Below are 288358 nucleotides of genomic sequence, written 5' to 3'. Positions count from 1 at the left end.
AGCTGCACATTGTGGTAATTACAGCACGTTTGCACACAGGGAAGCCAGTGGGGTGGGAGAAACAGAGGCAGCAGGAGGAGGCGGGGAACACAGAGAGGACAGGAGGGCACAAGCCCCTGTGCCATGGGCTTTGTGGCCATTCCGCAACATTCTAATGATACACCAGGCCTGGTGAAGTCAACATCTGCCCCCTTCCAGCAGTGCCCCTTAAAGCATAGCACTGCACCAAGAATGGGGGTGGGAACTGGGGAAGGTGAAGAAGACCTGATGAGGGTAACGGGCTGCCACCATGTCCAGGTAGCCCAGCAACGGCTGCACAGAGTGTCAGGCTGCAGAAGCCACCTCTGCCCAGCGACGCCTCACTCTCACCCAGCTACACGGTCAGCAGTTGATTTACATCCTCTAAGTAACCAAGCCTCGCTCTGACTAAGTAATCCTTCCCTTAACTTCCTTTTCGGAAAACGTCTTTACAGTCATCTAACAAAACTGGCTCCCTCTGCCACAAAGTCAAGGAGCACCTTTTGAGGGAACAGCGGGATCTGCGGCAGCCTTGGTTAGGAAGACGTGCCTTTCCAGCAAACACGCCCACTAAGGTTTAGAAGCAGAGATGCTGAATTCTGCTCTGAAAACAACATTTTCTGAAAGAACAAACTTTGCCTTCTTTCAAAATAATTGCAGTGATTATTTTTGGTCTCCTGTATTCAGCAACGTCTGCTGCCACTTCCACCCTCCATCAAGGTGACTTTGATAGAGACAAGCAGCCCATGACAAGATGAGCGACCTGCAAGGTGCAATCATCAGTGACCACCCCAGGCAAGTCCCATTAGCAAACCAGATGGGGAAGTGACATTTAGACTTCTCCTAAACGGCCATCGCAATGTGACAGGGACAGTGGCAAAGCAGTGTGCAGGTAAATATCAAAGGGAGGTTGTCCATCCATTTAACGGTATTTCTTCACACCTACTGTGTTCCAGGCCATCCCAGGACAAGGCAGATGAGGTCTGCTAGCCTCTCATGTTAAGACTGGGAAACGCAAAGCACAGGGTACGATGCAGAAGAGCCAGGGGTCAGGGCGGTCTCCTGGGGAACACGGCACTGGAGGGGAGACCTCATGGAGAAGCGCACCATTCAAGATCGCCAGGAACAGGCATGTGGGGCTGTGGGGTGGAAAAGGCTTGGCACGTAAGCATTAATTAAGGAAGCCAAAAGAACTGGAACCGGGAGCAGACGAGAAAGTAAGGGACAAGGTGGGAGAGAGGGCAGGGTCAGGGGCAGAACCTGCAGGCCACCGTGAGTCCTGGGTTTTATTACAGGAGCAACAAAATACGATCTGATTTGCAGTTTAAACGGGTGTCCGGAGAATGAAGCCACGGGAGGCCGGAGTGGAGCCAGGGAGAGGGGCAGGAGGCTCCAGAGAGGAGATGATGGCAAATTAAACAGAACAAAGGCAGTCAGGGTGAGAAAGCGGAAGCAGGCTGGCTGGGCCTCTTGACGCATCCAAGGTGCATTGAGTAGAGGATGGCAGAAAAGGCGATTCCAGGGCTGGGCCAGAACAACTGCATGGGTAGCCTGGTAAAGGACAAGGAAGGAGAGGCGACAACGGACAAGAGACACAGGCCCACGCTGGTAGCTGACTGTGCTGCCATTCTCCCCACACCCCTCCAGCTCCCCACGCTGCCTGCCCTTAGAGACAAAGACAGCCAAATCCATTTGGCCCTTCCCAGCCGTGGCACCATGCCCATGGATTAACCAACCGAGGACTGAAAATATTTGGGAAAAAAAATTGCATCTGTGCTGAACGTGTATAGTTTTTTTTTTTCCTTTCCCTAAACAATACAGGAGAATAATGATTTACGTAGGTAGCATTTACATCATATGAAGTGTTACAAGTGATCTAGAGATGGCTTAGACCACATAGGAGGCTGGGTGCGGTGGCTCACGCCTGTAATCCCAACACTTCCGGAGCCCGAGGCAGGAGAATTGCTTCAGCCCAGGAGGACGAGACCAGCCTGAGCAACATGGCGAGACAGCATCTCTGCTAAAAATAAAAATAAATAAATAAACAAACTATGGGGGAGGATGTGTATAAGTTATATGCAAATACGATGCCATTTTATATCAGGGACTTGAGTATCCCTAGGTTTCGGTATCCAAGAGAGAGCCTGGAGCCAACGCGCCCGCCAATACTCAGGGGATGACTGTGCTTCCCATCACACTTACAGTGGGCTGGCATGACCACACAATCCGGTTCTAACCAATGAAACACAGAGGTCTTCTAGAGACTCTTAAAAACGTTTGTAACAGCTTTATTGAAATATAATTTGCATAGCAGTTGGCCCATTAAAGGGTGCAGTTCAATGGTTTTGAGGATATACCACAGTCGTGCAACAGTCACCACAATGGACCACTAGAATATCTTCACCGCCTCAACTCCGTACACTTTAGCCATCGCCCCTACCAAGTCCCCCATTCCCCCAGTCCTAAGAAAGACTAATCCATTCTGTCCCTATAGTCTATTTTGGTCATTTCAAATAATTGGGATCATACAACGTGTGTGTGGAATTCAGAGCCTGGCTTCCTTCACTTGGCATTGCATTTTAAAGGATCACCCATGCCACAACATGGATGAGTAGTTCACTTGTGGTGTGGCTGCACAACTCTGTGAGTATTCTCATATACCTTAGATGGATAAATTGTATGACACATGAGTTAGCTCTCAAAAACTTTGTTTATTTTAGTAAGGCTTTCGTTTCTTGTAGGCAAAGCATGACAGCAGCTATGGGGAGAGAGGCACTCTATAGCGACAGTTGTTTCGGAAGTTTAAGATGCTTCAACAACCTCAAGATCTAACAGTAAGTCAGATTCGTGTTGGATACTATGAGACCTGGGATTCCATGCTACTTCCGCTGAACGAGGAACTGGCAGCCTAATCTTGATCTACACTTTCAATGGCGAAGTGGAGAGGCCACCTTCCCAGCACCTTAGAACTGGGCTGGGCATTAAACGCGGTGGAAATAGCATGCACTGAAGCCCCGGTTACACGGGCCGCCATTCTCTGCCTGGAAGAACACCTGTCAGCAGCACCATCCTTTCCTTCCCCTTGCTCCTCCTCCTCTGTTTCCACCTCCCACTCACCCCTTCCCCAGGCCAGTCAGAGCAGTGCTATGGTTAATTATGATATTATAATACAAATTATAACAGCAGCACATCTTGGAAAAGAATCACATCCACATACAACAGCCCTTTGGGGTGATTCTGCTGTTCCCTATTTCTCTCTCCAAGTCTTCTTAAGGTAACCTTGAGCAAAAGAACCACTAACGTCTGACCAAGGAGCTGGTGTCCAGGTCCCCCAGAAGAAAACAGTGCCATCTTATGATATTTACTAAGCACTTCTTGGCAGCAGACATTGTTAGGTACTTCAGGTGTGTCACCTCCAATCCTTAGAACAATCCCGCAGGTAGATGCAAAAACCAAGATACAGAGAAGGTTTTCAAGAAAACACCATCTACCCAGAGGCCTCCAGAAAGACACTGGACTACAGTAGAACAGGCAAACCAAAAGCCTTCAGATCCCAATAAGACCAAGCCCAGGAAACCATGTGCAATGCAAACCATCTGTACTCTAGCGTCAGAACATCACACTCCCTGCCATCCTAACCTGGTAAAGTCATTCCAACAGCAGAAATGCTGTGAAATAAGGTACATCCTTAACACAGGTTCATCCACTGGACCCCTCCCATCTCATGGGACCCCCTTTTGTCACTCCTCAGTCTTTTCACAGTAGCATTAATATGACATATTTATAGTATGCATTTTTTCTTTTTTTCCCCTTCTTTTCATAGGCATTGATATAGTATGCATTTTTAAACCACACTTCACTCACAGTTGCAGAGCCAACATATGGCTGAACCTTACTCGCTCACCTGGGGCTTTTGATCTCAGTCTCTGAAACAGTTTACCTAGCTAATTTTTCCCCTTGTTCCCTTTTTTAGCTATTTGATGTGAAAGCCACGAGTCTTTTCTATTTTCCACAGGAACTGGTGTCAGTAACTATAAACTCATCCTGGAACAGCCTATGCAAGGATGAACATCAGGCAGCGGGTCAGACATGGTCCATAGGCCACCGTTTGCCAAACACTGCTCAAAAGCCTGATCAAAGGCCACAGTAGGATCTTTAAAATCACCAATTAGAAGAAATATCCATTTGGTAGCATAGCAGAAGGTGGGTTGAAAGAGACAGAAGACATTATTCATTCAGCCGGCATTTAAGGACCTGTAAGCTACCAGGTGCTGCTCCAGATACACATGACAGTTCATGTCTCTGAGGAGCTTAGAGGCTTGCTGGGTGGGGAAACAGACCAGCAACTCCACAGCCTAGCATGCTGGAAGCTCTGACAGCGGCAGGATCAGGGCATGGGAAGCTGCCAGAGGGGGCACTGCAGTCATGGCAGGGATGAATTCCTAGACAATGTAACAGTAATGGAAACAGCATGTACAAAGGCAGCAGAATAGCAATACTGTTGTATTTGGAGAACTGTCAGCAATTTAGTACGGCCAAATACAGGGTGAAATGTGAGAGTGGGAAAAGATGAGGCTGGAAATTACAAATATGTGCCATTCTAAACCTTTCACAAAGGAAGGAATCCCTCTGCCCTTTTCAGAGACTCCTGTGCAGTTCACAGGACCAGGTTTGCACGCACAACCCATGAGGCTTCAGAGGATGACAGCTCCATTAATCTACGGCTGGAATGCCATGGAAGCTCTGGGCCACACACACGGGAAGCCTCAACAAAGATGGCCCTGTACCACGATCAGAAAACCAACACAGTCACGGTTCCTAAGAAGATTCCACAGATCATCAAGGTAGTACTTCATCTTGTAAAAAATGACCAAAGTCTTGGGGAACTCAGAGCCTTTCTGTGTAAATACTTGCCCTCATAATGTATCTTGTAGGTTCAATCTTTAGCACATACTGGAGAGTACACATGGAGCAGAAGTCCCCAGATGATGCTGTCTTCAATTGCAGGTCACCAGTCTAGTTTTACAAATTACAAGAAGGCTAGAAAGACCCTCCTCAACCCTGGGGTCATGTTTTTTCCATGCCTGGCTGCTCTTCTATTCCATACTTTATTTCAACTCAGCAAAATGTAGAAATGTTAGTTATCTGTGAATGGCACCATGAGCTCTTCAGAAAAAAAAAGACCATCCAATAATAGTATCTATCATTAAAAATAACAAACGGCCACATAGCGCCGCACAGCCCAGCTGTCCAAACGAGAAAATGGAGGCTAGGGAGGATGTCATTATTGATCAGCGGTTACAGTAATTAGAGGCTGAGGTGAGTGGAAAGAACCTTTCAGACCTCCTGACTTTTGTCCTTTTCTCAGACGACTCCAATTAGCCAAATACCATTATATAAAGGCCTTTCAAGAGACTGTTATTTGCTCAACAGTATCAAGCATCCTAAGTTCTTCTCCTTTCAAACTAAGCGTCTTTAAATCACTAATTAATATGACTTTAAATAACCATACAACACTATCCACATTTCATGGGTAAACAAATTTCCCTGTCACCTAAAAACATACAGCCAGGACCCCATCAATCACAGTGTGTGTCCCCTTTCCAGGACAAGGGGCACCTGACATCTCTAGAGGGTTATGCTGACTTTTCATCAAAAATCAAACACAATTTATATCTAATGGAAACACAGCCCATATGGAAGCATACTGATTTCATTCTCCGTTTTCTCACTGGGAATTAACAATCCACCAAAAACAACTGATCTTAGAAATACCTCACGATCATAGCTCCTCCTCTCTTTTCCCATAAACCGCCTGATTTGAAATCTAGCTGAGTCTGGTTGCAGCTTGGTCAGTCATCCAAACTGAGATGACGAATCTCTCCTAACTCACTCTACAAATACCATGGAGAAAACTTCCTACCATGACTAATTCAAACTCAGATTTTAAACATATATTCTCCTCCAGTATTTCTGGTAGACCTTAAAAAGAGAAAAAGAAAGAAAAAGAAAGAAAAAGAAAGAAAAAGAAACTGTCTTCAGGATTCTAGTGTGGAGAAGATACACCGAAGAGAGATCACAGCATGGGGGGGAATTAACTAAGGGCTCTGGCCATAAAAGCAATGGCCAGTCGTGACCACGTGAAGGAGACAAGGAGTCTAATGGACGAGCCACATCCAACTCAAAGCCTCCGTCCTCACTTAGGGCTGGTGAAGACCACAGGCCACAGTTAAACATGCTGTTTCAATAAGAATTCACATTTACTTATTCTAAACACATATATTAAAAGAGCCTCCAATGTGACCTGTTACAAAATGTCTAATTACTCAAAAATATAGCATACAGATCACCCTTTTTGAAAGATCACATGAGGAAAAGGTACAGCTATCACACGATAGGCTTAGAAGTGAACAAAGCTTAATAATATAAACAGGATAAGAAAAAAAGGAGGGAGCCGGGCGCAGTGGCTCACGCCTGTAATCCCAGCACTTTGGGAGGCCGAGGTGGGCGGATCACGAGGTCAGGAGATCGAGACCATCCTGGCTAACACGGTGAAACCCCGTCTCTACTAAAAATACAAAAAAATTAGCTGGGCGTGGTGGTGGGCACCTGTAGTCCAGCTACTCCGGAGGCTGAGGCAGGAGAATGGCGTGAACCCGGGAGGTGGAGCTTGCAGTGAGCCAAGATCGCGCCACTGCACTCCAGCCTGGGCAACAGAGCAAGACTCTGTCTCAAAAAAAAAAAAAAGAAAAGAAAAAAGAAAAAAAGGAGGGGAAGGCAGAGGTTAAAGCATCACCGAGAACCCTTGCTGTATTTTCCTGTAGAAGTTTACTTTGCCACCTGGAGAAAGACGCTGACTCTGCGTTCTGGACAGGAAGGGCAGGGGAGATAGGCAGGCACACACCCACTACCACTCCCAGGCACAAGGATGCTCATCGACCATGCATGAATGCTATTAACAAAAAAAGAAACACAGCAACAGAGCAATTAACAGAGAGCCCTGTGTGCTCATCCACTCTCTGTTCTTCCCGGCGGCCATCTCATGGACACGCGTGCAAACATCAACCTCTGAGCACGTGGGGCTGGGAAACACAGTCTACTTCTGAGTGCTGTCATCAAAACAAGACAAGGCCTCACAGGTCTGGAGTGGAGACAGTCGGGTTCATCAGCCTGACACAGAACAGTGGAATGGGTCACTTCAATTATTGGTTCTGCATACACGCTCAGTCATCTCACCATGTCCATGGAAACCACAGGGCACCCACCCAAAGGGGAAGATATGGCCCATGCCCTTGAGAAATACAAACTCCAACAGAAAAACACAATACAGCATACGTATACATACACATACAGTGTACACACACATATGTGTTCATTGTAAAAAGAACGTGCATTTTATTTTATTTTTTAATTTTGAGATGGAGTCTCACTTTGTCACCCAGGCTGGGGTGCGGTGGTGTGATCTCAGCTCACTGCAATCTCCACCTCCCGGGTTCAAGTGATCCTCCTGCCTCAGCCTCCTCCCAAGTAGCTGGGATTACAGGCATGTGCCACCTCGCCCGGCTAATTTTTGTATTTTTAGTAGAGATGGGATTTCACCACGTTGGCCAGGTTGGTCTCGAACTCCTGACCTCGGGTGATCCGCCCGTCTCACCCTCCCAAAGTGCTGGGATTACAGGAGTGAGCCACCATGTCTGGCCAAGAATGTGCTTTTGAAAAATGCCTGAGGACCCAAGTCAAAATCAACTTTCCCATAAGCAATCATGATGAAGGCAAGGGCTGTGACAACATCCCTCACACCTCGGCAGCCATGCGCTTGGCATCTAGTCTTTGCCAGGTCCAGCTCCAGGTAGAGAGCAGGCAGAATGAGGTCTTCTCCCATGGAGGGAGACAAGCATGGACCAACTAAATATGCAACTGCTGACCGAATTGTAACTGTGGTAAGTACAGGAAGGAAGAAGACAGCAGAGGCCCAGAGTTCCTGGTCTAGCTAAAGACTTGTGAAGGCTTTCAAGAGGAGGCCAGGCCCAAGAGGAGTCACGTGGTGAAGGCGCAGGGTGTGGGGACAGGGGAGGTGCACCGGCCCTACTGTGGGAAGGAAGGTGTGTGCTAAAGAAGTTCAAGATGCAGCAGACGCAGCAGGCAAAGGAGTGACACTGACAGCTCAGGCGAAGGGCTCAGGGCCGTGTCACCACAACTCACCAGCCGTGGGAACTGTGCTTGCTGAGGTGAGGTGTGTGGGGACACTGCCACCAGGAGAGAACAAAGTCCTGACTACAGGGGCAGATGGATGTGCCATGGGTCAGGAATGGCACCCGAGATTCTAAGCCCCTGCAAAAACAGAGTCCAGGCTCTGCCTCCTTAGAGTTGCTGGATGGCGGGGAGGCTCAAGAAATCCCAGCAGAGCGGGGGAGGTGGGCAGCACTCCCAGGGGCTGGGGAGAGCAAAAATTCACTACAGCAGGTAACACCAGACCACTGCCCAAGCCGTCACGGAGCCACAGCCTCCCCAGCAGGAGACACAGGTGGCTCTGCGAGCTCTGCCTTGGCCTGCTGCTCCCTCCCGTCACTGAAACGCCAGAGTGCAAATGGGCCATGCAGCCAGCTTCCATGGTGGCCCTGGTGGCCACCTGCTCACTCTGCAGGTACGACTAAGAAAAGCACAGTTCAAATGCAGCCCCAAAAGCAACAGCGACCCAATACATGCAGAAAAGAAGCTGCACGCCTGTCGCAGGGGCCCCGGTCAGAGCAGAGATGCACCTGGGTCACCAGAAGTCCTCAACAGCAAACAACAGCTACTCCACACGAGGATGCAAACAGCCACAATAAGCGGTGTATGCCTTCAGAACCTTGGCGACAAAGAACCACAGGCATTCACAAAAGGAGAATTCCTTTCTCATAGAGATGGCCATGGAAATCACTATAGAGAAGTCAATGTTTCCTTTAAAGAATGCTAGCATTTCAACAGGCGCAGCGAGAAGATGGGCTTTCTGAGGGCTGCTTAGTGTATACTGCGATTCTTTTTTCTTGGGCGGGGGTGGGAGGGACAGAGTTTCACTCTTATTGCCCAGGCTGGAGTACAATGGCGTAACATTGGCTCACTGCAAGCTCCGCCTCCTGGGTTCAAGTGATTCTCCTGCATCAGCCTCCTGAGTAGCTGGAATTACAGGGGCCCGCCACCACCCCTGGCTAATTTTTGTATTTTTAGTAAACACGGGGTTTCACGATGTTGGCCAGGATGGTCTCGAACTCCTGACCTCAGGTGATCTGCCCACCTGGGCCTCACGAAGTGCTCAGATAACAGGAGTGAGCCACCACGCTCAGCCAGAATTAGTGCATTTAAACCTCACAACTACCCTCAGAGATGTACACCCCACACTACCCTGGAGCCAGAGCCTACTCGAAGACAGAGAATAGCCAGGGGAAAACAGTGGGTGGAGGGCTGGAGAGAAAGATGTACTGCTTTTAGAAATGTGAAAACAGAGAAGCACGAAATTTGTGAGGTGCCAGGACATGAGAGTGAGGGAGTGGAGTCCCTGCCTGGACAGCAGCAGTGACGGAGCAGCACTGCAGGGGGCAGTAATGAACCAACCAGACGGCCTGCAGGGAGGAGAGCCCGTTCCCCAGGGGAGAGTGCTACCTTCCCAGAAGCTGTCCTCGAAGGGAGAGAGCCCTTCGAGACCCTACTCTTTCCTGGGAGTGGTGAGCACCCAGGGCCTGGCACGGGGACAGGAAGTCCCGGCCCTCCCATCGCCAGAGATCTCTCCAACAGCTTCCCAGCTACACAGGCCCTGCTGGGTCAGCAGAAGCCTTGTCTCCTTGCTGAAGAGAACCACATCACCCAGCGTAGCCTGCATCCAACTGCTGGTCAGTGAGAGAGGAGAAAGGCCCGGCCCCTCAGAACAACATGGGACACATCTGCAGGGCACGGCAGTGCAGAGCTCCCCATGCGGCTGAGGCCTGTGTCGATACAGCACTGAAGCCCAGCTTCTCCCACGGTCCAGTCTCGCCTCCGTCTCTTTCCTTCCGCGGGGCTGATCCCATGAGTACCTCCCAATACGCTCTGCACACATCAGTCCCCACAGCAGACAGCACTTCCCTGAGAACCCAGCCAGCACCACACACTGGGCCAGGGTCAGGGGTACAGGCAGGAAGGCAGGTTTGGGGCAGCTGAGCCCCAAGTGCATAGGGAAACAGGTCACGTTTCCTGCTATCAAAAAGCAGATAGCACCCAGGAGCAGCAGAAGAAGAGAAGATGAAGGCCAAGAAATGAGCCCGGGAGAAAGGCAACCTTGAAAGAGGGGCAGAGACACCGCGTGGCCCCATGAGAGCAAACACACGCAAACCTGATCTTTGGTTCTGGAAGGGAGGATGGAGTCACCCAGTGACTCGAAGGGGCACAAGGGGCAGAAGGGGCCCTGGGTTCTGCTCATGCCCGTCTCTGATCCGGGTGTTGATTACAGCGGTGGCCACTTGGTGAGAATTCACTGAGATCACTGAGACACATTCCTACGAGTCGTGTACTCCTCTATGTAAATGTTATGCTTTGACATTTATATTTTATAAAAGGCAGGCTAAGGAAATGGGAGGCAACACAGGAGGCTGAGAAGAAGCCTGAGAGGCGGAGGGAAAAGCCGTGGAGTGTGCTGGCCGGCCGAGGAGCAGGAGGGGATGGCGTCAAGGTGGGAGGAGGTGGCACAGGGCTCCCAGAGAAGTGAGTGTGGAAGCAGGGAGCCAAGGCATGGGGCAGGGACCTTCTCACCGACGAGGAGCTGGGCAGTGTCTTCCACCCACTGAAACCTAAGCCCAGGGTTTACAGGAACCAGCATCTAAAGTGCTCTCATTCACAGTCCCTTGAAAAAAAAAATCGTGGTTTGAGCCCACTCACCCTGATCCGACAAGAAGTCCAGCATGGTCTGTAGAAGGAAGGACAGGTGTCTGACAGAGAGGGCTGGGTTCCCCATCCTTCGGGAGGCGTAGACCAGTTCATGGAGCAAACGCATCTGGACCGCAGCCCAGCCTCTGTGCGTGCCTGTGATGGAAGTTACAAAACATCACAAAAGTGCTTGGAGAGGGTGCAGGAAATACAGTTAATCTAAGTTGTAAAACTTGGCAATTTGAAGACAAATGCCTCAACCATCAAACTCAAAGAGCAACACAAAATATTTCCTCTGTTTTTAATGACCCTGGAAAAGGACTTTAAAGTTGGCATGATTTTCATACAGCAAAAACAGGTATCACATTATAGCTTCTCTCTTCTGCAAAGATATGATTTGATTTCAAAAATTACCTGTTTTGAAATAATAAACTTAGAACAAAAGTTGGTTTTCATATATCTGAGTCAGAGACATACTTTTTTTTTCAAGAAAATACTCATATTTGAAGGGTCTTCATTATCAACAACCAAGAACATTAAATCAAAAATATTTCTCTAAAATATGAGAAAAATGAAGAAAAGTAGATAGCCAAATTAGAAAAAAAGTTAAACTCTATAGTTGTTCACTCCAAAATAGTTTGGCATCTTTGAATTAAAGATGGAGAAATCTGGATGCACAGACAGTCGAAAAGTATCTCTTTTTTTAAGAGATGGGGTCTTTCTCTGTCATCCAGGCTGGAGTGTGGTGGTACAATCATAGCTTACTGCAGTCTGGACCTCCTGGGTTCAAGCAATCCAATCCTCCCATTTCAGCCCCCTGAGGAGCTGGGACTACAGGTATACACCACCATGCCCAACTAATTTTATTTTATGTTTTGTTGTTTTTTGTTTTTTTTTTTTTCCCTGTAGAGACAGGGTCTCCCCATGTTGCCCAGGCTGGTCTTGAACTCCTGGCCTAGAGCGATCCTCCCACCTTGGCCTCCCAAAGTGCTGGGATTACAGGTATAAGCCACTGCTCCCAGCCAACCTGTGCTAACACACACAGCCCGTGTGTGATAACAATCACACAGACTGGCTAATCACTGCTCCAGCTGATCCAAAACTTAGACCATGAAAAACCACATAAAGGTTCATTCAAACTCCGACAAAACTGCCATGCACTGAAAGTCCATAATAGCTCACAACGGTTGGTTAACAAGTATTTACTGAGAACACAATACTGTGCAGGGCAGGTTGAGGAGAACGAGCAGGGAGATGAAGGGCCTGCTCTCATGGCATTGACACTCTTGTGGGAAGAGTTAGGCCTCAGCCCTGGGAAACAGCGTGCTGGTGGATGCTGGGACAAACACAAACAGTAATCGTGAGGGCTGATGGGGCTGAGTGGTGCTGCGTCAGCCAGGGCAGGTGGGCAAGGAGGTGACCTCTGGGGTGAACCCTCCATGAGAAGGGCGCCACACCAAACTGTAAAGCGGAGACAGTAGTCATAGTACAAGTCAACGTTGTGAGGTTTAAGTGCAATAACCCATTTAAAGCACTTCAGCAGTGTATTTATCATAAGTTCTCAATAAATGCTAGTTGCTATTAATATTATTATTCAATGAATATAATGTGGTTAACACACAGGCCAACCTTTGACTCTAGCTGTGACATGATTAATGATCCATCCTGTTCCACTGTTTCACTGAGAATGAGTCCTCCATTTTTTCAGATCCCTGTTGAGGTTATTTATTAAAATTACCTGCTTATGTGTCAAAATCCCCCCATTCAGGTATGACTTCCTGTACCTGAAGACTGTGTGTTACTTACTATTGCATGCCCAGGACAGGGCCTGGCATAAGATTGGGCGCTCGGATGATGCTGACTGGTGAGCAAGCAGAATAAGAAGGGATGCTTCCTCCCCAATGCAAATAGCAGGGGCCCTTCCTTCTATCCTAACCTTTCTCTGTTTGCCCACGGATATTTGAAGATGCTGCTCCAAGAGTTCCGCCACTCACAGCCCCTCCTGATCTCTTCTCTCAGCACCCTGCCCTGCACAGCTGACTCCTGTCCTCTTCTCTCAGCACCCTGCCCTGCACAGCTGACTCCTGACCTCTTCTCTCAGCACCCTGCCCTGCACAGCTGACTCCTGACCTCTTCTCTCAGCACCCTGCCCTGCACAGCCCTTCCTGACCTCTTCTCTCAGCACCCTGCCCTGCACAGCCCTTCCTGACCTCTTCTCTCAGCACCCTGCCCTGCACAGCTGACTCCTGACCTCTTCTCTCAGCACCCTGCCCTGCACAGCTGACCAGTCCTCTTCTATATGTCCACTGTATTTTGCACAAAGTTCAGCTCATAGGAGTTATCTGGCAGGTACCATAAGGCATCTGTAATCTCATGTTTTTGCTTGTCTCATCGATCCTTAATTTCCTTGGGAGGCAGGTTTGGTCTTATCCATTCGAGTGTCCTTAATGCCTGGCAGGGTGCCTGATAACACAGTTGGTACTTAACATGCATGCGGATCAAGACGCAAAGCTGATGAAAGGAAACCCTCCCATGTTGTGGACATGCATACAGCTATGAAGGAGAACAGCGATGTGGTTTCTGGGATCTGCTATAAAATACTTCAACAAAAAAATAAATAAAGTAAAAATAAAGCCAGTGTGGTCAAATCTTGATAATGATTTAATCTGGGCAATGGACTCATTATTCTATTCTATCCTCTCTAATTTGTATATATTTAAAGTATTTCTTCATAACTTCTCATTGAAATCCTTGGAGCTGACCCTATACACACTTAAAAAAATAAATATAAAGAAAACACTACTTTATGTCTCAGTAGTTTATCTTCGTGACATCTTTTGGAATATAAAATGGTAGTACTTCTCATACAACTGCAGGAAAGGAGAGAAAGACGAGTCCCTGCAATATTCCATATTGTCAAAAGAAGCCAAGACCAAATGCCAAAATGAAGAAGAGATTTTTTTAAAGATTATGAAGCTGAAATCAATGTCATGACTAACCTAGCCATGAATTCAGAAAGATCCAATTTAACTAATCTCAACACTACCATATCTAGAAGGTTTTCTCACATAGGAATTGGGCAAATATCACTTTGCTAATTCTTTTAAAAATAGATAATGATCCAGTTCCTACCACGGGCGATTATGAGTAAGACCGAGTATAAATGTTCTTAACAGTAAATAGTGTACAAGCCATAATTTCTACGTGGCTCAAAGTGCTCTCCCTATAAAATGTGAATTATTTCTGAAAACAGATTTGCAGCATATGACCCAGTGATAAAATTTTCAATACTCTTGTAATCAAAAAGTTCACCAATTTGGAGGTTTATTATATATATGAACTATTGCCTTTTAGCAAATCCATCTGCCTTAGCAGTCTCTTTCTTTCCTAAGAGTTCCTGGGCAAAATTTAATCCCTCGTCCAGGAGAAGGCTTGAGCAAAAGGCATGATCAAAAATCTTCATATACAGCAACACAAATAAGATTTAAATGATACTAAGCGGCCCCTTAAGCCAGCAAATACACACAGCACACATCAGTGTTCCTACCTTGACTGTCTATAACCAGTTAGTGCAAACGTTCATTTCAAGAAAAAGACAGAATACATTTTAGGACCTGAGAATACAGACAATTTGCCTTTTATTCACAGGTACAGGGTGTTAGTAGATTTCCATTAAATTCTTTGGGAGCTATTTAAAGCAGTCCAGAGCCACAGTGGAGATCGGGTTTAAAGTGACTTTTGTGTTTTGTTAAACACACAGTCAGCTGACATTTATCATTTTTACATTATTTAATCTCAGCCAGTCACCTTCTTTCTCTAGCCTCTTTCACAAAATAATGGCAAATGTCTCCTCCTGACACAGATTTTTTTTGTTTTTTTGAGATGGAGTTTCACTAGTTGCCCAGGCTGGAGTGCAATGCCACGATCTCGGTTCACCACAACTTCCGCCTCCCGGGTTCAAGTAATTCTCCTGCCTCAGCCTCCCGAGTAGCTGGGATTACAGGTGTGTGCCACCATGCCCAGCTAGTAGAGACAGGGTTTCACCATATTAGCCAGACTTGTCTTGAACTCCTGACCTCAGGTGACCCGCCTGCCTCAGCCTCCCAAAGTGCTGGAATTACAGGCGTCAGCCACTGCTCCCAGCCCCAAACATTTTTCAGATTTACTTACAAATCATAAGAAGTGTTACAAGAAAGAACAAGAGAATTCAATGAAAAGAGAAAAATAACAGCGTTTGATGAAAGAGAAAAATAAAACAGTTCCACTTAAGACTGAAAGGACCACTGAGGACCTCTCTGAAGAAATGGCATCCAGCTGTGACCTGAGGATGACTGGGAGTGAGGCAGGAAGAATAGGGAAGAGCATCCCGAAGGAGGCAAGAGGCATCAGAAGAGCTCAGACTGATGCAGTCTTAAATGTTATAGATAACTGGCCCCAGGACAGGAAAAAAGGAAAATGAAGGCGACTCCTAAGACAACTTGCATAGAGCTCAGGAGGCTTGCTTTTACCCTGAAGCCAGCCTGGAGTTATATTCAAAGGATGCAAAAAAAAAAAAAAAAAAAAAAAAAAAAAAGGAACTGAAAAGCAATTTAAATCTTGCCTGAAGTCTCTCAAAAGCACAGCAAATGGGGATTCCATTCACAAGTGCACATCGAAATCTATTAAAACACACTTTCTCATCACTCTACAAAGCAGTAGTGTGATTGCTTTAAAAACTCTTTCTTCTTCCTAAACACTACTCCTTCCCAATCAAATTTCTCCAGAATCCAGCCTAAATGAGCTTAGACACCCAACTCTCCCCTGCTGAGACTCTGGGATCTAATCTCTCCTCCTCCACCAGTAACTCTTAGCTTTTTTTTTTTTTTTTTTTTGAGATGGAGTCTCGCTCTGTCACCCCGGCTCGAGTGCAGTGGTACATTCTTGGCTCACTGCAACCCCTCCACCTCCCAGGTTCAAGCGATTCTCCTGCCTCAGCCTCCTGAATAGCCAGGATTACAGGCATGGGCCACTACACCTGGCTAATTTGTATTTTTTTAGTACAGACAGGGTTTCATTGTGTTGGCCAGGCTAGTCTCGAACTCCTGACCTCAAGTGATCCACCCATCTCAACCTCCCAAAGTGCTGGGATTACAGGCATGAGCCACCACACCTGGCCACTCTTAGCCTTTTAAAATGTAAATCCTACAAGTTTTAGGGCTTGCCCAGTTATTTTGTCCAAAATTAATTGTGCTGCTAGGGCAGGCCCCTCCCTGGCCCTCATCCACAACCAAAGGCCAGGGAGGGCCTGCCCTAGCAACACACACTTCTTCTGGGGGAGCCAGGGAGGGACAGGCCTTGCAAACCCCATTCACGCTGGCCTCAGGGGATGCTATGGGAAGCACACTAGACCTGACCAAAGATCTCATTCCACTAACAGCCACTAACATTTGCTGAGCACTGTCCAAAGCACCTCCCAAGGACTGACCAATTCAATCCTTACAACCTCCACCAGTAAACTAGTGTAAACCAGTGCCTCACTTACGGATGAGAAAGTGGGCACACAGGACTCAGGGACACGGCCAGCGTCCCACAGCTGGTCAGTAATGGCATCCTGCGCTCTCACCAGCTGTGCGACCTAAGGAGTAACACTGAGCCCTGCCTGCCCTGGCCCCTCACATGGCACATGGAACGTGCGGTCTCCACTCACCAGGCTGTAAGAAACGAGGTTACGCATGTGAAACCATTTACCACGAGGCCACAGCTAGCCTTGGCGTGGATTAGAAAGATACGCCCCGTAGGCAAACGCAGCCTGCAGGCACCAGGCTTAGCAAGGCATGCCCAGAAAGTCCCTGTGGGAGGCAACAGCGCCCCTTCATCTGAGTGCACCCCCAGCTGTGAGCCACAGATGGCTGGCAAGCACAGCCCAGCACCCCACACAGGCCACAACTGCACGGCGACCCTGCCCAGCACAGCAGCTGCTCCAGGTATGTCACCTAAAATACCGAGAAACAGCGAAGAAAATGTGAACAATCACCTTTTCTGAACAATCAATTTTATGTAACATCTAATAAGGACAGTTTATTTCAACTTTTAAGTTCAGGGGTACAAGCGAAGGTTCGCTACACTGGTAAGCTTGTGTCGTAGGGGTTTATTGTACAGAGTAGTTTGTGACCCAGGTATTAAGCCTAGTACCCATTAGTTATTTGTCCTGATCTTTTCCCTCCTCCTACCCTTCACCTGCCAAAAGGCACCAGTGTATGTTATTCCCCTCTATGTGTCCATGTGTTCTCATCGTTTAGCTCCCACTTATAAGTGAGAACATGTGGTATTCGGTTTTCTGTTCCTGCATTCGTTTGGTATGAATAACGGCCTCCAGTTCCATCCATGTCCCTGCAAAGAACATGACCTCATTCTTTTTATGGCTGCATAGTATTCCATGGTGTATATGTAGCACATTTTCTTTATTCAGTCTATCACTGATGGGCATTTAGTTTGATACCATGTCTTTGCTATTGTAAATAGTCCTGCAATGAATGTATGCGTGCATGTGTCTTTATAATAGAATGATTTAAAGAAATATAAATCATACTATTATAAAATTTTTTAAATAAATAAAAATATCCCTAATTTCGAGGCTTACTATAAAGCCATAGTACTCTGGCCGGGCGCGGTGGCTCAAGCCTGTAATCCCAGCACTTTGGGAGGCCGAGACGGGTGGATCACGAGGTCAGGAGATCGAGACCATCCTGGCTAACACGGTGAAACCCCGTCTCTACTAAAAAATACAAAAAACTAGCCGGGCGAGGTGGCGGGCGCCTGTAGTCCCAGCTACTCGGGAGGCTGAGGCAGGAGAATGGCGTCAACCTGGGAGGCGGAGCTTGCAGTGAGCTGAGATCCGGCCACTGCACTCCAGCCTGGGCGATACAGCGAGACTCTGTCTCAAAAAAAAAAAAAAAAAAAAAGCCATAGTACTCAAGATAGTGTGGTACTGGTGAAAGAACAGACAAATAGGTCAATGGAACAGAAGAGAAAGCCCAGAAATAGAACCTCAAGTATAGTCAACTGGTCTTTTTCCAAAGCAGCAAAAACAATCAATGGAGCAAAGATAGTCTTTTCAATAAATGGTGCTGAAATAACTGGACATCCACAAGCAAAAAAAATAACTCTAGACACAGACCTTACACTCTTCACAAAAATTAACTCAAAGCGGATCATAAACCCAAATGCAGAATGAGAAAATACAAACTTCCCAGAAGTTAACACAAGAGAAAATCTTGGTGACCTTAGGTATACGAATGACTCTTTGGATATAACACCCAAGGTATAACCCATCAAAGAAAGAATTGATAAGCCAGACTGCATTAAAATTTAAAACTTCTGCTCTGCAAAAGACATACCAAGAGAATGAGAAAACAAGACACAGACTGGGAAAAAATATTTGCAAAAGACACAACTGAAAAGGACTGTCATCCGAATCATACAAAAAACTCTTAAAGTCAACAGGAAGGAAACAAACAACCCAATTAAAAAGGAGGCAAAAGATCTGAACAGACATCTCACCAAAGAAGGTATCCAGATGGCAAATAAGCATAAGAAAAATGCTGAATATCACATGTCATCAGGAAATTGCAAAGTAAAGCAATGAGATACCACTACATACCTATTAGAATGGCCAAAATCTAACACTGACAACCCGAAATGCTGGCAAGGATGTGGAGCAACAGGAACTCTCATTCATTGCTGAAGGGGATGCAAAATGGTTCAGCCATTGTGGAAGACAGTTTGGTGTGTTCTTACAAAAGTAAACATATTTTTACCATGTCATCCAGGAACCATGCTCCTTGATATTTACCCAAATGAGCTGAAAACTTATGTCCACACAAAAACTTGCACACAAATGTTTATGGCTGCTTTACAATTGCCAAAACTTGCAAGCAACCAAGTTGTCAACCAAGATTCATTAGATGAATGTATAAATAACTGTGACATATTCTGATAGTAGAATATTATTCAGCACTATAAAGAAATGAGCTATCAAGCTGAGAAAAGACATGAAGGAAACTTAAATGCGTATTACTAAGAGAAAGAAGCCAATTTGAAAAGGCTACATATTGTATGATTCCAACTATATGACATTCTGGGAAAGGCAAAACCATGGAGACAGTAAAAGGGTCAGTGGTTGCCAGAAGGTAATAGGGAGGGACGGATGAGAAGACAGAGCACAACGGATTTTCAGGGCAGGGAAACTTCTCTGTTTGATATCATAATGGTGGGTACTCGTCACTACACATGTGTCAAAACCCACAGAACGTACACCACCAAGAGTGAACCCTAATGTAAACTATGAACTTTGGGTGACGATGATGTGTCAACATAGGTTAATCAATTGCAACAAATGTACCACCCTGGTATGGGGTGTTGACACTGGGGAAGTCTGTGCGTCTGCAGGGGCAGGAGGTAAGTGGGTCATCAGCCTCAATTCACACATCCTCATGGTCCATCTAAAGGTGCCAATCATGAAACAAGGGCTGGGGAGACAGGTTCCATCCCATCCCTCCAGGGAATACAGAGGAAAAAGAAATTAGAGAAAGGAGGGCAAGTAAAGAAAAACTGTTATAAACCTCATCTCAGAGTGCACCTTATCCATCTTTGTGTATGACCTCACCAGGTCTCCTCTATTCTGCACCCCGTCATGGTTTTTAGGGTTTCTTTAAACATGGGGCTTGACATCTGTCCGTGCTGGATGTGCTGATGATTGGACTCATACTGTTAGCGGAGTTCATTTTGAACTTGGATTTTATCACTTGCTTTTGTCTTAGCTATTGGTGATGATACTGAGTGCAAGAGGTCAAGAGCAGAGTTCAGGACCCTCTCCAGCAGGCCTTCTCTTCTGCAGGGACGTCTTGGTTCTTGCTTTATGCTGGACACCATTCACATGTTGAGGGCGAACACACAAACTCCCTGCCAGATCTCAGCCATCTCACCCAAGCGCACAGCGCAACAGGCTTTTATCACTCGCCCAGAGTGGTCATGAGCACTCCGCCTGCCCCTGTGGCTCCAGAGAGGCAGGATCTCTTAGGCTCTAAAGACAAAAACCCACAAAAATTGGGGATTCATATGGGGAACTGGATGGGACTTGGGGGATTTTCAACCATGAACACATCTGCTTGCACGCAGGGCCTCAGCTTTTCCTGGCATAGCTTCAGGCCAGACCACAGCAATCAAGAGCAGAAGTGCCCTCCCCAGACTGCAAAAGCTCCCCTCAGGTCTAGTTCTCTTCCCTGAAGAGAAATAAGAGGCTAAAGCGCTGCGTACACTCCCTCCCCAGCCTCCCTTCACTCCCCTTCACTGCCCGCCTGACTCTCCTCCCGCTATATTACTCACTCAATCTGCGTTTTCTCTTCCAAACCCAGTGCCCTCCTTTTAAATGAGGCAGGAGGATCACTTCAGCCCAAAAGTTTGAGGCCAGCCTGGGCAGCATAGCGAGACCTCATCTCTAAAAAATAAAAATAAATAAATGATTTCTGATATCACAGTGTTCTCAGCCACGGATTTCTTTTTTTTTTTTTTTTTTTTGAGATGGAGTCTCGCTCTGTCGCCGGGGCTGGAGTGCAGTGGCTGGATCTCAGCTCACTGCAAGCTCCGCCTCCTGGGTTCCCGCCATTCTCCTGCCTCAGCCTCCCGAGTAGCTGGGACTACAGGCGCCGCCACCTCGCCCGGCTAGTTTTTTGTATTTTTTAGTAGAGACGGGGTTTCACCGTGTTAGCCAGGATGGTCTTGATCTCCTGACCTCGTGATCCGCCCGTCTCGGCCTCCCAAAGTGCTGAGATTACAGGCTCGAGCCACCGCGCCCGGCCTCAGCCACGGATTTCGCAAAGTATAGCTGCCATGCCAAATCTGGCCACCACGTACTAATGTAAACACTGTTTCGTGGTTTACGTGCTGTCCGCAGCTGCTTTCACACCACAACAGCAGGGTCGAGTCATTTCTGCAGATGCCGTGTGGCCCATAAAGCCTGAAACATTGACTATCTGGCCCTTTACAGAGGACGTTTGCTGACCCCGGCTCAAAGCCAATCAGAATGCATCCTGAGAATCGGATTTGAGGTTCTATCAAATATAGGTGTTGCCTTGGGAAGATGGTTGAACAGTAAGAAGTCTGGGGAGTGTGACTTAGGAGTGACTATCACAGCAACCACAGACACGTAAGTTAGAAGCAGGTTCTAGAAGGACCTGAGAGCTCTGTGCAAACACTGGGAAGCTGTCACATGTGAGAGGCACCTGTTTATTTCCACTGTAGAGGGCAGAAACTGTCTCCTTTGCCATTGCATCACTCACCCAACACACCGCATGGCATGGGGACAGGAGTATAATGAATTACCTGTTGAATCAATGTACAAAAAAGTCCAATAGATATGTCTTCAGATATTCTAGCAGGTGAAAGTAAGGAGAAATTCAATGTTGGGGAGAGCCCTAACTATCAGAATTATCCAAAAGCAGAACTGGATTCATCATGAAGCCATGAGCACCTCCAGTCAGCAGAGGCCAGTGAAATGGATGCACATGACCACATAAAAAAGATGCTGAAGAAGCCGGGTGCTGTCGCTCACGCCTGTAATCCCAGCACTTTGGTAAGCCAAGGCAGGGAGATCACCTGAGGTCAGGAGTTCGAGACCATCCTGGCCAACATGGTAAAACCCCGTCTCTACTAAAAATACAAAAATTGGCTGGGCATGGTGGCGGGTGCTTGTAATCCCAGCTTCTCAAGAGGCTGAGGCAGGAGAATCACTTGAACCCGGGAGGCGGAGGTTGCAGTGAGCCAAGATTGTGCCATTGCACTCCAGCCTGGGCAACAAGAGTGAAAGTATGTCTCAGGAAAAAAAAAAAGGATGCTGAAGAACCCACTTTCGCCGTGATGGGAAATGAACCTAAATGACATCTCAGTTGTTTCCTGTTAGAAGCCTATACCTTCACTAGCTCTAGGCTTGAACCGAAGAAAAAGTGCTGTATGTTCCCTATCTAAAAGCAACCCTCAAAAATGTTTTCTTTGATTTGTTTTTTTGTTTTTTGTTTTGTTTTGTTTTGAGACAAGGTCTTTCTCTGTCGCCCAGGCTGGAGTGCAGTTGCGCGATCCCAGCTCATTACAACCTCTGCCTCCCAGGTTCAAGCAATTCTCTTGCCTCCACCTCCTGAGTAGCTGAGACTACAAGCACGTGCCACCATACCCAGCTAATTTTTGTATTTTTTGGTAGAGACAGCGTTTTACCGTGTTGGCCAGGCTGGTCACGAACTTCTGACCTCAAGTGATCCACCCGCCCTGGTCTCCCAAAGTGCTAGGGATTACGGGAGTGAGCCACCACACCTGGCCCCAAAAAATGTTTTTTCTCCTTCTAATCAGACTTTGTCTAATACTGGGCATTATCCTTGTACATATTTGTTATTAGATTGATAGCTTTATTTTTAATACATATTACCCTGCATTAATATTTCACAATAAGAATTTACTGCTGAATGCATAGCTCTGGTATACACATATACCCAAGGATATTTATTCTGGGTTCATTGATTTGTGCTAACCTAACTAAATCTCATGAGTAAAATTCATTAGGTATTTCCAGTGTTTGATGATGATACACCATGCCAATGAACTCAAAGGCAAGAAATGACTCCCATTGATAAAGATTCAAGAATTCGAGCCCCAAGGCAAAGCACCAGTACTTTTTCCTATAATCTGATTAGAGTAGGCACCCAACTCCAGGGCAGGGATCTACTCATTCTGGAGCCACCAGCACCAACCACGATGTCTGCCACTCAGGGCAGGGGCTGAAACAGCATGTGATTATCTGACAGAAAGCAACATCTCAGTGCCAGCAAGGGGACTCCAGTACCTCTGCTGAAATCTTTGGGATCCAGTGACAGACTGTAGCCGGGGAGCGTCTCCAGGAGGAGTTTGTAACAGGCTCTCCACCCAGGCTCTGCGATGCTCGGGGCCACGCACTGCATAGCGGCCACGCGCTTGAAGAACGCAGACTTGCGATGGAAGCCGATCAGCTCGTAGAGCTCGGAGAGGACGCTGTAGCGCTGAATTTTCTCCTCCTCAGAAAGCTGAAGCACAGAGAGAAAGTAAAAAGCTTTTGAAAGAAACGTATAAGTGAAAAAAAGAAGCACACATTAAAAATATTTCTTCATAAAACAAAGACCTGAGGAGACATCAAGGAGAGGGAATGCCTGGTGAGCAGTGCAGGGCACAGGCCCCAGGGCAGCGCCGGGTGGCTTGAGACCTTCCCCAGCCATGGCTGCAGGTGCAGCCCGTCCTCCTGCTGATAAAGCCCAGATTCTCTGCTACAAAGGTACTTGCTACAAATCTGAGACCTCTACTTTAAGTTCCTTTACAAAAGAAAAGAAAAGGAACAAGAGTTCATCTACACAACAAGATTTTATCAAGGTCTTTCATCAAACACAAAAACTCCTAAAACACAAGAAGACACAGAACCATGTAACTGGGTAATAAATTGCTAATAATACCATTGAAATTAGACTTAAGACTTCAGAGTTTACAAAAAGTTTTCTTTCATCCAAGACCCAACTGAATCCTCCCAACAACCCTGTAGTGGAGCAATCAGAACTTTTGTTTCTTTCTTTTTTTTTTTTTTTTTTTTTTTTGAGACAGAGTCTCACTCTGTCGCTCAGGCTGGAGTGCAGTGGTGCGATCTAGGCTCACTGCAACCTCTGCCTCCCAGGTTCAAGCAATTCTCCTGCCTCATCCTCCTGTGTAGCTGAGATTACAGGCACCCACCCCCATGACTGGCTAATTTTTGTACTTTCAGTAGAGACGGGATTTCACCATGTTAACCAGGCTGGTCTCAAACTCCTGACCTCAAGTGATCTGCCGGCCTCAGCCTCCCACAGTGCTGGGATTACAGGTGTGAGCCACCGTGCCTAGCTGACAACTTCTGTTTCTTTAGCACCTACTGTATGGCAGCAGACTTAACATACCTGATTTACTCAATACAACCATCCTGTGAGCTGGCATATAAGGACATTAACAGCTCAAGGACACATGAATCACTGGTGCAAAATCACACAGCCAAGAAGTATCAGGGACAAGACCTGACTCTGGGCCTGGGCCCTGGTCACCGCACAGCTGCCTTCAGAGAGGAAGGCAGGCAGAGCCCACTCTGCTGCTCCAGGAGCATTGCTTAAGGAAGCGCTCCTCTCCCTCCTCTGCCCTGGATGATGAATGTTTCCCTGATGTTTCTGTGAGTACAGAGTCTGAGCTTGAACGCCCTTCCAACTTGGGCCTCCACACCCTCCCTCCATCCCCTCTCCTCTGCATTCACTGCCATGGCCTCGCTGGGGCCCTCCTCAGCCCTCATCTGGAAGAGGAATCGGCATCGTCTTCGTACCACCTCTCCACCTTCCTTCACCTGTCCATACATCCCTGCCAGACTAAGGCTCCTGAGACATGGCTCAGAGCCCATCACCCCAGCCATGGTTTGAGTGTTTGTGCCTCCCCAAAATTCACACGTTGAAAGCCTAGCCCCCAAGGTGATGGAATTAGGAGGTGCGGACTTTACAAAGTGATTGGGTCGGGGGGTGAAGCACTTACGAATGGAATTAGTGCCCTTATAAGAAGAGACCCTAAAGAGCTAGCTCACCTCTTCCACCATGTGAGAACACAGAGAAAAGATGGCGGTCTACGAACAAGCAAGTGGGCCCTCCCCAGACACCAAACCTGCTGGCACCTGATCATGGCCTTCTAGCCTCCAGAACTGTGCACAGTATATTTCTATTGTTTATCAGCCACCTAGTCTGTGGCATTTTGTGACAGCAGCCTCAACGGACTAAGATAATCCCCATCTTGAAACCACTAGACCCCTCCAGGACTGTAAAATGGAGCCAAATGCCTTCACGGGCATGCCGGGCCCTCCTCAGTCAGGCCCAACCTGCTCTGGGAATTCGAGGCCCCACTGCCTACCTATGACCTCACCAAACTGAACAACTTTAACTCATTTGTCTGCTCATTCCGTCAACACATATTTACTGAACCCCTACTCTGTGCCAGCCACTATGTGGCAGGGGATACAGCGGTGAACAAACAGGCTAAGACCCCTACCCTGGGGGCCTCCATGCTAATGACGGGTGAGTCTCCTGGCTTAGAATCAGTGGGGAGGACGACAATAAATCAATGAACAAAGACACAAAATAGCTGCTCTAAGTCCAATGAAATACACTTTGACATAGAATCATGGGTGGAAGCGTATGAGGTGGAGTGCACCAGGGGACGCCGCCGGGACGCACAGGCTCTCTGCTCCTGCGCTCCCTCCACAGCCAAGTCTGACTCTCCCTTTGGAGCCTCGGTTCCAAGGCCACCCTCTCCAAGAAGCTCATCCTCACACCCTTCAGCTGGAAGCTGCCGCTTCTTTCCCTAAATTCTCCTAACCATGCTGGGCTCCATAATGTCCTTTCTGTGTCTCCCGTACTATTTATGTACATGCCACAGCTCTGCCACCCCCACTTTTCTTAGAGTGAAAGTTCATGCCGACGCCGACGACGTGTGAGAATCACCGTTGCTCCACCTGCTCACCAGCATATGAGGATATCAGTCTTTTTTATTTTAGATGTTCTGGTGGCTTTAACTTCCATTTCCCTGAAAAGTAATGATGTTGAACCTTTTTCATATGATTACTGGCTACTGGTATATCTCCTTTTGTGAAGTGCTTGTTCAAATCTTCTGACAGGTTTTAAAATTAGATCGTTTGTTTTATTACTGAGTCGTAGGAGTTCTGTATATATTCTGAATGCAAGTCCTTAGTTATACATGTTTTGCAAATATTTCCTCCCAGTCTGTTGCCAATTTATTTTCCTAAGGGAGTCTTAATAAGCGAAAGCATTTCACTGTGATGTTGCTCAATTTATCAGTTTTCTCTTCTATAGTTAGTGCCCTTCTATGTCCTAATCTTAGATAACCTTTGCCCGAGGTCACAAAGATATCCTATGTTTTCACCTAGAAGTTGTTGTCTAGGTCTATGGTCCATGAATATTCAAATTTGAGTAGGACATGGCCTGTCCCTTTCCAGGAGTGCACAGTACAGCAGCAGAGGCCCCAGTGCTGGAGGACAGCATCCAGGGAGGAGGTGGAGGAGGTCTGTAAAAAGGAGGCAGGGGTTGGCCGGGCGCAGTGGCACACACCTGTAATCCCAGCACTTTGGGAGGCCAAGGCAGGCAGACCACCTGACGTTAGGAGTTCCAGACCAGCCTGACCAACATGGAGAAAACCCCGTCTCTACTAAAAAATACAAAATTAACCAGGTGTGGTGGCGCATGCCTGTAATCCCAGCTACTTGGGAGGCTGAAGCAGGAGAATTGCTTGAACCCGGGAGGCGGAGGTTGCAGTGAGCAGAGATCGTGCCACTACACTGCAGCCTGGGTAACAAGAGTGAAACTCCGTGTCAAAAAAAAGAAGAAGAAGAAGAAGAGGTGGGGGTACTTAATACCTTTATCACAAATCTGGAAATGCCCAGACCTTCAGCTGCACCACTTTGTGCCAAACATGATAAAAGGTGTTGGGGAAGAGAAGACAAATACTTATCTTAGCCAGTGCCCTTAAAGAGGCCAACATCTAAAACAAAGGTGACAGCCGGGAGGGTCACATGCCTTGGCCTCCAATGCGTTAGAACTCCCATTGATTCTCTCTAAGATGAAAGGTTGTGATACTATGATCAGTAATATATTATTTCATTCCTCTTATCATTTCAGTGTAATAAGAAATCAAATGATAAACACTATATTGCAAATGGAATTGACATCACTTCAAAGCCCTAAAACGGTTCCTTAATGGGAAAAGCTCGAGTGCAACTGCTTTTGGGCACTAGGCAGACACTTGAGTAAGAAGCCGTGAGCCCAGGGAGCCTCGGGACAAAGCCATGTTTGGTCAACACAGGCACCTATGGCACAAGGAGCCAGGGAGTACAAAACGGTCCCAGGCAAAGCTAGGCCAAGATCCTCAAGAAATATTGAGATGAAATCCCCAAACTCATTTCCAACCTGCTGCTCTTTTAGGGAATATTAATCAGCACATCTCTGTTCTAATCTTTCTCCAGGCTGCACAGTCACGAAGTCCGAGTTCAGGGCCCAGATGTTTATGTGAGGTTCCAACGGAAGTGGCTCCAAGACTCCTCAAGACAAGGAGCTTTACTCACAAGGCAGACTCTGGGGGATCCGAATATTAATTCACGACTCCATTTCCAAGTAGAAAGTAAGTTTAGACCTGCTTTATTCTGTTAATAAGAAATAAAGTGATAACATCCGAGGGAAACTCCAGACACAGGACTGTCTCTGGCAGGATGGAGAGGGAGGAATACAGCCTGGAGCTGTCAAGTCCTGAGTTCCAGGGCCACATCTGCATGATCCCTAAGAAATAGGGATCATCAAATCTAATTACAATTGTTGAAAAGACTCAATAAAATAATGCGAACACTGAGCATAAGCCTAAAACTCTCGGTGAGTGTTCAAGAAACAGAACTATCACTGTTAGTTAATGCCTTTGAAACCACAGGTTCTACCCCCAAGTTAACCAGCCACAGATGCTCAGAAAATGCCTTAATCCTCATCAGCCTTCTCAAACGTGGGCACTTGCAGTGACTAGAAGAACAAGGCGTGACAGATGCATAGGGGCAGCCTGGTGGCAGCACTCAAGTAAGTGATGACCGTGGAAGAATGCAGGATGGAAACAGCGGGCCCCACACATTCCCAGGTTTGGAAAACACACTCTGCTTCTCTCGCCAGCTATTTCCAGCCATAATTACCTGGAGAGAAAAGACGTCTTCAAAATTATACAAACTGTCCATATAGTTCTATCAAAAAAGTTTGGAAAAAACCTAACTTACTTTCTTACATCCCGGAATAGGGGTATGAAGCATGCACCAAGGATTTTCCTTTAAAAAGCATCTGCCTAAAGTCATTGGATCCATTTTCAGTTTTAATCATTCAACGGTAAGAAAGAAAACAAAACAAAAACTTCAATAAGACCCCGTCTGTCAAAAATTCATGAAGTAGTAGAGGAGATAGGCCCATAAAGAATCACAGTATTGGGGCCAGGCAATGTGGCTCATGCCTGTAATCTCAGTACTTTGGGAGGCTGAGGTAGGCGGATCACCTGAGCTCAGGAGTTCAAGACCAGCCTGGCCAACACAGTGAAACCCCATCTCAACTAAAAATACAAAAAATAGCTAGGAGTGATGGTGGGTGCCTATAGTCCCAGCTACTCGGGAGGCTGAGGCAGGAGAATCACTTGAACCCGGGAGGTGGAAGTTGCAGTGAGCCAAGATCGCGCCACTGCACTCCAGCACAAGAAGGAGGCTCTATCTCAAAAAAAAAAAAAAGAATCAGTGTTGGGAAGAAGATGGACGGAGAGATGGCTGAAACAGGTATGCTGTGCCCTATGCCTTGGACAGGTACCTGGAAGGTTCCTAGACTACCAGGTGTACCCACCACGTGCTAGAGGAAGGACACTTTGTAAACAGTCAGTGCCCTTGGTGAGTGCAGCATCCAAAAGAGATGGCCACGCAAAGGCCACACTTGACCCCTGATCACCCTGGTTCCAGCCTTTGATTCACTCTTGGATAACCTGAAAAACCCACTCCTTTGGCTTCAAGAAATACTGTCTACTTTTACTATCTTTGGGTTTAGTGAGCCAGCGTGTTCATGTGTACTTTAAAGATGATTTGAACTCTGACTACAGCTTTTCTTCACATTCATCTTTCCATACCAGATTTTTTTTTTTTTTTTTTTTTTTTGAGGCAGAGTTTCACACTTGTTACCCAGGCTGGAGTGCAATGGCATGATCTCGGCTCACTGCAACCTCCGCCTCCCAGGTTCAAGCAATTCTCCTGCCTCAGCCTCCTGAGTAGCTGGGATTACAGGTGCCTGACACCACATCTAGCTAATTTTTGTATTTTTAGTAGAAGTGGGGTTTTGGCATGTTGGCTAAGCTGGTCTCAAACTCCTGACCTCAGGTGATCCGCCCGCCTTAGCCTCCCCAAGTGCTGGGATTACAGGTGTGAGTCACCACATCCGGCCAAGTTCTGAGTTTCTTTAAGTCTGTTCTCCTTAAAATCTAGTCCCTCCAATGACAACTCATAGAGCCTGAAATTAAAAACCAATTAAATAAGACCACACACAGCTAAAACATCACCCACCCCCATCACTGCTTTCCTAAACTCCTCTCCTGCCTGTCCAAAATAGACTAATGCCTTCCGCACTACACTCACAAAACACAGCAGACCTGTCTCCTCAAACAGAAAGAGCTCTCTGCAGGAGGAGACCATTCGTATTCCCCTCTGAATTCCCAGCACATCGTGGTGGCAACAGATATGATTGTCATTATAGTTTCTTTCCTATAAAAACACTTTGGGCCAGTCTGGCCAACATGGTGAAACCCCGTCTCTACTAAAAATACAAAAATTAGACAGACACGGTGGTGTGTGCCTATAATCCCAGCTACTTGGGAAGTTGAGGCAGGTGAATCGCTTGAACCCAGGGGGCAGAGGTCACAGTGAGCCATGATCATGCCACTGCACTTGAGCATGAGCGACAGAGCAAGACTCCATCTCAAAAAAAAAAAAATACTTTGGGATACTTAAATGAGACGTTGGGAGAGAGACAAAAGTAGTACATTTGGGGTCTAACATCTCTATCCAGAGCTTCCGTGAACCTTTTTTATATTTTCTATTCACTGATTCATTCAGAACATAGCTTCTCACTCCAGAAAGATATATGTTTTTCTGCCAGGAGTTTGTGGTCACTCTTATGCCAGGACAACTTTAAAATAAACCCTCTTTGGATTGGTTTTATTTCCTTCTGTAATGCTTAATACTGAGCGTCATCTTGATGGAATTGAAGGATGCAAAGTATTGATTCTGGGTGTATCTGTGAGGGTGCTGCCAAAGGAGATTAACATTCGAATCAGTGGGCTAGGAAAGGCAGACCCACCCTTCATCTGCTGCCAGCGCGCTTAAGAATATAAGAAGACAGAAAAATATGAAAAGACGAGACTGGCCCAGCCTCCCAGCCTACATCTTTCTCCCGTGCTAGATGCTTCCCTGCCTAGAACATCCAAGTTCTTCAGTTTTGGGACTGGGACTGGCTCTCCTTGCTCCTCAGCTTGCACACGGCCTATTGTGGAACCTTATAATCATGTGAGTTAATACTTAATAAGCTCCCCTTTGTATATGTATATATCCTATCAGTCCTGTCCCTCTAGAGAACCCGAATACACCTTCCAACAAGATCAAGTTTCCTTATCTTCTTACTTTAAGGACTGAGATATTTTCTATTTCATTCTTTTACTAAACGTGTCGTTTGGGGGACCTTGGCTTTACACATGGGTCTGCCATCCAACTCCCAAGTCTGGGCAGGTCTAAGGTTTATTTCCTATCCTCCTATGTGAGCACTGAAAGCTGTTACCACAGCTAGACAGGGCATTCTCTGCCTTCCAAGGCCCACTGACTTTCAGAATTCCTGCTTTTGGGAAAAGGATTTCCTTTTCCTTCTTAACAATGAGCTATGCATTTTGAAAGATGCTGGGGATGGGGGTGGTGGGATTTTTATCTCTTCATCAGAATTTTAAGGAACTTGTGCTGAGAGTTTTTGGACCACTATATTGCCAAAACAGAAATCACTAGGTATTTTCCAAACTTCAGTATTGTTTGAAATTTTTCTTCTCTTTCTTTTTAACTATTAACATACTTTTATTTTATTTTTTTTTTTTTTTGCATTTAAAAACATTGCTCAGTCCATGGCCCAGCCTGGTGTTCGGGGCCACAGGGCCTGCCCAGTGCTGGTTTTTATCAGGGCAGCCTGGTACTGAGGTCTGAGGCAGGCCTGGCACTCACATTGCTCTCCTTTCCCTGGCAAAGGTCGTCTCCCTCCATGCTGTGCTGCCTGGGGCCAGAGGGGGCTGACTCCGGTGGTGCAAGGCTGTCCTTCCCATCCTCTTGCATGCACCTTTTCTTATTTATGTGCGAGCCCTGGGTGTGGCTGTGGTCTCCTGCCTGGTTTCCTGGGTGTGGCTGTGGTCTCCTGCCTGGTTTCCTGGGTGTGGCTGTGGTCTCCTGCCTGGATTCCTGGGTGTGGCTGTGGTCTCCTGCCTGGTTTCCTGGGTGTGGCTGTGGTCTCCTGCCTGGTTTCCTGGGTGTGGCTGTGGTCTCCTGCCTGGTTTCCTGGGTGTGGCTGTGGTCTCCTGCCTGGTTTCCTGGGTGTGGCTGTGGTCTCCTGCCTGGTTTCCTGGGTGTGGCTGTGGTCTCCTGCCTGGTTTCCTGGGTGTGGCTGTGGTCTCCTGCCTGGTTTCCTGGGTGTGGCTGTGGTCTCCTGCCTGGTTTCCTGGGTGTGGCTGTGGTCTCCTGCCTGGTTTCCTGGGTGTGGCTGTGGTCTCCTGCCTGGTTTCCTGGGTGTGGCTGTGGTCTCCTGCCTGGTTTCCTGGGTGTGGCTGTGGTCTCCTGCCTGGTTTCCTGACTCCTGTGAAGGTGTGTGTGTGGATGGTTGTCAGGTTGTTTCTTCAGGTGGGCAAGTGCCAAAAGGTCCTATTCTGCCATCCTGCTCACATCACACCTCCCCTAAGAGAATTAATATCAGCCCCAAATCTTCACATTATACATGACACATTTAAGGTGAAGCACATACAGGAAAGAAATACTAGGATAAATCACTTGTCCCCATATATTGTTTGCTTTATAAAAGAATTATTTATTGCAATTAAATTTGTATAAAAAGAAAAAATTAAGCCACCAACTAGAATGAAGCCTTGAAGGGACATACAAAATTAAGAAAGCGGGCCAGGCGCAGTAGTTCATGCCTGTAATCCCAGCACTTTGGGAGGCCGAGGCGGGCAGATCATGAGGTCAGGAGTTTGAGACCATCCTGGTTAACACGGTGAAACCCCGTCTCTACTAAAAACACAAAAAACTAGCCGGGTGTGGTGGCAGGCGCCTGTAGTCCCAGCTACTCGGGAGGCTGAGGCAGGAGAATAGCGTGAACCCGGGAGGTGGAGCTTGCAGTGAGCCGAGATCACGCCACTGCACTCCAGCCTGGGCGACAGAGTGAGACTCCGTCTCAAAAAAAAAAAAGAAAAGAAAAGGATGAAGCCAAAAAATGAGAAGACAATCTATAAGCTTAATAAAACCCATATCCTACGGATGAAATTACTGATTCCTAGAACACCTAATCTAAACATGACAGTAACATAAGATGCCTTTCTTATTAGGAAATGGCCAAGATAAAAAATAATCAATTTAGGGCCGGGCGCGGTGGCTCAAGCCTGTAATCCCAGCACTTTGGGAGGCCAAGACGGGTGGATCACGAGGTCAGGAGATCGAGACCATCCTGGCTAACAGCGTGAAACCCCGTCTCTACTAAAAAATACAAAAAAAACTAGCCGGGCGAGGTGGTGGGCGCCTGTAGTCCCAGCTACTCGGGAGGCTGAGGCAGGAGAATAGCGTAAACCCGGGAGGCGGAGCTTGCAGTGAGCTGAGATCCGGCCACTGCACTCCAGCCTGGGCGATAGAGCGAGACTCCGTCTCAAAAAAAATAATAATAATAATAATAATCAATTAAAACAAAAAAATTAAATTCTAAGTTTTGCCTGCCAACTAAATTTGTCTCCTTCCTGGAAAAAAGGAAGATTTGCTGGTTCTTTATTATAGGTATCTCATGTTCACGGATTGGAAGACAATATTGTTAAGATGGTAAAACACCTCAAATTGATCCACAGACTCAATGTCACCTCTATCAAAATCACAGCTGGCTTCTTTGGGGAAATGGACAAGCTTATGCCAAAATTCACATAGAAGTACAAGGGACCCAGAATAGCCAGAACAATCTTCAAAAAGAACGAAGTTGGAGGACACACACTTCCCAACTTCAAAACTTACTACAAAGCTATAATAACCAAGATAGTGTGGTACTGGCATAAGTACCACATAAGATCAATGGAATAGAATTAAGAGTCCAGAAAAAAAAAAATTACAATCAACTAATTTTCCACAAGAGTGCCAATGGGGAAAGAATTGTCTTTACAACAAATACTGCTGGGGAAACTGGATATTCATATACAAATGAATACAGTTAGCCCAGGAGTGGTGGCTCATGCGTGTAATCCCAGCACTTTGGGAGGCCGGGTGGATGGATTGCCTGAGGTCAGGAGTTCAAGATCAGCCTGGCCAACATGGTGAAACCCCATCTCTACTAAACATAGAAAAAAAGTAGCCGGGCGTGGTGGTGGGCGCCTGTAATCCCAGCTACTCAGGAGGCTGAGGCAGAAGAATCACCTGAACCCGGGAGGCAGGGGCTGCAGTGAGCCAAGATCGCACCATTGCACTCCAGCCTGGGTGACAAAGAGAGACTTCATCTCAAAAAAAAAAAAAAAAAGAAGGAAAAGAATAAAGCTCGACCCTCTAACTCACATGATGAACAAAAATTAACTCAAAATGGGTCACAGACCTAAATGTAAAAACTAACCCTATAAAGTTCCTAAAAGAAAACAATAAATCTTCATTATCTTGGGTTAGCAATTTTTTTTTTTTTTTTTTTTGAGACGGAGTCTCACTCTGTCGCCCGGGCTGGAGTGCAGTGGCCAGTTCTCAGCTCACTGCAAGCTCCGCCTCCTGGGTTTACGCCATTCTCCTGCCTCAGCCTCCGAGTAGCTGGGACTACAAGCGCCCGCCACCTCGCCCGGCTAGTTTTTTTTTTTTTTTTTTTTTTGTATTTTTTAGTAGAGACGGGGTTTCACCGTGTTAGCCAGGATGGTCTCGATCTCCTGACCTCGTGATCCGCCCATCTCGGCCTCCCAAAGTGCTGGGATTACAGGCTTGAGCCACCGCGCCCGGCCAGCAATTTTTTTAAATATATAACACCAAAAACACATGATGAAGAAATAAATAAATTAGACTTCACCAAAATTAGAAACTTTTGTGCTGCCAAGGACACCATCAAGAAAGTGAAATGGGGCGAGCATGGTAGTTCATGCCTGTAATCCTAGCAATCTGGGAGGCCGAGGCAGGTGGATCGCTTGAGGCCAGGAGTTCAAGACCAGCCTGGCCAACATGATAAAACCCTGTCTTACTAAAAATACAAAAATGAGCCATGTGTGGTGGTGTATGCCTGCAAATCCACCTACTTGGGAGGCTGAGGCAGGGGAATAGCTTGAACCCGGGAGGCAGAGGTTGCAGTGAGCCGAGATTGTGCCACTGCACTCTAGAATGGGCAACAGAGCAAGACTCTGTCTCAAAAAAAAAAAAAAAAAAAAAAACTTGACAAAGTTTGAATGGATATACATGTGGCCAGTAGGCACATGGGAAAAATGCTCAACAGCATCAGCCATCAGGGAAATGTGAATCAAAACCAAAATGAGACATCACTTCATGCCCACTAGAATGGCTGTCATCAAAAGATGGACAATAACAAGTGTTGATGAGGATATGGAGAAACTGGAACCTTCAGACACTGCTGGTAGAAATGTAAAATGGCACAGCTGCTTTGGAAAAGTTTAACAGTTCCTCAAAAAGTTAAACCCAGCAATTTCACTCCCAAGTATATACCCAAGAGAACTAAAAATACATGTGCCCACAAACACTTGTACATTCCCACAAAAATTTTTTCCCACAAAATACATGAGTGTTCATTGCAGCATTATTCTTAATAGCCAAAGAGTGGAAACAACCTAATGTCCATCAACTGACGCATGGATAAATAAAACATTTATCTCCATACAGCGGATACTACGTGACCATAGAAGGAATGAAGGACTGATTCATGCTACAACACGGATGAGCCATGAAAACATGATGCTAAGTGAGTAATCTAGACACAGAAGGACAAACATTGCTCTTGTCGCCCAGGCTGGAGTGCAATGGCACGATCTTGGCTCACTGCAACCTCGCCTCCCAGGTTCAAGCGATTATCCTGCCTCAGCCTCCCAAGTAGCTGAGATTACAGGCATGCGCTACCATGCCCGGTTAATTCTGTATTTTTAGTAGAGATGGGGTTTCTACATGTTGGTCAGGCTGGTCTCAAACTCCTGACCTCAGCTGATCTGTCCGCCTTGGCCTCCCAAAGTGCTGGTATTACAGGCATGAGCCACCGCACCCGGCTGACACTGCCCTTTTAGATGAAGGGCACGTAAGTGTTCATTGGACTACTCCTGCAGCTTTTCTGAAGGTTTGAAGTCTTTCCAAGTAAAAATAAAATATATTATACATTACAAATATAAAATAATAAAAGCAATCCCTCATGGGGCGGTTTTACGTATTAAATGCAGACACAGGTGTGCACACCCACCAATAGGTCACTGCTGTCACGGCTGCTCAGGCAAGTGGTGCTGACGCTGGCGAGTGCCACAGGATGGAGCATGAGTCATAGCTAACTCCACTTCATGAATCCAACAAACATTAATAAGTGCCTGGTCTATGACAAGTATTTTGCTTCGCACAGTGGCTAAAAAAATTAATAAGATACAGTCCCCACTCTAGAATCTGCATGCATTACCAAACTTTCCTATTAAAAATGTATCACTTTAATATTCAGCTCAGCTCTAAGGTAACCCCTAAGGTAAAGAGCTTAGAATTTCTAAAAGCAGTGTCTGTAATACGCTCTGTTTATGCATTTATTTACATTCTGCCTCATTCTAAAAAAGGATCTAAAATCAATTTTTTAAACACATACAATTTAACAACAATAACCAAAAAAAAAAAAAAAAAAGATAAAAATCAGTCTAAAGAGAAAATGAGAATTCTAGTTAAAGGAAACCAGGGGAAGGTTAAATCACAAAAATGTCTGCCATGAAGTAGGTGTAATTATTAAGGGTAAGCTAGATACTCAGCGCTAAGGCTCCTAACAGCTAAAGCAAAAAGATAAAGATGAAGGCCAGGCGTGGTGGCTCATGCCTGTAATGCCAGCACTTTGGGAGGCCAAGTCAGGTGAATCATTTGAGGTTAGGGGTTCAAGACCAGCCTTCATCATGGCCAACATGATGAAACCCCATTTGTATTAAAAATACAAAAATTAGCAGGGCAGTAGTGGTGGGTGCCAGTAACCCCAGCTACCTGTGAGGCTGAGGTAGGAGAATCGCTTGAGCCTGGGAGGCAGAGGCTGCGGTGAGAGGAGATCCGACCACTGCACTCTAGTCTGGGGAAGAAAGTGAGACCCTGTCTCTAAACAAATAAATAAAAAGAGAGAAATATCAACGCCCATGAAATAAGGATTTGCACCAACTGCAGGCATGTCCCCATGCGGGAAGCTGTGAAGCACCATTCTCATCCTGGAGCTCCATTCTCAATGCCTCCCTGGGTTAAACAGAACAACCCACAGCACATATATGGGACTCATTCTCCAGGCTCTGGCTTTTCCTTTATTTTAGTCCTCTCCCTCTTTCACCACTTTTTGGGCTTCGAATGGAGATCTGAAACTCCAACCTAAGGACTGGGTCAAAGATTCCCACTGCTTTGCAGGCAGCTGCCATCCACAGCCCAGCAGGACATCAGAGGCCCACCTGGCTTGCTCCTATCTCTGCAGCTTTGACTGCTCACTCAAGAGAGATATCCCTATATGCCTCTTTCTCTCTTCTAAAGACAAGGTGCTATATACCAGACTCTTGTTCATTCAGAAATGTCTCAGTTCCCTCTCTCTCCTTTTCCATCTCTAATGAGGAACTTGACTTTCCTCCTTCCCCATCCAACAGCTTCTTTGTGAGAACTATGAATTCCTCACAAACCATCTCTGAAAGCCACGCACCCTTCTGGCTAGACTGAACAGTTTCAGCCATAGCTAAGCTGCATTCCTACTACTTTCCCCCTTTCTAGCTTAAAAAGCCTTTCCTAAATCTCCCCATGCCTCTGATTTTCAGCTTAAATTGACATAAAGTTCTGAGGTTGCAATTATTATGTGCATATCTAGCAGGCTTTTCCTGGGTTTCCTTAGCAACAGCTTCATTAAGGAACTGCATCAAAAATTTTAAAGAGGCTATTCTTACATCTGAACAGAGTAGCCTGCATAAAATTTGAACGGCTTTGAAGAGAAAATTAACCAGGAACAAAGAGGTGGCAGGTCTTAGTCAGCAGTATCATAAGCCAAAATGTTTTCAAATGGCTCAAAATCATTCCTGAATATTTGGTTTGTGGGAGGCAAAGGGTGTTAGATTCAATGTGCATTAATCCTAGAGTATGTTCTCTAATCTGGTAAAGTCAGATTATTTTCTAGTTTTTCAAACAATTGCTTACTACCACTTTCTCTTACTGTCACTTGCCATTTTTGACTAATTGAGAATTAAGAAAGGACCCAGGCACGGTGGCTCACGCCTGTAATCCCAGCACTTTGGGAGGCCAAGGCAGGTGGATCACCTAAGGTTGGGAGTTCAAGACCTGCCTGACCAACATGGAGAAACCCCGCCTCTACTAAAAATACAAAATTAGCCAGGTGTGGTGGTACATGCCTGTAATCCCAGCTACTCGGGAGGCTGAGGCAGGCGAATCACTTGAACCCAGGAGGTGGAGGTTGCAGTGAGCCGAGGTCATACCACTGCACTCCAGCCTGGGCTAAAAGGGCGAAACTCTGTCTTAAAAAAGAAAAGAATTAAGAATTAAGAAAGTGAATTTCAACCATTTGGGTAGTTTGGGGGAAACTACCTGATGTGGTACATAGAGCTTGGATTTTAGAACCCAAATGGTTTAAATACCAATGGTGGTATCTACAAGACAATCCTGGATACATGGCAAACTCCTCTCCTCAATTTCTCAACCTTAAAATGGAGCGTAATAAACTACTTTGCAAAGTTGTTGTGATGATTATGGCCAATATCTGAAAAGCATCTAGCTAAACGCATGCAACAAGCTGGCTGCTTAATCACTCGTATTATCAATGAGTTTCAGCTTATCCAATAATGGAGAGGCTCTGCTTTTTCATCCTTTTTGTGTGCCAACAGAGCTTATTTTACGGGATTAATACTGCAAGAGCAGGCCTGACTAGAAAATTCCCCAGGTCTACAAGGCAGAGCATGTTCTTTTCCTTGGATCAAATTTACAATTATCTATGTTTATGTTTATCTGCTCAGTACCCATTTCCCCCTCTAGATCTGAAGCTCAGTCAGTGCGAGACCATGTCTGTTTCACAGCCCACTCAACACTCAAGGCTAGCAGATGACTGACACAGCGCCGAGTGCCTGGCCTTTGGTGTGGAACATGTGAGTGAGGGCAGGAAGGAGAGAACCAGCACACCTCCCAGAGGCCCTTCCCTCTGAAATGATGGGCTGGCTTTGGACAAGTTGTACGACCTTTCCTTAGCCTGAGGTTTCTCCTCTACAAACAAGAATAACTGTACTGGAAACACAGAATTATAAGGATTAAAGAAAATACCCAAATTCACAAGCCTGTAAACTGTCTGTTAACGGGTCCTCAACAAACAGGAGCTGCCTGCATCCCTTTGATACAACCAGTGAGGCGTGAGGCAGACATGTTTGCTGAATGCTTTCTAAAAGCCAAGCCCAGTGCTTAGCACTTTATATGCATTATTCTATCATTTACAACTTACAGCAACTCTAGAAAGAAGGCAGTATCATCATTCCTATTTTATTTTATTTTTTAGATGTAGTTTTGTTCTTGTCACTCAGGCTGGAGTGCAGTGGTGCCATCTCAGCTCACTGCAACCTCCACCTCCTGGGTTTAAGCAATTCTCCTGCCTCAGCCTCCCGAGTAGCTGGGATTACAGGTGCCCAACACCATACTCAGCTATCATTCCCATTTTATAGACTTGGAAACAGGCTAATGAGGTTACATAACTATTCCAGGTTGCACAGTGAGGAAATGGCAACTTCAACCTAAATCTGGGGGGCCAAAGTCCATGTTTCTTCCACCTCACCTCTACCTCACTATTTGCCTGTAAAATCCACATGTCCAACCCATAAATGTATAGGTAGACAGTTATTAAATGAGGTGTTTGCTGCCATTTGTGAATTATCTTAGATAGATAATTATCATAAGCCACTCACCTAAACAACTAAAGACAGGTCAATCCATATCCCTGCACACAAAGAGAAGGAACTCAGCAGTGAATTCCGTAAAATGAAAAAAATCCTTTCCAATGCCACTAAATCCAGATGTATTATTTATCAGTTTTTATATTTGCACAGGGATTCTTAAGAATGCAGAAGGAACCTGAAATAATTATATCTCAGTTCCTTTCAAAATTTCCATATTAGCCAAAGTCATTTCCAGGAATAGATACAACTCATCAATTCTACAATGGAACATACTTGATCAAGAACCAAAAGCTTGTTCTATTTCAGAAAAACTACAGACCCTTCTTCTTTATTGTTCTTATAAAATCCCACCAGAACTCATTATCTTGCCGCCTGCTCATCTGGCAAACAAACATGGAGATGAGTCAACTCAAGCCAAGCCTCGTGCTGGGGAAAACTCACAGGGCCACGGAACCACATCTGCACTGTCCCGTGTCCCCCCCCCCCCCCCCCCCCCCCCCCAGCACTGGAGAGCGCTGTTCCCCTTCCCGCGTGTCTTTGCTGACCTCTAGTGGTCCACAGGAAGAAAGCGCAAACAGCAAAAGGACAGGCTGCTCCAAAGAACAAAATGTCCTCACATTTTAAGTGAAAACATTTTATTTTATGAAATGTGTGTTTCTATACCCACCAGTGAAAACAGATTCCCAGCAAGCCCAATTTAGCAGCATTAACTTGCAAAGGCAACTCCAGTTGTTAAGGGCAAGTCAGTCTCAAAGCCCTGCCCCCAGCTCCCAACCAAATTGTCTGCAATTCCACTGCTTCAGGCCTTCGGAGGGTCTGTTTAAAAGCACGGTCCACCCTACACTGTCACAAATACATGTCTCTTTACACCCTCCAATCTGATCATAACACTTGCCCATCGCAGAGTCACTTTATGGGGCAGGCACCAAGAACGTACTGGGCAGGAGGTGTCAAAGCCAGTCCTTCCAGTGACCACATGAGCTTGTTATCCTGTCATGTTACAGACCATAACATTAAGAGGCAGAGACACCAAGTGACTGTGCTCCAGGTTACACAGCTAACAGGTGGCAACGCAAGGGTGTGAACCTGAGCCCATCTGACAGCTCGACTCCACTGCAACTCCCAGCTTGGATTCCTCCAGGGATTCTCTCTTGCCCACCTGATAACTTTTATGCAACACCTACAACAGGAACTGACCGCAGCCTGCGTCAGGGCCTCTCTTCCCCACATTGTCCCTCACAAACAAAACTGCTCTGACCCCCAAGTGACTTCTGTGCTCAGAGCTCACACCCAGCCACATGTTTACACCCAGTCTCTCTGCTCAGACGCTCCTCAGCCCCACTCTGCCGGGTACTTTTCAGTCTCCTCGGAGAGAACCTCCTCCAGGAAGCCCTCCACCCTCAGCATTTAGAACATCAAGCTCTGGAGCAGGGACCACATCCTCATTGGCCCTGCAAATCTGTGGCCCGGCACAGTGCTGAACCCCTCCGAGGTCCCCTGAAAAGTGTGTCAAATGAGAGGTATGATCCAGATGTTGGTTCATTTGCCCGGAATCACTGGGGAGAATACGTCCCCTTGGGCACCCAGGTAACTGAAGCTTCCACTTTGAAATGTCAGGTTCCCGCTTCTGCCCATCTTTACCAGAAACTTCAATATAAACTGAAAGATATGGACCTCTTCCTAATGCTCTTCTGATGACACACTGCACCAATGGTGGTGCTGTTTCCCTTACACTATGTGGCCTACAGCTTTGAGGGACTGTTGTTGCTTGTTTTTTACTTGGTTTACGGGCTGGGCTTTACTCTGTTCTGGTCTCTCCCTTTGGTGTGATGCTGACACTTGCCATTTTGGCTTATCGGCCTCCCTGCCAATGTCTAATCTAGGAAATTAGCCAAGATGAGGGGTCCGAGGGGCAGTAAGTACACTTTACAGAAGAGGGAACTGAGGCACACAGAGGTTAAACATCTTGCCAAGGCAAGTGAAGCTGGAATGCCGACCCCAGCAGTCTGTACCCAGTCTGTGTGCTCAACTCTCATGCTAAAACGCCTCTCTTTTTATAGACTATGGCTATAAACATTATAAAGTACCAAAATATGGACCAACTCTGAGATGGTGGTGAACTGTTTTGTTTCTACTTAGGTTATTCGCTTTTGATTGAAAAAAATTAAGAATCTCTGTAGTCAATATGGCAACATTTCAACATATGAAATCTGGATGATAGAGGCATGAGTGTCTTATTATTAGTCACACATTTTGTGTGTTCAAAAGAGAAACTGATTTGAAAGTCTCTCTCCTCTCTCCTCCACCCCCTGCCCTCTCGCCTGAGCCCCCAGACCCACACCTCTCTCGTTATGTGCAAAGCTGAACCTCTCCTCTTTCCCTCCACCACTGCCTTGCAGCTTGCCTTCCTCAGAGCCCAGCCTGACCATCAGGTACCTAATGGAGGAATACTCCATTCCACCCGACCCACAGCCGGCCACTGACCCTTTCCACGTAGACCCCCAAGCACGTTTCCAGTGGGCTGGCCTTCCCGTCAACAGCCCCAATCCTTTGGGGAAGCTGTCAGCACTGCTCACCTGGGCTCCCCAAGGGCCTCTGCAATGGGCCCCCTCCCTCTCTCTCCCTCCACTCCATACAAATCTGGTTGCATCAGTCCCTGATGTAAAGATCTTGCTTTTTTTTTTTTTGGACAGAGTCTTGCTCTGTCGCCCAGGCTGGAGTGCAGTGGTGTGATCTCGGCTCACTGCAAGCTCCACCTCCTGGGTTCACACCATCCTTCTGCCTCAGCCTCCCGAGTAGCTGGGACTCCAGGCGCCCGCCACCACACCTGGCTAATCTGTTGTCTTTTCAGTAGAGACAGGGCTTCACCGTGTTATCCAGGATGGTCTCGATCTCCTGACCTCCTGATCCATCCCCCTCCGCCTGCCCAAGTGCTGGGATGACAGGTGTGAGCCGCCACGCCCGGTCAAGACCTTGCTTTTAAAACCCGCCACTCTTAGAAGCAGCCCCAAATGCTTCACCTGGCCAAGAAAGAAGAAAGCCCTCCCGCTCGGACTCTGTCCTTCCTACCCTCTCTCTTCCTCTCCCTCCCTCCCTCTTCCCCTCCCTCTCTATCTCCCCCTCTTTCCACCCCCACCGCCATCTCTGACTTTATTTGGTCTCTCCCAGCGATGTGTTCTGTTTCAGGGCATCACTCATGCTGAGCCATTTTCTTCCTGAATGACCTTCTCCCATCCCCTCTTTACTTGGCTATCTCCTATTCATCCTTCAAGGCCCAGTTCCAGTCTCACTGACTTAGAGACAGTCCCTGGCCCCCACACCCTCCACCTCCATTAAACTAAATTAAATTCTTTTGCCACTTGCTCCCTTGGCACCTGTACCTCCAATTTTTTTTCCACTTACCCACTGGTCAATGTCTGCCTTTCCCACAAAACCGTCAGATGGATGAGGACAGGACCCACCTGCCTCACCTCTTTCCCCCACCCTTAGCACAACACCCTCTTCACTAAGTATCTGCTAAATTACAGTGACCTATGTTCTCATACTCGTCTTGTATCCTTAAGCAAATTGTTTAACTTGGTCTCAGTTTCCCTATCTATAAAGATCCAAGTTCAATTAACTAAATATCTAAAATCCTTCTAAGACTATCAATTTTAGGATTTAGCATCATCAATCCACATGGAAAGGTTTTGATGATTGTTTTATTAAAAATCCATTCAGATTCAGATTTAAGTATTATTTGCTAGGTTACCACTGTGTCAAAGGAGCTATATAAGTGCTTTCACAAACTGCCTGTTGTATAAACCCAACACCCCAAACAGGGTTACAAATGGCAAGTACTTCATGAGTGACAATATCAAGACAAGAGGCGTGAAGTTTGTTGAAGGTTGCCAAGCTAGTAAAACACAGTTATTTCTCCAAACAAACAAACAAAAAAATGCAAAGAACAGCAAGTTCTGAATTTTGAAAGTTAAATACCACAATGAAAGAAGTACAATATACAAATAACCACGTTAATTAGAAATCAAGTTAAGATTCAACATTTTTTATCATGGCATGCTGAACCTCAGCAAAACAAAAGAAGCTGAATTCATAGTTAATTCCACAAGAACTAGATTAACTCTTCCACTTATAGGTAGACGTACACTCACCTGTCGAAGGTTAATGTAAACTGCATTCTGAAGAAATTCTGACGCTTCCATGCTCCGTTTCTGAATTGCAAGGACACGTACGGCCTTGATGCATGCTTCCAACTCAATCACTCCCGCATTCTTATACTGCGGAGTGTAAAGAAAGTGCCTCAGTCAAAAAAGTTCAGATGTTTCTGTCACATTCTAAAGGGTGTGCTACTGGGACTCAATAACTACAACAGCACTTCCCCCAGCAGAGGGCTCCAGACACCCCTCCTGATACGGAGCGGCATCTCATCTTGAATTGTACTCCCATAATTCCCATATGTTGTAGGAGGGAGCTGCTGGGAGATAACTGAATCATGGGGGCGATTTCCCCCATACTGTTCTTGTGGTAGTGAATAAGTCTCATGAGATCTGATGGTTTTATCAGGGGGTCTGCTTTTGCATCTTCCTCATTCTCTCTTTGCCTGCTGCCATCCATGTAAGACCTGACTTGCTCCTCCTTGCCTTCTGCCATGATTGTGAGGCTTCCCCAGCCACACAGAACTGTGAGTCCAATTAAACCTCTTTCTTTTGTAAATTGCCCAGTCTCAGGTATGTCTTTATCAGCAGCGTGAAAACAGACTAATAGAGTAAACTGGTACCAAGAGTGGAGTATTGCTGAAAAAATACCTGAAAATGTGGAAGCGACTTTGGAACTGGGTAACAGTCAGAAGCTGGAACAGTTTGGAGGGCTCAGAGACAGGAAGATGTGGGAAAGTTCGGATCTTCCTAGAGACTTGTTGAATGGCTTTGACCAAAATGCTGATAATGATATGGACAATGAAATGAACAATGATATGGACAACGAAAGAGGACTGAGGTGGTCTCAGATAGAGATGAGGAACTTGTTGGGAACTGGAGCAAAGGTGACTCTTGTTACGTTTTAGCAAAGAAACTGGTGGCATTTTGCCCCTGCCCTGGAGATTTGTGGAATTTTGAACTTGAAAGAGATGATTTGGGTATCTGGCGGAAGAAATTTCTAAGCAGCAAAGCATTCAAGAGCTACCTTGGGTGCTGTTAAAAGCATTCAAGTTTTTTTTTGTTTTTGTTTTGTTTTGTTTTGTTTTTTGAGACAGAGTCTCACTCTGTCGCCCAGGCTGGAGTGCAGTGGCATGATCTTGGTTCACTGCAAGCTTCACCTCCCAGGTTCACGCCAGTCTCCTGTCTCAGCCTCCGCAGTAGCTGGGACTACAGGCACCCACCACCACGCCTGGCTAATTTTTGTATTTTTGATAGAGACGAAGTTTCACTGTGTTAGCCAGGATGATCTCGATCTCCTGACCACATGATCTGCCTGCCTCAGGCTCCCAATGTGCTGGGATTACAGGCATGAGCCACCACGACCAGCCAAAAGCATTCAGTTTTAAAAGGGAAACAGAGCATAAAAGTTTAAAAAATTTGCAGCCTGGCAATGCAATAGAAAAGAAAATCCCATTTTTTCAGGAGAAATTCAAGCCAGCTGCAGTAATCTGCATAAGTAACAAGCAGCCAAATGTGAATCCCCAAGACAATGGGGAAAATGTCAGAGGTCTTCACAGCAGTCCCTTCCATCACAGGCCTGGAGGTCTAGGAGGAAAAAGTGGTTTCATGGGCCAGGCCCAGGATCACCATGCTGTGTGCTCCTAGGGACTTGGCGCCTGTGTCCCAGTCACTCCAGCCAAGGCTGAAAGGAGCCAACGTACAGCTTGGGTCATGGCTTCAGAGGGTGCAAGCCCCAAGCCTTGGCAGCTTCCATGTGGTGTTGAGCCTATGGGTGCACAGAAGTCAGTAACTGAGATTTGCGAAGTTTCCGCCTAGATTTCAGGAGATGTATGGAAACACCTGGATGCCCAGGCAGAAGTTTGCGTCAGGGGTGGGGCTCTCACAGAGAACCTCTGCTAGGGTAGTGCAGAAGGGAAATATGAGGTCAGAGCCCCACACAGAGTCCCTACTGGGGCACTGCCTAGTGGAGCTGTGAGAAGAGGGTCACTGTCCTGCAGACCCCAGAATGGCAGATCCACTGACAGCTTGCACCGTGCGCTTGGAACAGCCACAGACACTCAACATCAGCCCATGAAAGCAGCCGGGACAGAGGCTGTACCCTGCAAAGCCACAGGGGCAGGGTTGCCCAAGACTATGGGAACCCACCTCTTGGCATCAGGATGACCTGGATGCAAGACATGGAATCAAAGGACATCATTTTCGAGCTTTAAGATTCGACTGTCCCCTTGGGTTTCAGACTTGCATGGGCCCTGTAACTCCTTTGTTTTGCCAATTTTTCCCATTTGGAATGGTTGTATTTACCCAGTGTGTGTACCCCCATTGTATCTAGGAAATAAGCAGCCTGCTTTTGATTTTATAGGCTCATAGGCAGAAGGGACTTGCCTTGTCTCAGATGAGACTTTGAAGTGTGGACTTCTGAGTCACTGCTGAAATGAGTCAAAACTTTGCGGAACCGCCTGGAAGGCATGATTGGTTTTGAAATGTGAGGACATGAGATTTGGAGGGGCCAGGAGTGGAATGATATGGTCTGACTCTGTGTCCCCACCCAAATCTCATCTTAAATTGTACTCCCACAATTCCCACACGTTGTGGGAGGGAGCCAGTGGGAGATAATTGAATTATGGAGGTGATTTCCCCCATACTGTTCTTGTGGTACCAGATAAGCCTCATGAGATCTGTGTTTTTATCAGGAGTTTCTGCTTTGGAGTCCTCTCCTCATTTTCTCTTTGCCTGCTGCCATCCATCTAAGACAGGACTTACTCCTCCTTGCCTTCCACCATGATTGTGAGGCCTCCCCAGACACAGGGAACTGTGAGTCCAATTAAACCTCTTTCTTTTGTAAATTGCCAGTCTCCAGTATGTCTTAATCAGCAGCATGAAAATGGACTAATACACCTCCCCACCAAGGCTAGAGAATTTGTTTGTGAGAAAATCTATCCTTTATGGAAGCAAAAGGGATTGGTGGGGCTGAGTGAGTCTATGAATGCCACATAAATGTGTATGCATTCATTAAAATAATATGACCACAGTAGCTTGCTATTTTGCAAAATTTCAAAATATTATCAATGGATACTTTGCTATTCATTTCTGCTTATCATCCCTTGTAGTACTCTAAAACATTTTTAGAAACTCTCACACCTGCAGCTTTAATGCAGTTGTTGTAAATTCATTTTACTTAGTTGCAAAAAATCTGGCTCCCTGTGTGTTCAATGCTTTCTGATTTTGTCTCAGAGTTGCTTGTTCCTACTTCTCAGTTCCTATTATGGTTCCTGAGATGAAGAACAAATGAGGGCGTTTGGAACAGAAAAGGCTTTGTGGAATTTCATTCAACTACGCAATAAACTGGGGAGTATCTCTTAAGCTTCATCCCCAATTCTCCTAGCTTCAAGCCAGGAGAGCCACCCCCAGCCCCTCTTACACACCATATGGCTCCAGACCCAGGAGCAGGGAAAGGAGGAAGGATTCAGGTTCCAGAACTCTTCCAAAAAAGAAGAGTTCAGATGGATGGATCTGCTTCCTTCCCTCCGACACCCTTCCCCTCCCAAGCCTCCACCGCAAAATCCTCCATGCTAGCTGCTCTGCTTTTTCTTTTCTACTCCAAACCTTCTTTATTTTTATTATTTTTTTTCCTAGTTATCCCAGCTGGAGTGATTTTCAACTGATGTTGCATAATTTAATTTAACATTAAAGAAAGGGTTTATAGAGGTTGTCCATGTATACTAGTACCTGAAGACAGACAGAGGTTGGGAGGAATAACACACTAATATTCTTTCGCTGAGGCATTAGGACACGGGAAAACCAATGCATGTAATCGACAAGCCTTTGCTGAGACCCACTAGAGGCCTAGTGTAGCATCACTGCTCATAAACATGCAGTCTATTTACCAACCATGGAGAAGCAAAGGCACAACTGGTTATCTTTCTCACTAAAATCACATATAAGGTGGGATAAGCAGTTTTATAATTACTATGCCAGAAAGGGTAGGCTTCATTCCTCCCCTTTTCCACACACATAACGTACATGTAGTCTGTGTTATATTAAATATAAGTTATCACAGACGATCAGAAAAAGAAGCTATTTATACTTACTTAAATACCAACACTGAAGTCAGAAATCTATCAGTTGTACATACTGTTTCATGACACAAGAAAAAACTAACATAGGGACTTGATTCTAGGGAAATGCCATTTTTCCTTCAAAACTCTTAAAACATTTTCTATTGATGTGAGAACAAAAGTCATCACAAATTTTTCCCACATATTTTTGGTTAAATTTACTTTTTTTTTTTTTTTTTTTGAGACAGAGTCTCGCTCTGTCGCCCAGGCTGCAGTACAGTGGCCAGATCTCAGCTCACTGCAAGCTCCGCCTCCCGGGTTTACGCCATTCTCCTGCCTCAGCCTCCTGAGTAGCTGGGACTACAGGCGCCCGCCACCTCGTCTGGCTAGTTTTTTTTTTTTATTTTTTAGTAGAGACGGGGTTTCACCATGTTAGCCAGGATGGTCTCAATCTCCTGACCTCGTGATCCGCCCGTCTCAGCCTCCCAAAGTGCTGGGATTACAGGCTTGAGCCACCACGGCCAGCCAAATTTACATATTTTAATGTATATTACAAAGAGACTTAAAATGAAATCATGAAAAAACAATTTTTTTGAGACAGGATCTTGCTCTGTTGCCCAGGCTGGAATGAGTGGCGTGGTCACGGCTCACTGTAGCCTCAATCTCCCAGGCTCAGGTGATCCTCCCACCTCAGCCTTACTAGTAGCTGAGACAACAGGTGTGTATCACCACACCCTGATAATTTTTTTGTGTATTTTGTAAAGGCGGGGTTTTACCACGTTGCCCAGGCTGGTCTGGAACTCCTGAGCTCAAGTGATCCTCCTACCTCAGCCTCCCAAAGTGCTGGAATTCCAGGCGTGAGCCACTGCACTCAACCCCTTTTTTTTTTAATTATTTCCTCCCATCCAAATTTTCATGGCCAGTATGATTATTATTTCTCAAAAATTCTAAAATAATTTGTTCAAGTTAAAAAAAGACAAATTAGAGTTTGGATGGGGCTTTCGATATGTTTTATTCTGGGAGGTTATGTGTAGTGGCTTAGGCCCGTAATCCCCGTGTCTCAGGAGGCCATGGTGGGAAGACTGCTTGAGGCCAGGAGTTCCAGACCAGCCTGGGCAACATAGAGAGACCCCATCATTACAAATAAAAAATAAAAAACTAGCCAGGCGCAGTGGCATGCACCTGTAGTTACAGCTACTTGGTCATCTGAGTGAGGCTGAGTGAGGTAGGAGGATGAGGATGGGAAGACTGGTTGACTGAAGGAGTTTGAGGTTACAGTGAGCTATGATCATACTACTACACTCCAGACTGGGCAACAGAGCAAGACCCTGTCTCAAAAAAAAAAAAAAATGGTGGGCGCAGTGGCTCACACCTGTAACCCCAGCACTTTGGGAGACCTGAAGCAGGCAGACTGCTTGAGCCAGAAGTTCAAGACAAGCCCAGGCAACATGGTGAAACCCCATCTCTACAAAAAATACAAAAAAAAATAGCTGGGCGTGGTGTTGCACACCTGTAGTCCCAGCACAGAGGGAGGCAGAGGTGGGAGGATCACCTGAACCTGGGAGATCAAGGCTGCAATGAACCGTGATAATGCCACTGCACTCCACCCTGGGCAACAGAGCAAAACCTGGTCTCAAAACAAAAAAAAAAAAAAAAAAAAACAAAGAAAGAAAGAAACACTCTTAGATATCAAGTAAACCACTAAAATTAAGATAAAACATGTGCTGAAGTAAGAAAAGAAAGATTTATAGAAAGGAATGAAAAGTTAATAAACAGACACAAGTATGTGAAAGTATTTAGTACAGGTGAGAATTCAAATCAAAAAGAAACAAATATGAATTCAATACATCATGGTGCAACAATGAGGTAATGACCTGGAAAAAATAAATTGTATTCTTATGTCATAATACACACAAAATAAACTACAGATAATCAGATAATTATAGAAATATTTTAAATGCTAATAACAGTGAATACAAATACATGTTTGCATATATTATCTCAGCTTATCTGAACAACAGCTCTATGAGATGACGGGTACTGTTATCATCGTCATTTCAGAGATTAAGAAACCAAGGAAAAGAGTTTTAATCTATCATTAAGAAAGTATTTCTAAGCAAGCCAGGTGCAGTGGCCAACGCCTGTAATCCCAGAACTTTGGGAGGCCAAGGAGAGCAGATCATTTGAGGTCAGGAGTTCAAGACCAGCCTGGCCCACATGGTGAAACTCCATGTCTACTAAATATATAAAAAATTAGCCAGGTGTGGTGGCTCGCACCTGTAGTCCCAGCTACTCAGGAGGTTGAGGCAGGAGAAATCACTTGAATCCAGGAGGTGGAGGTTGCAGTGAGCCCAGATCATGCTACTACACTCCAGCCTGGGCAACAGAGCAAGACACTGTCTCAAAAAAAAAAAAGGTATTTCTAAGCATAATACCAAACTCCTGGCCTCAAGGCCGCCTGCCTCGGCCTCCCGAAGTGCTGGAATTAATGGCATGAGCCACTGCACTCAGCTGTATTGGCAAGTATTTATTAAAAATAATAGCTGGTATTTGTTTATGGAGGAGTAAATTGTTAATAACTTTTTTGTAGGACAATACAGGAATATATAACTCTTTAAGAAAAGTATACTTTTTTTTTTTTTTTGAGACAGAATCTCACTCTGTAGCCTAAGCTGGAGTACAGTGGCACAACCTCAGTTCACTGCAACTTCTGCCTCCAGGGCTCAAGTGATTCTTGAGCCTCAGCCTCCCAAGTAGCTGGGACTACAGGTACACACCACGACATCTGGCTAATTTTTTGTATTTTAGAAGAGACAGGGTTTCACCATGTTGCCCGGGGTGGTCTCAAACTCCTGAGCTCAGGCAATCTGCCTACATCAGCCTCCCAAAGTGCTGCAATTACTGGTGGGCGTGAGTCACTGTGCCAGGCCAAAAAAACATATATTCTTTAACTCAAGTCAACTTCTAGGAATTGTTCCCTTAAAAAAAAGGCAGTCCAAAAAGATGTATGTATAGAGGTATTTGTCAGAGAACTGTTTACAATAGGGGGAAGAAAAAACAGAAATAAATAACAATCAGTAACAGGATTGGTAAAATAAATAATTCTACATCTTTTCACTCTCTATTAGAAAAGGAATTTGGAGACTAACTTGAACATAATCTATGATAAATGTTAATATTATATCCAGGATAGATTTCTATAAAAATTGAACCTAAAGGAATACTGATACAAGAACACAAGAATATAGGGGCAAAAATGTTTGGTAAAGCATTTTTTCTCATTCACAGTGAAAAAGTGAGAAACCCTAAGTATCCACCCACAAGAGAATAATTAAGCAAATTAAGGCAAGCTGTGAAATGTGTCAGAGCAAGCATTTCATCTCTTTGTAGGTGCTGTGTATGAGCATGTCTCACAAAATGTCTTCATGAATACATGACTACATCCACATTTTGGAAAACCTTTCCACACTCTCTGAAAGAAGGAAGCAGAATTTTAGAAAACTTTTCCACATGCTCTGAAAGAAGCAAGCAGGTCTGGAGGCGAGAGCACACCTATGGTCTATGATATACTGCTGAGTGGGTAAAGCAAGCTGCAGGATAACATAGTATGATCCCATTTTTGTAAATAGGATATGCGTGTGTGTGTGAGCATGTGTGTATACATGCATGTGTGTGCGTGTGTGTGAGCATGTGTGTGTACATATATGTGTGTGCGTGTGTCTGAGCATGCATGAGTACATGCATGTGTGTGTGTGTCTCATAGGCATAAAGGTAAGGGGGCTATGGACCAAGTTGTTGATAACCAATAAACCAAGTTGTTAGTAAGAGTAGAGAAGGTAGAGGACTTTCATTTTTTACTTGATGCCACTCTTCAGCACAACTTTTCTTTTTCAGTATTTTGGTAAGTACATTTGGAATGCGAAATTGTTTTCAATCCAAACTAAAAAGAAGGGTGCCTCCATAAGATAGAATGCTCTACAGGTCACTGAAAATTATGCCATGGAAGATTTCAATAGCATAGAAAACACAAACTATGCCAAATGAAAAAAAATGGGTCACCACACAGTACATAAGTAAAGTATGCTCCATTTCTTATAATGTAAACAATATACATTGATAAAAGAACCAGAAAATAGATACAATTTTTTTATTTTTTTGAGATGGAGTCTTGCTCTGTCACCCAGGCTGGAGTGCAGTGGCGCGATCTCAGCTCACTGCAAGCTCCGCCTCCCAGGTTCAAGCCGTTCTCCTGCCTCAGCCTCCTGAGTAGCTGGTACTACAGGCGCCCGCCACCACGCATGGCTAATTTTTCATATTTTTAGTAGAGACAAGGTTTCATCATGTTAACCAGGATAGTCTCGATCTCCTGACCTCGTGATCTGCCCACCTCGGCCTCCCAAAGTGCTGGGATTACAGGCGTGAGCCACTGCGCTCAGTCGAAAATAGATATAAAATAATAACAATCATTATCTGTGAGTACGGGGGCCATGGTAGCCCTTTTTCTCCCTTTTCCAAATTTATTATACTAAACCTATACTGTTCTAAATCAGAAAAAGAAAACATTTTAGGCATATAGCACTATGCATTAGAGAGCAAGACATGAATACTTACAGAAATAAATAATTAAGAGACACTGCAGCATTACACAATGTAAAATGGGAACTTCTGACTAAAACAACACAACTGTGTAAAAAATTCACAAAGCCATAAAATCACCTTGCTGTAATAGGAAATCGCCTCTTTATACTTGTCAATTATGTCTTCAGGGCTAAGGCAGTTCTTAGCACGTCCGATCTCAGTACTGGTGTCAGGATTGATGCCATTGGTGGTGAGGGCACCTGCAAACCAAGAGGAAGAAAAGAAATAATCTTTTGCCTTTTCAGTATTATTTCTTTGTTAAAGAGGAGCAGGAATAAGATAAAACTTAAATATGCCCTACTGAAATTTAAATAATGTGTTTAGTCTTCACAGCTTATATGCTTCCTATAATAGTCTTGCTATCAAAGTATTCTACTAAATGTTAGTTAACTCAAAATAAGTTTTCCTCCCTTTTGAAATTTTTTATTGAAGAACATGAAATGCATTACATAAAAGTAACATATTTACAGTAACCAGCTCAATTGTCTTAAAGGCAACGATGAAGTCAGCATGCATTCTCTCACAGCTTGAAGCTCTTCATGTTAGAAAGGCACCACCCCGCATCCTCAAAGGAGATCAACTATGCAAAAGCATGTTCTGAACCATACAGCATATTTAAAAAAAGAAAATTATAAATGATAGTATGCTTTCTGTTTCTGTCATTTTCTATTTCTGACCAACTCCTATCAATAAGCAGAAGCATCTGATTCCCTAGCCACCAAACCCACATGGGCAAGCATTTTGGAGAAACTTCCATTTAAAGAATATAACCAACTACACAGAGAACTCTGGCAGAAAAAAAATACAGATAAAATATTCAGTGACTTAACAGAACACTCAAAAAATATTCTCCTAAACCTCAATAGCAGGAAAAGCTGGGCTTCTATGAAACCACTTGTTTAGCTTACAGAGAGTGAGCATCTCCCACAAATCCTGTTTCCCTTGCGCTGCTGGGAGGCTCCGGGATGAGCCTGCCACCCACCTGTATAACCTCACAAAGCCAAAGACGTGCATCTCACGCTGGCCTCGCACCCATGCAGCTCACTTCTTACCCTTGGTTTCTAATCTTGGTCCAGTGTTTTCATCTGCTTATTGTTTGTTCTCTAATTCTGTAAGCTGCCTCAAAAGGTTTTTTGGAACAAGACAGAAGAATAAACAGATAAGTGGAGAGATGGATGGACAAATGGACAGAGAACTCTAAGAAAAGGGGAACAAAACATTTCATAAGCAAAATCCTCTTCTGGTAAGGAAAGAAAGAGCTGTGACAGAACTGTGACGAGGCAGGTGGTTTAGGACTTTGTTTCCTGCTGACTTTGTGAAAATCATAGCAAGAGACAACAGGGAAGAATGATAAATAATAATAGAAAAGGGCATGCTTGGAAAAATAGATCTCAAATATGCACTTTTTAAAGAATAGATCCAAATCAGCAAGACCGAGTGACATCAACTGTGGGTAGAGAATTGAGAATTCCATCCCCCAGGCACCAGGCATCCCTTCGAGCAGAGTGCATTCACACAGGTTGTTATAATGCCATCCGGGCAAAAGCGGTATTTTTTCACACTCAGCGGAAGCAGGACCCATGTAAGGAACATCCACACGTGTCATCACCTACAGCAACTCTATGAGAGTATTCTTAGTGTACCCCATCTCTGCAGGTGAGGAGACAAGATCCTAGAGAGGTTAAATCTCCTTACTAGTTCTCACAATTACAGAGCTGGTAACCCCAAGTAGGAGGCCATCTCGGGCCTATGTTCTTAACCACAGAAGTGTGGTGCTTTGTGTGCTTTTCATGCTTATAATACATTTGTTTCTAGCATAAGTTAATATTTAATAAGTGACAAGGGGTCTTGATTTATTTCATTAGCACCAATGAATTATTTTTACATTGTTGAGTTTTACTCTCTCTTTTTCCCTTGGAGAAATGGTGGTGGGGGTGTAAGAATGAAGTGGGTTTTTCATTCTTCATATGGTATCTCATCTCTTCTCTGAGAAGTAAATGATCAAAGCATAAGAGGGAAATCCCCTCCAAGGAGAAGGAACAAGTGTTCCCTCCATCTTTTAAACAAAGGGCATCTCCAGTCATGAGGGCTAATTTGTTAACTTAATTTCTTTTTTTCTTTTTTTCTTTTGAGATAGAGTCTCTCTCTGTCACCGAAGCTGGAGTGCAGTGGCGCTGGAGGGCAATGGCATGAAATAAACGAAAGGGAGATTGAAAACCAATAGAGAAAAGGTCAACAAAACCAAACGTTCATTCTTAAAACAACCACAAAATTATGAACTAGCTAGGAAGAGAGGAGAATCAAGTTACTAAAATCAGAGCTGAAAGAATAGACATTACTGCCAACCTTACAGAAATAACTTGTAAGACAATATTGTGAACAATCATACACCAATGAATTATATCATTTAGATGAGATAGGCAAATTCCCAGAAAGACACAATCTACTAAACCCAACTCAAGAAGATCTACAAAATCTAAATAGACCCATAACAAATAAAGTGATCGAATCAATAATCAAAAAAATCTCCCAGAAAAAAAAGCCAAGTACACAATAATAGACAAACAGAGAGCCAAATCATCAGTGAACTCTCATTCACAATTGCTACAAAGAGAATAAATATCTAGGAATACAACTTACAAGGGATGTGAAGGACCTCTTCAAGGAGAACTACAAACCACTGTTAAAGGAAATAAGAGAAGATACAAACAAATGGAAGAACATACCATGCTCATGGATAGGAAGAATCAATATCGTGAAAATGGCCATACTGCCCAAAGTAATTTATAGATTCGATGCTATCCCCTTCAAGCTACCATTGACTTTCTTCACAAAATTAGAAAAAAACTACTTTAAATTTCATATGGAACCAAAAAAGAGCCCATATAGCCAAGACAATCCTAAACAAAAAGGACAAAGCTAGGGGCATCACGCTACCTGAATTCAAACTATACTACAAGGCTACAGTAACCAAAACAGCATGGTACTGGTACCAAAAGAGATATATAGACCAATGGAATAGAACAGAGGCTGCAGAAATAATGCCACACATCTACAACCATCTGATTTTTGACAAACCTGACAAAAACAAGCAATGGGGGAAAGATTCCCTATTTAATAAATGGTGTTGGGAAAACTGGCTAGCCATATGCAGAAAACTGAAACTGGACCCCTTCCTTACATCTTATACAAAAATTAACTCAAGATAGATTAAAGACTTAAACATAGGACCTAAAATCATAAAAGTCCTAGAAGAAAACCCAGACAATACCATTCGGACATAGGCACGGGCAAAGACTTCATGACTAAAACACCAAAAGCAGTGGCAACAAAAGCCAAAATTGACAAATGGGATCTAATTAAACTAGAGAGCTTCTACACAGGAAAAGAAACTATCATCAGAGTCAACAGGCAACCTACAGAATGGGAGAAAACTTTTGCAATCTATCTATCTGACAAAGGGCTAATATCCAGAATCTACAAAGAACTTAAACAAATTTACAAAAAAAAACAACCCCATCAAAAAGTGGGCAAAGGATATGAACAGACACCTCTCAACAGAAGACATTTATGTGGCCAACGAACATATGAAAAAAGTTCATCATCACTGGTCATTAGAGAAATGCAAATCAAAACCACAATGAGATACCATCTCACACCAGTTAGAATGGCGATCAGTAAAAACAACAGATGTTGGAGAGCATGTGGAGAAACAGGAACACCTTTACACTATTGGTGGGAGTGTAAATTAGTTCAACCATTGTGGAAGACAGTGCGGTGATTCCTCAAGGATCTACAACCAGAAACATCATTTGACCCAGCAATCCCATTACTGGGTATATACCCAAAGGATTATAAATCATTCTACTATAAAGACACATGCACACGTATGTTTCCTGCAGCACTGTTCACAATAGCAAAGACTTGGAACCAACCCAAATGCCCATCAATGACAGACTGGATTAAGAAAATGGGGCACATATACACCATGGAATTCTATGCAGCCATAAAAAAGGATGAGTTCATGTCCTTTTCAGGGACATAGATGAAGCTGGAAACCATCATTCTCAGCAAACTAACACAGGAACAGAAAACCAAACACCACATGTTCTCACTCATAAGTGGGAGCTGAACAATGAGAACACATGAACACAGGGAGGGGAACATCACACACCGGGGCCTGTAGGGGAATGGGGGAACTAGGGGAGGGATAGCTTTAGGAGAAATACTTAATGTAGATGACAGATTGATGGATGCAGCAAACCACTATGGCACATGTATACCTATATGACAAACCTGCACATTCTGCATGTATATCCCAAAACTTAAAGTATAATAAAAATAAAATAAAATAAAGCCAGGTACAGCTGTCTTCAATGGTGAATTCTACCAAATATGTAAGGACAAATTAACACAAATTCTTCATAAACTCTTTCAGAAAACATAAGAGGAAGGAACATCGACCAATTCATTATATGAGGCTAATGTTGCCCTAATACCAAAACCAGAAAAAGACATCAAAAGAAAACTTCAGACCCACATTTCTTATGAATATAGACGCAAGGCCAGGTGCAGTGGCTCACACCTGTAATCCCAGCACTTTGTGAGGCCAAGAAGGGTAGACTGACTGAGGTCAGGTGTTCAAGATCAGCCTGGCCAACATAGTAAAACCCCGTCTCTACTAAAAATACAAAAGTTAGCTGGGCGTAGTGGCACATAACTGTAGTCCCAGCTACTCGAGAGGCTGAGGCAGTAGTAGAATCACTTGAACCTGGGAGGCGGAGGTCGCAGTGAGCCAAGATCAGCAACTGCACTCCAGCCTGGGCAATAGAACGAGGCTTCATCTCAAAAAAAAAAAAAAAAAAAGGCCAGGCGCGGTGGCTCAAGCCTGTAATCCCAGCACTTTGGGAGGCCGAGACGGGCGGATCACGAGGTCAGGAGATCGAGACCATCCTGGCTAACATGGTGAAACCCCATCTCTACTAAAAAATATAAAAAAAAACTAGCCGGACGAAGTAGCAGGCGCCTGTAGTCCCAGCTACTCGGGAGGCTAAGGCAGAAGAATAGCCTAAACCCGGGAGGCGGAGCTTGCAGTGAGCTGAGATCCGGCCACTGCACTCCAGCCTGGGCGACAGAGCCAGACTCCGTCTCAAAAAAAAAAAAAGGCCAGGCGCGGTGGCTCAAGCCTGTAATCCCACCACTTTGGGAGGCTGAGACAGGCGGATCACGAGGTCAGGAGATCGAGACCACCCTGGCTAACATGGTGAAACCAGGTCTGTACTAAAAAATACAAAAAACTAGCCGGGTGTGGTGGCAGGCTTCTGTAGTCCCAGCTACTCAGGAGGCTGAGGCAGGAGAACGGCGTAAAACTGAACCCGGGAGGCGGAGCTTGCAGTGAGCCGAGATCGTGCCACTGCACTCCAGCCTGGGCGAGAGAGCAAGACTCCGCCTCAAAAAAAAAAAAAAAATAGAAAAACTCTCTCTCTTTTCAAATGACATGATCCCGCCTCTAGAAAATCCTAAAAAATCAACCAAAAAACTTTTAGAGCTAAGAAATGAGATCCACAAATTTGAAGGATATAAAACCAATACACACAAAAAAAAATGTGTTTCCATATAATTGCAATGAACCACGTGAAAATGAAATCAAGAAAAGAATTCCGTTTACAATAGCATGAAAAAGAATAAAATACTTAGGAGTAAATTTAACCCCAAAAAGGGGGTGGAGCAAGATAGCCGAATAGGAACAGCTCCAGTCTCCAATTCCCAGTGCGAGCGACACAGAAGACCGGTGATTTCTGCATTTTCAACTGAGGTACTGGGGTCATCTCACTAGGGAGTGCCGGACAATCGGTGCTGGTCAGTTGCTGCAGCCCGACCAGCCAGAGCTGAAGCAGGGCGACGCATCGCCTCACCTGGGAAGCGCAAGGGAAAAGGGAATCCCTTTTCCTAGCCAGGGGAACTGAGACACACAACGCCTGGAAAATTGGGTAACTCCCACCCCAATACTGCGCTTTAAGCAAACGGGCACACCAGGAGAATATATCCCACACCTGGCCGGGAGGGTCCCACGCCCATGGAGCCTCCCTCATTGCTAACACAGCAGTCTGCGATCTAACCCCAAGGCAGCAGCGAGGCTGGGGGAGGGGCGCCCGCCATTGCTGAGGCTTAAGTAGGTAAACAAAGCCGCTGGGAAGCTCGAACTGGGTGGAGCTCACAGCAGCTCAAGAAAACCTGCCTGTCTCTGTAGACGCCACCTCTGGGGACAGGGCACAGTTAACAACAACAACAACAACAAAAGCAGCAAAACCTTTGCAGACGCAAACGACTCTGTCTGACAGCTTTGGAGAGAGCAGTGGATCTCCCAACACGGAGGTTGAGATCTGAGAACGGACACACTGCCTGCTCAAGTGGGTCCCTGACCCCTGAGTAGCCTAACTGGGAGACATCCCCCACTAGGGGCAGTCTGACACCCCACACCTCACAGGATGGAGTACACCCCTGAGAGGAAGTTTCCAAAGTAAGAATCAGACAGGTACACTCGCTGTTCAGCAATATTCTATCTTCTGCAACCTCTGCTGCTGATACCCAGGCAAACAGGGTCTGGAGTGGACCTCAAGCAATCTCCAACAGACCTACAGCTGAGGGTCCTGACTGTTAGAAGGAAAACTATCAAACAGGAAGAACACCTATACCAAAACCCCATCAGTACGTCACCATCATCAAAGACCAGAGGCAGATAAAACCACAAAGATGGGGAAAAAGCAGGGCAGAAAAGCTGGAAATTCAAAAAATAAGAGCGCATCTCCCCCTGCAAAGGAGCGCAGCCCATCGCCAGCAACGGATCAAAGCTGGTCAGAGAATGACTTTGACGAGATGAGAGAAGAAGGCTTCAGTCCATCAAAATTCTCAGAGCTAAAGGAGGAATTACGTACCCAGCACAAAGAAACTAAAAATCTTGAAAAAAGAGTAGAAGAATTAATGCAGAGAAGGTCATAAACGAAATGACAGAGATGAAAACCATGACACGAGAAATACGTGACAAATGCACAAGCTTCAGTAACCGACTCGATCAACTGGAAGAAAGAGTATCAGCGATTGAGGATCAAATGAATGAAATGAAGCGAGAAGAGAAACCAAAAGAAAAAAGAAGAAAAAGAAATGAACAAAGCCTGCAAGAAGTATGGGATTATGTAAAAAGACCAAATCTACGTCTGATTGGGGTGCCTGAAAGTGAGGGGGAAAATGGAACCAAGTTGGAAAACACTCTTCAGGATATTATCCAGGAGAACTTCCCCAACCTAGTAGGGCAGGCCAACATTCAAATTCAGAAAATACAGAGAACGCCACAAAGATACTCCTCGAGAAGAGCAACTCCAAGACACATAATTGCCAGATTCACCAAAGTTGAAAGGAAGGAAAGAATCTTAAGGGCAGCCAGAGAGAAAGGTCGGGTTACCCACAAAGGAAAGCCCATCAGACTAACAGCAGATCTCTCGGCAGAAACTCTACAAGCCAGAAGAGAGTGGGGGCCAATATTCAACGTTCTTAAGAAAAGAATTTTAAACCCAGAATTTCATATCCAGCCAAACTAAGTTTCATCAGTGAAGGAGAAATAAAATCCTTTACAGATAAGCAAATGCTTAGAGATTTTGTCACCACCAGGCCTGCCTTACAAGAGACCCTGAAGGAAGCCCTAACCATGGAAAGGAACAACCGGTACCAGCCATTGCAAAAACATGCAAAAATGTAAAGACCATCGAGGCTAGGAAGAAACTGCATCAACTAACGAGCAAAATAACCAGTTAATATCATAACGGCTGGATCAAGGTCACACATAACAATATTAACCTTAAATGTAAATGGACTAAATGCTCCAATTAAAAGACACAGACTGGCAAACTGGATAAAGAGTCAAGACCCATCAGTCTGCTGTATTCAGGAGACCCATTTCACATGCAGAGACATACATAGGCTCAAAATAAAGGGATGGAGGAAGATCTACCAAGCAAATGCAGAACAAAAAAAAGCAGGGGTTGCTATACTAGTCTCTGATAAAACAGACTTTAAACCATCAAAGATCAAAAGAGACAAAGAAGGCCATTACATAATGGTAAAGGGATCAATTCAACAGGAAGAGCTAACTATCCTAAATATATATGTATCCAATACAGGAGCACCCAGATTCATAAAGCAAGTCCTTAGAGACTTACAAAGAGACTTAGACTCCCATACAATAATAATGGGAGACTTCACTCCACTGTCAACATTAGACAGATCAACGAGACAGAAAGTTAACAAGGATATCCAGGAATTGAACTCATCTCTGCACCAAGCGGACCTAATAGACATCTATAGAACTCTCCACCACAAATCAACAGAATATACACTCTTCTCAGCACCACATCACACTTATTCCAAAATTGACCACATAATTGGAAGTAAAGCACTCCTCAGCAAATGTAAAAGAACAGAAATTATAACAAACTGTCTCTCAGACCACAGTGCAATCAAACTAGAACTCAGGACTAAGAAACTCAATCAAAACTGCTCAACTACATGGAAACTGAACAACCTGCTCCTGAATGACTACTGGGTACATAATGAAATGAAGGCAGAAATAAAGATGTTCTTTGAAACCAATGAGAACAAAGACACAACATACCAGAATCTCTGGGACACATTTAAAGCAGTGTGTAGAGGGAAATTTATAGCACTAAATGCCCACAAGAGAAAGCTGGAAAGATCTAAAATTGACACTCTAACATCACAATTAAAAGAACTAGAGAGGCAAGAGCAAACACATTCAAAAGCTAGCAGAAGGCAAGAAATAACTAGGATCAGAGCAGAAATGAAGGAGATAGAGACACAAAAAACCCTCCAAAACATCAATGAATCCAGGAGTTGGTTTTTTAAAAAGATCAACAAAATTGATAGACTGCTAGCAAGACTAATAAAGAAGAAAAGAGAAAGGAATCAAATAGACACAATAAAAAATGATAAAGGGGATATCACCACCGACCCCACAGAAATACAAACTACCATCAGAGAATACTATAAACACCTCTATGCAAATCAACTAGAAAATCTAGAAGAAATGGATAATTTCCTGGACACTTACACTCTCCCAAGACTAAACCAGCAAGAAGTTGAATCCCTGAATAGACTAATAGCAGGCTCTGAAATTGCAGCAATAATTAATAGCCTACCAACCAAAAAAAGTCCAGGACCAGATGGATTCACAGCTGAATTCTACCAGAGGTACAAGGAGGAGCTGGTACCATTCCTTCTGAAACTATTCCAATCAATAGAAAAAGAGGGAATCCTCCCTAACTCATTTGATGAGGCCAACATCATCCTGATACCAAAGCCTGGCAGAAACACAACAAAAAAAGAGAATTTTAGACCAATATCCCTGATGAACATCGATGCAAAAATCCTCAATAAAATACTGGCAAACCGGATTCAGCAGCACATCAAAAAGCTTGTCCACCATGATCAAGTGGGCTTCATCCCTGGGATGCAAGGCTGGTTCAACATTCGCAAATCAATAAACGTAATCCAGCATATAAACAGAACCAAAGACAAGAACCACATGATTATTTCAACAGATGCAGAAAAGACTTTTGACAAAATTCAACAGCCCTTCATGCTAGAAACGCTCAATAAATTCAGTATTGAGGGAACGTACCTCAAAATAATAAGAGCTATTTATGACAAACCCACAGCTAATATCATACTAAAAGGGCAAAAACTGGAAAAATTCCCTTTGAAAACTGGCACAAGACAGGGATGCCCTCTCTCACCACTCCTATTCAACATAGTGTTGGAAGTTCTGGCTAGGGCAATCAGGCAAGAGAAAGAAATCAAGGGTATTCAGTGAGGAAAAGAAGAAGTCAAATTGTCCCTGTTTGAAGATGACATGATTGTATATTTAGAAAACCCCATTGTCTCAGCCCAAAATCTCCTTAAGCTGATAAACAACTTCAGCAAAATCTCAGGATACAAAATGAATGTGCAAAAATCACAAGCATTCTTATACACCAGTAACAGACAAACAGAGAGCCAAATCAGGAATGAACTTCCATTCACAATTGCTTCAAAGAGAATAAAATACCTAGGAATCCAACTTACAAGGGATGTAAAGGACCTCTTCAAGGAGAACTACAAACCACTGCTCAGTGAAATCAAAGAGGACACAAACAAATGGAAGAACATACCATGCTCATGGATAGGAAGAATCAATATCGTGAAAATGGCCATACTGCCCAAGGTTATTTATAGATTCAATGCCATCCCCATCAAGCTACCAATGACTTTCTTCACAGAATTGGAAAAAACTGCTTTAAAGTTCATATGGAACCAAAAAAGAGCCCGCATTGCCAAGACAATCCTAAGTCAAAAGAACAAAGCTGGAGGCATCACGCTACCTGACTTCAAACTATACTACAAGGCTACAGTAACCAAAACAGCATGGTACTGGTACCAAAACAGAGCTATAGACCAATGGAACAGAACAGAGTCCTCAGAAATAATACCACACATCTACAGCCATCTGATCTTTGACAAACCTGAGAGAAACAAGAAATGGGGAAGGGATTCCCTATTTAATAAATGGTGCTGGGAAAATTGGCTAGCCATAAGTAGAAAGCTGAAACTGGATCCTTTCCTTACTCCTTATAGGAAGATTAAATCAAGATGGATTAGAGACTTAAATGTTAGACCTAATACCATAAAAACCCTAGAAGAAAACCTAGGTAATACCATTCTGGACATAGGCATGGGCAAGGACTTCATGTCTAAAACACCAAAAGCAACGGCAGCAAAAGCCAAAATTGACAAATGGGATCTAATTAAACTAAAGAGCTTCTGCACAGCAAAAGAAACTACCATCAGAGTGAACAGGTAACCTACAGAATGGGAGAAAATTTTTGCAATCTACTCATCTGACAAAGGGCTAATATCCAGAATCTACAAAGAACTCAAACAAATTTACAAGAAAAAAACAACCCCATCAAAAAGTGGGCAAAGGATATGAACAGACATTTCTCAAAAGAAGACATTCATACAGCCAACAGACACATGAAAAAATGCTCATCGTCACTCGCCATCAGAGAAATGCAAATCAAAACCACAATGAGATACCATCTCACACCAGTTAGAATGGCAATCATTAAAAAGTCAGGAAACAACAGGTGTTGGAGAGGATGTGGAGAAATAGGAACACTTTTACACTGTTGGTGGGATTGTAAACTAGTTCAACCATTATGGAAAACAGTATGGCAATTCCTCAAGGATCTAGAACTAGATGTACCATATGACCCAGCCATCCCACTACTGGGTATATACCCAAAGGATTATAAATCATGCTGCTATAAAGACACATGCACACGTATGTTTATTGCGGCACTATTCACAATAGCAAAGACTTGGAATCAACCCAAATGTCCATCAGTGACAGACTGGATTAAGAAAATGTGGCACATATACACCATGGAATACTATGCAGCCATAAAAAAGGATGAGTTTGCATCCTTTGTAGGGACATGGATGCAGCTGGAAACCATCATTCTTAGCAAACTATCACAAGAACAGAAAACCAAACACCGCATGTTCTCACTCAAAGGTGGGAACTGAACAATGAGATCACTTGGACTTGGGAAGGGGAACATCACACACCGGGGCCTATCGTGGGGAGGGGGGAGGGGGGAGGGATTGCATTGGGGAGTTATACATGATATAAATGATGAATTGATGGGTGCTGACGAGTTGATGGGTGCAGCACACTAACATGGCACAAGTATACATATGTAACAAACCTGCACATTATGCACATGTACCCTAGAACTTAATGTATAATAAAAAATAAAATAAAATAAAATAAAAAAATAAAAAGCATTACCATTGAAGTATAAAAAAAAAAAATTAACCCCAAAAAAAGTATAAAATGATATTCTGAAAACTCAAAACATTGCTAAAAAAATTAAAGAAAGTAAATGTTGAAAAGACATCCCATGTCCATGGATTAGAAGATTTAATCTTCTTAAAATGGCAATATTCTCCAAACTGATCAACAGTATGGAGACTCTCTATCAAATCTCTATCAAAATCCCAGCTGGATTCTTTGTAGAAAATGACCATCTGATCCTAAAATTCATATGGAAATTCAAGGGATCCAGAATAACCAAAACTATCTTGAGAAGAAAGTAACAAATTTAGAAGACCTATACTTTCCAATTTCAAAATTTACTACGACCTACCTGGGGTGGGGGTGGTATGGGTAATGTTTTAATTTATTTATTTTCTTTACCTTTATTTTCTAAATTCTTTATAATGCAGATGAGTTTTACAATTAGGAAAAAATATGGTTTGTTTTTACTTTTTTTTTTCTTTCCAACTTTTATTTTATGTTCAAGGGGTACATGTGCAGGTTTGTTACATGTGTAAGTTATTTTTTAAACATGCACACCTACTCCTTGGAAAAAAAAAAATGTATAAAGAGGTAAACAGACCGGGCGCGGTGGCTCACACCTGTAATCCCAGCACTTTGGGAGGCCAAGGCAGGCGTATCACCAGGTCAGGAGATCAAGACCATACTGGCTAACACGGTGAAACTCCGTCTCTACTAAAAATACAAAAAACTAGCCAGGTGTGGTGGCGGGAGTCTGTAGTCCCAGCTACTCGAGAGGCTGAGGCAGGAGAATGGCCTGAACATGGGAGGCGGAGCTTGCAGTGAGCCGAGATCGCGCCACTGCACTCCAGCCTGGGCGACACAGTGAGACTCTGTCTCAAAAAAATAAAATAGGCCGGGCGCGGTGGCTCAAGCCTGTAATCCCAGCACTTTGGGAGGCCGAGACGGGCGGATCACGAGGTCAGGAGATCGAAACCATCCTGGCTAACACAGTGAAACCCCGTCTCTACTAAAAAATATGAAAAACTAGCCAGGCGAGGTGGCGGGCGCCTTAGTCCCAGCTACTCGGAAGGCTGAGGCAGGAGAATGGCGTGAACCCGGAAGGCAGAGCTTGCAGTGAGCTGAGATCGCGCCACTGCACTCCAGCCTGGGCGACAGAGCGAGACTCTGTCTCAAAAAAAAATAAATTCATAAAAAATAAAAAATAAAATAAAAATAAAAGAGGTAAACAAATATCTAGTGAAAAATAACTTATAAATAAGAGTATATTTAAGTTTTTCATAAATGGAAAATTTAAAAGCAAAAACCCATCAAGTTCTTAGGGAAATGTGTATAACATATAAAAACAAATTCATTTTCAAAAGTTCTAATTGACTAATGAAAACCCAACAAACAGCCAGGCGTGGTGGCTCATGCCTGTAATTCCAGCACTTTGGGAGGCCAAGGCGGGGGGATCACAAGGTCAGGAGTTCAAGACCAGCCTGGCCAATATGGTGAAACCCTGTCTCTACTGAAAATACAAAAACTAGCCGGGCATGGTGGCAGATGCCTGTAGTCCCAGCTACTTGGGAGGCTGAGGCAGGAGAATCACTTGAACCCAGGAGGCGGAGGTTATAGTGAGCCACGATCGGGCCACTGCACTCCAGCCTGGGAGACAGAGCGAGACTCTGTCTAAAAAAAAAAGAAAAGAAAAGAAAACCCAACAAAGAGAAAATCACATTTGATAGTCAACTTTAAACACATGGAGAGGAATAGGCCTAGAAATCACAGCACCAGCCAGGTACTGTGGCTCACGCCTAAATTCCTAGTGCTTTGGGAGGTTGAAGCAAGAGGCTTGCTTAAGGCCAGCAATTCAAGGTATCACAGCTCCTGTAATTCAGATATTAACTCAATATAATGGAAGGAAATCTTTCCCTAGGAGACAGTGGAATTCGGTGCATAAGACAGGATAAACTCAGCCCAAAGTGCACTAGCCACAGTGATGATTTTTTAAATAGAATTCTAAAGTTAGAATATTGTTGAAAAGCTGCCACATTCTCTGAAAGACAGAAACACATGCATGAACACACATAATATAAAGTCTACCCCATGCTGCATATAAATGCTAGTTTATTTTTGTTTACTCATGGGCACTAATTACTTTAATGGAGGCAGAATATTTTAATTATGACAGGTAATCAATATTACATGACTTGTCAAATCTAGTTAACGAATTTACTCTGTTGTATAACCATAATACATCTAAGACATCTAAACGCAGTGAAAATGCCTTTGTGTATTTTTGTTGTCTGGAAGTCTTTTAAAACTTCCAGGCTTTTTCAGTACCTCTGAGAGATACTTCTATATGATTTTTTCCCTTGTGAAACAAACAACAGATACTGTTGTCAAAATTCTGTCATTGTCCACAGTGACTGAAGACCGCCATACTCCAGCTAATCCGCTGGACAATGAGGCACTATGCTGGACACTATGAGCGAACAACAGGAAAAAAAGGAAGACAACGACCCTATTCTAGAAAGGCTTACGATCTGTGTTAACACTGGGGATGTTTTCCTTTAGCTAACGAAATGGAATCAATCAAATACTGTTTTTGAACTTTCCATAGTCATGGCGCTACTTTTATTAGTGTGATGAGCAGAAAAGCCTTAAATGGCTTTGTTAGGTCAACTAGCAACAACCATCACTGGAGAGTAAGTAATGCAGAAATTAACTGATAGTAATGATTCTGCCTGCATCAGACCAAAAATAAACCTATGCTGAACTCTGCAAGGTGAATGAAGAGATGAGGTCCCTCATGACAAAAAAAAGGGGTGGGGGGGCAAGAAATCAAATAAGCAAAGAGTTTTCAATAAATGATTCCCTATAAAAAGCAATAGAGCATGGTGGTTAAGAGGATAAATCCTGGGTGCAAACTCATGGGTTTGAATGCCCACTTCACCACTTACTAACTATGACCCTCACTCAGCAAGTCAGAGAACCTTCCTGCATCTCAGTTTCCCCATCTATAGACTAGGGATAACAACAGTACCTGTCTCCTAGAATCGTGAAGATTAAATTGCTTTAGGTGTAAAGTTTATACATAGCATCTTAAGTCGCAGATATGACATCAAAAGCATAGGAACAAAGACAACATTAACTGGATTTCATCCAAATTTAACACTTGTATGCTTCAAAGGACGCCATATCAAGAAAATGAAAAGATAACACGTAGAACGAAAGAAAAATCTTGCTAATCATATATCAGATAAAGGACTCATATATAGAATATATAAAAAACCGTTACTGGCCAGGTGCAGTGGCTCCTGCCTGAAATCCCAACACTTTGGGAGGCCAAGGTGGGTGGATCACCTGAGGTCAGGAGTTCAAGACCAGCCTGGTCAAAATGGTGAAACCTCATCTCTACTGAAAACACGAAAATTAGCCAGGCATGGTGGCAAGTGTCTGTAATCCAAGATTCTCAGGAGGCTGAGGCAGGAGAATCGCTTGAACCCAGGTGGTAGAGGTTGCAGTGAGCCAAGATCACGTCACTGCACTCCAGCCTGGACAACAAAGCAAGATTCCGTCTCAAAAAAAAAAATAAGCAAAGAAACTGTTACAACTCAACAATAAAAAGACAAAAAGACAACCCAATTTAAAAATAAGTAACTATCTAAATACATATTTTTTCAAAGAAATATAGAGATGACAATAATCACATGAAAAGATGCACATCATTAGCTATAAGGGACATGCAAACCCAAACTACAATGAGACACCAGGATGGCCACAATCAAAAAGGTAACAAGTACTGACAAGGAAGGAGAGAAATTAGAACTTGCAGTCATTACTAGTAGGAATGTAAAGTGGTACGGCCACTTTGGAAAACAATCTAGCAGTTTCTGAGAAAGTTAAACGTTGAGTTGCCATATGACCCAGCAACTCCCCATCCGAGGCATACACATAATAGAATTTAAAACATATGGGCCAGGCACGGGGGCTCACACCTGTAATCCCAGCACTTTGGGAGGCTGAGGCGGGATCACCTGAGGTCAGGAGTTCAAGACCAGCCTGGCCAACATGGTGAAATCCCATCTCTAGTAAAAATACAAAAAAAATTAGCCAGCCTTGGTGGCGAGCGCCTGTAATCCCAGCTACTTGGGAGGCTGACGCAGGGGAATCGCTTGAACCCAGGAGGCGGAGGTTGCAGTGAGCCAAGACTGTACCACTGCACTCCAGCCTGGGCAACAAGAACAAAACTCCATCTCAATCAATCAATCAAACAATGTCCACACAAATGTTTATAACATCATTATTCATAATAGCCAAAAGGTACAAACGATACAAATGTCCATCAACTGATGGAATGGAAAAACAAAATGTGTATATATATATATATATATATACACACACACACACACACAGAATGGAATATTATTCTGCAAGAAGAAAAATAAATGCATACTGACACAATGCATACCGACACATGCTGTACGGATGAACCTTGAAACGTACAGTAAGTGAAAGAGGCCAGTCACAAAAACGACATACCATTATATGTGTGATGCCATTTACATGAGAAGTCCAGAACAGGCAAATAATAGAGAAAGAAAGTAGCTTACTAGTTGCTTGGGGGTAAGGCAAGGACATAGGCAAAGGAGAGTGACTGCTAACGGGTACACGGCTTCCTGTTGGGGTTGTGAGAATGTCCTAAAACTGATTGTGGTGAGGATTGCACAACTCTGTAAATATACTAAAAGTGACTGGATTTTACCCTTTAAATAGGTAAACTGCATTAAAACTAGTTTGTTTGTTTGTTTGTTTAAAAAAAAGCACCTTACAACATTGTCTCTCACATAGTAAGTGCAAACTGCTAATTTTTATTATAGGAAGAAGAAACTCCCCTCAACATGAAAATGGAAAAAGCAACTATGAGTTAACTAAAATTATCCAAAAGATCATTTTATGTAAAGTAGTTGCTAAATGTACATGAAATGTTTAGAAATTAAATTTTAAAAAAAAAAAGAGGCCAGGCATGGTGGCTTATGTTTGTAATCACTTTGGGAGGTAAAGGCAGGATTGCTTGAGGCCAGGACCAGCCTGGTCAACACAGAAAGACCCCATCTCTATGAAAAAATTCAAACATTAGCTGGGCATGGTGGTGCACACCTGTAGTCCCAGCTACTCCAGAGGCTGAGGTGGAAGAACTGCCTGAGTCCAGGAGTTCCAGGGTGCAGTGAGCTAGGTTCGTGCCTGTGAATAACCATTGCACTCCAGCCTCGGCGGCAGAGTGAGAACCTGTCTCCCAAAAAAAAAAAAAAATGAAATGAAAGGAAAGGAAAGGAAAAAAAAAAAAACAAGAAAAAAGAGTTTTAAGAATCACGTCACTTTAAAAATGCAGATAAAGAACACAAAGGCCTAGCTGCTAGAAATGCAGGGAGGGGAAGCTTAGTTCTTAGGATAAGAGATGGAGGACCCCCCCGAAAACCGTGAAACTCTTCTTCTGGTTTTGGAAACGGTGGTGGGGAAAGCTGGGAGGAAAAGAATTTGGAAACAGCTTGCTTCAAACATTATGTCCATTTAAAACTCAAAAATGAAATGAAAGTGATGTAATTTTGTGATAGCTTCATGTGAATGGGTTTTCCAGGAGCTGAACACTTTTACAACCCCTGAGAGAGCGTTAGCTATTCAGACGGAGAGGCTGTGGAGAAGCAAATTGCATTGCTCCTAGGAGCTGGGAAGATTCCCTACCAGCACTGTCACTGCTAACACATTTGCAAGGGTTTAGAAACCACCAACGTTTGAAAGACAGATACGATTTCAGTAGCGAGTCAGTCCTGATGCAAAGGTCCCCGTGAGCAGAGGCCAGAAGGCATTAGCAGGAACTGGGGTGGCCTGGAAGGCAGGAACCAGAACGTGGGGCCAGGACAGCATCTCATTCTCTTTACTCGCTCTCCCATTGGTAAAGAGAAGTCAGGTCCACACGTTTCTCATTTGGGACCATGACAGAGGATGTCCTCACACATCAAACACTGGTTTCTGGGTCCTTCCTGGTGGTTTTCACCTCTACAGCAGGACCCTGATGCACCCTTGAATAACAAACCTACAGAATCTCCTCACTTTTCCTCCCAGCACTCTAAACTCAATTTCACCTCTACACAGCCTTACCTTGAAAAGCTTCAGAAATCTTTTTAAAATGCCTTATCTCAACAAACGCCTGATTTTCCTTACAGCTCTGAGCTACTTCTACATGGTGGACACATCTAATTCTCCTACAACTAATGCGACTGACACACTGCAATGCGGTATTTTATAGCAGGCATAACCAGCCAAACTGGGGCTCAGCAACTCATACTGGTCAAATACCAGTATATTCAACATCCATTTCATTTGTCATCAGTGTTGGCGGGGCTTTCAGCACCTCAGTGGCACAAAGTCTACCCTCCTGACTGTCCCCCAGATGTCTTCTCATCAGCAACTCAGTTCTCCTGAAACCCAAACTAAGTATTTATTGCCCTTTCTCTACACATTCCACAAACCCCATCAGGAAACTTAGCCACTGGCCTAGAGAAAGGAGTAAATGCAAATATTAAAACCAACGCCTGCAAACCTGAGGCAACTTCATTTCGGAACCAAGATGCACGAGGAGATGAAAGCGAACGTGTTAGTCACAAAGCCTGTGTAAGCACGGCCATCTGATTTCAATTCTAGGCTGTTTTCATTTTGTACTATTTACCCTGTCATTGTTTCTCATTAAGTCAGAAAATAATAGAGCCCATCATGAAATAATTAAGCAGTGTAATAAAAGAGGTTTTTGCTGTATTAATTACAGAAGATATTACAAAGGGAAAGAAAAATCTGCCTCTGTAAAAAACTACAAGATTTCTTTCCCTGTTAAGAACACAGAGATGAAATGCAGTAGAGAATGACTCACGTGGAAGGGAGCACAAGCCACAAATCAGAGCAAAGTCATGATTACAGATGAATTCAAAATTAACAGGACAAACATGCTCAATGCATTCAAAGAATGAGAGGCACAATTCTCCAACCATTCACTTAGCCATGCTAGAGGAAGAAGCCTCCTCCAAGCCTCCTCTTCAACAGACAACGTAAAGCAAAGGGGCGCCCATCAAGCAAGGACCCGTCAATCATCAGGCTTTTAACAGTTCTGATTTAAAGTTACTTAAATCAGAATATTCCAAAGATCATCATCCAGAAATTTTAACCATTCATTCACATCACCATGAAACAAGCACTTAAAAAATAACCAAAATAAACTAAACACATAGATCATGTACCTGGATCAATGAGAACTTCCTGTGCCCCTGGAAGAAAGAACAGATTATGGTATTTTATTTGGAAAACAAAACTACTTTTAAAAATAACTACTAAAACACATTTCATAATTCACATAGCCTGGAGAAAAATCTGCCTTGTTTCTGATCAGAAAAGCAGTTCTGAGGAACGGTATGTTACAAGTGTGGTGCCTTTTGCTTCAGACAGGAAAAGATAAAAGAAAAGCTACTATTACTCACACCCTAAACAAATTGTTAAGTGCCTCCTCACCTCTCTGCCTTCCCGCTTTCTATGTTCATGCTCCCAGCTCTTCTTCTTTTTTTTTTTTTTTTTTTCTTTTCTGAGACACAGTCTTGCTCTGTCGCCCAGGCTGGAATGCAGTGGCATGATCTCGGCCCACTTCATCCTCCGCCTCCCGGGTTCCAGCAATTCTCCTGCCTCAGCCTCCTGAGTGGCTGGGACTACAGGAGTGCACCACCACGCCCGGCTACTTTTTGTTGTTGTTGTTGTTGTTGTTGTTGTTGTATTTTTAGTAGAGACAGGGTTTCACCATGTTAGCCAGGCTGGTCTCAAACTGCTGGGATTACAGCCATGACCCACTGTACCCGACTTCCCAGCTCTTCTTAAACAAATATGAGAATTCCTTATTTCCACAAATAAGCCAAGTGACAAAGGATAACTATTTGCACAAATGTATGTCAGCAACCTAGAATGGGGGAGAAAAGGTGCCAGAGGCTCTATGGAACTTTTCACAACCCCCCTAAAATACCTCTCTCCTCTCTCTCTCTCTCTCTCTTTCTCTCTCTCACACACACACATGCACACACACAACAGGATACTTCATCAAGTTAAAGATTTCCAACTTTTAAGAAGCTAGCTTTGTAGTTAGTTTAAAATACAAAACCATTAACTTCACTATTATGAAGAAACTTTTGAAAGCCTTGCTGGTCTGCTAAACTACCCAAATATCTGTGTGATCCAATTAGACTTCTCTATAGAATGCAATTTCCCATCATGGCAAAACACACCTCAAGAGGTACTGGTTCCAAGAGTCATGTTTATCATTAGCTATTCTCATTTTTAAACATGTTAAGAAGATTCAAAAAGTATGTCCCAATAATCTTATGGAAATAGCACATCTATTCAATTGTCTACACAGAGAAGAGGCCCCATGATTATGATGCTATTTAAGAGCTATTTTGTGTACAGTCATCTCTGTTTGTAAATGCAGACTAAAAATCACTGCAATCTTGAAGCCACCATTAAAATAAAAAACAGGTGTTTTCCATTGAATAACACCTTTATGCCAAGCATGATGCTTAACAAATACCATGTATGACCTTCAGAGCAACCCTACAAAATAAACAGGTATTAGCCCTCACTGTCTATGGGGAGACGGAAGCCCAGAGGAGCCGAGGGAAGCCCCACCATCGCACAGGCCACGACACCAGGTCCCAGGTCTGCACTGAGCAGACATTCAGCTGCACAGACCTTGAGGACGTCTGGATTACCAGATAATCCTACAAACGTTTTGTTCTGTGAAGAACCTGGCGAAATATATTATACTATGCCATGTCCTTTAGATAGGGGACATGAATTAAACCTTTGATGCCTCGGAGTTATTATCACAATCATCAATCATTTGATTATTAGTATCATCAGCCTCTAGTGGACTGATTTCACATTAACCAAACTTGCAAGAGACTGATGTAGGAAAACTGGAGGTTTAACCATTAATGTAATAAGGGACACAAAATTATCAATCAAACCAAAATATCAGGGCTCAATGATTTTCTCTTCAAAGGCCAAATCACCGGCAGGAGGTAAGTAGAAGTCAGGTCCATACATCTCATTTGGGACCGTTACAGAGGATGCCCTCACATACCAAATGCTGGTTTCTAGGCCCTTTCCTAGTGGTTGTCACCTCTACAGCAGGATCCTGGCACCTGAATAACAAAGCCTAACACCACCACCCCTGTCTACAAGACGAAGGGAGGAGGCCGATGCTTCAGTTTGTTCCTGTTCTAAGATGAGCCTCTGTGAGCCTCTGTCTTTCGTTTTTATTTAGGGGCATTAAAGTGTTCAGATGGGGAACTGAATACCACTCCCTTCCCTGAAACAATTCAGTAGTTGTATTTTGTTGAAATATAAATCAAGGCCGGGCACGGTGGCTCAAGCCTGTAATCCCAGCACTTTGGGAGGCCGAGATGGGTGGATCCCGAGGTCAGGAGATTGAGACCATCCTGGCTAACACGTGAAACCCCGTCTCTACTAAAAAAAATACAAAAAACTAGCTGGGCAAGGTGGCGGGCGCCTGTAGTCCCAGCTACTCGGGAGGCTGAGGCAGGAGAATGGCGTAAACCTGGGAGGCGGAGCTTGCAGTGAGCCGAGATCGTGCCACTGCACTCCAGCCTGGGCGACAGAGCAAGACTCCGTCTCAAAAAAAAAAAAAAAAGAAAAGAAATACAAATCAAGTTCATCTAGAAAACTCCACTTTCTCTGAACAGGAGTTTTCTAGATGAATTTGATGGACTAAAGTTCTGTTACAAGGAGAAACCTGCTGCCTACACAAATGATCAATGCAAACCGCCGTGCACTCTCTGTGGACAGTGCAAACTGCCGTGCACTCTCTGTGACAGTGGCCAAGACACAAATGCCAATGCTGCATAATTCTCTCTGCCCCACCCTTTCCACACGGGCCAGCCCGCTGACTGATGTATAGATGTACACATGGAACTATAGACATGCTGATACCTCAAACGCCTGAAGCCAATCTACCAACGCTCAGCCCGACTGCCAGGGGATCTACCAACGCTCAGCCCGACTGCCAGGGGTTTTTTGTTTTTCTGTTTTGTTTTTTTTGAGACGGAGTCTCACTCTGTCGCCCAGGCTGGAGTGCAGCGGTGTGATCTTGGCTCACTGCAACCTCCGCCTCCCAGGGTCAAGCAATTCTTCTGCCTCAGCCTCCTGAATGGCTGGGACTACAGGCACGCCACCACTCCCAGCTAATTTTTTTAAATTATTTTTAGTAGACACAGAGTTTCACCATATTGCCCAGGCTGGTTTTGAACTCCTGACCTTGTGATCTGCCCGCCTTGGCCTCCCAGGGCTGGGATCACAGGTGTGAGCCACTGCACCCGGCCAACTGCCAGGGTTTAAATCCCAGCTCTGCCACTTACTGGCTCCATAACCTTGGTCAAGTTCCTCAACCTCTCTATGCCTCAGTTTCCACATCTGCAAAACTGGGATAATAATCCAACCTCCCTTACCTGGTTATTGTGAAGATTAAAGGGTTAAATTGGTTTATGCAAAATGTGTGTAGAGGCCGAGGCGGGTAGATCACTCAAGGTCAGGAGTTTGAGACCAGCCTGGCCAACACGGTAAAATCTCTACTAAAAATACAAAAATTAGCTGGTCATGGTGGTGCACACCTGTAATCCCAGCTACTTGGGAGGCTGAGGCATGAGAATTGCTTGAACCCGGGAGGCGGCAGTTGCAGTGAGCCAAGATTGTGCCATTGCACTCCAGTCTGGGCAACATAGTGAGACGCCATCTCAAAAAAATAAAAATAAAAATAAATAAAATGTGTGTAGTACATTTTAAGTGTTCAACAAATGTTATCAGTCGGGTGTGGTGGCTCACACCTGTAATTCTAGCACTTTGGGAGGCCAAGATGGGCAGATCACCTGAGGTCAGGAATTCGAGACCAGCTTGGCCAACATGGCAAAACCCCGTCTCTACTAAAAATACAAAAATTATCTGGGCATGGTGGCAGGTGCCTGTAATCCCAGCTACTTGGGAGACTGAGGCAGGAGAATCATGTGAACCTGGGAGGCAGAGGTTGCAGTAAGCCGAGATCGCGCCATTGCACTCCAGCCTGGATGACAGAATGAGACTCCATTCCCCTCTCCAAAAAAAAAAAAAAGTTATCTGTTACAGTGATTTTACAAATCTCCCTTCTAATCATCCTTTGTATTTCCTTGCTAGTCTAAATAGCAAAAGATATCACTGTTTCTGTGTTTACAAAGAAAGAACTGTCACCCCATGACCTGCTTAAACTGAGGGGAAGACAGCACTTGCTCCCCACTCCTCTGGTTTCCACAATAAAGGCTTTATCCTAAGCAATGCTGACCTCTTGCCCACCCCCATTCCTCCCCCACCCAAGGGGAGTGAGTTGTGAGATGAGTTTGTGAGATAAGCTGGGCACATGAACCCCTTCTTTCGCCCTTGGGTGCTACACTCAGGAAGCACAGGGGATGCTCTGCTCCACCATGTCTATGTCTGACAGGGACAGGGCCCCTCGTAGGAAGGCCCGCTGTGGCCCAGAGCCACCAGATCTTGGATATACAGTAGTAGGATGCCCATTTTTCTTCATCCCTCAAATTCATGGAAAATGTGGGGGTGGTTTTTCGTTTTTTAAGACAAGGTCTCGCCCTGTCGCCCAGGCTGGAGTGCAGTGGCAGAATCTCAGCTCACTGCAACCTCTGCCTCTTGGGCTCAAGCAATCCTCCCACCTCAGCCTCTTGAGTAGCTGAGACTATAGGCCAACATTCCCCGCTAATTTTTTGTATTTTCTGTAGAGACAGGATTTCATCATGTTACCCAGGCTGGTCTCAAATTCCTGGGCTCAAGCGATCCACCCACCGTGGCCTCCCAAAGTGCTAGGATTACAGTTGTGAGCCACTATGCCTGGCAGAGAATGTGGTTTCATCACTAATAAGGGCGGCATTTTTATTCTCTACCTGCTTACTCTTGTCTCGTCTCTCAATTGCTTGTTGAAGAAAACAAGAGCGTTATTGTTGGGCCCCTTTAAGCCCCAACATACACTAATCCGCAAATAATTCTGTGGCTTGGGTAGGGTCAAGATGCCTATATAACGGCCATGTCTCTAAACCTGCCGCTAAATTATGGGTATAAGAACTACTGACCCTCCTCAAGTATTTCCTTCATTTTCTAACTGAGTCTTTCTTCATGAAAACATTTTTCCTATTTCAATGCCTTAGTAATTTCCAGACACTATAAAATGATGACTTCATATAAAATAATAGCTAATGGTCATGAGGTATTTTATGAAATGACCACCATGCTAAACATTTTGCACACATTCTAATCCTCACAATTCTACAAAGCAGAAATTAGGAGCCCCTACTCACAGATGCAGAGCAAGGAGGTGGGGGGCACCTGGGAAAGAACTGTAGGACCTGTGTTCAAACACAAGTCAGCTGAATTAGGCTTTTCCATGACACCACACCACCACCCACTAGCAAACATGCAAAAGTGGGTGCAATACTCAGGGAGTTCCAGATTCCTTTCAGCTTTAAGGTGCTCCAGATGGTTTCTATCTCTTTTATAAATCCTGGCTGACTGGTTTCTAACACTGGAGAAAAAGTCCAATTTCACCACTGTCCACTTTACACATCTGAAATTTTCATGCTGAAATGACATAATAAAAATAACTAGAATATTTTTCCAGGTATCCAAATATAATGGGCATAGTGCTATTCTAAAGTATTAAACAACAACAACAACAAAATTCAGATGAAGGAAGCCTTGTTTAAATCTTCTTTCACCAAAAAATAAATAAATAAATAAATAAATAAATAAATAAATAAATAAATAAATAAATAAATCTTCTTTCACCAACAGGAAAATTAGGACATTAAAAATATATATATGTACAACAGCGCCACCTATGGCCAGAAAGGTCTTTCCAAGTTGCTGAAAAAAAAAAGGAACAAATTTAATTGTTGGCATAATAAGAAATGATCAACAGGGCTTTTTAAAACACGACGCTCAGAGACCATAACTAAAAGTGTAGCTAGCACATACTGAAATCTGCTTCAAGGAAGGGACCAGTATTCACTATTTAATCCAAAATTTTAACACTCCTAAATATAAACAGAAGACACAGACTCATAGAAACTAATCTTAGAACAGGAAGAAAACTCGAGCATCTGGCCCACTCTCTTCATTCTACAGGTAGCAAGGTTGAGACCCAGAGAATTTGTTCTTCTAGCAATCAGTGGCAAACCTTTTTCCTAGTCCTTGGATTTTGCACTATACCAAAAGCCACCTTAATCTATACCAACCCTACAATCATAAAAGTCATGTCTGGATGGGCGCTGTGGCTCAGCTTGTAATCCCAGCACTTTGGGAGGCCAAGGCAGGCGGGTCATGAGGTCAGGAGATCTAGACTATCCTGGCTAATACGATGAAACCCTGTCTCTACTAAAAATACAAAAAATTAGCTAGGCGTGGTGGCAGGTACCTGTAGTCCCAGCTACTCAGGAGGCTGAGGCAGGAGAATGGCGTGAACCCGGGAGGCAGAGCTTGCAGTGAGCCCTCCAGCCTCGGGGCAGAGCAAGACTGTCTCAAAAAAAAAAAAAAAAACAGTCACGTCTGTATATTTCAGTCAGTAAATAGCCTAAGTGTCTTACAAAGAAATACTTCCCAAAGGACTGACAACTAACTATTGATCATACAATTTTGTTGAAATACAAACACATTTATTTATATATTAAAACAGCATAATCGGTCAAGCACAGTGGCTCACACCTGTAATCCCACCACTTTGGGAGGCCGAGGCGAGTGGATCACTTGAGTCAGGAGTTGGAGACTAGCCTGGCCAACGTGGCGAACCCTCGTCTCTACAAAAATTAGCTGGGCATGGTGGCACACACTTGTAATCCTGTTACTCAGGAGGCTGAGACACAAGAATCACTTGAGCCCGGGAGGCAGAGGTTACAGTGAGCCAAGATCATGCTGCTGCACTTCAGCCTGGGCAACAGAGCAAGACTCTGTCTCAAAAAAAAAAACAAAAAACACACAGGCCAGGAGCAGTGGCTCACGCCTGTAATCCCAACACTTTGGGAGGCCGAGGCAGGCAGATTACTTGAGGTCTGGAGTTCAAGACCAGCCTGGCCAACATGGTGAAAACGTGTCTCTACTAAAAATACAAAAGTTAGCCAGGCATGGTGGCGGGTGCCTGTAATCCCAGCTACTCGGGAGGCTGAGGCAATAGAACCACTGAAACCCAGGAAATGGAAGTTGCAGTGAGCCAAGATTGAGCCACTGCACTCCAGCCTGGGTGACAGAGCGAGACTCTGTCTCAAACAAAAACAACAACAAAAACGAAACATGATCTATTCAACAATGTCCCCTTGTAGTCAATCTATAAAGGAAAAGTGATGTCAAATCAACGTTTCTACTTTTTTCATCTATTACAGATACAGAAAAAAAAAATCAAAATTTTCTCAATCACAAAAAAGATAAGCCTGAGGCAGGAGAATAGGATCTAGAGGCAAGGAACCTAACATTGTTTCACACCAACTTCCTACAACTAAATTGAAAGGAAAACCCTAACTTTCTATGACTAAGTAACAAAAGGACCAGAGACTGCTCCCTTTGACCTCTTCTGCATAGCAGATCGGAAATTGGCTGTCCGCAACCAATCAGACTGATTGCGGGTGGAGTCTTTGTTTGCATAGAGGTATAACTATGTCTGCTTTTCATCTGCATAAAAGCATAACTTTGCAACTTCACCTTAGCCTCGGATTGGTTCCTTTTTGCAACCAATCAGATGTGTGCACAGGAGTGTGACCTTTGTTAACTTCAGCCTCTGATTGGCTGCTTTCTGAAACCAATCACCAAGAGGTGAACATGAAGTGGCCAATGGGAAACTTCTAGAGGGTATTTAGACCCAAGAAGATTCTGTAACGGTGCCCTTGAGCCGCTGCTCGGCCCACTCCACCACTGTGGAGTGTACTTTCGTTTTCAATAAATCCCTGCTTTCGTTATTTTGTTGCTTTCTTCTTTCTTTGCTTTGTTGGGCATTTTGTCCAATTCTTTGTTCAAAACACTAAGAACCTGGACAACTTGCAGTCACGACCCTCTACCGGTGACAGGCTTATTCCATAAAAATAGCTCAGTGTCAATTTGTCAAAACTTAATTGCTATGGTGAGGTGTGTGTGTGTGTGTGTGTGTGTGTGTGTGTGTGTGTGTGTGTGACGGAGTCTTGCTCTGTCACCCAGGCTGAAGTGCAGTGGCACGACCTAAGCTCACTGCAACCTCTGCCTCCCGGGTTCAAGTGATTCTCCAGCCTCAGTCTCCTAAGTAGCTGAAATTACAGACACAGGCCACCACGCCTGGCTAATTTTTGAATTTTTAATAGAGACTGGGTTTCACCATATCAGCCAGTCTGGTCACGAACTCCTGGCCTCAACTGATCCACCCACCTTGGCCTCCCAAAGTGCTGGGATTACAGGTATGAGCTACCGCATCCAGCCACTATGGTCAGCTTCTGAATGACAAGTTTCTAGTAGTTTAAAGGCTTTAGTGGATTATTACAGGGCAATACGAATTTTGATATATAATATATATTCTGTATAAAAAAATTTTATATTCTTCAGCAAGGTAATTTAGGTATTCCCTATCTTACTAGAATGACACTGATTTCATCAAAACTTCATACTGCATTGAAAAACCATAATTGAACCCTTGTCACTTTAAATCATATTCATATATATGAACATACATATATTGAATGTGCATCAGAAATAAACCACCATCTTCATTATTCAAAGATGATGCTTCTAACCAATTTATGTCATTGGGACAGCTAATTTTTTTTTAAGACAGGATCTCACTATGTTGCCCAGGCTGGCCTTGCACCCCTGGGCTCAAGTATCCTCCGGTCTCAGCCTCCCAAGTGGCTAGTGGTACAAGCCACTGAGCCTGGCTTTGACCCACCAGTTAATTTTCATCGAGCCCCTTTTAGGTGCTTTGTACCCATGGTATCCAACTCTCACAACCATACAAAGTAATAGTATATATACTAATTTACCTATATACTAATATACTAATTTCACATATGAGGAAATACATTTAGACCATAAAAAAGGCTGACAAGTCCAAAGTCCCACAAAACTTACATATTCATCATCAACAAAGAGTATAGATTTTAAATTTCTGTCAAAATTCACTAACTTAATCTCCTCTTCCGTTCTAAAGAGTACACTGAAGCCAGGCACAGTGATGCATGCCTGTGGTCCCACTACTAATGGAGAGGCTGAAGCAAGGGGACTGCTTGAGCCCAGAAGTTCTAGTCCAGCCTAAACAACATACCATAGACATGTGTCTCAAAAAAAGAAAAAAAGACTGCATAAAATTAATTCAATATAACTTTTTCCCTTAGCAAGTATCACTAGATAAAAACAAGCACTAAGTCATTAGCAATGGTTGGATTTTTTAAACCACTTCTATTTTGTACTGCAATCATTTATTTCTCTTTAATTTTTATTTCTTTTTCCTTTTTCCCTCATTTAACACACCTGACATGTAATTATTTTTAATGTGCTTGCTTCCCATGCTTACAAAGTTAAGAAAATAAAAATATTACCTTTTTAGGTTGTTAGCTGACAATAAAATATTCGTGACAAGGCACAATTTTAATCTATGCCAACTCTCATATTCTTACAATATTTCTTCTTTTAAGCCCTAGTCAGGCTTAGACCACTAAAATTCATCATGTATAAACTCACAGAGTTTCAGGCAGCCAGTCAAGGGGAGGCTGATTTGAGGAGCAATTAAGAATCCACAGTCTGTAATCACATCAACCCAGGTTCAAATCCCAGCTCTGCCACTCACCACTGAAGGATATGGGGCAAGTCACCCAGCCTCAGTCCCCTCACCTGCAAAATGGAGGTACTAGTCCCTACCTTCAAATGCCTGCTGTGAGGTAAAACTTAGGTAAAGCGTTTAGCATAGCCACTGGCCTACAATAGGTGCTGAATAATGTACAGCTATCTTGATAATGATGACAGTCCAAAAGGGAGAAATGACCAGAAAGAAGAAATACTTACAAGTCCATGATAAGTACTTTCTTTTGGATTAATTACAAAATGTCCTATTAATTTTTAAAATAAGCTTTGTCCATTAATTATAGGCTTACAGGTTCATATACAAGTCTCCAGATTAAGATTTAGTGGCCCCAACCTTTGAATACTGTGAAAGTAAAGTTAAAAAAAAACTTAAAATAAAAGGAGAATTAAAGCAAAAAGTGGCAGGAATTAAGGAATTGTAGTTTAAACTAAGATAACTCAGCTGGGTGTGGTGGCTCACGCCTGTAATCTCAGCACTTTGGGAGGCCAAGGCAGGCAGATCACCCGAGGTCAAGAGTTCGAGACCAGCCTGGCCAACATGGTGAAACCCCCATCTCTACTAAAAATACAAAAAATTAGCTGGGCACAGTGGCAAGCGCCTGTAATCCCAGGTACTGAGGCAGAAGAATCACTTGAACCCAGGAGGCAGAGGTTGCAGTGAGCCAAGATCGCGCCACTGCACTCCAGCCTGGGCAACAGAGCGAGACTCTCATCTCAAACAAAATAAAAAAATAAAAAATAAACTAAGATAACTCAGTTTTAACAAGAAATAAAACTTGCCTTTCTCAGAGGAAACTGTTTGAAAACTACGGAACCTGGATCTGAGTTGTCTAGAGTCTTTTCATAGTATTCCTGAATTCATGTTACTATTTGATAATCAGCAATAATAATATTGGTAATAATAAAGACAGGTGCAGTGGCTCACACCTGTAATCCCAGCACGTTGAGAGACCAAGGTGGACTGATCACTTGAGCCCAGGAGCTTGAGACAGCCTAGGCAACATGGCAAAACCTCTACAAAAAATACAAAACAATTTAGCCGGGCATGGTGGCATGCACCTGTAGTTCCAACTGCTTAGAAGGCTGAGGTGGAAGGATCCCTTGAGCCCAGGAGGTGGAGGCTGCAGTGAGTAAGTGAGTACAGTGAGTGCACCACTGCCTCCAGCCTGAGCAACACAGACCCTGTCTCAAAAAATAATAATAATAATAACAATAGCTGCTAACATTACCAAGTGCTTGGTGAGGAGGGTTCTAGGACCTTCATATGTGTAACTCAGTCAACCTTCACGACAACCGTATGAGGTAGGGACTACTGTTATCTTCCCCATTTTACAGATAAGAAAACCGAGGCATAGCGCTGGGTGCAGTGGCTCATGCCTATAATCCTAGCACTTTCAGAGGTCGAGGTAGACCGAATGCCTGAGCTCAAGAGTTCAACACCAGCCTGGGCAACATGATGAAACCCTGTCTCTACTAAAATACAAAAAATTAGCCAGGCACGGTGGTACACACCTGTTGTCCCAGCTGCTCGAGAGGCTGAAACACGAGAATTGCTTGAACTTGGGAGGCAGGGGTTGCAGTGAGCCAAGATCGCACCACTGCACTCCAGTCTAAGCAACAGAGCAAGGCCCCGTCTCAAAAAAGAAAAGAAAACTAGGCTGGGCGTGGTGGCTCACACCTGTAATCTCAGCACTTTGGAAGGCCAACGCATGGATCAACTGAGGTCAGGAGTTCGAGACCAGCCTGGATAACATGGTGAAACCCCACCTCTACTAAAAATACAAAAAATTAGCTGAGCGTGGTAGCAGGCGCCTGTAATCCCAGCTACTCAGAGGTTGAGGGAGGAGAATCGCTTGAACCCATGAGGCGGAGGTTGTAGTGAGCCAAGATTGCACCGTTGCACTCCACCCTGGGCAGCAAGAGTGAAACTTCATCTCAAAAAAAAAAGGAAAGAAAGAAAACTGAGGCACAAAGAGACTAAACAACTTGCTGCAGGTTACACTGATATTGACTGACATCTGTATTTTTGCTGTTTTGCTGCTGAAACTGGGACCTAAGATATTCATTCCATGAAATACAAGGGAGGATGTTAAATCATCAGGTTGGTCTTCATCTCAAACAACAGAGGCCATTAATTGCTGATGTGAGATGAGGCTGCCCTACAAACTGACTAATCTTGAGATGAATGTCCAGGATGAGACGTCATATCTGTTCCTGAGGTCATGCCTATTAACAGATCTGGATGCTGTATTGCCTCGAAGGTAGTCAAATAATTGCCAAGCTTTATAATTTTTTTTTTTTTTTTTTTTTTTTTTTTTGACACAGGGTCTTGCTTTGTCACCTAGGCTGGAATGCAGTGGTGCATTCCACTACAATTCAACAGTACAACAATACAGCCCACTACAATTTCAACCTCCTGGGCTCAAGCAGTCCTCCCACCTCAGCCTCCTAACTGGGACTACAGGTGCATGCCACCACTCCCAGCTAATTTTTTAAAATTTCTTATATAGACAAGGTCTCCCTATGTTGCCCAGGCTGGTGTAGAACGCCAGGGGTTCAAGTGATCCTCCCCGCTCGGCCTCCCAAAGTGTGGGATTATAGGCATGAGCCATGGTGCCTAACCTACGAAGTCTCTGTTTTTAAGACAGGATCTCACTCATTGCCCAGGCTGGAGTGCAGTGGTGCGACCTCAGCTCACTGCAACCTCCACCTCCTGGGTTCAAGCAACTCTTGCTTCAGCCTCCCAAGTAGCTGGGATTGCAGGCATAAGCCACCACGCCTGGCTAATTTTTGTATTTTTAGTAGAGATGGGGTTTCACCATGTTGGCTGGGCTGGTCTCAAACTCCTGACCTCAAGTGATCCTCCCCACTCTGCCTCCCATAGTGCTGGGATTACAGGCATGAGCCACCATGCCCAACCTACCAAGTTTCTAAATAACAGTCCCATTGCCCTTTCTCCTGTCATCTAAGTGTCATTGTCACCAGATAATGGTTCCCAAGTTTTTTACTCTATGCAAATCTAAATGAAGACATTTCTCTACTACAGACAAAGCAGTGTTTCAATGTCTTTAAATTTTATTTGCCCATAATTAGGAAACGGAAGAAATAAAATGTGGCCCTAAAAAGTTTCTGGTCTTACTCATCACATCGGTGAAACAGTTTCAACACATTTACAGCTCTTCAAACCACAGTTTAAAAAAATAAAAAGCAAAAAAAACACCTAACCACCTCCAATGAAAGGCACTCCTAAGCCGGGTGCGGTGGCTCTCACCTGAAATCCCAGTACTTTGGGAGGCTGAGACAGGTGGATACCTGAGCTCAGAAGTTTGAGACCAGCCTGGCCAACATGGTGAAACCCCATCTCTACTAAAAATACAAAAATGAGCTGGGCGTGGTAGCGGGCACCTGTAATCCCAGCTGCTCGGGTGACAGGAGAATTGCTTGACTCCAGGAGGCAGAGGTTGCGGTGAGCCGAGATCACACCATTGCACTCCAGCCTAGGCAACAGAGCAAAACTCCGTCTCAAAAAAAAAAAAAAAAAGAAAGGCGCTCCTAGAGAGAGCAGAGACTTTTTTTTTTTTTTTTTTTTTTTTTTTGAGACACAGTTTCATGTTGTCACCCAGGCCAGGCTGGAGTGCAATGGCGTGATTCCAGCTGATGCCCTCCCAGTTTCAAGCAATTCTCCTGCCTCAGCCTCCCAGGTAGCTGGGATTACAGGCATGCTCCACGACAGCCAGCTAATTTTTGCATTTTTAGTAGACATGGGGTTTTACCATGATGGCCAGGTTTGTCTTAAACTCCTGACCTCAAGCGATCTGCCCTCCTCAGCCTCCCAAAGTGCTGGGATTACAGGCGTGAGCCACCGCACCCAACCCAGAAAACTTTCTTTTAAAGAGAAAATTAAACCTGCTTTCACCTTTCTGGATGTGTTGGAGATTTTAGCACTTAGTTGCCGACTAGAGAAAACAGTGAAACTTAAACCACTGCCATCTCATACCAGAGACAGCAATTATAACCATAAGGAGTAAACACAGGTGGTGAACACCAATGGGGTGCATCCAAGTCAGGTCACAGTACAGGACACAAGCAGCAGGGACCTGACTGCTTAAACCTTCAGACTTTCGACAGCACCCTCAGCCTGCCTCACTTTCCTCTTCAATAACTGAGATGCTACCAAGAGGAACGTCCCATGACAGAATAATAAAATTGTCTTTAAGAATCATTATAGTTCATCTAAGCAAATCTACATAGACAGCATGTGGCTTCAGACAGTGTGGCTATAGTCACTAGCTCATCAAGGCAGCCTCTGCATTCTCTGCTGCTGATACGGGATGATACAATTCATGGAAAAAGAAATGCAAGACATTCCCCATCCAATACACATTAACTACCTTTTTTTGTCTGGAGGGAAAAATGTACAAAAATCTCATGGACAAAAAAAAAAAATTCCTAGCAGTTTTGTGTATGGCCTGGAGCTCTGCATTATTTGGTATGATCTATGTGACCTATGCAACATGATGACTTAATCCTGAGCTATTAAAGGTAGGTTCATTCATCAAGGACCAAAACGTTCATGTTCATTCAGCATTCATGGGTCTGCTCTGCCCAAGAAGTTTTTTCACTCTTCATTGGTTCTACCAAGCATAAGCAAATCAAATGACTCATTGAGAGAACGCCACCAGCCAATAAAATAAGAAACTGCAGCCACACGCGGTGGCTCACATCTGTAATCCCAGCACTTTGGGAGGCTGAGGCGGGCAGATCACAAGGTCAGGAGATCAAGACCACGGTGAAACCCCATCTCTACTAAACATACAAAAAATTAGCCAGGCGCAGTGGCGGGTACCTGTAGTCCCAGCTACTAGGGAGGCTGAGGCAGGAGAATGGCGTGAACCCGGGAGGCCGAGCTTGCAGTGAGCCGAGATTGTGCCACTGCACTCCAGCCTGGATAAATAAGAAACTGCTCCCAGGCCCTGAATCAGCATTAAAATTGACCTCTGGGACTAGCTTCTCCTAATACATAAAATTATAAAAAAGACTTAGGCACAGAACCTCAAGGCTGTTATACCAGGAAATTTTACACAAGTATTCCAGAAATCAACCATTCTGACCCATTAGTGTATTCAATAAGATTGAAAATATTCAATAAAATCAGAACAAAATGTCTCATACAAGATTTCTGGGCAGGGCATGGTGTCTCACGCTTGTAATCCCAGCACTTTGGGAGGCCGAGGCGGGTGGATCATGAGGTCAAGCATTCGAGACCAGCTTGGCCAACATAGTGAAACCCCGTCTCTACTAGAAATACAAAAAATTAGCCGGGCATGGTGGTGGGCACCTGTAATCCCAGCTACTCAGGAGACTGAGGGAGGAGAATCACTTGAACCTGGGAGGCGGAGGTTGCAGTGAACCGAGATCGCACCACTGCGCTCCAGCTCGAGTGACAGTGCGAGACTCCGTCTCAAAAAAAAAATAGAAAATAAAATAAAATAAAATAAAGATTTCTGACTCAACAGATTTTACAGTTTATTTAAATATTAGTCCTAACTCAAAGAAAAAAGTAACAAATGAGTCTGCTTTATTTAAAGACTGCAAGTGAGCAGAGGCCAGAAAAAGGGCAGAGCTCACCTGGCCGGTGTCTGTTGGCTGCTTCAGCAGGAAGTGTGCTGCCCTGGAACCTCCGAGCTCCACTCTTCCCACCAGTTCCACCAGGATAGTGATAGATGACAGAAGCTGAACACAATCCTTCCAGGGCAGCTGGGCATTAAGAAAACAAAAAACAAAAACCAGCATCATTAGGCAAGTCAGTGACCCATCATTAGCTCAAACTGCAGGGGCTAAGAATGATTTGAACAGGCGGATTATTTGGAAAAGCCAATTTTTCTCCCAAAACAGAGTTCAAACCTAAAGATCACTAGTTTTTTGCAAATGGAAACTTGCCACCTGTCTTTCCCATGCCCATGTCCAGGCAGGCAACACAGAATACTCTCACCACACTCAAGGTTTCCCTGCAGGGCTGAGTGCACACATGAAACAGGCCAGCCTCTGTGTTCATCCATTCACATGGCCGGCATTCCTACACAGACTGTGCAGCAGACTGCGCCAGGTTCTGGAGCTACAGAGATGTATAACAGAAAGTGCTCTGGACTGAAAATATTTCACAGTAATAGCACCAAAGCAAGACCAGAATGCCTTTCCAAACCACGCGCCCCCTAGGCATCTGCTCCTTTTGAGGCTGTAGACCTCCCTCTTCCTCAAAAACAGCCATATCAACTCGGTACGCAGCCCGTTCTCTCACGGCGTGACAACCTAACAATCTCCAGCTATGTATGCCACATGCCTTATAAGGTGTGCCGCAGTATTCATCTCTATCAACTTTATCCATTAATTTAGTGGCCCTTAAACTTTTGGTCTAAAAACTCCTTGATGCTCTTAAAAATGAGGATCACAAAGAGCTTTTTTTGTGATATGGGTTACACCTGTAGATATTTACCATGTTGGAAAATAAAACTGAGAAAAGGATTTAAGTATTTATCTATTAATTCCTTTTAAAATAGGCCAGGCATGGTGGCTCATGCCAGTAATCCCAGCACTTTGGGAGGCCAAGGTGGGTGGATCACTTGAGGTCAGGAGTTTAAGACCAGCCTGGCCAACATGGTGAAACCCCAACTCTACTAAAAATACAAAAATTGGCTGGGCATGATAGCACACACCTGTAGCCCCAGCTACTCGGGAGGCTGAGGCAAGAGAATCTCTTGAATCTGGGAAATGGAAGTTGCAGTGAGCTGAGATCACGCCATCGCACTCCAGCCTGGGCGACAGAGTGAGACTCTGTCTCAAAAAAATAAAAATAAAAATAAAAAATAACATAATAAGCTTGTCATGTGTTAACATTTTTATGAAAAATAATTGTGTTCCAAAACAAAAATAAAATACTGGAGGAATGGCATTGTTTGACATGTTCATATATTTCTTTAATGTCAGAGTTAATACAAGTTAGCTGGATCTTCTATCGGCTTCTACATTGAGTCTGCTGTGATGTCAGGCATAAGTAGCTTCTGGACAACTCCACTGTCCACTTCTGAGAGGCTGAGCATGGAAGAGACCCATGGCACACAGCACTGTCCTTCTCTGTATGCCCTTAAGGAGTCCTCCTGATCCAGTCCAGCACCGCATGGGGAAGGCATATGGGCGGTACCAGTCTTTCTGGAGAAGCACCTGCTGCACAGGCCCTAGTCTCAGAGCCCACTGGGAGACGCATAGATTCTCCAATCAATACAATAAGGAGTACTTACGGAGACAGCACTCTTTCAAGAAAACCAAGTAAAACTATGTCTTTCTCAGCCTGCTTAATCCTTTATCTGCTTCTCTTTTCTTTTCCATCCCTAATGCTCACTCCCTTTCTTTCCCCACTTTTATTTCCCTAGCCTATTTAAAAAACAAAATTTAAGTCCATTTTAAGTTTTGTTTTTGTTTTTTCTTACGAGACAAAGTCTCACTCTTGCTCAGGATGGAGTGCAGTGGTGCAATCATGGCTCACTGCAGCCTTGACCTCCTGAGCCCAAGCGATCCTCCTGCCTTAGCCTCACAAGTAGCTGGGATTACAGGCACAGATCACCAAGCCCAGCTAATGTTTTTTAATTAGTTTATTTATTTATTTATTTTTGTAGAAGTGAGGACTCCCTATGTTGCTCAGGCTGGTCTCCACCCAGCTAATGTTTTTTAATTTTGTTTTGTAGAAGTAAGGTGAAGTAAGGTTTTTTTATTTTTTATTTTTTGTAGAAGTGTTGGGATTACAGGTGTGAGCCACTGTGCCTGGCCATTTGAAGTATTTCTTATATTTGGCTGGGCACAGTGGTTCATGCCTGTAATCTCAGCACTTTGGGAGGCCAAGGCAGGCAGATCACCTGAAGTCAAGAGTTCAAGAGCAGCCCGGCCAACATAGCAAAACCCCATCTCTACTAAAAATACAAAAATTAGCCAGGTGTGGTAGTGCATGCCTGTAGTCCCAGCTACTCAGAAGGCTGATGCAGGAGAATCGCTTGAACCCAGGAGACGGAGATTGCAGTGAGCCAAGATCATGCCACTGCACTCCAGCCTGGGCAACACAGCAAGACTCTGTCCCCAAGAAAGAAAGAATTTGTTGTATTTAATATGTTCTACAGCACCCTGTTAAAATTCTGTCACAGAACTCATGTCACTACTTCATTCCGACTTATATTATCGTAAATGGTTGACAGGCGTCCTTGTTAAACTGTCAACTTCAATGAAAGAACCCTGCTTTAGTCCTTACTCACACATTGTTCTTTTAACAAGCATTTAGGGAGCATCTGCAACATGTCAGGCAATGGACACAGCCAGTCCATCCTCCCAGGACCACCCCCAGGAGGCGCAGTCCCCAAAGGGTAGACCACACACAGACATCCAATTCCAGCACAAAGTGTCGGCAACATCTCAGGTAGAGCATCTGCTCTGCCGACTGCTGTGGGGGATCAGAGATGGCTGTGCTTTGAAGTAGGATTTCTTCTTGCCTTTCTTTTAATTTTTAAGATTGACATAGAGTTCACACACCATATAATTCACCCACTTAAAGTGTACAAGTCAGCAGTTTTTATACATTCACAACTGTGCAACCATCACCACTATCTGACTCTGGAACATTTTCATCACCCCAAAAAGAAACCTTATGCCCATTAACAGTCACTTCCCATTCCCCCTCTTCCCAGCCCCTAGAAACAGTCGTCTACTTTCTGCTTCTATAGATTTGCCTATTCTATACACTTCATATAAATAGAACCATACAATCTGTGGCCTTTTTCATGTCTGGCTTCTCTCACTTAGCACAAAGTCGTCAAGGTTCATCCGTGCTGCAGTGGTATCACAATTCCTTTTCATGGCTGAATAATATTCCGCTGTAGGCCCATACCACATTTTGTTTATCCATTCATCATGGGACACATGGAGGAAGTTTTGAGGGATGAGTCTAAAAGCTGAAGATCATGGGGAACGGCATCCAAAGCAGAGGGCAAGTTATACTAAGAACAGAGGAAAAGGGATAGTGTGGGCAGGGCCTCCTTCAGAGGACACATGGCACAGCGGGAGGAGGGCAGCAGATATGGCAGGGAAGCACCCCAGGTTGCCTGTCATGGCAACCACCACAGGCTGGCTGCTTTTCCTCCCTCATCCCTCCTTTTTGGGGACTTTCTTTTTCCATTTCCTCTCATTTCTTTTATTTATTTATTTATTTATTTTGAGACAGAGTCTCGCTCTGTTGCCAGGCTGGAGTGCAGTGGTGCAACGTCGGCTCACTGCAACCTCTGCCTCCTCGTTCAAGCAATTCTGCTGCCTCAGCCTCCCGAGTAGCTGGGATTACAGGTGCCACCACCACACCCAGCTAATTTTTGTATTTTTAGTAGAGGCGGGGTTTCACCATGTTGGCCAGGATGGTCTCAATCTCTTGACCTCATGTTCCACCCGCCTCAGCCTCCCAAAGTGCTGGGATTACAGGCATGAGCCACTACGCCCAGTCTCTCATTTTAAGTAACAGTTGAAACAATTACCTATCAGATCATCTTCATCAGCTCATCTTACCTCCAAGCCACAGAAAGTCATTCACAGAACGCAGCAGCTCCACTGACATGTGGTAATGTACCAGGGAGTCCTGCAGCATCCCTGCCTGCAGGCACAGGTCCCCCACGTGCTTCCGCATGCGGCCTTGGCACCGCTTCTTGTAATGTCTAGAAAATAAATGAAAATGTATCTTTATTACTATACAACTCCCACCCAGAAAGCACTCTGACTAAGCACTATTCAATTCTCTCACTACTAAAAATGCTAAGGAGGCAACTGTAGGCTGTATAATTTTAAGTCAGCAATAATCATTGCCAGTTATGTGAGCCAGAGTGGTCTTGACTTCAAAAATGTACTCCAAGCAATTTTTTTAAAGGTGATAGGTACATAAGGACTTTTACCATGTATTTCACGTAGGCAATGTTAGAGTTAGATTTTTCTTTTTAGATTTTCCAGTTGTAACATTAGCATAAGGAAGTTTATGTTTCAGCTTTTTAAAAAAATCAACTATCTTCCACTTCTTAACATCAAACTTATTATTATTTTATAAAGAGAGCTAGGCTGCGTCTTATTAGCCAACCATTTGGCTTTAGCAAATAAGACGTTTATCCTCACTATTTCAGGGCAAGGTTTAGGAAAGCGTTCAGAAGGCAGGGCCTGGGCTGCTCACTAACAGCTCTTTAAACACTGGCAATGATACGCTAGTAAATAATGCAAAGGCTTCTGAGTCCCTATCAACTCAGAAGCCAAAGCAACTGTACCAAAATATTCCTTTTATCATTTTTAAATACTTCTAATCTTTAAATGTTATATTTCTTAAGGCAGATGATTTTTTTAAAAGGAAAAACTGCAGCTGGATTAAACTTTCCCTCATCAAGAAAGCAGTCTTATCAAGAATAAAACTCCTTTGGAAATCCAGAAGATGTGACGTTTTAAGTAAATGAATGTTACTGACACATCTCAATATAATGTTAAATCCTATCATGTCTCACTCTAATGAGTTCAACAAACTCTTTGTTACTCTGGAATTTAGCTTTTCCATTCTACATATGTTTAGAATAAAGATCATAATGTAAGGCAGATGCAGAAAGAAGAAGAAATGCCAGCCTTCGTTTGTCTCCTTCCTGGTCACAAGGCAGTGTCAGGATGGCCCCTGCTAACAGACCCTCCCCATAAGAAAATACAGCATCTGGCAGGGCACAGTGGCTCACACCTGTAATCCCAGCACTTTGGGAGGCCGAGGCGGGTGGATCACGAGGTCAGGAGACCGAGACCATGCTGGCTAACACGGTGAAACCCTGTCTCTACTAAAAATACAAAAAATTAGCTGGGTGTGATGGCAGGTGCCTGTAGTCCCAGCTACTCGTGAGGCTGAGGCAGGAGAATCACTTGAACCCGGGAGGTAGAGGTTGCAATGAGCTGAGATCACGGCACTGCACCCCAGCCTGGGGGACAGGGTGAGACCCCGTCTCAAAAAAAAAAAAAAAAAAGAAAGCATCTGAGCTGCTCCTCCCATCCCAACAGCAGTCACCTCAGCAGCCTCCGCCTCGTCTCGACTCCCCACTCTGCACCCCCTTCCCCTTCATTGCTGCTATACACACACAGCCAGAGTGTCCTTCCCAAAGCACAAATTAGTCCGTGTCCCTCCTGCACACTGCAAACCTTTCACAGGATGCTCAATTCAGTCGTAGGGAGAGGCATGCAGTCCACAGCCAGCCCCTCCCACAGCTCTGACCTCCCCTCCAGCACTGTGCCCTTGCACTCCATAGGCAACCTTGCTGCAATGCTGAAGTCCCCCGACCTCAGGCTCCATCTGCCTCACAACTTCAACTCTCTTTTAGGCTCATCTCAATGACCAGTTTCTCAAAGAAGCCTTCCCTGACTCCAACCTCTGCACTTTGGGTTAAGTGTCCTTACGGTGGCTCCCACCTGTAGTCCCAGCTACTCAGGAGGTGGAGGCAGGAAGATCACTTGAGACCTGGAATTCGAGACTGCAGTGAGCCATGATTTTGCCACTGCTCTATACTCTGGGCAACAGACCAAGATGCTGTCTCTTAAGAATAAGAAAGGAGTACATTATTACATCTTCACATGAACTTCACAAAAATGTACACCTGCTGTAGCAAAATATAACCCACAAAATTTCAAAAATATTTTTCTAGTAGCATCTTCTAAATTAAATAAATAACTTGTTTTTAAAAGTGCAAACATTATGATAAACAATTTGTTTCGAAAACAGGACTTTTACAAAAAGAAGTCATATAAATACTCTTATAGTTTTTCATATGAAAGTCATGATACAATAAAACCATACAAATATTTTAAATTGTATAAAAACAAAATGAGCCAGGTATGGCTCATGCCTGTAATCCCAGATGGTGGCTCATGCCTGTAATCCCAGGGACTCGAGAGACTGCCATGGGAGGATCGCTGGAGGTCAGGAGTCAAAGACCAGCCTGAGCAACACAGGAAGACCCTGTCTGTATAAGAATTTTAAAAATTAGCCAGGCCTGCAGTCCCAGCTACTTGGGAGGCTGAGGCAGGAGGATCCCTTGAGCCCAAGAGTTTGGAGCTGCAGTGAGCTATGTTGCGCCACTGTGCTCCAGCCGGCTGACAGAGCAAGACTCTGTTTCAAAAAACAAAAAAGAGGCCAGGCGCAATGGCTCATGCCTATAATCCCAGCACTTTGGGAGGCCGAGGTGTGCGGACCACCTGAGGTCAAGACCAACAGGGAGAAACCCCTCTCTACTAAAAATACAAAATTAGCTGGGCGTGGTGGAGCATGCCTGTAATCCAGCTACCCAGGAGGCTGAGGCAGGAGAATCACTTGAACCCGGGCAGCGGAGGTTGTGGTGAGCCAAGATCGCACCATTGCACTCCAGCCTGGGCAACAAGAGCAAAACTCCATCTCAAAAAAAAAAGAAACTGGAATTAAGAATTGACAGAAAAATCAACAAGAATCGGATAATCCCCTAATCCATAATGCTCTAAAAGCAAGAATTATGCATACCTATATAACAAACCTGCACATTCTGCACATGTATCCCAGAACTTAAAGTATAATTTTTAAAAAAAAAGAAAATTTTTTAAATTTAAAAAAAAGCAATAATTAAATTATAGGCAAAAAACCTGACAGTCGTGGCTGAAAAAGGGAGATGCATCCTTTCTGGAAGCTGCAAAAAACACCTATTACATAGCTTCAAACACTGTAACAGAAGGCACCCAAATTGTACTTCCTTTCTGCACTTAACACTAATTAAATTTAATCAAAGATATAGGCTGTATTATTTTCATGACTCTTAATCAGATTAAAAAAGAGAATGGGCCGGGGGCAGTGGCTCACACCTGTAATCCCAGCACTTTGGGAGGCCGAGGCGGGCGGATCATGAGGTCAGGAGATCGAGACCATCCTGGCTGAGACCATCCTGGCTAACACGGTGAAACCCCGTCTCTACTAAACATACAAAAAATTAGCCGGGCGTGGTGGTGGGTACCTGTAGTCCCAGCTACTTGGGAGGCTGAGGTGGGAGGATCACTTGAGCCCAGGAGGCAGAAGTTGCAGTGAGCCGAGATCATGCCACTGCCCTCCAGCCTGGGCAACAGAGCCAGACCCCATCTCAAAAACAAAAAAGAGAGAGAACTGAAAAGTTCTCATTAAAAGTTCAGAAGTGTCGGCCGGGCGCGGTGGCTCAAGCCTGTAATCCCAGCACTTTGGGAGGCCGAGACGGACGGATCACGAGGTCAGGAGATCGAGACCATCCTGGCTAACACGGTGAAACCCTGTCTCTACTAAAAAATACAAAAAACTAGCCGGGCGAGGTGGCGGGCACCTGTAGTCCCAGCTACTCGGGAGGCTGAGGCAGGAGAATGGCGTAAACCCGGGAGGCGGAGCTTGCAGTGAGCTGAGATCCGGCCACTGCACTCCAGCCTGGGCGACAGAGCGAGACTCTGTCTCAAAAAAAAAAAAAAAAAAAGTTCAGAAGTGTCTACATTTTATTTTGCATATGTGCATTATTTGCAACCACATCAATGTAAAAGCAAAATGAAAAACCTATCTCCCTGGGATGTAAAACACTTTGACGCTACCTAACTATCAAGGAAGTCAGAGCTTTGTGAAATAAATCTGCAGCACTTAAGCAAGAGAAGTTCTTTTGACAATTTTTCTGAAAGGCTCAGAAACTGATTTACTTTAGTCTTCCAAATATAAGAGGAAGGCAGCATAATTAGGAGAGAGAACATGCATTTATTTAAAGTCTGAAGGACCTGAGTTTGAATCCTGCTGTTTCATTACTAGCTGGGTGACGCTGGACTCATTATTTAACCCCTCTGAGAATGCTTCGTCTCAGCAAATTGGGCCTGTTACCATCTGCTTCAGGTGGCATCAGTGCAACATAAATGAAATAGGTAGGTGGGTGGCTAACTGGTGTCTGATGTATAGTTACATTCGTTTCCCCTCTTCTCCCCTTTTAAACTTGTATTACTCCCATAGTCAGGTTTAAGCCTCTGATGATAGGCTGTCTTATTTGTCCTCGTATCCACTCAGCATAGTGCCTTACACTTAGAAGTGTCAAAGAAGAACTGCCTCCAGCCGGGCGCAGTGGCTCACTCCTATAATCCTAGCACTTTGGGAGGCCAAGGCAGGTGGACTGTCTGAGCTCAGAAGTTCAAGACCAGCCTGGGCAACATGGTGAAACCCTGTCTCTACTAAACAAAATATAAAAATTAGTCAGGCATGGTGGCACACACCTGTAGTCCCAGCTACTTGGGAGGGAGGCAGGAGAACTGCTGGAATCTGGGAGGCAGAGGTTGCAGTGAGCTGACAACATGCCACTGCCCTGCAGCCTGGGCAACAGAGTGAGACTCTGTCTAAAAAAAAAAGAACTGCTTCCTCGATAGTAACTAGCAATGTTCATAAGAGGGTTTTGTTTTTGTTTTTTATCTTTTGTTAAATAGAGCTATTCCAGAGCTATCCAACAGCCTCCCCCAACTCCCCAGCGCCTCTCTCCTCAAGATGCCCTTCCTGATCTGCCCTTCTGGGTCCATGGGAAAGCAGTCTGCTCAGCTGGGACTCCATTCTGCTACCAGGACAGAGGAGGTGAAGGGCAAATCTGGCCATATCATTCCCTTCGGATTTCTTTAGTAGCAGCCCCACTCCCAGCACCTTTAGAAGAAGTGGCAGCTGCACCTAAAACCCCAAACCCCATGGAATAACATAGAAAACCCCAGCCAGGAGCGGTGACTCACGCCTGTAATCCCAACACTTTGGGAGGCTGAAGCAGGCGGATTACCTGAGGTCAGGCATTCAAGACCAGCCTAGCCAACATGGTGAGACCCCCATCTCTACTAAAAACACAAAATTAGTGGGGCGTGGCTGCAGATGCCTGTAATCCTAGCTACTCAGGAGGCAAAGCTGGAGAATCACTGGAATCGGGGAGGCGGAGGTTGCAGTGAGCTGAGATGGTACCACTGCATTCCAGCCTGGGCAACAAGAGTGAAACTCCAATCTTGGAAAAAAAAAGAAAAAAAGGATCTGGGCTGTCCTCCAGTCTCCTGGTCATGGCAAGCACCCAGGGGTCAGCCCGGGGCCTTCCTCTTGCCTCCATGTGTGAGAGACAGTGCCTTTCCTAAGTGACCTGTGCCAGGAGAGACCTCCCTGATTAGCAGGTGCCCTCCCGAGGTGACTCAGCACACATTTACGGGAAGCTTGTGGTGTGCTGTGCTAGGTGCTGGGGCAGCAAGCTATGATATACTTTGGAGACAGAGATGGGGAAAAGATGATGGACAGAAGGGAGAAATCTGTCTTGAGAGTGTGACTCAAACAACACGGCACCCGGTGGGCTGTTTCTTACCATGGGGAAAACTGGGAGGCCATGGGGGAAGTGTTTTTTTTGTTTTTGTTTTTTTTTTTTTTTTGAGACGGAGTCTCGCTCTGTCGCCCAGGCTGGAGTGCAGTGGCCGGATCTCCAAGATTTTCCATTTAACCTCATGTAGGTAAGACATAGCTGTGTCTACCTCTTTTTTTTTTTTTTTTTTTTTTTTTTTGAGACAGAGTCTTACTCTCTCACCCAGGCTGGAGTGCAGTGGCACGATCTTGACTCACTGCAAACTCTGCCTTCTGAGTTGAAGCGATTCTCCTGCTTCAGCCTCTCAAGTAGCTGGGATTACAGGCACATGCCACCACATGCGGCTAATTTTTTTATTTTTGGTAGAGACAGGGTTTCACCATGTTGGCTAGGCTGGTCTCGAACTCCTGACCTCAGGGGATCCACCCGCCTCGGCCTTCCAAAGTGTTGGGATTACAGGTGTGAGCCACCGCGCCCAGCCTGATATGGGTTTTAGAATGGCCTATGTCTCCTTTATGGTGGAAAGTCGCTGAGGTGAAGGAAACCAGAAATGGCATGCTCAAGGCAGAAGCAAAAGAAAAGACGGGCAGCCGCGCCCTCCCGCAGCTCCCCTGGCCACTAGCACGCTCCAGCGCCAGCGCTCCTTGCCTTCATGCACGGCCCACAGCCACAGCCGGGAATCACATGCCAGAAAACATTCGCTCAGAAGCCCAGGATCAAGCAGTGAAGCTATCCCAGGAAAACCCCTACTGCCGCCTAAATCAATTAGCAATTCACGTCCTCAAAACAAACACACAAAAGAATAAAGGTTCATGTGTCACTAAATGCTACAGACTGAACAAGGTCCCCCAGAGCAAGTATTTTAGCAAACACCAAACGCCAACGGGTTACGTGCTAAAAAAAAAAAAAGCTAAAATTAAAAAACATATTTTAAAAAAATGAAAAGACTATCCAGTTAACATAAGATTTAGGCAGCAGTGTTTGTTTTTTAAAGCAGTGAAGGCTATGAGAAGGCAGCACAGAGGGAAATCTAGCTATTTTTAATGCAACATGTTCACAGCCTACCTTTTCACACCCAATAACACACTCACAGGGCAGTATGACAGAAAAAAAGAAAAAGAAAAGAAAGAGGAACAAGCAAAAATTAGAAACATATAAGAACAGAAATAATTTTGATAGCTACAACACTACACAGACAAGAACGGGCCATGGGTTTTTGTGAGGGGCACGTGTGAGCTTGTAAGTAAATTACACCTGCACCTCATGTCCCAGGGAAGTCCAGGACCTGAAGGGAGAATGATCTGTCAGGGGGCCTATCAGCATGGTCAGTGTGTCAAACCATAACTGGACTTACATCTGGACATTTCCTGTTGAGCTACCAAATACTATCCCGTTCCAGGTTGGACACTTTCTCACTCCTACCAAGAGTTGCAGGGGAGAGCAAGGCTCTGTTCCTGCACCAAATCATTCCTTCAAAAATTAGAGAATCGGCCAGGCACTGTGGCTCACGCCTGTAATCCCAGCACTGTGGGAGGCTGAGGCAGGTGGATCACTTGAGGTCAGGACCAGCCTGGCCAACATGGTGAAACCCTGTCTCTACTAAAAATACAAACATTAGCCAAGTGTGGTGGTGCACGCCTGTAATCCCAGCTACTCAGGAGGCTGAGGCACGAAGAATCGTTTGAGCCCAGGAGGCGGAGGTTGCAGTGAGCCGAGACGGCGCCACTGCACTCCAGCCTGAGTGACAGAGCAAGACAACATCTCCAAAAAAAAAAATTGGAGAACCATGGAGAAACAAAAGCAACAACAGGTTACCCATTGCGAGAGGAGGATGCATTTTATTTGAGTTCACTGGTGTCATGATCTCACTGAACTTCAAATGCTAACTGACGTCTAATTGCGGTTGTCCCACTACAGTGAGCAAGCAGCTGTATTTGCCACTGTATTTTCAGTGCCTGGAGCCATGCCTGGCATATGAAGGCTCTCAACGAACACTTGTCAGTCATTATCCACTATGTGTGACGCACTGCATAGCAGCACACTCCCATTCCTCCTGCGGGGTTGTGAGCACAGATTTCAAAAGGCAAAAAAGACCTGGCATTCGAAGGTGGATCTGCAACCTCACAGCCGAGAAGTGGGTGACTGAAAAATGTCACTGGTGCCCATGTGGCAAAGGAAGAAGGCATGAGTCAAGGGGTCAGAGCGGGGTTCCTCACCCATGCTGCCTGTGAGCTTCAACCCTTCACCCCTTCTCTGTAAAGCAGGGGCAGGCCACTCCCTGCCGACCTCGCAGGTGGCCGCCAAGCTGTGCATAGCATAGAGCAACACCTTATCAGGGATGACTCCCACAGGTGCCTGCTGGCTGGACAGCAGTGTGCGCTCTTCAAGAGGCACAGGAGGCGCAGCAGAAGGCAACGAGGTGAGGTAGAAAGGCCCTGGGCCTCAGAGACAGACCTGGTGCTTGTGTCAGCTCTGCTGCTCGGTGGCTGCCCAGGTCTCTAAACCTTGCTGCCTCAGCCCCACATCAGCCAGCACAGCAACCCGGCGTAGATCACAGGGCTGCCGTGAAGATTCAATACAGAGCGGGTCTACAGCATGCCTTTCCCTTTCCTGAAGCCAAATATGCACATTTGGGTGAAGAAATGAAAATTCCTTCCTTCCAGATCCTGCAAAGCACCACAGGCAGGTGTGACAGAGGCTATTCTATGCTTCCAACTCTGAGGGCTGGACTTAGACTACTGTGTCTCAATTCTCTGATCATTTCTCCTCATACTTACCAACAACCAGAAAGATACCGTTTGACCTTAGATAAATTTTAGAAACATACTGAGCACCTACTTTGCAGCAGGCACTATGGTGGCATGCACATGACATCACTGAATCCTCACCTGTGGCTCATCAGCCAATCCTACACAGGAGGAGGGAGAGCCCTGTCCAAGCCAGGAGGCCAGTGACTGACACAGTGACACATCACTTTCCCTGGCAAATGGGGACGCCCTCTTGGCAAACAGTTGCTGCCTAGGCTTGCATCTCATCCAGTTCTGCAGAACAGCCACCATGGCAAGACAGAGCAGCGAGCAGAGAGTGGAAGGAAGTGGCAGGAAGTGGCAAGGAAGAGCTCATCTGAAATTCTGATTTGAAATAAAGTTTTAGACTTAATAACAGGCAAGATGGGAAGCCGACCTTTTCCTGCTCTATCCAACACTCCTTGGACACAGAGAGAACAGACATACTTTTCATTTGTATAAGGTAGCTGTTTAGGAGCTCCCAGGTGGTATTTCTGGCACCCGATACCTGTGCTTGGCTGCTCTGTAAGTGAGGAATTCGACACTGTGGCCATCAGGAGAGAAAAGGTAGCCACATACGCAGGGTGCACAGCCTGGCAATCAGGAGACATGGGCTCTACTTCTAGCTCAGCTAGGACCTAGCGCTTACCTCTCCAGATTCACCCTCTCATCTGTGAACCAAAGGGACGAGACTGAATAAGTGTTCAAACTGTGCTCTAGCACAGTGCTGTCCAACAGAAATAAAACGCAAGCCACATAAGTAAATTTCAGTTTCTAGTTGCCACATTTTTAAAAGTAAAAATGAAACAGTTGATACTGATTTTTAAAATATAGTTTATTTAACCTAAGATAGGTAAAATACTATCATTTCAACACATAATCTATATAAAACATATTAGCAAGAAAGTTGGCCAGGCACGGAGGTTCACACCTGTAATCCCAGCACTTTGGGAGGCCAAGGCAGGCGGATCACTTGCGGCCAGGAGTTCAAGACCAGCCCGGCCAATGTGGCAAGATCCTATCTCTATTAAATATACAAAACTTAGCCAGGCACGGTGGCACATGCCTGTAGTCCCAGCTACTTGGGAGGCTGAGGCATGAGAATCACTTGAACCCGGGAGGTGGAGGTTGCACTGAGCCAAGATCGCGCCACTGCACTACAACCTGAGAGACAGGCTGTCTCAAAAAAAAAAAAAAAAAAAAAAAAAAAAAAAATTAGCAAGAAAGTTTATTTTTGCAAAAGTAAGTCTCAAAATCTGGCACGGGTTTTATTCACAGCCCATCTCAACTCAAACTAGCCTTGTGTCTAGTGCTCAAAAGCCACAACTGGCTGTGGCTACTTTATGGGACAGAGCTCCAGGAGTCCCACAAGTGGAGCCCCACTAAAAAAAAGGGGAGTGTACACGACAACTCTAAAAGACTCCCCCAAACCAAAGGCTGTCCCTGTCTTTAAAAGTCACTGGTTTTTTAGCAGCACTCAAACAGATTCTGACAGAAAGTCATTAGTTTTAAAAACCAATGGACAACACCTTTCTACTCCTTGCTGCAATAAAATTCTGCCATGCGCTTTCCCTTTCTGATGTAGGGAAGCCAAGGGGCCTGGGTCTCTAGGTAAACTTACCTGCTGTCTGTGTCCAGTCCTACAAAATCCTTTTTCTCAAACGGGACACAGAGAAGGGGGATCTTATCCCCAGATTTGTCTGTGGCTCTGTCCAGACGCTTGGACTCCAGCACAATGAAGAGTGACTCGATGAAGTCCTCGATTCTCTTCTCCACTGTCTGGCAGTCCTCGTAGTTGGGGTAGAAGGCCACGTCGGTGCGCGGCTGCTCCACGATCTCCCCCTGCAGCCCGAAGACAAAGAGCCGGGAGTCATACAGCGTGGAGCCGTAGATCTCCTTCTGCACGTGGAACTTCTCAAAGGTCTGCGGCCAGTCCTTGGCCGAGAAGCAGTCTGTGATGGTGATGAGGCCCACGACTTTGCGGTGGGTCTGGAAGTCACCCCACTCGTTGTTCTCAGGTGGATAGTGGTGCCTGTAGCGGATGTAGAGGACCCGCTGGGAGTCCCGCACGCTGATCTGACTCACAGAGCAAATCCTCTTATAGATCCTGAAGAAGTTCTCCTCGGAGACGATGCCCACAGGCTGGACCACCACGAGCAGCGTCTGGTGGTCCTCAGCACACTGCATGTAGTCAGGGACGCTCATTTTGAAGTCCCTGTTCAGAGAGAAGAAATGAGGCTGTGAGACGCAGAGTCCTGAGAGCTGACAGCCCACTCTGGGAGGCAGTGACTCTGACCTTCACTAGCCACAGGCAGGGGAAGCCCCAAGGAAAGCCATAGCGTCAACAGGTCTTAGGGCTCCACACGTGGCTGTCACAGCTCTGATCACAATGCGGTAACTGTTGACCTTCAGTCCCTCAGCCTCAGCTTGGAGCTTCTGCAGAAACGGGGCTGTTTCTTGTCTTTCTATTCCCACTACCTAACCAGGAGTAGTAAGAGTCAGTGCTCAAAAATATCTGTTGAGTGAATGAATAAACATGTGTGTCATTGCTCCCCCATCCCCTCAACAGGATATTAAGAAAAATCCACCATGCAGTCAGATCTGGATTTGAATTCTGGGCTCCCTGGAACTCCTCAGCTACAAAATAGTGGTGATAATAGAACTTGTCTTGGCCGGGCATGGTGGCTCACACCTGTAATCCTAACACTTTGGGAGGCCGAGGCTGGCGGATCACGTGAGGTCAGGAATTTGAGACCAGCCTGGCTAACATGGTGAAACCCCACCTGTACTAAAAATACAAAACTTAGCCGGGCGTGGTGGCACGTACCTGAAACCCCAGCTACCCAGGAGGCTGAGGCAGGAAAACTGCTGGAACCTGGGAGGTGGAAGCTGCAGTGGGCCGAGATCGTGCCACTGCACTCCAGCCTGGGTGACAGAGTGAGACTCCATCTCAAAAAAAAAAAAAAACAAGGTGGGGCACAGTGACTCATGCCTGTAATCCCAGCATTCTGGGAGGCCGAGGCGGGCGGATCACGAGGTCAGGAGAGACCGAGACCATCCTGGCTAACATGGTGAAACCCCGTCTCTACTAAAAATACAAAAAAATTAGCTGGGTGTGGTGGCGGGTGCCTGTAGTCCCAGCTACTTGGGAGGCTGAGGCAAGAGAATGACATGAACCCAGGAGGCAGAGCTTGCAGTGAGCCGAGATCCCGCCACTGCACTCCAGCCTGGGCAACAGAGCCAGACTCCATCTCAAAAAAAAAAAAGAACTAAAAGAAAAAGAACTTACCTTATAAAACTCTATTTAGATTGAGGAGGTTGCGAATGTAAAGGGCCTAGCATTGTGCCTAACATAAAAGGAGAGATTACGCAAATATACCACTGCTCCTTTATAAACGGGAGAGTTGCCATAACCTCTCTGAGCCAATTTTGTCGGATATAAAAAGAAAACGGTATTACCTGATTCCCCAGAGCTGGGGAAAAATTAAATTAGATGACCCACATGAAAGAATCTGGCTCATAGGAGATCCTCAATACATGTTTGTTGAAGGAATTAGTGAACAAACAAATGGGACAATCGAATGAATGCTGGCCCCAGCCCACAGATGGTCAGGATGGAAACCCCACTGCCTGGAAGTCAGGGCTGATATTCAACTCCCAGCTCTACAAGCACGACCTGGGTGACCTGGAGCAAGCCTGTGCACCTCCCTGAACCCCAGTTCCATCGTGAATAAAAATGAGGATAGTAACACATACCTCAAGGTGTCAGCAAGTCAACATTCTGGTTGTGATAACGTACCATGGTTTTATAAGATGGCACCACAGAGGGAAATTGGGCAAAAGGTATATAGGATCTCTCGGTATTACTTCTGACAAATACACATGGAGCTACAACTACTATAGTCTCAAATAAAAAGTCTAATTTTTTTAAAGGTGAGGGAGATTAAATGAGCTCTCTATATACACACCTCCACTGTCCCCATCAGCGGGCTCACATTTCCTCAGGGCATTTGGCCATGGTCCCCATGGCCAGAGGCAGCTGTACTATGAGCTAATGGGGTTCAGCTTCAGGCCCCTTCCATGGCCCTCTTTCTAGCTTTTTTTTTTTTTTTTTTTTTTGAGACGGAGTCTCACTCTGTCACCCGGGCTAGAGTGCAGTGGCGTGATCTCGGCTCACTGCAAGCTCCACCTCCCAGGTTCACGCCATTCTCCTGCCTCAGCCTCCCAAGTAGCTGGGACTACAGGTGCCCGCCACCACGCCTGGCTACTTTTTTGTATTTTTAGTAGAGACAGCGTTTCACTGAGTTAGCCAGGATGGTCTCGATCTCTTCCTTCTGATCTACCCGCCTCAGCTTCCCAAAGTGCTGGGATTACAGGCGTGAGCCACCGCACCTGACTAATTTTGCATTTTTAATTTTGTTTTCCTTTTCTTAAATAGGAAGCCCAAAACTGCATGACCTTCAGGTCACCAAAGCCTGACTGCAGAGATCGTGGCAGTAACCCTCCCAGGTGAGACACTAAGATTAAAATGACATAGCCACAAGATCTCTGTGAAATTCTAATGGCAAGCTTCTCACCCTGCACTGAGAGGAGGACTGCGTGTTGGGGGCTATCCCATTCTGAACATGCACATCCCACAACGGACTATACACGGCAACCCCACCACTACAAACTTCAAAAATGCACATGGATAGGGGAGTATGGACAAAATTATATTTAAAGAAAAGGAAACCCTAGCCTCCCCACATGTCTTGTTTCTGCCCAGGATCTAAATGGTTCACAAGTATATTCTATGTGTATGACTCGGCCCAAGTCCCCGACTCCAGTGCTCACGCTCTTAAGGACGATGCCCCACTCTCTCCTGCCCTTTGCCCACAACGATTCCCTAAAGAGTCTTTTCTGCACACAAAAACCACCTTGGAAAGAACCAAAATCACATCATCTTCCAACAAAGAGGCATAACACCCCTCGGAGGACATATCAAAACACTGCGCAGGGGAAACTGGAGAGGTCATGTTTCTCAAAAGCAGGCACGGGTTTAACAAGTTGAGAAACACTGAAGCCTTCATTCTACAGAGCAGGAGAGTGCGGCCACCGCAGATGAAGAAAGGGCCGTATTTTAAAAGTATCATCTCGGCCAGACATGGTGGCTCACACCTGTAATTTGGGAGGCCGAGGTGGGAGGATCACTTGAGGTCAGGAGTTCGAGACCAGCCTGGTAAACATGGCAAAACCCGGTCTCTACTAAAAATATAAAAATTAGCCAGGAGTGGTGGCACACACCTGTAGTCCCAGCTACTCCGGAGGCTGAGGCAGGAGAATTGCTTGAACTCAGGAAGTGGAGGAGGCAGTGAGTCAAGATCACACCATTGCACTCCAGCCTGGGCAACAGAGTGAGACTCCATCTCAAAAAAATAAATAAATAAAAATAATTTAAAAATAAAAAGTGGCTGGGTGCGGTGGCTCAAGCCTGTAATCCCAGCACTTTGGGAGGCCGAGACGGGTGGATCACGAGGTCAGGAGATCGAGACCATCCTGGCTAACACGGTGAAACCCCGTCTCTACTAAAAAAAATACAAAAAAAAAAAAAAAAAAAAAAAAAAAAAAACTAGCCAGGCGAGGTGGCGGGCGCCTGTAGTCCCAGCTACTCAGGAGGCTGAGGCAGGAGAATGGCGTAAACCCAGGAGGCGGAGCTTGCAGTGAGCTGAGATCCGGCCACTGCACTCCAGCCTGGGCGACAGAGCAAGACTCCGTCTCAAAAAATAAATAAAAATAAAAATAAAATAAAAAGTATCGTCTCATCTAAAAAGCAGCATAATCAGCCAGGTGCAGTGGCTCACATCTGTAATCCCAGCACTTTGGGAGGCCGAGGCAGGCAGATCACTTGAGGTCAGGAGTTGGAGACCAGCCTGACCAACATGGAAAAACCCTGTCTCTAATAAAAATACCAAAAAATTAGCCAGGCGTGGGGGTGCATGCCTGTAATCCCAGTTACTCAGGAGGCTGAGGGAGGAGAATCGCTTGAACCCAGGAGGTGGGGGTTGCAGTGAGCTGAGATCGTGCCACTGCACTCCACCCTGGGCGATAAGAGTGAGACTCCCTCTCAAAAAATAAAAAAATAAAAAAATAAAAACACCTGACCTCACACCTGTGATCTCAGCACTTTGGGAGGCCAATTCGAGTGGACTGCCTGAGGACGTCAGGAGTTTGAGACCAGCCTGGCCAACATGGCAAAACGCTTTCTCTACTAAAAATACAAAAATTAGCCAGGCATGGTGACATACACCTGTAATTCCAGCTACTTGGGAGTCTGAGGCACAGGAATCGCTTGAACCCAGGGAGGAGGAGGTTACAGTGAACTGAGATCACACTACTGCACTCCAGCCTGAGTGATAGAATAAGACTCTTAACAAAAAAAAAAAAAAAAAAAGACGCCAGCTACTGAGCCAGTTCTGGTATCTGAGACTAAGCTAATACAGGTATTAAAACAGCAAAAATACATATCTTCAACTTGGTAGTTCCTCCATAGAGCTACCATAAAACCAGCAATCCAAGAGATCTGAAAACATGTGTCCACACCAAAAACTTGTACAGGAATGTACATAGCAGAATTATTCCTCTTTTCTTGAGACGGAGTTTTGCTCTGTCACCCAGGCTGGAGTGCAGTGGCAGGATTTCAGCTCACCTCAACCTCCACCTCCCAGGTTGAAGCCATTCTCATGCCTCAGCCTCCTGGGAAGCTGGGACTACAGGCGTGAGCCCGTAATTTTTGTATTTTTAGTGGAGATGGGGTTTCGCCATGTTGTCCAGGATGGTCTTGAACTCATGACCTCAGGTGATCCACCTGCCTCAGCCTCCCAAAGTGCTGGGATTACAGGCACAGCATTATTCTTGTTTGTCTGTGTGTTTGTTTTCTCACTCTGTCGCCAGGCTGGAGTACAGTGGTGCGATCTCGGCTCACTGCAAACTCCGCCTCCCAGGTTCAAGGGATTCTACTGCTTCAGCCTCCCGAGTAGCTGGGACTACAGGCGCCCGCCACCACGCCCAGCTAACTTTTGTATTTTTAGTAGAGAGGGTGTTTCACCATGTTGGCCAGGATGGTCTCGATCTCTTGACCTCGTGATCCACCGCCTCGGCCTCCAAAAGTGCTGGCATTACAGGCGTGAGCCACCACGCCCGGCCAGGCACACATTATTCTTTATAGCTAAGGAGTGAAAACAACACAAATGTCCCTCAACTGCCTGATACACAAAATGTTAAATCCATACAATAGGATATTATTCAGCCACAAAAGGAACAAAGTGTTGATGTAGGCCACAACATGAAAAACTTCTGAAAGCATTGTGCTGAGTGAAAGAAGCCAAATACAAAAGGTCACATGTTGTATGATTCCATTAATATTAAATGCCCTGAATATGCAAATCTATATATATCGAAAGTAAATTGGTGGCTGCCAGGGACTGTGGGAGGGGGAAATGAGGAGTGACTGCTAATGGGTATGGAGTTTCTCTCTGGGGTGATGAAAATGTTCTGGAATGACAATGGTTACACAAGTGTGAATATATTAAAAATCACTGAATTGGCCGGGCTCGGTGGCTCACGCCTGTAATCCCAAAACTTTGGGAGGCCAAGGCGAGTGGATCACGAGGTCAGGAGTTCGCGATCAGCCTGGCCAACATAGTGAAACCCCGTCTCTACTAAAAATACAAAAAAAAATTAGCCGAGCATGGTGGCATGAACCTGTAATCCCAGCTACTCGGGAGGCTGAGGCAGGAGAATCGCTTGAACCCGGGAGGCAGAGGTTGCAGTGAGCCGAGATCGCGCCATTGCACTCCAGCCCGGACGACAGTGAGAGACTCCGTCTCAAAAAAAAAAAAGTCACTGAATCGTACACTTCAAAGCAGTGGATTTTATGGCAGGTAATCGAGGCTCAATGAAGCTGTTATTTTTGACACACTAGATTTCTGAAACATTCATTGTTTACATGTTTCCAGACAACTATTTTTCCCTCTACACTACTGGTCTTCCACACAATTAAAAAAAAAAAAACGAACAAACACACACAACAAAACCTAGCCAGATCTGTAGGACGGCAATGTTCCTGGGCCTCCAATATCATTCATCCGATGCTCTGTTTCATGTTAACAAATAAAGATGTCATAGGTAGCTATGACTACCTTAGAAACACTGGACAGTCACCAGTTTAAACTAGGGCCGTGGGGGATGGAAGGGAAGTCACTCCCCCATACCTTCCAACTGGGCCTTGCTTCCAACGTTTTAATTCCTCTCTCTATAAAAACATTTGAAGACAGACAATGCATCCTAACACGGGAAAACTTTCCGTTAACAGACATTCACGTTGGGAAGGTCCGTAGGGGTGGAGGGGCGTGGGGTGGGCTGACAGGGAGAAGACCACAGGCCAGCAGGCTGATTTCCTCTCCCCACGCTTCCCTGGGATAAGTTGGAGTTGACAGCGCGCTTATCCCACAGAGTACCGCCTGATGCCGCCCAGCTAGATCGGAGTCACTTTGAATCCACGAGACGAGAGGGAAAGGGCTAGAGGAGAAGCCTGGGATCGCAGGGCGGGGAAAGCGCCGGGGGCGTGGGCTGTGCAGGTCCCCAGGCCCCAGCCGCGTGTCCCAGACCCCGCGGGCTCCAGGGGGCGTAGCCAGGCCCAGGGGCGGGGGGCTCCGGCGTCGCGGACGGCCCGGGAGGGGAAGTCAGGCGGAGACAGCTCGGAGGCGCAGAGGGGAAGGGGACCCCGCCGCGGGCTCGGGACAGCAGAGCCGGCCCGGGCAGCAGGTGTGGGCCGGGTCCCGGACAGGTGTCCGCCGAGTCTTCAGCGGGTGTGGACACGGCCTTGGACAGGTGTAAGCAGAGCGCCAACAGGAGCCAGGGCGCCTCGAGCAGGTGCAAGCTGCACCCCGGCCAGGCAGCGGACCCGGACAGGTGTGGCGGGCTCGGCCCGGACAGGTGAGGACCGGGCGAGCCCCTCCGCGGGACGCGCCGACTCCGCGGCCAGCCGCGCAGCCAGCCCTCCCCGCAGCCGGCCCGAATTGCCTGACCGGGAGCCCCCCCGCTTTGCACTTACACAGCCGGTGGCCCCGGGCCCGGAGCGGGAACCCACGACCTGGCGGGCAGCGGGACCGAGCAGCCTCTGCGGCCACTTCCCCGGCTCGGGGCTGGCGCTTCCGACTAGCGGCCGAGCCGGCGCTGCTCCTGCGCCTGCGCGGAGGCCGGGCCCGGACACGGGCCCGCGATCCGTCCCGGGTTTTGCAAGAGATGCGAGGGAAACCAGGGGGCAGGAGCGAGGGAGAAAGGAGGGAGGAGGAGCTAGGGAGAGAAGAGGGGACAGGAGTATGGAAGGGACAGGGGGAGGGAGGAGGAGGGGAGCGGAAGGAGGAAGGAGAGAAAAAGAAGAGGTGAAAGAAGAAGGGAGGCGGAGCGAGGGAGAGAAGCAGGGACAAGGAGGAAGGGGACAGAGGGAGGGAGGAGGAGGAGGGGGGGTGAAAGAAGGAGAGAGGGGCGGCGAGAGAGAATCGGGGACAGGGAGGGAGGGGACAGGGAGAGGGAGGAGGAGGAGAGAGGGAGGAGGAGGGAGAGAGGGAGGAGGATGGAGAGAAAAAGGAGGGGAGAAAGGAGGGAGGAGGAGGAGTAGGGAAGGAGGGAGATGGAGGGAGGAGGCAGAGGGGGACGGGGCAAGAGAGCGGAGACGGGGAGGAAAGTTTCTGCACCTGGGGCAGCGCAGCTGGAAGGAGGCCCAGTCCTGTCTCCGCCGCTTACCAGTTCTCCAGGGCGCGCAGCTCAAACTTCACTTCCTCTGTGAAGCTCCGGGGTGGAGGCCCCGCGGAAGCCCACTGTGGATACCCTCGGCACCCCCCATGACCTCCACGGTCGTGACCCCCACTTTTCAGGTTGGGTGACCGTGGCGCGAGCGGCCTGGGAGCGCCTCTAGAATCGCAGGGCCCGGGAGGCGCATAAGGTGCGAGCCCCAGTCTGGGTCGGCTGCCCCCTGTGTGGCGCGCAGTCTTGATCCCCAGCTGGCACCATGGCACTCCCGACTTTGAGGGCCCCAACAATCCATCCACATAAAAGGTTCCAAAGAGGCGACAGGGTTTAGGACAGCTGTCGTTAGTTCAGTGCCAAGGCGCCAAGCTTGCTAAGTGCGGGCAGAAGCCATGTAAGGATTTAAAACCCTCTGGGTTCCAAAACAATAAAATAAAGCTGGAGATGGGGAAGGCTTACAGACTTAAGATGCCCAGCACATGAATTAACAGTGGCATCCTCAGGGAAGATGGAAAACAGAGAGCTGTTCTCCGTTTTGTATGTTTAATGTTCTGTTTGAATCTTTTAACATGTACATGTATTTCTTTTTCAATTAAAAAATCCTGACCAGGCGCAGTGGCTCACGCCTGTAATCCCAACACTTTGGGAGGCCCAGGTGGGTGGATCACTTGAGGTTAGGAGTTCCAGGCCAGCCTGGCCAACATGGTGAAACCCCGTCTCTACTAAAAATACAAAATTAACCAGACATGGTGGCGCGCGCCTGTAATCCCAGCTACTCGGCAGGCTGAGGCAGGAGAATCGCGTGAACCTGGGAAACAGAGGTTGCAGTCAGCCGAGATCACGCCATTGCTCCAGCCTGGGCAATAAGAGCAAAACCCTATCTCAAAAAAAGCAACAACAACAACAACTGAAAAGGGCAGGGAGTGGTGATTCACGCCTGTAATCTCAGCACTTTGGGAAGCCAAGGCAGCTGGATCACCTGAGGTCAGGAGTTCAAGACCAGTCCAGGCAACATGGTGAAACCCCGTCTCCATTAAAAATACAAAATTAGTTGGGCATGGTGGTAGGTGCCTGTAATCCCAGCTACTGGGGAGTCTGAGGCAGGAAAATCGCTTGAACCCGGGAAGCAGGGGCTGCAGTAAACTGAGATCGTGCCACTGCACTTCAGCCTGGGCGACAGAGAGACTCTGTTTCAAAAAAAAAAAAAAAATCTTAAAAGGAAAAATAAAGAGGACAGGAGTGGTTCTCTCAGCACATACAGCAGCAAGGGAGAAATGGTCTGAACCAGTGCTTTTCCTTTCAGCCAGCAGGCACTTACCCACTCTGGGCTGTGTGACCAGGGCTGTTTTATTATTCACATGTTTTATAAAAGAAGATACTATCCCTCATCCCTGCTCAGGGCTAATGGAAAACCAATTGAGTTTTTATTGAATTATTTTCTACAGAGTCAGAATGAGTTATAAATAACACACATCTTCAGGGCAACATAAATAGAGCTGATTTCCAGCATGCCAGACAGCCAGGAAGTTTTCAGCAGAGGTGCCCAGGGGCTGAGGAAGAGTGTCTCCCTGACAACACAAAAGCTGCCCAATGTGGCTGCCCCATAGTGTTACCACTGCATGGAGGACGTGCAGTGGCTCACAGCTGTAATCCCAGTACTTTGGGAGGCCGAAGCAGATGGATCGCTTGAGCCCAGGAGTTTAAGGCCAGCCTGGGCAACACAGGGAAACTCTGTCTCTTGGAAAAAATACCTAAATTAACTGGGCAGGATGGCACAAACCTGTAGTCACAGCTACTCAGGAGACTGAGGCAAGAGGATCGCTTAAGTCCAGCCAGGTCGAGGCTGCAGTAAGCTATGATCACTCCAGCCTGGGAGAGACAGCAAGACCCTGTCTCAAAAAAAAGTTTAAAACAAATTTTTTTTAATGAATAAATAAACAAAAGAGTGTATGGGGTTAACAGAGAATACAGAAAAGATACATTTCAAAGGCCACCACTAATGGAGGTCTGAGTGCAGAAACTAGGCTCCAAGCTTACCTCATAAGATCCAGGCAAGGGAGCTATTTTTAGTGCTGAGGTCCAGAAAGGAAACCCTACTTGGCTGGGGTCACACAAGTGGCTGGTGCTATTTAGGGATTCAAATCCAGGGCTGTCAGACCCCACAGACTGTACTCTTTCCATAGGTCTTTTCTTATTCTGTCTATAAGTGGATAAGGCAAGCAACTTGGAAAGCAAGATTGAAAGCTGGCAAAAGGAAACATTGCTTATTTGCAATGTACACACTTCAATCAATTTATGTTGTTGTCTCAGCAAATCTGTGGGGGAAGGACTTTCTAGCTCACAGGCCATGGAGGGAAGAAATAACTATATGTATTTAGCACAACTAAGAACCAGCTACTTGGTTAGACCGTCACAACTCTTCCTTCGAAATAACACACTGATGGTAACTACCATTTACGAAACTTTTTTTTCGAGACAGAGTCTTGCTCTGTGGCCCAGGCTGAAGCGCAGTGGTGCGATCTTGGCTCACTGTAACCTCTTCCTCCTGGGCTCAAGCCGACCTCCCACCTCAGCCTCCCATCATGCCCGGCTAATTTTTGTCATTTTTTTTTTGTAGAAGCAGGGTTTCCCTACGTTGCTCAGGCTGGTCTGGAACTCCTGAGCTCAAGTGATCAGCCCGCCTCGGCCTCCCAAAGTGCTGGAATTACAGGCCTCAGCCACCGTACCCGGCCTCATTTATGAAAGTCTTATCTGGCAGGCAATGTGCAATGTGCTTGGCATAAATATCTCATAACCTCACAATAATCGTATAAGGAGGAAACTCGGATTCAACCTCAAGATAAGCACCAAAGCTCATTTTAAACCTCACTGCCCTCTGCAAGATAACTATACAAATGCTCCTCGATTTATGATGGCTTGCTTCCTGATGAACCCATCGCAAAGTTGAAAAATCGTATGTCGAGCCACCCTAAGCTAGAGACGCCTGCACCATGCTTTCGGAGGTGAATGTAAAGTGGGAAAGGGGGCTCAGTGATTGAGCGGCTAGCCAGGATTCCACGCCAGGCCTTTCCATGTTTAACAGCTGCTTTCAGAGGTGTGGAAGCCTCCGGGAGGGTCCCTGGGGTAAGACGGGCTGAGCGTCGCCGCCTTCTGCAAGGACACCAGCCTTGAAAGAAGAGAAAAGGTGCAAAGGAAGATAGGCGGGGACGCCGCGGTGTCAGTCGAAGCGTGGGCTCCTTAAGGACAGGGGCTGTGTTTGACTCGGCTCTAAATCCCCAGCGCCTACACAAGCTCTGACACAGCATACACTCAGTAAACATGGGGTGAATCAGTTCATTCAATGAATGAACGAATGAATGAAACGCCAGAGCCCGCCACAGGGGTCTGCTTCCGCTCCACGCCCGGGCCTCTCACCGGCCAATCAACATCGTGGCTCGTATGCCCTGCCCCCTGATGCCGCGCCCATCACTCGCCCCTCTGGATTCCCTTCGGTTGCGTGGAAATCCCGGAGCAGTGGATTTCCCAGAGGCTCCTCCGGTAGCAGTGCGCATGCTCCAGGGCCGGTAGCTGAAGCATCATTTTCCCGCGGCGCCTAAGGGACGGATTGGAAAGCAATTGGCTTAGGGGACGGAAGCCAAGCTCCACCTGCCTGACGCCCGGCTCTTCTCGCAGAACCGAAGGTTCATTTTGGACCGCCCTTCCCCAGTACCACTCCCACCCCGACGTTGGTCCCAATCGGAACCTATCCTAAACAGGGCTGAAAAGAAGAGGGGAGCGACCGGACGTGACGCACGAGGGCGAGCGGAAAAACAGAGGCCCAGCGCCTGTTGCCGTGGAAACCGAGCCCTCGGCTTGCGTCCCGCGTGCGTCACAGCTCCGGCTGACTACGCCCCGCGCGCGGCCCCGAGGCCCTGAGGCCCAGGGCGGGGACCAAAAGCCGCGCGCTTGTGACGGTGTCGCTGCAGGGCACGCTACGGGGCGGAGAGGAAATTTAGGGCCTGCCTCTTGTACATTAGGTTAGTCAGCCCAGAAATATGTATTCAACCCCAGGCGCGTGCCTGGCATTGTGGAAGGCGACACGTGGGGAGAATTGTGACTGGCCCAGATGTCATCCCCCAGCCCAGTGGTCATTCCTCCCTGGAAGTCCTTACCCATCTCACCTGCTCATTCTTCAACCCCCAGTTTCCCGACCTCTCTTTTTCCTCAAGCCACGCCCTTCCACGCTTGCTTTTCTTTTCTGTGGTGGTCCTTCAGTCTAGAATATTCTCCACCTAGCACAATCCTGCTCCTCCCCTGACATTCTGCTGAAATTGCACTCTTCAGCCTTCCTAGGCAGCTGTGGGCTGTGACATGTGTCAGAGACTGATGAGTTTTCTTTTTACTTTTCTATGGTGCCGCATTTTTTTCTTTAAGCATACATACATTGATTTTATAATGAAACATAAATCGTTTTTAAAGAGATCAATTATTCTTAAAGAGCTTGTTACTTTCGGGAACACTTTTGGGGGTTAACATTTATATGTATTAGTATACATATACTTTATATATATATATTTCTAAATTCACAGAAAATTGACACGCATTGTAAAAAGAATCGTGATTATATCCTTTATCTATAATCACCAATTTTTACATTTTTGCCTCATTTTCGCATTCTTCCTCTTTCTCTGTGTCCCAATTATGTCCTTTATAGCTATTTTCCCTCTGTCCAGAATCATACTGTTGCAATTAGTTGTCAAATCTTTTTTAGTATCCTTACAGGGTCTCAGTCTTTCTTCCTCTTCTTTGTGAAAGTTGCAGCTACCGGGATGAGACAATTCTGCTCAGACCTAAGCACACCAAGCCAGGAATGCACAAAAGAGGGCTTATGTTTGAGATAAGAACTGTCTCAAGGACTTTCTAAAATAACCACACAAGAAATTCCTCATGTACGTCACAAGTGTCATGCATTTCTCCACCTACATTTTGCACATATACACACATTTATTTAGAGACAGGGATCTTGCTGGGCTGCCCAGACTGAACTCAAATTCCTGGGCTCAATCAGTCCTCCTGCCTCAGCCTCTAGAGTAGCTGGGACTCCAGGCATGCGCCACCCTGTTATTTCTGTGACCAGGCTTAGCACTAGGCATTCTTTAGGCCGACAGCAATTCAAGTAAGATGATTTGCCTAGTAGCGGCATCTCCAAAATGAATTGATGCTGCTCCAGCTTTGAGCCTCCAAAACCAAAGAAACCTGTTTCCAAACAGCATATGTGAACTTCTACATTTGGCCAATAAAAGCTCCCACTTACCCCTGCCCTCTTCAGGTGCACCTGTGGCTTGCCATAGCCATAGCCAGGTGCACCATCCTTTTTGCCTGCTCCTGAATAAATTAATTATATTAGAAGACATTTTTCTCTGATGTCTCTTTTAGGTTAACAACTCTAATATGTTGGAAGAATACAGGCCAGCTACTTTATAGAATGTTCCTCAGTTTGAGTTTTTGTATGATGCTGTCTCATTATTAGATTCAGGTTATGTATGTTTTGCAAAAATACCTCAGGAGTGATGGCATCCTTGATGCGTTATATCAGGAGGCAAATGAGGCGGATTTGTCCCATTGTTTGTAATGGTAACATTGGTTGCTTGGTTAAGGTGAAGGGTGCCAAGCTTCTCCACTGTAAAGTTCCTATTTTTTTCTCTGTAATTAATAAGTAATTTGTATGATACTTTGAGATAACAAAGTAGCCTGTTCTTCATCAAACTTTCATCAATGAATTCAACATCCAAAGACACCTCAAGAATGATCATCAAAAGCAGCCTAGTAATGACTGTCATTTACCATTTAATACATTTCAAACAGTGCACATGCTCTGTGACATATTCTGCGAAAGAACATGTTACCTGATACATAATCGGTGATCAATAAATAGTATTTACTGATAGGTTTCCTTCCTTTGTAGATAAATGAAGTTTCTTGTTTCACGGGGTATAATTAGAAGCATTACTTTAATCAGACATCCTGATTATTCTTATTTTGTACCAGCATCTACCTCAGTACCTGGTATATATTAGCAATTCACTTTTTGAATTAATAATGGAAAATTGTGTACACACACACACACATACACACCAAGAAATTATATCAAAAGATTAATTGTGATAATTCAGCAGTTAATGCTTAACCAAGCGTTTTCACCAATTCAGGGCAGTCACTGTCAGAACCAGAAAGCTTTTGAAAGTAAATTATGATAAATCCAACTTAAGCAAATCAGATTTTATATTACAAAATGAAGTTTAAAAAAAGAAAGGATTTGAAAAGGAAAAAAATTCTGCCAAGGATTACATATGAGACACCGCAATTCCATGTGTGACCACCAGGTGCCGGAACAAGCTAGGTAGCCACACTAGAAAAACGAACGTCCTCATCTGGGCTGAATTTGCATCTAATTGCCTCAAATTGCTTCTGAAACCCAGGATTTTTTTTGTCACTTTGTCAGTGGAGCTCAGGTCAGTGAGTTCTGGGCAAATCAAGAGTAGGCTGAAGCTGGGGAGGAATTCACAAGCAAGATTTAACTAAATTGGCAGTGGCTTATTCTCGAACTGGGTTACTTAAAAAATCAGGTTATTATATATTACATCATATTGTATTACATATTTTATATGTTACAGACAATATCTAGTAATCCAACTGGAAAAATATGTTGTGTATTACATATCAAGTTATTGTATTATAATTCAAGTTAACTTATTCTTTATACCTTTTGGTTTTGGTGTGTGGTTTTACACCTTTTGGGTTTTGTGTGATCTTGGCTCACTGCATCCTCCACCCCCAGGGTTCAAGGGATTCTCCTACCTCAGTCTCCCGAGTAACTGGGATTACAGGCACCTGCTGCCACACCGGGCTAATTTTTGTTTTTTGTTTGTTTGTTTGTTTTGTTTTTGTTTAGTAGAGACGGATTTTCACCATGTTGGTCAGGCTGGTCTCGAACTCCTGACCTCAGGTGATCCACCCGCCCCTGCTTCCCAAAGTGCTGGGATTACAGGCATGAGCCAGTATGCTCGGCCTCTTTATACCTTTTGTATGTTCTCTCAGGTGATCCACCCGCCCCTGCTTCCCAAAGTGCTGGGATTACAGGCATGAGCCAGTATGCTCGGCCTCTTTATACCTTTTGTATGTTCTAAATATAACAGAGTTAAAGCAAAAGTTTTAAAGGAAAGACTGAGGCTACAGGGATTATGTGAATTTTTTCCAAGAACACAAATCAAGTGGAACGTTTGGGAGTTTTTAAAATCACAATTACCCACACCTCTGCAATTTCTTCTTTTTTTTTTTTTTTTTTTTTTTTTTTTTTTGAGGTAGAATCTTGATCTGTCACCTGGAGTGCAGTGGTGCCATCTCAGCTCACTGCAGCCTCAACTCCCAAGTTCAGGCAATCCTCCAACCTCATCACCCCAAGTAGTTTGTTTGGTAGAGACAGGGTTTTGCCATGTTGCCCAGGCTGGTCTCAAACTCCTGGGCTCAAGCAATCCTCTGGCCTCAGCCTCAGCCTCCCAGAATGCTGGGATCACAGGCAAGAGTCACCATGCCCAGTCCCTTTCCTTCTTTTTCTGAACCAGGTAAAGAGGATTCAGATCAAACTGAACATCAGTGGGAATGGGGCAAATGTAAGTGGCTGGAAATATCCTGACAGGACGGAACTAGGAGAGCCCAGCAACGTGCCTGTGGTGCTCCCGCCAAGGATGTATGCCCTGCGTCTAATCATGGTGAGACCACAGACAAACCAAAATGGGGACATTCTGCACAACCACTGGCCTGTGACCTTCAAAAGCATTGAGGTCATAAAAATCAAGGAAAGCCTGAGGAACCTTTCCAGATTAAAGAAGACTAAAGAGACGTGACAACGAAATAACATGCATGATTCTGAACTGGATCATTTTGCTGCAAAAATATGCTATTGTGGCCAGGTGCGGGGGTTCATGCCTGTAATCTCAGAACTTTGGGAGGCAGAGGCAGGTGGATCATCTGAGGTCAGGAGTTCAAGACCAGCCTGGCCCACATGGCAAAACCCCGTCTGTACTAAAAAAACAAACAAACAAACAAAATTAGCCGGGCATGGTGGCAGGTGCCTGTAATCCCAGCTACTTGGGAGACTGAGGCAGGAGAATCACTTGAACCCAGGAGGCAAAGGTTGCAGTGAGCCAAGACTTTGCCACATCACTTCAGCCTGGGCAACAGAGTCAGTGAGACTCTGTCTCGAAATATAGATATATAAAACATATATATGCTAATGGGACAAACATAAGTGGCTGCCTTATATGCTTATATTAGATATAATTGGAATAATTGGCAAAACTTGAATAGAGCTTGAGGCTGCTGTGGCAGCCATGTGTGGATGTTTCTGTCCTGACCTTGAGGGCTGTGTTGTAGTGTTGTGGTTATGCAGAATATCCTTGTTTGTGGAAAAGACACATTCAGCTGTCTAGGGGTGCTGGGGTATCCCTCAGCTACTCACTCTAAACCAATTCAACCAAATGAGCTCTATGTACTGTACTTGCGACTTAAGTTTGAAGTCGTTTCAGAAATTATTAAAAAGAGGATTCCAGAGAAAATCCAAGCAGTTGAAAATACCCCATGATTTTCCTGGCCTGACTCAGAAATACTGAATGAGAACACTGGAGGCGTGGCCTTGAGATGTGTGTTTTCCAAAGCACAGCCAGGTCTGGAAAGCAGCTACTCCCCACGGGCTGGGAGAGGGAAGCACAGCCTGTGCACACAGACCAGTTCCTCACATCCTCCTTTCATCCACATCACCATCCAACAGCTATGAGAACACAGATCGGTTCCCCTCATCCTCCTTTTATCCACATCACCACCTGGCTGCTATGAGAATTCGTTCCACACAAGTTGCGTGGTTCAATTCTGCCTACGCTGATCTCTGAGGTTTTTTGTTTTGTTTTGTTTTTTGTTTTTTTGAGATAGAGTTTTGCTCTTGTTGCCTAGGCTGGAGTGCAATGGCGTGATCTTGGCTCACTGCAATCTCCGTCTCCCGCGTTCAAGCGATTCTCCTGCCTTGACCTCCCGAGTAGCTGGGATTACAGGCACCCACCATCACGCCTAGCTAATTTTTTGTATTTTTAGTAGACAGGGCTTTACTATGTTGGCCAGGGTGGTCTCGAACTCCTGACCTCAGGCGATCCTCGGCCTCCCAAAGTGCTGGGATTACAGGCGTGAGCCACTGCGCCTGGCTGAGGTTTTGTTTCCCATTCCTGTCATTAAGCTGCAGGCCTTCTCTCTCCCGCTTCAAAAAGAACCACTCTCAACTAAGAAAGCTGAGATCCTCTTTGGAAGTGCTTCTCCCAGAGCACTGCCCAAGGAAGCTCTGGGGTGCCTGGCAAATGAGAGGCTTCTGGGAGCCTCAGTCGGTCCAGCTCCACATTCCTGGTGCTTTATGTTCCCCTTTGCTTTGACTATTAAGACACAGTCCTGACCTGGTGCGGTGGCCAATGCCTGTAATCCCAGCACTTTGGGAGGCCGAGGCAGGTGGATCACCTGAGGTCAGGGGTTCAAGACCAGCCTGGTCAGCATGGCAAAGCCATGTCTCTACTAAACACAAAAATTAGCCAGGTGTGGTGGCGGGCAACTGCAACCCCAGCTACTAGGGAGGCTGAGGCAGGGGAATTGCTTGAACTCAGGAGGCAGAGGCTGCAGTGAGTTGAGATCATGCCACTGCATTCCAGCCTGAGCAACAGAGACAGACTCTGTCTCAAAAAAAAAAAAAGACATAGGAGCTGTGGCCTGTGGTGGGGAGTGGACTTGGGGGGCCTCCTCCCCCTCCCTCACAATCCACAGGAAACCTGCTCCAGTTCTGCCTAGCTGGGAACAAAGAGTGCTGCCTTTCTTCTTTTCTCCCTGGACCCACCCTGCTCCAGCTTTGCCGTCAGTCTTTATGCACCCACATATCCCCATAAGCCATTTCAGAGGCCCCAAGAAGGCGAACCTCAATAGGACCTTATAAGGCTTCCTGATGGTGGGATGCAACACTCTGAACATACTGAAAGCCAATGAATGGTACTCTAAAGGGGTGAATTTTCTAGTAGATGTCTTCTATCTCAATAAACCTATTCAAAACGAAGTGCTTCCTGCCTACCAATCCATCCTCACCCACTGCAGTTCCCAACCTCACACCATGGTTCAGCCTTGCTGAACTACTTGTTTTCTGGATGTCAATCTTTCTACACTGCTGAGCTCTTGCAAATAATAATCTCTTTCTCTTCCCTACCATGCTCATCTGACAAATTTTTACTTGCTCTTAAACCTTTTTTTTTTTTTTTTTTTTTTTTTTTTTGAGACAGAATCTTGCTCCTGTTGCCCAGGCTAGAGTGCAATGGCACAATCTCAGCTCACTGCAGCCTCTGCCTCCCAGGTTCAGGCGACTCTTCTGCCTCAGCGTCTGAGTAGCTGGGATTGCAGGCACATGCCCGGATAATATTTTTGTATTTTTAGTGGAGACGGGGTTTCCCCATGTTGGTCAGGCTGATCTCCAACTCCGAACCTCAGGTGATCTGCCCGCCTCAGCCTCCGAAAGTGCTGGGATTACAGGCATGAGCCACCACACCTGGCCAAAGCCAATTTTTAAAAAGTGAAAAATAAATATAGAGGGGATTGCAGCTTCTAGACGTGTTTTCACCATAAACAAATACGAAACTGGGGGTAGGGGACAGAAAAGGGAACTGTTTTCAGACTGGACAACAGGCAGCTCAGGACTGTTCCCTGAGAAACAAACAAATGAGAAATAAACAAGTGGAGCTTTGTGCTCACTGGGCTTTCTGCCTGGAGTCCATATCTGATCCATGGTACAGAGGGCAGGAACTCAAACAAAGGCCACCAGTGTCACCCAGTTGAGGAGACAGAGAATGGACAGGAAGGAGCTCAGGAGAGGCAACCCAAAAAGTTGTGTATGAGCCACTGGGCTCACCACTGAGATGTGCACACATGGATCAGAATGGCTGAAACTAGGCTGGGCAGGGTGACTTACACCTGCAATCCCAGCACTTAGGGAAGTCAAGACAGGAGAATCATTGAGCCCAGGAGTTCCAGACCAGCCTGGGCAGTGTGGTGAGATCCCGTCTCTACAAAAATCAACAAATGAGCCAGGTGTGGTGGTGCATGCCCATAGTTCCATCTACTCAGGAGGCTGAGGTAGGAGACTCTCTGGTTTGGGAGGTCAAGGCTGCAAGTGAGCTATGATTGCGTGACTGTACTCCTCCAGCCTGGGTACAGAGTCAGACCCTATTTCAAAAAAAAAAAAAAAAAAAAGCTGAAATTATGACACCGAGTGTTAGGGAGAACTGGAATTCTCATGCATTGCTGGTGGGAATGTAAGATGTACAAGTACTTTAGAAGAAGGTCTGGCGATTTTTTATAAAATTAAACATATGCTTACTTTTTGCCCCAGCCATTCAGTGTCTAGGTATTTATCCAAAATAAATCAAAACAAACATATGTTCACCAAAATACTTGTCCAAGAATGATGACAGCAGCTTTATTTAAAATTGCTGCCAGGCATGGTGGCTCACGCCTGTAATCCCAGCACTTTCGGAAGCTGAAGCAGGCAGATCACTTCAGGCCAGAAGTTCAAGACCAGCCTGACCAACATGGCAAAACCCCGTCTCTACTAAAAATACAAAATTTAGCTGGGCGTGGTGGCGCATGCCTGTAATCTCAGCGACTAGGGAGGTTGAGGCAGGAGAATCACTGGAACCCAGGAGGTGGAAGTTGCAGTGAGCTGAGATCGAACAGCTGTACTCCAGTCTGGGCGACAGAGGGAGACTCCATCTCAAAATAAATAAATAAATATTTGGCCAGACGCGGTGGCTCACATCTGTAGTCCCAGCACTTTGGGAGGCCGAGGTGGGTGAATCACTTGAGGTCAGGAGTTCGAGACCAGCTTGGCCAGCATGGTGAAACCCCATCTCTATTAATAATGCAAAAATTAGGCCAGGTGCGGTGGCTCATGCCTGTAATCCCAGGACTTTGGGAGGCTGAGGCGGGCAGATCATGAGGTCAGGAGATCGAGATCATCTTGGCTAACAAGGTGAAACCCCGTCTCTACTAAAAAATACAGAAAATTAGCCAGGCTGTTTAGTCCCAGCTACTCTGGAGCGCTATAGTCCCAGCTACTCCGGAGTCTGAGGCAGGAGAATGGCGTGAACCCGGGAGGCGGAGCTTGCACTGAGCCGAGATTGCGCCACTGCACTCCAGCCTGGGTGACAGAGCAAGACTCCCTCTCAAAAAAAAAAAAAGTAGCCAGGTGTGGTGGCACATGCCCGTAGTCCCAGTTACCTGGGAAGCTGAGGCAGGAGAATGGCTTGAACCCAGGAAGCAGAGGTTGCAGTGAGCCAAGATCACACCATTGCACTCCAGCCTGGGTGACAGAGCAAGACTCCTTCTCAAAATAAATAAATAAATAAAATAATTAATTAATTTTTTAAAACTGCCCAAAATCAGACACAACTCAAGTTGTCTGTCAATGGGAAGACTGATAAATAAACTGTTGTATATTCCTATATACATTGCATTTATCCCCAGAGCGATACTACTGAGCAATAAACATAAACCACTGATACGTGCAATGACATGGATGACTCTCACCAAGGGAACACTGAGCAAAGGAAGCTGCAAACCATGGAGTTCATGCCATGTGGATCTGTTTACACAAAGTACCAGAACGGACGAAACTCATCCAAGGTGCAAAAAATCAGATACCTGACCCCACAGGTCTCCTTGGTTCCCCCAGAAATGCATCCGTCTCAGAGACCAGCGCAGCCAGGGCAGGCCCATTTGATAAGGAGAGCTCCCATTTCCTAAAAAGGATGAGTGCGGGGGTTAAGCCTGTCCACTCGGTCCCTGGGAAAGTTGTGTCAGACCCTGGGTCCCAGCTGGGTACCCAACAGTGAGTCAGGTGGACAGTCCCCACTGCAGGGAGCCCTGCAGCCTGTTCAGGGCAACAAACAAAACAAAAGGTGCTCACAGGACTCATCCATGTGTTATAAACTGAATTCTGTCTTCCCTAAATTCATATGCTAAAGCCCTAACTAACCCTCAGTCCCTCTGAATGTTACCATGTTTGGAGATATGGCCTTTAAAGTGGTGATTAATTAAGATGGGGTTGTTAGTGGTGGGCCCTAGGCAAATGTGCCTGGTGTCATTAAGAGAGGAGCAGACATCTCCTCTCTGGGCTCACATCTGTAATCCCAGCCCTTTGGGAGGTAGAGGCGAAAGGATTGCTTGGGACCAGACTGGGCAACATACAGAGATGCTGTCTCTAAAAATAAAAATAATTAGCCAAGTGTGGTGGCACGTGCTTGTAGTCCCAGCTACGTGGGAGGTTGAGGCGGGAGGGTCACTTGAGTCCAGGAGCTGCTTAGGGCTGCATTGAGCTATGATGGTGCCAATGCACTCCAGCCTGGGTGACAGAGCAAGATCCTGTCTCTGAAAAAGAAAAAAAGGAGACTAGCATGCAGACATACACACGAGGAAGACCAAGACCATGTGAAGACACAGGAAGAAGGTGACTGTCTACACACCAAGGAGTGAGGCCTGAGGAGAAACCAGCCCTGCCAACACCTTGATCATGGACGTCCAGATGAGATTCAGTTCAGGATGCTGCGGAGATGACCCTGGAGGATCCTCATGGGCCCAGTGTAATCACAAAGGTCTTTTGAAAAGGGAGGCGGGAGGGAAGAGTCAGAGAAGGGGATGAGATGACAGAAGTGGGGGTCAGAGAGGGAGTTCTGAGGATGCTATGCTGCTGGCTTTAAGATGGAGGAGGCAGTGGCTCACACCTGAAATCCCAGCACTGTGAGGGGGCTGAGGCAGGTGGATCACTTGAGGTCAGGAGTTCAAGACCAGCCTGGCGAACATGGTGAAATGCGTCTCTACTAAAAAGAAAAAAGAAAAAAAAAAAAAGCTGGGTATGGTGGTGCATGCCTGTAGTCCCAGCTACTCGGGAGGCTGAGGCAGGAGAATCGCTCGAACCTGGGAGGCAGAGGTTGCAGTGAGCTGGGATTGTGCCACTGCTCTCCAGCCTGGGTGACAAAGTGAGACATCTCAAAAAATTAAATTAAAATAAAATAAGATGGAGGAGGGGGCTGGGGACAATGAACGCAGGCCCCTCTGGAAGCTGGAAAGAACAGGAAGCTGGCATCTCCCCCTACAGCATCCACCAGAAAGCCAGCTCTGGCGACACTCTGATCTCAGGGTTTTGACCTCCAGAACGTTAAGATAATAAACTTGTGTTGGCCACATGTATGTCTTTAAGTGTCTGTTCATGTCCTTTGCCCACTTTTTAATGAGGTTGTTTGGATTTTTTCTTGTAAATTTGCTTATGTTCTTTGTAGATTCTGGATATTAGACCTTTGTCAGAGGGATAGATTGCAAAAATTTTCTTCCATTCTGTAGGTTGTCTGTTCACTCTGATGATAGTTTCTTTTGCTATGCAGAAGCTCTTTAGTTTAATTAGATCCCATTTGTCAATTTTAGCTTTTTTTTTTTTTTTTTCCCTGAGACAGAGGTTTGCTCTGTGCCCCAGGCTGGAGTACAGTGGCGCAATCTCAGCTCAAAGCAACCTCCACCTCCTAGGTTCCAGCAATTCTTCTGCCTCAGCCTCCTGAGTAGCTAGGATTACAGGCGTGTGTTACCATGCCTGGCTAATTTTTGTATTTTTAGCAGAATGGGGTTTCACCATGTTGGTCAGGCTGGTCTCAAACTCCTGACCTTGTGATCCACCCACCTTGGCCTCCCAAAGTGCTGGGATGACAGGCATGAACCACCACACCTGGCCCAATTTTTGCTTTTGTTGCAATTGCTTTTGGTGATTTCATTAGAAAATCTTTGCCCATGCCTGTGTCTGGAATAGTATTGCCTAGATTTTCTTCTAAGGTTTTTATAGTTTGGGGTTTTACATTTAAATCTGTAATCCATCTTGAGTTTATTTTTGTATAAGATGTAAGGAAGGGATCCAGTTTCAATTTTCTGCATATGGCTAGCCAGTTCTCCCAGCACCATTTGTTACATAGGAAATCCATTCCCCATTGCTTGTTTTTGTCACGTTTGTCAAAGATCAGATGGTTGTAGATGTGTGGTTATATTTCTGAGTTCTCTATTTTGTTCCAAAAAAAAAAAAAAAACAAACTCAGTATCACTGATCATTAGAGAAATGCAAATAAAAACCACAATGAGATACTACCTCACGCCAGTCAGAATGGCGATTATTAAAAAGTCAAGAACAACAGATGCTGGTGAGGTTGCGGAGAAATAGGAACGCTTTTACATTGTTGTGGGAATGTAAACTAGTTCAACAATTGTGGAAGACAGCGTTGCAATTCCTCAAAGATTTAGAACTGGAAATACCATTTGATCAAAAAATCCCATTACTAGGTGTATATCCAAAGGAATATAAATTATTCTATTATAAAGATACTTGCACACGTGTGTTCATTGCAGCACTATTCACAATAGCAAAGATGTGGAACCAACCCAAATGCCCATCAGTGATAGACTGGAGGAAGAAAATGTGGTCCATATACACTATATTAGTGTATATGCTGCTGATAAAGACATACCCAAGACTGGAAAGAAAAAGAGGTTTAATTGAACTTACAGTTCCACATGGCTGGGGAGGCCTCAGAATCATGGCAGGAGGTGAAAGGCACTTCTTACATGGCAGCGGAAAGAGAAAAATGAGGAAGATACAAAAGTGGAAGCCCCTGATAAACCCATCAGATCTCATAAGACTTACTCACTACCATGAGAACAGTATGGGGGAACTGCCCCCGTGATTCAGTTCTCTCCCACTGGCTTCCTCCCACAACATGTTGGAATTATGGGAGTACAACTCAAGATGAGATTTGGGTGGGGACAGAGTCAAACCATATCATTCCACCTCTGGCTCCTCAAAATCTGATGTCCTCACATTTCAAAACCAATCATGCCTTCCCAACAGTCCCCCAAAGTCTTAACTCATTTCAGCATTAACCGAAAAGTCCACAGTCCAAAGTGTCATCTGAGACAAGGCAAGTCCCTTCCGCCTGTGAGCCTGTAAAATCAAAAGCAAGCTAGTTACTTCCTAGATACAATGGGGGTACAGGTTATTGGGAAAATACAGTCATTCCAAATGGGAGAAATTGGTCAAAGCAAAGGGGTTACAGGGCCCATGGAAGTCAGAAATCCAGCAGGACAGTCAAATCTTAAAACTCCAAAATGATCTCTTTTGACTCCAAGTCTCACATCCAGGTCATGCTGATGCAAGAGGTGGGTTCCCATGGCCTTGGGCAGCTGTGCCCTTGTGGCTTTACAGGGTACAGCCTCCTTCCTGGCTGCTTTCACCGGCTGGTGTTCAGTGTCTATGCCTTTTCCAGGCACATTGTGCGAGCTGTCAGTGGATCTACCATTCTGAGGTCTGGAGGATGGTGGCCCTCTTCTCACAGCTCCACTAGGCAGTGCCCCAGTAGGAACTCTGTGTGGGGGCTCTGACTCCACATTTCCCTCCTTCAGTACCCTAGCAGAGGCTCTCCATGAGAGTCCCGCCCCTGCAGCAAACTTCTACCTGGGCTTCCAGGCGTTTCCATAAATCTGAAATCTAGGCGGAGGGTCCCAAACCTCAATTCTTGACTTTTGTGCACCCACAGGCTCAACACCACATGGAAGCTGCCAACACTTGGGGCTTCCACCCTCTGAAGCCACGGCCCAAGCTCTACGTTGGCCCCTTTCAGCCACAGCCAGAGTGTCTGGGATGAAGGGCACCAAATCCCTAGGCTGCACACAGCTTGGGGACCGTGGGCCCAGCCCATTAAACCACTTTTTCCTCCTAGGCCCCTGGTCCTGTGATGGGAGGGACTGCTGTGAAGACCTCTGACATGCCCTGGAGACATTTTCCTCATTGTCTTGGGGATTAACATTTGGCTCCTTGTTACTTATGCAAATTACTGCAGCTGGCTTGAATTTCTCCTCAGAAAATAGGATTTTCTTTTTTATCGCATTGTCAGGCTGCAAATTTTTCAAACTTTAGTACTCTGTTTCCCTTTTAAAACTGAATGCTTTTAGGCTGGGCGCGGTGGCCCACACCTGTAATCCCAGCACTATGGGAGGCTGAGGTGCGTGGATTGCCTGAGGTCAAGAGTTTGAGACCAGCCTGGCTAACATGGTGAAACCACATCTCTACTAAAAATACAAAAATTAGCCGGGCATGGTGTCGCACATCTGTAGTCCTAGCTACTCTGGAGGCTGAGGGAAGAGAATTGCTTGAACCCAGGAGGTAGAGGTTGCAGTGAGCCAAGGTCGCACCACTGCACTCCAGCCTGGGCAACAGAGCAAGACTCCACTGGAAAAAAAAAAAAAAAAAAAAAAACCTGAATGCTTTTAACAACACCCAAGTCACCTCTTGAATGCTTTGCTACTTAGAAATTTCTTCCGCCAGATACCCCAAATCATCTCTCTCAAGTTCAAAGTTCCACAAATCTCCAGTGCAGGGACAAAATGCTGCCAGTCTCTTGGCTAAAACATAACAAAGAGTCACCTTTGCTCTAGTTCCCAAGTTCCTCATCTCCATCTGAGACCACCTCAGCCTGGACCTTATTGTCCACGTTGCTATCAGCATTTTGAGCAAAGCCAGTCAACAAGTCTGTAGGATGTTCCAAACTTTTCCCACATTTTCCTGTCTTGTTCTGAGCCCTCCAAACTGTTCCAACCCCTGCCTGTTACCCAGTTCCAAAGCTGCTTCCACATTTTCGGCTATCTTTTCAGCAACGCCTCACTCTGCTGGTACCAATTTACTGTACTGGTTGGTTTTCACGCTGCTGATAAAGACGCACCCGAGACTGGGAAGAAAAGGTGGTTTAATTGGACTTACAGTTCCACATGGCTGGGAAGGCCTCAGAATCATGGCAGGAGGTGAAAGGCTGAGATCGCACCAGTGCACTCCAGCCTGGGCAACAACAGCAAAACTCTGTCTCAAAAACAAAAGAAAAGAAAAAAACAAGATCATGTCTTTTGAAGGGACATGGATGGAGCTAGAAGCCATTATCCTCAGCAAACTAACACAGGAACAGAAAACCAAGCATTGCATGTTCTCACTTGTAAGTAGGAGCTGAACAATGAGAACACGTGAACTCAGGGAGGAGAACCACACACATTGGGATCCTGGTGGGGGGTGGGGGGCAGAGTATTAGAAAAAAGAGCTAAGGCATGCTGTGCTTAAACCTAGGTGATGGGTTGATAGGCTCAGCAAACCACCATGACACACATTTACCTATGCAACAAACCTGCACATCCTGCACATGTAGCCTGGGACTTAAAAAAATAAAATTTAAAAAAATAAATTTATGTTGTTTTAAGCAACTGAGTTTGCTCAGGCCAAACTCCCAGCCCCTCCAGCGCCAGGCCGACGCAGTCATCAGGCTTTTGGTGGCACATTTGCTGCATTATCAGACGCTGGACGCCAGACCTCCCAATCTCTTGTTAGTGCTTCTGCTTCCAGTGGAGGTGGGGGATGTCAGCCCTGGGAACAGCGTGTTCTTGAAATAAATGTCCTTTCAGAGGGACGTGTCTGAGCCAGAGCAGTCAGGAAAAAGTGGGTCAGTGCTTGCCTTTTTTTTTTTCTTTAAACAAGTGCACTCATATCCAGAGCTTGGTTTGGACACAAAGTCAAGTAAGCTTGGACTTCCCAAGCTCCCGTCTGCACCCACGTTCCAGACAGAGACCACAGAGAAATGGCCTTGCACATCCATTCAGCAGAGCGGGGCCTGGGGCCACCCCAGGACCAGACGAGGACCAGTCCCTCCTCCGAAGGGAAAGGGAGTTCACAGAGTGCCTTTGTTTTCTTTGCAGCCATCACAAACTTCTACAAATTTGGAGGCTGAAAACGGCATAATGTATAACCCTGCAGTTCCGTAGTGGGGGCCAGTGGAGAATCCCTTTTCTGTGCTCATCTGTATTGTCTGCAGAATGCAGATCCTTGCAGTGTGGGACTGAGGTGCTGTCACCTTGCCGGGGTCAGCAGGGACCGTTCTGAGTGTCTAGGGGCGGCCCCCTACCAGCTTACAAAGCCGATGATGGTTGATGAGCACACGGTGCCTCCCTGCCTCCTCTTCTGCCATCACTTCTCTCTGACGGGCTCTTCTGCCTTCGTCCTCCTCTTCTGGGGTTCATGCCATTCCGCTGGGCCACCTAAGTAACCCAGGATCACCCTCCCAGTCAAGGTCATGACCTGACTCACACCTGCACAGTCCCTTTTGCCATGGAAGGCAGCAGGTTCACAGCTTAGGGCTAAGGGCAGGGACTTCTTCACGGGCGGTTATCTGGGAGATCACAGCGAGGAAGCAGAGATGTTAGGGAGACCTTCACCCAAGTCAGATGGGCTGACCCCAGCCTGGGAGAGGAACAGACTCAGTGGTCAAGCTGGGGCTGTTGTCTAGGGAGCCCGGCCTGGGCTGTATCCAGTTCCTCCGCACCTCTCTGCCTTGCTGTGGGCCCAAAACTCCACTGACACCTAAGGGGTCTTGGGCTCCGGGATGGCAAGCGATGTGCTCAAGGTGGATTTCAGGCCAGGTATGGTGGCTCATGCCTGTAGTCTCAACACTTTGAGAGGCTGAGGTGGGTAGATCACCTGAAGTCAGGAGTTTGAGACCAGCCTGGTCAACATGGTGAAACCCTGTCTCTATTAAAAACACAAAAATTAGCCAGGCGTGGTGGCACACACCTGTAATCCCAGATACTCAGGAGGCTGAGACATGAGAATCACTTGAACCTGGGAGGCGGAGGCTGCAGTGAGCTGAGACTGCGCCACTCTACTCCAGCCTGGGCGACAGAGCGAGACTTCGTCTCAAACAACAACAGCAAAAACAAATACAGGATGCTCAAAGAACACCTGGAAGATTCATTGAAAAAGATTATCACTTAGGCACATTGTCGTCAGGTTATCTGAAGTCAAGATGAAGGGAAGATCTTAAGAGCTGTGAGGCAAAAGCACCAGATAACCTGGCTGGGCGCGGAGGCTCATGCCTATAATCCCAGCACTTTGGAAGGCTGAGGTGGGTGGATCACGAGGTCAGGAGATCGAGACCATCCTGGCTAACACAGTGAAACCCCGTCTCTACTAAAAATACAAAAAATTAGCTGGGCGAGGTGGCGGGCGCCTGTAGTCCCAGCTACTCGGGAGGCTGAGGCAGGAGAATGGTGCAAACCCGGGAGGCGGAGCTTGCAGTGAGCTGAGATCGCACCACTGCACTCCAGACTGGGCGACACAGCGAGACTCTGTCTCAAAAACAAACAAACAAACAAATAAAACAGGTAACCTATAAAGGAAAACCTATCAGATTCACAGCAGATTTCTCATCAGAAACCCTACAAGCTAGAAGGCAGAGAACACTGAAAAAGTGTATGTTCAACCCTCCATATCTGTAGATTCCTTATTCATGGATTCAGCCAAGTGTGGATTGAAAATATTCAGAGTGAAAATGGATGACTGCATCAGTAGTGAACATGTAACTGACTTTGTTTTTTATTTTTTGAGATGAAGTCTCACTCTGTCACCCAGGTAGAGTGCAATGGCACCATCTCGGCTCACTGCAACCTCCACCTCTTAGATTCAAGCAATTCTCCTGCTTCAGCCTCCCGAGCTGGACACACAGTCGTGTGCCACCACACCCGGCTAATTTTTCATATTTTTAGTAGAGATGGGATTTCACCATGTTGGCCAGGCTGGTCTTGATCTCCTGACCTCAGGTGATAAACCTGCCTCGGCCTCCCAAAGTGCTGGGATTACAAGCATGAGCCACCACACCCAGTCCTGACTTTTAAATCTTGTTATTATTCCCTAAACAATACAGTATAACAACTTTTTTTTTTCTTTTGAGGCAGGGTCTCCTTCTGTTGCTCAGGCTGGAGGGCACTGACAAGATCACCGCTCACTGTGGAGGCTACACCCTTCACCCCTGGGCTCAATCAATCCTCCACCTCAGCCTCCCAAGTAGCTGAGACTTACAGGCATGCGCCACCATGCCTGGTTAATTTTTGTATTTTTTGTAAAGATGGGGTTTTGACCTGTTGCCCAGGCTGTCTTGAACTCTTGGGCTCAAGCAATCCACTAGCTTTAGACTCCCAAAGTGTTGGGATTACAGGCGTGAGCCACCTTGCCCAGCCATAGTTGAACAACTATTTACATAGCATTTACATTGTATTAAGCATTAGGCGTAACCTAAAGATGATTTAACATATACAGGAGGTTACATGCAAATATAATCATGTTACATCAGGGACTTGAGCATTGTAGATTTAGGTTTCTGCTGGGGATCCTGGAATCAGTCCTGAAGGACAACTGTATTTCCGTGGAAAATGCATAGCTAAGTCAGAGCCCGGTGTTCTTCTGCCTATAAGCTGTCTGAAAAAGACGATCCTTCCTTCATTTATGAAGCTTAGTTTTGCTGGATACACAATACTTGGTTGATAATTGTTTCGTTTAAGGAGGCTGAAGATAGGGGTCCAATCCCTTTTTGAGTGTTCTCTCCTGAATCTATATTGAAGCTATGGACAAAAGCAGATTTATTTCAGGGGTGAAAAAATAAAAGAGTGTAAATTCACCTGGACCCAGACTCAGGGAGGCTGCAGCCCCTGCTGCTTCAGGAGTGCATGTGATTGCCGAGATACCTGGAACTGGGGTTCCTCCCCACGCCCTAACCTCAGGAACCTGTGAACATATTCGGTTATGTGGTAAAGAGAATTAAGGCTGCAGATGAAATTAGAGTTGCTACTCAACTGATGTTCAAATAGGAGATTGTTCAATTGTTCTAGATTATTTGGGTGAAGCCAATGTAATCACAAAGATCCTTAAAAATGGAAGAGAGGCTGGATGCAGTGGTTGACACCTATAATCCCAACACTTTGGGAGGCCAAGGCAGGCAGATCACTTGAGGCCAGGAGTTCAAGACCAGCCTGGCCAACATGGTGAAACTCCGTCTTTACTAAAAATACAAAAAATCACTATAAGCTGTAGGCTGGACTGTTCTGACTGGTCAGCTACTGGTGTCGGATGGGGTCAGTCCCACCTGAAACATATGGTGGTAAGTTTCCTGAGACCTCCCCAGTCATGCTTCCTGTACAGTCTATGAAACTGAGTCAATTAAGCCTCCTTTCTTTATGAATTACCCAGTCTCAGGTAGTTCTTTTTTCTTTTTTTTTTTTTTTGAGATGGAGTTTCACTCTGTCACTCAGGCTGGAGTGCAGTGGCATGATCTCAGCTCACTGCAACATCTGCCTCCCGGGTTCAAGCAATTCTCTGCCTCAGTCTCCCTAGTAGCTGGGATTACAGGCACCCGCCACCACACCTGGCTAATTTTTTTTGTATTTTTAGTAGAGATGGAGTTTCACCATCTTGGCCAGGCTGATCTTGAACTCCTGACCTTGTGATCCACCCACCTTGGCCTCCCAAAGTGCTGGGATTACAAGTGTGAGCCACCATGCCTGGCCTCAGGTAGTTCTTTATAGCAATGTGTAAACGGACTCATACAGCAGGTTTGCTTGCAGCCCATTATAAAAGTTTAGGGCTTCCTAAGCTCAGGATTCCTCAGCTATGATGCAAACCTACTGAGTGTGTGGCATGCACCTGGATCACTTTCACATCATCCCCATGGAAAATCAAGAACTCAACCCCTTTTATAATAGCTTCAAAAATAAAAATAAAAAACTTAGGAATATACCTAACAAAGGACGTGAAAGACCTCTACAAGGAAAACTACAAAGCACTGCTGAAAGAAATCATAGACAACACAAACAAATGGAAACACATCTCATGCTTATGGATGGGTAGAATCAATATTGTGAAAATGACCAGACTGCCAAAAGCAATCTACAAATTCAATGCAATTCCCATCAAAATACCACCATTGTTCTTCATAAAACTAGAAAAAACAATCCTAAAATTCATATGGAACCAGGTCGGGTGCGGTGGCTCACGCCTGTAATCCCAGCACTTTGGGAGGACGAGGCTGGCTGATCAACGGAGGTCAGAAGTTTGAGACCAGCCTGGCCAACATGGTGAAACCCCGTCTCTACTGAAAATACAAATAATTAGCTGGGCGTGGTGGCAAGCGCCTGTAGTCCCAGGTACTCAGGAGGCTGAGGGAGGAGAACCACTTGAACCTAGGAGGTGGAGGTTGCAGTGAGCTGAGAACGCACCATTGCACTCCAGCCTGGGCAATGAGAGCAAAACTCTGTCTCAAACAAAACAAAACAAAACAAAACACAATGCAATACCACCTTATTCCTGCAAGAATGGACATTATCAAAAAATAAAAAGATTATAATGTTGGCATGGATGTGGTGAACAGGGAACACTTCCGCACTGCTGGTGGGAATGTAAACTAGTACAACCACCACGGAAAACAGTGTGGAGCTAACTTAAAGAACTAAAATATTATAATGTTGGCATGGATGTGGTGAACAGGGAACACTTCCGCACTGCTGGTGGGAATGTAAACTAGTACAACCACCACGGAAAACAGTGTGGAGCTAACTTAAAGAACTAAAATATTATAATGTTGGCATGGATGTGGTGAACAGGGAACACTTCCGCACTGCTGGTGGGAATGTAAACTAGTACAACCACCACGGAAAACAGTGTGGAGCTAACTTAAAGAACTAAAATATTATAATGTTGGCATGGATGTGGTGAACAGGGAACACTTCCGCACTGCTGGTGGGAATGTAAACTAGTACAACCACCACGGAAAACAGTGTGGAGCTAACTTAAAGAACTAAAATATTATAATGTTGGCATGGATGTGGTGAACAGGGAACACTTCCGCACTGCTGGTGGGAATGTAAACTAGTACAACCACCACGGAAAACAGTGTGGAGCTAACTTAAAGAACTAAAATATTATAATGTTGGCATGGATGTGGTGAACAGGGAACACTTCCGCACTGCTGGTGGGAATGTAAACTAGTACAACCACCACGGAAAACAGTGTGGAGCTAACTTAAAGAACTAAAAGCAGAACTACCATTTGATCCAGCAATCCCACTACTGGATATCTACCCAGAGGAAAAGAAGTCATTATTCAAAAAAGATACTTGCACACGCATTTATAGCAGCACAATTCACAATTGGAAAAATGTGGAACCAGCGCAAATGCCCATCAGTCAACGAGTGGATAAAAAAACTGTGGTATATATATATGATAGAATACTGCATACGCAACAAGCTGGATGGAACTGTTGCCTATTATTCTAAGTGAAGTAACTCAGGAATGGAAAACCAACATCACATGGTCTCACTCAGAACTGGAAGGTAAGCTATGAAGATGCAAAGGTTCAAGAAGAATACAACGGACTTTGGGGACATGGGGGAAAGGGGTGGAAAGGGGGTAAGAGATAAAAGACTACAAATTGGCTTCAGTGTATACTGCTCAGGTGATGGGGGCACCAAATCTCACAAATCACCACTGAAGAACTTACTCATGTAACTAACTCATGTAACCTAGTCCCCAAAAACCTATGGAAATAAAAAATGGAAAAAAAAAAGAAAAAAGAAAAAAAAGAAACTTGAGACCCACACAGAATTGTCTCCCAAAAGTCTTTTCAGACTTTTTCTAGTCCACGTTTCCAGTTAAAATGGTTATATTCATGGTATGTATATAACTTCATCCCATAAAATGGGATGCCAGGCTCCTAGCTTTTCAATCTCTCCAGCTTGCAGCCAGCTTATTGTGGGACTTCGCCTCTGTGATCCTAAGAACCAAGAAGGTTCTTTTACATTTAAGTAAAGCGTTTTTCATGCTGTTCAAAGTTACCTATAACCATCATTTTAAAAGCCTTTATAGGCCGGGCACAGTGGCTCACGCCTGTAATCCCAGCACTTTGGGAGGCCAAGGTGGGCAGATCACGAGGTCAGGAGATCGAGACCATCCTGGCTAACACAGTGAAACCCCGTCTCTGCTAAAAATACAAAAAAAAAAAAAAAAAAAAAAAGGAGCAGGGCATGGTGGCAGGTGCCTTTAATCCCAGCTACTCTGGAGGCTGAGGCAGGAGAATGTTGTGAACCCAGGACGCAGAGCTTGCAATGAGCCGAGATCATGCCACTGCACTCCAGCCTGGACGACAGAGCGAGACTCCGTATCAAAAAAAAAAAAAAAAAAAAAGCCTTTATGGGCTGGGTGCAGGGCTCACGCCTGTAATCCCAGCACTTTGGGAGGCCGAGGCAGGCAGATCACCTGAGGTCAGGAGTTCCAGACCAGTTTGGCCAACATGATGAAACCCTATCTCTACCAAAAACACAAAATATTAGCCAGGCATGGTGGCAGGTGCCTGTAATCCCAGCTACTCCGGAGGCTGAGGCCAGGAGAATCGCTTGAACCCGGGAGGCGGAGATTGTGATGAGCTGAGATCGTGCCACTCACTGCACTCCAGCCTGGGTGACAGGGCAAGACTCTGTTTCAAAAAAAAAAAAAAAAAGCCTTTATGTAAAGTGTTTATTTCTGAGGTCAATAACACCACTGTCCCTTCTACTCAACAAAAGATTCCAATCAGACTTTTTTTTTTTTTGAGACGGAGTCTTGCTCTGTCGCCTAGGGCTGGAGTGCAGTGGCCGGATCTCAGCTCACTGCAAGCTCCGCCTCCCGGGTTTACACCATTCTCCTGCCTCAGCCTCCCGAGCAGCTGGGACTACAGGCACCCGCCACCACGCCCAGCTAATTTTTTGTATTTTTTAGTAGAGATGGGGTTTCACCGTGTTAGCCAGGATGGTCTCGATCTTCTGACGTCGTGATCCGCCCGTCTCGGCCTCCCAAAGTGCTGGGATTACAGGTTTGAGCCACCGCGCTCGGCCCCAATCAGACTATTAAAACTGCTATGAATATTTGTGCATATTGCTTTTTGCAAACTTCTGATTATCTCCTCAGAGACAGGCCCAGAGGCAGACTTCTGAAGCAAGGACTAAGCCCACTTTTAAGGCCTTAGCTACATACTGCCAAATATCTGTTTCTTCTTCTTCTTCTTTTTTTTTTTTTCAGATAGAGTTTCGCTCTTGTTTCCCAGGCTGGAGTGCAATGGCTCAATCTTGGTTCACCGCAACCTCCGCCTCCTGGGTTCAAGTGATTCTCCTGCCTCAGCCTCCTGAGTAGCTGGGATTACAGGCACCCGCCACCATGCCTGGCTAATTTTTTTGTATTTTTAGTAGAGATGGGGTTTCTTCGTGTTGGTCAGGCTGGTCTCAAACTCCTGACCTCAGGTGATCCGCCTGCCTCTGCTTCCCAAAGTGCTGGGATTACAGGCGTGAGCCACTGCACCCAGTCTATATCTTTCCAGTACGTCAATACAACTTGCACAGCCCAAACAGGGTATGAATAAGAGCCCTGCCCTATATGCCACAAGTATTAAGAAATCATTGCTTTGTCTTCTCATCCACGTTATTAATCAAGCACATCAAAAACAGCCAAAGAGTTTCTTATCAGCGGGGTCTCCCACTGGGGTGGCCACATTGAGCTGATGTGATTCCAGGCCAAAGTAGAGGCACTGTCACAGCGTTGTAAGCTCCCAGCCCTGGGACTGAAGCTTCTTCCAGGCCATGCGGGAAGAGGGAGAAACCTGATGACAGAGGCCTCAGGCACACTGAGATGGCCTTTACCCACTGATGAGGGAGTGGTGGCGCCTTCTTTGCTTTTGTTTTCATTTGTTTACTTTTGAGAAGTAGTCTCTGCTGCCCAGGCTGCAGTGCAGTGGTGTGATCTCGGCTCACTGCAACCTCCGCCTTCCAGGTTCAAGCAATTCTCCTGCCTCAGCCTCCTGAGTAGCTGGGATTACAGGCACACACCACTACGACTGTCTAATTTTTGTATTTTTAGTAGAGACAGAGTTTCACCATGTTGGCCAGGCTGGTCTTGATCTCCTGGCCTCAAGTGATCCACCCGCCTCAGCCTCCCAAAGCGCTGGGATTACAGTCATGAGCCGCTGTGCCAGGCCTACTTCTCTGCTTTTTGTTTGTTTTTGTTTGAGACCGAGTCTCGCTCTATTGCCCAGGCTGGAGTGCAGTGGCACCATCTCGGCTCACCACAACCTCTACTCAGGGTTCAAGCAATCCTCCTACCTCAGCCTCCTGAGTAGCTGGGATTACAGACGCACACCACCATGCCCGGCTAATTTTTGTATTTTTGGTAGAGACAAGGTTTCGCCATGTTGACCAGGCTGGTCTTGGCCTCAAGTGATCTGCCCGCCTCAGCCTTCCAAAGCGCTGGGATTACAGGTGTGAGCCAATGCGCCCAGCCCTTCTCTTTTGACTGGCTTTTCCTGAATGCGCTAACTTTGTTAGTTGTAGTTATTGGAACTGTTGCTTGTTGCTTGAAATCAAGGTGAAGAAGAAGTCCCAAGAGACTTGATGGTTAATTTCAGGTGTCAACTTGACTGGCTGGTGGATCATTATTTCTGAGTGTCTGTGAGGATCTTTCCAAGGAAGATTAGTGGGTGAGTCAGTGGCCTGAGAGAGGGAGACCCACCCTTAATGAAGGTCCAACTGGTTGGGTGCCCAGTTGGGATGAACAAGTGGAAGAGGGGGCACTGGCTCTCTCTGCTCTCCCTCCCTTCTGGAGCAGGACACCTTCTCTTTTTTTTTTTTCTTTATTTTATTTATTTATTTTTTTGAGATGGAGTCTCGCTCTGTTGCCAGTCTGGAGTGCAGTGGCATGATCTCAGCTCACTGCAACCTCTGCCTCCCGGGTTCAAGCAATTCTCCTGCCTCGGCCTCCCGAGTAGCTGGGATTACAGGCGTGCACCACCATGCCCAGCTAATTTTTGTATTTTTAGTAGAGACAGCATTTTGCCATGTTGGCCAGGATGGTCTTGATCTCTTGACCTTGTGATCCACGAGCCTCGGCCTCCCAAAGTGCTGGGATTATAGGCATGAGCCACTGTGCCCAGCCAGGACACCTTTTCTCTTGCTGTCCTCGGACAGGTTCTCTGTTTTTCAGACTCTAGGTGCAGACTCTGTTGCACCAGTGGCCTCCTGGGGTCCCTCAGGCCTTTAGCTTCAGACTGGGGCCTATACTGTCAGCTTCCCTGGTTCTGAGGCTGCCAGATCTGCACTGAGCCAGGCTCTCAGCTTCTCCATTTTTCCAGCTTGCAGACGGTTTATCATGGGACTTCGCCTCTGTGATCCTAAGAACCATTTCCCTGTTGTGTGGTTTTTGTTTTGTTTTGTTTTTTGATACAGAGTTTCGCTCTTATTGCCCAGGCTGGAGTACAATGACACGATCTCGGCTCACCACAATATCTGCCTCCTGGGTTCAAGCAATTCTCCTGCCTCAGTCTCCCGAGTAGCTGGAATTACAGGCATGTACCTGTAATTAACCATGCCTGGCTAATTTTGTATTTTTAGTAGAGACAGGGTTTCTCCATGTTGATCAGGCTGGTCTCGAACTCCCGACCTCAGGTGATTCGCCTGCCTCAGCCTCCCAAAGCGTTGGGATTACAGGCGTGAGCCACTGCGCCCGGACTTTTTTTTGTTTTTGAGATGAGTTTTGCTCTTGTTGGCAGGTGGGAGTTCAGAGGCACGGTCTCGGCTCACTGCAACCTCCACCTCGCAGGTTCAAGTGATTCTCCTGCCTCGGCTTCCTGAGTAGGTGAGATTACAGGCACTTGCTACCATGCCTGGCTAATTGTTTGTATTTTTAGTAGAGACAGGGTTTCACTATGTTGGCCAGGCTGGTTTTGAACTCCTGACCTAAAGTGATCCACCCGCCTCAGCCTCCCAAAGTGCTGGGATTACAGGCGTGAGCCACCGCACCCAGCCCAATTCCCTGTTGATTCTGTTTCTCTGGAAGAACCCTCACTAATAAACCTTACTTGACCTTCAAAATAATAATGCTCAAAAGACTTCTTGAAAAAAGAAAAAAAAAAGGAAGGATCCACTAAAGGGCTAAACATCTTGTCATTTAAGAAATGTAAACTTAAGGCTGGGCGCCATAGCTTACATCTGCAGTCCCAGCACTTTGGGAGGCCAAGGCAGGAGGATCACTTGAGCCCACAAGTTCGAGATCAGCCTGGGCCACAGAGTGAGATGCTATCTTCTTTTTTTTTTTTTTTTTTTGAGACAGAGTCTCACTCTGTTGCCCAGGCTGGAGTACAGTGGTGCAATGTCGGCTCACTGCAAGCTCTGCCTCCCAGGTTCACGCCATTCTCCCACCTCAGCCTCCTGAGTAGCTGGGACTACAGGTACCCGCCACCATGCCTGGCTAATTTTTTTGTATTTTTAGTAGAGACTGGGTTTCACCATGTTAGCCAGGATGATCTCAATCTCCTGTCCTTGTGATCCGCCCGCCTCAGCCTCCCAAAGTGCTGGAATTACAGCCATGAGCCACCACGCCCGGCCGTGAGACCCTATCTTTAAAAAAAAAAAAAAAAATTAGTTGGGCATTGGGGCATGCACCAGTAGTCCCAGCTACTCAGAAGGCTGAGGCCAGAGGATTGCTTGAGCCCAGGAGGTCAAGGCTGCACTGAGTTGAGACTGCACCACTGCCCTCCTGCCTGAGCAATAGAGCAAGATGCTGTTCAATTACAAATAAAAATATGGTGCCAGAAATGGTGTATGAAAACAGATTTAAAAATCAAAATAAAATAAAAATAAAAATGAGTGAGTGAATGAATGACTTGTAAACATAATTGGGATGAATCCTAAGCACACCGACCAGGATCTGAGGTGCGTCTGGAATCTGTATGGCTCCTTCCCCGCTCCCACTCACTCCCTGCTACTGAGGGATGCTGACTCACACCCGCCTTCAGGTTGCCAATCTGTAAAGTGACATAAAACAAGCACTTACGTAAATAGTTCCTTCCAAAGTGAGAAAGGGGGCCGGACATGGTGGCTCATGCCTGTAATCCCAGCACTTTGGGAGGCCAAGGCAGGCAGATCACTTGAGGTCAGGAGTTCAAAACCAGCCTGGCCAACATGGTGAAACCCTATTATCTGCTAAAAATACAAAAATTAGCCAGGTGTGGTCACGCACGCCTGTAATCCCAGCTACTTGAGAGGCTGAAGCATGAGAATTTCTTGAACCCAGGAGGTGGAGGTTACAGTGAGCTGAGATCAAGCCACTGCAGCCTGGGTGACAGAGCGAGACCCTCTCTGAAAAAAAAAAGAAAGTGAGAAAGGATTGAGGTGGTTCATTGGCAATAGGGTAACAATATCATTTGTCATTCAAGCCAGAACATTTCTGAGAGTGAAAGGGAAATTTGTTAGTAATTATGCTGGTCTAAAGTGACTTTCCTGGCAGCTGTTCACACATGGGAAAAATTAATGCATGGAGGGACAGATATTCACCTGCTGTGAGCTCTGCGCCAAGCTCTGGAGAGCCCTCTTCACACTGGCTGGCTCTGTTCTCACTCTGCCCTGCAGGTAGGTTCTGTTCTTCTTTTACAGCTGGGGAAAGATGAGCCCAGAGAGCTAAAGCAACTGCCTAATGCCACCAGACCAGGAAAATGGACAAAGATTCTTTGCTTGGCCAATCTTTAGTCAACTTCAGAAACCTCTCCAAGGCCCATCTGTGCACTTCCTTATAAAATCCAGTTTTAGCAAAGAACTCCTCTTTTTTTGAGACAGTCTCACTCTGTCGCCCAGTGGCATGATCTCAGCTCACTGCAACCTCCGCCTCCCTGGTTCAAGGGATTCTCCTGCCTCAGCCACCCCAAGTAACTGGGATTATAGGTGCCTGCCACCACGCCTGGCTCATTTTTGTATTTTTAGTAGCAATGGGAGTTCATCACGTTGGCCAGGCTGGTCTCGAACTCCTGACCAATCCTTGAGGCAAGCGATAAACTTGCCTCAGCCTATCAAAGTGTTGGAATTATAGGCATGAGCCACTGCGCATGGCTGAGTTTTAGCAAAGAACTCTTCTAAGTCAGTTTACCCCACCCTTGATAACCAATTAGGTTACTCATTCCCTCTGCCCTCCAGGTGGTGTCTGAGCATCCTGGCCTGTCTTCAGCAAGCACCCTGCTAGGCTGGTTTAGCCCGCATCCCCTTACTCCCAGTGCTTTCTCTTAGTAATTTTGCATCTGCTGTTCCCCATCCTGCTCCTTGGCTGTATGTAAATCCTCACTTGCCCCTGCTGTATTCGGAGTTGAGCCCACTCTCTCCCCGACTGCAAGACGCTGTTGCAGTGGTCCCCGCACCTATCATAAGGGGCCTGAACACCTCTGCCTTACTGTGCTCTAACAAGCACCACTGGATCACCTGTTCTTCCAAACCCCAGATGGAAAGAACGAAACTGTGCAGCAAATCAGCAGCCGCAACAGAAAGCCTTCGGTGGCGGGGGGAGGGGGTTAGGCAGAGGGCCTGTTGGCAGGCAGGGCTGGATGAGAGCCCTGAGGCGTCGCTGAGGGTCCTGTGTTGAAAGGTATCCACAGCTGAGTGGGTTACTGTGTCTGAGCGGGAGGGTCTTGCACGTGCCCCCCAGCTGGGCTGAGTTCAGTTCCCCAGTGCTGGGGCGGGAGGTGCATCAGTGCGGGAAGGGTCTTTGCCAAGTGAAAGCATGCCACAGCCTTTAGTTCTCCTTGACAGTACCACAGTGGAGGAGAACCTGGGGTGCCAAGAGGCAGCTGCCCCCCAGGTCTCTTGGCAGGTCAGCAGCAGAGTGGGGCCCAAACCAGGCCCTTGCCTCCAGGCCCCCCAGGTTGCTGCTAATTGTGGTTTCCAGCTGGCCAAGAAAGCGCCAAGGCACTGATTAGAAACAGAAGGTTTTTACTGTGGTGGCGACCAGCAGAGGGAAGGACAATAGGGGTGTCGGAGACACCAGGAGACATTTAGCAGGCACTGCCTGGAGAGGAATCTGGCCATGTGGAAGACACATGAGTGCCCAGGGTGGGGGCTGATTCCCGAAAGATGTCTAAGCCTACTCACTGCTGGATGCAATTAAGAGTTTTGTGGTTTGATGCCAGGTGCAGTGGCTCATGCCTGTAATCCCAGCACTTTGGAGGCTGAGGTGGGCGGATCACGAGGTCAGGAGTTTCAGACCAGCCTGGCTAATATGGTGAAACCCCGTCTCTACTGAAAACTACCAAAACTAGCTGGGCGTGGTAGCGTGTGGCTGTAGTTCCAGCTACTCGGGAGGCTGAGACAGGACAATTGCTTGAACCCAAGAGATGGAGGTTGCAGTGAGCCGAGATGGCACCACTGCACTCCAGCCTGGACAACAGAGGGAGACTATCTCAAAAAAAAAAATTGTTTTGTGGTTTGCAAGTCAAGAGCGAGTAAGCCTAAGGGCATGCCTCCAAGCGGACAGTGGCGCTTTCCTACATCAAAGCCCCAGTCCCGGAACCCCTCCCCTCTCACTCCCTCCAGTCACTCTGCATCTCCAACTGCGGCTGGGATTGTGGCCTGGCCTTCTCTCCCTGGTCCTGGGGAACTCACAGGGCATGGAGGCGCGGGACTCCTAGCAGGATCCTCTGCATGGAGCTCACTCCACCACCCACCATCATCCAGGCTGCTCCTCAGGCCCAAGCACCTTCCCTCCTTGGTGAGCTCCTCTTTGTCCTTCAAGGTCTAAATCAATAGGAAAGGTCTGGAGGGGCACATACCAGAAATCTGAGTGAGGCAGGATCGTGGATGGAAGCATGAGGTTTTTCTTTTTCTTTCTTTTTTCTTTTTTTTTGAGACAGAGTCTTGCTCTGTTGCTCAGGCTGGAGTGCAGCAGAGCGATCTCGGCTCACTGCAACCTCCTCCTCCCAGGTTCAAGCAATTCTCCTGCCTCAGTCTCCTGAGTAGCTGGGATTCCATTACAGGCACGTGCCACCACGGCCAGCTAATTTTTGTAATTTTGGTAGAGAGGGGGTTTGCCATCATGCCCAGGCTGGTCTCGAACTCCTGACTTTAAGTGATCCACCTCCCTTGGCCTCCTAAAATGCTGGCATTACAGGTGTAAGCCACTGCGCCCAGACTCTTTTCCTTCTTTTTGCCTATCTGCTTTTTTCTACACTGGAGAGGTGTTGCTTTGGTGATAGGAAGACTGTAGTGATGATCATGATGCTAGTGACGAGGGTAACGATCTGTCCCAGGTTGGACCCCATCTCTGTTGTCTTGAAACTCCCCTCCCCACCTTTCCCAACCTTCCCCTCAGCAGGCTGGCTTCCTGGGGCTCCTGCATTGGGTCCTTATTTTTGTTATGTTGTTGTTGTTGTTTTAGAGATGCGGTTTCACTTTGTCACCCAAGCTGGAGTGCAGTGATGCAATCATAGCTCACTGCAGCTTGGAACTCCTGAGCTCAAGCGATCCTCCTGCCTCAGCCTCCCGAGTAGCTGGAACTGCAGACACATGCCACTACGTCCGGCTAATTTTTCATTTTCTTTCTTCTTTTTTTTTTTTCTTTGACATGGAGTTTTGCCCTTGTTGCCCAGGCTGGAGTGCAACGTCTGCCTCCCGGTTCAAGCAATTCTCCTGCCCTCAGCCTCCCAAGTAGCTGGGATTACGGGCGTGAACCACCGCGCCCGGCCTAAATTTTCTGTTTTACAAGTCCTTGTCTTTTATGCACAGCATCTGCACAAGCCATTCTCTGACCCTGGGGCTCTCCCTCCGGCCCCAGCCCCCTGCCCCATTGCCAACCATACGCTGCCAGTTCACACTGTGATATCTTCAGAGTCCCTGTGGCTTCATCACAGATTGTGACTCCATGTGCATTTCTGTCATAACTTGAATTACACCCCTCACCCCTGTCCTCCACCCCTGGCTCCATAAGAGCAATGACAGGGCCTTTTCTTTTTTTCCTTTTTTTTTTTTTTTTGAGATGGAGTCTCGCTCTGTCGCCCAGGCTGGGTGCAGTGGTGCAACCTTATCTCACTGCAACTTCTGCCTCCCAGGTTCAGGCAATTCTCCTACCTCAGCCTCTCGAGTAGCTGGGACTACAGGCGCCCGCCACCACACCTGGCTAATTTTTTGTATTTTTAGTAGAGATGGGGTTTCACCGTGTTAGCCAGGATGGTCTTGATCTCCTGACCTCGTGATCCGCCCTCCTCAGCCTCCCAAAGTGCTGGGATTACAGGCATGAGCCACCGTGCCCAACCAACAGGGTCTTTTCTTTTAAATCAACTTCATTATGACATAATTTCATAGAGTAAAAGGCATCCCTTTTAAGTGCACAATGTAATTAGTTTTGACAAGTGTATACACCCTTATAACCACTTTCACAATCAAAATACAGACATTTCCACCATGCCCCTTGGTAGTCAGCCCCCATCCCTACCCTGGCAGGCAACCAAGGATCTGTTTCCCGTCACTGTGAATGTGCTCAGCCTGATCTAGAATTTCATGTAACGTGGTCCTGCAGGGAGTGCTCTTCTGTGTCTGGCTTCCCTTGGCACCGTGCTTCTGAGTCCTCTAGGTGGCTGTGTGTGCCAGTTGCTTCTCCCGCTGTTGCTGTTCCGTGCAGGGATGTGCCATGGTTTGTGAACAGTCTCTCTGCTCACAGGTGTTTGAGTTGTCTCCAGTCATAGTTATTATGAATAAAGCTGAAATGAACATTCAGGGACAATCCTGTGTGGATGTACCTGTTTGTTTCTTTGAGTAAATAACAGAAGTAAAATTGCTGGCTCCCATGGTAAGAGGATGGTTAGCTTTTTAAGAACTGCAACCTATTTTACAAAGTGTTTGGAATATATCACATTGCCACCAGCAGTGTGTGAGGGCAGCAGTTGCCACACCTCACTCTCTAACATTGGGTACCACTGGATCATGAGTCTTGCAGAGTGCACATCCTGGCTCCTGGCCCAGTGCTGGCCACTGCAGATGCCTACTCTATTTTTTTTTTTTTGAGAAGGAGTCTCATTCTTGTTGCCTAGGCTGGAGTGCAATGGCGCCATCTCGGCTCACTGCAACCTCCACCTCCCAGGTTCAAGTGATTCTCCTGTCTCAGCCTCCCAAGTGGCTGAGACTACAGGCACACGCCACCACGCCTGGCTAATTTCTGTATTTTTAATAGAGACAGGGTTTCACCATGTTGGTCAGGCTGGTCTCGAACTCCTGACCTCAGGTGATCCACCTGCCTGGACTTCCCAAAATGCTGGGATTACAGGTGTGAGCCACCGCACCCAACCTTTTTTGTTTTTCTGCTTTTTTTTTTAGAGATAGGGTCTTGCTCTGTCCCCCAGGCTAGAGTTCAGGGGTGCAATCACAGCTCACTGCAGCCTCAAACTCCTGGCTCAAGTGATTCTCCCATCTTATCCTCCTAAGTAGCTAGGACTATAGGTGCCCAGCACCACATCTGGCTAATTTTAAAAACTATTTAGAGTTGAGGTCTCACCATGTTCCCCAGGCTGCTCTTGAACTTCTGGGCTTAAGTGATCCTCCTGCCTCAGACTCCCAAAGTGTTGGGATTATAGGTATGTGCCACCGTGTTCTGCCAGCTTTTGTTACTTTAAATATACCACTGAGCATGGTAGCGCACATCTGTAATCCCACCACTTTGGGAGGCTGAGGTGGGAGGATTGCTTAAGCTCAGGAGGAGTCTCATACCAGTCTGGGCAACATGATGAAACTGTCTCTACAAAAACTACAAAAATTAGCTGGGTGTGATGGCGAACTCCTGTAGTCGTGGCCACTCAAGAGGCTGAGGTGAGAGGATGCCTGGGAGGTAGAGGCCGCAGTAAGCCAAGATTGTGCCACTGCACTCCAGCCTGGGCGACAAAGCGAGATACTGTCTCAAAAAAAAAAAAAAAAAAAAAAAAAAAATTACTCAAAGAATACATGGCCAGAAATTCAAATATTAATGAAAAAAACTTTTAATTACTCCTTAATCTGTCGGTCTAGAAAATGGGTCTAGAAACCCATTTTCCAGGCTCCATACCGGGCACCAGGACACAAAGATGAATAAAACACATTCCCGGCTGGGTGCAGTGGCTAATGCCTGTAATCTCAGCACTTTGGGAGGCCAAGGCAGGCAGATCATTTGAGGTCAGGAGTTCGAGACCAGCCTGGCCAACATGGTGAAACCCTGTCATGGTGAAACCCTGTCTCTACTAAAAATACAAAATTTAGCTGGGTATGGTGGTGGGTGCCTGTATCCCAGCTACTTGGGAGGCTGAGGCAGGAGAATCGCTTGAACCCAGGAGGCGGAGGTTGCAGTGCGCCGAGATCACACCATTATACTGCAACCTGGGCAACAAAACAAGATTCTGTCTCAAAAAAAAAAGAAAACCACATTCCCATCTCCAGGGGCTCTACAGGTTCCAGGGGCTCCAGCTGCACAGACAAGGCCCACGTAGGGGCAGGCATGGGGTGGGCTGCAGGAGGGGTGCACAGGAAGAGGTGGCCTGAGGCCTGCGGGAGCAGGCAGTTAGCAAACTCTTCGGGAGGAGGAGAGGCATGAAGAAAGGGTGTTCAAAGTCCTAGCATGGAGAGCAGAGGAGCTGGAAGTGGGCTGTGTCTGGTGGATGGGGGTTTCCAGACCCCAAGGCTAATGAGAATGCCAGTATTTAGCAACTTATCACTGCACATGCCCCTTTGGTCCCACTGCCCACACAAAGTCAGGGGTCTCACTGCAGCAGAAAAACATCTACCCAGGATCTGCAGTCACGGAGGAGGCGCAGCTCCCGGCTTCCTTTTGATTTTCACTTGATTTTCACGCTCAGATCAATGGTAAACAAAGCAAGTCTGGCCCTAAATGTGAAATAACCAAGTGGGTTATTCTCCCCTTCTCCGACTACTCTCCTCGCTCAGTCACCCTACCAGTCTCACGACCCTACAGGCCACCTATCTGGGGATACTCACATTTCTATCCCAGCCTGCATGTCCCCCTGAGCCTCCACTGACCTTCCCACCTGGCTGTCTTATAGCCATCTTGGACTTCTATGCCCTCATATAACTCTGGATACCTCTGTCCCCAAACCTATTCCTTCTCGTCTTCCCCATTCCAGAAATAGGCACCACTATTTGCTCTAACCCCAAACTAAGGAGTCATTCTTTTTTTGTTTTTGAGATGGAGTTTTGCTCTTGTCACCCAGGCTGGAGTGCAATGGCGTGATCTCAGCTCACTGTAACCTCTGCCTCCTGGGTTCAAGCGATTCTCCTGCCTCAGCCTCCCCAGTAGCTGGGATTACAGGTGCATGCCACCACACCTAATTTGTGTGTGTGTGTGTGTGTATATGTGTGTGTGCGTGTATGTATGTGTATATATATATATATATATATATATATATTTTTTTTTTTTTTTTTTTTTTAATAGAGAAAGGGCTTCACCATGTTAGCCAGGCTGGTCTCGAACTCCTGGCCTCTGATGATCTGCCTGCCTCAGCCTCCCACAGTGCTGAGATTACAGGTGTGAGCCACCATGCCCAGCATGAGCAGTCATTCTTGATTCCTTTTTTCACTCCTAACCCATCCAATCCATCACTAAATCCTATTGATTTCACCATCCAAACACTTCCCAAATTGTACAGGCTTCCCTGCATCCAATGCCACCTCTCCATCCAGAAGCATTATCAATTTCTCCCTGAACTGCCTCCTACCTGGTCTCCTGTTTCTATGCTTACTACACCCTAAGTTAAAATAATATATCAGCCAACAGTGTTTTCTGTAGAAATAGAAACATCCATCCTAAAATTCAAGGGACCCCAAACAACCAAAACTATCTTGAAAAAGAACAAAGCTGGAGGAATCACGCTTCCTGATTTCAAAACTTACTATAGGCCACATGCGGTGGCTCACGCCTGTAATCCCAGAACTTTGGGAGGCTGAGGTGGGTGGATCTTTTGAGGCCAGAACGTCAAGACCAGCCTGGCCAACATGGCAAAACCCCATCTCTATTAAAAATATAAAAATTAGCTGGGCGTGGTGGCACATGCCTGTAGTCCCAGCTACTCGGGAGGCTGAGGCACAAGAATCACTTGAACCTGGGAGGCGGAGGTTGCAGTGAGTTGAGATCATGTCACTGTTCTCCAGCCTGGGCTACTAAGTGAGACTCACTGTCTCCAAAAAAAAAAAAAAAAAGAAACAAAAAAACACCTGATTTGGGAGAAGTTCAGATGCTGAAGGAATTGTCGGATATCGATCCGTTTTTACCAGCAGAAAGCTGGGGAATATATGGGAGTGGATTCTAATGGGTCAATCCAGAGCCTCTAGTTACCAACATAGCTGACTTGCAAGAGAGTCTATCCAGCGTGTTAGCTTCGACAGCTGGGATGGCTCCAACTGTTTGCTTAGCTAAGCTAGTAGAATGACATCTGGACTTGGGTGTCCTGCGCTGGTGGCTTTCCTTGAGTTTGAGAGATAATAGCGACCACATTTGAGTATGCTGCTCTGGCCCATTTGACAGATAGCCCTGCAGGTCCAGGGGCGCTCAGGGTGTCTGTGACAGGTCATGCTCCTGTGAGTTCTGGTAGGGCCCAGTATAACAGTCACAGCACAGGCTGGGTGAGGTGGCTCCCTCCTGTAATCCCAGCACTTTGGGAAGGTCAAGGTGGGGTGGATCACCTGAGGTCAGGAGTTCAAGACCAGCCTGGCCAACATGGTGAAATTTAAACATCTTTAAATTTAAAGTCTTTACTAAAAAAATACAAAAAATTAGCTGTGCGTGGTGGTGGGTGCCTATAATCCCAGCTACTCAGGAGGCTGAGGCAGGAGAACCGCTGAACCCAAGAGGTGGAGGTTGCAGTGAGCTGAGATCCCGCCATTGCTCTCCAGCCCGGGGAACAAGAGCAAGACTCTGTCTCAAAAAAAAGTCATAGCACAGACACCAAGGGGTTTGGAGCAAAGATATACCCTCCTCTGCAAATGACTATTCTCCATTTAAACATTACATAGCTTCAGATTTGCTACCAGGTACTGGTAGAGAACAAATGCCAGACTCTGGGACCCCAAATGAGGGTGTGACCTGAGCCAGCTGTGATCTGAATCAGGTGGGATGTGGCCCATCGAGCCACACACCACACTGCACCGTCAAGGGGAAGATCAGCCTTGAGCAGCTCCCAGGAACACAGGTAAGTCACAGGAGCAGGGGGCTCAGACTCCCACAGCACCCCTTCCACTCCATCACCTCCTTACCCACTCCCCACAGATATGGCTTCATGGGGATTCTCCGTGGGCAGAAGAATGAAGAAAGATACAGTCCCAGTTAAAATACTGTTTTGTAAATACGCTGGCACCAGTCAGCAGTGGAACACTGGAGCATAGCAGCTTCATTTTAGAATGCGACTGAAAGGCAGAGGTGAAGGGAAAGTCCCCCAGTGGGCCACCTGCCTGGATGGAGAGAAAGCCAGAAGGGTCGTGGCTGGGCGCAGTGGCTCATGCCTGTAATCCCAGCACTTTGGGAGGTCAAGGTGGGTGGATGACCTGAGGTCAGGAGTTCAAGACTAGCCTGACCAACATGGAGAAACCCCCGTCTCTACTAAAAATACAAAATTAGCCAGCTGTGGTGGCGCATGCCTGTAATTCCAGCTATTCAGGAGGCTGAAGCAGGAGAATCACTTGAACTCGGGAGGCAGAGGTTGTGGTGAGCCGAGATCACACCATCACATTCCAGCCTAGGCAACGAGAACGAAACTCCGTCTCAAAAAAAAAAAAAAAAAAAAAAAAAAAAAAAAAAAAAAAAAAAGCAAAGCAGGAAGGGTTAGGTCTACTCCAGTTCAGGGACAGTCACTAACACTTTGAAAGTTCAGGAACTTGGAAAGAACATGTTTGGAGACAGAAAGACAAGAAGGTCTCAGGGGTGGGGGTGTGTGGATGAACCTCTCGAACTGGGGAGAGATGTGAGGAGATTTGTATTCCATGTGAATGCTTATCAAAGGACACCTTCTACACAGGAGACCTGTAATCAGTAAGTGGCAGGATCTCCCATTCGTACATGTCCATTGGTCTCTTTTCCAGCAGCTCTAAGGTGCTGTGTTAGCGCTTATTCCATCAAGCTTATGTATAATGTGGCCATGGCCACATCTGGAGCTGTGGGAGCCAAGTCTGGAACTGATGCAGTAAGGGCGTCTGCAAGGGCCTTAGATATTTCAGTCTTTCTTCTTTGTCATTCTTGGCATGCTGGTTTTAGGCTTCATGCTTATTGCCTCATGGTTCAAAAATGGCTGCTACTGCTCCAGGCTTTGTGACTGCATTAGATAAGAACAAAGGGAAAGGGCAGTTTCCACATTGCTTCATCAGGCCTCAAAGCTTTTTTTGTTTGTTTCTTTTTTTGAGACGGTGTCTTGCTCTGTTGCCCAGGCTGGAATGCAGTGGTATGATCTCAGCTCACTGCAGCCTCTACCTCCTGGGTTCAAGTAATTCTCCTTACAGGTGTAGCCACTGTGCCCAGACAGCTTTGTCTTTTTACTGAAGAAAATATCTTTTTTTGGGGGGACGGACTCTCTCTCTGTCGCCCAGGCTAGAGTGCAGTGGCACGATCTCGGCTCACTGCAAGCTCCGCCTCCCGGGTTCACGCCATTCTCCTGCCTCAGTCTCCCGAGTATCTGGGACTACAGCTGCCCACCACCACACCTGGCTACTTTTTTTTTTTTTTTTTTGTATTTTTAGTAGAGATGGGGTTTCACCAGGTTAACCAGGATGGTTTCTATCTCCTGACCTCGTGATCCACCCGCCTCAGTCTCCCAAAGTGCTGGGATTACAGGTGTGAACCACCGCGCCCAGCCTGTATCCTCTGATTTTATAAGGACGTTAGATATCTAATGCCTACTGAAATAAACTGGGGTGCGAGGGGCAGTGAGGTTTAAGGCAAGGAATGCCAAAGTTGCCAACATATAAAGTTGGAGATTTTACTTATAAATCCAAATTGAAGACTGGAACAGCACTCACTGATCCCACATTGCCTCATGGCAAAATTGGGCTGCCCTCTTGGATGAGCCAGAGTGGTCAAGTTTGCTACAGACCTCTCCATTCTCTATCACTCACCTGTCAGCTTCACCCATTTCCATTACTGCTTGGACCCTGACTTAGGATACTGCTTAAGAGTTTTGTTTTGTTTTTAGAGATAGGGTCTCATTCTGTCACCCAGGCTGGAGTGCAGTGGCACAATCATAGCTCACTGCAGCCTGTAGTCACACGCCACCAGGCCTGGCTAGTTTTTAAGTTTTTGTAGAGAAGGGTTCTCACTATGTTGCCCAGGCTCGTCTCAAACTACTTGCCCAGGCCGCAAGTAGTCCTCAGATCTCATCCTCCCAAAGGCTTGGGATTACAGGCGCACCACGCCTGGTCTGAGAGTGATCTTTTTTTTTTTTTTTTTGAGACGGAGTCTCACTCTGTCACCCAGGCTGGAGTGCAGTGGCCAGATTTCAGCTCACTGCAAGCTCCACCTCCCAGGTTTACGTCATTCTCCTGCCTCAGCCTCCCGAGTAGCTGGGACTACAGGCACCCGCCACCTCACCCGGCTATTTTTTTGTATTTTTTTTTAGTAGAGATGGGGTTTCACCGTGTTAGCCAGGATGGTCTCGATCTCCTGACCTTGTGATCCGCCCGTCTCAGCCTCCCAAAGTGCTGGGATTACAGGCTTGAGCCACTGCGCCCGGCCTGAGAGTGATCTTTTTGAGCATATGTTTCTCCCACTGGGTTAGCACAGTGTTTGGCACCTAACGTGTAAACAGGATTTTTTAAAAAGGAAGTTGCCTATTCTAGAAAACTTGGCTAACATAGTCCATGAAAGGAGAGGGAGAGGCTTTGTGTAAAAAAGACCCACACGCAAATCCTACCTCTGCTACTTATTAATACTAGCTTCCTCAGCCTGATTGTTTCCTTATCTGTGAACTGAAGTCAACAGCATCTGCTCCACAGCATTACTAAGAAGTTCCGATAAGCTCGGGCGTGCAAAACCCTAGACAAAACACGGAAGTTCCCTCTTTCTCCAAGAAAGAAGAATAGCTTAAGTTGAAATGAATTTGGGTTGGAATTAGGAAGGAAGATTTTAAGAGCTGAGGCCACATCTTATTATGTTTGCACAGCTAGAAGTGCTTAATAAATATTTAATGATAATGATCATTTAGCTCAATAGAATATAATTATACAAATTGTGAAAATAAAATTATGCCAGGCTGTCATTACAGATAATGGCCTGAATACAGGGATAACAAGGGGCACACCAGAGCCCGTTGCTGTGATGGCTGCCAACAGGCAGGGAGCTCACAGAGCTGCTAAGGGCTCCATGCAGGGATTGGGGGGCCTGGAAGCTAAGGAAAGGGGTAGGAGCAAGCAATCTGGGCCAAGGGGAGAGGCTGGTGGGAGTCATACTGTCCAGAGCCTTGTGGTCCAGCACGGTGGACCCATCCCATGGGATGATGGAGTGGGAAGTCATTGGAGAGTTTTCAATAGGAGAACGGCAAGAGTTGATATATGATTTTAAAATGTTTTTATCATGGTAAAATATTTATAACATATATTAACATTACTATTTTATATTAACATATATTAACATTATATTGTTAATTTTATTATTTTGTTATAATTTGTTATTATTATTATTTTGAGACAGGGTCTTGCTCTGTCACCCACCCTGGGGTGCACTGGCACAATCACAGCTCACTGCAGCCTTCACATGTTGGACTCAAGCAATCCTCTCACTTCAGCCTCCAAACCTCTGCCTCCTGGGTTTAAATGATCCTCCTGCCTCAGCCTCCCAAACAGCTGGGATTACAGGCTTGTGCCACCACGCCCGGCTGATTCTTATATTTTTAGTAGAGATGCCGTTTCACCATATTGGCCAGGCTGATCTCAAATTCCTGCTCTCATGATCTACCCACCTTGGCCTCCCAAAGTGCTGGGATTATAGGTGTGAGCCACTATGCCCTGCCTGAAGCAAAATTTTTAAAGGAAAGACTGAGGCTACATCTCTGCTATCTGCCAACTAGATACAGGGATTATGCAAATTTCCTCCAGGAATACAAATCAAGTGGAGGGAGTGACTGGGATTACAGAGGCACATCACCACGCTCCATGCTGGGCTTTTTCTGCTTTTTCGATAGTACTCATCCCAATGGGTGTGAGGTTGTATTTCACTGTAGTTTTGATTTTCATTTCCCTGATGACAGTGATGTTGAATATTTTTTCGTGTACTTATTGGCCATTTGTATATCTTCTTTGGAGAAATACCTATTCAAGTCCTTTGCCGATTTTTAAATCAGATTGTTTTTGTTGTTGAGTTTTCGAAGTTCTCTCTATATTCTAGATATTAGTCATCCCTTATTGGAGGTATGATTTGCAAATATTTTCTCCCCTTCTGTGGGTTGCCCTTTTACTCTGTTGATAGTGTCCTTTTTTTTTGAGATGGAGTCTTGCTCTGTTGCCCAGGCTGGAGTGCAGTGGGGCAATCTCAGCTCACTGCAACCTCTGCCTGCGGGGTTTAAGAAATTCTCCTGCCTCAGTCTCCCAAGTAGCTGGGACTACAGGCACGTGCACCACCATACCCAGCTAATTTTTTTTTTTTTTTTTTTTTTTGAGAGGGAGTCTCGCTCTGTTGCCCAGGCTGGAGTTCAGTGGCGCAATCTCGGCTCACTGCAACCTCCATCTTCTGGGTTCAAGTGATTATTCTGCCTCAGCCTCCCAAGTAGCTGAGATTACAGGCATGCACCACCACACCTGGCTAATTTTTGTATTTTTAGTAGAGACAGGGTTTCACCATGTAGGACAGGCTGGTCTTGAACTCCTGACCTCAGGTGGTCCACCCGCCTTGGCCTCCCAAAGTGCTGGGATTACATGCGTGAGCCACTGTGCCTGGACTTTTTTGTCAGCCAGGCTGGAGTGCAGTGGCATGATCTTGGCTCATGTAACCTCTGTCTCCTGGGCTCAAGCAATTCTCCTGCGCAGCTGGGATTAGAGGTGTGTGCCACCATTCCTGGCTAATTTTTGTACTTTTAGTAGAGATGCGATTTTACCATGTTGGCCACGCTGGTCTCGAACTTCTGACCTCGGGTAATCTGCCCAGCTTGGCCTCCCAAAGTGCTGGGATTACAGGTGTGAGCCACTGTGCCCGGACTTTTTTTTGTTTTTGCAACAGAGTCTCACTCTGTCGGTCAGGCTGGAGAGCAGTGGCACAATCTCAGCTCACTGCTACCTCTGTCTCCCGAGGTCAAGCAATTCTCCTCAGTCTCGAGTAGCTGGGATCACAGGTGTGTGCCACCACGCCTGGCTAATTTTTGTCTTTTTAGTAGAGATGAGATTTCACCCATGTTGGCCAGGCTGGTCTTCAACTCCTGACCTCAGGTAATCCGCCCACCTTGGCCTCTCAAAGTGCTGGGATTACAGGCGTGAGCCACCGCGTTGGGCCTGGCTAATTTTTGTATTTTTAGTAGAGAAGGGGTTTGACCATGTTGCCCAGGTTGGTCTTGAACTCTTGATCTCTGGTGATCCACCCATCTTGGCCTCCCAAAGTGTTAGGATTACAGGTGTGAGCCACTGCGCCCGGCTGATAGTGTCTTTTCATGTACAGATTTTAAAATTTTTCATGAAGTCCAATTTGTCTATTTTTTCTTTTGCTGCCTGTACCTTTGGTTATCTAAGAAATAACTGCCAAACCCAGTGTCATGAAGCTTTTCTTCTATATTTTCTAAAAAATTTATAGTTTTATAACTTTCACTTCAGTCTTCAATCCATTTTAATGTTTGCACATGGTATCAGATGAGGGTCCAACTTCATTCTTTTGCATATGGATATCCAGCTTTCCCAGCACATTTGTTGAAAATACTTCTTCCCATTGAATGGTCTTCGCATCCTTATTGAAAATAATTGGACCATATGTGCAAGGATTTGTTTCTGGGCTATCTATGCTAATCCATTGGTCTGTATGTTTGTCTTTATTTTTTATTTTTTTTTTTGAGGTGGAGTCTTGCTCTGTCGCCCAGGCTGGAGTGCAGTGGCGCGACCTCGGCTCACTGCAAGCTCCATCTCCCAGGTTCACGCCATTCTCCTGCCTCAGCCTCCCGAGTAGCTGGGACTATAGGCGCCCGCCACCACACCCGGCTAATTTTTTTGTACTTTTAGTAGAGACGGGGTTTCACTGCGTTAGTCAGGATGGTCTCGATCTCCTGACCTTGTGATCCGCCCATCTCGGCCTCCCAAAGTGCTGGGATTACAGGCGTGAGCCACCATCCCCGGCCGTATGTTTGTCTTTATGCCAGTACCACACTGTTTTGATTACTGTAGCTTTGTAGTAAGTTTTTTTGTTTTGTTTCGTTTTTTGAGACAGGGTCTTGCTCTGTCGCCCAGGCTGGAGTGCAGTGGCGTGATATCTCATTGTAACCTCCGCCTCCAGGCCCCATCAACCTCTAGGCTACAAAAGTAAGGGTCTCTTCTGGCCATCACACAAACTGGTTCTTTCATCATGCTTGATCTGAGAATGCCTGAGCTTTTATTGAGCTTTTTTCTTTCTGAAATCTCTCCAATGCAATCAGAAGCAACTGGCCCATCCCACAAGCTTTGTGGCCACCATTCCCACCATGGTGGCCACTTGTGGCAACTTTGCCTTCAATGGACACTCCATGCAGGCAATGACGTGATGGTTTCAGTAACTATTTTGCCAGGGCATGCTGTCAGTGAGGGCTTCTCTACGTACCAGCGCAATCAATTCAGATAAACAGCCCCAGATCCTCATTTTTGTGGGTGTTTCCAAGGACCACTCCAGGCTCCAAGTATGAATGTTTCAACGCTCAATCAGGAAGGCAGAAACTTCTCAGCTATTTCTATTTTTATTTTTTTGAGAGTGAGTCTTCCTCTGTTGCCCAGGCTGGAGCGCAGTGGTGTGATCTCAGCTCACTACAACCTCCGCCTCCTGGGTTCAAGCAATTCTCCTGCCTCAGTCTCCCGAGTAGCTGGGATTACAGGCATGTACCACCATGCCCGGCTAACTTTTGTATTTTTAGTAGAGACGGGGTTTCACCACGTTGGGCAGGCTGGTCTCAAACTCCTGACCTCAAGCGATCTGCCTGTCTCAGCCTCCCAAAGTGTTGGGATTACAGGTGTGAGTCACTGCGCCTGGCCCAGAATTGTTTTCAAGGGTATTGTTAGCGCTGGAGGCACATGACTGAGAAGGGAGAGGTGCTATAGAGCAAAAGGGAGGAGATGCTACCTAAAGATCAGGAAGCTGGGACTGCCCCTGGCCTGGAGCCCACACTTCCTCCCAAAGGACTCCAAGGCTGCCACTGTTGAGCAGACACTGAAGAGTGAAGCCGCTCAAAGCACTACATGTGCAGGTGGTGATCCCTATAAGCCCACTGCAGTCACTACCCTGCAGCCAGCAGGCAGATAAACAAGGCTTCTTCTTCCCACCCCACAGCAATCTTTCACAGGGGCCTCCAATTTGCAGAACCTACCCAGAAGCCAGCCAACAGGGCATTCTGGGAAGTGCAGAAGACTGCCTTGCACCACCCTGGGATGCCCATGAGAATGGTGCAGAGGCACTGTCGGGAAGACAAAGTGAGCCCCTAAAAAATGGAGCTAACGACAGGATGAGACTAACTCACTGAGCTTTTTCCAGAGCCGGGAAGTTCTCAAGGATAAGTCTTGAATTCTGCCATTTAGGTTTAAAGCTTGTTTCCTTTTTTACATTTTTTTTTTTTTTTTTTTTTTTTTTTTTTTTTTTTTTTTTTGAGAAGGAGTCTCGCTCTGTCACCCAGGCTGGAGTGCAGTGGCCAGATCTCAGCTCACTGCAAACTCCGCCTCCCGGGTTTACGCCATTCTCCTGCCTCAGCCTCCCGAGTAGCTGGGACTACAGGCGCCCGCCACCTCGCCCGGCTAGTTTTTTGTATTTTTTTAGTAGAGACGGGGTTTCACCGTATTAGCCAGGATGGTCTCGATCTCCTGACCTCGTGATCCGCCCGTCTCGGCCTCCCAAAGTGCTGGGATTACAGGCTTGAGCCACTGCGCCCAGCCTTTTTTTTTTTTTTTTTTGAGATGGAATCTCGCTTTATTGCCCAGGCTGGAGTGCAGTGGTGCTGCATCTGCTCACTACAACCTCTGCCTTCCGAGTTCAAGCGATTCTCCTGCCTCAGTCTCCTGAGTAGCTGGGACTGCAGGCGCACACCACCATGCCCGGCTAATTTTTGTATTTTTAGTAGAGATGGGGTTTCACTACATTGGCCAGGCTGGTCTCAAACTCCTGACCTCATGATCCGCCCACTTTGGCCTCTCCAAAACTTTTTTTTTGAGACAGGGTCTTGCTCTGTTGCTTACACTGGATTGCAGTGGCACAATCACCACTCACTGCAGCCGTGACCTGCTGGGCTCAAGCCATTCTCCTGCCTCAGCCTCTAGAGTGGCTGGGAACACAGGTGCATGCCATGATGCCCTATTAATTTAAATTTTTTTTTGCCGGGCGCAGTGGCTCACGCCTGTAACCCCAGCACTTTGGAAGGTCGAGGCAGGAGGATTACCTGAGATCAGGAGTTCAAGACCAGCCTGACCAACATGGCAAAACCCTGTCTCTACTAAAAATACAAAATTAGCCTGGCATGGTGGCACATGCCTGTAATCCCAGCTACTTGGGAGGCTGAGGCAGAATAATTGCTTGAACCTGGGAACCAGAGGTTGCAGTGAGCCGAGAGTGCGCATTGCACTCCAGCCTGGGCAACAAGAGTGAAATAAATACATAAATAAAAATAATTTTTTTTTTGTTTTTGAGACAGAGTTTCTCTGGTTGTCCAGGCTGGAGTGCAAGTGGTGCTGGCCTGGAACTCTTGATCTCAGGTGATCCACCCACCTCGGCCTCCCAAAGTGCTGGGATTACAGGCGTGAGCCACAGCGCCCAGCCGGAGGTATTATTTATTTTTCAGTCTCCCTCAGACCTGAAGGTCAGCTCTAAGAGGGCAGGGACCATGGCAGCCCTGCTCACTGGCTGTACCCTTGTGCTTAGCAATGCCTGACATGTATTTCTGTGCTCAATTATGTGCGCCAGGACCTGAGGTCACAGTGGTGAAGATGACACTACACTTAACACCCTCCAATTCAAACCTCTGCCAAAATGTGCTCCCTATCTCCGTAAATAGCTCTTTACCAAGGTCTTTCTGATATCTCAGTAAGCTGTGCTGATATTCCACATCAGCTCCCTCTTGAAATCGGACCCCAAACCCTACCACTTCCCATGATCCTGCTACAAGTTAAGTTGGTGGCCGGAGGCGGTGGCTTACGCCTGTAATCCTAGCACTTTGGGAGGCCGAGGCGGGCGGATCACAAGGTCAGTAGATAGAGACCATCCTGGCCAACATGGTGAAACTCCGTCTCTACTAAAAATAGAAAAAGAGGCCGGGCGCGGTGGCTCAAGCCTGTAATCCCAGCACTTTGGGAGGCCGAGACGGGTGGATCATGAGGTCAGGAGATCGAGACCATCCTGGCTAATACGGTGAAACCCCGTCTCTACTAAAAAATACAAAAAACTAGCCGGGCGACGAGGCGGGCGCCTGTAGTCCCAGCTACTCGGGAGGCTGAGACAGGAGAATGGCGTGAACCCGGGAGGCGGAGCTTGCAGTGAGCTGAGAGGCGGCCACTGCACTCCAGCCTGGGCGGCAGAGCAAGACTGTCTCAAAAAAAAAAAAAAAAAAAAAAAAAAAGAAAAAGATAGCCGGGTGGCACGTGCCTGTAATCCCAGCTACTCAGGAGGCTGAGGCAGGAGAATTGCTTGAACCAGGGAGTCGGAGGTTGCAGTGAGACGAGATCGCACCACTGCACTCCCGCCTGGCGACAGAGCGAGTCTCCGTCACCAAAAAAAAAAAAAAAAAAAAAAAGAAAAAAGTTAAGTTGGACCCCTTACTCTTCCAAGGGCCTCCCCACTCATTCAGAGCGAATTCTGCGGTCTCCACGGCCCTCCCCGGTCTGGCCCCTGACCATCTCCTGCCTCTCTCCTCCCAGCTGCTGTCCCCTTGGTACCGCCGGCCTCCTGAGGGCCAAGTTCCTGGGTTCTAGTAATCATCTTCTACCTGGTCTCTGTGATTCCGCCTTTACGCGCACCAACCCCCTCCCAGCCGGCAGCTGCAGGGATCTTTTTAAAACTGCCCGGGACTCCTTTGCTCAAACCCTACCACGACTTCCCATTTTTTTACATTAAAAAAAACCAACAGGACCTAGCCCCGGCTGCCTGTCAGACCTCAGCGAGCACGCCAGGCTCTGCACACCGTCTCTCGGAGCAGTCCCGAAGAGGCTGTTCCCACCGGGCTCCAGGACCTCCTCCGGGCAGCTGCCCGCCCTTCATCCCCAATGAAGGCGCCTCTCCCCATCACCCCGCGGCGCAGAGCGGTGCAGCAAGCCCGGCCCCGCCGCATCGCCCGTGCTGGTCTCTGCTCTTCCACCGGCCGCGTAGCTACCGGGGCAGGACGCATCCGCTGTCCTCTTGGTCGTCCCTCCCAGAACTTTACGCTTCAGGAAAGCATCACTTTTTGCCCACGGCAGCACGCCCGGTCCTAGCACAGCGCAGGCGCTTAACACACAGCACCGAGCAACGAGGCCCGGACTCAGAGGGTTTTGCTTGCCCATTCGCAGAGCCCTCACCCGGATCAAAGTCGTAGTCCGCCACCGCAGCCCAGAGACTCCCGAGAAGGGCGCGCCCCCGCAACGCCCCGGTCCCCGCCCCTCACTAGGCTCTGGGCTCCTGGCTCCACGTCGGGTCACACACTCGCTGGGGGAAGGGCGGCGCATGCGCAGATGGGGCGCGCGAGGCATCACGGAGCTCGTAGTCTCCCGGACGGGCCGCTCCAGGCCTCGCGGCGGCGCCTCCCCACACTACAACTCCCACGGGGCAGCGGGCGCGGCTCCCCGCACCCACCGGCTGGCCGGCAGGGCAGCCACTTCGCGGTCGGGCCCGCCGGCTGCCGCCCGCGCGAGGGGCGGGAAGATGGCGGACGTGGTCCTGGGCAAAGACAAGTGCGGGGAGCAGCGGCTCATCTCGCTACCTCTATCCCGCATCCGGGTCATCATGAAGAGCTCCCCCGAGGTGTCCAGCATCAACCAGGAGGCGTTAGTGCTCACAGCCAAGGCCACGGTGAGGGGGTAGGGCGGGGGTGTGGGCCGCCCTTACCCGTCGCGCCCCGTCCCGCCCCGCCGGGCTCTGGGCACTGTCCAGTCCCCTTGGGCCCGCGCGCCGCCGGCTGCCCTTGCCGGGCTCGCGCGCGCGCCCCGCTGTCCCCGTCCCACGCCGGCGCGCGCCACGGTGTCCCCGCGCCCCCACACCTTCTCGCGCGTCTTCGCCCCGCCCACCCCGCGCCGCTCCCTCTGGTTCTCGAGTTTTTTCGCCCCGCCTACCGCGCGCCTCTCCCGCCCTTCCTCTCCTTCCTTCGCTCCGCCCGCCCCGCCCTTCCTTGCGCACCTTCTCCCCTCCCACCCCACTGTCCTCCCGCCATTTCTCGCGCGCTTCCGTCCGGCAAACCTGTAAGCTCCCGCGTTCCTCTGCGCGCCTTTCGTCCCGCCTACCTGTGCGCTCCAGTCCTGCCTCGCGTGCGGCTACGGTTTCCGGCTCTAGCCGTGGGCGTCAGCGCCGAGTGGCGTTTTTCTCGTTAGGTTTTTTTGGGGGCTCTTTCGTCCGAGGTTCCCATTCCCGGCGTTCCTTTTCTCGTCACTGGCCTGCCTCGTGCTCGTGGGAGGTGCAGCCGGGCGCTTCACCCGCCACTCGAGGCTTTTTTCCCCGCAGGTGCGGTGCCAGCTCCAGCGGTCCAAGGCTTTGGAGCCCGCCCGCCCGCCCGCCACACCCGGCCCCTCGTCTTAAGAGGCAGCACATACCCCAACCAGAATTTAAGGAAGTCCAGGGAACTTAGTTTTACAGACTGTTTAGCATCCTCTTGGGTGCAAAATAGTTAATTTTGTCCCTTTTTTTAAAAGTTGCGTCTTTATAGTATTAGGCCAGGTGTTTTCCTGTTCTGAAACTGGGCCATATTTCAGCTACACAGTTAAATGCTTTAGCTTGCCTTGGATTCCATTTTCCAGTCCCTACTTGTAGTTAAGTATATGATGTTCCGACAGTGTTGGACTAGAACTAAGGGAAGTGGGAAATTACAGGTTTCTTGCCCGCTTTGTGTCAGAGCCATGTTTTCCTAGAACCCAGGGAAATAATTGCATATTCAGCAATTATTGCCCCTACGCCACAAACAGCCAGAGGGAAAGTGACCCTGGGGTCATCTGGGGACATTTGTATTTTCCTGTACAGTTTCATTCTATTGGTGTTAAGGAATGAGGATTTATGCAGGCACTTCTGATCCCTTATTTTTTGAGATGTGAGTTGCCCAGGCTGGAGTGCAGTGGCGTGATCTCGGCTTACTGCAACCTCTGCCTCCCGGGTTCAAGTGATTCTCCTGCCTCAGCCTCCTGAGTAGCTGGGATTACAGGTGCTTGCCATCACACTTGGCTGATTTTTGTACTTTTTGGTAGAGACAGGGTGTCCCCATGTTGCCCAAGTTAGTCATGAACGCCTGACCTCAGGTGATCCGTCTGCCTCAGCCTCCCAAACCGCTGGGATTACAGGCCACAATGGCTGCCTCTCTCATCCTTTATTAACTGAACTAGATGCATTAAAGTCAAAACCTTGAGAAAGGCTCAGTTCAGCCTCTGTAAAAATGAAGACTTGGCCCTGCTATAAGAACTGGGGTGCAGGAGGGAGAAGATGATCAGTTCTGGTTGTTGCATTAGGTCTGAGGATTGATTGTACGTTAGTTTCTAGAATAGAAAAGTTTCGGCAAAATGTGAGCTGTGGTCACTATAGTTGTAGGTGAACCACGTTAGAAACAGTGTATGCAAATAGAAGACTAAAAATGTATTACTGAGCCAAATATAATTTTTGAATGGCTTTTTGCTTCTTTCTTTTCTTTTTTCTTTTCTTTTTTTGAGACAGAGTGTCGCTCTGTCTCCCAGGCTGAAGTGCAGTGGCGCGATCTCGGCTTACTGCAAGCTCCACCTCCCGGGTTCACGCCATTCTCCTGCCTCAGCCTCCCGAGTAGCTGGGACTACAGGCGTCCGCCACCATGCCCGGCTAATTTTGATTTGGTATTTTTAGTAGAGAGGGGGTTTCACCGTGTTAGCCAGGATGGTCTCGATTTCCTGACCTTGTGATCCACCCGCCTCGGCCTCCCAAAGTGCTGGGATTACAGGCGTGAGCCAGCACTCCCGGCCGCTTCTTTTTTTACTCTAGAGGTTGGCCATTAAACAGTTATGATTAATATTTTTCATAAGTTAGATATCTAAAGCCTCTGGAAAATTGCCTGCTTCTCTGCCAGTTTTGATACCGGCTTTGCTTTCTTTCTGACCTCATGTTTTTCTTTTCCCCAGTGATTTCTCTCTCTCTTTTTTTTTTTTTTTTTTTTTTTTTGAGACGGAGTCTTGCCCAGGTCAGAGTGCTGCAACCTCCAACCTCTACTTCCCAGGTTCAAGCGATTCTCCTGCCTCAGCCTCTCAAGTGGCTGGGATTACAGGCACCTGCCACCATGCCCAGCTAATTTTTGTATTTTTAGTAGAGATGGGGTTTCACCATGTTGGCCAGTCTGATCTCAAACTCCTGACCTCAAGTGATCCTCCTGCCTCAGCCTTCCAAAGTGTTGGTATTACCGGCGTGAGCCACCACACCCGGCCTCCGCAGTGATTTCTTGTAATTTAAGAAACCAAGATAATCTGAAGTCTTAATGTAATTTTAAGCCTGATAATAAGGTATCAGCAATGTAATTTTACAAAATTAAGCTCTGTGGTACATTTTCAAAGCACACCTTTCATTTTCCTTTTTCATTTTGTTTTAGGAGCTCTTTGTTCAATGTCTAGCCACCTATTCCTACAGACACGGCAGTGGAAAGGAAAAGAAAGTACTGACTTACAGTGATTTAGCAAATACTGCACAGGAATCAGAAACTTTTCAGTTTCTTGCAGGTACTTAGTCTTTGAAACATTCTGGTTAAAAAATGATTAGTAATCAATAGCTCTTTCCCCACCCCTTGCCTCCCTTCTGCTTTCACGGAAAGACTTTTTGCTACTTTTTCCAAGCTGCAAAGTGCTATGAGCTGTCACAGGAAGATACTTTTAGTCTTCTCTGTTTGAATGTGTTTGTAATGTGGTCCACCTAGAACAACGGTGAAGACAACAACATTCAGAAGATGTTGGTTGGCCGCCTGTGCTGGGCAGTCCTTTACAGGGACCCTTCCTGCCACTGAAGGGAAAACTCAGGGTGGGTCCACATGCCCATAGTTAGAGCTTAAGTCTGCCCTGGGGCTAGCGCCTAGCCTATCTCAGGTAATCGGGCAGGGTTGCTTATAAAAGCAGCTCATAGAGACACCATGGTTTGTACTCAGTGGAATAATGGAAAGAGGCCTGTAGCATTTGTTAGGAGACAATGCTAGTTTCTGTGATATTTTACCCAGAAATGTAGCCTGAATTTCATCTTGTTTTAGAACCTCTTGTAGTGGTCAAAGCAGGAACTAGTACATTTTGAAATGTGCATTGCTGTGTTCAAAGTCTACCATAACCAATTGCTGATGTAAGCTTTATGTTTTTAAGATATATTACCAAAGAAGATATTAGCTAGTAAATACCTGAAAATGCTTAAAGAGGAAAAGAGGGAAGAAGATGAGGAGAATGACAATGATAATGAAAGTGACCATGATGAAGCTGAATCCTAAATCAAAAAAGTGCTTTAAAAACCAGCCTGGCGAGGACTGCCCTGGACCCGCTCCACTGTCTATAAGTAAACACAGCACTGCCCGCTTTTAGCATCTTCACTTCACAGACTTCCAGTGCGTGATATTCTTTCAAGGTATTCTTTCTAGGCCAAGATTGAGCGCCTCATGCACCTGCGCCACAAACAGCCAGAGGGAAGGTGACCCAGACAGCAGTCCCTCCTTGACAGGCCCACCCTGCAGCTCAGGCACCAAGAAAGCAGCCGATACTGGCAGCCATTGCAGCTCCAAACTGCAGAGGCAAAGCCAATTTTAACTTTTCAATTTACAGTCGATTTTGAAGAACTTCTATGTATCAGTTATGTAAATTCATGTATATATTTTGGAATCAGTTCTTATAAACAGCTCAATTCAGTTTTAGCTAAATATGTAGTTTATAGGACGTATGTTGTATTTGAATTTTTGTCTTAAGTTGACTGTTCAGATATTATTCTTTTCTATTAAAGATCTTTTCATATTTTTACAGTAAAATGCTTTATGGAACTAGTTTTAGAGCCCTCTGGCTTTAAGGCCTTGCTTACTGCCTGCAAATTTTGAGAAACTTAAAAATAAGCATTCTAACACTTTTTTTTCCACAGAAAAATTCCAAGTCAAATTATCAAATCAAATACAAAAATAAGTCTTACCTCTTGTATAAGCATGTTGTACTAAAAAAATGTTTTGAAACATTTTGTATATTGAAGATCTCTCTCATCTTACTGTTTTTTGCTTTAAATTCCTGGCACTTGTTTTTACTGTCTCTTAAGAGAAAACCTATCATAAGCCCATTTTTTTTTTTTTTAACCCCACATAGGGTAAATGTTTGGTTCCTCTCATTTCATTATCTTTTTTTTTTTTTTTTTTTTTTAAGACAGATTCTCACTCTGTCGCCCAGGCTGGAGTGCAGTGGCGCTATCTCGGCTCACTGCAACCTCTGCCTCCCAGGTTCAAGTGATTCTCCTGCCTCATCCTCCCAAGTAGCTGGGATTACAGGCGTGTGCCACCATGCCCAACCTATTTTTGTATTTTTAGTAGAGATGGGGTTCGCCATGTTGGCCAGGCTGGTCTCAAACTCCTGACTTCGGGAGTGATCTGTCTGCCTCAGCCTCCCAAAGTGCCGGGATTACAGGCGTGAGCCACCATGCCTGGCCTTCATTATCTCTTTTTTAAAAATAAGAGTTTATAATTTACATTCAGTAAAATCACCCTTTTTAGTGTGTAGTCTGTGAATTTTGACAAATGCATAGTTTTGTAACCACTTGATAGGACAGTTCTGTCACCCAGGACATTCCCCTGTTCCCTGTACTTAGTGTCTTCTCCTGCACCCTGGCAACTGGTGTTTTCTGTCCGTCTTGTTCATTAACATTTATTTTAAAATAAAATATTTTTAAAAATACTTTTTGGTGTACAGTTCTGAGTTTTGGCAAATGCAGTCAAGTCACCACCACCACCACCACAATTAACAACTATATCACCCTCCAGAAAATTCCCTTGTGGCCAACTCCTTCCCCACCTTTTACCCTAGCAACTGTCAAGCTATTCTGTGTGCCTATAGCAGGTGTCAGCAAATTTTTTTCTGGAAAGGGCCATGCAGTAAATAGTTCAAGCTTTGTGGGCTCTTATAGTCTCTGTTGCTGCTGCTAAACTCAGCTGCTGTAGTACGAAAGCAGCCAGGTAATTAATCTATGAAGGAATGCAGGTGGCTGTGTTTCAATAGAGCTTTATTTCTGCAAACTGAAACTTGAATTTTGTGTAATTTTCATGTGTCATGAAATATTGTTTTCTCCAACCATTTAATAATGTAAATACTTGTTAGCTTATGTACCATTAAAAAATGGCTGGATTTGGCTTCCAGACCACAGTTTACTGACCTGTCTTTTCCAGAATGTCATATAAATGGAATCATTCAGTATGTAGCATTTGTGTCTGCGGTTTTGCTGTTTAGCAGAATGCATTTGAGATTCATCTGTGTTGTCACAGCTATCAGCAGTTCGTTCCTTTATATTGCTGAGTAGGATTCCATTGTATGGATGTATCTGTTTATCCATTTTCCAGGTATATGGATAATTACCCATTTAGATTGTTTCTAGTTTTGGTGATTGTAATTTTTTTTATTTTTTTTTTTTGACAGGGTCTTACTCTGTCACCCAGGCTGGAGTGCAGTGGCATGATCATGGCTTACTGCAACTTCTACCTCCTGGGTTCAAGTGATTCTTGTGTGTCAACCTCCTGAGTAGCTAGGATTACAGGCACGGCATCACCACACTTAGCTCATTTTTTTGTACTTTTAGTAGAGGTGGGGTTTCACCATGTTGGCCAGGCTGGTCTCTACTCCTGACATCACATGATCCGCCCACCTCTGCCTCCCAGTGATGGGATTATAGGCATAGGCCACCACACCTGGCCTTGATGACTACAATTAATAAAGCCCTGTAAGTATTTGTGTACAGGTTGTTTGTTTGTGTTTTCTGCGATGGAGTCTCACAAACTCTGCTGCCAAAGGTGGTGTGCAGTGGTGTGATCCTGGCTCACTGCAACCTCTCCCACCTGGGTTCAAGCCATCCTCCCGCCTCAGCCTCCTGAGTAGCTGGGATTACAGGCGCTCACCACCACACCTGGCAAATTTTTGTGTTTTTAGTAGAGATGGATTTTTGCCATGTTGGCCAGGCTGGTCTCGAACTCCTGAGCTCAATCAAGTGACCTGCCCACCTCAGCCTCCCAAGGCGCTGGGATTACAGGTGTGAGCCACTGCGCATGTGCTGTGTACAGGTTTTGTGTGAACACAGGATTTCATTTTACTTGGGTATATGCTTATGAGTGGAATGAGATACAGAAGTTTATAAGAAACTGCCAAACTGTTTTCCAAAGTGGCTGTGCCATTTTGCAGTCTCACCAGTAGTGAGTGAGTTCCAGTGGCTCTGTAGCCTCTACAAAAATTGGTATCAGTTTTTATTGAGTTTTGAGAGATTTATATATATATATATATATTTTTTTTTTTTTTTTTTTTTTTTTTGAGACGGAGTCTCGCTCTGTTGCCCAGGCTGGAGTGCAGTGGCCGGATCTCAGCTCACTGCAAGCTCCGCCTCCCGGGTTTACGCCATTCTCCTGCCTCAGCCTCCCAAGTAGCTGGGACTACAGGCGCCCGCCAACTCGCCCGGCTAGTTTTTTGTATTTTTTAGTAGAGATGGGGTTTCACCATGTTAGCTAGGTTGGTCTCGATCTCCTGACCTCGTGATCCACCCGTCTCGGCCTCCCAAAGTGCTGGGATTACAGGCTTGAGCCACCACGCCCGGCCGATTTATATATTCTTAATACAAGTTATTTGCCTGATAGGAGATTTGCAAACATTTTCTCCCAGCCACTTTTCATTCTCTTAATAGCATTTTTTTTTTTTTTCCGAGACTGAGTCTTGCTCTTGTCACCCAGGCTGGAGTGCAATGGCACGATCTCAGCACACTGCAACCTCTGCCTCCCAGGTTCAAGTGATTCTCCTGCCTCAGCCTCTCGAATAGCTGGGATTACAGATGCCCACCACTATGCCTGGCTAATTTTTGTATTCTTAGTAGAGACGGGGTTTCACCCTGTTGGCCAGGCTGGTCTTCAACTCCTGACCTCAAGTGATCCACCCACCTCGGCCTCTGAAAGTGCTGGGATTACAGGCGTGAGCCACTGCGTCCGGCCTGAAGCATTCTTAAGGCACCGTAAGTATTTAAGATCCAATCATTCAGGGAACACTTACCCTTTCAGTTCCTCCTTGAACCAGGTGCCAGGTTGTTACAGTAGCTTCCTAACTGGTTTCCTCACACTGCCTACAGCCTTTCCTCTTTCCAACTTGCATACTGCTGTCAGATTATCAAAACGATTTTATGAAGATGAATCTTTTGCTCCCGGTTGCAAGTGTTAAATCATTACTGCTTCTGGCCATTCAATAAATGATGGTGAGATAGCGAGAATATAACAGAGGCCATATCAAGCGGGTATATTGCTGTAGATGAGTTTCTGTGTATTCTTCCGGTTTGACCAGCATGTCCCAGGGCCACTGGGCACAGAGGTGCTTGGTATACTAAGAATTCTGTAGTAAAGGGTTCTAGATACATTAAGAAAAAAGTAAATCTTGATTTTTGTTTAAAAAATAAGACTGTGGAACAAGATAGATCAGAATATTAAGGTTAATTGCCTATGTGTTGTGACTAGAGATAATTATCTGAATTTTCACATTTTCTGTAACATTGTTTTTAAAATTTGGAAACCTGAAATCAGGACAAAACCTTGGCCTGCCTTAGCAGTGATGTACAGCCTAGGGATTTGCTGCCATTTGGGGCTTTCTTAAGGAAAAGCCTGGCTGGGCGCGGTGGCTCACGCCTGTCATCGCAGCACTTTGGGAGGCCGAGGTGGGCAGATCACCTGAGGACAGGAGTTCAAGATCAGCCTGGCCAACACGATGAAACCCTGTCTCTACTAAAATACAATAGTTAGCCGGGCATGGTGGTGGCACAGGCCCGTAGTTCCAGCTACTCAGGAGGCTGAGGTGGGAGAATCGCTTGAACCCGGGAGGCAGAGGTTACAGTGAGCCGAGAGTCCACCACAGCACTCCAGCCTGGGCAACAGAGTGAGGCTCCATCTCAAAAAAAAAGAAAAGCTCCCTCTTCCTTTCCCAGCACGTCGTCTTGTCAGTACAGAGAACAGAAGTCAAAAACAACCCAGTCAGGGTGTGGCCACCAGGGATTCGAGAGCAGTGCCAACGTTTGTAAACCTAGCCAGGATACAGTGACAAAGTGGCTGGCTAGGCTGAGAACCAGGACGGTGCCAGCTCAGGTTCCCACACTCAACACAGAACTCAGGACCTTGCTGGTGATGGGCTTAGCTGAATGGCTTCTTCATCCTTTTGCATGCTGCAAGAGCAGAAACGGCCAGCTATCCGAGACACCATGGCTGTTCCCACTCGTCCAACTCACTCATGCCTGTGGTTCTCATCCCCGAAACCCAAATCCTTGGGTAATGCCCAGCTCTGCCAAGTACATTCTTCAAGGAACAGCCCCGTTTGTGGAACAGGGCTCTGGACTTCCATCCCTGAAGGCATGCTTCTGCCTTGGGAACTGGAATCATAACCTGTGCCGAAGGAAGCGCCTAAAGAAGTACGTGAGGAATTGAAGATTTTTAGAAGAGGCAGCTGTAAATAGGAGGACTTTTATTTAATTTTTTGCTGACATACTATGAGGCAAAACAAAATTGACACCATACAAAATAACTTTATAAAATATCATTCACATCATATTTTATCAGATTTACAGCATTCTGTGCATGTTAGGGGTTATGTAAGGAGGTGAAAAACACTATGCCAAACTTTTAGTATTAGTTTATATACACACAGTAAGAAACAAAACAAGTAACTGTTAGGTTTTCCATGAATTTATTGCAAAAATAGTGCAAACTACTTAACCTAGTAAGCTGTAAAAACAAACTAGAAAGGACCCAGCTAAGCTTAAACACGACAATAGATGCTCAGTTTCTCAGCATTTAGCTTTCTTCACCAGTTTTATCTTGACAATCAAGACCACTCCCCATCTGTTCAGTCTCGGGTGAGTGCTGAGGAGTAGAGAAATGTGAAGACGGGCCCTGGAGAGACCAGAGGCTCGGGCTGCCTGATTTCAGCAACACAGTTAGAATCATGCTACTTCCTCAATTGCAATTTTTCTGAGGTCTGTGTTGGGGGGGGAAAAAAAGTGACATAATTTTTAACCTTGAGCTTAGAAATAAGTTATCCAACCTCTTGATGGCATGGAGAAACGAATTAAGAAAGCAGCATGAACAGAAAGGATTCAGAACATTATTGTCTGCTTATAAACATAGTATCCGCCTCCTCGGGTGTATTTGGCTAAAGTAATATTCTAATATAGGGCAACCTTCGAGCCAGATATTGCAGCAATTTTTTTTATTTTTTATTTTTTTAAGGATACTATATCCCTACAAGAGTAATTTTTAAATTTCTTTCAACAGTCTATTGGGGTCCAAAAAGCATATATCTGAACAAAAATAACAAAAGCAAAACAAAATGCTACATGTAAAAACTAAAGAAATAAAATGCAGCATATTCAGGTTCTTTTTCTTGAGGTACCTATATAAATTTAATCACCTGCCCCAAAGTCCTCTCGTTAGGTTAAAACACACTGCGTCCTGGGGAGCCAATTGCCCGGCGCGTCTTATTACTGAGAAAGTGCAAGAATGCTGATCATCTTCTGCAGCATACTGAAGGATGATTTACTCTTTACAAAATAGAGCTTAAGTATCAACCTGATGGAAGTTAGAAAATTAAAAACATTAAGTAGAATCATCTATCTCTCTTTTTATTTTTGAGACCCTGCAGCAAAAAGCCTCCCAAATCAACTTCCAAAGTTCTGCCATTAAGGAATGTTGGTTCTCTTGTAAAATTCAGAGATCTCTTTAAAATAGTAAAACTATAGACTACAGGAAAGATCCCTAATTTTTATTTCTTATTGGTATAAAATCAAATTCTTAAGACTCCAAAATATTGTTACCTCCAAAGAATTAAGTAAAAAAAGATCGCCATAGTAGGAAAAGTCTAGAATTGTAAACTGCCAAATATAAAAGCATGGTAAGTCATCAACCTATCTCATTTTCTTACCTGTCAGAAAGCCTTCCTAACTTACAGGCACGCAGGGCCGCTGCTGAATGCAGGCCTCTGCCTCCACAAAGCCAGGAGCTCTGGCTCGCCCCTTTCTGTCCATGGCCATTAGCACCTCCATCAGGTAGGTCAGGAGAGATGAAATCGACAACAGTCCATTTGCTGCTTATGAAATAAACTCTTAGAAAATGTGCCAGAGGAAGAAGGGGCATGAATGGCTAGAAAAGCAATGATGAGGGTACATGGGATTTTTTTTCTGGCCGCCCCTTCACTGGCACAGAAAATGAAGTGATAAGCTATAAATATGTGCATAGAGGAGTTTGGACTTTATTGATTGTAAAATGTTAAGTTTGCTCTTGGACATTTTTTTTTTTCTTTTCACAGGGGGGCAGTCGGGATTATAATACACTGCAGCAGTTGGCTGGGGAAAGTCTATCAAATTCCATGACCAATTGGACTTTTCTCCCCACCTGTAATATAAATAAAATATGTACTGTTTCATACTGATTTTGTTTTCAATGCATTGGGGTTCAACATAAAAGGCACAAATAAATAAAAATATCATTAAATAAACGGAAATTACAATTTCAAGTTTCATATGGAGTTGTATCTCACTGTTTGGTTACTTTTTCCAATTAAATTTGACAGACTTAGTAATAGCACCCAACTGTTTAACTGAGGTAGATCCACATTGTAAAGAAAGCTGGGTCCCCTCCATTTTATCTCTAAATTTATGATACTTTTATCAAAACACAAAAATCCATTGAAATCATATGCAGAAGCGATGACAGGTGGTACTACCTGAAGAAAGCTTAGAACATGAGCAGGTTTGCAAATAAGACCTACGCCCAAACTGCACTCTCCATCAGCCACACAGAAATCTCAGACTGGAGGGAGGAAAAAAAAATAAACATTAAAACAAAACAAAACAAAAAAATCCTGAAAGTCACAAGACTTTTAGAACAGGTCTTTTTAACTGTCACAGAAATGCACAATGGTCCATTTTCATCAAGCTATGGCCACAGCCAAGCTAGACGAGAGAGAAAGAGAGACAGAGAGAGAGAGACAGAGAGAGAGAGAAAGAGAGAGAGAGAGAGAGGCAGCGAGAGAGACAGAGAAAGAGAGAGAGAGAGAGAGACACAGAGAGGTGGGTCACTGAATGCTTCCCTTTAACTCCAGAAAAAATAACTTGAATTATGATACAGCATCTTGATCTGAACAGTTTACACTCACTCTGCCTAATATTTTTGCATACTCTGAAACTCACAAATTTAACATCTGATTAAGGCTTAATTTAAAGTGGCATTGCCACCTAGCATCATGCAAGCATGGACATCTTCAAGACACACAGCATGGTATTCAACTAAAGACAATGACATGAAGCCTCAGAATTGTATTTAGCAGGTACTATAATTTTATAATTAATTTTACAATTCATGTAGCAAATGGAAAATCATACAGAGAGGCCAATGTCTATAAATAAGAGTTTATACAGAAACTGTCAATTTACAAAACAGCACTGCATGGTTTCTATATTGCAAGCACAAGACATGGTCACATGGTTCCACTGTACAGGCAGAAACAAGCCCATAGACAATACATAGAGAGTACCACCTGAAACGAGGCCCTTGGAGCGGCTCAGCTTCTTAGAAAATAGTGAACTTTCAATGGTCATAATACATTTTGATTCAAAATGTCTTCTAAAATGTGTTCATTGTGGGGGAAAATTAAGAAGGGGCAAAAATCCATCTATGGAACTTTTGAATTCATTTTTGGTTCTTTTTCAATTATTTTATAAAAATAAAATAAAACTAGAAAAATTGATAAAACTAAGGGTTAAAACCCCTCAATATGTATTAGGTAAGTAATCTGAAGTGTACCAGAGGTAAGAAAAAGCTGGATTTAGATACTACATTCTTTTCCTGTATTTAATGAGTAATTAGCCACTTTGCTGCACAGAAACTTATATTCTCTCAAAACTTTTTTTAAAAAATAAAAACTTGCCTCTACAGTTACAAAACATGAATTCATACCTTTAACAACTACATTAAAATCCACTATCAAACTCAGGCCCGGAATTTCAACGCAACGCCACCCTCCATACTGTAGGATTTGAGTCGCGCGTGTCTGTTTGGCTTTGACGAGGAACTGGGATTGCCGCCACAGTGCTCCCTCTGCAGCCTGTGCCTCTGCAGAGGGAGAGGCCATTCCTTGCTTTTCAGGATGGTGGGCTGGGGAAGAAAGAGGGGAGGGCCAAGAGGAGCCACCAAGAAGAACTTTCTAGGTATTTAAGAAATAAGTATATGGGATTACTTCCCTGCTTAAAATCAATAAAATCACCCCTTGACAGGGAAAGGTGGTTTCTCATTAGGCCATTAACCAAGAAACTGCTCAATACCTGGCTTGAAAAAGCTAGAGAGAAAAACTGCCCATTAGGTAAGTCAAAACTGGTGTCCTATATGCACAGCTCAAGGTGACATCACACCAAAGTAAGCGGTTTCCCAGGAAGTCACAAAACAGAGCAACAGTAATGAAGAGCATTCCAAAATAAGGGTCACAGGACTGAATAGCACCTTACAGCTGAGGACTTCACACACATTCTACAAAGACATGATTCCAATTCCTTCTTAAAAAATCTACTTCCATTACAATAAATATTCTTGTGAAGTGACTATGAGAACAAGACCACCAGGCTTTGCAGATGGTCATGGTCAACGTGGAAGAGATGGGTCTTGCACCAATCTCCTGCAATCCTGGCAGAGGTGGACTTGGTCAGGGTATGGGAAAAACCACAAGACTGGAACCAAGCGTTTTCCGCAATGAGACCAAGTGCGTCCCCCGCGGCTCCAGACCACATGGCATCACAGTTTACAAGTCAAGGGCTGAGGAGCGGAAAGAAAGCTTTCAAGGCTGGAGGTCCATGCCTGCCTTGTGGAATGGCACAGGCTTAGTTCCCCCAGAGAAACACAGCCCCAGTATGATTCTGAAAGGACACTGAGGACCGGACTTGAAAGGCACAGAATCTGAGACTGGGTCTTCCAGAACGCGATCAGGCTGGCACCGATGGAGACAGAGAAAGGCCTGGGCACCACTGGCTTCTTGGGACAGAGGGACCTGCCCTCTCCCACCCAAGACTGCGCACACAACTCCCAGAGTTCAAAGGAGTCCCGGACCCCTACACAAGCACCCCAATCTATGAAGTCGCCTGCCTTGTGCCCCGCTGGTCGGTGCTGTGGGGTGTTCTTGGGATCAACTCCCTCATTTTAAGGACCTTGAAGCTTCAGAAAGAACTGAATGAGAATGGCCCCAACGTCCAGTTCCTGGAGACACTTGGGGGAAAGAGTTAATATTTGGTGTTTTAGCTTTAACTCTGAACTACTTAAATCCAAGGAGGTTTTAAATAGGAGATAATTCAGCCTCTTCCTACCTCCCAAAAGGGGGTTGGGGGGTGAGGCGAGGACTTAACCCTTTAGTCATACTACCCACAGCATTTAAAGACCTAACACATCTAAAATTTCCACACCAACCAATAAGATAGAAATGTGTTAACAAAAGCACCAGGAATCTTCAGTTCTCTCACTTCTGAGTAAATTCTCACAAACGCGAAGATGGTGGGAGAGCCCCAGCGCAGCGTTCCGGAGATGCGCATGCAGGAACCTCGTGGTGGATCTGCGTGCCGCAGCTCCCATGACTGAGTCCAGGGGCGAGCAGCCGCGCAGTGTCCCCTCAAACACCCTGGACCAGATTCTGACAGCCCAAGGCCAGCCCAGCAGACCCAAGCAGCCAGTACCCTGGGTCAGCAGGCAGTGGGACACCCACGAGTGCCCAAGCCTCTTGAGGTCTGTTCGCACGGAACAGTCTGGTGGCAGAATTACAAAACATTCTGAGAGAGACTGCAAAGGACACTTAGCTCTTCCGGAATTAAAGCACGCAACGTAGCATAAAAAGCATCGAAACCCCAAACAGCAGTGTTAAAGGCAACTGCTTCCAGGTAGTGACGCAGTAGAACCGCCGGGGCCAAACTCAGTCTCTGATGAGCAACCAACACGAGAACGGGGCCACCTCCAAACACCCAGATGCCTCCAACTGTAAACCATCGCCCGCCAACTCAGAAGTAAACTCATGGAGAAACTGGGGCGAGTGCTAACCTGAAGATCGGGGAACACAGGGAACCCAAAGAAAGAAGAGAAGGAGGCCCGGGCCCGCAGCACAGTGTAGGGGAAAATGACATTTCTGACAGCAAAGTGGTTAATCACAGGGAGGGGTGTTCAGAGCCTCCCAGGACCGACTTCCCGCAAGTCAGCATCAGACGGTCCACTGCACCACTAGTGGGAACTTCTACTTCAAAACACCAGCTGTGGGCCCTGTGTTCTTTCAAACAAAGGGCCCTGGATTTGAACAGAATGCTTTGTTTTCAACCCTTAGTTTGTTTTGCAGTAGGGAGTGAGAGTAACCCAAGGTCCCAAAGTCAAAGGCCAATTACATCTGCATTGTCCTTGAAACCATGCAACTATTTTAAATGTATTATTTGCACGACAGTCGGTGTTGAAGCACCTTTGTGATTTTACAGAGGGTATAAAAGGGAGGAGAGGACAGAGGAGGCCATTTTCAACCCATTCGTAAAGCAGAAAAAAAAGTGCTTTCTTATATTAAACAGGAAAGTGAAAAGCCAGGCAGGACACAGGCTGTTTCAAGCTTTTGCCACACACAGACCTGTGCAGGCTCCTGCCAGCCTGAAGGACAGCATGCTGTCCCGTGCAGAGAACCCTCCCATGCCACTCGTGCCAGTCGTAGAATCCTAGAATCTCAAAGCTGCGCAGCATGGAGGTGACCCTGGTCCACCTGACACAGCAGAGGAGGAGGGGCTGCCCGTGGGTCACAGTATGGCACACACATTTTCAAGCCAGAACTGAACAGACAGATGTTCACAATTCAGTTTATTCAGGCAACATATTGGCTGTTTTCAGTGTGGACAGCTACACTTAAGAGCAAACATGATGATCTATTGAGAATTCAGAGGTAGCCTTTATCTGCATTTTTTTTTTAAACTAAAAGGTATTTAGGAACCACCTTCTGTAGTGATTTGGCTAAGCCAATACATTCACTTTAGACAATAACATGGCAAAACATACTGAAAGAAGCATAAGCGAGGGCACCGTAATGGCACTGGTGTGACTTGGACACACACACAGACTGGTCTGGGCTGAAATACTTCTTGCTGGGGGTGACACAGGGTAGCCTGACCACAGAGTGACACACGGGGGCTACAGCACACACTGCTACTCTAGCAAAACAACGGGCACAAATGACAGCTTTGACACAACAGTGACCTCATGGCTTTAAAATGACTCTGACCACAGAGACGCAAGGAGGCCCTCGCGTCCTAGTAGCAGGCGGAGCAGATGCCTCCCATCCGGACTGGCCCAGGCAGGGTGGAACTCGAAGACCATGCTTTGGAGAGCCAACGTAAGCGACGAGGAATCAAACAGACCACAGCAGTGTTCACAAGACTGTAATGAGTCTGCTTAGGACTAAATCATCAGGCACCAAGAGACCATGTTCTCCTAGTATGTGAAAGATCTAAAACTTCCCTTCAAAAGAAAAAGAAAATGAGGCGAACTTGTCCTTCATAAATGGTCAACAGATACGAAGCTCAAGGGCGGCACAGAGTTAAGTCCATACAACTCTAACACATAATACTGAATACGAGGCAGTGTCTCCACAAGAGAGCCGTGTGGTGCATTCATATCACTTCTCCTAACATAAATCTATTTACAGTCATCTCAAACGAGTACAGCAGATGCAAAGTGGGACATCGTAAAAAGGAGTTGTCAAAAAATCAGTGCAATTCTTTTGAGTGGAAGATTTTCCTTACAGAAAAGGGTCAGCATGTGTGTGTAACAGGGGCACCCCCAAGACCAAATCCCAGGTGCACTGCGTCTGCACCGAAGAGCGTCATAGCAGACGCAACTGCTGGCGCGGCGGCGAGCGCGCCGCTTCTCGGTCACTTTGGGGAAGGACTTCAAACATAAAATACTCGAGTTCTGCAAGTGAGGCGCATGAGCACTGAGGGAGTTTCTGTTTCTATTTATTGTACATTCCTTTTCTCATGAGCGTGAGAGATGGGTCAGAGAGAGGTCACAGGAAAATGTCGTATGGCTTGTCTGGGCCACTGGGATTGTCCACTGTCTGGATTATGTCGACTTCTAAAGCTCCTCCTAATGGAACTGCCTTATGTGTAGAAAAATGCCCATGAAAAATCCTTTAAACTGTCCAGCGGGTCACAGTCCCGCCGAAGGACTCAACCAGCTCCCAGAGGTGCAGGGAGCAAGCCACGGGCCACCCGCACGGGCAGCCGAGAAGCCGCCCCAGCCCCAAAGGCCTCCTGGGGACACTCTGTTGTCCCGGCAGCCTGACGTGTGGCCAGTCTATCCTTAGCATATTGTATCAAATATATAATTTGACTGAAAAACTGCCTTGTAAAAATAAAATTTAAACCATCCCGCAGATCAATGTAAAATTACATTGCTGCATATATAAGAAAAACAATTCATCCAGAAAAATCACATTTGTGGCTTTCAAAAATAAATCATCCAGCAAACTTGAAGGTAAACATTAGGTAATTTATAAAAGTTGGGGAAATCATTTCTATCACATCCATTAGGTACCACATGCACTGGAATATCTGTGTCGGCCAAACCAAACCAGAGCAGAAAGGAAAAAACAAATAGCAATATTTGCATTTAACAGCGATAAAAGTAACAATAACAACAACAGTGAACCCCACCTACTAACCCCACTGCAGGAACTGAGCTGACACGACGTGTTCTAACGGGCGCTGAGCCACCGGGGTAAACATCAGTGATAGCAGTTTGGGTCAGCCTCAAACAAACGGCGGAGGGCACTGCCCGCTTCCGACAGTTCCCTCTTGGGCAGGCTGTACGATGGGCACGCATCGTTCGTGGTTCTAGAGTGCAAACGTTCATTCAAAGGAGTGTGACACCACCACCGAAAAGCAACATCATCTTGAAGAGAAAAGGGAGACCCGAATGTGCTATAAAATGTCTGCATGTAAAGACTGCTTGAACCAGAGAAAACCAAAACTGAAGGAAAACAATCCCTTTCTAAAAGTACAGCTATGCCCAGTTTTACAAAATTCATCCAAACCAGGAAAATCTGAGCTTAGGACACACAAACAACAGGATGGTGGCTTTGCGTCACCGCAGGGCTCTCACACACGAGGGCAGCTTTCCACGGCTCCCCTGGTGTTCGTTAATAGATTCGTCATTACAGCAAGAACTTGTCAAATGTGATAGGTTAGTGGTAAAAGGATGGGAGTACATCAATGTTTTTAAAAAGTGAACATGTAAAAAATACCAGGAAGAGTCCCAGTACAGGAATCGAATCAGGAGACCTCTTTTAAAGAGATGAGATAAAAATCCCAGTTTTTCTTTTAAACAAACCCAGACTTCTACAACATAATTTTCACATTCAGTTTGCTTAAAGCAAGGCACACCTTACTTAACAGTGGGATGGGGACAAAGCCAGCGAGTGGGCACCCCTCAAATCTCAACAGGCCCGGGCGGGCAGCATTGGACAGGGAAGGATGGTGAGGCCCCAGGCACCCACAGGATCAGACGATCAGATGCCGGGGAAGGGGCTGCCTCTGGCTTCCACGTGAACAGGGCTGGGACTTACCCTACTGTACTTTGAGGTTTTACACTGTCTCAAAATTTATCCTAATAATGCAGGGATTGGTAAAAATTTGAGAAAACAATTGTTTACCTGAGAAATTGTAACTACAGCCATTTAAACTCTGAATCATCAGACATGTACAAAGGTATTCAGCTGACCCAGCTGGAGATGTTTGGTCTATTAATGTTTTTAGTATTAAAAGTTTTATAAAACAAGCATAGGGCTATAAAAAAGTACCCTTCTCAAAGTACTCTGGCCCACTAAAAAGAAAACTTTTCCTTCAAAATGATTAAAAAAAAAAAATTGTAGTCCTACTTTTCTGCCAGCCCAGTCTGTCCCAGGCATCTGCTCAGGAAGCACCTCCTCCCTGCCGGGTGCTGCCAGAGCTGGGTCCTCAGACCCCAGGGAGCCCAGGGCTGCAGGCCATCGCTTAGACACAGATGCCCAGGCCAGCCCTGAAGTACGCACTCAGGAGGTGGCAGCAGACCCACAAATCTGCATTTTAAACAAGAACCACCATCCCCCAGACAGAGAGCCTGATGCAGGTGCAAGAAACACACCTTCGAGACACATAGTTCCAGATGATTCTAGAAATGGCTGGAAACTAATTTCCGATTTGAAAAGTTACTAGTCACAAGATTCCCTCCTTAGCTTGAATGCGTCTGTTAATTTAAGCTAAGAGCATGTCTGTATCCTTCTGAAAACAGGAGAAAGTGCCACTTGCCAATAAAACAACAGGGAATTGCGATTTCTTAGAGTGGGGCTTCTGTCATTTAAAAAGGTTTAAAAAAAAATACAGCCAGAAGAGACTAATGCCATTAATAAGACACTCACACACACACAGGGACACACGCGTGCGTACACACACACACCACTCTGAGTACACGTCTTCACAAATAATAGTCATCCCTTTGTCATTGCCGCCAACATCCAGGCGAGGTGTCCGGCGACCCCCCACCCGCGGCCTGCTGCCCCTCCTGCTGCCTCCGAAGCAGCTGAGCACAAAGGCGGAGGGGGTGCCGCGCAGCAGGAGGCAGCTCCTTTGGCACCCCACCCCACCACAGTGCCGAGGTAAGTGTCGCACAGGGCCGGGGAGGGAACAGCAGCAGGAAGGGGGATCTAAGGAGCGCACAGCAGCACTAGGGGAGGCTCGCCTCCTTCCTGACGCCTCTACACGGAACACGGATTTGAGTCTTACTAAAACTGTGTACAGAGACAAAAAGCGCACTCAGCACAAACAGAGTTGTCTGTTGTTAGCCTTCAAAATTGTCCGCAGTGTCAGTCTTAGTGCAACAGTTTCTAGACTGGCAACCCCACGCCTGGGGCCCCAAATGCAAACCCCAGAAGAATGGCCTATGCCTTCTGCTGGCCCTGCCATCCTTGGGCCTCCCAGGGCCAGGCAGCCTCCTTCGCTGTGACTGACAGCCTCTCGCCCAGCAGAGCCACCACCGACAGCTTTCTACAAATCTCAGTGCATAGATCTATGAAAGTCATCTGACAAAAGCGCACACGGAGAGGAGTGCGTCCCGACACACGAATGTGTTTCCCAGCAATGCAAGAATAAATAATTTCCACTTGTGCTTCATCAGCTGAGTGAGTGACACAGGGGGATGAGGCGGCAGGGAGGGCGGCGAGCGGCGCGGAGAGCATACCCGCCCCTCCCGTGGGTACACGCTGCACAGTCTCCACGGGGGGAAGCAGGTTGCTGTCACATTAAGTTAACTGCATATTCCTGTCCTTAAGCACTAAGAACTGAGAGGCGGTCTCGTCTCCAGGCTCCAAAACACTCTTGATATGCTAAACAGATCACAGAAGCACCCCACAGTCAATAAAATGAAAAAACAGCATCTATCTATCACATTAATACTGCAAACCAGATATATATAATTTTCTCTTACATTAAAGACATAACAGTGAAAAAGGATTGTACTGTATTCATCACCACAGACCCGTATTCTTTAAAAACTTTGGAAAATAAATGTCACAGTCCTATAGGACAAATCTGATGATTAGACTGTCAGTATATTGTCTTTTTTCTTTTTTTAAATACATTTTTATTAAAATGGCACTTGTCTGCCAACCTCTCTGGACCTGGAAATGCTGTAAACACATGGGGCCCACCTTCTGCCACTGCTCCTTAGTTCAGGCCAGGTGAAGGGCAGTGCTGGCAGAACACGGCACCTGCGGAGGCCTCTGCATGGCCACCAGCCCTCGGTCAAGGACCTTGGGTGAGCCACGCCAGCGGCACACGAGCATCGCCTGGAAATCAACTTTAGTGACAACATCAGAATGTTCAAGGCTTTAAAACCACAATTGTGTTTTGTGTTGCTTTCACTCTCAGAAGATTCACAGCTAGTTTGAGCCCATCAATTTCATAGAGAATCATGTATTAAAAACAAGTAAATTGAATGACCAAATAAATTAAAAATGTTTTAAAGCCCTGAGTTCATAGACTGGTTTTAGATTTTTAGGAAACACGGGACTCTATTTTAATAAGCAGCTTATAGATTTTAGCAAACCATATTTCCTATGACATTGGGTTCTCATACAGGTCTGCAGTTCAAAATCCAAGTGTGAAATCTGGGACGGAAGGCATTCTGGAAAACGGAGAATCTAATAAAATCAATGACGTCTCATGTTCAATGCTGGCTGTCATGGAAGGGCTGGCCATCTGTTGGTCTGAGTGTAGCTGGTCTCGTGAATCCCACTCGGTACACAATCGCTAAACACTAAAACATGTCAAGCAAAGTACATGGTGCGCAGAGTGTCTTGGTGAACCTGGACCGCCTTGGCCAGTGCTTGGTGGTCTCGCCCGTTACTCTGCCCAGAGGTATGGCTCCCTTCAGCACTGCAGGGATGAGAGAGACAGAGAATGAGAATGTGCAGCCTTAATGCACGACGAGGCGGTGCGTCGATAACTAAGTCGGGATGGCACGGCAGGAACCTGGGGGAGGGGAGAGTCCCATGCTGCCGGCCATGCCACTGATAAGGCCTTCTAGGGTGCTGGCTCCAGCTGCTGGGGCCCTGCTGCTTCCCCGGCAAAGCAGCTTTTTCCCGGAAAACCAGCTGCCAACACCCGTGGCAAAAACTACCGCCGCTGTGGCCTCCAGGCAGGAATACCGCTCACCTGTCATGTTCCTTATCCACCAGGTGGTACCTGGCCCGGAAGGCCACCAGGTGGGCGTAGTATGCTGGCGCCGGGATGGACACGGAGCGTGTGCAGCGCACGTAGGTGTGACACAGCTGGTAGGTGAGGATCTGCAGCTCGTCAGAGGAGAAACGATTGTCGTCCCAGAGGACGTGATAGTGCGAAGGCCTGCTTGTTCCCTAAAAGCAGATCAGAAGATTAGACAGCTGGACTTGCATAAAATCTTGAAAAGGATACTGTGGAAGAAGATTTATATTAAAAATGCATCATAGGCCGGATGCGGCAGCTCACGCCTGTAATCCCAGCACTCTGGGAGGCCGAGGCGGGCGGATCACGAGGTCAGGCGTCTGAGTCCAGCTTGGCCAACATAGTGAAACCCCGTCTCTACTAAAAAATACAAAAAAATTAGCCAGGCAATTGTGGCACGCGCCTGTAGTCCCAGCTACTTGGGAGACTGAGGCAGGAGAATCGCTTGAACCCAGGAGGTGGAGGTTGTGGTGAGCCGAGATCCCGCCACTGTGCTCCAGCCTGGGCAACAGAGAGAGACGCCTCCGTCTCAAAAAAAAAAAAAAAAAAGTATCATAACTACATATAGTAAATGGCCCCATATGTGTAAAACTGTACACATTTATTTACACACAGAAAAATCATAGCAAAGATATAAAGCAGGCTGGGTGCAGTGGCTCACGCCTGTAATCCAAGCACTTTGGGAGGCCGACACGGGCAGATCACGAGGTCAGGAGATTTAGACCATCCAGGGTTTCATGCAGGTGAAACCCTGTCTCTAGTAAAAATACAAAAAATTGCTGGGCGTGGTAGCAGGTGTCTGTAGTCCCAGCTACTCGGGAGGCTGAGGCAGGAGAATAGTGTGAACCCGGGAGGCAGAGCTTGCAGTGAGCTGAGACTGTGCCACTGCACTCCAGCCTGGGGGATGGAGTGCGACTCCGTCTCCAAAAAAAAAAAAAAAAAAGATATAAAGCAATATGAAAGTGGACGTAACAAGGACAGTGCCATTTGTGTATCTTACTTTTTATATAATTGATTTATAACAGCAAGAAAAAGACCTATAACAAAAGTTACACATTAGGCCGGGTGTGGTGGATCACGCCTGTCATCCCAGCACTTTGGGAGGCCAAACCGGGCAGATCACCTGAGGTCAGGAGTTCGAGACCAGCCTGGCCAACATGGCGAAACTCCCTCTCCACTAAAAATACAAAAATTAGCCATATGTGGTGGCGTGCGCCTGCAATCCCAGCTACCCAGGAGGCTGAGGCATGAGAATCGCTGGAACCCGGGAGGCAGAGGCTGCAGTGAGCTGAGTATGTGCCACTGCACTCCAGCCTGGGCGACAGAGTGAGACTCCGTCTAAAAAAAAAAAAAAAATTACACATTAGCAGTAACCTTGTAGAAGTGAGAGTCTGAACGTGAGTACCATTTTACACACCTCCTGCGGCTGGAGATCCTTTGAAATGAAAGCAGCACTAGCTGCTGACTGCGGGCCTCTCTGCCACCGCTGCCTGCCTGCCCGCCTCACCGCCTGCTCCACCTGCCAGCCTCCCAGGCCCTTCCGACAACAACCTGTCCAGCAGAGTCCCTGCTACCTGCTCTGTGTCTAGCCCTGTGCTGAGGCCCCTGGTGCTGGTGGGCAGTGGAACGTTCGTCCCCGATGCTCCACTGCACACGCTCTGGTACCCCTTTCCTGGTGTGTGACTGGTGGCTGTCCCAGGGGCCTGGGGGAGTGAGGGCATCTGTCTCCATGGGTCTACTAAGGACACAGCAGCAGTGGCAGCCTTGGGCCATAAACAGCTCACCACAGAAGCATCGCCCATTAGAAAGACTTTGGGTAGAAAGTTCAAGGAGGAGTTTGCCCAGGAAACACGCCCGGGAGGCCCTGGTGGTTGAGGCTCCCCCACCAGGAGGGAACCCTGAACAGAGGGCACACACAGGCAGGGCATAGCCCCAGGCCCATCTCACCAGCCCTGGCAAAGCAAGCCAAAACTGGGACAGGCGCTTTGCACCAAGAAGCACCACAAACCCTGCACGCACTCCATCGCCTGCTTCTCAACAGCAGAACCCACTCTCAACCCTTCCAACAGCAGAACCCCCTCTTAGCTCCCAGGCTGCAGGCTGGACCTGGCCACAGGCCACGACTCACCAGCCCCTATTCCTTCTCTGTCAGGCATGTGAACAACGTGACATTTTAAAATATTTCCAATGGAATATTAAAGGTATGTAAAAGTTCATAGCAAATCCTCAAACTCTAGGGTTCAAATCCTTTGGGAAGGGATATTCAAGTCCTTACTTATACTTTGATAAACCAAAAGCACCTCTGGTCAAGCTCTCTGCAGGCAGGGATGGCACGTGACTAAGGTTCCTCCTGTCCCCAGGCTGAGGCTCTGCAGAGCCAGGGTGGGGCAGCTCCTACCACGGATGTGGTGCTCCTGCACCTGCTCCCGTCAATGCTCACAAGAATCGCCTTCGGCCAGATGGGGGTCCCTTCATGAAGGAACCCAGGAGAGCCTCGAGGTGATAACCAACACCATGGCAATCTTCTCTGAGTGCCCAGTCCTTGGCTGGAGTCTGGCCCTGACCAGTGATTGCGCGAAGACGGGACGGCAAGGCTGACCGCGCCAAGTGCTCGTGACCCAACACCGAGGCTGCCCCACGTGGCCCCTACAGCAGCTTCCCAATGGCCTTCCCAGCTGCCACCCCACGGCAGCCTGAGTGCCTCATTCCTGCTCAGACCTCACCAAGCTCCAGCCGCACCACATCCCCGGCTCCCCAGGGGCCCTGGTGCTCCCTGCTCCTCAGCCCTACCAAATGGGACTTCCTTCCTCTGGGAGGTCCATGCTGACCATCTCCCAGCCCCCCACCCCCACCCCAGCACCGGGCACAGCCTGGGTTTCCTGGTTCCCTGGCTACTGGCTATCTGGGCCCTACACACCATGTCCCACGTGCCAGCCAGAGGGCAAGTGTTTGTTGAATGTGGGGATGACACGGCAGACGGCCAGGACTGTCCAAAGGGGGCTCCCGTCCTTACCTGGATGCCAGCGTGACTACACAGGTAGAAGTCGAACTCGGTGGGGTGGGTGATTTTCGTGTCCACAGTCGTGCCTGCTGGAATGTTTCCACTTTTCCCGACCTTCGGCAACACAGGCATCTCGTTAGACACGGCCAGGGACCGGCAGAGCGAGCAGGCGAGCCAGGCAGCCGCGTTAGACACGGCCAGGGACCGGCAGACCGAGCAGGCAAGCCAGGTAGCCGCGCCGCCCACTGGCCAGGGTGCCCTATTTTGAAGTTTTTAAATTGGCTAATACAGGTAATTGGGAGTATAATGTTAAATAAAATTTCACAAGTGCTAACCACCAAGTTAAATTAGCGAATGTTCTATGTGGGCTGGGGTTATTTTCTACCAACTCTCATGAAGGCCCATGAAGTTAAATGCAGTCGTCGCTGCAGAACGTGCCTTTCATGCCTTAAGAGTCCCTCACTACTGTTGGTGCTATTTTGATTTGAGGTCAAGATGGAAACTGTTACCAACATACAAATTTAAGCTAAACCAGGTGACTGGCTGCGGACAAGCCCTCATCCGAGCACAGGCACACCAGCGCTCCAGGCAGAGGAGCTGGGAGGCTCTGAACGCTGTCAGGAGCCCCTGTGCTCTGCTGGTGGCTTGCTCCCAGCACCTGAGAGAGCAGGGCGGCTCCATTAGAGACTGTCCCAGAGGCCAAGGCGATACATAGAACCATTCAATGGTTTAATTACAAGGTCACAAGCATGGACCAAAAAGCCAGTCGAGATGCACGCATGGCCACCACAGCAGCAAACCCCCATCCCACAAGCCCCGCTCCAGCATTTAGCAGGGTCCCTGATGAATTTTTTTTTTTAGTTGTACAAATTTTAAATATATATACAAAAAAGAATCTCCAGTGTGCTCCCTTCTTTGCAACCTTAAAATATATATATATTTATATATTTTATATATATTATATATATTTTATATATTATATATATTTTATATATAAATATATATTATATATTTTATATATTAGAGACAGAGTCTTGCTTTGTCACCCAGGCTAGAGCACAATGGCGCGGTCTCAGCTCACTGCAACCTCTGCTTCCCGGGTTCAAGTGATTCTCCTGCCTCAGCCACCCCAAGTAACTGGGATTACAGGCATGTGCCACCACGCCCAGCTAATTTTTGTATATTTAATAGAGACGGGGTTTCACTATGTTGGTCAGGCTGGTCTTGAACTTCTGACCTCGTGATCCGCCTGCCTCGGCCTCCCAAAGTGCTGAGATTACAGGCGTGAGCCAGCGCGTCTGGCTCTAATATCTCTTTTCAAAATAGGTTTGGATTTTGTTCATCTGCTTTATTTCTTCTTCAGTTTCTACCTCATTAGTTTCCATGCTAGGATGGAGCAGTGGCGTGTAGGTGTCACCAGGAGTAAGCTGACTTTGGAGCCCTCCTGCCTCCTGGCAACAGAGATCTGGGGGCTGCGGCGGGGAGGAAGAGGACAGGGGAAGGCACCCAAGGCCACGAGCGCCTCAGCCTTCCCTTGACTCCTGGGGACTGAGGTCTCTTATTCCCATCCTTCCTGTCTTTAGGCTTATTTTATCGCTTTCTTGTTGTACAACAAATTCATCTAAATCTACAGACTGCACTGTTTTAGCTGCATTGCATAAGCCTTGACAGGACATTCTCGTTTTTGTTAGGTTCTGAGTACTTTGTGATTTCTATTCTTGTTACATGTTTAATGCATGAGGTACTCAGCAGTGAATTGAAAGTTGAAAACACTCTTCAACTTCGTTTCTACTGTTGATTTAAAATTTAATTGTATAATGATTTAAAAAATATGGCTTGAGACTGAAGTTTGGAAATCTCCTGAGACTTCCTTTGTCCTGGTAGAGCTTTTATAACCTTCCATGTGAACTCAGCTATTTGTAGGGAAGATTCTATCTAACTACTGGATCTGGCTTGGCTTGTTCATTTCACTCATCCAATTTTCAGGGGTTTTTGTTTGTTTGTTTAAGACAGGTTGGAGTGCAGTGGTACAATTACAGCTCATTGAAGCCTCCACTTCCTGAGCTCAAGCAAGTCTCCTGCCTCAGCCTCCTGAGGAGCTAGGACCATAGGTGTATGCCACCATATACAACTAAGTTTTAAATTTCTTTCAGAGATGGGGTTTCACTTTGTTGCTCAGGCTGGTCCTGAACTCTTGGACTAATGCGATCCTCCTACCTTGGCCTCCCAAAGTAGTGGGATTACAGGCCTGAGTCACCACGCCTGGCCCCACGTGTTTTATCCTTAGGTTCATTTTGGTCTGGGAACAGTACAATGAGAGCTGTGTAAAAATACCCATCTTTGGTGCTGTGTTCATCAATTTCTCCTTAAAATTCTGTTACTTTTTGCTTTACTTTTTTTTTCTTTACATAATTTGGTGTTACGTACATTCAAGCTCATTAGTTGCTATATCTTTTTGGTGAATCATTCCACTTATTTATTTATTTTTGTTTGTTTTTTGTTTTTCTTTTTTGAGACAGTCTCACTCTGTCCCCCAGGCTGGAGTGCAGTGGTACAATGTTGGCTCACTGCAATCTCCACCTCCCAGGTTTAAGCAATTCTCCTGCCTCAGCCTCCTGAGTACCTGGGACTATAGGCGCCCGCCACCACGCCTGGGTAATTTTTGTATTTTTAGTAGAGAGGGGGTTTCGCCATGTTGGCCAGGTTGGTCTCAGTCTCCTGACCTCAGGTGACTCACCCGCCTCGGCCTCGCAAAGTGCTGGGATTACAGGCGTGAGCCACCACGCCTGTCCTGGTGAAGGATTCCTTTTACTGTGATGAAACACCCTTTTTCCTCACTGTGACGCTGAAGTTCTGTTTCGCCTTCCATTTGCACAGTAAGCCTTCCCTGTGTCCTTGCAGGGCGTGCCTGTAGGGAGTCTAACACTCTCAGTTTCTTTCCTGGGTGCCGAGTGGATGTTAACCCTCTGCCTTCTGGCCCTGCCTTGGCCAGGTCAAGGTCTTCTGGTCCAGTCCAAGGCCTCCTTTCTGGGCAGGTCCCTTTCCTTAGGCAGCTACCCTGACATTAGACAGTTAGCACAATGTGGATAGATGTAAGTTTATTTTTACTTATCCTACTAGGAACATGGAGAACACTTTTAACCTGGGTGTCCTAGCTTTCGTCAGCTGTGGAGAATTCTCAGCTGTTCTATCTGCAACTCTTGCTCCTCCACATTCTCCTTCCAGAACACCCGTGAGATGAGCCGTGCTGCTTCAATGCCGCCATCTCTCCTCCCCCCTCAGCAACACCTTCCAGCCCTGCCACAGGGACCTGCCGGGGGGTCCGAGTTTGCGCCACTCTGCCAATTCTGTACGACTGCACAGCTCCGTGCTGCCGTTTCTAATACGGTCCTTTTCAGAGCCGCCTCTTTTGCTAATCTATTAGCTAAGTGACATCTTGTGCCTAGACCTAGACTAGGCCTACGGGACTTATAAATGAAGACTTTTTGGTGGGGCACAGTGGTTCACACCTGTAATGCCAGCACTTTGGCAGGCCAAGGCAAGAGGATGGCTTGAGCCCAGGAGTTTGAGACCAGCTTGGACAACATAGTGAGACCCTGTCTCTATAGAAAGTAAAAAAAAACATTAGCCAGGTGCATGCCTTAGTCCCAGTTACCAGGGAGGCTGAGGTGGGAAGATCACTTGAGCCCAGGAGCTAGAGGCTGCAGTGAGCTACGATCGCACCACTGCACTCTAGCCTGGGTGACAGAGCCAGACCCCATCTTAAAGCAAAACAACACAAAAGAAAACTCACCAAAACAACAACAGAAAAGACTTTACCAAAGCAAGGACAGCCTTCTCTAGTGCCTAAACCTGGATCCCCACGAAGCCCCTTGGAGGACAGAGTCGCCTGGGACGGCGGCATTGTGGCCAGCAGGTTCTCTGTGAGCGTGCTTGGGGTGTGGGGCTGAGGGGAGAACCGTGCCCCGTGCCTGGAGTCGTGCAGAAACTCACCCGCTCATTCTTGTCCGTGCAGAAGAGCCGTGTGTGGTGCCTCTTCTGCACCACGATGAAGGTGATCCCGGGCTGGTAGTCTTTTTCCAGCTTGATACAGGCCTCACGGATGGCCAGCAACTCGTGGTGGAGAACCTAGGGGCAGGGAAGGGGAAAAGCTCGTGCTAAAAGATGGCAGTGCATGTGAGCAACGGTCCCATGCATGGGTTCTGGGTTTAGAACTCCCAGCCGTGGTGATTCTGAGACAATGAGCATGTTCACGGTGAGGTGAAAACACAGGAGGGCAGAAACCATCCTCTCTGCAGGGAGGCCTGGATGCAGGAGGAGAGGGCTTGGCACTCAGGAATGGGAAGAACACTTCCCCTGGAGGGCCCAGGAGGTTCTGTGTGTGCAAGGGGCACGGCCAAGGCCAGGGGTGCAGGCTGGGCTCTGTGCCGAGAAAGCACACGCAGAGGCCAAGTTCCTGCAGAAGCTCAGGGCAGGCTCCAGCCAGGAAGGGCTGGCCGGTCAAGGTGTATCCATTCTGTCCTCCCAGGAGGCCATGGGCCTCGGGAACGAGCTCTGCTTCCACTCTGGACTGGGAAGGCAAACGCGGGAGCTGGGCTGCGTGCCATCCAGCCTCCTGATCAAGGCGGGTGAGTTCCTGAGCTCCTGGGGCAGCCACCAAGGATGTCTTCCCACCCCACTGTGTGAGGCTCCTCCCCCAACAGGTCCGGGACAGCTTTCTTCTGCTTTTCTTGCTAACACCCCCAAGGAAGCGACCGTGTGACATGGCGAGAGGTGGGGAGGAATCGGCTCTAGTCAACGGGAGAAACACTCAAGGCACCCATCGCCTGAGTTCCAGGCCAGGATGGACTCATTCCTGCCCACAGGTCACCTTGATCTGGGGGTGCTGCACAAGCTCTCAACCAAAGACAGCAATGAGACTCCCCCCACCCCTCTGTGATGGCTTCCTTGCCTGTCCAGACCCGGCAGTGACCCACTATGGCCATCCCTCTCTCCACATCCAGACAGTGGCTGCATCCTGGCGACCCTACCTTCAAAAGAGCTGCCACCTATCCCTCCTCCTGGCCCTGCCTCCACACCTCTCACACTGCAGACAGGTGTCCCCAGATGCAATGAGCTCCCTGCCTTGCAGAGACACCCGACAGCTCTCCACAGGCTGCAAGGCAAAGCCAGGCCCTTGGGAAGCCCCCAGATGGAGCTCTGCTCTGCGAGTCAGCTGGACTCAAGCGTCTCTCCCTCATCTCTTGGTCCCCAGGCCCATACCCACCCCTCCTCCTCTCCCTCTGTCCTGCCTCAGTGTCAGAGTCTGGACAGCCTCGTGTCCCATCTCCTCCCCTGGACCCCCTTCCATGCTGTGACCAGATCAGCCTTGTGGCTGAATGAAAGCCACATCGTTCTTGCCATTCACCAAGTGTGGTTCTGCTGCACAAACAGGTGAATTACAGACCCTGGAGAAGGGGAGAGGCGGTTCCAAGAGGCGCCCACCTGCTGGAACTGGCCTTCGGAGACGCCGTCACGGTAGAAGATGATGCGGGTGGGCTTGAAGCGCGTGGACTTGTAGAACTGGATGAGGAGCTCGCGGACCATGGCGGCCAGGTCTTGTATGATCTCCTGCCGGTGCTGCTGCACGCGCACAGTGGCGCAGTAGCGATTGGGGTGGGCGTCCATGCTGCCCACCACCTGCAGGAACAGGCAGTGAGTATGGTCAAGGGTTCCTGAAACTTTCCTCTCCTGGGTGTGTGCCTGGACTCTCGGGAAGATGGGGACAAGAAGTGTCCCCACCCTGGAACTCACATCACAGTAAAGTGACAATGGCTGGCTGGGTGTGAACTCACAGCCTTTAGGCTTTCGGTGTCTGGCAATAGTGTTCGTAAATACTTCCTAAAGTATAAAAGTTTGCCAAGTTACATAGTTAAAAAAGGAAAAAAAAAAAAAAAAAAACTGGCCAGGCGCAGTGGCTCACACCTCTATCCCAGCACTTCAGAGACTGAGGCGGGCAGATCACCCGAGGTCAGGAGTTTGAGATCACCCTGGCCAACATGGTGAAACCTCGTCTCTAGTAAAAATACAAAAATTAGCCCAGCGTGGTGGCGCACACCTGTAATCCCAGCTACTCGGGAGGCTGAGGCAGGAGAATTGCTTTAACCCAGGAGGCAGAGGTTGCAGTGAGCCGAGATCGCACCACCGCCTCCAGCCTGGGCAACACAGTGAGACTTTATCTCAAAAACAAAAACAAAAAAAAACAGATTAGAACTATCCTCTGCTTGGGATCAGATGTGGCTGAATTAATCAGTCCAAAGAAGGCAATGGGTGGGGGTGTCCCTATTTCTTCCAAAGAAACTACAAGCACATCAACATAGAGCATCCCGAAGGCACACCAGCCAGGCAAGCAGCCACTGGAAGGTGCCAGCCACAAAGAGGGCAGGCAGAGGGAGCCCAGCACGGCTCTGCGGTTCTTCTGTAGGGGGCCAAGTGAGCGTGAGGGATGAGGTGGCCCAGCCCATGGAGGGAACCGGGTAGATCTCCACATGCCGCCCCACCCTCTGGCTGGGGAAGGTGAGGTCCTTACTTTCAAAAACACGGATGGAAATAAAACCTCTCATGTCACTGAAAAATAGGAACTGCTTCTTGGCAATCTGCCTCCCTCTTCATAAATCCTTACAGAACAAGTTCTTTCCCAGTTAATTCTCCCACTATTCCACGTCCTTTGTCCTGCCTTGGGCTATAATTTTTTTCTTAAACCAAGAGAAAAATAAACTCTGCAATGTTTCCAGTTGGTATAAACAGAAATACATTAACATAAACAGAAATCTGTTCCTATTGATTGAGAATTGTGGGGATAGGGGATAAACACGCAGATTTCTCTGTTTCTGAAAACTTGAAAAACAAACAAAAAACAACAACAAAAAAACAGCCCAAGGCTCCAAAAGCCAGAGATATAATTGAACGCTTTATAACATTTGTACAGAAAAAAACAAAGTTAATGGGGACCAGGTGAGGTGGGGACAGGGGAGAGCCAGCTGCAGGACCCTCGGGGGCTCCCCCCTGTGCCTGGCTTCCTCCTGGCACACTGGTGCCCAGCTGTGCCTCGGTGACGGCCATGCGGTGCTTCACCATCAGAGGAAAGGGCCGAAAATGACTCAGCATGGCCAGGTGCGGTGGCTCACGCCTGTCATCCCAGCACTTTGGGAGGTCGAGGCAGGTAGATCACCTGAGGTCAGGAGTTCGAGACCAGCCTGGCCAACATGGTGAAATCCTCTCTCTACAAAATACGAAATTCAGCCAGCCATGATGGCGGGTGCCTGTAATCCCAGCTACTCAGGAGGCTGAGGCGGGAGAACTGCTTGAACCCAGGAGGCGGAGGTTGCAGTGAGCTGAGATTGCACCATTGCACTCTAGCCTGTGTGACACTGTCTCAAAAAAAAAAAAAAAAAAAAGAAGAAGAAGAAAAAAAAAAACACACAGAACACAAAACAACCACCAAAAAACTGACTCAACAAAGTGAGCAGCGGTGTATGCGTGGGAGTGGTGGGGTTGTGATCATCGGGCCAAGCGGCAGGAATGAGTTGATGCAGTGTGCATTTCCTAAAGGAGTGTGCCCTGAGTAACACCAGAGCACATACCAGGTTGCTTTTCTTCCACCTGGGGCAGCTCAAATGACTTCCTTGTGTCCCAGATAGATTCTCCTGCTCCATATTCTCTCCCAACTAATGAAATAATAATGGTAGCATTTTCTTTTTTCTTTTTTGAGAGAAAACCTCACTTTGTTGGCCAGGCTGGAGTGCAGCGGCACGATCTCTTCTCGCTGCAGCCTCGACCTCCTGTGCTCTGGCAATCCTCCCACCTCAGCCTCCTAGGTAGCAGGAACTACAGGCGTGCGCCACCACCCCCAGCTATGTTTGGAGAGATGGGTGTTCGCCATGTTGCCTAGGCTGGAATGGCAGCATTTCTGAGCATCTACTCTGTGCTAGACACTGTGCCAGGGGCTTAACCACATCATTTCCTAATTCTCCCATGAGGTCAAAATTTGTTTCCTCATTTTACACCCAAGAAAGTTCTGAAACATGAAGCTCATTGTCCAAGAGAAACAAGAAAATAGAAGCAGCACGGGCCTGTCTGAGGTTTGGGGCTGGGTCCAAAGCCAGAGTTTTCATGCTGTGGGGGCACGGGCTCATCATACCCCAGGCTAGCACCCGCCAGTCAGGCCCCCATGTGCAGGGGGCCTCCTTGCACCTCAGATCTCCCAAAGGGCTGGGATAGGCATGCGCCCCTATGCCCCACCTCTGACTGCTTCTTGGAACTTACTTTGTGTTATTATAGTGCCCCCTCCAAACACCTCTCTCCCACACTACCCTGGCTGTCCCTACCGCTTAGTGAGACCCCATGCCTTTCAGGAAGGACCCCTGGCCACACTGTGGCAGTGGGACCTCGACAGGGTCCCACACGTTGTCAATGGAAGACCCATGGGAAAGCGCTGACACTCACGGCGGCAATGGAGGGCTTCTTCCCGTCCCCGGCGGGGGGGTGAGTGACGTCCGCTCCCAGAAAGATGACGGGCTGCTGGAACACTGGTGGCCTGCGGAGAGGAGTGGCATCAAGGGCCACGGTGAGACACGTCTGGACCTCCGACCCCAGTAGGTGCCACCATCACCTTTTGGAGGTGGTCAGTGTATCATGGTAACGCTTTTGAAAAGAATCCTTATCTTTTAACAGGAATACTAAAAACCTTGCAGATTAAATGATACAAGATCTGAAATCTGCTTCAGAAGAGCCGGGGGCTGGGGGGCTTGGGTGGAGCGTACTCCAGACCAGACAGGCCGGGGGCTGACAGCTGCTGAGGCTGCGGCTCAGGCCTACGAGGGCTCATCCTTCCACCTTCTACTCCCTCTGCAGCCACACCCACGCCAGGGCTTCTCCCACCACCCTCGGCACCACCAACGCCGGGCCAGCTCGCTTTTCCTTGGGGCGGGGGACTGTCCCGAGCATGGGCAGGCGTTGAGAGGCATGCCTCGCCTCCACCCACTGGATGCCAGTAGCACCCCGTCCAGCCTGACACCCCAACATGTCTCCAGACATGACCACATGTCCCCTGGCAGCAAAACCACCCCATGGAGAACTTCCAGACCCTGAATGTACCCCAGCGGTGACCCTCGGGAGTCAGCATGCATGGGGGCAGGGACAGGCTCACCGGGAAAGGCGGAGGTGGTGACAGCACCTCCCTCCCCACTCTGCTGCCGGGTTGAGAGTGCACCGCCCCGCACCCCACCCATCCTTGCTCGGCTGCTGCAGGCAACATCAGGAAGTATCAGAAGCGGCTGTTCTGCTAGCCTTGCCTGTTGGAAACCGGGCAGATGGGGCCCTTGCCTCTGCTGCCCTCTCCCAGCATCCATTTCCCCACGTGCTTGTGACTCACTCCCCGCCCACACCCTCTCACTCCCATCGCCTGCCTTCCGGCAGAGCTCCGTCTCAGCTGAACCCATCATTGCTTGCGCTGGCTCCCAGGCCCCTTCTAGTCAGACTTCTCACGGCCATAGCAATAAGGCTCCTCTTCCCAAGGTCACCAATGACCTCTGCATCACCCAGACCTACGGCCGAGCCTCAGGCCTTGCTGCGCCTGGCTCGCTGCAGGACACACTTCCCTTGGTGCCTAGGGCCCTGCGGCCAGCCTCCCTGCCCCAGCCTCTCCCATCTCCGCTGCTGGTTCCTCTCTCTCCAGGCCGTGAACTCCAGCCTTCTCCAGGGCCCAGGGCTTGGAATACCACCTGTCTGCTAAGGATTCCTGGATCCTGTCTCCCCTGACACCAGCCTCCTGGTTCCCAACATCCATCCACTCATCACCCGCACTCAGATGCTCTGCAGAGGCTGTTGGGGTCCAGTTCACCCACGCCTGGTGCTCACCCTCCCAACAGCCTCCCCGTCTAACGACGACCGGGTCTCTCCTGTAGCCCAGGCCAAGGGCCTTGATTTTTCCCTCACACACAGCCCAATCCCACCTGCCAGCAAGCCCCAGGGCTCTATCTTCAAAACATCTCAGAGTCCAGGTGCTCCCACTGCCCTGGTCTGGCCCAGGCCACCACCCCCTCTCGGCTTCATGGAGCCAGAGCTGGCCATAATGTTAGTCGGGTGCCTCCGACGGCCCCAGCTCACCCGAGGGAGCCCTGGTTCCCCAGTGGCCCCCAGACTGCACGTGGGCGGACCTGTCTCCTGTCTGCTCTCACGGCCCTCCCATAGCTGTGCTGTGCACCTGCCGCCTGTACAATACACTCATGACCTGGGTGCCTCCACCAGGACTTCCGGCCCGGTGCTGTACGCTCATGGCCCAAACTCCCTGCACACAGGAGGTACTCAATAAATACAGAACCTGTTGACTGAGGAGCAGCACTTGCAGTTCCCAGCCAGCTCAGGATTGGTCGTCGCTCATTCCCATGAGCCTGTCTCACTGCAGAGCCCGCACTCATGCTCACAGCCGTTCCCCTCAGAATCCAGGTTCTCCCCATGTTATCACCCTGCTCCCTGATGAATTCAACAGACTGTTTCTGGGTGCGTGTAACTCGGTGGCTCTCAAAGCCTGGTCCCCCGTGTAGCAGCAGTGACACTGTGTGTGTCCACTTGCTAGCGGTGGAAATTCTCGGCCCCATCAGTCCTGCTGAGTAGGACACTCCGGGGACAAGCCCCGCTGGGGTTCAAGAGCTGTTCAGGTGTGAGGACACTGTGGTGACCCAGCCCAGGCCTGTGCACACAGCGGGGGCTCACCACCGCCCCACTTTCCAAATACAGAGGGTCACTGCCTTGAGGCAGTTTCACTGAGGATTCTTAACTCTGTTACGGTGTGCCAGTGATGCAGACTTAGTGCACTGCCTGGCTTAGGATGGCTTTATCAGCTGAGCCCCACCGCTGACTGGGAGCTCCCACAGGTCCACACCACAGGGGCTGCCTACAGCCTCCAGTTCCCTTCTGCACAAATGCACAAATAATCTGATTCTACGTATTCTCCGTTGTCGTCTTCCAAATGTTAAGACAACTGCCAGGGCTGGCAAAGATGCCTGTCATTGTGCGGAGACGTCTTTCTTGCCTACATCACAGGTTGGTGGCTTTGGAGGAGGGAAGAAGCAAACCTGGCCCTGCCCTGGAACAGCTGGACGCTCAGCCGGTCAGGAGGTGCCAGAAGAGGGTGCAGCTCCATCGCCCCCAACTCCCGTCCCCGGCGGTCAGCCCTGGACCTCTGAGGCAGGCGGGTGGCCAGCGCTTGGCCACACATCCTATCCTGGTCTGGGAGCTGCCAACGTGTGCTCCCATGAGGAGTTTTTCAGTCCAAAGTCCCAGCACGACGCAGCATCCATGACCAGCCTGGCGTGGGAAGCATGGGGGTGCCGTGGTCCACACAGTAGCTGCTGCTGCTGAGCCAGGGAAGCCCATCTCCTGGCCATCCGAGGCATGCTCTGCTCTGCCTTGCCCACTGGGATTCAAGGCACGAATTTCTCTGTCTGGAAACCTGGCCACAATGCTCAAACTCCTGCAGATGCCCCTGGTCCCCAGCAGAGCGTGAGCAGCCAGATCTATGTCTAACATCTTTGCTCTGCTGTGGCCAGGATGGTGCTGGGCCCAGGTGAGGGGACTCTGCCCCCATGTCCCCTGCACACCGCACCCCACCCGGCCAGGCGTCCCGCCGTGCCTGGGTCCGCAGGCGGAGGTAAAGGGGCTGGACCTCACCTGCCCTGGGGCAGCAGGATGTTGTTCACGCCTCCCAGCTTGACATTGATCTTCAGGCAGAGGTTGGACAGGGTCTGCGGTGTGGTCCTCTGCACGTTCTTCATCTGCACGCACTGCGTGGCCATCCCCAGCACTGTGTCTCCCACGCGCTTGACCTCGGCTAAGGGGCATGAGAGGCACACACAGCTCTGTTGGCGCCCCTTCCTCAGCTGGCCCTGGGAGCAGCAGCCGCCACCAGCCCTCTTGCCCCCATCTGGCAAGTGCAACCATGGCAGCTGTGCTGAGCTCTGCGTGTCCCCTCTGTCCGAGGTCGGCGATAGAAGAGGGTCACTGGCCCCAAGGGGGATGCCAGGCTCCTTGGAGTCCAGACTCCAGCACGGCTGTGCCTGCCTTGCCCAGGCCAGGCTTCCCCCGGCTCACAAAGGGAAGTTGAGTGAGTCTATCTCATCCCTCCAATTTATCAACAAAACCATTTAAATGCCTCACCTAGGGGCCCCAGGGCAGGAGAGAAAGAGCCCAGCTAAAAGGAAGGACTTGGCTCTCCTGCTTAGAAAGGCCACTTATACTGGCCGGGCACGGTGGCTCACACTGGTAATCCCAGCACTCTGGGAGGCCAAGGCAGGTGGATCACCTGAGGCCAGGAGTTCTTCCCATGTTATCACCCTGCTCCCCACCAACATGGCAAAACCCCATCTCTACTAATAATACAAAAATTAGCCGGGCATGGTGGTGTGTGCCTGTAATCCTAGCTACTCGGGAAGCTGAGGCAGAAGAATCGCTTGAACTCGGGAGGTAGAGGTTGCAGTGAACCAAAATTACACCACTGCATTCCAGGCTAGGAGACAGAGCCAGCCCTTGTCTCAAAAAAAAAAAAAAAAGAAAGAAAGAAAAAAAGGAAAAAAGGAAGGTCACTCCACGGTGCTCTGGCTGCAAGCAAATGCTTTGGTGGTTAAAAATAAAAACACTGGCACCCTCAAAATCCTTGGCAGATGTAAACCTGACATCAAAGAGTTCCATGGACCCACCCCCGCTATTCCTGGTCTCTTTCATGAAGCAACCGGTCAGCTGCTCACTGGGCAGGTCTGGGGAAACGGTGACCCCAGGACAATGTTAGCAGGATGTCAACACCAATAGCTTTTTCTTCCCTTCTTTTTTTGGGACATTGAACTTAGAGAAGTGTAGCTTTTACATGTCAATAATCTGTTGTGGTTGGGCGTGGGGCCCTGTGGGTGACCCCTGGCATGGACTTTGGCAAAACGCCACAGAATTCTGAGGTGGGCACAGAGGTTCCACATGGGCTGAGTCCCGAGCAGGAGCTGACCCCGGTGCAACACTCTGTGCGTTAAACAAACGCTCCTCCATCCAGCCGACACGCATGCTGTGTGATGGATGGGGTGCCCACCCGTGTGCCAAGGCCTGTGCCACCTGAGGTGCTGACTGCCCACGACCACAGCATCATACAGGACGACGGGGAGGCCCTGAACACAGACTTGGCAGTGATCAGAACCCACCTCTTCCTTCTCAGCCTCCTGAAAGGCCCGAAAGGATCACCTTTCTCAGTGCAGCAGAAACACAGAGGGGCTTAGGCAGGAACAAACACCCATGGAGACCACGACGGCTCCCTACAGCCAGCGGGAGCACCCACACCTACCGTACACGGGCGTCTTGCCAGGCAGGATGACCACCACCAGCTGCAGGCCTGCATACGTGTTCTTCAGGTGCCGGAACATGGGCTCCACGCTGTCCGCACCCTGTGCGTATTTGCAGAAGCACGGCTGGCCCTGGATAGGCATGCCGGCGTCTCTGGAGATCTTTCTGAGCTGCTCTGTGAAGGACCTGCAGGAGAAGGCTCAGTTCACTACAGTGCACAGGGAATGGTGGAGAACTCAGGCCGACCAGAGGCTCTAACACAGGGGCGTCATTTTTACAAAGCCCAGAGCACTTTCACTGAGGTCAAAGTTGTTCTTAAAGTCCTGGATGAGGCCAGAATTCAGAGCCACATCTCCTAACACATACTGCCTCATGAGAAAGGTTAAGTGTGCTCAACATACACGTAAGCGCACTCGAAAGTCACTCGCAGCTAACTTGCTACCGTAACACAGCACAGCCTTTAAACTGCTCACGCTGCCTCGCCGCTGTGGCGGCCCCAGTGCGGACGCAATGCTGTGCCCGTAAAGCGGCCGAGCAGCCCCTGGAGCTCCGGTGAAGGAGGCCAGCGTTCTCCCCACACGCAGACCAGCACTGTCAGAGGGAGGGAGATTTTCAGCTCACTGTCATTTTGGATCTTTCCCCCAGTTGTTCTGATGGGCACAACCTGGACTGTATGACATCATCACGAGAGAAAATACAACAGCCCACAGCCCAAGGAGTGGTGGCAGCTGGCGACGGCCGGCCTGGTGAAGCTGGGGCGGGGTGCGAGGCAGGGCAGCGGCTTCTATTTTAAGCTGAAGACTAAGAATCATGTCACCTTCTACAATAAGGGCGAGGACAAGGCACTCCAACCCAGCCAGTGTCCAATTTCCTGTACATTAGATCAGGTCAAGAAACACGTGTGTGTCCACCCGTATCTTCAGCTCCAGGCCAAAGTGAAGCAAGGGGCCAAGGACAGAAGAAGGGGCAGGAGGCGACCCTGTGTTCAGAACTAACCTACTTTAGTTTGCTTCCCAAACATCCTCTCTGGGCTTCCACCTCCTCTGCCAGCAGTGTGGACAAGAGGTGGCCTCAGAAGGACAGATGGCCACTTGCCAGCAAGACATCAGCTCCCAGGGCCATGCCCGTTCACAGCCAGCCTTTGCTGGAACTGTCAAGGGACCAGCTACACCTTACAGGCTGGAGTCCTCTCCTGCTGCCCCTACAGAGCAGGGAAGCAAAGACTTTATGTTCCCTTTGAAGTTTGGCAAAAAGGCACAAGCCACCCTGCTGTGTGCTCCCGACACAGTCCCACTGGGCCCGTACCTGGCATGGCTGTGCTGGCCAAGGCGAGCGTCCTGGGTGAGGGCAGGCCCTTCCATGGCACTTGGGCTTCCTAGAGGACCCGGCGCTCACCGGGGCAGGTGCCAGAGACCTGAACCAAAGCTTTTCTCCTCTTAATCACTCCCCTTGTCTGGGAAGGAAGATACTACTCGCAGCCTCTCCACCTCTCTATTTCACCATCTCTTCCTGATTATTTTTTTCTTGAGATGGAGTCTTGCTTTTTCGCCAGGCTGGAGTGTAGTGGTGTGATCTCGGCTCACCGTAACACCCGCCGCCCGGGTTCAAGCGATTCTCCAGCCTCAGTGCCCTGAGCAGCTAGTATTACAGGTGTGGCACCACCACGCTTGGCTAATTTTTGTATTTTTTGGACAGATGGGCTGGTCTCAAACTCCTGACCTCAAGTGATCCTTCTGCCTTAGCCTCCCAAAGTACTGGGGATTACAGGCCTACGCCACTGTGCCCATCTCTTCCTGATTCTGTCTTCATTTTCTCCTTCTAATTTACACAAATATGGAGCTAATTGTTTTTTTTAAATAATTGGAGTTCTTTGAATCCAATTCTCTCTTTTGCCCCTCCTTATAAACTTCCTTCAGATCCTGTTTGGTTTTGTCTGTGGTCTGCACTACTTCTCCATGTTCACTGCAAGGGTAGGTCCCAGGAGTGAGAGGGGCACCGATGGGGCCAGCATGTCTTGCCCTGGCCCGGGCAATGGTATTTGACAGGGAAAGGCTGATGAACCCTGACACCAAAACCCATGCCAGTGCCCTCACCCCCGCCCCAGCCAGAGTCAGTCCTGCAAGTGGTCACTCGAGCTGCCCATCGGGCAGGACCCCCAGGCTGGAGCTTCTGCCTGTGGAGGGCTTACTTCAGATGGACTTCTGTGCACTGGCGCTGGGGGGCAAAGCACGCGATGGCCCACACCTTGATCTCAATGCCCGTGTGGAACTGCTTGTTCCGCATGTCCCAGACACCCTGGACAGGCGTCGCAATCGCTTTATTCTGCAAATGGCAAAAGGTTCCAGGTGAGAAAAAATGGAAAACATATTCCTTCAACCTCAGACTTTGTCACTCTCACTGCTGGTCCCCCTGACCAACAATGGCTCCTCAGGGAAAGAACTTCTGTGCTGTCTCCTGTATCTGAACTGCCTAGTGATGCAGACAACTGGCAGGATCGGTAGATGGATGGGCTGCTGGAAGATGGGTGGGTGGATGGTTGATGGGTGGATAAGGTAGGTGGGTGGTCAGTTGATGATTGGTGGGTAAGATGGGTGGGTGGATGGTTGATAGGTGGATAAAGTGGGTGGGTGGATGGTTGACGGGTGGATAAGGTGGGTGGGTGGATGGCTGATGGGTGCAAAAGGTGGATGGGTAAATGGTTGATGGGTGAGTAAGGTGAGTGGGTGGATGGTTGATGAGTGGATACGGTAGGTAGGTGGATGGAGAGATGGAGAGATAGATGCATAGATGGATGGATGGATGGATGGATGGATGGATGGGTAAGTGATGAACAGACAGATGGGGGCTAAGCCAGGAGGAGGGAGGCCCAAAGCTCCATCCAACCTCATGAGTAGCCTGGAGAAACAGAAGTGCCTTGCCATGCTACAGGAAGGTCTCCTGTTCTATACCGAGCTTTCTCTCACTTCCACTCCTCTATCATCAGTGACGTGGGAAGGGGAGATCAGAGCTGGGACTGAGCCCGTAGCTTTTTCCACTCAGCATGCCACTGCCTGCAGCTGTGTCGGAAATGGGAGCTACTTCCACTCGAGAAGAGAAAGGCGAGCTGTGCAACTACGCTGTCAGCTCTCAGCTAGAAAGGACCAGACCTGAGCACTGTCGCCTAAGGAATCTTTGAACCAGCTTCAAGTGCTTCTCAAGAGAAGGGCCAGGAAGGGTCCTTTGTGGGAGGGACAGGCACTCCTAGGCCTGGGGGCATCACTAAAGGATGCGGCTGTGCCTGAGTTGCTGTCATTTACTCTGTAGAGGTTTTTGTTTTTTTAGCAGAAAACATTTTTCGTACAAAATCTTTTCTGTAGAAAACATTTCATACAAAATGCCTGCTGTAGAAATCAAACACATGATAGAAATAAATGCTTTGCTTCCTATATTTTTATAACTTCTGCCTGTTCCCACCAGCCTCCCTGTGTGCAAGAGTCTCACAGACAGCCTGGGGCTCCAGACAGGGAGTGCACGCGCACACACACACACACATACACGCACTCACATGCACACACACGCGCACACACACACACAGGCTCTTACTATACAGGTACTTCTCAGCCCTCAGCACAACTGACATCTGAAGCTCAGTGATTCTTTGTCACGAGGCTGTCCTGTGCCCTGTAGACTATCCCACTCACCCCCAAGTTGTGACAATAAAAAATGTCTCCAGACACTGCCAGATGTTTCCTGGGGGGCAAAGTCATCCCTGGTCGAGAACTCCTGCTGTACACACTGATTTCTGAAGGACATTTTGTTTTTTTGCACTAACAATGGACCGGGGGTAGGTAGGGCAGGGGACAGGAATGTTTCCTCACATTAAAATGTTTTAGAGATCTGGAAAAATGTATTCATGTATTAACAGAAGCATTACAAGCTCAGTCAGGTGTGGTGGCTTACGCCTGTAATCCCAGCTGAGGTGGGAGGACTGCTTGAGCCCAGGAGTTCAAGACCAGCCTGGGTAACATAGTGAGACCTCATCTCTATAAAACATTAAAAACCTAGCTGGGTGTGGTAGTGTGGCTGTGGTCCCAGCAATTCGAGAGGCTGAGGTGGGAGGATCACTTGAGCCTGGAAGGTCAAGGCTGCAGTGAGTTATTACTATGTCACTGCACTGCAGCCAGGGCAACAGAGAAAGACTGTCTCAAACAAATTACAAGGTTTTTTGTGTTTTTTTTTTTTGAGACAGAGTTTCGCTCTTGTTGCCCAGGCTGGAGTGCAATGGCACGATCTTGGCTCACTGCAACCTCCGCCTCCTGGGTTCAAGCGATTCTACTGACTCAGCCTCCTGAGTAGTTGAGATTACAGGTGTGTGCCACCACGCCCGGCTAATTTTATATTTTTAGTAGAGAAGGGGTTTCTCAATGTTTGTCAGGCTGGTCTTGAACTCCCGACCTCAGGTGATCCGCCCGCCTTGGCATCCCAAAGTGTTGGGATTACAAGTGTGAGCCACTGCGCCCGGCCTTTTTTTTTTTTTTTTTTTTTGAGAGAGTCTCACTCTGTTGCCCAGGGTGGAGTGCAGTGGCACAATCTCGGCTCACCGCAACCTCTGCCTCCCAGGTTCAAGCAGTTCTCCTGCCTCAGTCTCCAGAGTTGGCTGGGATTACAGGCGCATGCCACCACGCCTGGCTAGTTTTTGTATTTTTTAGTACAGACACGGTTTCACCATGTTGACCAGAGGCTGGTGTCGAACTCCTAATCTCAGTGATCTTCCTGCCTTGGCCTCCCAAAGTGCTGGGATTACAGGCATGAGCTGTGGCACCCCGTCTACAAGCTCTCTTAATCCCTACACTCTGAGATTTTTGCAAGGTGGGCTTACACAAGCTCTTCTGGTTTTCAGACAACCACTGCCCTTGCCCTTGCTAAGACGGCTTCCAAGAAGCCAGCAGGGCTGTGAAGCGGCGCTGGGTTCAAAAGCCCCCTCTCCCCACGGGGGCAGGCACTCCTCTGCCCTCTCTGGAGTCTCCTCCCCGACTCATGAAAGGGAATCATGTGCTCTTCCTCCTGGGCTTGGGCTGTGTTTATACAGCATCTGGGGCCTGGGGGGACAAGCAAGCCAAGGAGGGCTGAAGGGCCTCGCTCAGACTCGCTTCAGAGAGACAAGGAGTGGCTGTGCCCACCACCAGGGACACAGACCCCTACGCAACGGCGTCCCACACAACAGCGCCAGAGGACAAGACACGCACGCACAGCAACACAGAACGGCCAGCAGCCTCTCAGTGAGCTCTAAGGAAATGTTAGCTAGAAAACAGCGAGGCACAGAAATACAGGTAATGCTATTATTTTCACAAAAAGGGGTGAATCATCCCTGGGTGATTTTACAAAGGAGAAAGAACACCAATTGCTTCCTGAGAGGGCAACTGAGAACTGGGAAAAAAGAGACTTTTTTCCTCTAATTCTTTTAAATCTGAATTCTGAAACATTTAAAAAACAACTTTTTTGTTTAAAGTATTTTTTATGTTTTGAGACAAGTCTTGCTCTGTCACCCAGGCTGGAATGCAGCGGTGTGATCTCAGCTCACTGCAACCTCCGCCTCCTGGGTTCAAGTGATTCTCCTGCCTCATCCTCCTGAGTAGCCGGGATTAGAGGTGCCCACCACCACTCCAGGCTAATTTTTGTATTTTTAGTAGAGACAGAGTTTCTGGTCTCAAACTCCTGACCTCAAGTGATCCACCCGCCTCAGCCTCCCAAAGTGCTGGGATTACAGATGCAAACCACTCACTGCGCCCAGCCCAGAACCTATAGTTTGAAATAAGATAGGAAAAACAAACAAACAAAAAACAAACCAAAACCTCATTCCAGGTCCTGAGGATGAGAGTAAAATTCTGTTAGGTAGAAACTAGGGTGTAAAAGGTTAAGCAGACCCTTACACAGATGCCAGGTGCTTAAGGAAGTCAGTAACCTCTGACACTAAGGCCCTGCAGAGCCCTGGTGTCCCTCCCAGTGTGGTCACCTCTGGACCCTCCCACCAGACATGGTGTGCTTACACCCGAGGGTCTGCCCAGGAGGAAATGAGAAGCGACGCTGGAGGGCTAGTGCTCAGGACACCTTTGGTTACACACTGATAAAAAGGAGAAGTTAAGGGCTGGCCACAGTGGCTCATGCGCCTGTATTCCCAGCTCCTTGTGAGGCTGAGGCGAGAGATTTGTTTGAGCCCGGGAGTTAGAGGCTGCAGGGACCTATGGTCATGCCACTGCCTTCTAGCTCGGGTGACAGAGCAAGACCCTGCCTCAAAACAAACAAAACTAGCAGTTAAATTAGCAAGGACAAAAAACTGTTACCAAACACCCCCAAAGCAAAAGTTACAGAATACAAAAGCAGTACAGGCTTCTGGGAAATAATTCGACCCTCGGTGAGCATCCGTCATGCGAAGAATGGTGCTCTCTCAACTTTCATGGGATAATAAAAATTATCTTCTGAAAACATTAAGGGTAATTCTGAAAAACTTTAAAAAGGCCCAAGGAAAGTCATTCCTTTATGAAGTCTCACACCTTTTACAGGCTCAGCCCAGAGTAGAAAGGATTCTCCTGCATGGAACACAGTCTACACTGCGGCTGATGGCTCAGAACCTGAGGGGTCGCGGGGCAGAGACATGCCCCGCAGCCACATGGTCCCCGCTGCCCCGCACGTACCCTGCCCCCGTAGAGGATGGAGGGCGGCTGCAGCACCCGCCCAGTCACGTCCGTCATCTCATCTTTGACCATGATTCCAAATTCACGGACGTATGGATCTGTGTTGAAACTTGCGCTTCGCATCTGGCAAAGGGGAAGAAGAAAACGCACGGAGTGGGTGGGGGCCTCCCATCTCTCTAGCAGCTGCATCTGTTCCAAGCATCAGAGGTTTCTGTGCCAGGGCAACCGGACTGGACTCCACAGGGCGGCCCTGCCCGGGACTGACGCTCACCAATTTGCTGATCTCTTCTTGCCGATCGGGTGCCGACCTAGCAGTCGCTCTGATCATGGTTGAGGTCTGATTGTCCGTTAATTTTTTAATACATCTTTGTCCTGCCACTATGTTACAGACCTGCGAAGAGGACGTACAGACAGGCCATCAGTGCCGCACTGGTGTGACCAGGGGAGCAGGCAGGGGGCTCAGGGTCTGGTGGCCTGTCTCTGCTGGGGACCGTCTCTGTCTCGTCCCTGGGCTATGAAGCGCCATGCAGGTGTCTGCTATGGGGGCTGCTCCACGGCCTTCCACTTCACAACAGAAATCCCTGCTAAGTAAACCCCATGTCACGCGAACACACAGACCCCACAGCCTCTGTGCCCAGCCCACCAGGTCAGCGGGGCTGTGTCCTGACACCAGTACTTCTGGGCTTTCTCCAGTCTTCGGTGGCTGTGGGCATGAAAGCGGCTGCAGGCGTGAAAGACGTCTACCTATGGGACAAGGAACTGGAGCTGCCCAGCCCTGCCTGAACGACAGCAAAGTGCCAGAATCTAAACACCAAGGGAAGAGTTACAGCACATGGCTCAGGGTCGGAATTTGACCCCTTCCCAAGGCAAGGATTTTTTCAAAGAGTCGTGATGTTAGAGGAGAGTGAATGACGCAAGCGTGCAGTGACAGAGCACCTGCCTCTGGCTGCGGGGCCTGCTGGGTGCGTTACACACAATCTCAGTCAAGGCTCACACCAATCCCACAAGAGAGCTGCGGACCCCATTTTACTGAAGGCAAAACCGAGGTGCAACAAAGCCCATTAACCCACCCAAGTTCCTGCAGCAGCAGAAGCAGTGCCATTTGTACCTGACTGGAGCCTCAGCAGTTTCTGGAAGCTGCATGCTCCAGCCTGGAACGCTGCCCTCCCAAGCCCCCAGAGATCACAGGAAGAGGGTGACTTGCCTCCAGGGGAAGGTAGGTGTGTTTCTGCTCCTGTCCGACTTGTAAACATGGGAGGTGGGGGTAGCGCAGAACCAACTTGTGCCTGTCCTTGAAGTACTGGGCCACCGTGCACTCCACCGTCTGCCCGCTCTCCTGCTGCAGCGGGAATCTGAGGGGCAAAAGGGCTGTTCAGGCCGAGGTCATCCCGGGGTCCCTTCCCCCACGCTGCTTTTCATTTGGTTTTGCTTTTTAGGGTGACGTATGAGGAGCAAACATTCAGAGCACTTCTGGGAGTGAAAACCACGTCACGTGCTTTCGGTTATCTGGAATGTTCCCGAGCCCCTAAATTCTCATTTTGTTTCTGGAGTTGGGAAACAAATACCTACAGGCGTCACTACTCATAAATTACCCACAACGCCACAGTGTGTGCAGGAGTCAGGACGAATGGAGGTGTCCAGAAAGGTCTGTGCGTCTTCTAGCAGAGCGTGGCGACCCTGGAAGCCGTTTACATGCTGCGCGTTCCCGGTGCCCAGAAGGCCTGAAGCCCCCAGGACAGGACGAGGAAAGCAGACCAGGCCGGTTCGGCAGCCAGGGCCTCCGCACGGTGACGGCAGGAGACGCCTCACAAACTTTGGTGAAGTTTGGAATCTACTGAGCCATGGAAAGGACAATTTGGGGATTGAAAAACAGCATGAAATGGTCCTTTCCGGAGAATGGGCATAGAATTATGGCTCCAGAGTGTGCCTGTCGGGTGACCTTGGGGGCCCCAGCCAAGAGAGTCTGAAAGGAAGGGCGTGTTACGTTTGGTGACTGGCGGGCCGCCGGGTCACATTGCAGACGCGGTATTTCCTCTTCATCTGCCCACAGTGCGTTATCTCCACCTTTAGACCTGGGGACACAGAACACAGGCATCAGCGTCTGGGCTGTCCCCACCTGAGTGCAAGCGCCACTTCCCGAGAATCAGTTTTCATAGGAATGTGGCTGCGGACTCAGGTTACGGGGGCTCCAGAGGGCTGCAGGGCTCCCCTAGGGAGGGTGACCCACAGGTCACCCCCAGGCCACCCTAGCTAGGTCCATCTCCCCTACAAGAATACCACATGGTAGGGGGAGGCTCAGCTCAGAGCGTCGGGTGTCCACCCTCGTGCTATTCTGTGCCCCCCGTGGGTCACTGTGGTAACATGGGTACTGCGAATGGCCCTGCAAATGGCCTTCCAAAAGGACAGGCTCAGCGGGCAGGGTTTGTGGAGCCAGGGGCGGGCACCCACTCCGTTGCTGATGGGTAGAAGGACCCCAGGCAAGTCCCAGACCCCCTAGTCTGAGTTTCTTGGAGTAGAAAGCAGGCTGACCGGCTACAGATCCCTGCCGGGCTGTGTAAGGTGAAATGAAAACAAAAGAAAATGCATCCTCGGTTCCAGCGTTATGAAATGCTGATCACAGCCACACTGCTGCTTCTAGTCCTGATACCATGACTCAGACGTGACTGACTCCCCAAACTCAACCTTACCTCCACCCCACGGGGTTGTATTTATTTAGGAAGCCCCACTCCTGCTCTGGGAAATGGGTCTAATTCATTTCCGTGCTGCTTCATCTGATGGCTAAATTCCGCCACCCCCATCTCCCTAAACGCACGGAAGAACCAGAACTGCCAAATGCGGCCCTGGAGGCAGACCGGGAAGGGGCCTCCCAGCCCTTAGCCAGGTGTGCTCGGACAGTTCATTACCTTTAATTTCTTTGGTAAACTTTACCCTTTGGGAATCTGTCAGAGGTTTTTGTTGTTCTTCAATACTTTTAAAATCCAAAACTTCACAAACAAACTCGATTACTGGCTGTGCCTTGTAAAATGCTGTTGCCGACACTGTAGGCGAGAAAAGACAGAGGCAAAGGCCTAAGCATCCCCTGTCCGGGGATGCTGGACAGGCCCATAGTCCTGGAGGGGCCTCACAGGCCAGGCCAGCCATGGCAGGGATACCCGGCCGGGGTTCTCACTCCCTACCGAGGCCAGCCTCAGGCCCAGAGATGGGCAGGCCAGCAGTGACGAGCCCAGGCCCGAGCTGCTGACCCTCCCTCTGGTCAGGGCGACACCCTCTGAGAAAGAAGCCAGTGTGGTAGGATTTTCTGGGGACCTTCTGGTGGAGATATTTCTGAAATTCACCATTCCCTTTTATGTAATTCTTTTTCAATAAATGTATAACTGAGCAAGATCGAATTCTCATTCCTTTCTAGAGCTTTTCATAATAACGAACTCCCAAATGAGAAAACCGATCCTTTTCGCTGGCCTTCACTCTCGTCTTTTTCACAGAGAGGGCAGCGGATGTCCTGCACAGAACAGCGGGATCCTTAGGCTCGCCTCAGCCCCTGACCACAGCCTCTGAGGGTGCGACCTCCTGGTGGCTCCACACTGGCCTGAGAGCCACTGCCCTAACCCACCCAGCACTGCAGGTGAGACCGGCCAGGTGTCACGCAGCAGCGCCGGCTCTGACAGAGGCCATGCGTGGAGCTGGCCACAAGCCATCCCCCTACCGGGGTCCTGACCCCCAGCCCATGCCCAGCCCTGCCCTGCAGTGAAGAACCCAGGGCACTGCTTACCATCAATATTCAGCATCATTTTCCAGAGAGAAGGCCGGACGGACTGATGGAAGCCAAACCACACTTCCCGGCCCCCGCCAAGAGGGTTGGAGCAGCCCTCGGACGCAGTGAAGAAGGAGCGGCCCACGGGGGTGTACCTGGAACCAAGAGACCCCACCCCACCACCCGTCAGATGCGTCTTCCAGAAGGAACAGCAGCCTCTGGGTGGGCTTTGCCTGCGCCCACCACACCCTCATCAGAGTTCCGTTTCCCCTCCTTGTAAATCCACGTTTACCACGCGGCACTCCAGCCTGTGTGCATGGCCTGCTGTGCGGGACGCTGTAATGGCAGCAGGCTGGGGGACCCGTGGCCTCACTGGGGAACGGTGAAAGATGTTTAAACGCACCGCACAGGTGGAGCACAAACCCCCGGGACCTGGTGTGTTTCTGGTCCAGGCTCCCTGTCCTGGCTTTGCCTCGCCTTACTGTCCTCACTGTCTACTCTTCACTTCACCGGGCCTGTGTCCCCAAGTGCAGGTGGAAGTGGGCACCTGCCAAATGCCAGCCGCAGCCAGGCCCAGCCTCAGCCGTGGGGAGATGTGCCGCTTCTGGCCGTGTGGCTGTCCACCCATGACCTAGTATCCGCCGGCTCCTTTAGCTGCGGCTCCCCAGGCAGGCTCCGAGGCCCTGGACCTGCCTGCTGTGGGCTCCTCCACGGGAGGTGGAAGGGCCAGCCTGAGGGCTTCACAACCTCTTCCGGGCCTTCGAGGGATGCTGTGCTGGCCCGGCTGGAGCCACTCGACTGAAGCAGACACACTCTCCAGCACAGCAGCCTCGCCTGCTGCACGGGCACTGAGGGGCCTGGTGGCCGGGGAGGCGCCGTCACTAATGATTCTGAAGGGAAAACATGCTGTGGGCCTCAATGCTCCCTACCTGTGGGCTGCGCTGACCCAACCACCTCCGTGGCCCTTTCCCTTTCCACCTGAGACGTGCTAATAATCCTGCCTCGACTGCCCTTCTTATCCCAAAATGAAAACGACAGTTTCCGCCCTGATTATAAAATTAATGGAAGTAATCCAAAGGAATTCAAAAAAGAATCACAGTCATCTCTGCAACTCTATATTGAAAAAGTAGATGCCATTTTGGCAATCATCCTTCTAGACTGTTTCTCCACATACCTACGGCCTTCCTCTACCGATAGTTCAAAGCAGAGACAGATTACACATGGGGGAAGGTGTGTTCCTGCTGGGAGTGAGAGCCTGTCCTGCATTTGGTCACCTCCTCCCATGCCTGAAGACTGAGAACACCATGGTCCCTCTAAAAATCTTACACATGACCTCGAAGCACCTTCTCTTCCATGAGGGAAGCCGCAACACTCTCCTCAAATCTTAAAGCTTTGGTCAGTCCTGGGGTTTGTAAGTGTGGGGCTTTGTTTTGGTTTAGGCTTTGGTTCGAAAGAGATGAAACTTGAAAACTCAAATTGTTCCCAGGCACCAGTGTGAGGGCAGGTGTTCCGGGGCAGGAAACTGAGGGCTGATGTGCTGAGCTGGCCTTGCTCCTCCAACAGCGGGGGACTCAGGAAATTAGCACAACCCTCTGCCCAGCAACCGGGCAGACTGTGAGCCCTTAAACTGTCCCTACATCCTCTCCCAGCAATCGCAAGCGTGGCAATTTGTGGTAAAAGAGTAATCCTGAGAATAAAGACGTCCCCAACAGTCACAAAAAACAGCGGTGACAGTCCCTAGAGTTGCGGACATGCGTGCAGCACGAAACTGGGAACAGCATTACTTTCCTATCATGAGTCCCAAGGTGCAAGGGCAAGAGAGGAACAGAAAAGTGCTGGGGGCAGAGGGCTGCGCGGAACACAAAGGCACCGACGTGCGCACAAATAGGGGGGCCACATTTTCGGGCCAGGCCGAGGATGCTGGTGACTTACGTTTATATTAACACTGTTTCCACCTTAGCACCATTTGTGTTATCTTCATGACAGAAAACCTGCGTGACCATTCCCACCCTGGTTCCGAGAATGAGCCGTTCCTCGGACAGATTTCACTCTGCAGGGGACCCTCGGAGCCGCAGGGGATTCCCCCCACCCTTGGTCCCGTGTGGCGCCCTCACCTCATGGATGGCAAGTGCCTCATGACCACGTCCAGGGCCTGGATCGTCTCAAAAGGGACGCTGGGCAGCCGCCCTGAAAGTGCATCGTGTAACGCCTGCAAGCTCACGCAGGACACCCACTTGATGGACACCTTGAAAATGCGATCCTTGCCTTCTCCCGGCAGCGTGACCTCCAGCTCCACCTGCGAGGATCCAAAGCACACAAGGTGACTCCCTCCTGCGAAACCCCAGGGAGGACGCAGCCCGGCAGTGGTTGGCTTCCAGACATCTACTCCTGGGTGAGGAAGTCCCTGCCCAGGCCTCTAGCCAACCACCAGCCACACGGGGCTATGGAGCACTTGAAATACGACCAAGAAACTGATTTTTAAACTACTCACTTACTTTTGATGAATTTAAACGTACAGAGTCACGTGTGGCAGTGGCCTGTGTACTGACAGTGGTCGAAAACGTATCCTCTTGTTTCACCCTCAAACAACAAACTCACTACCTCCTCCCCAGTCTCTGAATGGCCCCTTCCCTCACCCGCAAGTTGCACCTATCGCCAGATCATGCTGCTGTCACCTGCAAACCCCACTCCGCTACTCACAACCCGCAGTTAAATCACAATCTGGGCCTCATACCTCCAAATACATGGACATACATACACAAGCCTACTCAGGTGACACGTGAAGCAACTTCGCTATTTGCTGATAATGCTTCCCAGTGTCTGAGGAACACCGACGGGACAGGTTACGGATGGTATATGCTTTATCCTCACATGCCCAATGACCCCAGCAAGGGAAAATTCATTTGCCACTTTTGTTGAGACAGGGTCTCACTGTGGCCCCAGCTGGAGTGCAGTGGCGCAATACTGGCTCACTTCAACCTTGACCTCTTAGGCTTAAGGGATCCTCCCACCTTGGCCTTCCAAGTAGCTGGGACTACAGACGCACACCACCAAGCTCGGCTAATTTTTTAGTTTTTTTTTTTTTTTTTTGAGACGGAGTCTCGCTCTGTTGCCCAGGCTGGAGTGCAGTGGCCGGATCTCAGCTCACTGCAAGCTCCGCCTCCCGGGTTTACGTTCATTCTCCTGCCTCAGCCTCCCGAGTAGCTGGGACTACAGGCGCTCACCACCTCGCCCGGCTAGTTTTTTGTATTTTTTTTTTCAGTAGAGATGGGGTTTCACCGTGTTAGCCAGGATGGTCTTGATCTCCTGACCTTGTGATCTACCCATCTCGGCCTCTCAGAGTTCTGGAATTACAGGCTTGAGCCACCGCGCCCGGCCAATTTTTTAGTTTTCTATTTGGTAGAGATGGAGTTTCACCATGTTGCCTGTGCTGGTCTTGAACTCCTGGGCTCAAGGGATCCTCCCACCTTGGCCTCCCAAAGTGCTGGGAGTACGAGCGTGAGCCACTGTGCCTGGCCGACTCACCACTTTTCATACATGAAAACGCAGAAACCCAGACTTAAAAAAATAGCCCAAGGCCACAAAGCCATGAAAGGGCAGAGATGGAATTTGGACCCGAAGGCCTTCCCACTCCATGTGTGACACCAGGGCCCCAGGTCTTCAGCACCAGCCTCTCCTACCCTGCCCAGGGCCCGCTGCCTCTGCTCCGCTCACCTGAGGTGCCCTCCCTGATTCAGGACCACAAACCCCAGCTTGCCGGCATGCCCCGGCCCAGTGTTGCTTGGTGGCACCAGGCACATTCGCTCGCTCGCCCACTGCCCACCATGCCCATGCCCGTCTCCCATCTGCTCACACTTGTCGCCCAGGGCCTGGCTTCTTGCCACACCTTGTTTGAACCTCACAGAGCAAAGACCAGACTCTGCGGATGTCACCTGCCCACCTGGGTCCCAGGTACACACCCTTTCCACCTGGGCCTGGGCTGGCTCTGGCAGATACCCACAAGCACTCAGAGCACTGTCGTGCCCGACGGCCCCCAACTGGCCGTGCCCCGAGGACCATCTGCAAAAGATGAGGGTGGGGAAAAACGAGCAAATCCTTCCAGCTGGATGGACTTCGAACATTGAATAGCAAGAAAAGCAGCAAGCCACAGAAGGGCACCGCAGCACGATTCCTTCCGGAAGTCAGAGTCACACGCACAGGGGATGCAGCACAGCTGAGGAAACCAACAGAGGGAAGGGCCAGCTTCACTCAAGTCATCAGGACAGCAGAGCGGGTGGCAGGGGGTGAGGATGCAATCAAGGCTCGGCCCGTGGCGGATTTCAGGGTGGGAGGAGGGAACAGCTGGGCCTGGGTGGGGGGTATAGGATGTGGTTTAATACCACTCTTTAAATGTACGTACACAGCTAGCCCTTGAAAAACATGGGTTGGAACTACGCAAGTGGAGTTATATATGGATTTCCTTCAGCCTCTGCTACCCGAGACAGCGAGACCAAGCTCCTTTCTCTCCTCGGCATGAAGACAGAGGGGATCCTTTATAATAATCCACGTCCACTTAATGGATAGTAAATATATTTTCTTTACCTTATGATTTCTTAAGTAACTTTTTTCCAGCTTAAGAATGTAAGAATAAACTATATAGGGCCAGGCACGGTGGCTCACGCCTGTAATCCCAGCACTCTGGGAGGCTGAGGCAGGTGGATCACCTGAAGTCAGGAGTTCAAGACCAGCCTGGCCAATGTGGCAAAACCCCATCTCTACTGACAATACAGAAACTAGCTGTAACCATATCAGACATTGTGGAATAACATGCAGCCATAAAAAGGAATAAGATCAGCCAGGTGTGGTGGCTCACGCCTGTAATCCCAGCACTTTGGGAGGCTAAGGCAGGCGGATCACGAGTTCAGGAGTTCGAGACCACCCCAGCCCAAAGTGAAACCCTGTCTCTACTAAAAATACAAAAAAATTAGCCGGACATGGTGGCATGGGCCTGTAATCCCAGCTACTCGGGAGACCGGGGCAGGAGAATCGCTTAAACCTGGGAGGTGGAGGTTGCAGTGAGCCGAGATCACACCATACTCCAGCCTGGGCGACAAGAGTGAAACTCTATCTCAAAAAAACCCCAACAAAACAAAACAAATACAAAAATTAGCCAGGTGCAGTGGTGGATGCCTGTAATCCCAGCTACCTGGGAGGCTGAGGCAGGAGAAACATTTGAACCCAGGAGGTGAAGGCTGCAGTGCGCAGAGAGCACCAGCCCTGGACAAGAGTGAAAAAAAAAAAAAAAAAAAAAAAAAAAAAAAAAAGAAGAATAAACTATATAATACATGTAACATATAAAATATGTGAGGCTGGGTGCAGTGGCTCAAGCCTGTAATCCCAGCACTTTGGGAGGCCGAGGTGGGCAGATCACGAGGTCAGGAGATTGAGACCATCCTGGCTAACACGGTGAAACCCCGTCTCTACTAAAAAATACAAAAAACTAGCTGGGCGAAGTGGCGGGCGCCTGTAGTCCCAGCTACTCGGGAGGCTGAGGCAGGAGAATGGCGGGAACCCGGGAGGCGGAGCTTACAGTGAGCTGAGATCCGGCCACTGCACCCCAGCCTGGGCGACAGAGCGAGACTCTATCTCAAAAAAAAAAAAAAAAGAAAGAAAAGAAAAGTGTTGGCCGGGCGCGGTGGCTCAAGCCTGTAATCCCAGCACTTTGGGAGGCCGAGACGGGCGGATCACGAGGTCAGGAGATCGAGACCATCCTGGCTAACACGGTGAAACCCCGTCTCTACTAAAAATACAAAAACTAGCCGGGCGAAGTGGCGGGCGCCTGTAGTCCCAGCCCTGTAGTCCCAGCTACTCGGGAGGCTGAGGCAGGAGAATGGTGTAAACTCGGGAGGCGGAGCTTGCAGTGAGCTGAGATCTGGCCACTGCACTCCAGTCCGGGCGACAGAGCGAGACTCCGCCTCAAAAAAAAAAAAAAAAGAAAAGAAAAGAAAAGTGTTAATTTACAGTTTATGTTATTGGTAAGGCTTCTGGTCAACAACAGGCTATTAGTAGTAGTTTAAGTTTCGGGAGAGTCAACAGTTATACACAGCTAGGTGCAGTGGTTCATGCCTATAATCCCAGCTCTTTGGGTGGTTGAGGTGGGAGGACAGTTTGAGCCCAGGGGTTGGAGACCAGCCTGGGCAATACAGGGAGACCTCGTCTCTGTGCTCCCAGCTAACTCAGGAGGCTGAGATAGGAGGATCGCTTGAGCCAGGGAAGTCAAGGCTATAGTGAGCTGTGATTGTGCCACGGTACTCCAGCCTGGGCAACAGAGAAATTGTTTCCAAAAAAAAAAAAAAAAAAAAAAAAAAGGTTATAAATGAATTTTTGACTGCATGGGGGATCAGTGCCTGATACGTTTGGCTATGTCCCCACCCAACTCTCAACTTGAATTGTATCTCCTAGAATTCCCACGTTGTGGGAGGGACCCAGGAAGGTAACTAAATCATGGGGACTGGTCTTTCCCGTGCTATTCTCGTGACAGTGATCCAATTGGTTTATCAGGGGTTTCTGCTTTTGCTTCTTTCTCATTCTCTTTGGCCGCTGTCATGTAAGAAGTGCCTTTTGCCCTCCGCCATGACTGCAAGGCTGCCCTAGCCACGTGGAACTGTAAGTCCAATTAAACCTCTTTCTTTTGTAAATTGCCCAGTCTTGGGTAATTATCAGAAGCATGAAAGCGGACTAATAAAGCACCACTAACCTTTTTTGTTTTTCAAAGGTCAATTGTATATATACTTCTTTTTCATTAGTGGTACTTCATAATAAAATTCTAAATAAGTCATACACAAATAACAGTAACTGAAAATGCACATTTGACGTAACATGGCAACATGGCAGGCACTCCTGCACTCACTTTACTTTCTTTTTCTTTTTGAGAAGGAGTCTTGCTCTGTCAGTTAAAGAACAGCTCTGGGCCAGGCGCGGTGGCTCAAGCCTGTAATCCCAGCACTTTGGGAGGCCGAGACGGGCGGATCACGAGGTCAGGAGTTCGAGACCATCCTGGCTAACACGGTGAAACCCCGTCTCTACTAAAAAATACAAAAAAAGCTACCCGGGCGAGGTGGCTGGCGCCTGTAGTCCCAGCTACTCGGGAGGCTGAGGCAGGAGAATGGCGTAAACCCGGGAGGCGGAGCTTGAAGTGAGCTGAGACCCGGCCACTGCACTCCAGCCTGGGCGACAGAGCGAGACTCCGTCTCAAAAAAAAAAAAAAAAAAAAAAAAAAGAAACAGCTCTGGAGGGGCTGACTCAGCCTCTCTGGGCCATGAGGGGCAAGTGCCTCCGTCAAACTGTCTGACTCCAGAAAGGGAGACAGAGTCTCTATGGGCCCAGGAACAGGGGCTTGGCTGGGCATGGGGGGGAAGATTCCAGTATGGACTGGCAGCTACCTGGTCCCAACAGGAGTGGCCGGTTGCTGAGAAGGGAGTGCCATTCCCCTTGTCCAGAAACAGAACACCCAGGTCACAGTGTGCAGGTGGAGTAAGCTTGGGAGTGGGAGAATGTGTGCATTTCCATCTCACACACACCCTAGCCAGGAGGTACTTTAGGCCCAAGCACATCTGCGGCAACAGCACTCAGCATCCAGCCTACAGTGCCATGCCCTGGCACGGATCGGATGCCTGTCAACGCCACCCTTCAAAAACCTCTGTAGTCAAAACCGAGGGGCAATTCCAAGGGGTCTATTTTCTCACAGCAAAATACACTCTAATTTGCAAATGTATTGGGGCCTAGCCTCCGCTTGGCCCGCAAAGAAAGGACGCCAGAGTCACCCCAGGCTCTGTAACTGTCTGCCCATCCCGTGTCCACGGTGGCTGGATGGTGCTCGCGTGAGACGGCTGTCATGCCACAAGGGCAGGAGGCACACGGCTCTCTGAGGGACAGGCCCCGTGTGTGTCTCGGCGGCCAGCAGCAGGTGGTCCACACCTGAGACGCTGCTGCCTCTCAATAGCCCAAAGCGCTCGGTCCCAATGACACGACATCTGAAGGTCACTCCCAGTGTGGCTGCCTCCTGTGTTCTCACCTCGGGCAGGTGGCTCCGTTGGCCACACCCACCTCACAGGGCACTGGCGTCAGCTGTGTGGCAGTGCTGCAATCTGGGAGTGACCCAACTGCCATTTTCTGAACATGGATAAGAGAAAATGTCAGCCCAGGACTCCGATCCAGGGCCTGGAGCACGGCGAGGCAGCTGTGACATCCAATCTCACCAGACAAGCCAAACCCGCAAGCTGGCCTCCCTGTCCGGAAATCCTCAGGGTGAGAGAAGTAGAGCTGTCATGCGGTGATTCCCATTTCATTGTCGTCACACAGCTCAGCAACAAAGGGAAAAAAGCATTCTAAAGAATGCAAAGAGGATAGCCCGGGGCTCATGCCTGTAATCCCAATACTGTGGGAGGCCGAGGCGGGCTGGATCACTTGAGCTCAAGAGTTGCAGACCAGCTTGGGCAAAGTAGCAAAACTCTGTCCCTACAAAAAGAAAATTAGGCCGGGCGCAGTGGCTCAAGCCTGTAATCCCAGCACTTTGGGAGGCCGAGACGGGTGGATCACGAGGTCAGGAGATCGAGACCATCCTGGCTAACACAGTGAAACCCCGTCTCTACTAAAAAATACAAAAAACTAGCCGGGCATGGTGGCGGGCGCCTGTAGTCCCAGCTACTCGGGAGGCTGAGGCAGGAGAATGGCGTAAACCCGGGAGGCGGAGCTTGCGGTGAGCTGAGATCCGGCCACTGCACTCCAGCCTGGGCGACAGAGCGAGACTCCGTCTCAAAAAAAAAAAAAAAAAAAAAGAAAGAAAATTAGCTGGGCATGGTGGCACAGGCCTGTAGTCCCAGCTACTCAGGAGGCTGAGGTGGGAGGCTCACTTGAGCCTGGGTGGTGGAGGTTACAGTGAGCCAACATTGTGCCACTGCACTCTAGCCTGGGAGACGGAGAGAGACCCTGTCTGGAAAAAAAAAAAAAGAGCACAAAGAAACTGTGTATGGAGCCAGGGAGAGGGCACAGAGGCACAGCTACCTTTCAAAAGGCTGTTCCTGCGCTAAGCTTGGCTATGGCCCTGGCTGAGCCCATGGCCTCCCTGTCCACTGTCGCTGAGGAGGGGCAACGGAGGTGCTGCAGGCGTGGCACGTCTGGCCAGCCACGAGGATCCCAACCTAGACGTGGCCTCCCCAGGGCGGCAGGAAGAGCGACCACACCCGCTACACCTGCCAAGCCCGGGCTGAGAGACAGCTGCCAGGCTGCGTGCCACATTCCCCTCCCAGAAGGGGCCGTGCAGCTCACATCTTATTGAAATGTGCCAGGCGCTGAGGTCTAAAGGCATCCTGTAACTCTGCAGGGCAGCAGCTCTCCAAAGGCAGATCACTGACCCCCAAAAGACCTCAGCACCAAAACCAGCCCCACCCATCACGTCTGCAAAGTGTAGTGGGAATTCAAAGTCACCAGGCAGATGACAGAGCAGGTACAGGGAGTGGCTGCTCAGCTACGGCTCGACACCACTTCCTGACCACCTTGTACTGGGGTGGGCTCGAGTCAAGGCACATGGCTCGCTCGAGGGGACCCTTGGCCCCGAGAGGTAGCAGGTCAGCCCCAAAGATGCTTGGGCCAGGCCCAGGCTAAGCAGGCTCCCTGCCGCACACTGCCCAAGCGGAGCCCCCCATGGCTTCCTAGGCCTCTCCTCGCCCCTGCCTTCTCTACCCGAGTCTTCAAGTGCAGACGCTTCACTGCTTCAGGAGCCCTTGGTCTCCCTTGCTGCCAGACACCCCCATCCCAGGTCAGCAGGCAACAGCCAGGCACTCCTGTGGCCATAGCATGGCTGAGCTGGGCACAGAGGTGGACAGGCAGGAGTGCCGAACTACCATCTCCTTCAACAGAGAACTCTGTGCATGGCTATCTTCTCCCAAGGTACGCTGCTTCCAGGCAGGGTCTACTATTGATCTGCGCTGTGGGTCTGCCCTAACTTCCTTCTGGAAAGGAGACACCTGTGCTGTCCACCACCACTCCCAGACCGTGTCAACCCAGACATTGAATTCGATCCTTCAGGGAGATGTGGGAATACATTCTCAGGTTCATCTGCCACCAGCCGAATCCCTTCCAGGCCAATGCCACTTACCTTCTGTTATTTAGGGAGTTTATAGTTGTCTCCGTATGTTCCTAAACGGTGCTCCTTCTGGCCACCTTTCTAAATTTTCTACTCAACTGAGCAAAGAAGCTCCAGGGAGCTGCAGACCTTCCATGGGCCCCGACAAGGGGAGTTATGGGGCTGGACCCAGAGTCAAGAACAGACGACACAAATCATGCCTTCAAAAAAGGACCCAGGAGTTCAACCCCAAATGCTGATCAACTTGTATAGTTTCCTGTGTCTCCATCTCCAGTTCTGGGAGGTGAGGGAGTGCGGCTGGGCGGTCCCAGCGTCTCCCGGGCCTGGGAGAACTCGTCTCTCTTTCCACACAGGGGCTGGGATGAAGGCAGGCAGGCTAACATTGCAGTAGGAGATTTAGGAGCTTCGTGTGTAAGGGTAATGTGACACGGGCCCTCTGCGCAGAGGCCTGGGCCAGAGCTGCCAGAGTCCCCATGAGCCTCCAGGGTAATGGAGCACCAGAACGATTCCGCTCTTACCACAAGCGAGGCACGAAAAAGTACTTCACAGAAAAAAGAGAAAACCCAAAGATGACATTGGGACATGATGCGAGAAGATGGGCATGGGGACACCTCCTTACGCAAGCTCTCAGACAGAAGGGGTTAATTTCTGCACCCCGCAGAGATCCTACAGAACCCCCAAACCAGTGGGAGAAGCGTGGTCTGCACCCGGAGAACCCCCATGCTAACGAACACAGTGGCTTCGAATAGGTTTTCTATGCCCTCTGGGACCTGAGCTTTTCTTTTTTCCTTTTTTTTTTTGAGATGGAGTTTCGCTCTTGTTGCCCAAGGCTGGAGTGCAGTGGTGCGATCTCGGCTCACTGCAACCTCCGCCTCCCACGTTTGAGCGATTCTCATGCTTCAGCCTCCTGAGCAGCTGGGATTACAGACATGCTCCACCACACCCGGCTAATTTTGTATTTTTAGTAGAGACGGGGTTTCACCATATTGCTCAGGCTGGTCTTGAACTCCTGACCTCAGGTGATCCGCCCACCTTGACCTCCCAAAGTGCTGGGATTAAAGGCGTGAACCACCACACCTGGCCAACCTGAGCTTTTCATCTGACAAAAGAACAAGGAAGGCTGGGATGAAACTTAAGAGGGAGTGAACGCCTACTGGGTGTAGGGTTGCACGTATGAGGACTCATGTGGGCACCCCAGAAAAACACTCTGACCATTAGCAAGGCTGACAGACCAGGGCCAGAAATCTGCAGTTCGGCAAATTAAGCTTTGTTTAAATTTTTATTTTTAGACAGAGTCTCACTCTGTCGCCCAGGCTGCAGTGCAGTGGCGTAATCTTGGCTCACTGCAACCTCTGCCTCTCGGGTTCGAGCGATTCTCATGCTTTCAGCCTCCCAAGTAGCTGTGACTATAGGCGTGTGCCACTATGCTTGGCTAATTTTTTTTGTATTTTTAGTAGAGATGGGATTTAGTCACGTTGGCCAGGCTGGTCTCATACTCCCGGCCTCCAGTGATCCACCTGCCTCGGCCTCCCAAAGTGCTGGGATTACAAGCATGAGCCACTGCACCTAGCCTTAAACAAAGAATTTTTAACCCTCGCTACTCGGCCGGGTGCGGTGGCTCAAGCCTGTAATCCCAGCACTTTGGGAGGCCGAGACGGGTGGATCACGAGGTCAGGAGATCGAGATCATCCTGGCTAACACGGCGAAACCCCGTCTCTACTAAAAAAAAAAAAAAAAAATACAAAAAACTAGCCAGGTGTGGTGGCGGGCGCCTGTAGTCCCAGCTACTCGGGAGGCTGAGGCAGGAGAATGGCGTAAACCCGGGAGGCGGAGCTTGTAGTGAGCTGAGATCCGGCCACTGCACTCCAGCCTGGGCAACAGAGTGAGACTCCATCTCAAAAAATGAAAACAAAACAAAAAAAAATAAACCCTCGCTACTCAACGTGTGGTGTGGGGCCAGCAGCACGGGCACCGGCTCAGGCTGGTGGGAGATGTAACACCTGGGGCCGCAGGGGACAGGCACGGGGCAGGGATGTACATGCTCACTGAACTCTCACAAAGCCCCGGGAAGTAGTTTTTATTGCCATCTCTCTGTTTTACAGGGGAGGCAGTTGAGGCTTGGCCAGTTGAGGTGCCCCGGGTCCCACCACAGGAAGGGCGGAGCCAGGCCTCACACTCATATCTAGTTTTACCCCAGAGTGTGTGCGCAGTTAATTTCCACAAAGACAGGTCTCGAATTTAAATATCAAATACCATATGGACTCCCCAAGCCCCTTTTCAGAAAAACTACCCTGATGCTCGCCCTGTGTGTAGATATAAATATGTACAGACAAAACTGTGCACAAACTCCTTATGCTTGTCTTTCTTATCAAACTTAAGTAAAAACAAATGCATATTAAGCACAGAACTTTAAAATGACTACATTTCAACTCCATGGCACGCTAGTTGGCAAGGGGTGATCACGTTGAACTGACGGGCATTTGGTCTAGGACTCGCTCCCATTGAGAAACCCAACGTCCATCACCTGGGCTGGCGGTGACAGTGCCCAGACCACCGTCCCGTTACAGCCATGAGGTCGCTTTCTGCAGAGCCCCATATCGTAACTCGGCCTCTGCTCAGCCACAGCACATTCTCGCCTTGTCAGAGCGCGGCGACGTGGAGGGGCATCACTGGGCACAGAGACTGCTGGGCCCTGCTGACCATCCAGAAAGGCTGAAAGGAGCTTATTCATTTCAAGATTATCATCAAAATGAAAAGCTAGCTACTCTGGAGGCTGAGGTGGGAGGATCGCTTGAGCCTGAGAAGTGAAGGCTACGGCAAGCGTGACTGCACCACTGCTTTCCAGCCTGGACGACAGAGCGAGACCCTGTCTCAAAAGCAAAAGGAAGAAGACTGAACGTCTGTAGAGAGAGCTGCTAGCAGGCCCCTTGCTCTCCCACTAACATAGACATCCCTGGCAGCAACCTGAGGCCCTCTGCACACCGAGCTGGCTTCCTTCTCAGGGACTCAGGGTTGAAAAAGCAAACTGTGCACGTTGTTCCCAGAGGGAATCAGCCCTTCATTCTCATAGCTGTTCAATTCCTGGTTTCTGATGTGTTCACGTCTTAAAGTGTGTGTAAAGATTATTTTTTATTTTTTTGAGAACTGAGTCTCACTCTGTTGCCCAGGCTGGAGTGCAGTGGTGCAAACTCAGGTCACTGCAACCTTCGCTTCCCAGGTTCAAGCGATTTTCCTGCCTCAGTCTCCAGAGTAGTTGGGATTATAGGCACCTGCCACTATGCCCAGTTAATTTTTATATTTTTAGTAGAGACGGGGTTTCACCATGTTGGCCAGGCTGGTCTCAAACTCCTGACTTTGTGATCTGCCCACCTCGGCCTCCCAAAATGCTGGGGTTACAGGCGTGAGCCACTGCGCCCGGCCTATAAAGATTATTTCTGAGCCGGATTTCTGCTCTTCTTCTACTTACAAATAACACCCGTATCACTCCGGAGCAGCACATGTGTTGAAAGATACTCCCAAGAAGTGACACTTCTGGGCAGAAACTTTATTACTTTTTAAATAAAGCCATGATAAGGATAAAGGTAGTAAAAGAAGGTGACATTTTAATATACCCACTCCTTCTGGGTTGACTAATCACCATCATTCTAACTTCAGATGAATCACTGGCTAGAGCAGAATGTTAACTGGGCCTCACTGCCATGTCTCTCTCTCACAAACCCCTATATGAGCATGCTTTTCCATAGGCCTTCCTGTGGAGATGGAGTCTCATTCTGTCACCCAGGCGGAATTCGTGGCGCACTGAGATACCGCACTTAGCCTTGAACTCCTGAGCTCAAGCCATCTTCCTGCTTGGCCTCTGCAGGTCTTTAGAATACTGGTGCTTACTCTAGGCTCTTGTCTGACGGTGGTTTGTGGCTTGTGTTTTGTGTGTGCACTTTGTACTGAAACTCTGGTGGTTTCAACAAGTTCTCCATATCTGTGTCAGGACCTACGTAAGTTAAACCCCTATCACTGAAAGCCACAACACAAAGAAGGTAGTTTTTATGGACCTCAGGGCGAAGCGCATGGCAGCGAGCTGCTCTCTCCTCCTCGGTGAAATGGTTTCGTGTATGAGAACACGCATGACGGACTTCACAACACGTGTGAGCTTTATTTCGCCGTACATTACTCCACCAAGGGCACCCCAGGGAGCTTACCTTGTCCCTCCCAATCGGAAGGGGCATGGCCGTGTACAGATTCTTCCTGCCGTCAAACACGGGCTTCCGATCCCCAAAGATCTGTGTTTTAAAGTGCTGGACCATGTGTTCCACGATTTCCCTGAAACAAAGACAAAAGTCAGGCAAAATGTCAATAAAATGGAGAAAATGGCATACAAGGACAGTATTTTTCTGACGCTATTTTTTTTTTTTTTTTGAGATGGAGTCTTGCTCTTGTCACCCAGTCTGGAGTCGCCCAGTCTGGAGTACAATGGCGTGATCTCGGCTCACCGCAACCTCTGCCTCCCGGATTCAAGCAATTCTCCTGCCTTGACCCCATGAGTAGCTGGGATTAATGCCACTATGCCCGGCTAATTTTTTTTTTTTTGAGACGGAGTTTCGCTCTTGTTGCCAAGGCTGGAGTGCAGTGTCACGATCTCGGCTCACTGCAACCTCCACCTCCTGGGTTCAAGTGATTCTCCTGCCTCAGCCTCCTCAAGGCTGGGATTACAGGTGCCTGCCACTATACCCGGCTAATTTTTTGTATTTTTTTTGAGTAGAGACGAGGTTTCATCATGTTGGCCGGGCTGGTCTCAAACTCCCGACCTCAAGCGATCCATCCGCCTCGGCCTCCCAAAGTGCTGAGATTACAGGCGTGAGCCACCACGCCCGGCTCTCTGATGCTACTTTTAAAGCCATTCTGGAAGACCTGTGGCTCCTTTGGGCAACAGGACTTCCAATTTCTATACGGAAGCAGACCAGATCCATGAGTGGGTTTGTGCTCATGCACTGAGTGAAACACGGGAGGGAGAACCTGGTATGCGCTGGGCACTTTCCACGCCCCATACAGCAGATGGCAGACACCTCCAGAACCCCCGGAGCTCCCTGGAGGCACTGACGAGAAGAACAGAGCTTGTGACATTTGTGTTCCACGGAGGTAGGGTCAGGCGCCCATGCCTCCGCACCGCTCCCCACTATGCTCACAGACTGGCAGGTGTGGCTCGGCTTGTCTGCAGGCCTCGCTGTGGCCGCTAGGATTTGCTGTGTGACCCCAGTCAAGGGGTTTGTGAGACTGGCTTGGCCTTCTGTGCTCCTCTGATCGCCAGAAAAATGAGTCCTGGGAGCTGCTGCCGCTCCAGTCTAGCCTGACCCAGGGGCCCAGCCAAACCTCAGCCCACTTGCAGAGCCATGGTATGAAACGGATGCTTGCTGCTGGGAGGGGCTGGGGTTTTGGTGTTGGGGGCTCAGGCATTCCGGTGGCAGAAGGGTGCTAGATGCAAGGAAGCTGCTCTGCAGTGCTCCATGAGCAGAGATCCATGACCCCCACCCTCCACCCCCCAACCCCCACTTCCCCACCGTGACAGAGAGGCCTCCAGAAACACACTCTGCAAACCTCCTGCTGGCCTTGAGCTCTGCTCCAAAGAGGTACCAGCTTGGCATAGCACCCCCCTGGCATTTCAGGTGGTTGTTTTATTTTATTTTATTAGAGACAGGGTCTCGCTCTATCTTACTAGAGTACAGTGGCGCAATTACTGCTCACTGCAGCCTCGACCTCCCCGGCAGAAGCAATCCTCCCATCCCAGCCTCCCAAGTAGCCAGAACTACATGCAACAGGCCACTATGCCCAGCTAATGTTTAAATTTTTTTGTAGAGATGGGGCCTCCCTTATGTTGCTCAGGCTGGTCTCGAACTCCTGGGCTCAGGCAATCCTCCCACCTTTGCCTCCCAAAGTGATGGGAGTACAGGCATGAGTCACTGTGCCCAGCTCAGAGGGGTTCTGAGGCATTTTAATTCAGCTCACTAAATGCCTACCCTCTCACACTATGCCTGATGAAGTACAAATATGAAGAGCTGGGGTCCCTGCCTGCCCACAGAGGCCCAAGTGAGGGAAACGCAGAGGCCCATGGGGTGCTCAACATCTCGGTTTTTTTTTACCAGGAAATGCCAGCTCAGGGGATGTGGTAAAGTGGGAGAGACGAAGGTGGGGGCAGGGGAGTCGCTGACAAACCTCCATAGGGAGGTAGGAATACAGCGTGGCTAGAATGGTCGTTCTCCTGGGCAGAGTCTCGGTCATCTCTCAGGAAGCAAGAATCTGCCAACTCCTTCCATTCCTTTCCCAAAAGACAAGGCAAGCTGGCCCGGAGGGCTTTCCTTATTCAGAATGGCTTTGCTTGGTCCACCTCCAACAGCCCCAGGAAGAGGGTCTCAGGGATCCAGTTAACCTGCCCTCAATACCTGTGGTCTGGGGAGTGCCCATGGAAGATGCCCAGAGCCTCTCAGTGACATCTTTGAGGGCTCCACCAAGCTGCACCCGCCTCTGACAGTGCTGGGAGATCCAGCCTGGGCAGGGTATAGCACTGAGGGCCATCAGCATAGCCCTGGCATCCATCCCTGCCATGCCCACCTGGCAGCCAGGGCACAATCTCACTTGGCGCCTCCCTGACCTGCTCTGGGCTGCCCAAGACAAGGTGTGCCCTGCAGCTCTTGCAAGAGGACAGCTCATTTCTCCGTGCTCTCTCCAAACCATTACAAAGGGTCCCCAACCTTCGGAGGACCTCATCTCCCTGGCCAGGACAGCACAGTCAACTTGAGGTGCAGATGGCTCCACTGGAGGGAAGGTGGGTTCTACTCACATTCAAAGAACAAATCATTCTGGCCTAATTCAAACTTGACCTGAACACAGTAAGACGGCACACACCCTGACTCATTTCATGAGGTCAGCAAAACCTTTAGGTTGAAACTAGACAGGAAGAGTACTAAGAAATCACGGCCCAATCACTTATAAACAGAGGCAGGAACAAGCTGAATCTAGCAACATGTTTAAAAATAAATCATCATGTCAAAGTTCAGTCGATACCAGAAACAAAAGGTTGAATTTAACATAAAATTCATTAACATGAAACAGGTTATAAACCTAAAAGCTATAACTGAAAAAAGCCTAGAAGAAAGCGTAAGAGAAAAATGCTCCTAAACCTTGGGATAGACAAAAATTTCTAAGAAGTGTGTCCTTAAAGAAAAAAATTCATAAACTAGGCTTCATTAAAATTAAAAACTTTTACCCATCTCTTAAAAAAAAGAGAGAGAGAGAGACATCATTATAAAAGTGAAAAGGCAAGGCCAGGCGCGGTGGCTCACGCCTATAATCTCAGCACTTTGGGAGGCAGGTGGATCACTTGAGGTCAGGAGTTTGAGACCAGCCTGGCCAATATGGTGAAACCCCATCTCTACTAAAAATACAAAAAATTAGCTGGGTGTAGTGATGGGTGCCTGTAATCCCAGTTACTTGGGAGACTGAGGTGGGAGAATCGTTTGAACCCAGGAGGCGGAGGTTGCAGTGAGCCAATATTGTGCCACTGCACTCCAGCCTGGGCACGACAGAGTGAGACTCCATCTCAAAAACAAACAAAAACAAAAAGAGCAATCAACTAGAAGGAAATATTCCATAATCACACAGACACACATCCAACAAAGAACTTGTATGCATAATGTATTTAGGAAAATTCTTACAACTCAGTAAGACAGATAACCCAACTTAAACGAGCAAAAACTTTGACCAGACATATGGCAGAAGAGGATACACAAATGGCGGGTAAGCACATTAAAGGGTGTTCATCACTAGGCTTTAGGTAAGTGGAAATGAAGCCACAGACACCCAGTAGAGAGGCTAAAATCGGAAAGGGTAACAATACCAAGAGCTGGTGAAGGCGGAGGGAAATGCTCTTTTCTACGAGGATGATGCGACTACTTTGGGGAAAAAGTGTGGCAGTTTCTTACAAAGGTCCATGTCTATTTACCACCCTGTCTAGCAACATCTGACACAAGAAAAATGAAAACACACATCCACGCAAACATTTGCATATAAATGTGTACAACAACTCCAAACTGGAAAGAATTCAAATCAATGTCCATCAGCTGGTGAGTGGACAGACCCACACAATGCAATCCTTGAGTCACCACTGCATGCAACATGACGAGTGTCTTAGAAACACACTTGGGGAACAGAGCCAGCCACCAGGAGGAACAGGTATACCATGATAATGATTCCATGTATAGGAAACTCTCTGACAGGCAAAAACAATCTATACTGACAGAAAGCAGGTCTCTGTTTGCCTTGGGGCAGGGGCCAACAAGCTTAACTGCAATGGAGCAGGTGCTTTTGGGGTTGTTAGCATGTCCTATTGATTGTGGCAGTTCTTACAGGAGTGTATACATTTTTTAAAGATCATAGGCCTATATAAAAGTATGTCTAGGAGATACTGTGGGTTCGGTTCCAGACCAGCACAATAAAGGAAATGTCACAAAAAAGCCAGTCACACAAAGGTGTTGGTTTCCCAGTGCACAGAAAAGTTCTGTTTCCATCGTACTGCCATCTATTCAATGTGCAATAGCATCGTGTCTAAAATGAAAAGTACATTCTTTTGATTAAAAAATACTTTATTGCTAAAAATGCTGACACAGACATGAAAGGCACTGATAAGACTTGCTTGGCACAGGGCTGCCATGAACCTTCACTCTGTTAAACAACGACAACAAACAGTACCCGCAAAGGGCAATAAAGCAAAGCACAGGCGGGCGTGGTGGCTCATGCCTGTAATCCCAGCACTTCGGGAAGCCGAGGCGGGCGGATCATGAAGTCAGGAGTTCGAGACCAACGTGGCCAACATAGTCAAACCCCGACTCTACTGAAAATACAAAAAATTAGCCAGGCGTGGTGGCGGGCGCCTGTAGTCCCAGCTACTTGGGAGGCTGAGGCGGGAGAATTGCTTGAACCCGGGAGGCGGAGGTTGCAGTGAGCCGAGATCGTGCCATTCCACTCCAGCTCGGGCAACAGAGTGAGACTACACACATACATACATACATACATACATACATACATACATACATACATAGCAAAGCACAATAAAATGAGGTGTGCCTGTACTGAAAACAGGTGCATTTTGTTGTACATGAATTATATCTTGATAAAAGTTGGTATCTGTAAAAATCAATGTAACATATTAGAGAAAAATTATGACAATTGTAGCCAGGCGGAGTGGCTCACTCCTGTAATCCCAGCACTTTGGGAGGCTGAGGTGGGTGGATTACTTGGGGTCAGGAGTTTAAGACCAGCCTGGCCAACATGGTGAAACCCTGTCTCTACTAAAACTATAAAAAAATTAGCTCACCGGGCACGGTGGCTCACGCCTATAATCCCAGCACTTTGGGAGGCTGAGGCGGGTGGATCACCTGAGGTCAGGATTTCGAGACCAGCCTGGCCAACATGGTGGAACTCTGTCTCTACTAAAAATACAAAAATTAGCCAGGCATGGTAGCAGGTGCCTGTAATCCCAGCTACTTGGGAGGCTGAGGCAGGAAAATCGCTGGAACCAAGGAAGCAGAGGTTGCAGTGAGCTGAGATCATGCCATTGCACTCTAGCCTGGGCAACAGAGTGAGACTCCGTCTCAAAAAAAAAAAAAAAAAATTAGCCGGGCATGGTGGCACATGCCTGTAGTCCCAGCTACTTGGGAGGCTGAGGCATGAGAACTGCTTGAACCCAGGAGGCGGAGGTTGCAGTGAGCTGAGACTGCGCCACTGCATTCCTGCCTGGGTGACAGAGTGAGACTCCTTCTCAAAAACGAAACAACAAAAACAAAAAGAAAAATTATGACAATTTCAAAGTTGTAGAAGAAAAGCATTTAATAAAATTCAACATCCACTCATGGTTTTTTTTTTTTTTTTTTTTTGAAACAGAATCTTACTCTGTTGTCCAGGCTGCAGTGCAGTGGTGCAATCACAGTTCACTGCGAACTTGAACTCCTGGGCTCAAGGGACCCTCCCCACCAGCCTCTCAAGTAGCTGTGACTATGGGCACATGCCACCACAGTGGCTAATTTCTAACTTCTTGTAGAGATGAAACTTTGCCATGCTGCCTAGGCTGGGCTCAGGCAATCCTCTCACCTTGGCCTCTCTAAGTGCTGGGATTATAGGTATGAGCCATCATGCCTGGTACTTATGATTTAAAAAAAAAAAAATTAGAGAAGTAGGGATAGAAGGAAAAGTCTTAATCTGGTAGGAAATCTGCATGGAAACCTTCTCAAAGTCTATAGCAAACCAACTTTCCCTGAGGCTCGCAACATAACTAAGACGCCCAAATCACCACTTTTGTTCAATGCTGCGCTACAGGTCACAGTTACCACCGTAGGGCAAGAAAGGGATTGTAAAGAAGAAAAAAACTGTCATTACTGCTGGACATTAGGACTGTATTTGCTGAAAATTCAGAAGAGGCTACAGAGCAAAAGGAAGCTTCAGAAAGCCAGAGCACTGCCTCCTGGTCTGGGCCGCGGGCCACGCATAGGGTGAGTGCCACCTGTGCCCCTCCTTGGATAAAGATGCACGTTGCCCTCCAGTGCACCTTTCTTCACTCCTGTGTTCTCAGTGAAAGAGGTGGCGGAAAAGGAGTGGCGGAGTAGGCCATCCAACAAACATCTCAGTGACGATGTCTGCAAGCACCGCCTCCTGCAGGGATGGGTCCCCCGGCTTCCCTGTCCTCTCCCCTCTATGAAATCCAGGTTCTCCACAAAGATTTGGTCCCTGGCAGTACACTGGCAGCTCCCCGCTCCTTTTTTCCCTTTGAGACAATCTCGTGGCCACTCTAAGTTGCATATCACAGCAGAGGAATTCCTGAGTGACTCGGTGATACACAACCGCTGTGTTTGGAAACAGTTATTTAATTGTAGAATGTAACATAATGGCAATACATCATTGATTACATACTTCAGAATCGGTGGCCACCCTGCACCTTGGCCTCCCTCCTCCTTCTAGTTTCTAAAAGAAAAGACCTCTGCCCTGACCCCCACCTGTCTGCCCCACAATTGGAGAGCGGCAGCCAAAAGCACTGTGGTCCTCCCCATAGCAGGGGTGCAGCTGAGGTGGGGGTCCTCCCACAGCCACACGCACAGGGAGGATGGAGGCAGGCATGGCGGTTCCGAGTCCCAACCTGTATTCACAAAGTTTTTGTTTGTTTGTTTGAGACGGAGTCTTGCTCATAAGCCAGGCTGGAGTGCTCTGGCATGATCCCGGCTCACTGCAACCTCCACCTTCTGGGTTCAAGCGATTCTCCTGCCTCAGCCTCCCCAGTAGCTGGGACTACAGGAGCGTGCCACCATGCCCAGCTAGTTTTTGTATTTTTAATAGAGACGGGGTTTCACCATATTGGCCAGGATGGTCTTGATTTCCTGACCTCATGATCCGCCCACCTCAGCCTCCTAAAGTGCTGGGATTACAGGCATGAGCCACTGTGCCTGCCCCAGAAATTTTTTCTTTGAGAGTCAGAAACACTCTGACTTAAAAAAAAAAAAAAATCAGTAAAGAGATATACCATGTTTGTGGATCAGAATATTTTCATCAAACAAATCCATCTTTTTAATTTCAGTAAAAATCCAGAGTGGGATGTATTTTTGTTTGATAGGATTTAATAAACTCATCCTAAAATAGAAGTGGAAATCTGAAGGACAAAGGCTGGCAGGTATTCTTGAGGAGGAGCACCTGGAGGGAAGCAGTGGCGCTGAGGCAGGCAGAGAGCTCGGGACAGAGCCCAGAGCCCAGAGCCCAGAAACAGGCCCAGTGGATGGGGGCAGCAGGAGAGAGAGAGCAGGACACACTTCTCAATGACTTATGGCAGGCAACCACACACCCAGGATTCAAGGAACTACAACCGAGCCCTGCTACTGGAGACTCCTCTGGATGAACCCTCACTGTCCCGAGCCCCATCCAGCACTCGGCATGATGACTCCGCTCACTGACCGTCCTGTGGGCCCCTGGAGGCGGGGTCAGGTCCAGCTCATCCTGCACACCCAGCACAGTGTGCAGTTTGGGCTGGGCAGATCTCTCAAGAGAAGGAGGCTGTTCGGTCGTGCCAGCGAGGCAGTGCCCCGAGGGGCTGCAATGCACACCCGTGGAGTCGGCCGGCAGACAATCCTGGCCACCACTCAGGCATCCACTGCGCAGAGCGAGCATCCCTGGCCACCTGCTGCAGCCCCCGTGCCTTGGGGCCCACTGCTGAGGGTGAGGAGGGGCCCATCTTGTATAAAGTAGAGAAAGTGGACCTCGTGGCTGTGGCAGCAGGATGGCACCTTGCTGCCTAATTCTAACACGGGGGTCCCTTCCCTCCTCAAACACAGATGACCACGTACTTGGCAGTGAATTTTCTTTCTTTGTAAAACTGTGAAAAATACAGATAACATAAAATTGAACATTTCAATGGAGGGTTCAGTTCAGTGGCATTAAGTGCGTCCATGCTGTCGCGCAACAATCACCACCCTCCGTCCACAGATGTTTTTCATTTCCCCAAAGTGAAACTGTACCTGTGAGGCACGAACTCCCCAGCCACCCCATGGAGCCACCTGGGGACGCCGCTCCCGGAGTCCCTGAATCTGGTTCTTCGTTTCAATCCAGTGCAAGCACTGGAAAGTAAGCGAGTGTCCCTGCTTCTGGAGAGCCAGCTCTGCTGGCCAACCAGGTCTCAGGCTGGCTCCTGACTTCCCAACAAAGATGACAGCCCAGGAGCCCATTTGCATGCATTCCGTCCACCAGTGGGCCCCCGGCCTCTGAAAGCGTGACCCATGTGGAAACGAAGGAAAAGGAGAACCACCGCCAAGCTGTTAGTGCTCGTTCTGCCAAGTCCTAAGCAGGGACAACTCCCTCCTCAGTCACCACCCAGGACAAGGGCAGTGCCAAGCAGCACCCCACACAGGGCCAGGGCCGCCTCGCAGAAGCCGGAGCGTGCTTGCTAATGCAGGGAATCAAGTGCCTGCCCTGTTTGCCTGTTTGCCCTTTTCTCATAACTCTGACAGGTTTCCTCTTTTACAAATGTCATCCTTTCATTAATTTCTAATTACCCAGTTTTTGCCTTAATACATTCTCATCGAAAGTTTCACATAACGATAAAGCTGAAAGTCCCAGCCTGGGCAACACGGAGAGACCCACCCCATCTCTACAAAATATTTAAAAATTAGTGGAGTGTGGTGGTGCACGCCACTACTTGGGAGGCGGAGGTGGGAGGATCGCTTGACCCCAGGAGGTTGAGGTTGCAGTGAGCCATGATTGCATCACTGCACTACAGCCTGGGTAACAGAGGGAGATACTGTTTCAAAAAGAAAAAAAAACCCCAAAAAGCTAAAAGTCTGTTTCCACTACCCACTCATTTCAATCTCCATTCTAAGAAGTAACCTTCTCCTTTCCAAACCTTTGCTTTCACATAAACACATAGCTATCTACAAATACAGTGCTTTATTATTTTTATACACGCGGTATCAAACCCACACTTCTGAGGCTCCCATTTTCCTACTCTGTGTCTTTGAGATCTTTCCTCCTAACTGTATACAATGTGGCCTAGAACTACAGACCCATAATCATGTGCCTTTAGTGCTTACCACTTAACCACCTGCTACTTAGTTGTGTTTCTGGGCTTGGAGGTCAACCTGGGAGCCCCACTCCACTGCTGCTGAGGCCACACTGCATTCCCCAGTGCACTCCTCTAACCTGTCGCTTCCTACTGATATTCAGATGGTGTCTTTTGTTGTTCTTTTTTGTTCAGAGTAGTCACCCTATACATCTCCTTGGGATACAGAGACTGAGAAGGAGAACGGGTGTGTCAGAGGTGTTTCTGCTTTAATACCTGCACCAGACTGGGCCCACCTGTACTCCTGTGAGTGGCTCATGCCCAGAGTCACAGAGCTCCAGGTGCGAGGCTGAGTGTGACGCAGCCATGCTGCCCGGCCCTCCGCTTCACAGCACAGGGCAATCGCGTCTGCTAGTTCTTCTGGGGAACTCAAGAAGCTCCCCAGGAGCTTCTTGACGGAGCTCAAGACGAACAAGCAGGAAGAGGGGCAGGGGAAGGGAGACGAGCCCATCTCCTCCTCGTAGCCCACCCGTGCTTCTCAGCACAGAGCATGGGGGCAAGGCCCACATGACTTCAGCAAGGCTTAGGTTGTGCGGCCCTTGCTCCCATGCTTTCTTGGCTTAAGACTGGCTGTGTTGTGCAGCCACCTCGGTGCCCACAGCTGTACAGGACGCTCCTGAGAGGAGGGGTCCTGCTTGCACCAAACCCCACCCCGGCAGCCCTGGGAAAAGGGGCGGACTATATTGCAGGGCCTGAGGGCACTGAGGCTGCTTCACTAGGTAGCTGTCAGAACGTCGTCACGGAAGTGACTGAGGTGCAAGGGCATCTTTCTCATGACCTTGGACAAAGCCTCTGTGTTGGACTCATTAAACATCGACCCGGGGCATTGCACAAGGTTTGGGAACTCATGACTAAGATGCCATCCTGCTCTCACAGAGGCTGCAGCGTGGAAAGAGAAATGGCTAGGAGACGCCGAGCAGCAGGACGGAGGAGCTCCCCGGGCCCAGACTCATGACGGGCTCAGGTCCCCACCTTCATCTCCCTTTGCACTCGGAGCTCCCCTCCAGCGGCGCTGACCATGGGCACCATCCACCTCCCCACTGGGGACAGGAGCTACGTCTGCCTCAGCCACCACTGCACCTCTAGGGCATTGCGCTGATGCGTGAGCAGGGGTCTCAGGAACGTGGGTCGTGGGAGGAGGGAGGAGGGTCCTAGGAGGCAGGCCAGGGCTCCCACACAGGTCTGGCGAGCACAAACATTTTACTTCTGACATTTTCCTATGCTGTTTTGATTGATTACAACTTTGAGATAGGGCCTAAAGGTTCCTAGGTCTAGGCAGCAACTCTCAAGCTGGCTCACAGCCTAGTAGGCTGGCCTTGGCCCTGTGCATGCAGCTCCTGCCCTGCATCTGCTGCTTACCAACTGCGTGACCCGACCCTGGCAGGCGAAACCACCGGCGTGTAGTAGCACAGTCCTGGAAAGACACCACGTTCTCATCACCCTCAGCCTCTTTCTGGTGTCAGATGACAAAGCCTTGGCCATGCCTAGTTTCATAAAAGAAAGCTGCTTGTATACTGTGGTTGACGGCCTAAGGGCCCACCTTCCACTGCACCAGTCAACAGCCCAGAAAATATGGGCCAGGTGTGGTGGCTCACACCTGTAATCCCAGCACTTTGGGAGGCCAAGGTGAGCAGACTGCTTGAGGCCAGGAGTTTGAGACCAGCCTGGGCAACATGGTGAAACCTTGTCTCTACTAAAAATACAGAAATTAGCTGGGCACAGTGACTCACGCCTGTTATCCCAGTACTTCGGGAGGCCAAGGCGGACAGACCACAAGAGGCCAGGAGTTTGAGACCAGCCTGAGCAACATGGTGAAACCCAATCTCTATTAAAAATACAAAATTTGCCGGTTGTGGTGGTGCATGCCTGCAATCTCAGCTACTCCGGATGGGTGGCTGAGGCACGAGAATCGCTTGAACACAGGAGGTGAAGGTTGCAGTGAGCCCAGATAATGCCACTGTACTACAGCCTGGGAAACAGAGTGAGACCCTGTCTCAAAAAAAAAAAAAAAAAAAGGAAAAAGGAAATGTGTATACTGCTTCATGCCCTCATTCTGGTTGTAAGAGTACCCCCTAAATCACAAATTCACACAGGGTTCTATCCCAGGGAAATGCAAAAACAAACCAGCAGTCCCACTGATGGAGAGCCACACAGCAATGACATATACTAAAAGATCTAGGAAGACCTTTAGTAAAGAAAGCTGCTTAACCCAGTGGTGCACATAGTTTTTGTTCAGAAATACACGTTCTAGTAAGTGCATATTTAAAGAACCTCATAGAACTCTCAGCATACTCTGGACATGTTGAGTGAATCCAACTGTTTAGTTTTACAGATATGAGAACTAAGTTCCCAGACATTCTCTCTCTTAGCATATTCAGCTTTGTAATCATCGCCATGGCTTAGAACATTTTTACCACCCCAAAAATCAACACCATACTCAACAGCAGGCACTCCCCACATTCCAGGAAAAGAAAAATTTACACAATTTATAATAGCATCCAAAAACACAGCATACTTCGGATTCATAGTGACCACAATAAAGAATTCAAAGGGGCTTTCTAGCATAAATTGATGAGTTCTTTATATTTATTATTCTATGTACTTGGAAAAACAGCAGATCCAGAATAGCTAAAACAATTGTGAAGAACAACAAATTTGGAGGAATTACTGAATCGGATTTCAAGCCTTACCACTTAACTATAGTTTAAATGACCAAGAGTTCCTTGCCTAAAGACAACACAGAAGATAATCCAGAAATAGATCCACACACATATACAGGTTGAGCACCCCAATCTGAAAACCCCAAATCCAAAATGCTCCAAAATCTGAAACTTCATGAGCACCAACATGATGCTCAAAGGAAATGCTCATTGGAGCATTCTGGGTGTCAGGTTTTCAGATCTGCAATTCTCAACTGGTAAGCATAATGGAAATATTCCAAAATAGAAATAAATAAATAAATAAATGAAAATTTGAAACACTTCTAGTCCTAAGAATTTTGAATAAGAGATACTCAACCTGTACAATCAAAGGATTTTTTTCAAAAGTCAAAAGGTAAATCAGTGGGTGAAAGAAAAGTATTTTCAACAGACCACCACCTCACACCATACATAAAAATTAATTCAAGATGGATCACGGACTAAATATGCAAGCAAAAACCATAATTCTAAAATAAAAACAAGAGAATATCTTTATGATCCCTAGGTAGGCAAAAATTTCCTAGAGAGAATACACTATGTAACGGCTGTTTTTAAAAATTTATAAATTAGACTTCAACAAAACTAAAAAGTTCTGCTCATTAAAAGAAAGACACCATTAGGAAGGTGAGATGACAAGTTTTGGACTAGGAGAAAATATTCCCAGTATAGACTTGTATGATGGTGGTTTTTAGGTGCCAATGTGTCTAGATTAAAGAATAATCCAGAGAACTGGTAAAGCGTGACTCCTGGGTGTGCCTGTGTGGCTGCTTCCAGAGGAGACGGCGTGTTAGTCAGGGACCGGGTGGGGATCTGCCCCCAGTGTGGGTAGTGCCATCCAATCAGCTGGGGGCCCAGATAGAAAAAAAAAGGAAAGAAAGAGTGATTTCTTCTCTCCCTCCTGGGGCTGGGACACTGTCTTCCTCCTGCCTTGGACATCAGAATTCCAGGCTCCCTTGGCCTTTGGGCTCCAGGACTTATAGCAGCAGCCCCGTGGGTTTCAGGTCATTGGCTTCCCTGATTATAAGGCTTTCAGAGTCCCGCTACTGACACTCTAGGCTCTCCAGCTTACAAATGGCCTGCTGTGGGACACCTTAGCCTCTACAATCATGTGGGCCAATTCGCCTAATAAATCCCCTCTCATATCTATAGATATATGTATAGTCATGTGTGGTTTAACCATGGGGATACGGCCTGAGAAATTCACTCAGGCGATTTCGTTGCGGTGTGAACATCATAGAGTATATTTACATACACCCGCGAGGTAGAGTCGACCACGCACCTAGGCTGCAAACCTGTACAGCATGTGACTACTGAACACTGCAAGCAATTGTAACACCATGGTAAGGATGTGTGCATCTACATATACTTAGGCTGGGCCCAGTGGCTCATGCCTGTAATCCAGCACTTCGGGAGGCTGAGGCAGGCAGATCACTTGAGGTCTGGAGTTCGAGAGTAGCCTGGCCGATATGGTGAAATTCCATCTCTACTAAAAATACAAAAAATTAGCCCGGTGTGGTGGCATGTGCCTGTAATCCCAGCTACCCGGGAGGATGAGGCAGGAGAATCACTTGAATCTAGGAGATGCAGACTGCAGTGAGCCGAGATTATGCTACTGGACTCCAGCCTGGGTGACAGAGCAAGACTCCATCTCAAAATAAAAAATAAAAAAATCTAAACTCAGAAAAGGTAACGCACCGCTCTATAACGTTACGTGGTCTATGACGTCAGTAGGTGACAGGAATTTTTCAGCTCCCTTACAATCTTTTGGGACCACTGTGGTATATATGGTCTGTCACTGGTCAAACATTGTCATGCGGTACATGACTGTATCTCTATCCTATTGGTTCTGTCGCTCCGGAGGACCCTGACAAATGCAACATGCATCTAGAATATACTAAAAACTCTCATGGATCAATAACAAAAAGACAAGAAACTCGGTTTAAAAAAAAAAAAAAACAGGTCAAAATACTTCAACACTTTGCTGGAAATAATATATCGCTTAATGGATGAAAATAATATATAAAAACACGAAAAGACGCTCAGCTCATCAGTTACCAGAGAAATGAAAATTAACCACAATGAGAAACCACAGTCCACCCACCGAAACACACAAAAAATGCATGACCACACTGAGCACTGGTGGGGGTGGGTGGCCTCAGAAACACTCAGCGGAGCTGACGGGAGGAAAACGGATGGGAGCATGGGAACACCATTTATCTGACAGGTTCACATGCAGCTAAACGCACACCTACCCTTCGACCCAGCAATTCTACTCCTAGGTACTTATCTAAGAGAGATGAAAACGCCTCCATAAAAAGAACTTCAACAAGAATGTTCACAGCAGCCTTATTCATAATGGCCACAGCCTAGACTGCCCATGTGTTTAAAAGGAACATGAAAAACAGACTATGAAATAGGCAATAGAGTATTCTTTAGCAATAAAAATAAGCTACGAATACACACAATGGCGCAGGTGGGTCTCATAAATTCTGCTGAGTAAAAGCAGTCGGGATTGAGGCTGTGTCACTAGACAGACCCGGAAACTAATCCATGTGACACAGAGCAGAATACTGTGACTTTAGGGGCTGGGGTAACTGGAAGAGGGTATGAGGCAACTTTCTAGGGTGATCAGTATATATATTTGTCAAAATTCTTCGAGTTGTACATTTACGATGTATGTATTTCACTATCCTGAAACTGTGTCTCAATACAAAAACTTTATATATTTTTATATACATATAACATATATATATATATATATATTTTTTTTTTTTTTTTCAGTCCATAGGTTTGACTCTGAAAAACTGTTTTTGAAAAACAAATGCAGCTGAAATGTTCTGGAAAAAAGCCAGATGGATCTGCTGAGAATTTCAGAGTTGATTAGTTTAAATGCCATGTCTGTCTGGGCAGACCACTTACACAGGTCATGAAGGATGAAACGTAATACCTGTTAACTCTCCTTGGGCACTTCTCTGGCTTGATATCCAATTCATAGTGATAGATGTCAATTTTGGGGATGTCCATTTCGAAGAAATTGGCCTGTAATTTGATTGTTCTTCCGGAGGTCCCAAAGTCGGGTCTAGGTGGAGGCTTGAAGGCATATCCTTGGATGGGGGGTGGCGGCGGTGCAGGAGGCGCAAGTGCTGGAATGGCAGAGAGAACACCCGTTAACAGGGGAGCAGGCTTGCTCTGTGGCCCTTCCCACCCCTCAGCCCTGAGCCACCATATGCCCCCCTCTGCTGTTTCCATTCATGTCCAGGCCAATATCACATTCCACAGAGGAGGCGTCTCAACATTAAGCCAATAATTTACTTAAAATGTATCATAACAAGTCATCGGTGATCAAACTTGCTATGTCCATTTCTGTTCTTTGTTCCCATCTCAGACACTGGACAGATGAGGCAGCGTGAATTACCAGCAAGGGAGACAAGGCAAAGAGCCCGAAAGTGTCAAGGTGGTGCCCTTCCCTCCTTGCTGTTTAAACCATTCATTTACTCAGGAAATGCTTTTTATCACACGTAAGCAGCAGAAACTACATCCCAACTCAAGTTTTCAGTGGCTCCATATTAGTAAAGTTCAAAATGTAGATTTAGAAAAGTAAACATTTTTCAATAAAAGAATACTTTCAAGTTTCACTCAAATGTCTGTTTAAAAAAAAAGACAACCCTTTTCCATTTAAAACAAATCACATGTACTTCAATCCCTATTGACATTCACCAGAAAGAAAAAGTACTCTACTAAAAATAATATGAGCTGTTCTTACTGTATTTCTGACCTAGAAAAACTCAGAGACTCCTTGAATTATTATTTTTTTAAATTTTGTTTCCTATGAGAAAACTAACATGCTTTCAAGATTATTAAGCTCATTGAGTTACAACATTTGGAAACGGTCATGGCAGCATGGTCTTCCACCAAGCTGCCATGACTTCATAGATGACACATCTACAGACTTCCACGACACTCCACCCTTCAATGGCACACAGCAGGTGCCCCTGTGGGCTGGGTGCCATGCCCTGGGCCAAGGCTACAAAAATAAACCAAGTCAGGCCGGGCGCAGTGGCTCACACCTATAATCCCAGCACTTTGGGAGGCCGAGGTCAGTAGATCACCTGAGGTCAGGAGTTCGAGACCAGCCTGGCCAATATGGTGAAACCCCATCTCTACTAGAAATACAAAAATTAGCTGGGTGTGGTGCCACGTGCCTGTAGTCCCAGCTACTCGGGAGGCTGAGGCAGGAGAATCGCTTGAACCTGGGAGGCAGAGGTTGCAGTGAGCCGAGATCATGCCACTGTACTCCAGCCTGGGTGATATAGAGTGAGACTCCATCTCGAAATAAACAAACAAACAAACAAACAGAGTCCTCAAGCAGCGCCCATGCTGCCACTAGGGACAGTTTCCAGGTGTCAGTCATCCACAGGATGACTTTTCATAAGCTCAGCAGCTCACCAAGATCCTTCCCAGCAAGGACCCTAACCGTGACTGCGAGTGGACATTGCAGTCCAGGTGGGCTCAGTGGAGCCAGCCACTCCCTTGAGGGAGCCTCTCCATACGCCACACTGGAGTAGAACAAAGCGCTCACCAACACGTGGCCCCATTCTCAAGTGGCTCCAACCACCCCGTGAGATGGCTCCCAGGAAACGTCCAGGACAGAGCCCAGGAATCCGGCCCCATGGCCAATCTCGATTCCAGGGCTGGGCACGCTCCTCTCGGGGAGGAGAGTCACTGTCCTTTGGTGACTCCCAGCTTACAAGGTGCTCATGCAGTTACTGAACTGAGCCTCACAGCCACACCACAAAGGGGCACACTGCTGGCTGCGGGAAGGCTTGGGGCTGGAACACGAGCGACTCGCAGGTGAAGCAGGGCTGCCAGGCCGGCTCCAAACCAGGCCCCTCCCAACGGCCCCCAGAGTCCTGGCACAGACGCAGCTCGGGCCCAGGGCTCAGGCTGACCCTATTTTTCCCAAGGAGCCTTCCCCGAGACCACCTCCTCCACAACACCTGCCATGAGAGATGGGAAACCTGCACGCAGCCGGTGGTACGAACCCCTGTGAATAAAGGCAATGGGAAAATGCAGCAGTAATTCACAAAATGTGCAATTTCCTAAAATAGTTATTTCTTGCTTCTAGCTTTCAATAATGAAAATACTGATATTTCACGTGAAGGCACGTGGAATATAAAATGACAAGTTAAAGATGCAAAAGTTTTTCAGGTAGAGGGCCGGGGAGGGTCCACCTTCCCACACCTTCAAGAAGGCAACTCCACTGCCGAGGACGCCTCTGCAGGCCCGAGACCTCGGGGCGCCTGAAATCTGTGATCACTCACAGGGAGTCCCACGTGTAAGCTGCAGACACAAGCTGGAGGATCAAAGCCACAGCGTGCGGGAGGAGACAGAGCAGAAGTGTGCGGACACGACCCCCCATGCACGAGGAAGGAGGGGATGCCTGGTTGCCTCCCCGGTCTGTGAGCCCCTGGCCCCGACAGGTGAATAATGCACCAAGGTGGGGACCAAATGTGCAAGAGGCCACAAGACACGGATGGGCCATACACGCACTCGCCACATTTGACACGGATGGTTCTGAAGGGAATTCTAATACCACCTAGGGATGCACTCTCCATGTGCTCTCTGTTGAAGAAATGAAAGCCCGCGAGGAGGGGGCATCTGGGATGCCTTCACCAAGAAGATGCCACCACATTGGCACTCCCGGAGCGGGTCCTGGTTGCCGCTGCCTGTCCAACAGCCGAGTCCCAAATCCCTGGCCTGCATCCAAGACTCGACCTCACCTCCCCACTACTTCCAGGCCCACTAGGAGCAGCCATCCGCCCCCATCTCCTCCATCCTCCAAGGATGCTCCAAGGAGTAATTGAGGTTCGACCTCTCTGTGGACACTCTCTCCGTACACCCCACGGGCACCTCCTCCCCAGGCCACAGGCGGCACACCCTGCCACATGTCCTACCCACCAACTAACCAAACAGTCTTATTTTAAATGGGCTTCCAGTTGCTTCCATAAGTGTTAGTCTTGTCCCTGCATTGAAGGTTGAAACCTTTGGAAACAGAAAGGCAAATCCTTTCATTCAGGAACCCCAGGATCCTAGCACAGCGCACCTCAGCCACACTGCAGGCTCAGTTCCAGACCACCACAATAAAGCGGGTCACGCCAATGCTTTGGTGTCCCAGTGCATACAAAAGTTCTGTTTGCACTATACTGTAGTCTACTAAGTGTGTAATAGCATTGTGTGTAAATAATGTACATATCTTAATTTAAAAACACTTTATGCTTAAAAAATGCTGATAGAGACACTAAGTGAGCACATGTTATTGGAAGAATGGCACCAAAAGAGTTCCTCAGGCTGCTACAAACATTCCACTTGTGAGGGAAGGAGGGAGGGAGTAAGGAAGGGAGTGAGGCAGGGAGGGAGAGAGGGAGGGAGGGAGGAAAGGAGGAAAGGAGGGAGGGAAGAAAGGAGGGAGGAAAGGAAGAAAGAAGGAAGGGAAGGAAGGAAGGAGGAAAGGAAGGAAGGAGGGAGGAAGGGAAGAAAGGAGGGAGGGAGGGAGGGAAGGGAGGAAGGAAAAAAGCACACATTCTTTGTGTAGGGCAACAAAGTAAGGTGTGCCTGTGGTTGGAAGGGACCTCAGCTGCTCCTGGGAGGGGCGATGGCTACCCAGGGCCCAGGGCTGGCAAGCCCCTCTGCACTTAAGGCCATACCCATTCCTTGGAGAGTGAGCTCGGAGAGCAAAGGCCGGAAGCCAGCGCAGCGTCACATACACAGCCGTGCCATGTTCGCTGAATCGAGATCACTCAGCATGTTTGTTTAAGATTCCATTTTTAGAGCCGCATCTCATACAGTGAAAGGGAAACATAGTGAATGAGTAATCGGCTTCCTGTGTGAGCAATTGGGTCAAGGGGAACAAAAAGTTTCAGTATACACAGCAGACGTCAGCAGAGGCGGGCAGCAGGCGAGACTCCTGCAGGAGCAGGTGGTTCCCCGAAGAAACCCCTTTCGCAGTTGGCTCCTCCCTGACTTTTCAGGGAGGGACGTGGGGAGCAGACTCTGTGCCACCTGCCCTGAGGGCTATCTAAGTAAGGGACAGGGACGGGTGGAAAGTTGGTGCATGAAGAGTAAAGTGAAGGCCTGCCGGGATCCCCCGCAGACGTGTACCCTGAGGTCGGGGAGAGCAGCTGCAGAAATTCAAAGTCATTAAATAAATGAATAGCCCAGCTCTTGCGTGAAGCCGCTTAGCTACTGGCGAGTGAACCCCAGGCCCAGGTGGGCACCCACAGGCTGCGCAGCTGCAGCCTGAGCTTGGGTGGCAGCCTCGCTGTGAGGCTGGCACAGGGGCCCATGGCTGTCTCCTAGGAAGCCAGCCCAGTGCTCAGCACCCATGTCTCAGGGGATGTAAACGGTTAAAGATCTGCCACCCAAATGACACGCAAAACACTTTCCGGAGCTCCAGAGTGAGTCATTATTCAAAGCCATGCTTCCCGACGGTCCTCCTAGAACTCTGCATTCATGACACTGGGCATCAGCCAGAAAGTGTGCACGCCAAAGAAAGTGAGAAGGATGGCTCAGGGCTGCTAAGCACTTCTGTGCCACACCCTGGGCCAAGTCAGGTGCGGAGCAGCCACCGAGATCCGTGCCGTCAGCTCGAGCAGCAGAACAGGACGGAGTGATGGCTCAGTGAGCACAGACCAGAGAGTACATGCTATCAAGCTGTACTCTCCTGCTAAAATCAGGACACGTGGGTGACAACTCACCTGTTGTCTACACAGGCAAGCCTCCCTTAGGGCCATGCAAGTTGACGCTAAACACAGTCACGGCAGCTTTTCTGGTGAAACGGATGGAGACGGTCTCAGAATGTGTGCTGGGAATGCAGACGGAACATCTGCTCCTGTCAGCAGGAGTGCAGACAACTGTACGCTGTCTACCGCACCAGGCCCGGGCCACTAACGAGCCCACGGTGAGCCAGAGCCAGAGCCAAAGCCTCACCCAGCCCATGTTCACAGAGACACGTCCGGCCCAGGTGCCACGGCCGTGCAGGGATGGCTGGAGCTGGGTCCCCAGCTAATGTGTTCTACCCCCTCCCCCGGGTCTGACTCCCAAACAGGGGCAAACCGACCTCAACAGGGGCTCTGGAGCCGCCCAGGTCTGTGAGGACACACCAAAAGTCAAATGTGACAAGATGGGGAGGAAAAGGAACCCTCACGCTTTGGGGGTCCTAGGTCCCTGGCCACAGAATCTGCCCAAACACGGACGCCGAGGAAGCGGAGGCACAGGTGGGGGTCCCAGGTCCCTAGTCACAGAACCCGCCCGAACACGGATGCCGAGGAAGCAGAGGCACAGGTGGGGGTCCCAGGTTTCTGGCCATAGACCCGCCCGAACACGGACACCGAGGAAGCGGAGGCACAGATGTGCCCCACGGAGGAAGGGAGTCAACAGAACCCACCTCACCGGCCACCGGTCACCCACCTCCGCAGGGGAGGCTGTTCTTGCCTCCAGCCAGAGCTCTGCAGCAGGAAGGAAGAGTACACCCTCCAGCCCCGAGCAGGAGCCATGGCATCAGTGCTCCTCAAAACCAGGGACATCGGCCCAGGAGCCAGCTGATGCCACCGAGGGGGTCTCAGTGTAGCAATGGGCAGCTGGTGCACAGGCACACAGAATCCGTTCCGGGGAACTCTGCCAATCGACCAGAGCCCTGGGCCCATTCTGCCCCGGGGACAGACCCTGCTGCAGCCTCAGGACCTCACAGGTCCCAGCTTAGGAAACAGCCCTGCCCCTCCTCCTGTGGCATGGGGACACAGGGTGCAGGGACCCACCACCACCCCCCGGCTGCATCCGCACCCTGAGAAGGAGCTTTTGCCTTCACTCCCTTGGGCCCGTGGGAAGGCTGGGTCGGAATGAAGGAGGGAAGGAAGCTCTGGGTGCAGCCCCAGGTGAGGGCAGTCCTCAGAGCGGGGCAGTGGGGCTGTCCTCCAGCAGCATTTTCGCACTTCTGTGTTCTGGGGGCGCAGTTCCTGGAAGGCTTTCGTTTCTGTTCTCCCTGAGTAGAAATTATTGGAGCATTTCCAAGCTGTCTCAGCCTGGTTCTTGGCAACACCAAAAGAATGGGCCAGGGGAGGCAACGTGCGCAGGGGAGCAGTCACCCCAAAGGCAGGGGCTGCGGAAGGTGCTGGGCGAGGACAGCAGGGAGAACCCCCCAGAGAAGACTGGAGTGCCGCTGTTGAGGCTGACACATGCAGCCCACGTCCCCAGATCAGACTGATGATCACCCCTAAACCACTCGCTCCCCTCTTTTGGTTTCATGAGTAATAGCCTGAAAATATTTTACCCTTATTTTAGTGAGAAATACAGTGTGCACAGGAAGAGCATGACACATCCGTACAGTCTAGGACTCGCTATAAAAAAACACCTGACTAAGCTCTCTCAGATGACTAACCATCAACACGGAATTTCCTCTACAGGGGGTTTTTAAAATAAATGTTTGTGGTTCAAAAACTGCAACCACCATTATCTCTTTGAGAAACGGTCCCGAAAGCCACCCCTGTGATCTTTACGAAGAAAACTTTTCCCCATAAATTTTGAATACATTTTCCCTCACAAGTCAAAAACATCCCCTTTGATCCACCATCTGTCTTTACTCAACAATACTGGAAATACTGTAGTAAGGCCGGGCGCGGTGGCTTACGCCTGTAATCCCAGCACTTTGGGAAGCTGAGGCGGGTGGATCACCCGAGTCAGGAGTTTGAGACCATCCTGACCAACATGGTGAAACCTCGTCTCTACTAAAAATATAAAAATTAGCCAGGCATGGTGGCGGGCACCTGTAGTCCCAGCTACTTGGGAGTCTGAGGCAGGAGAATCACTTGAATCTGGGAGGCGGAGGTTGCAGTGAACTGAGATCGCACCATTGCACTCCTGCCTGGGCAACAAAAGCAAAACTCTGTCTCAAAAAAAAAAAAAAAAAGAAAGAAATACTACAATAAATACAAGGAGGAATTAAAGGAATACTGGTAAAATCTAAGTTATCTCCTACAGAAACATTCCCCAATCGAGGCAGCTGATGAGACCACAGCATCTCGACCACCAGCCCTACCAAGGCAGACCCGCACGCTGGTCCAGGGCTGCTCCAAGCCTGACATGCTCAGTGCAGATGTGAAGAATGGATTACGAGGCCGGGCGCGGTGGCTCAAGCCTGTAATCCCAGCACTTTGGGAGGCTGAGACGGGCGGATCACAAGGTCAGGAGATCGAGACCATCCTGGCTAACACTGGTGAAACCCCGTCTCTACTAAAAAATACAAAAAAAAAACTAGCTGGGTGGGGTGGTGGGTGCCTGTAGTCCCAGCTACTCGGGAGGCTGAGGCAGGAGAATGGCGGGAACCCAGGAGGCGGAGCTTGCATTGCAGTGAGCTGAGATCCGGCCACTGCACTCCAGCCTGGGCCACAGAGCAAGACTCCGTCTCAAAAAAAAAAAAAAAAAAAAAAAAAGCCTTATGTGTACATTTCTCTGACTCTTCTCTGCAGCCTTTTCTGGTTTCAACTCTAGATTTCTTTCGTGATTCTGACTCTGTATCTGCCTCTCCCACTAGAATGTCGGTATTGCAATATAGCAAGGACTGTGTCTGTTTTTGTGCAACTGTTGACTGAATGAATGCACAGATGAATAAAAGAGTATCTTGCTGTTACACCGACTCTTAGTAAAAATGCCTCATGGGTTTATAACTCAATCCCAAGTGTTTTTAGGACAAAACCATGAGGCATTCATAGGAAGGCTATTACTCTACTGTTTACAAATAGTCTTTACCGTTTGGTTATTTTATATTTTATCCTTTTTAGTAGAGACAGGGGTCTTGCTATGTCACCCAAGCTGGTCTCTAACTCCTGGCCTCAAGCGATCCTCCCACCTTGGCCTCCCAAAGTCCTGAGATTCCAGGCACGAGCCACGGCATCCGGCCTGTTTCAACTAAGAAGCCAGCGTTTCTCTAGCATCGACATTACTCCAGTATAAGACTTCCAGCACATTCTTGCCTCTTCTCAGGTCCTTTCTCTTGGACTCGTCTTCACTGCACAGCTGAGGAGCCAGGAGCTCCACGGGGTGAGGTGACAGCCAGGGCACCTGGGCTAGGACTGTGATTTCCAGCTTGTCCCTCCGCCAACATCAGCCATCAAATCAGCTGACTGCCCTGACGCAGGTCCACGTGACATCTCTTGTACTTCAGAAAGAGTACTGTTCTCCAAACAGAATCCGTTTTTCACCCAAAACATACAAGAATCTGACCTACCTATCACATGTATGTTCCCTGAAAATACATACACCTATTATGTATCAATAAAAATAGACAATAGGCCGGCCGTGGTGGCTCACACCTGTAATCCCAGCACTTTGGGAGGCCGAGGCGGACAGATCACGAGGTCAGGAGATCGAGACCATCCTGGCTAACATGGTGAAACCCCGTCTCTACTAAAAATACAAAAAATTAGCCGGGCGTGGTGGCAGGCGCCTGTAGTCCCAGCTACTCGGGAGGCTGAGGCAGGAGAATGGCGTGAACCTGGGAGGCGGAGCTTGCGGTGAGCCGAGATCGCACCACTGCACTCCAGCCTGGGCGACAGAGTGAGACTCCGTCTCAAAAAAAAAAAAAAAGACAGTAACTTTTTTTTTTTTTGAGACAGAGTCTCGCTCTGTCGCTCAGGCTGGAGTACAGTGGTGCGATCTCGGCTCACTGCAACCTCCGCCTCCTGGATTCAAGTGATTCTCCCAGATACAGATGTGTATCACCATACCCAGCTAATGTTTGTATTTTTACTAGGGATGCGGCTTCACCATGTTGGCCAGGCTGGTCTCAAACTCCTGACTTCAAGTGATCCACCCGCCTCGGCCTCCTACAGTACTGGGATTGCAGGCATGAGCCACGGTGCCCGGCCGACATACACTGATCTGCCACCCTCACGCCTCACGTCTGTGCTAAGCAGCTAGGAAAGTTAAAAACAAAACAAAAAAACTTTGTGCCCTTTTACAGTAACTGATTCATCCCAGATACCTAGTACATTTCTCAATACCCACATAAAATGTTTACTTCCTTTTTCAACATGTGTATTCCCATTTTAAGTTCCCGTAATTGAAGAAGCAATGGCCACCACCATTGCACCAGGCACAGTGAAGACACCTTCAGGCAAATCACCTCCTTTAATCCTTACCATGCGCAAGGCAGGCAGGATCCCTATCCTACAGATGCGGTCTGAGGTGTCCGCAAGGACACTGGACAGGCAGAGCTGGGACTCACACACAGCACTCACGGCTACCAGAGTACGCAAGCCTTGCCACCAGGCCACACTGCCTTGAACCCTTTTGATAACAGCTATGCTTAAATCAAACAAAAGGAGCTGGAGGAACCAAATGCATGATAATCCATCCTCACGAGGTTCACTCAGTTCCATCTGCGAGCACAAGAGCACCTGCCCACCAGTGAGGTCTGCCGGTGCCAAGCCCCGTGCTAAGGGTTTCCTGAACTCTACCTCAATGCACAATGCCACTCACCCTACACTGCCTGAGCACCTCCTACTCCTGCTCTCAGGGCGTTCATCTTCAGAAGAGGGCAGGGAGAAAACCCATCACCATCTCCCGGAATGGGCAGGCAAGCCACTGGCGGCGCTCGGGTTGGCCGGAGGGTGCATGCCAGTTAAGGGGACAGGAGAGAAATAACTCAGTCGGAACAATTTTCTGAATATTTGAAGGAAAAAAATAAGGTGAGCTCCCTCTCACATCTTATTACAAAATAAATTTCAAATAGAAACTGTAAATAGGTAGTACTTTTAAATGGAACAAAAACATCCACAGAAATATTTTAAAATTTAATAACATTTTATAGTTTTGGGGTGGGAATGCTCTTTCTGGGACTACAGGCGTGAGCCACTGCGCCTGGCCCTCTTTCTCAGAACCAAAAAGAGGTTGCAAAAGATTTCTGGCTGGGCGTGGTGTCTCACACCTGTAATCCCAGCACTCTCGGAGGCCAGGGCAGGTGCATTACTTGAGGCCGGGAGTTTGAGACTAGCCTGGGAAACATGGTGAAATCCCATCTGTACAAAAAAAAAAAAAAAAAAAAAAAAAAAAAAAAAAAGAAAATTAGCCAGTCATGGTGGCATGCATCTGTAGTCCCAGCTACTCAGGGGCGCTGAGATGGGAGGATTGCTTGAGCCTGGGGAAGTCAAGGCTGCAGTGATCCAAGATCACGCCACTGCACTCCAGCCTGGGTGACACAGTGAGACCTTGTCTCGAGGGAAAGAAAAAAACTGTGTGTGTGTGTGTGTGTGTGTGTGTGTGTATACACACACACATATATTTCTCTAATTGCATGACAAACTGGGAAATTTGTTTGACATATAAATACACAAACCTAAAGGTATAAACCTAAATATGCAGTTTATATAAATTAATGAAATCAAAAACTCCAACAGGAAATGATGAGGGATATGACTGGATAGTGCATATGAGAAAAAATGGCCACTCCCATCCATGTGGGAGGATTTCAAGTTTGTTTCAGAAGCCTTTTAAAATTACAAGCCTTCTGATCTAGTAACTCAACAACTAGGCATTCGTCCTAAGGAAATACTCAGGCGTCTACACATGAAAAGACTGAGAAGGACTGAAAGGTCCATCAGTAGAAAATGGGTTCAATGAACTGAGGAGAGTCTAGTGACCCTGTGCTTCTCCATCAATTACATGGGAAGAGCTCCATGTGCTGGTAAGTGGGAAAAGGCTTCAGAATGGTGTTTGATGCAATCGCATCTGTCCTATATTATACACACGTACATATTTGGTGTATGAAAGGGAAAACTTATGGAAGAATTATAAAACAAAATATTTATCGTGATTATTCTTGAGTGGTCAAGCTATAGTCTTTCTACTCTTCTCTATGTTTCTATTTATTCATTTTATATTTTATTACTTTATGAGACAGAGTCTCACTCTGTTGCTGAGGCTGAAGTGCAGAGGTGCGATCATAGGGCTCAAGTGATCCTCCTGCCCCAGCCTCCTGAATAGCTGGGACTACAGGTGTGTGCCTATATATATATATATATGTAAATATATATTTTATATATATTTATATTTATTATATTTTATATTTATTTTATATATATATATATATATATATATATATATATACACATATTTTATAGAGATGGAGCCCTGCTGTGGTGTCCAGGCTGGTCTCAAACTCTTGGGTTTAAGTGATCCTCCTGCCACAGCCTCCCAAAGTGTTGGGATTACAGGTGTGAGCCACTGCACCTGGCCTGTGCGTCTGTATTTTTTAAGTTTATTATCTTTGTTATTTGAAACTAAATTATTCTTAAAAAATGAACAAATTCTAGGAGGAGGATGAGTGTTGGATACATCATTCTATTTTCCTCTGACATATCCCTAAGTTAAAGAAAATAGAAGCTGGCTGGGTGTGGTGGCTCACACTGGTAATCCCAGCACTTTGGGAGGCCAAGATGGGCAGACCATCTGAGGTCGGGAGTTCGAGACCAGTCTCGGAAGTTCGAGACCAGTCTGACACGGTGAAACTCCGTCTCTACTAAAAATACAAAATTAGCTGGGCGTGGTGGCACATGCCTGTAATTCCAGCTACTCGGGAGGCTGAGGCAGGAGAATCACTTGAGCCCTGGAGGTGGAGGTTGCAGTGAGTCGAGATGGCACCATTGCACTCCAGCCTGGGCAACAAGAGCAAAACTCCATCTCAGAAAAAAAGAAAAGAAAATAGAAGCTTAAGACGTAAGCACAGATAGTCATTATGCCATTTAACAGATGCCTGGAGAGATCTAAAAAGTGCCCAATTCAAGATCTGCAGTGAGCCTGTTTGCCCAGCATAGTCTCACAGATGAACAAAGTGGTATTACAGGTGAGGCAGCACGTCCCGGTCACATGGAGGCTGGGAGGTAGTCGGTGGAACAGCAGGGTAGAGGCAAGTGGCTGGGGTGGGGGATGCGCCCATGTCATCGGATGGCTGCTGTGTTTTTGTGACCACTGTCCCATCCTGCGAGACACAGCCCTGCCCGGGAGAACTCTCCTGGTGCCCGCCAGCCCAGGGGGACCTGCCTGAGGGTGCCAGCCAGCCAGCCAAGGTACAGACAGGCACCCTGGCCCGAGAGTGTGTCCCACTGTTCAGCCCCGTTGCTGGTGAACATGTTGTTTGAAATAGAGGACTAAAGCCACAATGTGGGTTTTACATCACGGTTAAAGCGAACGAACTCACACTGGAATTGTATAGAAGGAAAAAACCACTCATCAGAAGAGCTGTTTCGTTCATTTATAACCACGCCCCTGCACGGTGTGGGGAGGGCCTGGCCAGCTGCGGCAGGGACGTCCCCTCCCTCCTCACACTTGCTGGGCTGAATCATCCGCAGAGGTGGCAGGAAAACCGCCTCATTTACATACACCCTTTCCAGCAAGCACAGCCAGGGACTCCAATTCCCAGAGCCTCCCAGCCTCTCCAGCGCCAACGTAGCACAGCATGGATGCAGGGTGGCGTGGGCAGCGGTGGCACAAGGTGCTCACACCCAGCTGGAGTTGAAGTCTGGCTGACATGGCTTTCTCTGACTCCATTTCTAGCAGCATCCAGGGACACCCATGGGGAGCGGGGCGGGGTCACCCCTGGCCTCCCTGCCTGAGTGGGGGCCCTTTCCAGGGGGACGGCCTCCCGGCTTCAAGCCTGAATCTCGATGAGGGAAGAAGAAGAAATGAGCATTCAGAAATCCCAGGCCCACTCCTGTCACTTTCAGCCTGATCTACAGGATTAGCTTCTGAGGCCTAATTTTAAGAGGAAAAGAATCAAGAAAAAAAAAAAGACATCAAAAATGAAAAACTGCCATCTAAGTTCCGTCCCACAGGGTTACTAACACATCTTAGCCTTTCTGCCTGTCTTGAAAAGAATAAATGTCTATTTTTATCAGCGAGGCAGCAAAATCCATCAACATCTCCTGTTCATCTGCTGAAACGCACACGCCCGTTTCACTCATCGCCAGGGTGTTGCGTCATCTGCCACCTGGGAGGACCAAGGGATGACCCCGCCTGCCAGGGGCCTCACAGCAGATGCCAGTGCCAGTGCCAGCTTGGGCTGTGGGAGGCCCTGACCCTGGTGGGGCCCCATGCTGGGCTGTAGGGCGCACGGCTCTCCTTTCTGGGTGCCAGGTTGAACACTGAGCTTACTATTGTACAAGATCTAACTCAGGAGGGTGAGAAAGGAGGGGATGACGCAGGACAGCAAGAGGGACTGGGGTTCCACAGAGCAGCTCAGCCACTGCCGGCCTCGGGGTCAGGAAACACACACACACGAGTGTCCATGACCCGTATGGGAAGATGCCTGAACCCCAAGACGGTGTGTTCTGTGCTGGAGGACAACTTCCAGGGCTGTGGTCAGGTGTTCTGAAGCCACAGCACCAAAAAACATTCTCTTTGGCAAAGGCAGCAGGACTGAACAGGAAGCAGACGTTTGTGTTCCATTACCTGAGGAAAAGCAAATGCTGCTGACATTTCTACCCAGAGACAAGAGTTTACACCTCTCCTGCTTCGCGGCCACCTTTCCTACGGTTTTGCCAGGAGAATGCCCAGCCCTTCTCCAAGCTGTGCCAGGCCTGACAGTCAGCTCCTCTGGGAGTGCCTCCATTTCTCTGTGTGTACAAGCCCACGGTGCCATCGGACCGCCGGTCCACTCTGTGCGCGGTAGCACTGCACCCCGGAGCCGCAGCTCTTCTCCTGCTTGTCAGACAGCCCTGCGTGCCGAGCCCGGTCTGAGCCCCGCCAGGAGGAAGGGTGTGCTGGCTGCTCTCCGCCTGCTCTGGGACTCTGGCCTGCTGCTTCTTCTGCCTGCCACCCCCTAGCCCTATTTCCTCCTCTGAAAACTGGAGCTACACCTGCCCCAACCGGGCAGAATTACCTTAAATGGCACAAGACAATTGCGCACAAGACAACTCTTCTCCAAAGCTTTCAGGGCCCAAACCTGGCCACCTCCTTGCAGGACCCATGGCGACCGTGGGCTCACACCACCAGCCTCCCCATGCGTTTTCCTGCCTCTGCTTTTGCTCAATCTGCTCAACGACAGAAATGCGACAACAGAGGCCACTTTCTCCAAACCCAGCTCTCCCTCCTTGAGGCTCCCATCCTGCTGCTCACGCCGAGGCCAGGGTACCCTGCAGTCCGCAGCTCACAGGCAGAGGTGCAGATCTTCCCATCAGACTCGGAGCCCAGTGAGGACAGAGTCGGCCTCCTCATCTTGCCACCACTCACGGTGCCCAGCAGTGTTAAAATCCAGCAGGATGCGCCCGCTCGGGAAGCAGTCCCCAAAGCGAAACTGTCCCCACATCTGAATAGTCTCTGCCATCCCATCAATAGGCCAGCATCTAAAAGAGATGTGCACTGAGCGTCCATGACGTGGTGGCGCCGCTGTGGTTTCTTAACCAGAATGCAAAATTCCGTGACCAGGATTATCACCCGCTCGTTTCATACAGGAGATGGGGGAAGCCAAATTAACCACTGCGGCCACAGCAGAAACACGCGTGCTGGAATGTGAAACAAAGTCTGTTGGATTCCAAGGGCTCAACATCTTTTGGGATGATGAAGACGAAGCCCGCCCAAGAGCAACCAGAGTTGAAAGAAGAAAAGCAGCAGGGCCTGTGAATGCCCCCAATCCCCCAAAACCTGCAGCTCCGGGTCCAACACTCCCAGGTCTGGGTTTTGAATTTACATTACCTAAAGGGTCCAGGCCACCACCTACGCGAGAAATTTCACACACTCATCTGGGGTGCTCAAAGCCATCTCTCTAAATGAGGTGCCTGGTGTGCAGACATCCCTTCTACGGTTTGCATCTTCTCACCTGTCTGGAAATCAAGACTCTTTCATGATTTTTCTGTTTGTTTGTTTTTCCCCAAGACAAGATTCTCACTCTGTCTCCCAGGCTAGAGTGCAGCGGCGCAATCTCGGCTCACTGCAACCTCTGCCTTCTAGGTTCAAGTGATCCTCCTGCCTCGGCCTCCAGAGTAGCTGGGATTACAGGCACCCACCACCACACCTGGCTAGCTCTTGTATTTTTCGTAGAGATGGGGTTTCACCGTGTTAGCCAAGTTGGTCTCGAACTCCTGACCTCAAGTGATCTAGTTCTCTCGGCCTCCCAAAGTGCTGGGATTACAGGCGTGAGCCACCATGCCCTGCCCGCTCATGATTTAAAAGGCAAATGAACACAAAGACATGTACAGACAACGTGATGGCCTCCGTGAAGACGAGACACCTTTGCAGGCTCACTGTTAGAGCCAGAAAGAATCCAGCCAGCTTGCTGAACTACAATGCATTCCTATATGTGAGCAACGATTAGAAGTTATTTTTTACGGCCGGGCGCAGTGGCTCAAGCCTGTAATCCCAGCACTTTGGGAGGCCGAGACGGGCGGATCACGAGGTCAGGAGATCGAGACCATCCTGGCTAACACAGTGAAACCCCGTCTCTACTAAAAAACACAAAAAACTAGCCGGGCGAGGTGGCGGGCGCCTGTAGTCCCAGCTACTCGGGAGGCTGAGGCAGGAGAATGGCGTAAACCCGGGAGGCGGAGCTTGCAGTGAGCTGAGATCCAGCCACAGCACTCCAGCCTGGGCGGCAGAGCGAGACTCCATCTCAAAAAAAAAAAAAAAAAAAAAAAAAAGAAGTTATTTTTTACAAAGATGTCATTACAAACAACGCTGTAAGGCACAAAAGTGGGACATGTAGGAAGTCTACTCAAAAGACATGTCCTTTAATTACTCCTGCATTTGGCGAGGCCTCTGCTTCCCGGCCTTGTGTTAATTGTAGCCTCTGTTCAGACTCCTGCAGCACATGGAGGAGTCAGCGTCATGGGGTCTAAAAATCCAAAACACGGGGCTAGGCACGGTGGCTCACGCCTGTAATCCCAGCACTTTGGGAGGCCGAGGCGGGCGGATCACCTGAGGTCAGGAGTTCGAGACCAGCCTGACCAACATGAAGAAACACCGTCTCTACTAAAAATACAAAATTAGCCGGGCGTGGTGGTGGGTGCCTGTAATCCCAGCTACTCAGGAGGCTGAGGCAGGAGAATTGCTTGAACCCGGGAGGCAGAGGTTGCAGTGAGCCGAGATTGCGCCATTGCACTCCAGCCTGGGCAACAAGAGCAAAACTCTGTCTCAAAAAACAGACAAACAAAAAATCCAAAACATGCTCTGTTTTCCCATTCGGAGGAGAGTTACATCCTTCTGGAAAGAGGCCTCCATGTCTGCTGGTGCCACATCTGTCCTATGTTCCCTCTCTCTGCTCTGTCTCCTTCAAACCCCTGTGAGTGGGTCACCAAGACCCCGTAGGACTGACAGGAAGGCAGAGGTTGCGATGAGCCGAGATCACACCACTGCACTCCAGCCTGGGCGACAGAGTGACACTCCATCTCAAAAAGAAAACAAAACAAAACAAACAAACAAAAAAACTCAAATGGTGTCCAGAATCTGTCAACTTCACCTCCACCATTTGCATGCAGGCCAGAGCCATCATCTTCTCCCAGCTGGATCACTTCACAGTGCCTACCAGGGCCCCCTGTGTCCACACAGCAGCTAGAGATACCATGAAGGACGACCGGGTCATCCCTCCACTCTCAAGTCCCCCAGTGGCATCTCACCTGCACCTGGAGGCAGTCAGTTTCCCACAGGTTCTGAGGCCCTCTGGCCACAAGGCACCCAACATGCTCCTGCCCCAGGGCCTTTGCACTTCCCATCTACTCTTTCCTCAGATCCCTGCAGTTTGCTCACCCACTCACCTCCTTCAAGTCTTTGTTCCACGTCACCTCCTTAGAGCCTGTTGACTACCTTGTTAAAAATGGTACATGCCCCAGCAGCTCTGGCCCCCCACTGTGCTCGCCTCGACAGTGCTTGCCGTCTAGCACACTACATCTCGGGTCCTCCCTGAACTAGGCACACCCAAAGAGAAACGTCTCTGTTTCTGCCCCTGGTCTATCCTGGGGCTTAGAACCATGCCTGGCAAGTGCGAGGCTGATGGATATGAACCATATGGTGAACGGTCTCCAGGTAGGTTTTAATTCTCCCTTCGCTCTGCAACCATGGCACGGTCTGGGGCTGTCTGCCCCAGCCTGGTTCCTTCTTTTTCTGGAGCAACAGAGCATGTGGCTGCCAACTAGAGTCGTCTCTTGGTGTTTACCTAGAACCTGAACACATCCTCCCATCTACCTTATATCAGTAAGATTACTTACAATACCTAAAACAAACACTATATAAAGAGCTATTATACTGTACTTTAAAATTTTATATTTTTTATTGCTTTTCTCCCCCAAATATTTTCTACCCCTAGGTAAGGCACCCTGCTTTGGCAGGTTTACGTGATAGGCAGGTCAGCGGCGGGCCAGCACACAGAAACCACACAGCCTCCACCTCCACGGTCTTTCCCCTTTGGGCTGAAGATGCCCTGCAGCCTGAATCCCTGAATAGCTGCATGGAGCAGAGCAGCTAAGCCCACACAGCCCTGGAAATTTACATGAAGGGAAAATACGCTTCTTCAGGGCTTGGATTCCTGCAAGAGCCACTGAGTTTGCATTCATTTGTTTTAAGAACTTCATCCATCACAATGATCATATCCCTCCCTCCCTCGTCACTAGGTTTTCCACATGAACACATGAGGGTCCTTTTTTTCTTGAGACGGAGTCTTGCTCTGTCGCCCAGGCTGGAGTGCCATGGTGCAATCTCGGCTCACTGCCAGCTCCGCCTCCCGGGTTCACGCCATTTTCCTGCCTCAGCCTCCCAAGTAGCTGAAACTACAGGCGCCCACCATCACGCCTGGCTAATTTTTTTGTATTTTTAGTAGAGACGGGGTTTCACTGTGTTAGCCAGGATGTTCTCAATCTCCTGACCTTGTGATCCACCCGCCTTGGCCTCCCAAAGTGCTGGGATTACAGGTGTGAGCCACCGCACCGGCCGAGGGTCCGAATTTTTTAACAGAGTGGAATAGATGTTAAAAATAAATATCATGAAGGGAAAGTTTAGCCTCTATTGATGTTATCTCTTCTGTGACATTTTGTTATTACACATCAAAATATCCCCAGCCTACATAGCTATAAGGTCATGTTGGCAACACTGTCATTATAAAGGGAAAAAACTGTCCTCTCCCCAGTGATATATTTGGAAATCCAGCATTTCGACTCAGCATTTCCTTAGGTAGAAGAATACTCCCACATTTATCTTAAATTACAATCACCGTACATTGTGAAAAGAAAAACTGTTCCAATGTTAACAAAACAGGGCACACGTGGAACAGTAAACTGTACATCATGGTGGTGTTAGAAAACAGTCAGAACAGACTCCGTGAAATAAGCTTTAGCTTTAAGTAACATCTCCCTGTAAGCTTCAGCAGGCTTCTGCAGCCCATCCTTGTGGCTCAGGCTAATTCAATTGCATGGAGATTCAACTTTAATTCCCCGCACTTGGAATGAATACAGCTCCCTGAGGGATACTTAAAAGCAAATTTAACAAATGACAGAAATCAGAAAATTTCCCCACTTTGTCCAACCAGCTATTTGAAATGTCAATTCTAAACACTGGCATCCCGGAGAGGTACCATTTTTTTCCTAGTCAGAATAATTAATTAGGAGTAAATTGCTGAAAATCAAGCAGACAAAATATCCAGGAGTGTTTGCTTCTTTGATCAATTCCTTCCTGAAGAGAGACGAGCTCACACTTTAAAACAAATCGAAATGGTGTTCTACTTCCTCAGAGGACGGAAGAAAAGTTAACGACGCCGCCCGCACGCATGTTGGATCGCAGGCCGTGCCACGCGTAGCGTTCTGGCCACATCTTTTAAATGACATAATTATGGATTTCCTTCTATTATTTGCTATCCGAAAGGCAGGGCTGCTGCTGGCCCCAACTTCAGAGACCAGCCCAGAATTGGTGTGGGCCTCAGACGGTGCGGGCTGACTCAGGCCCCCACGGCGGCGTGGCAGAGATTACAGATGGGGTCTAATCTGGCCCTGTGGACCCGGCTCAGCAGACGGTGGAACCCCAGATCTCATCGGGAAGTCTGTCAGCCAAAACACACACCTCAAAGCAGAGGGTGAGGTGCCTTCAAGCTCCACACTGGGCTGCGTTCGCAGAGCTGGGATGACAAATGTGCATGAGAGGAGGGATCCAGGGCTAGGTTTTTCTTCTTGTTAAAATTCAGATAAATTTACCACCTTAGCCATCTTCCAGTGTACACTGAGGTGGCCTTTAGCATATCTACACTGTTGTGTAACCAACGCAACCACCCAATTCCTGGGCACCTTTGTCACCCCCAAAAGAAGCCACGTGCCCATTAAGCCGTCACACCTTGTTCCCTCCAAAGGCCAGCCCCTGGCACACGCACCTGCATTCTCTCTCAATGGCTCTGCCTGTTCTGGACATTTCCAGAGGTGGAGTCGTGCATGAGGCCCTCCGTGCCTGGCCCCCCTCACGCGGCATGTTGTCCCTGAGGCTCATCCGCGCTGCAGCTGTGTCTGCGCTCCAGTGGGGCTGGATTTAAGACTCCCTCAAGAGGGGCTCACACCAGCCCCACAGTGCTGTGGCCCCTTCCACAGACTCAAGCTCAGCCATGTGCCTTGCCTGGCAAATGGCACAGGCATGACTGTTCCACATCCCTCAGGGCTTGCAAAGGTGCCAGCTGCTTCTGCTGTGCCCTCTGCTGGGATTCCTTTCTCCCCGGGATGGGCTGCCCTCCCTTAGGATGAAGGAGCTGCGTGGAGTGGGCCCATCATCCAGGCCCATGAAAGACCCCATCCAAGACCCGAGAGGCTAAGTTGGCCTCTGCCGAGATGTCCCTCTGGGTCATGCAGTCCCAGCAGCCCCGGAGGCTCAGACACGGTAGGAAATGCTGCTGTAGGCCACAAGGCCTTGAGGTGCACCAGGGAAACAATGCAATGGAGCAGATACATTCTCAAGCTCATCAGAATGAGTGAAACGTGCTGTGCACTGCCGGAAAGTTAGAAGCACCATGCTGGTCTCTGCTCAGTGGCACCTTCCATCCAGCTGAGAGTTCATGTTCAAGAACTTGAAAATTACGTAAGCAAAAATGCTTAGGGATGTTGACATTAACAGCTAATTATGTGTACAAATACCCATTCAAACAAAGAGACAATAAAAAGGCTTAAAAAATATAGCAGCAAATGAAGGAGTGACCAGGCTGTCTTAGGCCTGGGCTGAAGACAGATGGGGTGCAGGGCTCTGGGGTAGGGAGGATGCATGGGGATACCACGCCAGGTGTGTCTAAGGCTGTGCAAGGCCACCACATGCTGTCTTGCAGGGGAGGGTCTGCAGCTTTCGCAGGTGTGCCCAGCGGTAGGTCAGAAGCCACGTCGGGACCCAGCTGATGAAGACCCATCCCCCTGCTGGTCCAGGGGTAGCTCTAGTTCCCAGCCATCGCTCTTGACTATAAACTTGGACAAGAAAAGGAATGATGACAAGTGGCTGATGAAGCTAAATTAAAGGCACTCTCTGCAGGAAGGGAGGAGAAAGCTACAAACCTGCTCAAAGGCTTCCGAACTGGCACGGGGGCCAAGCGAGAATGGGGGCGGTAACAGCTGCTGGGCAGGAAAACTGCCGGGTGGGATGAAGCTTAGCAAATGGACAAGTCAGTTAGTACCTGCAAAATGAAGCACGGTGTCAAAAACCGCTTTATTTTCTGCACTCTGCTCAATATTCCATGCCTTCGAGGCTCCAAATATACTCAATATGACCAGTGTTACAAACAAATTATGCAGACTAAGTTGCTTTCTCATAATTATAAATCAATCATGCTCACAGTAAAATATTTGCAACTCAGAAAGGTTTACTATAAATAAAGTAAGATTTTTTTCCATAATTAAATATTCCAAGGAATACCACTGAAGTATATCCTTCCAGGGCATCGATGACATTTTACTGTGTCTGAAGAAACCAAGTAGATTCTGATCCCTAAGGAGGGGACCCAGGGAGATGCCTCTACCCCTTTCCAGCACAGGAAGACCTTGCAGGCAGGAGCACGGAGCCCCCACCTACTGTGAGAACAGGCGAGGAGCACACAGTTCACTTAACACTGTTGACAGTTCTTGGAAACGGCAAGTGTAAGTGACATGATGTTTAACAAATTTTTTTCCTAATCAACATTAAAACAAAACATTATTCAAGAACCTGATGTACTTTGTTTTGCTTAAAAATGCAGTTTCCAAGAACCTCTCCACAACATTGAGGACTCACTAAACATTCTCCAAAAGTTGATGCTTTCAGCACAATGTGAAAAAAACAGCCAAACTAAGCCTATACATTCCGACAAAGTTACATACAAAGTTATCATCTTGGCAAGGCTTGGAAGCATAGCAAATTAAAAATTCTGTAATTGTCTGGGAACGGTGGCTCACGCCTGTAATCTCAGTACTTTGGAAGGCCGAGGTGGGCAGCTCACCTGAGGTCAAGAGTTCGAGACTAGCCTGGCCAACATGGCGAAACCCCGTCTCTATACTAAAAATACAAACATTAGCAGAGCGTGGTGGTGTGTGCCTGTAGTCCCAGCTCCTTGGGAGGCTGAGGCAGGAGAATTGCTTGAACCTGGGAGACGGAGGTTGCGGTGAGCCAAGACTGCACCACTGTACTCCAGCCTGGGTGACAGAGGAAGACTCTGTCTCAAAAAAATAATAATAATAAAAAATTCTATAATTTAAGGCCGGGCACGGTGGCTCATGCCTGTAATCCCAGCACTTTGGGAGGCCAAGGCGGGTGGATTGCCTGAGGTCGGGAATTGGAGACCAGCTTGACCAACATGGAGAAACCCCATGTCTACTAAATATACAAAATTAGCTGGGCGTGATGGCACATGCCTGTAACCCCAGCTACCCAGGAGGCTGAGGTAGGAGAATTGCTTGAAGCCGGGAGGTGGAGGTTGCAGTGAGCCAAGATCATGTCATTGCGCTCCAGCTTGGGCAACAAAAGCAAAACTCCGTCTGAAAAAAAAAAATTCTGTAATTTAAAAATGAGCCAGGTGCAATGGTGTCCACATGAAGTCCCAGTTACTCAGGAGGCTGAGGCAGGAGGACTGCCTGAACCCAAGAATTCAAGGCTGTAGTGTGCTATTACTGTACCTGTGAATAGCTTCTGCGCTCCAGCCTGGGCAACCTAGTGAGACCCCGTCTCACCCCCATCTCTTAAAGAAAAATTATGTGTGTGTAAATACACACACACACACACACGTATGGAAAAAACCAAATGTCCACTGACAGATGAATGGATAAACAAAATGTATTCTATCTATACAGTGGAATATTATACATCCATGAAAAGGAATGGGGCACTGGCACCTGCTATGACATGGATGAACCTTTACAGCATTGTTAGGCGAAAGAGGCCAGACACAAAAGGCCACACGTATGACCTCAGGCACATGCAACATCCAGAGCAGGCCACTCTATGGAGATGGGGCGCAGAGCGGTGGTTGCCAGGGGCTGGGAGGGGCCATAGGAAGCAGCTGCTCATGGAGCACAGGGCTTCTGCTCCAGGTGACGGAAATGTCTGGACCTCGATGGAGTGATGTGCGCCCAACATCATGACGGACTTAACACAGCTGAGTTATGTACTTTAAACCGGTTCGTTTTGTTCCACATATTTTACAAACATATGGAATATCTAATCAATAATCAATGAATCTGCTCAGCACGCAGCTCCTTTTTGCTCCCCCTGGAGGAACTGATACCTTCCCCGGTGGTCTTTGGTGAAGGACACATTGAATGAATGAATTCTCAGCAACAACAGATTATTTAGATCTTTAACCACCACTCCTAAACACACAGTGGTGATCTGGGCTTGTGAGCTCTGTCTGGAGAAAGCAAAGCTGTTGTTTTCAGACATGAGCATTAGACAGAGATAACCTGTGAGAGGTGGATGGTACCCCTGGCACTTCTTATGCTGCCATTTATTACCATTCTGCCCTCTCCCCTCCAGCACTCTCCGCTCTCCTGTCACATCCCCAGGGCAGGCAGCAAATCTGCAGAGCTCTGGCAGCACAGTGGCCACTTTCCCTGGTCTCCTTCTCTGTGCAAATCACCACAGTCCCAAGGACATCAGCCATGTCACCCTCTACTGTTTTCTCCACAATCGTACGTGGAGATCCCAACAGACAGGTCTGCAGCTCCTCTGCTTCGCCAGCTCTGTGCTCCCTCCCAGCGCTATTCAGGGCCCTGAGCTGCCCACAGCTGGCAGGCAGGCATTAAGCAAGCAGGAGACTGGGGCGAGGACCTGAGCAGATACCACGGACGGAGCAGGTCCAGGTTGAGGGAAGGTCATGGCTGGCGGCACCATGTGCCACCTGGGACTGCATCCGGTGCCACCCAGGCAGGCACCAGCCAGGACAATCGACAGGGAAGTGCCATCCCCCAGCCTCTGCTGCGCAGGCCAAGCACCTGCAGCTTGGGGCCACTGATCCGGCACCCCTAAAACGCCCTGAATCAGACGAAGGCAGTGAGGAGTGTCCCTGCCAGATCTATTCTTTTTCAGCTGCTCCAGGGCAGCAAGGGTCACAGAACAGCATCGTGGCAATGTCTGGATACCTTAATCAGCCCCGTGGGGTGATGGGGCACCCCTCGCAAGAATCTGCAACTGTGTAGGGGGCCCATGGTGAGGTCCTCCTCCTCCCAAATACGCCACAGGCCGTCCCCACCCACCACCTAGGTTCCACCACTGGGTCCCTGCCTCACCAGGCCTAACACCCATGGGACCCCGAAAAATGTCTGCAGATCCAGCAAGCATGTCTTGGAGGCTCAGCTGTGCCAGGGGCCTGGGCGGGGAACAGGATGCTGCCTCAGGGCCTCCCAGTCCTTCCCTGCGGGCCACAGGCTTGTGTACATCACCAGAACGGAAAGGAAAAGCCAGCGTGAGCCAAGTGCTAAGCGGCTGCAGAGAGGACTGCGGGATCCTCAGCTATTTGGCAAAGTTCCATAAGAAACCTGTTTTGAGCCAATCTTGGAAAGAAGGAATTTCCATGAGCAGAAACGGGGAACCCAGGATGGGCACCACACCCAGCAGCGCGGTGGGTGGGCAGTGGGGCCTGACTGGTGGGCTGGGGAGATCACACGGGCTCCAGCCCACGCTTGGGGGTCAGCCTGTATTGTCTAAACAGCTGGCAACCTTGAGACTCTGCAAGTAGGAGTGTGGCCACAGCAGGTCGGCACGGCGGCCCACCCATCACCCGGCCCGCTGCTCCTGCACCGGCCTAGCCATCAATTCTTCCTCTGCTACAGCTGCGGCCTCACTCCCTCACGAATCTGCCATCTCAGTGAGGCCTCCCCAACCACCCTACATGAACACACCTTGCCCTTCATCCTGAGTCTGTCTGCCCATCCCCCTTCCACCCCAGATCATAAGCTCTCTGACAGCAGGAATGGTCTGTTTTGGTTGCTCCTTTCTCTTCAGCATCTAGAAGAGGGCCCAGCACAGAGCAGGTGCTCAAGACATCAGTTGTACAAACAAATGACTGCCCAGAAAAAGACAAAAAACAGACTACAACGGCAGGCACGGGGGCCCACGTCTGTAATCCCAGCACGGAAAAAGACAGACTACAACTGCCAGGCACAGGGGCTCACACCTATAATCCCAACACAGTGGGAGGCCAAGGCAGGAGGATTGTTTGAGCCCAGGAATTCAAAAACAGCCTGGGAAACAGGAAATACAGCAAGACCTTGACTCTACAAAAAAAAAAAAAAAAAAAAAAAAAGCCAGGTATGGTGGTGCATACCCGTAATCTCAGCTACCTGAGAGGCTGAGACACAAAGATTGCTTGAGTCAGGGATGTTGAGGCTGCAGTAGGCTATGATCAGCCACTGCACTCTAGCCTGGGTGAGAGGGACATCCCGTCTCAAGAAACAAAAACAAAAACCCCCAAAACCAAAAACCAAAGACAGACAGCAAAGACAAGAGATCAGGAAAGGGAGGAACGTGATTTCGGCTCACTGCAACCTCCGCCTCCCAGGCTCAAGCGCTTCTCCTGCCTCAGCCTCCCGAGTAGCTGGGATTACAGGCACCCACCACCATGTCCAGCTAACTGTTTGTATTTTGTATTTTCAGTAGACATGGGGTTTCACCATGTTGACCAAGCTGGTACTGAACTCCTGACCTCAGGTTTCCACCCACCTCAGCCTCCCAAAGCGCTGGGATTACAGGTGTGAGCCACCGTGCCTGGCCAGAGGCTTTCTTAATAAGGGAATAACTTAAAAACTTCTCCACAAAAAGCACAAAGAGAATTCCAGCCCTCTGAAGACACTGCTCCTGAAAGCAGCCTATTTTCACCATGAGCAGGGAGCCCGGCTCCCATACCCGCAGCCCAAAAGAGAACACAGGCCCAGCCCAGGCTGGCTCCTGAAGGCGACAGGCCCCTGCGCCCCACTGCCTCTGCACCAGAGGGGTTAGGAGCCCTTGTCCTGCCCATGGCCAACCCCCCATCTGCTCAAAGCAACGGTCCATCCAAAGACTTTGAGAAAAACACACAGTCCCCCAAATCCCTCACAGATTCAGCCAGGCAGCCACTCCATGCACATGAGATTTTAGATTCCAAATCAGATAGTCTTCTTGGGTGGTTTTATTCAAACATGTTTGTAAATCATGATACAATTTAATTAAAGTGGAACATCTCTCCAAAACACTCTGGGATTAAGTAGACACGCGCGTGCGTGCGATCATTCGAGAGTTAAACAGAACAGGATCTAGGAGTCTTCTGACTTCGCGGTTCTCTAAGTGTGGTCCAGGGAGCTTCAGGGGGGTCCCCAGAGCCAGAGCTGCTTGTGTTTTCCCGATGCTGACATTTGCTCCGGGGGCTCCGGTGAAACTGCTGGTGCATCTGCACAGCGCCAGGCGGCGGTGCCCGGCAGTGCCCTCAGACACTAGACTCACCACCACAGCACGTGCACAGTATGGGGACAGAACCGGCCTACCTCAGAACGTCGTGGAGAAAGCAGCAAAAAGCATCAAGTTTATTCCACATTGACTCTCAAGCCTTTTCTCTTTTTTTTTGATATGGAGACTCGCTCTGTTGCCCAGGCTGGAGTACAGTGGCATGATCTCAATTCACTGCAACCTCTGCCTCCCAGGTTGAAGTGATTCTCCTCCCTCAGCCTCCCAAGTAGCTGGGATTACAGGCACCCACCACCACACCAGGCTAATTTTGTATTTTTAGTAGAGATGGGGTTTCACCATGTTGGCCAGGCTGGTCTCCGACTCCTGACCTCAGGTGATCTGCCCGCCTCAGCCTCCCAAAGTGCTGGGATTACAGGCGTGAGCCACTGTGCCTGGCCATGCCCAGCCTCTTCAGCCTTCTGAATGTTCTTTGTGAGGAACTGGGAGGTGCACGTACCCACATACCCCTAAGTGTGAGGCTACCCTGAGGACAGGCATTGAGTGTGGCCTTTCGAGCTGTGACCTGGAGTAGGGTGCTGGGCAGATGTCTTCTCCAAGCAGACAGAGTGACCTGCACGTCAAAGAAAATGGCTGACGGTGTTTGTTGCAATCATAAAATTCAAGCTTTAACATAAAAACTAGAATTGTGGAAAACTTATATTTGCCACCATGAGCTTCAAGCTTCCAAATATCTAAAACACCTCTCGTGAGTTCGGCCGGGCGCAGTGACTCACGCCTGTAATCCTAGCACTTTGGGAGGCTTAGGCGGGCGGATCACGAGGTCAGGAGATCAAAACCATCCTGACTAACACAGTGAAATCCCGTCTCTACTAAAAATACAAAAAATTAGCTGGGCGTGGTGGTGGGCGCCTATAGTCCCAGATAATCGGGAGGCTGAGGCAGGAGAATCGCTTGAACCCGAGAGGCGGAGGTTGCACTGAGCCGAGATCATGCCACTATACTCCAGCCTGGGCAACAGAGCGGGACTCCGTCTCAAAAAAAAAAACAAAAAACTTCTGGTGAGTTCAACGGCGTTCGTGAATGGGATGTTCTGATGATCTGTGCTACTAAATGTGTCACTACTGCAAGGCCCGTGTAACTCTGTGAGCCAGTGTGTTCCAAACGCCTGGTGCATGATGGGCAAACCACATGGCAGACAGGATCCATTCGGGCTGCAATTCTACACTGTGGCTGACTTTCAAGAAACGACTGCTTTTTCTGGCCGGGAGTGGTGGCTCACGCCTGTAATCTCAGCACTTTGGGAGGCTGAGGTGGGTGGATCAAGTTTGAGATCAGCTTGGCCAACATGGTGAAACCCCATCTCTGCTAAAAATATAAAATTAGCCGGGTGTGGGGGCTGTAATCCCAGCTACTTGGGAGGCTGAGGCAGGAGAATCGTTTTTGAACCCAGGAGGCGGAGGTTGCAGTGAGCCACGATTGCGCCACTACACTCTAGCCTGGGCAACAAGGGCCAAAAAACTCGGTCTCAAAAAAAAAAAAAAAAAAGAAAAAGAAACTGCTGCTTTTCGAGTTTTGATGTAGTAGCAATAAACACCCGTAATTATCTGAAAAGGCTTTGAAAATAACCCTCCCTTCCAGTTACATAGCTGCATGAGGTCAGATTTTTTTTTTTTTTTTTTTTTTTTTTTTTTTTTTTTTTTTGAGGCAGAGTCTTGCATTGTCACCCAGGCTGGAGTGCAGTGGCGCGATTCTGACTCACTGCAACCTCCACCTCCTGGGTTCAAGTGATTCAACTGTCTCAGCCTCTCGAGTAGTTGGGACTATAGGTGTGCACCACCACCCCCGGCTAATTTTTGTATTTTTAATAGAGACGGGATTTCACAATGTTGGCCAGGATGGTCTCAATCTCTTGATCCACCCGCCTCTGCCTCCCAAAGTGCTGGGATTACAGGCGTGAGCCACTGGAGCCTAGCCAGATTTTTTTTTTTTCCTTATACTTAAATCAAAACAACATATCCCCTGGCCGGGCGCGGTGGCTCACACCTGTAATCCCAGCACTTTGAGAGGCTGAGGCGGGCAGATCACAAGGTCAGCAGATCGAGACCATCCTGGCTAACATGGTGAAATCCCGTCTCTACTAAAAATACAAAAAAATTAGCCAGGCGTGGTGGCAGGCGCTGGTAGTCTCAGCTACTTGGGAGGCTGAGACAGGAGAATGGCGTGAACCTGGGAGGCGGAGCTTGCAGTGAGCCGAGATTGCGCCACTGCACTCCAGCCTGGGCCACAGAGCAAGACTCCGTCTCAAAAAAACAAAAACAAAAACAAAAACAAAAAACAAAAAAACCCCAACATATCCCTGTCGACGGAATCCAGAAGCCAGCTGATGCTTTCTATTAAGGCAGACCTTAAGGAGATTTAGGAAAAATGTAAAACTATGCCCCTCTTCTCATGATATTTCGTTGTTTTAGAAGAAATTATCTTTCATAAAAACATTTATATGAATACATATTTAATATAATAAAATGACATTTATTGTATCAAATGTTTTTTAAACTCCTGTTTTAATTTGTAATACGATAGATATAACCCACATAAACAAATGGCCTTCAGGGTTCTCAGTAACTTAAGAATGTAAGGAGGCCCTGACCGAAAACGGCTGAAGAGCTGCCATCTGAACGTCCCTTTCTGGGAGTGGATTGTCATCTAGAGTATTTTCTTAAAAACACAGCAGCCCTGCCTGAGGTTTCCTCAGGAATAACGGTAATACTGACAGAATCAATGACAAATGGAACTCTATCCACAAGACCACTGCAGAAATTTGGGTCTGGTTTCTATCAGACGATAAATACAGCTGGCCAGGCATGGTGGCTCATACCTGTAATCCCAGCACTTAGGGAAGCCGAGGAAGGAGGATCGCTTGAGTCCTGGGGCTTGAGACTAGCCTGGGCAACATGGAGAGACCTTGTCTCCACAACAAAAATGTTTAAAGTAACCAGATGTAGTGGTGCATGCCTGTGGTACCAGCTACTCGGGAGGCTCAAGTGGGAGGATCGCTTGGGCCCAGGAGGTTGAAATTGCAGTGAACCATGATCATCCCCACTGCACTCCGGCCTGAGCAACAGAGCAAGACCCCGTCTCAAAAAAAAAAAAAAAAAAAAAAAAAAAAGCCAGACGCGGTGGCTCACGCCTGTAATCCCAGCACTTTGGGAGGCTGAGGTGGGCGGATCATCTGAGGTCAGGAGTTCAAGACCAGCCTGGCCAACATGGTAAAACCCTGTCTCTACTAAAAATACAAAAACTTAGCCGGGTGTGGTTGTGCACACCTTTAATCCCAGCTACTCGGAAGGCTGAGGCAGGAGAATCACTTGAACCTGGGAGGCAGAGGTTGCAGTGAGCCGAGATCGTGCCACCACACTCCAGCCTGGGCAACAAGAGCAAAATCCCGTCTCAAAAAAAAAAAAAGGCACACAAAAGAAACCTGCCCTGAAGTTGGGTGTCCTCCTATCCCCAGCTCTATCTAACATGGCACTGCACACAAGCCCAGCAAAGTCTGGGCACATGATGGGACCAGACTTCAATGCACTGATGGCTGCAGCGCCAGGGCCTAAAGGGCGAAGATCAATGCGCACGCCAAGGTGACCAACAGAAGCAGAGGGTCGCAGGGCACCCCAAATGGCTGTGAAACATCCACCTTCTGTTTCTGCTATAAAGACACATGCACACGTATGTTTATTGCGGCACTATTCACAATAGCAACGACTTGGAACCAACCCAAATGTCCATCAATGATAGACTGGATTAAGAAAATGTGGCACATAAATACCATGGAATACTATGCAGCCATAAAAAAGGATGAGTTCATGTCCTTTGTAGGGACATGGATGCAGCTGGAAACCATCATTCTCAGCAAACTATTGCAAGGACAGAAAACCAAACACTGCATGTTCTCACTCATAAGTGGGAATTGAACAATGAGAACACTTGGACACAGGAAGGGGAACATCACACACCGGGGCCTATTGTGGGGAGGGGACAGGGGGAGGAATAGTATTAGGAGATACACCTAACGTAAATGACGAGTTAATGGGTGCAGCACACCAACATGGCACATGTATATATATGTAACAAACCTGCATGTTGTGCACATGTACCCTAGAACTTAAAGTATAAAAAAAAAAAAAGAAACATCTACCTTCAACTGTGTTCCCAGACCCCTCCCTAAGAGCAGCCTCTTCCACTGCGATGTAAAGGAGAGGGGTCCCTGTAGGGAGGCCAGAGAGGAGCTTTACAAAGGTCTCTCACCTTCTTACCCAATTGTCATCATGCTCCACAGAAGCACGTGGAAATCGACCTCAGCTATCAGGAAGCCGTGGGAGTAGCTTCAGAAAATGTCCCAAGTGTCAGCCTCAGGGTGGGGCGTTGCAAATCCCCTGGGTGATCTGTACACTACAGAGTCAGCCGCACAGGGTACACCAGAGGGAACCAGACAGAAAGAGACTGAAACCCACGATGTAAAAGCAAAAGCAAAGGGGCCAGGCGTGGTAGCTCACGCCTTAATCCCAGCACGTTGGGAGGCCGAGGGGGTCAGATCACCTGAGGTCAGGAGTTCGAGACCAGCCTGGCCAACAGCGAAACCCCGTCTCTACCAAAAATATAAAAATTATCCAGGTGTGGTGTCGAGCACCAATAGTCCCAGCTACTCAGGAGGCTGAGGCAGGAGAATCGCTTGAACCCGGGAGGCAGAGGTTGCAGTGAGCCGACATCACGCCATTGCACTCCAGCCTGGGCAACACAGCAAGACTCCGTCTCAAAACAAAACAAAAGCAAAGGCAGGACTCAAGTCAATATTCATTTATTCAAAACAGCGTCCTAACAACAACACATTCAAGCAATTCCTTAATGAAAACACTGGGAAATCCAAACCCACTAAATTCTGAGCCAATCTTTTCCTTTTATTCCTTAATGAAGTTTGCTCTACTTCAGAGAAGTCCCCTAAAAGTCCTGCACGTTTGCATAATTATGGCAAAGCCATGCAAGCTACTCTCCTCATGTCTTCAGCAACCTGTTGCAGTGACAATGCAGCCCACACTCTACTAAGGCGTCCTCCCGGGTCTGGGGTCCAACGACCAGACCATGAGCACACAAGTCAAGGTTCCAGAACCTGCAGGCACCACCAGGTCCGAATCCAGGATCCAGTACTTACTGTTGCGTGACCTGAACCCCTCTGTGCCCCAGTCTCCTCACTTCCAAAATGGAAAGATGGCAGGACCCACAGAGTCATGAACACCTAAAGCCCTTTGCCAGCGCCTGGCAGTCAGCACTCGCCATGCCCTTGGTAACTGCTGCTGCTGTTACTCAAGTCACGAGAACTCACTCTAACCGCTCAAGTCACTCCTGTAGCCTCAGACTTCATCCGTGTGTCTCTTGGTACCATCTTTTCATCACACCCAAGCCTGCGGCCACTCCCTGCTGACACTGCCATTCACATATTCATTATCCACAGCGCAATTCCACTAACTGTTTCGTGAGTCCTGATTTGCCAAACACAGCATTTAAAACATTCCACTTTTGAAATAAACAAAAGCAGGCTGGCACAGTGACTCATGTCTGTAATCCCGGCACTTTGGGAGGCCGAGGTGGGAGGATCCCTTGTGCCCACGAGGGTCAAGGCTGCAGTGAGCCCAGATCATGCCACTCCACTGCAGCCCAGGCAACAGAGTGAGATCCGGTCTCAAAATAAAATATTATAAACAAAGCAAACCAAAATAAAATAAACAAAAATAGAGTGAAATAATGGAGAGAGCCCCCTGGCCAGACTTGCAAGACTCAGCGCCGACGGCCCAGAGCACACATAGTCAGCACCCACTCCTTGCCCACCTGCTCTGGCCCCTGGGTCCCCAGGCGGCCCTTCTCACGCCACGGTGGCCCCGGCCCAGGCAGTGTTCCCACCCGGCACACAGCCCGCTCAGAGTCCTCTGAAGGGTGGCAGGCTCGTGAGTTCAAAGCCACAGAACCAGCATGAAGTGGGGCCCTTGGCCAGGAGCTGACACTTCAGGGACAGAACAGAAGTGGTTGACATCAGGTAGGAAATGGTGGCTTCTGTCCACTACAGCTGATGGTTAGGGGATAGCCACAGTGAAATGAAATTTTACCATACTCAAGGTGGTTTTGCTTTTCGGAACCAGACCACCCTCCTGCCCGCTCGTGCCTGTGGCAGCTCCCCCATCTGGCTTCACCACAGCCACGCCCCTTGCGCGCCACAGATCCTGCCCATGGTCTGTTCTGAATTCAACACATGATTGAGTTGCAGCACTCCTGTGTTTGCTCTGTCTCTTTGGGGCTTTGTTTAGAAAACAAACTTTGACAATAACCAGGCAAACGATGGGACCAAATACCTGCAGAGTCACTTAAAAGAACAAAAGACGCCTGTTCCCATTCCAAGGGCATTTTGTAAGAAACATGCTTTCCGGTATCTTTCATCTGAATCAACACGTACCCTGTCATCAGTGAGCCCCGAGCCAAGAGGCTCCCCCTCAGAGCACGTGCCTTCCTCAGAACAAGACAAGGTTTGCACTGAGTCCTCCACATTCTTGTACAAGCACCCTTGTAACCAAGCCCCATGAGGCTCCCACACCCCATAGTCCATGCCAGATGAGACTCCTCAGGAGACCCCAACCGCCGTCCCACCTGTACCCTGCTTTATCCAGGGAGCACTGGCACAATCTTACCGAAGCATCATTTTGAGATTCCTACAGGAGAGGCTCACTCCTCAAAGGACCGACGACAGCCCTGCCACCCACTTATATAGCCAGCATCGCAACAGCGAGCTGCTGGCACCAAGGGCTTCCTATGCTCCAGGAAGACTTGCCATGCATTAATTCACTTCACTCTCACAGTGTAATTCCTGTTACTAATTATGACAACAACAACAATTATTAACTCTAGTAACTATTATGTAATTAACACAATCACCTATTGATAATAATTGCAACGAATTATAATCAACAATTGTTTATAAGAACCAAATTATAACAAAATGCAATGCATTATGGTCATACTCTGATGGTTATGATACATAATTTCATATAAGCACATAGGTATTATTTATAATAATTACCAATGACAGCAGTCACTATTATTATCCCCATTTTACAGAGGAAGAACCAGGCACAGGGGCAGCAGCAGTGGGCAGGGCCTGGGTGGGAGCCCAGGGCCTCGGTGCCAGAGCCCCTAGAACGGCCTGATACCAGGCTCACAGAACAGGAGAGCCTCAGGGGGAGACAACTCACTGCCCCCACCTTGCTCAACCTTGGGGTATGGCCTCCACCCAGCAGGGGCTGAGCACAAGTGGATTTACAAGGAGCACCTGTAAGCGGCCCTCGGGAAAGGGACACACGTCAGCACTGACTGCGTCCAGCGGAGCCCTGTGTGTTTTCACCAGGCAGCCTGTCCATCCCAGCCCCGCTCTCCACCCCCGCACGCCCTCCACCCCCGCGCACCCTCCACCAAATGCTTCCTGCAGCTCTGCTCTCTGCAAGCAACAATGCGGGATGCCGGGATGCAGCAGGAGGCAGGTCCAGCCTCTGGCAGTGAGAGAGTGGACCCCCCTCATCCCCAAACACCTTGTCAGACACTGGAAGGAAGCACTCTGAAAGAGAGGGTGTTCTAGGCGTGTATGTAAGAGAAGCGCCACCGCGACCAGCAGCTAACACGAGTGCTTGCTGCACACCACGCTCTCGGGCATACTGACCTGCTGAATCTCAGTGACCCTGTGAGAGCAGCACCACTCTTTTTTATTGTTTTCTTTTTGAGATGGAGTCTCGTTCAGTCGCCCAGGCTGGGGTGCAGATCTCGGCTCACTTCAACCTCCAACTCCAGAGTTCAAGTAATCCTCCTGCCTCAGCCTCCTGAGTAGCTGGGACTACAGGCAACTGCCACCATGCCCAGCTAATTTTTTGTATTTTTATAGAGACAGGGGTTTTCACCATGTTGGCCAGGCTGGTCTTGAACTCCTGACCTCAAGTGATCCACCTGCCTCAGCCTCCCAAAATGCTGAGATTACAGATGTGAGCCACTGCGCCAGGCTGAGAAACACCACTCTCATGCCCAAATGAAGAGTTTTGATGACACACCAATGTTGGTCACGCAGCTGGTAGGTGGAGAATAATCAAGAACCGAGCACAGCTGCCCACAGGCATGACCCTGTCCCACAGGAGCCCACCCTCTGATCTGTGTGCTACCATCATCCTTTTACTTTAAAAACTGTTGGATGCGGGCCGGGCGCGGTGGCTCACGCCTGTGATCCCAGCACTTTGGGAGGCCAAGGTGGGTGGATCACAAGGTCAGGAGATCGAGACCACCCTGGTTAACATGGTAAAACCCCATCTCTACTAAAAATACAAAAACAAAATTTAGCCAGGTGTGGAGGCGGGCATCTGTAGTCCCAGCTACTCAGGAGGCTGAGGCAGGAGAATGGCGTGAACCCAGGAGGCAGAGCTTGCAGTGAGCCGAGATTGCGCCACTGCACTCCAGCCTTGGCAACAGAGCGAGACTCTGTCTCAAAAGAAAAACAAAAACAACAACAAAGAAATTGTTGGATGCTGGGCATGGTGGCTCAGGCCTGTGATCCCAGCACTTAAGGAGGCTGAGGTGGGAGGACTGCTTGAGCCCAGACGTTTGAGACCAGCCTAGACAACATAGTGAGACCCTGTCTCTGCTAAAAAATAAAAAAGCCAGGTGTGGTGGCACACACCTGTAGTCCCAGCTACTCAAGAGGCTGAGGTGGAAGGACTGCTTGAGCCTGGGAGGTTGAGGCTGCTGTGAGCCGTGATCACACCACTGCACTCCAGCCTGAGCAAGAGTAAGACTGTCTCAAAAAAAAAAAAAAAGTTGGGCTGGGTGTGGTGGCTCATGCCTGTAATCCCAGCACTTTGGGAGGCTGAGACAGGTGGATCATGAGGTCAGGAGTTCAAGACCAGCCTGGCCAACATGGTGAAACCCTGTCTCTACTAAAAATAAAAAATTAGCTGGGCACGGTGGTGGGCGCCTGTAATCCCAGCTACTTGGGAGGCTAAGGCGTGCTAAAAATAAAAATTTAGCCGGGCATGGTGGTGGGCGCCTGTAATCCCAGTTACTTGGGAGGCTAAGGCAGGAGAATCACTTGAACCCAGGTGGCAGAGGTTGCAGTGAGCCGAGATCGTGCCACTGCACTCTAGCGTGGGCGACAGAGCAAGAGTCCATCTCAGAAAAAAAAAATAAAAAAAAAAGTTGGCCAAGCGCAATGGCTCACACCTATAATCTCAGCACTCTGGGAGGCCAAGGCAGGAGAAACACTTGAATTCAGGAAGTTGAGGCTGCAGTTAGCTGTGATTATGCCACTGCACTCCAGCCTGGGTGACAAAGCAAGACCTTAAAAAACCCAGAACTGCCGGGCGCAGTGGCTCAAGCCTGTAATCCCAGCACTTTGGGAGGCCGAGACGGGCAGATCACGAGGTCCGGATATCGAGACCATCCTGGCTAACCCGGTGAAACCCCGTCTCTACTAAAAAATACAAAAAACTAGCCGGGCGAGGTGGCGGGCGCCTGTAGTCCCAGTTACTCGGGAGGCTGAGGCAGGAGAATGGCGTGAACCTGGGAGGCGGAGCTTGCAGTGAGCTGAGATCCGGCCATCGCACTCCAGCCTGGGCGACAGAGTGAGACTCCGTCTCCCAAAAAAAAAAAAAAAAAAAACCCAGAACTACTGTAAATATACCTCCCCCAAATAAATAGTACTCAGAAATGCTCAAGATAATTGAAAAGGAAAGACAGAAAATCATAAATGTGGCCGATCCCAACTGTCTACCCATGTATAGAAAACGTGTGAGCCTGGGCAACATGGTGAAAACCCGTCTCTACAAAAAACACAAAAAATCAGCCAGGGTGGCGGCGTGCACCTGCAGTCCCAGCTACCTGGGAGGCTGAGGTGGGAGGATCTCCTGAGGCCACGGCTGCAGTGAGCCGTGATTGTGTTACTGCACTCTAGCCTGGGTGACAGAGTGAGAGAGTGAGACCTTGTCTCAAAAAACAAACAAAAAAAAAAGAAAACATATTTCTTGTGAGTAATATTACAGGTGACTTTTTTTTCCTTTTATTTCCACATCGTCTAAATTATTTGAAATGAGCATGTCTTTCTATCATGATGGAAAGAACAATTTTTTTAAAAAACTAGAATCAAAAAGCAACTCTGCCCAAGGAAAATTCTGCGTGGAAACCCCACGGCGGCATGATGGGAGGGGTCAGGGCGGCTCCTCCGAGAGCAGCTGCTGGCTCCTTATCCTGGTGGCAGCCGTGGCCTTATCTATGTGATGCAGACAGAGGCTGCCATGGAAGGAGGGGGCCCCTGGCCCTGGGCTGCCCACACACATACAAGACACAGCCGCACCCGCACCTGGCAGCCACTGTCGCCAAGTCGCTAGGGATGGGCTGTCGCGCAGGCTCGGCAGCAACTCTAACATCCACGGGTAACACCAGGAATGGCTCCCTAACAGGAGCTGTAAGTGCAACGCGAACAACAGCCTCATTTACCGCTCTGGACCACTAATGACCATCCACAAACCATCCACTGAATGTCTTACCACTCTGGACGCAAGGACACAAGAGAAATAAAACAGGAACGCAGCCCAGCAATGCTGGGGCCCAGAGGCATGGCTCAGACCAAAGGGGTCAGAGAGAAGGGAGCAGGGAAAACAGACCTGGCGCCAGGGACCCGGCAGGCCAGAGGCTTAAGGAAGCCGCGGGAGGCCTGAGGCTAAGGCCTCGTGCTCACTGTACTGCAGAGCACAGAAGGGGACGGACCTCCCCCAGGCAACTCTCGAAAGCAGCGTTCCAACTGCACTGGAAGGCCAAAGACAAAAAGAGCCACACACACGTATGAGGGTTCCGGTCAGAAAGTCTGTGTCTCGCAGGGGTGGGGGCCAGCAATTCTCCACACTCCATGGGCACACTAGGTTTCAACGAATAAGCAGACACACTGTGGACAGTGAGCGCCAGGCTTCTTAACATCTGTTAATGTTATAAGCAATGGAGGAGGCGAGACACACTGCTGGGGTGGATGTGAATCTGAAACACTGGTACGATCCCATGGTTTTTAACATGAATGCAGTGGATAAACATGTATGCACACACATGCTAGTGTGGACGTGTGTGTCTCCTGCCTGTGTTTCTAGCACCATCCTCCAATAAAAGAATAAGAGCTCAGGGATGAAATGGGCTAGTGCAGGAAAAATACAAGGAGCCCGGAGCATCTCGCAGGTTCCAGAAGAGAAACAGTCAGAATGTGAAGAGGCACGCTGAAAAGATGCGGGGCTACCTGAAGGGGTCCCAGGTCAGGAGGAAGGGAGGAGGAAGAGGAGCCTTCGGGCAACAGCACCAGCCACGTGGGAGCCTGGGGGGGAGGGGGCTCCAGAAGTGAACATGGAATATCCAGAAAATGGCCATTAGTCAAATGGACAGATGTGCCTAAGAGCTGCAGGCCGGGTAAGAGGCCTATAGCAATGCCAACCTGCCCTAAGATCAGAGAAGATGACGGCAACAAGGGAAGCCATCTATAGGAGCCCTGCACTACTCTGGACACTTTTCTGTAAGCCTAAAATCATTGTTAAGTCAAATGGTAAGAGAATATTTATGAATGAAATGATATGACTCAAACAATGGAGGGTGCGGAGCAGGAGAGGAAGACAGGCTGAGTGATGGTCACATGAGTGTTCCTTATATTTTCTCCTCCACTTTTAGGTACATTTGAATTTTTCCACAATAAAAAGCCCTCTAAAACTTCTTCTTGGCCGGGCATGGTGGCTCACGCCTGTAATCCCAGCACTCTAGGAAGCTGAGGTGGGTAGAGTGCTTTGAGCTCAGGAGTTTGAGACCAGCCTAGGATAACATGGTGAAACCCTGTCTCTACAAAAAAACAAAAAAATTAGCCAGGCAGGGTGGCATGCATCTGTGGGAGGCTGAGGCAGGAGGATCATTTGAGCCAGGGAGGCAGAGGCAGTGAGCTGAGATTGTGCCACTGCAAGCCAGCCTGGGTGTCAGAGTAAGACCCTGTCCCCAAGATAAAGAAGAAAAAAAAATTTTTTTTCCCAAAGTTTGCAAATTCAACATAAATCTGGTCTCCTTTTCTTTTTTCTTTTTAAAAAAGAGATAGGGTCCCGCTCCATCACCCAGGCTGCAGTGCAGTGGCGCACTCATAGCTCTCTATAGCCTGGAACCCCTGGGCTCAAGCAATCTCCCTGACTCCTGAATTGTGCCCATCCATGCCAAAGGAGCAGAAGGTCTCACCAGCCCCTCCCTCACGTCACATTTACTCCATCTCTCCGCCCACAGCTGCCCTCACAGGAGCCATTTCTGATGATCTCCAAGCCACCTGCCAACCGTTTTCCACCCTGCAGCCGGTGGGTTCGCTGTCTCCCACACTTGCCCCTTCTCGGGCTGGAGGACGATGGCCATGCTCTGGCAGCCTCTGGCTGCAGCAGTCCCTGACACCCCACGCTCGGGGCCACATTCCTGCCCCTCCTACTGGACCAAGCACTTGCTTGCGCTGGAGACACCTGCCATTTTCCATGGATTTGTGTGACTGCTCACAGACTCACATCTGCATTCATGACTCAGACCGTGAGCTCGCAGGGCAGAAGCCAAGACTATGTCCATTCACCATTGTCCCCAGTCGCGGGCATGACCCCAGCGCATAGCTGTCAGTCAACACTGACTCAAAGAACAAGCTTCTTTGACATATGAGGCATCCAGGATGGAGTCTGGGTACCGGACTCCCTTTTCAGCCTTGTTCAATGATGTTTACCTTTATTATGTTCATTTAGTCATCCAGGTTCCAAATATGCTGTACATTCTGGCATGAAGAAATGAACACACCTAATATCTATTAGGTGATCTGGGCAAAACATCTTAAATCCAACATTTTTTTTTTCACTCTGGTAACTAATCTGCTAGGAATGGTTTAGTATGATTCACTTTCTAAAAGTTTCAGATGATAATAACAAGTGTTGATGAGCACGTGGAGAAACGGAACCCTTCGCCAACGGCTGGCAGGAATGGAAATGGTGCAGCCACTGCACAACAGCTCAGTGGGCCCTCAAACAGTTACACACAGAGTCACCATCTCACGCAGCCCACGAGAAATTAACACACACGTCCACGTGAAAACTTGTACACAAATGCTCATAGCAGCACTATTTATAATAGTCAAAAAGTGGAAACAAGACAAATCATGGATGAACTGGGACATATCCATCTACTCGGATACTTGATGACAAAAAGAAACGAAACACTGATGCCACGTGGGCCTTGAAGACATGTGGAGTGAAAGAAGGAGACACAAGAGTTCACTGCCTGTGTGGCCTCATCTGCAGAACATACAGAATAGGTCAATCCAGCGAGACGGAACGCAGATGGGGAGTTCCCAGGGGCTGGGTGGGAGGGAATGGGGGTGACGACTTAATGCACATGGGGTCTCCTCTTGGGGGAATGAGATGGTCTGGAAGTAGACAGCGATGATGGCTGCACCACACGGTGAATGCGCTACATGCCACTGAATTGTTTATCTTACAATGGTTCATCTGATGTCACTGCCACACGTCCCCCTGGCACTCCAGCCTTGGCCTGCCTCCTGAGGGCACACAGGGAGGCACTCAGCCTCCAGCAGCCAGTCAACGGTCAGGCCCTGGGATGGACACGGGGCACACCTGGACCCAGCAACACCCAGAAGGACAGTGCTGGCAGGAACAAGGGCACCGTCTTGCTGCGTGCCCTCTGACGTTGCCATGCTTCCCTCCCGTGCACACCTATTATTACCTGTCTCCATCAGTGCTACGGGATGCGGCCCCATGGCCCCTCCCTCCATAATGGCCACTGTCATCACCCCTGCCAGGCCACAGACGCCACCTCCCACCCCAAACACAGCCCTGGGAGGCCACTTGCCATGGAGCCACAAACCACAAGAAGAGGTCCCAGGGCGGGATGGCTGTGGAACTTTTCAATAGGGCAAGAGAGTTTCAACATGCAGATTTAACTCTTAAACAAAGAAATGACCAAAGGCAGTAAAGCCTTTAGTGAGTAAAAGAGAACACATGGCCAACACTGCAAAGTAGGCACAAGGGAACCAAGATGATCCCGGGGCAAGGAAATCACACTGGGGGATGGAGACACGTGGACAGGAGAGCCCACCACAGGGCGAGATGCACGGGGAGCCAGGAAGATGCAGGGTGAGTGCAATGGACCGTCCCCTCCTGGGGTTCTGGAACCAAGCTTGTACATAACAGACACTCACACTGGCTTGCATGGGTGGCACCCATAACAGACACTCACACTGGCTTGCATGGGTGGCACCCACCCTCCTCAGGCCAGCTCCAAAGAGCCCCCTCAAGGAGGTCTCGACCGGGTCACTCGGCTCCGCTTCCTCTGGAGCCCTGCCTCACTCTGGGAGGCAGCCCACTGGGGCCAGCCTTGCCCCCTGTCTTCAAGCACACCCCAACCAGCCAAGCAGGGCAAGTCCCCATTTGTAGAAGTGAAGCCAGAACATCCACACTGCACGTACCCCAGGGCACAGAGCTGGCGTGCTCGGCACGTGACCACCTCAACCTGGACGGGGATGGACAGCGGCAGAACAAACCCAAACTTGGAGAGCCTGCATCCAACCACCCCTCCAGCTCCGACCACCGGTCTGCAAGAAAGACACTGGGGACAGAGAACATGCCGGGCTACACCCAGGAGACGCAGCTGCGGGAGACGGCAGCACCGAGCAGCCAGTGTCCCCAACAAACAGCAAGGCTGGGGGCTCAGGAGGAGGCTCTGGTCCTCGCATTCCGAGGTCGCCAACTGTGAACATCCACACCAGTGAGCAATGGGCAACCCTGGCACCGTGTGCTCCCCGACAGGGAGGAAGGCTTGGCCTTCAGATGCCGGACACTATGGGGGCATACAAGGAGCAGAGAGGGAGACAGACACACACCCTTGTCATGTGGTGACATCTTCTGAAACATCTGTCAACAAGATGATGCCACTGGGGTGTGCAATGAGAAACGCGAAATGGGACGGGGCTCAAAGAGAAGCAGCATCAACCATGGACAGACCACGCTGGAGGCAGGGGACAGTGCATGGCACACACCCCTCTCCCGCTCCTTCCAGTGGTCCTCTCGCCCCGGCGCATGCCCTCCATTGGGACCATCGCAGCAGCCTCCTCCAGGAAGGCCTCTCTGCTTCCACCCCACCCTCTTGGTCTGTTTCTAACACAGTAGCCACAGGGATCCTTTTAAAGAATAAGTCAGCTGGCATCCCTCCTCTGCTTGGTCCCTGCTGCATGTTCCTGGTATTGACCTCCCTGCCCTCAGCCTGCACCTGGGCCCTGGCTTCATCCCTCCTTTGCTGGAGTGCAGTGGCGCGATCTTAGCTCACTCCAACCTCCACCTCCCGAGTAGCTGGGATTACAGGCACCCGCGACCAAAGCCGGCTAATTTCTGTATTTTTAGTAGAGACGGGTTTTCACCACGTTGGCCTCGAACTCCTGACTTCAGGTGATCAGCTTGTCTTGGCCTCCCAAAGTGCTGGGATTCCAGGCGTGAGCCCCTGCACCCGGCCCAGTCCTGCTCCTTCTTGGTGGGCCTGTGCTGACCACCAGGCAACTTGCCCCTCCCAAGCCCCAGCCCGTGACCCTGGTCGACCATGGTCTTTTATCCTGCGTATCCAGGGGGTGCTTTATACCTGGCGCACTGCCGAGTCCTGTTTTGATGCTGCCCCCAAGCCCTCTCCTCAATCACACGCCATGAACGGGCCTCACCCCAGCCTGGCTCCCTCCAATGGCACATCCTTTGCGAAGCTTCCCCGGGGGAGTCCGACCTGAGTTCCTGCCGACTCTACCACGTGCATCCCCGACCCAGACCCTGCGTTCATCAGACAATCCTGGAATGGCTAGGCTATGTCCACAGGGTTACCCTCAAGTGTTCCAGAACATTCCAGGAGAATGCTCTGCACTCCTCAGGGGAGCTGCACAAAACAGGGATCACCCCCCAAAAAGCTCCCAGGGCCAACAGCAAACTTAAGGTGTGATGAGTGACCGTCTCAGCACTGAGAATCCATCCACACCTAACGTGACCGTTCTTACAGTGAGCCACGCATTTTAGCATCTTGCAAACTGCATACTTCACGAAGCAGCGGCATGCACAGGGACCAAAGCGTGCCCAGCAACGTCCCCCTGCCCCAGTCACCAATGGGGCCACTCGAGCCACCACGGCAAAGCCATGGGCAGCACGTGGCTTTCTAGTTCCACCGGCTTCAGCCTGGTTCATGGCCTGCGGGGCACAGTGGTGCCCTTTCAGCATCGCTCCTGTCTAAGAGCGGGCAAGGAAGGTCCCCAAGTGCTGTTGGGGTCCGGTGCACTTGGGTCTGTATGGAGGTGAGCTCTGAGCGACACGGGCCATCTTCTGGGTCCCTGGCCCGAGCCTCTCAAGACCGCTGTGGACACCAGACAGATGAGTGTCATTTATCAGAGATAAGCGTTTTTAAATGTTTTCTTATCCTTCCCTGCTTGCAAAGCAAAGACCCAGAGGTCAACAAAGAGGATCAAAGGGAGGAGGAGCACCCGCCCTACTGCCAGGCAGAGTAACGCCCTCACCACGGCAGGAGTAACAGCCACCATCAGAGGGACCTTGTAAGGGCCCCACATGTGGGACGCAACTGCAGGTTGCCCGCATCATCTCCTCTGATCAAAGCACCACCACCATGAGGATGAGGTTTTCACTCTGTACGAAGAGGAGACTGAGGTTCAGAGAGGTGAGGTGAGGCACCCGTCACTTGGCCAGGATTCCGCTGAGGTGGGCCTGACCTGAGCCTGCGCTGGGGGTGGTGTCATGCTGAGGCGGGCATCCTGCAACGTCACATGAGCCCCCAGCCACTCCCCAGAGCTCAGGCACCTCCACACACAGATCTGCTCCAAGTCACCCCCTCATCACTCTTGGCATCTTCCTTGCTTTCTCTGCATTTTTTACTCGTGTCACTCTATTAACTCTTATGTCCCTGCAAAAAAAGCATAAAACAAATGATGCCCCGGCTTGCCAGCTTGAGGGGCAGGGGAGGCCGCCATCCCTCAGGGCCTCCCCGGGCTCCTCGTTCCCACTGCTCAGCCCGCACACGAGCGTGGGGCCGTGCTCAGACCAGAATGGTGTCCAGGTCTCCAAGCACGCCAAGCGCCACACCGAACAGGGCACTGATCACCCCACAATCATAATGGACTCAGACACCCACCCCAAAGCAGGGGGGCTACAGAGTCCCCATTTACACCCAGTGCCCACCAGCTTCCCGCCCTAAATAAGCTCACTTAGAGTAGGACGCCAGAGAGGCTTGGGAACGTGGGTCCCACGGCAGGGTCCTCTCACCATCAAAACTCAAAAACAAACAGGGCAAAGCACCCTCGGGTCCTCCGACCATCGGAACAAGATCACGCTGCTGCAAACTCCTCCAACGAGTCAGCATGATGTTGGAAAGACAAACTCACAACAGTTGTATTATTTTACTCATGAGTCAAACCTGACAAACATCTCAAATGGCTATGACCTGTGAACCTCAGTTTTTGATCTTTTTAGGTACAGCTGCAAGATGAAACTTTCTAGTGGCTGCCTTCTGGCAGCAGAGTACCCTAGCTCTCTAAGGACAAAAACCCAGAGCTGAAACACTCAGCAACGACATGGCAAAGGACAACGCTGCCCTGAGTTACTACCCCAGTAGGATTTTCCCAAGATGGACGCCAATTACAATAAGAGATTCGGGTTAGGAGCCACCTGAGTTCCTGAGTCTGGCTGTTTCTAAGCCTTGCTACAGTTCTGTTTATTTGGGATACAGGTCCTTAAAAACAGGTATTGGCCAATCTGCATGGCATTTACTGAAGCCCCAGTAATCACCTTCAGAAGTCCCCTTCCGTCTGGTAGTGGACTAGCGGTGTTCACAGCAACATGAAACCACAGGGGGCACCGCACACAAGCATGGCGGTCACTTGTCAGAACTCCACGCTTCACCAGTAAAGGAGAACCCCACAAAGTCCCCTGTGGGGCACCCAACATGCTATCTCCCACAGATGCGCTGACCCCACTGTCTTGGGGCTGTCCTCCAGGTTTCTGGCATGGGCTCCTCCCTCCCTCAATTCCACTCCCATGAGGATGCTCCAGGGCTTCTACCTCCTCTCCCCACCCTTATCCCAAACCCAGTGAGTCCCAAACCTGGCCCAGGTCACAGATGCTTCTAAGAAATGCTCAACTCTGTGCTGGGTGTAGAGGCTCACACCTGTAATCCCAGCACCTTGGGAGGCCAAGGCAGGAGGATTACTTGAAGCCAGGAGTGACACCAGCCTGGGCAACAAAGGGAAACCCCCATCTCTACAAAAAGTCATCCCAGCCTCTTGGGAGGTTGAGGTGGGAGGATCGTTTGAACCCGTGAAGTCAGGGCTACAGTGGGCCGTGACTGCGCCACTGCACTCTAGCCTGGGCGACAGAGTGAGACCCCACCTCAAAATAATAACAATAATAATAATAATAGGCCGGGCATGGTGGCTCACACCTGTAATCCTAGCACTTTGGGAGGCTGAGCCAGGTGGATCACCTGAGCTTAGGAGTTCGAGACCAGTCTGGACAACATGGCAAAATCCCGTCTCTACTAAAAATACAAAAAAAAATTGGGTGTGGTGGCGCATGCCTGTAGTCCCAGCTACTCAGGAAGCTGAGGCACAAGAATCACTTGAACCCGGGAGGCAGAGCTTGCAGTGAGCCGAGAGTGTGCCACTGCACTCCAGCCTGGGCAACAGAGAGAGACTCTGTCTCAAAATTAATTAATTAATTAATTAATTTAGAAATTAAAAAATAATAATAAATGCCTGATTCTGGGAGTCACGGATTTTTTTGACACATCAAACAGGAAAAGAAACACTGCAAGAAACAGTAGGAGCCAGGCTCTGCCAGCAGATGTGACCTCGACTGCGGCTGTCACTGCAGGCCTCCAGCACCTTCTCTTCTGTCCTGGGTCACGGTATGCAGACTAAGGATTCGTGGGGATCGTGGGGAACGTGCCGCTCCCCTCCAGCACAGGCACCCATGCCCCTTGGCCGGGGCCAGGTGGGAAGGCAGAAGAGTCACTGCATGGGGGAAGTCAGGTTGGAGAGGATGCCAGTCATCCAGGCCAAAGTCCCCACTTCACAGGTGAGAAAACTGAGACCACACAAGCAGATGTGGACGGGGCTGGAGTTCTGACCAGACTCCTGTCTCTTCACCTCGATGACAGTGAGAAGATGAAAAAGGCAGGGGCCGGGCGCAGTGGTTCACACTTGTAACCCCTGCACTTTGGGAGGCTGAGGCAGGTGGGTCACTTGAATCCAGGAGTTCCAGACCAGCCTGGGAAACATAGGGAAAACCCCGTCTCTACAAAAACTTAGTTAGGCACGGTGGTGCACACCTGTAGTCTACCTGGGAGGCTGCCCAGGAGGGCTGAGGTGGGAGGATCTCCTGAGCCGGGGGAGGCTGAGGCTGCAGTGAGCCTTGACTGTGCCACCGCACTCCAGCCTGGGCCATGAGAGTGAGACCCCGTCTCAAAAAAAAAAAAAAAAAAAAAGAAGGAAAAAAAGAAAGAGGTAGGGCTTCCAGTTCCCTGACGCAACCCACACAGCCTGGTTCCTGGCAGACAGAGGGAGGCCTGGCCCACCTCCCACACCCTGCTTCTCCCAGCTCACAACGGGGACGCGCGTCAGCACCCTTTGGAAAGAACTAGTGGCAACCTCAATGACACCACACTCACGCCCATCAGATTTTATGAGGATTTCAGGAAGTGCAGTGCCATGAGGGGTGAAACAAGTTTAAAATGTTCAAGCCTGTTCACAAGCTATACACAAGCCCCAGATTTAAAAAATGCACTGAACCTGAGAGGCCGCCCGTCCACCCTGCTTTGCGCGGACAGGTCTTGTGTGTGCCTGTCGTACCAGGGAAAGCTTACAGGTGCCCACTGCCCTGGAGAAAGCTCCCAGCGCAGATGATGAAGTGTCTACTCACCCTGGATACAGCCCCATGGAGAGAGAAACCAGAGGGGCCTGGTGATTTGGTCACAATGGGTAAAGGACCGAGAACAAAGAGTAGTTTCAAGTTCCTAAACTTTTGGAGGAAAAAATTAGAATAGTGGCTACAGCGAACAAGTGCAGGCCCCTGACCGCAGCAGCAGGCTTGGGGCTCTGAATGTGTGGCGTGGGCCAGCAGAACCCCCGTGAGGAGGAGGCAGCAACCACAGGCAGCGCAGAGCTGGCCACAAACGATAAGGGCAGAGGTAAGTGAAGGAGGGAGCCGTTCCCAACCCAACACTGGGGAGAAAAGAATCCCTCTTATTTAATTATGAGATAAACTGAGCAAGATTCTCCAGTTCTATTCCATATTTGCCACAGGTTATACAGCGTCGCTTCTGCTGAAAGAGGACCACAAAAAGGATTCTGCTGCAACTGAAAATTAAACATGCAAAGGGACCTGCCCCAAAACATGCTTAACAGCCTGGCAACATGTCAGGACTCCATCTCTAAAAAAGTAAAAAACCTTCGCTGGGCATGGCGGCACATGCCTGTAGTCTCAGCTACTAGGGAGGCTGAGGTGGGAGGGCAGCCTGTGCCCAGGAGTTTGAGGCTGCAGTGAGCCATGACTGTGCAACTGCACTCCAGCTGGGGCAACAGACAGCAACCCCAATCCTCAGAAACAAAACAAAACAATACACCACTTAAATGTGTCAGAATTAAAACCATGAGCAACTGGGTCTCCAAACAGCCCCCCTCAACAAAATGGAGACCAAAAAACAAAGATTTTGAGCAATGGGGTTCTTTCTAAAACCATTAAAGAAAAAATGGAGCAGGAGGGGAGGCACGAATGCTCGGAAGAAAAGAGATTTTTTTTTTTTTTTTTTTTTTTGAGACGGAGTCTCGCTCTGTCACCCAGGCTGGAGTGCGGTGGCGCGATCTCCACTCACTGCAAGCTCCGCCTCCCGGGTTCACGCCATTCTCCTGCCTCAACCTCCCGTGTAGCTGGGACTACAGGCACCCGCCACCACGCCCGGCTAATTTTTGTATTTTTAGTAGAGACAGGGTTTCACTGTGTTAGTCAGGATGGTCTTGATCTCCTGACCTCGTGATCCGCCCATCTCGGCCTCCCAAAGTGCTGGGATTACAGGCGTGAGCCACCGCGCCCGGCCGAAAAGAGATTTTAAAAGACGTAGGTCGGGCATGGTGGTTCATGCCTGTAATCCCAGCACTTTGGGAGGCTGAGATGGGCAGATCACTTGAGGTCAGGAGTTTGAGACCAGCTTGGCTAACATGGTGAAACCCACCTCTACCAAAAATACGAAAATTAGCGGGACGTGGTGGCTTAGTCCCACTACTCAGGAGGTGGACGCAGGAGAACTGCTTGAACCCGGGAGGAGGAGGAGGTTGCAGTGAGCCAAGATGGTGCCACTGCACTTTAGCCTGGGCAACAGAGCAAGACTCCGTCTCAAAAAAAGAAAAGACATGCCGGGCGCGGTGGCTCAAGCCTGTAATCCTAGCACTTTGGGAGGCCGAGACGGGCGGATCACGAGGTCAGGAGATCGAGACCATCCTGGCTAACATGGTGAAACCCCGTCTCTACTAAAAAATACAAAAACTAGCCGGGCGAGGTGGCGGGCGCCTGTAGTCCCAGCTACTTGGGAGGCGGAGGCAGGAGAATGGCAGGAACCCGGGAGGCGGAGCTTGCAGTGAGCTGAGATCCGGCCACTGCACTCCAGCCTGGGCAACCGAGCCAGACTCCGTCTCAAAAAAAAAAAAAAAAAAAAAAAAAAAAAAGAAAAGACATAAATATAGCAAGTCAAATGCAGGGAGAAGAGAGAGAGTGGGCTAGCTTTAGAGGCGGAAGGCAGAGACCCAAACGTGTGTGTGAACTTTTGTTAAAATTCAGGATCCAAAGCACCCAACTGTAAACACATTTCTGAGAAAATGAGAGAAACTGATCACAGACTGTTAACTGTGATAACGGCACTGGGGTATGTTCAAAACGTCTCCGTTGCTTTAGACACGCATTAAATAGCAAGGTAAAATGACAGGTCTGCAATTCACTTTGGAAAATGTCCACAAAGAAAAGGGGCATATTTGAAGCAAATGTGAAAAAACTTGATGACTGCTGAAGCTTCGTAATGGATAAATGGGAGGGTATTAAACGAGTCACTCTACTTTTGGGTCTTTTCACATATTATTTCACAATATTAACTATTTTTAAAACTCAAACGTTACGTTTTGAAGATTCAGAATAACGATTCATAAAACAAAACCACCTGAGACGGACCATTACAGGAGAGCATTCACTGCACAGCTCAGACAGAACAAGCCCGACTGGCATTGGGGACACTTTTGAGACAGAAACTAGAAGTTAAAGAATAATTCTGCTTCTTCAAATTGTATGGGTTTTAGGAGTTTGGAAGCATTTACATCTTTTTTTCCTATGCACTTACTTAAATTATTCCTCAGGGTTTATCAAAGACCCAAGGGGGACTCTGCACACATACCCAGCCATGCTGCGATGGCCTCAGCCATGTCTGCTGCGCCATGGGGAGAGGGTGATATCCTGCCATGGCAAATGGGAACCAGTATTGGGAGAACTGGCCATAGCTTCATGGGGACCACTGGGGGTAGGGAGAGAGGGGGCAGGAGTTGTTAAATGGCTCTATAAACCATGGTGAAGGTCAGCTCTTCTCAAAGTCACAATCCTATTCAGACAACTGTCAAGTCTTAGATGTCACAGAGGTTACTTTGTGGCAAATCTGCGAGGGGTGTAATACACAGGAGCTTGAAAGCGTAGCAAAGTCATAAGAGACAATATCCTGGGGGAGGCAATCACCACAGTTCAAGGCCTTTTGAATAGTTAAAAAACCAAAAAACTAATTTGTTCATCAACGAAGGTTCAAGGTCACCGGAGAATCCACCCATCCTAATAACTCAGTTCAAAAAATGGAAAAAACAGTCACATTTTTAACTTCAGATTCTAAATAGCATTCACATATGTAACAGCATTTGTTTGTGATTGGTATAATGTAGAGCTATTGTGAACTGTTTTTTAAATTAGTAAGTTGCCTAATAAGGGTGTTACAATTGGAAGTAGCAAAACTACTTGTAATTTTTCTTTTCTTTTCTTTTTTTTCTTGAGACAGAGTCTCAGAGTCTCGCTTTGTCCCCAGGCTGGAGTGCAGTGGTGCTCTCTTGGCTCACTGACACCTCTGCCTCAAGGGTTCAAGGGATTCTCCTGCCTCAGCCTCCCAAGTAGCTGGGACTACAGGCGCATACCACCACGCCCAGCTAATTTTTGTATCTTTAGTCGAGACAGGATTTTCATCATGTTGGCCAGGATGGTCTCGATTTCTTGACCTCGTGATCCACCCGCCTTGGCCTCCCAATGTAATTTTTCTATAATTCAAATTGAATGTCTTATAATTCTAAATTAGAAAATTTTAGATTAAAAAGAGTCTCAATGAAGACTATTCCAAAAATTCCTTTTACACAAAATTAAAAGCCTTAATGTGTAGCACAAAACTGAACTGCACCACAGACTTATAATTACAGCACGTTTGTACAACCTGAAACTTGGGTTCATTCCCATCCTGCCATTAGCTATGAATTATCCTGCAGACACATTTATTCTTTCAACCACTGTCCTGTTCCAGAGGGTCCGCTCCCTACCAGGCCCACACCACAGCAACAATCTCCAAAAAACAGCGAGTGACAGAAACAAGCCTGCGGATCCTGTGGGCCAAGGTACGCTGACAAATGAAATCGACAAGACAGCATCCCAGGGCAGAGCACACAGTGAAGTACAGCAGGGAGCTGGGGTTGCTTCCTGAAGCCTCACTGTCAATGACAAGTAGGCGGGCAGGTGCTGGTCCAGTCCAGGCCTAACAGAGACTTCTTACGGTGGGTCTGGGTTATCAGGCCTGAAAGGCACTGCCCTGAGGAAGGCACCCAGAGAACCAGCTCGGAAGTCCGACTGATGGTCCTGACACTCACTCACTGCTGCGTGACGTTGGTGAAGTTCTCAACGTCTGTGAGCCCTGGCTGGCTGTCTTCACAAACACCACCAACCTCAGCAAGCCGAGTGAATTAAGTAACACGCAAAACACAACACGGAAAGCTTGACCTTCCTCAAGGCTCTTCACTTTTTCTGGGCCTCCAACTTTTAAAACTGATAACCTGAACAAATGGAGTGCTGTCAGTCCCGTGTTTGCTGGGTTCCTCTACAGGAAGGAGCTGGAAGGTCCCAACTCACACAAGGGGATGCCCGGTCCCTTCCCACGAGGGCGCCTGGCCACTCAGGGCCTCCAGAGGCCAGCATCTGCTCCAGGACTGTGGCCCCTCCCAGGTGTAGGGGGAAAACCATTCTTCAAACTGCTGATAGCCCTCATGGGTTGAAAAGTTGGTCAGACTCCGCCTTGTTGAAGCTTTCTAAGTGACATCAGAAAAAAGACGCGACATTCGCAAGGCACAGAGCCAACAGCCTCAGCAGTGGGGGCCACCATCAATGGACCCAGGTGGGCCAGGGGGCCTTCCAGGCCGCACAAGTTGGGGCCGGTCTGCAGGAGCGAGAGCAGCATCGGGAATGCGAACCTCCTCACCCGGCCAGGTAAACATTAGCCCCGAGCCCGGCGAGGCCTGCGCCGCCTGCGGCCCGACTGGGGCCCAGCGGACAAAGGGGAGCAGGCGGTGCCCCGTCCCAGCGGCCAGGCCGGCCGGGAGAGCCAGGAGCCACGTGCCTGGTGGGAGCACGCCAAAAGCAGTACAACACTTGACCGTTTTCTCGGCCCAGCAAGGAAACCGCCTTCTACTCTGCATTTAAAAAGAAAAACAATGCGTTACTGCTTTAAGTTTTTTAGAACTTTTCCAGAGAAAGGCCGACTAGCAACAAGGGGTGCTACAGGAATCCACCTCGCCTCACCTCTCCTAGGAAATTGTAAAAGGAATTAGCACTTGAATGGCGAGGCCGGCGTGTCTGGAATGAGAACGAGCCGCGCACGCAGTTTGAGGGTTCCGGGGAGCCGCGTCCTCCCCCTTCCAGGCGGCAGTCCTAACTACAGGAATTGGCCAAAATTCAGCATTTCCAGACTTTCCTTGGGAAAAGGGGCCGAAGTGCTGGCAACAAGAATCCTGAACCACAACGGAGCGCGCCTCAGACTCGCCGCGGCTGGGGTCGGGACCCGCGCAGCCCCCTCCCCTCCCGGCCGTGTGCGCCCCGGGCCGGGCGCCCCGAGCCGGCCTCCACCCCCTCGGGCGCTTAGGGCCGGGCCGGGCCGGGCTGCGGCGCCCCCATCCCCGCGCGGGCAGCGAGGCCGGGCCAAGCGGGGCGCTCCGGGCCTCGGGCCTAAACGCGGCGGCAGCCTCGGCCCCGGCCCCAGCCAGCCGGGCCCCGGGCGGGGGATGCGAGGACGCTGGGACGCGGGCCCGAGGCGCGGGAGGGGCCCAGGCCGCGCGGGGCGCCCCGACGACTCACGGGGGCCGAGGAGGCCGGGGCTGCGCGTCCAACGCGGGGCCGAGAAAACGGCCGGCCCGGCCCCGCCGCCGCCGCTCCCCGAGCCCCCAAGCCCGGCCCCGGCTCGCCCGCCCCCGGCCCCCGCCGCCCCGACCCCGCGGCCCCCCGATCCCCGGCCCCCGCCGCCCGCGCCGGGCCCGCCAACCACGGGCAGGAGCGCGCGAACGGCAGGGCGGGCGCCCCGAGCGCGAGGACTCACCGGGGCCGGCTCCCGAGTACATGGTGGCGCCGCCGAGGGGCTACGGGGCCGAGGGGCGGCCGCGCGCGCGCCACGGGCCCCGACGCCGCGAGCCGCGAGGGAGCCGCCGGCCGCACGATCCGCCCCGGCGCGGCCGCCTCTCCAAACAGGTTTACCCGACGCGGCCGGGGCGGCGGGCGGAGGCGGCGGCGGGAGCGGGAGCGGGAGGGCGGGGGAGGAAGGAGGGGGAGGGGAGGCGCGGCCGGGCGGGAGCGCGCTCGCCGGGGGAGCGGGGCTGGGCGCGCGGCGGCGGCGGCGGCGGCGGCGGCGGCGCGGGTCTGGCGGGGCCTGGGGCGGGGACCCGGGGAGGGGCCTGGGGACCTCGCCGGGCGGTGGGAACCGCGGGCGGGAGCGGGGACGAGGGCCGGGGGCGGCGCGGCCCCGGGGACCCTTCCCCGCCGCCCAGAGAAGCCGCGTCTTCCCGACGGGGAGGAGCCGGGCCCCTGGCTGTGCCGCCCGAGCGGGGTCGCCCACGCGCCCTCGCTTTCCCCGCCGCCCCGGGGCGCAGGAACCCTCCCACCCTCAGCCCCTCAGCCCCCAGCCTGGCTCTTTAAGTTACTACAGGAACACGGAGGCCGGGAAGCTGCCTCCCAGCCCGGAGCTTGAACTTGAACGCGGCCGGCCGCTCGCGCAGGACCACACCGCCACCTCCCGGCGCGGCCCCAGAACCCAGATAATCCGTTTACAGCGCTGAGAAAGTCGAAGAAGTTTT

The 288358-nt window shown here is 48.3% G+C and overlaps 3 protein-coding genes and 1 long non-coding RNA gene across 6 annotated transcripts in view; 1 reads left to right on the top strand and 3 right to left on the bottom strand.

The window, feature by feature from the left end:
- Positions 1–108044, bottom strand: part of TRAPPC9 (trafficking protein particle complex 9) — a 735254-nt gene extending 627210 nt beyond the window's left edge. Inside the window, exons 1-9 of one of the 3 annotated variants that reach the window (XM_030937644.1) lie at positions 107879–108044; positions 100409–101002; positions 90180–90325; positions 86217–86345; positions 70931–70957; positions 51824–51945; positions 43047–43172; positions 22760–22976; positions 10906–11049 (exon numbers count right to left, since the gene is read on the bottom strand). In XM_030937644.1, coding sequence (XP_030793504.1) covers positions 10906–11049; positions 22760–22976; positions 43047–43172; positions 51824–51945; positions 70931–70957; positions 86217–86345; positions 90180–90325; positions 100409–100992 — 1495 coding nt within the window. In that variant the 5' untranslated portion in view covers positions 100993–101002; positions 107879–108044. The remainder of the gene's footprint in view (positions 1–10905; positions 11050–22759; positions 22977–43046; positions 43173–51823; positions 51946–70930; positions 70958–86216; positions 86346–90179; positions 90326–100408; positions 101003–107878) is intronic. The other 2 variants (XM_030937642.1, XM_030937643.1) reach the window with 2 other exon arrangements.
- Positions 108045–126506: 18462 nt separating this feature from the next.
- LOC115899589 lies at positions 126507–158226 on the bottom strand. Its single transcript, XR_004059238.1, has 3 exons — positions 157640–158226; positions 138919–139017; positions 126507–126562 (listed from the first exon to the last, which is right to left on the bottom strand). It is a non-coding gene; the product is annotated as an uncharacterized LOC115899589 (long non-coding RNA).
- CHRAC1 (chromatin accessibility complex subunit 1) lies at positions 158182–163569 on the top strand. Its single transcript, XM_010385445.2, has 3 exons — positions 158182–158530; positions 161265–161391; positions 162016–163569. The coding sequence occupies exons 1-3, from the start codon at positions 158186–158188 to the stop codon at positions 162135–162137; spliced, it is 594 nt and encodes a 197-aa protein (XP_010383747.2). The 5' UTR covers positions 158182–158185; the 3' UTR covers positions 162138–163569.
- A 3777-nt stretch (positions 163570–167346) lies between these two features.
- On the bottom strand, positions 167347–287751 carry AGO2 (argonaute RISC catalytic component 2). The gene is made up of 19 exons (XM_030937401.1): positions 287608–287751; positions 235874–236069; positions 220788–220908; positions 208583–208764; positions 206487–206623; positions 205621–205755; positions 204702–204789; positions 203922–204069; positions 202989–203108; positions 202718–202840; positions 198235–198368; positions 196048–196232; positions 194397–194556; positions 191172–191262; positions 188172–188366; positions 186681–186815; positions 182700–182801; positions 179639–179838; positions 167347–179359 (listed from the first exon to the last, which is right to left on the bottom strand). The coding sequence occupies exons 1-19, from the start codon at positions 287627–287629 to the stop codon at positions 179251–179253; spliced, it is 2583 nt and encodes an 860-aa protein (XP_030793261.1). The 5' UTR covers positions 287630–287751; the 3' UTR covers positions 167347–179250.
- Positions 287752–288358: the final 607 nt, after the last annotated feature.

This window comes from Rhinopithecus roxellana, chromosome 9 (assembly GCF_007565055.1).
Source record: "Rhinopithecus roxellana isolate Shanxi Qingling chromosome 9, ASM756505v1, whole genome shotgun sequence".
NCBI classification, from domain to species: domain Eukaryota; kingdom Metazoa; phylum Chordata; class Mammalia; order Primates; family Cercopithecidae; genus Rhinopithecus; species Rhinopithecus roxellana.
This window is presented reverse-complemented; position numbering and strand designations above follow the sequence as displayed.

Excerpts from the sequence above, each read along its gene's own strand:
- CHRAC1 (XM_010385445.2), top strand. The coding sequence starts at position 158,186 with ATGCGCAGATGGGGCGCGCGAGGCATCACGGAGCTCGTAGTCTCCCGG. Across the intron at positions 158,531-161,264 it reads TGCTCACAGCCAAGGCCACG|GAGCTCTTTGTTCAATGTCT; the intron begins GTGAGGGGGTAG and ends ATTTTGTTTTAG. Across the intron at positions 161,392-162,015 it reads AACTTTTCAGTTTCTTGCAG|ATATATTACCAAAGAAGATA; the intron begins GTACTTAGTCTT and ends TATGTTTTTAAG.
- AGO2 (XM_030937401.1), bottom strand. The coding sequence starts at position 287,629 with ATGTACTCGGGAGCCGGCCCCG. Across the intron at positions 236,070-287,607 it reads GTACTCGGGAGCCGGCCCCG|CACTTGCGCCTCCTGCACCG; the intron begins GTGAGTCCTCGC and ends CTGCCATTCCAG. Across the intron at positions 182,802-186,680 it reads GCACGGACAAGAATGAGCGG|GTCGGGAAAAGTGGAAACAT; the intron begins GTGAGTTTCTGC and ends GTGTTGCCGAAG.